At 52.7% G+C, this 217,780-nt stretch overlaps 8 protein-coding genes across 14 annotated transcripts; 5 read left to right on the top strand and 3 right to left on the bottom strand.

Annotated features, from left to right (window-relative positions):
- Window positions 1-5,069: 5,069 nt before the first annotated feature.
- TAF4 (TATA-box binding protein associated factor 4) lies at window positions 5,070-70,034 on the bottom strand. Its single transcript, XM_070381464.1, is given in 16 exon segments — window positions 5,070-6,552; window positions 19,420-19,539; window positions 19,975-20,031; window positions 20,838-20,963; window positions 21,789-21,919; window positions 22,218-22,387; window positions 23,426-23,540; window positions 23,889-24,036; window positions 26,448-26,690; window positions 27,227-27,316; window positions 29,033-29,155; window positions 29,907-30,026; window positions 31,958-32,077; window positions 32,965-33,131; window positions 68,693-69,131; window positions 69,134-70,034. Coding segments are annotated over 16 exon segments (3,177 nt in total). The 5' UTR covers window positions 69,974-70,034; the 3' UTR covers window positions 5,070-6,384.
- Window positions 70,035-70,516: 482 nt separating this feature from the next.
- Window positions 70,517-72,997, top strand: LOC138990486 (uncharacterized). The gene is made up of 4 exons (XM_070382021.1): window positions 70,517-70,615; window positions 70,675-71,027; window positions 71,717-71,789; window positions 71,898-72,997. The coding sequence occupies exons 1-4, from the start codon at window positions 70,517-70,519 to the stop codon at window positions 72,129-72,131; spliced, it is 759 nt and encodes a 252-aa protein (XP_070238122.1). The 3' UTR covers window positions 72,132-72,997.
- Window positions 72,998-95,529: 22,532 nt separating this feature from the next.
- On the top strand, window positions 95,530-106,152 carry LSM14B (LSM family member 14B). 3 transcript variants are annotated; one of them, XM_070381454.1, is made up of 10 exons: window positions 95,531-95,813; window positions 97,736-97,899; window positions 99,097-99,232; window positions 99,965-100,081; window positions 102,165-102,332; window positions 102,562-102,639; window positions 102,837-102,998; window positions 103,347-103,497; window positions 104,356-104,541; window positions 105,020-106,152. In XM_070381454.1, the coding sequence occupies exons 1-9, from the start codon at window positions 95,687-95,689 to the stop codon at window positions 104,525-104,527; spliced, it is 1,275 nt and encodes a 424-aa protein (XP_070237555.1). In that variant the 5' UTR covers window positions 95,531-95,686; the 3' UTR covers window positions 104,528-104,541; window positions 105,020-106,152. The 3 variants fall into 3 exon arrangements, with proteins under 3 accessions (XP_070237557.1, XP_070237556.1, XP_070237555.1); XM_070381456.1 differs by lacking the exon at window positions 99,965-100,081 and having other exon boundaries at window positions 95,530-95,813; XM_070381455.1 differs by lacking the exon at window positions 102,562-102,639 and having other exon boundaries at window positions 95,530-95,813.
- A 1,687-nt stretch (window positions 106,153-107,839) lies between these two features.
- PSMA7 (proteasome 20S subunit alpha 7) lies at window positions 107,840-113,449 on the bottom strand. Its single transcript, XM_070381463.1, has 7 exons — window positions 113,245-113,449; window positions 111,093-111,219; window positions 110,322-110,446; window positions 109,575-109,697; window positions 109,041-109,160; window positions 108,363-108,425; window positions 107,840-108,069 (listed from the first exon to the last, which is right to left on the bottom strand). The coding sequence occupies exons 1-7, from the start codon at window positions 113,338-113,340 to the stop codon at window positions 107,977-107,979; spliced, it is 747 nt and encodes a 248-aa protein (XP_070237564.1). The 5' UTR covers window positions 113,341-113,449; the 3' UTR covers window positions 107,840-107,976.
- A 113-nt stretch (window positions 113,450-113,562) lies between these two features.
- Window positions 113,563-141,262, top strand: SS18L1 (SS18L1 subunit of BAF chromatin remodeling complex). Its single transcript, XM_005894002.2, has 11 exons — window positions 113,563-113,907; window positions 128,317-128,393; window positions 128,904-128,988; window positions 129,578-129,722; window positions 130,154-130,351; window positions 131,117-131,278; window positions 131,434-131,538; window positions 132,328-132,420; window positions 136,499-136,618; window positions 138,068-138,195; window positions 139,269-141,262. The coding sequence occupies exons 1-11, from the start codon at window positions 113,839-113,841 to the stop codon at window positions 139,293-139,295; spliced, it is 1,209 nt and encodes a 402-aa protein (XP_005894064.2). The 5' UTR covers window positions 113,563-113,838; the 3' UTR covers window positions 139,296-141,262.
- Window positions 141,263-141,412: 150 nt separating this feature from the next.
- MTG2 (mitochondrial ribosome associated GTPase 2) lies at window positions 141,413-153,856 on the top strand. 5 transcript variants are annotated; one of them, XM_070381460.1, is made up of 7 exons: window positions 141,413-142,131; window positions 143,460-143,684; window positions 145,406-145,553; window positions 146,227-146,342; window positions 146,790-147,008; window positions 147,171-147,309; window positions 148,032-153,856. In XM_070381460.1, exons 2-7 carry the CDS (start codon window positions 143,481-143,483, stop codon window positions 148,424-148,426), a joined length of 1,221 nt encoding a protein of 406 aa, XP_070237561.1. In that variant the 5' UTR covers window positions 141,413-142,131; window positions 143,460-143,480; the 3' UTR covers window positions 148,427-153,856. The 5 variants fall into 5 exon arrangements, with proteins under 5 accessions (XP_070237561.1, XP_070237559.1, XP_070237558.1 ...); XM_070381458.1 differs by having other exon boundaries at window positions 141,413-142,701; window positions 143,476-143,684; XM_070381457.1 differs by having other exon boundaries at window positions 141,413-142,701.
- A 4,589-nt stretch (window positions 153,857-158,445) lies between these two features.
- Window positions 158,446-162,050, bottom strand: HRH3 (histamine receptor H3). The gene is made up of 3 exons (XM_014477656.2): window positions 161,795-162,050; window positions 160,623-160,789; window positions 158,446-159,635 (listed from the first exon to the last, which is right to left on the bottom strand). The coding sequence occupies exons 1-3, from the start codon at window positions 162,048-162,050 to the stop codon at window positions 158,706-158,708; spliced, it is 1,353 nt and encodes a 450-aa protein (XP_014333142.2). The 3' UTR covers window positions 158,446-158,705.
- A 16,091-nt stretch (window positions 162,051-178,141) lies between these two features.
- Window positions 178,142-214,558, top strand: OSBPL2 (oxysterol binding protein like 2). Its single transcript, XM_070381453.1, has 14 exons — window positions 178,142-178,275; window positions 196,930-197,100; window positions 200,359-200,503; window positions 202,164-202,239; window positions 202,388-202,522; window positions 203,105-203,202; window positions 205,573-205,755; window positions 207,314-207,421; window positions 208,185-208,274; window positions 209,638-209,761; window positions 211,019-211,147; window positions 212,343-212,466; window positions 213,011-213,101; window positions 213,347-214,558. The coding sequence occupies exons 2-14, from the start codon at window positions 197,064-197,066 to the stop codon at window positions 213,447-213,449; spliced, it is 1,443 nt and encodes a 480-aa protein (XP_070237554.1). The 5' UTR covers window positions 178,142-178,275; window positions 196,930-197,063; the 3' UTR covers window positions 213,450-214,558.
- Window positions 214,559-217,780: the final 3,222 nt, after the last annotated feature.

Genomic DNA, 217,780 nt, shown 5'->3' with positions numbered 1-217,780 from the left:
GGGTCCTTGGCCCAGCCAGACTTGGGGACTGTACCTGGCTTCCTCGCTGAGTTTCCCCTGGGAAGGGGAGAAGGGCAGGGACCATGAGGGTGGGAGTAAGGAACACTTAGGCTCCTTCCAGGGTGGGGTCTGTAACATTGGGGTGGGGTGGGGGTGAGGAGGTGGTCCTCGGTCCTTCCCTAACCTCCTAGGAGCCGGTTTTCAGGGCCTGGCTGCTTCTGCAGGCCTGGCTGAATTGACAAGTGAAATTCTTGCCACCACCTTGCCCTAGCACCTCCGAAAAAGGCTCACTACTGGGCCGTCAGGCATGGCTGGATCTAGGTGCTCCAAGACCACCACCCTTACCTCTGTACTGGCCTCGGTTTCAGCCATGCTCTCCAGAAGCAGCAGCCAGAGCTGACTTCCTACCAGCCCCCAAACACGTAGAGCTCCTTTCTGTAGAATGCCCACAGGCCTCCCCTGCACCCCTTCCCCTCTCCCACCTCCTCTGCTCCCCCTCCCTACATCCCACAGCTGCCCCCTGCTCACACCCTCTCTCTTTTCCTTAGCGTGCGCCATCCCTCCACCACTGCCTGAGACTGCTGCCACCAGCACCAGCAGTCCCTAGGGGTCATTTCCCATCTTTAAAAGGCCCGCCTTCAGCTCCTGCCCCTCTTCCCACACAGTCTGTTCCCAAGCTTATATACACAGCTCAACCCCCAACCCATTCTCTCTCCATCACCCCCTCCTCAGCAGCATCCCACCTGCAGGGCATCCCTGGGGGCAGGGCAGCTGCCCACCACTCTATGGCGATCCTTGCCCCTGGCCTGATGATTAACCGTGTGCTGGCCTGAACCTTCACGTGGCACTGGCGACTCTGCAGCCACATAAATTGTGCCATGCCCCTGCCCTGGGCGTCACTCCCAGACACCGTGGGCCTCCCTGGCCTTCCCTCTGCTGACATCTCCTCACCTCAGGCCCAGCACTAGCGTCTATTCACCTGAGCTAATGCCCCAGGTTACTGACCACATCAGTATAGTAAGTACCCTACTTACGAATGAGTCCCATTCCGAAAGCACATTCATAAACCCAATTTGTTCAAATTAGCCTAGGTACCCTTCTACAATGGGAGACCTCCAGATCTGCTCAGAAGACCAAACTGCTCAGAAATAATATAGTACTGCACTGTAATAGGTTTACAACACTTTTCACACAAAGAACACATAAAAAAACAAACACAAAAAATAAAACTTTTAATCTTACAGGACAGCACCTTGAAAGTACTACAGCTGGTATATAGAGGCTGGCATTGAGTGAGCAAGCAGGGAGAGTTACTAACTGGAGCAAGGAAAGGAGGTGGGAGATGGTGGAGCCAAAAGATCGTCAACAATAGGAGACGGAGGGCAAGTTGCAATTTCACTCACATCTGACATTGACGGAACGCACATTAGCATCTTTGAAAGTTCACAACTTGAAGGTTTGTATGTAGGGGACTTACTGTAGCTGGTTCCTTTTACTCCCGGGTATTACTGCATTGAGGGCTTCCCAGGGGATGCAGTGGTAAAGAATTCACCTGCCAATGCAGGAGACATGGGTTTAATCCCTGGGTTGGGAAGATCCCCTGGAGTAGGAAATGGCAACCAACTTCAGTATTTTTGCCTGGAGCAATCCATGGACCAAGGAGCCTGGCAGGCTACAGTCCATGGGTCACAAAGATTTGGACATGACTAAGCACACACGGAAGCATAGTTATTTCACTGAATAAATAACCTCTGGTTTGTATGCGTTCACCTTGATGGAGTATGTTTACATAGAGTGACACAGTTCCTCAGGTGTTCCTGCCATGTCACACAACGACAGCACGTGTGAAGTTTCACCTGCCCGGGGCACCCACAATGTGATACCACTGATCTTTATAGAGTTTGAGCCAATGTGGGCACCTGTGACAACCTGCTGTGGTTTTCACTTGCTCCTCTCAGATGACCAGTAATGGTGATCACCTTTCCATTCATGTATTGGCTCACTGGCATGTCTTCTATGAAGCACCTGTCCAAGGGTCTTGCACATTTCTTAATGAGTTGTCTTTTAACTGCTCAGTTGTGAAATTCTTCTATTAATGTATTCTAGACACGAGTCCTCTGTCAGGAGTACACACCACAAATGTCTTCTGGAAGTCCTTGGCTTGGCCTCTCTCTGTCACAAAAGCACCTTTTGATGAGCGGATCTGTAAGCCCCAATTGTCCAATCTTTTCTCTAGAGTTTGTGCTTTCTGTGCCCTTAGAAATCCCTGCCCACTCCCAGGTCACAATGATCTGTGACATCTTCCCCCAGAAGCTCTGCAGTGTTAGCCCCATTTTCAGGCCTATGGTCCATCTCTAAGCCACATGTGTGGTGTGAGGGTAGAGTCAAGGTGCACATCCCCCATCAGGGATCTGCTTCACACCAGCAAAAACCTAGTGACCATAACGTATGGATGCATTTCTGGACTCTATTTTGGTCATGGATCCTGTATCTGTCTTTACACCAATACTGCACTGTCCTGGTTATTTTATCTCTACAGCAAGTCATGAAATCCAGGGGTGGAAATTCTCCAATTTTGTTCCAAACTGTCTTGGCTCTTTTATCCTCTGCAGCTTCTGGAATCAGATTTCAGCTTCTATGAGAACTGCTGGGTTGTGACGGGGATGGCACTGAATCAGTCTGAACAGAACCACTGTCTTCACAATATTGGGTCCCCTCCAAGGGCTCAGTGTATTTCTCCCTTTAGGTCCTCTTTCACCTAATTTCAATGTTAAGATCTTAAACTGCATATATTCCGAGGTACCCCAATGTTTTCGGTGGTGGTGGTAATGCTTTCTTTTGCACTTTCTACCTTTCTGCTTCTGGTGCATGGGAATTACATTATTCTGGATACTGACCTTGTACTCCAATATCTTAGCAAATACACAGCTCAGTTTCAATGTGTTTGTAGATTCTTCTGGGATTTCTGTGCCTGTGATTGTGTTGCCTAAAGTCCTGCCTTCACCTTCTTCCTCTCCAAACCTCATGCCTTTCTCTCCTCTGCCTTTCTGCCCAGCTGCCACTGTAGTTCCCTGGGGGATGCACATGGTCAGAACAGACATCCTGGTCATGGTCCTGGCCTAGCCCAACAGCTGTCTATCCCAAGCCCACACAGGAATGTGAGTCGGACTTGAGACAACTGCTAACGATTTTGCTGAGACACTGAACAGTACCCAGTGCTCACAGGAGGCATAAACACAGACACATTTGCCTCTGAGCTGCCGGCCACACTTCTCTCGGGGGTCATTCCTAGGTAGGGAGCATCAGTCTGCACCTGGGCGAGGCCCTGGGCAGGACAACCAGACCCTGTCAGATGTACAGGCAAGCTGGAACCAAGGCTGCACATGCAGAAATGCGAGTACCGCCGCCCTTCACTGGCTGAACTAGTTCATCTCAGGGCCAAGAACTTATCATTGTTCAGCTGCTCATTCACATCAGACTCTTTGCAATTCACTGACTGACAGCGTGCCAGGCTTCCCTGTCCTTCACTATCTCCCAGAGTTTGCTCAACCTCATGTCCATTGAGTCGATGATGCCATCCAACCATCTCATCCTCTATTGCACCCTTCACCTCCTGCTCTCAATATTTCCCAGCCAAGAACTTAGTGAGAACAAAGTATTAGTCGTGGGGGAAGAGTCCAAGTATGACCTCAGTACTCAACCACCTCTGGCATTCTGGTACAGAGAGGGAAGACTGGAAATCACGCCCTGGTGTTTCCTGCTAAGTGTTAGTCACTCGGTCCTGTCCGACTTTTTGTGACCCCATGGACTTGTAGCTGGCCAGGCTCCTCTGTCCATGGAATTCTCCAGGCAAGAATACTGGAGTGGGTTGGATGTCCTTCTCCAGGGGATCTTCCCAACCCAGGGATCAAACCCAGATCTCCTGCATTTCAGGCTGATTCTTTACCGTCTGAGCCACCAGGAAAGGCTCTAAAAATTCACATCTACCCTCTTTCATTGCCAGCATCACAGGTGTTATGGGCTGAACTGCCTCCCCCGCCCAAAAAGGATCACGTTGGGGGTCCCAACGTCCCAGGAGCTCAGAACTTGACCTCAGAACGTGGCCGGATCCTCACAGAGGCCATTAAAGCTCAAACGAGATGACTAGGGCAGGCCCTCACCCCAACGACTGGCATCTTATGAAAGGGAGAGATTTCATCACGGAGACAGGTGTTCACACAGAGAAAACAGCCCGGCAGGCAAAGAGCGACGCTTCCACAAGCCAAGAAACAGCGGCATGCGCACAACCGCCAGGAGCCGGGGAGGCCCGGGCGCGCCCTCCATACCACTGCCTGCACCTGGGTCTCGACCTCAGCCTCCAGCACGGAGACGACCAACCGCAGCGCTGCGTCACTGGGGAGACCGACACAACATGGGTCAGACTGAGGCTGTAACTTGACAGGAACCCACGGATCTTGAGAGCCCCGCAAACCAGTCAAAATCAACACGAGACCTGGACGCCAACTGCCATCACACCGAGGAGGCCGGCGGCGGCTCTCGCGAGACCCGGACTATCTAGACCCGGACTACTGTGAACTTGGCGGCCAGGCGGAGGCCCCCTCAGGAACCACAGCTTGTTGAGGCCAAGCTGTCACTCACCGCCCGACAGGGCGGGGCCTCCAGCGACGCCCGCCCCCCCACCACAAAGGTCGGTCCGCGTCAGGGCTGGGGCCAGGACGCCCACGTGTCCCTACCCCCGCCTTACCTTCCCTCTCCCAGGGGCGCCCCAGGCCTCTGCACGGACAGCAGCCCAGCATCCACGCTGCACGAGTCCATCCGTTTCCGAGGAAGAGTGGCCCGGCAGGGAGCAAGGCCTGAGCTCGGCTCCTGGGCCCTCACACGCGACACCGGGTCTGACTCTGGAGGCAGGTCCTGTCCTCGGAGGTGAGGCTATTTCTACCGGACTCGCTGGGTTATAGACACTGACTCCTAACAAGTGGCTCATAATGACACACCTCAGCAGAGCCAGAGCTAAAATCTCTGGCAGCAGAATCTACAACTGGAAAACTGGGAAAAACAGGCAAAACAGATACAGATAAATTTGTTTTTAATAAAGGAGTTAATTTTCTTTCAATCCTATATAAAACAATAGCAATTAAAAACTTCATTTTTGAAAGTAAAATATTTACATATGAACAAGTAACTGTGCAAAATTTACATGAAAAAATGGAAAGACAGGGATTTCCTAAAAGACAAAATAAAAGGTGTAACAGTTTTCAGGTGTCCATAAAAAATACTGATCAGCATTCAGTTCACACGCGCGAATAAAGTCTAACATGAGAATTCACACAGAGAAAGCCAAAGTATTTACAGTCATAAAAGTACTATCAATAGACAATTTAATACAATAACCTCTGAAAATATAAAGAACCAATTAGTATATTTGTAATAAAAAAATAGGTACAAAGAAGGGGCTTTTGCTCTGGACGTCTGTAAAGTGGGCCCACAGCTTGCATACAGTCTCTTAGCAAAATAATTATAGTTACATAGCCATCTTCATGTTATGTGCCAAAAATTATGTACAATTACTGACAAAATACACCAACCATTTTTCAACACTTGATTCACACTGAGAAACAGTCTTTTGATGATTCTTCTCAACTTTGATTTTATTTCATCTAAGTTTTCACTTTTAGCTAAAAAACACAGTGCAAGTAAAATAGATTTATGCTGAAAAGGTTTTCATTTCTTTTAACTTTACAGCTTTACAAACAATAGCAAATAAAATGCATTTGTACAGATGCTGACCACACATTCAGAAGGAGCCGCGTCACCGGGGCCCCACGAAGCGGGACGAGCCCCGAGGCGCAGGCGGATGGTGGGCTGCCTGCTCCTCGAGGATCCTGAACGGAGGGGCGGGGGAGGGAGGGAGATAAATAGTCTAAAAAATCAGTTTGCTTTGCCAACTGACTAATACAAAAATAAAATAAGTGAAATGAGGTCACTGGCTGTAGACACACACCTACGCAGTAAGCTGGGTTGAACTAAACCAAATGCACAAACGATGGAGAAACCGCTATGAGGTGACAAGAGGGTAGCTAGTTATTTGCTAAACGATTCCATCAGTTTTTATATATGGCTTGTTTGGCAAGAAGGCCACTCAATCAAAGATGAGTTAGGATTTAATTGTCCTGTAAGAGTACCCGCAGGCCTCTGTGTTCTCTGTTACAGAAACATGTTTTCCTCCATACTGAAGAGTTGACTTAGAAACAGGAATATAAAACTGTTCCATTGTAAAGAGGTGGCTGTTTTTTAAACAATATCCCATTTGCTCGTTACAAAAAGGCGTAATCTGCAAATATATAAAAAGTCCCCAGGCGTCTCTGCTAAGAGGCCGCGTCCGTGCTACTTAAGGAATGCTTTGTACAGCAACAGTGAATGGCTTGTCTCACGTTCATTTTCTAAACAAAATATGAGGTCCCTGAGGTTGACCCGCGTGATCCTTTGCCGCGTGAACTGTCTGGGGGTTCCGACGCCGGAACTGCCTGGGACCGCCGAGCCTGGGCCCGAGCCCTGGTGACGAGAAAGGAGAAGACAGCCGAGTTAGTGGAGCGCAGAGGTGGGCAGGGCCCTCGGCGCTGGAAGGAAGGGGCAAAGCCACGTGCTACCCCAGGACCACAGGCCTGGGGGCAGCGCAAGGTTCCCTACAGGTGTCCCACGGAACCCGGCTATGGAGGAAGCCAGGCCTGGACAGGCTTAGGCCAACTGCTGGAGCCGCGGTGCTCAGCCAGTCCCTAACAGAAGGGGTGAGAGCAGGAGGCACGACCCCGCGCCCACCTCCAGGCCTGGTGCGCTCAGGCACACACTGGAAGATGCTAACCCTGCGACTCCCCACAGAGCTCAGACTCTGGCCCCGGGCACAGAAGGAAAGCGTGGTGGCTCCTGCCCCAAAGGGACGCAGAATGGCTCCAGGGCTTGTGGCTGGCATTGCTGGTGTCCAGGACTCAGGTGGGCTGGCACTGCACCTGCGGTGGCCATGTCACCTCCCACTTCGCCAACAAAGGCACGTTCCCAAAGCCGCAAGGTCCAGGCTCGTGGGCTGGGCGGGCTGGCAGTCGGCGAGCTGGGCTGCAGGACTCTTCGGTCACCGTGTCATCTGCGGCCTGGAGGGCGCTCCTCCCTCCCTTGGGCTGACAGCGGCCTGCACTGCTCAGCACCCAGTTTGGTCAGCCTGCGGGGGGATCCCGCCGAAGGTGTGAGCTCTGGTGCCTGCCTGCTTGCAGAGCTGGGGTTCTGGGTGCCTTCCCGCCACGTCGCCGCCCCCCCAGCTGCAGCATCCATGATTTCAGCACGTCTGTCACCGTCTCTATCCGACACTCGTGGACACAAACCACACAACTTCCAACTGGACGGGTCTTCGTTTTCCATTCAGAATGAACAGGAAGTGTCTGTATTCTGATGGTTAAAGTTGCTCATTTGTATTTCAAGTGCAAAACTTACAATGGAACTTTTACAGTGTTTTCTCAAAGTTTAAGAAAGTGGGAGCCATGAGTCCTGTGATGCTGGAGGAGGCCGCAGTGCAGCAAGCGGCCAGCAGGTGGCAGGCGAGGCATCCCATGCGTCTTCTGTTAATTTACGAGTTCCTTACACCCCCCCCTTCAGAACCTTAATCACCAGTCCCTCCTCCAGACAAGTCCTCTGGTGACTACTTGTCCGTGTTTGAAACAACTACTTTAGGTTTTCTTGCCAGTTTTCCCTGAGTCTCCGTAACAGCCCTGTAGGAGCATTTTGGGTACAAAACAAACAGCACTCCTGAAAAGGCGGTGATGAAAACACACAGCCGAGAGGAACCAGGAAAACGGGAGCTGGCCTGCGCCCGGGGCCCTGGGGGTCTGCACCCTCAACATGGGGAGCCTGCAGAGGCCAGTGTCTGCAGAGACAGCTGGGAGGGGCGGGCGGGGCCCCACCTGACCCCGAGGCTCGCGGAGAACAAAGCGCTACCTAAACCGTGGGCCAGGCGTCTTCTGTGACACTTGCTACAATTCTGGACCATGTCTGATGCTCTTACTTTCAAAATAGTTCACCAACCAAAACCAGCTAGAAGGGTGAGGAGGGCTCACTTCAGGCACAGAATGTAAAGGATGCTGAAACTCAGAAATCAAGGTAAATGATATTTTAATGAAATCTTTTAGAAGTCAAAAGTGGCTCCAAACAAGACAAGCAGGCATTAGCACAGCCCTCAGCGGGACTCCAGGGCTGTGGCCATGCTGGCCACACTCATCATGTCTCAGGCTCCAGTGGTCACGAGGTGGCCACATGTCACTCTTTCGTGGACTTTAACAAGAAGGCTGCGCTCAGAGGCCTCCTACCTGACACTAAATGTCGTCCGATGTCATAGGGTGAGTGCCAGCCTGTGACCGACTGGCTCTGGGGAGTCCTGGCCACAGAAGGTGGTCACAGGAACCCAGTGCCCAGCCTGCAGGAAGCAGCCCTGGGTAATCGGCAGTGACCTCAGATGACAGAAAACTGCATGGCAGATGCCAGCGTCCACGTTCACCAAGAGGCTCAAGCACAGAGGATGATGGGTTTGCTCTGTTTTGCATTTGCAGGCGTTGGGGTTAAAACACAGCAACCTTGGACCCCAGCTCCCCGCCTGAAAGCACTGTGTGAACTCAACCTGTCCCATTCCAAGACTGTCGTGAGATCAATGAAAGGGTATCCCCTACTGTCTCCTTTGAAGGCAACCTTAACACTGTCAAAAATGCCACAGGCAACTTGACAGGCAACAAGCACTCAATGTGGAAACCAAGTGGAAACAATCACCTTAGCCCCAACCTGCCTGGCTCACCGGTCACTTCACTCAGGCCCCCAGAGCCATGCACAACCGACCATGGCACCTGGCTGCAGCTGCAGCAACCTGCCATGGGCCCTCCCCAAGGTGGCAGAGAGCACCAGCCTCTCGGGGACTGTCTGGGGGAACTCACGTGGGGGGCCTTACTGCCACTCCCCCCAGAGCCCCTACAATAGTAACAAGAGGTCCACACCCGTGAGAGGGTGTCTGAGTGATACCCCGGTGTGCTAGGTGGTGAGTAACATAGGTCAAAGTACCAAGAGCATAGACACCCCTGGCTCGCTCTGGACCTCTTCACACCAGTGCAATTCCCAAGCTTGTCCACGCCTGAGCACAGGCAGCTGGAGGGCGCCAGGGACCCCTGGCACTTGGCTGAGGAGAGCCAAGGTCACCCTGGTATCTTCCATCATCTCCCCCAGGGCTGTCCAGAACAGGGAGGGAACATGGCATCCGCAATCCGCACAACATGAAGACGCAGCCCGGGCCCCACAAAGACCGAGGAGGGGGGCTGTGCCCCCATGACTCCAAGCAGCAGACACAGCAGCGAGAGAGTCCTCCTCCCACCAGAGCAGGCGGGGGGGGGCAGTGCCTAAGTGCACACCAAGAAGAGAGTGGGGGGGATACAGGGTCCTGCGGGCGCCACCAGAGGACCTCAGCCCTCCTCATCAGGACAGACACCAGCTAAGTCACTGGGTTCTGCCAACAGTCAGGAGAGGGCGCCATCAGACCACAAAGCTTGTCAACACCAATACCACAAAATTAACAAGAGGAAGATCAGCAAGTCCACCACGAACCACCACAAAAAGTCAGAAAATGAAATCCCACACATATCAGGGCCAAATGCAATCTAGAAAAATAAGCCACTACAAGACAACACTTTCAACAAAAAAATGTACTTACACATTTGAGCGTACGAAAATCACCTTGAATCAAAAACTCAAAATATAAGGGCAAGATAAATTAAAAGCCAGAAAGAAACAAGAGTTGACTGACTCAAGAAAGAAAGGAGAAAAAAAGACAAAATTATCTCATACACAAATATAAACTGGAAGGTGCTCAGGGGAGAAAAAACTCGAATAAAAATTCATAAGAATTCAGAAGAAGAGCAAAACAACCGAATAGAAAGGAGACAAAGAAAAAAAAAATTAAAGGGCCAAGAAAACACAGGGTAAAGGAAGACACCGAAGGAGCACATGCGCTGAGCCGTCAGAGCCCCCAGAGAGGGAGGCACACGTGAGGGCAGGAGTAATATACTAAACTATAATCTGAGAAAACTTTCAAGAAATAGAAACCAAAAAACCAAACCTACATGGACAAGGCAAGTGGGCACCTGGGAAAATTAACCCATAAAATCCACTTTGACGAAGCCTCATAAAACTGTCACTTTTCCAAGATAAATTAACCTGGAATCAGGCTTTCCCAAACCCATGCTGCTGCTGCTAAGTCGCTTCAGTCATGTCCAACTCTGTGCGACCCCACAGACTGCAGCCCACCAGGCTCCCCAGTCCCTGGGATTCTCCAGGCAAGAACACTGGAGTGGGTTGCCATTTCCTTCTCCAATGCATGAAAGTGAAAAGTGAAAGTGAAATCGCTCAGTCGTGTCCGACTCTTCGGGACCCCATGGACTGTAGCCTACCAGGCTCCTCGGTCCATGGGATTTTCCAGGCAAGACTACTGGAGTGGGGTGCCATTTCCTCCTCCTTCCCAAACCCATACAGTAAGCCAAAGTGAAAGCTGGTCGCACAGTATCCAACCCCATGGACTACAGCCTGTCCAGCTCTTCCATCCATGGAATTCTCCAGGCAAGAGTACTAGAGTGGGTTACCATTTCCTTCTCCAGGGGATTTTCCCGACCCATGAATTGATCCCAGGTCTCCTACATTGTGGGCAGATTCTTTACTAACTTAGCCACTGCTACTAAGTTGCTTCAGTCGTGTCCAACTCTGCATGACCCCATAGACAGCAGCCCACCAGGCTCCCCCGTCCCTGGGATTCTCCAGGCAAGAACACTGGAGTGGGTTGCCATTTCCTTCTCCAATGCATGAAAGTGAAAAGTGAAAGTGAAGTCACTCAGTCATGTCTGACTCTTCGCCACCCCATGGACTGCAGCCTACCAGGCTCCTCCGTCCGTGGGATTTTCCAGGCAAGAGTACTGGAGAGGGGTGCCATCGCCTTCTCCGAACTGAGCCACTAGGGAAGCCCATATACAGTAAGCAATGAAAAGCATTAAAAACATCACTGAAAGCAAGCATGAACCAACATTATTATATCCAGCCTGACTGCCCTCCACATCCAGGCCACAGAAAAACCGTTTCAACTCACAATATGGCGGGGGACTCTGCACCTGAGCATCGTGATAGCTCAGACACAGGTCAGGGTCATCCCAACGAGAGAGGGCAGAGAATGTGCAGAAGGGAGAAATAAGCATTTATAATATAAACGCACAGCTGGTGCGACAACAAAACCGAGGAAGTGGCCAGGAGATGACACCGTATGCCATGACGAAGTAGAAATGACGTGACAAAGCGTGAGACGGAAGGGGTCACAGGAGCCACTAGGGAGACTGTGTGGCCGCCTGGGGCCAAGGAGAATGCGGACGTGAGCTAAGAAGCCCAACAGGAAACACGTGAAAACCTGGGGTAAAGACACCCAAACACTCACATACAAAAGTGACCACTAGAGCAGAGTCACACACCTTCCTAACACAATCATCTTAATTAAGGAGCAAAGACTACACATCACACCAAAACACACAGCAACTGTAAAAAAAATAAAATAATCATAATCATAAGAATCTGAACCCACAGAGTCTGAACCCACATGTCAGCTGTTATCAACACAAATGATGGGCTTAACTCGCCTGTGATGGAAAACCACTCGCCAGCGGGACTCAGAAGACAGGCCCCTGCTGCACACTACACAGAGGGGCAGCTACAGGAGGGGCCATGGGCCCAGGAGGAACAGAGGCTCCAGACCAATGGAACAGGAGAGCAGGGGAAACAGGCCTGACTGAGGACAAGGGAGACACCAAGCCCACGGGGCACAGACTGATACTTTGTGATGCTAAAAATCGCAACTGCCTGTGAAGATACAACACTTACGGATATGTACATATCAAATACCACGGCAACCCCCAGAAAAGCAAAACCTGCAGGAGATGCGAGGAGATGAAGACAGAGACACTGACAAGGGTACTGTGGAGCTCCACATCCAGCAAAACACACCAGGTGGATGGAGACAAGCCGAGACAGTCGGTATCATCCATGAGGTTCTGTAAACCCTATGAGAGCCGATACCCTGTCCTGAGAATGAGCACCCACAGCGCATTCACAAACACTGAGTATCCCTGCTGCCCAGCAGGTCTGCAAAACTCAACAGCCTGGCAACACATGGTCCGACACGTGTCCCAGCACTGGTCCTCCACGGCTCCAGGGAGACACGGCCGACCCCATAGTTAGAGCAGGAAGACATGAGGTGAGCCTAGCAAGTCTGTGGTGCGGGAAGGTGAGGAACCTCCCAGAGGCAGTGGGTTAAGTGAGAGGAGAGAGAAGCCAAGCGCAAGGGGCTTGTGGTAACTGAGCAGGGCCAGGACAGGAGACCCCACTGCAACCCCCGCCGTGACAGAGGCAGGTAAGGAATGGAAGAGGCAGAGTTAGCAGATTCCCCCAACAAAGGCCCAAGGAGAGCCCGAGGCCCCGAGCAGGGAGCAGTGACACCAGCTGGGAGGAACAGTGGTCAGGGGAGCACAGCCCCAGAATTCCCCACAAGACTCTCATTAAGAGAGGAAATGGATTTTCCAGCAGGGACACCTGCAAGCCCACCTGAAGCACCACCCGCAGTGGGACTCCCGGGTGTCACCACCTCCTGAGATGACGCGTTGAGGACACAGCACAGCTGGGGCGACACTCCAGCCACGTTATACCACCCGGATTTCACCGAGAGGAAACTGACAACGCACCCAGAACGAGAGACCGTCTACCAAATAACCGATAAACACTCTTCAAAGTGTCAGGTCAGGAAAGACAAGGAAGCACGGAGGGCTACAGAGACCGAACGCCAGGACAGGGCCCTGCAGCATCAGTGGAGAGCAGGAACGATCAAATACAGGGGAAATGTGCAAAAGCCATGTGGGACTTAAAAAATCCAAACTATACAAAGAACTCTAAAACCTCAATAACAAGAAAACAAACAACCCCATTTTAAAAGTGGATCAAGGATCTTAAAAGGCACCTCACCAAGAAGATATGTAGATATCAAACAAGCACATGAAGAGATGCTCCACATCGTATGTCATTAGGGAAACACAAATTAAAGCAAAGAGACGCTACCACGTAACTATGAGAAAGGCCCAAACCCAGAAGACTGCCAAGGCGAGTGCTGGTGCGATGTGCGGCGGCAGGGACGCTCGTCCAGCGCTGGTGGGGACGTGGAGCGGTACAGTCACTTGGGAAGACAGGAGGGCGGCTTACAGCAAAAGTAAACACACTCTCACCACACAAAACTGTGTCCCTGGTATTCACCTGAATACGTTCAAAACTCACATCCACATGGAAACCTGTACACAGATGTTTACAGCAGCTGTATTCATAACTGCCAAAACTCAGAAGCAACCAAGATGTCCTTTGGTAGGTGATGTTTAAGTAAAATGTGGTGCACCTAGGCAATGAAATAGCACCAAAATGAAGTGTGTTATCAAGCCATGAAAAGACAGGAGGAACCTTAAATACATTCCGCTATGTGAAAGATGCCAGTAAGAAAAGGTAACATTCTGTCTGGTTTCAACTCTATGACACGGGCAAAGACAGAACTATGGAGTCAGTAAAAAGATCATGGGTTTCCAGGGAGTGGGGAGGGAGGGATGAACAGCCAGAGCGCAAAGGATTTTTAGGGCAGTGAAAATGCCCTGTGTGTGACGCTATGCAGGTGGATGCATTATTATATACATTTGTCCAAAAGCACAGAATGTACAACACAAGAGTGAGCCCTGATATGAACTGTGGGCTCTGAGCGGTGATGGATGCCAATGCAGGTTGGTCAGCTGCAACAAATGCACCATCTGGCGGGGGTGTGGATGATGGGGGAGGCTGTGCCTGCGGGTGGAGGGCAGAGGCTCAGGGGAAACTGTACTGTACGTGCAATTTGACTGTGAACCGAAAACTGCTCTAAAGTATGAAGTTTACTTATTTTAAATTAATTCTGAAAGACAAAATCCAGTAATGTCTTGAGTTCACAGTTATCACAGCACTACTTCACATCAGGAAGTTGAGTAAGGGCTACACAGAAACTCTACTCTTTATGTAACTTTTCTGCAAGTCTAAAATTGGCTCATAATAAAAGTTCTTAAGACATACCCTTAAGGATATAGTCCTAAACTAAAAAAAAAAAAAATAAGCCTTATCTCTGATGAAGAAAAGCACCTGAAAGACTTTTTTAAGTTCCAGATTTTGTGTTCGTTATCACACACAAAACTCACTTTTCCAAAAGTCCAAAATCAGGCACACCCACAATACATGAAACCACGCCCCCTGGGCTTTCAGTGACGTGTCTCCACTGTCTCCTTGAGGTGCTCTATCCCCCCCAACTCCACTCTCCTCCCCACACCCACACCCTCCCCGCTAGGCTCTACTTTGTAGATATTTCAATGCCTAAGACAGAACTTGATCAACATGCCCTTCCCCTAGGCCCTCACCTCCCAGCACAGGGACCCCAGCGGCCAGAGTGGTTGTGGGATTGGTTACACTGAGCAAAAACAAAAAAGAACCAAATATTCTGAGACGAATGGGAACTTGATGTCTCACTGCCTGTGAAGGGACTCCTAAGGAAGGAAGGGGAGGAGACTGGAAGAAGCCCTGAGGTCCTAGACTAGAATTTCAGGACCCACTGGAATGTGTAGGGTCATTCTAGATACAGAGAGGCGCACACACGCACACAACTGTGCACAAACACACGTTCCAGACTGAGTGCTGGGGCCTCCGGGGCCTGGGGCAGGGACCCCGTGGCGACCAGCACGCACAGTGCTCAGACACTGGTCTCCAAATATTACCCTCCACTGCAGGGAAGCTCCCAGGTGCCACGTGGGGGAGGGCAGGGGAGGCACCCGGACACCTCTCATGCTTACAGGTTGAGGGAAACGTTTCAAAAGGATATAGAACCAGCTCGAAGAAGCTTCCACTGATCAATCTAGAAACAACGAGAGCATTGATTACACCCCCTGAACACAGCAGGATCCATGTGTCCACACACGGTGATGAGTGGATGGATGGATGGAGGAGGGTGGGAGGGAGGCTCTTCTTCACAGCAGAAGGCAACCAGTAAATGTGGGGGCATGATGGACACAGCGCCACAGCCTGGCCCCTACCCTGGAGGTCCTGACGCAGTGGGAGCCATGCGTGGGTGCTGAGGCCAGGGGAGGGGTGACAGGGACAGAGCAGTGCATGACCCTGGACCCCTCCTCACACAACACTAATAAACACCAAGGGACTAGACAACTACACAGTGGGGAAGGCTGCTTTCTTAACCAAGCGCTCAGTCAGGTAATCAAGGCTAAGGTCACTAGCAGCAAGAAGTCCATACTGTCGGCCTAATGACATTGAGGATCGCCCAACAGAACAAGAAGCCTGTCCTCTCTAACACTGTCAGGAATGCAGGCATCAGGCACAGGCTCACAGCACGTGCCAGCTGGACACTGCACACGCCCTGGACAGGTGGTGAAGTGCAAGCAGGTCTGGGAGCCTGGGCCATCGGGGTGTGATGTCCTGATTGCGGGGGGGAGGCGGGTGCAGCGGTAACCTAAGAGCATGTCCAGCATCATCAGCATTTTAGGGGTGATGGATATCCGTCGGGAACAGATTTTGTACACATCATGTATAACACACAAGTGCATAGGCACACTGCGTGTGTAGAGAAGAGGTGCTGAAATAGAGGTGCTAAGTGTTCAGAACCGAGGATCTGGATATGGAGATTCTCACACTGCTCTTTCAACTTTTCTAAAGATTTGAAACTATTATAAATTAAAAGAAAACATGTTGAAAAACGTTAATCAATATTTTCTGGAAAGACGGTGCCAGCGGCATCAGAGGTTCTTAATCTTCCCAAAGGCCAAAGAAAACCCAGAGCAGCTAGGAAGCAAAACCAAACGCCAGCAGGCAACACATAGAACAAAACCAGTGGAGACGAGCTGCAAGCAGCCACAAGCCTGGAGACTACCTCAAAACTATGCGCGGAAAGCTGCCGGGCACCTTTGAGGTCTCAAACCCTCGGGGTCTTCACCAAGAAGAAGGGCAGGTTCACCTGAGAGCGGCCACTAGACCGGGCTGGTACTCTGACTGTGGCCTTGCCACCAGGAGCTCTGCCTGTGACCAGCCAGGGGCCCACACGAGAGGAGCGTACTCCTCTGAAGCTGAGCAGGACAGGACAGAGGAGACAAAAAGGTCCAGCTAAGAGTCGAGAGGGGCAGAGCCAAGAATCACAGACAGCACACGGGTCACCATGTGGAAACTATGGAAGAGGAGCTCAGTGAAGCCAGCACATCTTCAAACTGCCTCCTCCTGAAGGTTTAAGACCACACGGTTCACACAAAAGTGAACCACGAAAAGGCTGAACCCCAGACAAGCTGCCCTAAGGAAAAATGAGAATAAGGAGCAGAACACCACCCAGAGAGATAATGGAAAACACCAGAGACACAATCAAGAAGAGATCAAAACTATCATGTCTATTTCCAAACAGAGACACTGAGAAAATGATAAAATGCGTGAAGAACAACATAAATCAGGATTAGCAAAACTTGGAAAATGAGCTGACAAAGTCAAGGAAAAACTAGAAACAAAAGAGAATTTCAGTTGAGAAATGAAGACTACACTAAAAAAGAGCACAGGAGCAAATAAAACAAGTAAGGAAGAAAGAAGACAGTGAGGATGATAAAAAGCACCAAACTTTTTAAAAGAGAGATGAAAAGGATATAAGAGAACAGGCAAATACTGACGGTAGATACGAAAGATACAACATGTGAATAACAGGAATATCTGAAGACGAAAACAAAAACAGAAAAAACATTCAAGAAAATGTTCCTGAATACAAAAACATTCAAACTGCATGTTGAACGAACACAACCTCTCCCCAAGAACAACAACCTAAAAACAGCCGATTCCAGGTAAAATGCTTGGCTTTAAGGGAAAAGAATTCTGTGGGCAACTTCGGGCAGAAAGAACATATGAAACACAAGAGAAATAAAATCAGACAGTCATCAGACAGACAGCAAACCTTTTACACCAGGAGAAAATATCTAATGTAACTACTTACTCAAGGAAGAGTCTCAAGCAAAGAACATGTGAGCCAAGGATTTTATAGCTATCAAAACTGTCGTCAATGTGCACAAATCTGGGGAACTCAGCCCCCAGGAAACATCCCAAAAGAATCCAACAGAGAATAAGATTTGGAAAGTCAAATGACTAAACAGATATCCCCACAGACTAGTCAGTATTAACCATCAAGTTACTTATGGAACTAAGACTACCATGAAACAGCCACGTGACGTAACCAAAACACACGCGAGTGACCGTCCTTGCCCGAGTACAGCCCACCCTACGTCCTCATTCCCGATGTCCAGCCAAAAGCCCAAGGCCTTTCCTAGGAGTAAGGATCATACCCCATGCAAGACCCACCCTGACCTCACAGGGAAGGCAAATGTGCCGACTGAGCCCCGCTGGGTGGGATTCCCACAGACCCTACTGAACGCCAAAGCAAGACACAAACACACATGTTCAAGATGAGCAGCCGGTTGCTGAACTTAAACAAGCATTGACACTCTTCAGAGGATGATGATATATCGTTCACAACGTCCAGCATATAAGTGACAATGACTAGACATGCAGAGAGACAGGAAGCTGTTACCACACTTGCAGGGAAGAGCAGTCAACAGAGATTGAGTCAAGATGACCCAGATGTTGGATTTGACAAACCATCAGAGCAGCTTTTACAAAGAGGTTCCAAGAATGATGGGAAAATCTGGCTTCAATAAGGAGCAGACAGGGAAATCTCAGCAAAGAATTAGCAATGATTAAAAAAAAAAAAAAAAAAAAGACCTAGGCAGAAATCCCAGAGCTGCAAATATGTCAACAAAGGAAAACTTCACTGGACAAGCAAGATGATAGAGAATCTGAAGATAGATCAGTAGAGATTATCCAGTCTCGAACAAAGAAAGTGATTACAGAAAAACAGGTACAGACTCAAGAGACCCACAGGGCAATATCAAGAGAACTAACAGAGGTATACCTGGGAAACCCCACAGGAAAAGACTGAAACAGAGAAAGGTTTGAGGAAGTAAAGGCAAAAGTGCTGCAAATTTGAGGAGAAACCGTGACCTACCAACCGAAGAAGCTCAGAGAAGCCCCAGCAGAGGTCAAGAGAACCAAGTCTAAACAAACAAAGACGACAAACTCCTAAGAAGCAAGACAGTCATCTTGAAACTCATGACTAACAGGAAACAAGGATCAACATCACAGTGGAGCCCTGAATACTACGCAACAACTTCCTTCAGGGTGCAGACGGTCACACGTTCATGGCTGTGTTCAGCTCTAAGAAAGAACAGGAGCTCTGTAATTCTGCAGAGCACACTGGAACACCTCCCATCTTCTTTGCGAGCTGGAGCAAGACAACACGACTAAATGAGAATAGGAGCTCCCTCAGAAAAGAGAGAGAGACCAGCACTAAACTAGGCCTCAGGAGATAGGGAAATGTAAAGTAGCTAAAATTCTTAGAATCGCTTTCCCTGTTCGTCTGTCATTCTATTAAATTTAGTTATACGTATCTGGATTTGCTTGGCCTATTCAAGAAGGTGACAGAAATTAACTTTAGAAAAAACAGAGCTGAAAGAAAAAAACTGTGACTACTCAGGGAAAATTTCATTCAAAATTTTGAGGAGGAAATTCAACCACTTTCGAGTAAACAAAAGCTGAAAAGACCCCATCACCACGTAGACTGCACTACCAGCAACCCTAAATGCTGTCCTTCGAGCCCAAGAGCAATCCTGCCGATGGAGACCCGGAGCTCAGGGAGGGGCACAAAACATCAGAAATGGCAAATCAGCAAGGAAATATAAAAGACAATGTTCTCTTTCTCCCTGAGATTCACAACTGGCAGTTTAAAGAAAAAAAATCACGATACTTTAAAGGAGGATTTGTAATTATATATAAAGATACAAGAGCAAGCACAACAGGGAACTAACAAAATGTGGACAAGTAGAACCAGGCCACAGCTTTCCTTGTGCTGGGATCTGGGCTCACCTCATGTCCACACTCAATGAGGACAGTCACCTCAAGGAAGGTCACTCTGCTGACTGAATGCCCCGCATGGCCTCCAAAGTCAGCCTAAACCTCACTGTATAAGCTACAGAGATCAAACCTCCTCCTGCAAAGGGATGGCTCAAGTGACATCCACAAATAGGTTGATTTGATATAAAGCATCGAATGTAAAACGTATTCTGAGGGCGGTGAGACAACATGTAAATGGTGCGAAAGCCCGACTCCCTGGAGGGTGAGCGGGAGGCCGACGCCCGAGGCCCTCCAGCCCCTGTCCCTGCATCCGAGCGGTACCTCTGGTCCCGATCCCGGTCCCGGGGAGTCCACTTTCCTCTTTTTCCGGGGCCCGATGGCGGCTAGTGCTGTGAGGTTGGCATCTCGCTGCCTCATCTGTGCCAGTTCTTGTTGCTGCATCTTTGTTTTGAAAAGCAAACAGAGACTGTCATTTCATGCATCTTTTTTTTCTTACTACAAAAGTAATACACAGACACCAAAGGGTTTTCCAAATTTTTCTAAACTTTTAGTTTGACTTTTTTTTTAAACAGGAAGTATAGTTTACAATCATAAAAGTAGTAAAGCAATAATAAAAACATTTTTTTAAAGCTCAGAAAACATGAGCAAATTTTGAGAGTACGGAGATCAGATGCCCCAAATGAGAAATTACCATGAAATGTAAAAGCAGGACACAAACGGTTTGCACAGGCAAACACCTGGAGAGGTGTTGGCCGCTACGTGGAGGCCACTGCAGGCACACCATCACTTCCTCAGCCTCTCTCACCCATCAGCGCTCAGGCTGAACACACACACTTTCCAGTGTGCCGTGCAGGTTCTTGGACTAGAAAAGCTTACCTCCTTTGCCTTCTGTTTCAACCTTAACTGTTCTGGATCTTCTTGTCTGGATCGAGACTATTTTTTCAAACAGGTAAAAAAGAAAAATAAGTTATGACCTAAACATTTCTCATCCGACAAACACGTTACCTTATTTGTGACATAACAAAATCTAAGTCTTACAACAGAAAACATCAAATTTTTTAAATGCTTCTAGCCAAAAGATGAAAATTTATCATCACAAAAAACAAACATTTTTGAGAAAATCAATACCACTTGGACAGAAGAACCATGGTGTGGCCTGTGGCAGGTCTGCCAACTGCAGAATCTGATGTGATATGACACAAGGATGTGCGTGCAGGCAGCCCACAGGGCTCCGCTCAGCTAGGGACCTGCCCACAGTGAGTAACCGCTGCTGTTCGAATGCTCCCCGCCCCATGCACCGTGTCATGAGGTCACCCCCAAATACTGCTCGGGCTCCTGGACACCCCAAGTATGTGTATGAGTGCTCGGGCTCCTGGACACCCCAAACGTGTGTGTGAGCGCTGCAGCTCCTGGACACCCCGAATGTGTGTGTGAGCACTCTGGCTCCCAGACACCCCGAGCGTGTGTGTGAGCGCTTGGGCTACTGGACACCCCGAACGTGTGTGTGAGCACTCCGACTCCCAGACACCCAGAGTGTGTGTGTGAGCGCTCAGGCTACTGGACACCCCGAACGTGTGTGTGAGCACTCCGGCTCCCGGACACCCCGAGCATGTACGTGAGCGCTCCGGCTCCCGGACACCCTGAGTGTGTATGTGAGCACTCCGGCTCCCAGACACCCAGAGCCTGTGTGTGAGCACTCAGATGGAGATGGGAAAGCTGAGTGACCCACAAGCACTTGCCTTTGCTGCCCGCATTAAGATCTCTCTTTCCTGTTCGTCTTTTCTCTGTTTTTCAATTTGATCAAGCTGTTCAAAAAATTTGAGCTGAGCCCGGACATCACTTGCCTGTTCGTATCTGTCATCATCCTACAAAAAAGTGAAAACACTGTTTGTGATAAACTTGGGAGCCCAGCCAGACAGTCGGCGTACCGCTTCCGGCCTCCCTCAGCCCAATCCCCAGGCTAGTGCGCAGACTCCAACGTCCCCCCTCCACCTCCCAGCTCCACATCTGATAAGTGCTCTGGACGCTCACATGCCGTCGCAGGTGAGTCTCCTTGGGGCTCACGGGGAAGTTTCCATTTTATACACTTTAGCATCACTTGATTTTTTTTTTTTTTTGGTGCCAAAATCCAGGACTGAACATCATTTGATTTTTTTTTAAGTGACAGCTAAAAGTTTTATAGCAACATAAAAAAACTTTTTTTTTAAGCAAACGGCTACATGCTTTTATTCCAAATGCTGCTCTGAAGGCAGTGCCTGGTAGGGCTGGGCAAGCACCTGGCTGCTCCACGGTGCCCTGAAAGAGGCCCTCCACAGAACAAAACGGAGTGCTGCTCCAAGTCACAGGAGGGCAGGACCCCCTCGGGTCTGCAGGGACAGCTGGGGCCTCAGGTGCAAGGACTCCAGGGGAGTGGGGAGAATGGGTAGGAAGACTCCACCCACTGCAGAGCTGAAGAGGCCCCTGCCTGGACCAGCAGATCAGCTCTTAACCCAGAGGCCAGGTCCCCTCGGGATCCTGCTCCCCAGCCAGGCGGACGGCACCCAAGGGCGCCATGGGGCTGAAAGCAATAGCCTCTTCCCCAAATCCAGTTCTGGGAAAACTCCAAACAGGCTAGACACGTGGCTGCCTACCTCTGCACCTTCCCCCAGGGAGGGACGACAGGGAGTGTCCCCCAGGGAAATGGCAGTTACCTTGTAAGAGAAGTTCTTCTGCTGGGCCGTCTCCGATATCTTCTCCACCAAGTTCTGCAGCCTCTGCTGCGTGGCATGTGACACATAACTCACCACGTCTGGGTGCAACTCCGTGATGCCGTGTTTCTTCCCTGGGGACAGGCAGCACTTTACCATCACTGGAGCTCTGTTCTTCCCTTCACTGTCTTCCTCTTATTCACTGGTTATGGCTTTGTGCGACCCGAGGGCACCCCAGGCAGGCCCGCAGGGGAGGGGGTCTACACCTGCTTCCCTGAGACCACCACTGTCAACCCCATGGAAAGCACAGTCCTGGCAAAACAGGTGACCAGGAACAAGGTGTGTCCCCCAGCCCAGGACAGTTCCACACTGAGCATGCAGCTGTGGTCCACGCCAAGCCCACATGGAGGGCCCAACATCCCAGGGCTGTACCTATTTCTAATATCCTTCTCTGCAGAGGTGCTGGGAGTAGGAAGGTCTCGTCTTTGCAGGACCTTGTCAGGGTGCCCACCAACTCAGAGTTTGTGGCCAATATCCTCGCGCTTTCTTCTGACAGGTTCACTCCAGCCATGGACGCTACATCATTGATGTCATCATCATCCCTTCAGGAAACAAGAGGCGACTCTAACTCAATGAGGGGTAAAACTCTGCGAACTCTGACCCTCAAGCAGGGCTTTCTAACCACTGGAAAGGCACTAACTTATCCTGCATCCTCCTGACCCTCACCTGGAACCTGCAGCCTCGCAAAGCATCTGGTCACTGTGGAAGAATTGGTTCTAGACAACAAGACCTGGGCACTGGGCATGCTGCTGCCATTGTGTGTCACTGGTCCCAGGCCCCCAGGGTAGGCAGGCAGCCCCAGTCATGGCTTTCCCAGAGCTGTCACCTGAGTGTTCAGCCAGGACTCAACCCCACCAGGCCCATCTGGTTGACTTGCTCTGCATATCTGGCTCCCTCACCTGCAGAAGGAATCGTGGCCTCTGGGAGCCCTCGTTTCTTTCCTCTCTGACCCGCCGGTGGACGTGTCTCCCACCTCCACAACCTCCCTCACCCTCATGAGCATCCTTCCCACCCTGCCCGGCCCCCACCTCCTCGCCCTGCCTGGAGCCCAGCTCTGATGTGGGCCCCGAAGGCTCCCAGTGCTGCCAACACCAGGCCTGCTCCCTAAACCGTTTTGGGGCCGGAGCATCTGTGAAGGGAAGGACCAACGGGCCCCCAACATGTGCACACTTCACTACCTCTGGACTGAAACCAGAGGAGATACCGCAGCCATTCCTAGGGCAACACTCAGACCAGCTGCCCGTCAAGAGACCAGAGCACAGAACCTCTAAAGGCTCTGAAACTGATGGAAGGACATGGGACGCGTCCTCTATGAGGACCATGATGCACTCAGAAGGCTGAGCCATCATATCTCAGAAACAAACCTCCTGCCAGCTTGCACAGAGTCAGCTGGCTTGCCTTCCCACCCTGTGTCTGCAGCAAACCTCCCTGAGTTGCTTAGTGGGAAAACACACACATGGAGATCAGAGCTGAGCGTGGAGGGGATGCAGCGTCAAAAGGTGCCAAGGAGCGCTCGCTCCTAGGCACAGGCCGGCACCCACGTGGCCTTCCCTCTGGCGCCTCTTGTACACACTCCTTACCGAAACGAGCCTCCCCCAGGCTCCTTGAGTTTATTTTTCTGTGCAGCAGCAGCTTGTGCGGAGACAGTAGAAAGAGCTTTGGTTCCAGGTAACACAGCAGGTTTCACCACAGGGACTGCAGAGCAAGAGACAAGGGTGTACCCCCTGCACAGACTCGTGCCAGGGCTGGGTGGGCCGAGGGAGGCCGTTACCCACAACCCGCCACGAGGAAGATTCCTAAACAGTAAGAAACACCACGTTACTAACTCTAAACTAGAGTAAAAGTGCAGGCAGCCTCTCTCAAGTGCTTATTTTCCTGCATTTCATCAAACTTTCTGAGGTGTAAGAATGACTGCTGGTAAGGAATCCAGTCCTCTAAAAACCATGCTGCCAGGGTGGGGACTGAAGGGCACAGTGAAGCAGCCAAGCTTGAGCTATGAGTCCCACAGTGACGAGGACCACGTGGACAGGGTCAGGCACTCACCTGGCTGCAGCTGGTTCAGCTGGATCTGCTGGGGCGTGGTGAGCACGATGCGGTTGTGGGGCTGCCGGAGCGCAACCATGGGCGTCTGCGTCAGTGTCACCTGCGGCGGCCGGATCAGCGCCCCAGGCTTGGGCGGCGGCTGGATCACCTGGGGAGAGCCCGTGGGGCGCATGAGCACACACCCCCACCCCGAAAGGGGCTGCTGGCACCCGTCCCCAGGGCAGGGTCCAAGCCACCCCAAAGGACCGGGCAGGCTGGATGGTGCCCCAGGTCTAGTGCCTCCACACGACCTCGAGCTCCTGGAGCAGAGCCGCACATGGGGCCCTGAGGTCAGCACCCAGGGACAGGGTCCAGAGAGCTCCTGAACCAGCAGGAACAAGCGGCTTCTCCCCAGATGCCAGCATGGGTGCCAGGGCCACCTCACACCCACCACAGCCTCAGGCCAGATGCTCAAAACCCAGTTTCTGAGTTTTACAACAGTCACCTGGGGGCCTGCCCTGTGCTACAGGCACTCGAGGAGGGGGCTGGGGGGGTGCCCTAGACCACGTTCTCTCTGCAATAAATCCTGTGGAAATTCATGCCGTCCGGAAGAACAGATGCACGATGGCCCCCGGAGGTTCAGGCCATGTTCTGGCACAAGCTCAGGGAAAAGCCTCAGGGTTTCCTGTCCCCACAGGCTTCAGGGACAGCAGGCGATGATCGCAGGGCCTGACTCTGTGTCTCGTCCTTCTGCTGCAATGAAGCAGGACCAAGGCAGAGCCCTACCCTTGGGGAGGGGCGCAGGGAGCCCTGCCCTCACACTGGCACACTGGCTCAAGGCACACTGGCCCCAGCCGTGGCCAGCAGACACTTCTCCATCTCTGTGGAGCCCATCTTCGTCACCACCAATGAAGGCAGAAATAAACACAGATTTCAACTTGAGCAGGTGAGAGACCAGCACTCCCCTCATGACTCTGATGACCACCTGAGTATCACTTGGGCGTTATCATAAAATACATACTCTACAACCTACGAAAGTAACACAAAGACCTGCATTGTTTGATTAAATTTCTTAACTGTCTATAGGAACATTCAAAAAATCTAAGATCATGGCATATGGTCCCATCACTTCGTGGCCAATAGATGGGGGGAAAGTGCCACATTTTCTTTTCTTGGGCTCCAAAATCACCGCAGACAATGATGACAGCCATGAAATGAAAAGACGCTTGTTCCTCGGGAAAAAAATCTATGACAAACCTAGACAATGTATTAAAAAACAAAGACATCACACTTTGCCGACAAAGGTCCATATAGTCAAAGCTAGTTTTTCCAGGAGTCGTGTACGGATGTGAGAGTTGGACCATAAAGAAGGCTGAGCGCCGAAGAATTGATGCTTTTGAACTGTGGTATTGGAGAAGACTCTTGAGAGTTCCCTGGACTGCAAGGAGATCAAATCAGTCGATCCTAAAGGAAATCACTCCTGAATATTCATTGGAAGGACTGATGCTGAAGCTGAAGCTCCAATACTATGGCTACCTGATGTGAAGAGACGACTCAGTGGAAAAGACCCTGATGCTGGGAAAGGTTGAAGGCAGAAGAAGGGGACAACAGAGGACGAGATGGTTGAATGGCATCACTGACTCGATGGACATGAATTTGAGCAAGCTCTGGGAGATGCTGAAGGACAGAGAAGCCTGGCATGCAGCAGTGCATGGAGTGGCAAAGAGTTGGATACCACTGAGCAACTGATAAACAGCAGCAGGAACAAAGGACCTTCCCAGGTGACTCAGCGGTAAAGAATCTGTCTTCAGCCCAGGAGACACAGGTTCAATCCCTAGGTCAGGAAGATCCCCTAGAGAAGTAAATGGCAACCCACTCCAGTATTCTTGCCCAGAAATCCCCATCGACAGAGCAGCCTGGAGGGCTACAGTCCATGGGGTCACGAGTTGGACACGACTGAGCACACACACGCAACTTAGGAACAAAACCCCTTTGAAATTAGAGGGGAAAAAAAAAACAGCAACTGCCTTTCTATGCTTGGCGAACTCCACCTGCCTGCTGGAGCAGGTTCAAACCTCACTCTTTCCAGCAGAGATGCCTTCTCCACAGCTGCACAACCAGAACCTGGATCGGAACCACACCACACCACCCAGATCAGTGCCAATCCACCATCAGCAGCTGCACACCTGGGAAGCTCAAGGCCCCGAACCACGGCTGCAGAGCTGGGTCCTAAGCCATGAAAACTGACGTGCCCAACGCTCAGCACTTGCGTTGGTTCCATGTGTTTGGGCCGTGGCTCCTGATTGAAGACAACGCCCGGCTGAGATGCACCACACACACGCTGTGTCCACTTAACCCAGGGACACTCTGAACCGTCGTACAGGTAATGGACGTGCCTGAGGGTAGAAGCCGACAGGCTTACTTTGCTTTACTGAGAAATAAACTACGAACCTGCAGGGCCCTCATCTCAACCTGACAGTTCACTACTCAGGACTTAACACCCCAAACTCCCCCTGCCAGTTTCTCTGGGCCACAGGCAGGTGGGCAGGTGGGGAGCAGGGCAAGGCTCGGCCTTCATACCAGCGGTGTGGGCTGCCCCTGCTTGCCGACGCCCACCTGCGTGGGCTGCGTGAGGCTGATGACAGGGGGCTGGAGGGCGCTGGTCACGGTGGCCGCCGTCTTCCCGGCCGTGCGCTGGACCGAGCCACTGAGCACCACGGCGGTAAGTGCAGTGGTGGCCTGTGAGGCCGGTGGCTGCTGCTGGCTCTGCTGGATGAAGGCCGCGGAGTCGGGGGTCAGCTGTCTCAAAGCGGGCAAGCTCCTCTGGGCGGAAAGACAGACATGGGGTCGGCTGGCAGCACTACCCCTTCTTCTGACCCAAAAACACATGACCCTGAGAATACGCCCCAGCGTCGGTGTGGGGCTTCAAGGGACCCAAGTGTCAGCACCCCACACTGTCACTGCCGCTGGGCAGGGTCACCCTCAGTGAGAACTGGCTGGAAACATTTAAACACCAACCAGAAGTGGCATTTCTGACAGGCGGTTAAAGCGCATTAGGGCAGCAGAGGCGTCTGAGTGACACCTGCCTCCCAGCAGTACGGCCCCTTCAGCCTTGGGCACACGGGCCACCCTCTAAGGGGACAGGGCCCTTCTGGATCCTCAGGTGCAACACGACACTGTGGTCCCAGCAGTGGGGGTCTCGAAACTTACAGCAAAGCCTCCAAAGAGAACACTTAACAGTCTGTCTCAGGGGCTTGAAAGCTGCAAATGCACCGGTGACAACCGGCAAGTCCACCCTCCCCAGAGGAGCCCGCCCCGCCCCAGCCAACACTGGGCGCTCGCAGAGGGCTTCGGATTACCTTCAGGAAAGGCACAAGGTAAGGTTGAGGTGAAGAGTTAAGTTCTCGGTATAACCTACTAGTGAAATCTTCTGCTTCGATTTTTCCATCCTTAAAGACAAAATTCACATTAAAATTCCTCTGTGAATACAAGTCTGCACACATGTATCTTTATTCAGTATTTCTCCAGGTCTCGAGTTTTACAAACAGTTATTCCTCCCTCCAGGCTGTGGGCTCACTGTACCTCTCCTCAACTTTCTTACTACCACCGCACATCAGGCATTCTGCCAGGAGAAAGACAAGCCTAAAAGTACCCTTGAGACCAAGTCAGAAGGTAAGGCAGGCCAGGGACACCCTTCCCTGGAGAAACCACAGCTACACTGAGACCCCAGAGCAGCTGGGGTGCCACAGAGAGAAGCACATGCCCAGATGAGAGGGGCCACAGCAAGCGGGCATGAGCCCGGGAGGACCAGAGGTGGGCAGGGACGGGGCAGCACAGGTGCCCTGGAGGCGTGAGCACTGACCCAGCTGGCTCTGCCCACACCCAGGAGTCCTATGAGACAAGGTGCCTACCTGCACCCTCTCACGTGGGGTCACCTCCCACCGGCCTCCAAGCCCGGGGCTGCTGGCCCCAAGTCAAGGAGGGAGCAGTCAGGGCTGCAAAGAGGGCAGGACGGGGGTCCCAGAACCCTGAGAAGGGCACAGCACAGGGGGATAGCGCTGGGCTCTTCTGGGAAGTGAGAGAGATGGTGAGATGAGCCTGTGCTTCCAGTCCCAGGAGGGGCTGCAGACAAGGGGCCGTGGGAAGAAAGAACAGCGTGTATTTTACTACAAATGTTCATTAAAAGGTAAACTGTAACTGAAACAAAAAAACCTGGGAGTTCTTGTTCCTCTCAGGTGAGACTGTTTTTCAATCTCTTAGTTTCCTGAAAATATTTAAGGCGCGTCTGAAGTGATCATTTCTGCTGTGAGAGCGCAACTTCACTCCTTTCCAGCCCCAAACCCACGTGTCCAGCACAGGGGCAGCTCCCCTCCAGCTACAGCCCGTGGCATGGAAGAGAGGCTGCAAGCGGAGGGTCAGCGCTGACAAACCCAGCAGCAGCAGGAAAGAAATGGCCATCAGCCCGTGTGCTAAACCACCAGGCTTCCTGGACAAAGAAACTGAGAGCAAGGAAAGAGCGGGAAGCAGGGGACCCCAGGCTAACAGCGACACAGAGGCAACAGCCAGAAGTGAACCTGACGACCGACCAAGCCCTGCAGGTGACACTGGACTCAGCTTCCAGAAGCCTGGGGGCTGCGAGGATCCCCAGGTTCCCAGGTTATGTCCAGGAATCGGGGCTTGATACCTAGAGACTGGAGAGGGTCTGTGGCAGCAACACGGCACAGTAGACGGAAAGCCAGGTAGGTAAGAACTCAGGGCCTATGAAGCCTTCAGCTGGCCCGCAAGGGCTCGTCACTCTCCCTTCCACTTCCGTGTCACTCAAAATCCTCCGTGGAAGACGTGGAGGAATGAGAGGGAAAGCCCTTAAAACACCCACCATCTCTTTGGTGAATTCATATCAGTCCTGTGTGGCCAGCATGCCAAGCGACTGATGTGGAAAAGGAGATGCTGGGAGAGCTGTCCAGCTGCGAGGCTCCGAGAAGCCAGGGGTGAGAGCGTCAGGGCAAGGGGAGAGGGGCCCAGACTGCAGCCGCCGCCCCCACCCCGGTAGACTGCAGCCGCCACCCCCGGTAGCCAAGTACTGTGCTCTAAGGCAGGGGCCGGCGTGCGGGCTGGCATAGCCAAGTACTGCGCTCTAAGGCAGGGGCCGGCGTGTGGACTCTTACCAGCAGATTCTGTACCAGTTCTTTCACGTTAGCAGCCGTCTCTGTAGACTGTTTACCAGACGAAGCCAGTTTTATTAACGTAGATAAAAAATTTTTACATTTCTTCACGTTTTCCATAGTTTCCTGGATAGAAATTAAGAAGGTATAAGTGAAAAACTCTTACAAAGCAGACTGTTATCATAGCCTTTGGTCTAACTAAGATGCTGTGTATCATACAAGAAATGTGTATTTCTTCTCTAAAATGTCTTTCGGGAAAATGCAGTTACTCTCATCGCCTGATGATGGGAGTATAAGCCAAAACATGTGCTCCCAAGGCACAGATCAAATTCACAGCTCACTCAGCCGAGCAACTCTTTGAGAAATGTAACTGATAAATGCAAAAAGACAATCTACAAGACATTCACCGTGATGTTTCTTAAGGTAAAGAAAAACCGATACCTAAGTGCACAATAAAAGGAACAGAATCATGACACAGCTACTAAAAAAGATGCTGAAAAACACTCAGCAAAGAAGCATGAAAAAGTTTTAAATCACAAACAGAGCACAATCCCACTGGTTTAAACATTCATCCGCATGTAGGAAAATCGCTGGAAATAAACTTGAGGAGGACGCCGCCACTGCTGTGGCAGGCTACAACTGCTGTGCAGGCCCCGTCATCCCTGGATGCAGCTGGTCTGGGCTTCATCACACAGACATTCCCACAGCCCGAAAGCCTGATGCAGGATGCTGGGCCCTTCCTGCGGCCCTGCAGAGGCCACTGCCCTCAGACCCCGTCACGTACGGGGCCATGGAGACTCCAAGGGCTCCCCACGTGCACGCTGGGGCAGCATGACCTCAACACACAGCCCCGTGGCTCCCGAGAGGTGGCTCTCACCGTGGCAGCTGTCGAGGTGGTGGTGGCCCCTGGGACCGTCCGCTGAGGTGTCGCCGTCTGAACAGCTGTCGCTGTCCCAAGTGAGGTTGTCTGAGCAGTGCCACCCAAAACAAGTTGAGGCTACGAGAATCCAAAGCATGAGGTAAACAGATGGCCTTCGTGAGACTCCCTGCAACGGGGCAGGCCCCACAGGACCCGCGACCTTGAGGGACCGTTTCAGCCCCATGGCTGACCGTGACCCCGAGAGCTGCCATCCTGAGCACCAAGGAAGCAGGCCTTCACACCTGCAGCAAAAACTGACAGAAGCAAAGCCGCGGCCAGAAGGAACCTGGCCGTCAGGAGCCAATCCAGAGTGTCCCAGTGAGGCCAGGACAAGTAGCTTTTCACAACAACCCAGATCACATTTCAGAAGTTAAAAGGAAAAAATAGGAAAACAGAGAAACTGAAAAGCTCATCCCCTGGCTCGTGCAGGGAGGCTGGTGATAAGAGAGCCAGTATGTCCCAGGGCAGCACTGGGACTCACTGGGGTCCCGGGCTCCCCTCCGCTGCCAAAACACCCTTCTCTGCTCTCCCAAAGCGAGTCACATCCAGAAACGCTCTGGAAATGGTTTTTGACCAGGCAGGGGCCCCATGTAGTCGGTGCTGAGAGGGAGGGGTGACTTTGTTCAACAAATACATTTAAACAAACGAACAACTAGACACCAAACAACAACTGGGCTCGTCAAACTCTCGCGAGTTCTAATCCCATGTGAGCAATCGTGCAAATGTCCACTGCTTCTCTATCGTAAATTAGCACTCTTCCAATGTAAAAGTCTAGACTTCTCCAATTTCTCAAACTTTCTTATGACTTTGGAAGGCAGGGGGCAGTATAACCCTGAGCATGACTCGCATGCGGCTGCTCTCAGCAAAGCAGGTCCCGGTGCCTGCCTGCTCCAGGAGGTGCTCCGATAGCGCTGCTCATGGGGGGGCAAAGGGACAGGGGGGCCCTGGGCAGACAGCTATCTGCAACCTCAAGCTGTAAACACTGGTTTCCCAGGAGAAACGTCAGTCAGAAGAGATGGTGGGCTTTCTTTATCACTGATGTTTTCTTTCACTTGTAACATTAAGCACTTATTACTTTTGTAATAAGAAAGTAGCAAATAAAAAACTTCAGAAAGAAAAGGGAAGGAACCAACCAGTAGGCATAGCAGAGCTGCTTCTGGACAATCAGAAACAACCAGGGCACATCCAGTTCTTGGAGGTTTTCATTTCCATCAAAATGCTCCCCTCACACGTGCTCCCACTAGCCCCATAAAAACACCTTCCACCTGGATTAATACTGAGATGGCAGACAGAACCTGTTCTGATAAGCCTGGTGCAAAAGCTCACAATGAACTTCACTACCTTCTCAGAAAAGGCTCTTCTCTCTACAACTGAAGCTCAAGACACTCCAACCAAGCTGAACTTGGTCAGACGACTCCCAACCCCAGGAAGCGCCACTGCCGTGCAGCTCCTGTAGCGGGAAGAGACTACCGAGCTCGTCTACTTGGGACCAACTGCTCCTCCAGCTGCTCTGAAAGCAGTGTCACGGCTGCGAGCACCAAGAGACAGATGAGGACAAGGTCAGGGCAAGCAGGAAGACCAAGGCGAGTGAGGAGGCCAAGCTGGATCAGGGCCAGAAGCCCCCACGCCGCGCTGCCGGCACCCACCAGGGAGGGCACTGTGAGAACTACACACTAACACACACACAGCGAGGACACGCCCTCCTCGGTGCAGCACACAGGCACGCTGCAGCCTGTTCCTGCCTCAGGGACACCGCACCGTCAAGTGTCAGTAGGGGCATTTTTTTAATTGCGCTTCCAGCACAGTGGGAGGCTTCTGGAAGTGCGGCTGGTGCTAAACTCTCTAGTTTTAGAGAAGTCTGGCCTCCCCTGCGCTGGTGGGCAGAGAAAAGGCACTTTATTCCAAAGCATCTCCTGCCCCAAATCCCGAACCCTGGCATCCAGCACCCAAACTTGTGAGGCCCTACCCCTGACCCCAGCATCGTGGGCACCACCCAGCCCCCAGCTCACCTGAACCCCGGGCGAGCGCTGCAGTGCGGTACTAGGCTGTACCGTCGTCTGGGCCTGAGACACCTGCTTGATTATGGTCGTTGGGGTCACCTGCCGTGCAATAATGGGGGTCCCGGGTGCCTGAAAAACAAGGAGTTGTCGCCTAAAAGGAGGGAAGTGAGAGGCAGCACACCACACGGTCCTTCCTTCAGCACAGAGAGCACCCTGGGCCCCCAAGGTAGGCGCCAGAGTCCGCGAGGCCCCCTGATTGTCACCATATAACTGTAACACACTCCTTAGCAGAGCCTCCCACGTGGTCTTCGAGGGATGCGTGTATCTGGGAAATCAACACTTTGATTTCCTGTAATCACACAACAGTCAAAGTGAACATCTTACAAATATCTGACGGAACGGACCTCCACAGACCCTGCGAGCTGCTCAGGGCTGTTTCAGATGCTCAGGGAGGGGCCCCTCTGTCTACAGCGCAGGGACACCAACTCCAGGGGATGCAGCTGAAGTCACAGGACAACAGAGCCGTCAGGACCCCTCTAGTCTCCATGTTAGTCTCTGACCAGTCAACCAGCTCAGAAGGGGCAGAAAGGCACCAGGAGGCAGAACCTGGGGGAGGGGCGAGTCCGAGGCACTGAACCTGTCCTCCTGTCACAGCCTGGGGGAGGAGGAGGCACAGCCTCGCAGTGGGGCGGGGGGAAGTAGCCCCCAAGGCTCACACATTTGTGTGTGGTGGGGGGGCTGTTAACATAGTTCTGCAAAGCTCCTCTGCGCCCCCCTGGTCACAACAGCTAACGAGGCTCAGGGCTCACTGGGTCCCGCGCTCAAGTGTCCTAACTATCCGTCATGGCCCTACAGGGTGGCAGGATCTGCACTTTGCAGAGGAGGAAATGGAGGCACAGAAGGGGGGCTGCCACAGAGGGTGGGCAGCAAAGGGGTGCAGGTTGGAGACCCGAGTTCCTCCCAGGGCAGCCGAGCCATCCCACCCGACAACCCCCGCAGGCTGGGCGCGTGCTCACCTGCACGGTGGAGATCTGCACGGGAGGGGCACTTGTGGGGGTGGCCGGGCGCGGCGCCATGGTGGTCTGCGGCTGTGCCTGGGCGTGCGCCTGGGCCTGCATCTGAGCCAGGGCCTGCTGAGGGATCATGAGCAGCTGCCCATTCTCGCTCCGCACGAGGACCATACCTGGGAGGCGGGGGAGGGGGCTGGTGTCAGGAATGCGCCCCAGGGCCCGACTCCACGGGGAGCCAACAGCCCTGAGGAGGAAAGGGAGCCGCTATGAACCCTGTCCCTGAGCTCTGAGCACACCTGCCGGCAGAGACGGTGCACAGGACGACAGAGACATGAGAGGAGTTTTCACCGATTCAAGGAGGAGCCGTCAGCCAGGCAAGCAGAGCTCCTCACACCCCGTCCACCCCACAGCACCCCACGCCGGCCTGCAGGTCAGGAGGCCAGGGAGCCAGGGCCTGGCAAGAGCCCTCACGGCCAAGTGTGCTCCCCACAAGGCTGCCTGAGTGGCCAAGTGCACAAGGCTGCAGGTGTCTCAGGAGAGGTCGCAGCTGGAGCCTCAGACCCGAGCCCTGCCCAGGAGCAGGTCACCTCCCAAGCCCACCACTGGCTCTGGGGGAGGCAGCCTGGCCTCTTCTCCCATCAGGTCCCCATCCCTGGGTACTAGGCTGGACCTCGAGACAGCATTGCCCACCACTCACATGCCTGGGGACATGCCTGGAGTGCCCGAAGCCCAGACACTCCTTCCAGGAACAGGACCCCTTGTGTGTCCATGGTGACCTGGGACCCCCCTCCCCGACAGAGACACAAAGACACGGAGGACCACTCACCCTTCATGGGGCTCCAGCTACATCACTGGAAACCAAATCCTAGCAGGGAGTGTGACATTAATTCTAGCTTCAAAAACCAGGACCAATTACATCCTAGATTCCATTAGAAACAGTAACACAACTTTCACACAATTTCCCATGACGGATTAGTGATGGGGCTGAAAGGGAGTCCTATGAACACCTTGCCCCAAAGCCAGGCTCGCAGAGGGTGGGCACGAGGCACCCCATGGAAGAACTCAGCCGGGCAGAGCTGTGGCCCAAGGAGCCCACTGAGTAGGAAGCCCCACAGGGGCAGCTGAAAACCTCAAGGCCAAGAACCTCCTGCCAGCCATCACAACAACAGGTGTTCCTTGCTGAGCCAGACGGGAGCTCCATCCAACATACACGTCTTTGGAGCTGCTGGTCCCGGCTCCTTCAACACCCATCATCACATCAGGAAATACAGCCTTTCCCCAGGGTCACATCTGCAACTCCCGATCAAGAAGACCCACTTGTACGTGTGCCCATTATGGGAGCACCCTCCAAGACAACCCTTTCAAATGAGCCATGCTGCAGCAAAGGAAAAAAGCAAAACAAAAAGACAACCCATGGAATGGGAGAAAATGCTGCCTAACGATGCAACCTACAAGGGATTAATCTCTAAAGTATACAAACAGCTCATGCAGCTCAATATCAAAAAAACAAACAAAAAATTTTTAAATGGGCAGATCTAAACAGAGATCCTTAAACAACTAAAAACAAATTTATCACATGATCTAGGTATTGCTTGCTATCCCACTCCTGAGCACATATCCGAAGAAAACTGTATTTTGAAAAGATACACACACCCCAATGTTCACTGCAGCATTATTTACAACAGGCAAGACAAGGAAGCAACCTAAGTATCCACTGACAGATGAGTGGATAAAGACGACGTGATACATATGTACAATGGGATATTACTCAGCCATGAAAAAGAATAAAATAACGCCATATGCAGCAATATGGATGGACCTAGAGATGATCACACTAAGTGAAGTAGGTCAGAGAAAGACAAATATCATATGATATCACTTGTATATCTAAATCCAAATAAATCTAAATCAATATGTCAATATCTAAATCAATCTAAAGAATTGATACAAATGAACTTATTGACAAAATAGAAATAGACTCAGAGACTTAGAAAGTAAACTCACCATTACCAAGGGGGAAGGTGGGGCTTCAGTTCAGTTCAGTTGCTCAGTCATGTCCGACTCTTTGCGACCCCATGAATCGCAGCATGCCAGGCCTCCCTGTCCATCACCATCTCCCGGAGTTCACTCAGACTCACGTCCATCGAGTCGGTGATGCCATCCAACCATCTCATCCTCTGTCATCCCCTTCTCCTCCTGCCCCCAATCCCTCCCAGCATCAGAGTCTTTTCCAATGAGTCAACTCTTCGCATCAGGTGGCTGAAGTATTGGAGTTTCAGCTTCAACATCAGTCCTTCCAATGAACACCCAGGACTGATCTCCTTCAGAATGGACTGGTTGGATCTCCTTGCAGTCCAAGGGACTCTCAAGAGTCTTCTCCAACACCACAGTTCAAAAGCATCAATTCTTCAGCACTCAGCTTTCTTATAGTCCAACTCTCACATCCATACATGACCACTGGAAAAACCATAGCCTTGACTAGACGGACCTTTGTTGGCAAAGTAATGTCTCTGCTTTTCAATATGCTATCTAGGTTGGTCATAATTTTCCTTCCAAGGAGTAAGCGTCTTTTAATTTCATGGCTGCGGTCACCATCTGCAGTGATTTTGGAGCCCAAAAAAATAAAGTCTGGCACTGTTTCCACTGTTTCCCCATCTATTTCCCATGAAGTGATGGGACCAGATGCCATGATCTTCGTTTTCTCAATGTTGAGCTTTAAGCCAACTTTTTCACTCTCCTCTTTCACTTTCACCAAGAGGCTTTTTAGTTCCTCTTCACTTTCTGCCATAAGGGTGGTGTCATCTGCATACCTGAGGTTATTGATATTTCTCCCGGCAATCTTGATTCCAGTTTGTGCTTCTTCCAGCCCAGCATTTCCCATGATGTACTCTGCATAGAAGTTAAATAAGCAGGGCCACTTTTTTTTCGGGGGGGTGGGGCGGGGGGGAGGCGGGGTGCAGAAAGAATACTGGAGTGGGTTGCCATTCCCTTCTCCAGGAGATCTTCCCGACCCAGGGATTGATCCTAGGTCTCCCGCATTGTAGGCAGATGCTTTACCGTCTGAGCCACCAGGGAAGTCTCACTAATCATTCAGTTCAGTTGCTCAGTTGTGTCCAACTCTTTGCGACCCCATGAATCGCAGCACGCCAGGCCTCCCTGTCCATCACCAACTCCCGGAGTTCACTCAAACTCACGTCCATCGAGTCAGTGATGCCATCCAGCCATCTCATCCTCTGTCGTCCCCTTCTCCTCCTGCCCCCACTCCCTCCCAGCATCAGTCTTTTCCAATGAGTCAACTCTTCTCATGAGGTGGTCAAAGTACTGGAGTTTCAGCTTTAGCATTATTCCTTCCAAAGAAATCCCAGGGCTGATCTCCTTCAAAATGGACTGGTTTGATCTCCTTGCAGTCCAAGGGACTCTCAAGAGTCTTCTCCAACACCACAGTTCAAAAGCATCAATTCTTCGGCGCTCAGATTTCTTCACAGTCCAACTCTCACATCCATATGAGAAGGGTAATTTAGATTGGGTTTAACATATATACACAGCTACACATAAAATAGGTAACTGGGACTTCCCTGGTGGTCCAGTGGCTAAGATTCTCTGTTCCCAATGCAGGGGGCCCGGGTTCAATTTCTGGTCAGGGAACTAGACCCCACATGCCACAACTGAAGAGTCTGTATGCCAAAACTACAGAATTCTAATGTGTACATACATGTGCTCAGTTGTGTCTGACTCTCTACGACCCCAAGGACCGTCACGCCAGCCAGGCTTCTCTGTCCAGGGGATTCTCCAAGCAAGAATACTGGGTGGGTTGCCATTTCCTCCTCCAGGGGATCTTCCTGACCCAGGGAACGAACCTGTGTCTCCTGCATTGGCAGGCAGATTCTTCACCACTGAGCCACCGGGGAAGCCCAAAGAGCCCAAATGCCACAACTAAAAGTGCCTACAGGCTACAACTAAGACCTGGTACAGCCAGATAAATGAATCTTTTCAAACGGATCATCTGCCAAGGATCTACGGTACAGTGCAGGGAACCCTGCTCAATACTTTGTGATAACCTAGATGAATGAATATATGCATAACTGAACCACCCTGCTGTACACCCAAAATCAACACAATACTTTAAATTAGCTATACTCCAACGTAAAACTTGAAAACTTATAATAAATTTTAACATAAAACTAAAAGACAATAATGCATATTTAACTTATATGCAGACTACACATGCAAAATACCGGGCTGGATGAAGCACAAGCTGGAATCAAGATTGCTGGGAGAAATATCAATAAACTCAGATATGTAGATGACACCACCCTTATGGCAGAAAATGAAGAACTAAAGAGCCTCTTGATGAAAGTCAAAGAAGAAAGTGAAAAAGTTGGCTTAAAACTCAACATTCAGAAAACTAGGATCATGGTTTCTGGTCCCATCACTTCATGGCAAACAGACAGGGAAACAATGAAAACAGTGAGAGACTTTATCTTCTTAGGCTCCCAAATCACTGCAGATGGTGACTACAGCCATGAAATTAAAAGACACTTGCTCCTTGAAAGAAAAGCTATGACCAACCTAGACAACAGAGACATTACTTTGCCAACAAACGTATGTCTAGTCAAAGTTATGGTTTTCCCACTGGTCGTGTATGGATGTGAGAGTTGGACCATAAAGAAAGCTGAGAGCTGAAGAACTGATGCTTCTGAACTGTGGTGTTGGAGAAGACTCTTGAGAGTCCCTTGGACTGCAAGGAGATCAAACCAGTCAATCCTAAAGGAAATCAGTCCTGAATATTCATTGGAAGGACTGATGATGAAGCTGAAACTCTAATACTTTGGCCCCCTGATGCGAAGAACTGACTCACTGGAAAAGACCCTGATGCTGGCTAAGACTGAAGGCAGGAGGAGAAAGGGACAACAGAGGATGAGATGGTTGGATGGCATCACCGACTCGATGGACATGAGTGTGAGCAAGCTTCGGGAGTTGGTGATGGACAGGGAAGCCTGGCATGCTGCAGTCCATGGGATCACAAAGAGTCAGACACGACTGAGCAACTAAACTAAACTGAAAGACAATAAGCCATATTTTCAAAACAAAACAAAACACAGCTGCTGCAAATAACTCACTGTTTTGAAATCTCTAAAACCTGGGAGCTTGTGAAAGCACTGAGGGGAGAAAGGCCTGGCAGGCTGGCAGCCAGAACTGATGTCCACGCCCTGAGAAGTGTGCACCATGCCCAGGACAGGCTCAGGCCACGGGGCAGCTCAAGGGGGTTACACGGTCATCAACCCTGGCCCATGCTTGTGCTGAGGGCCCCAAAAGAGGGGACCTGGTGACACTCCCAGCCACTCACTCACCAGTTCGCTCAGGCACCATGCAGAGACCCTACTCCTTCATCATAGGAACTCAAGGGAGCAGGGCAGCCCAGCAGGCCCCGCAGTTTCCACAGCTGGACACCCCAATTTCAAACTGATGCCTACACTTTATCGAATACTTGCTTATTTGCTTAAAAAATGATGTTCGCAGAAATTCAAAGGGATATTTAAATAACATTCAAGAAAGGCAATGTGATTAATACGCCAATCAAGTGACTGGTCTTTTGGACACAAAAGTCTAAAAAAAACAGACTGGGCCATGCAATGTGCCGATAGTGAGAGTGAAAGCTGAGGACAGAAGCAAAACTCCTGCCAAGAAGTGACACGGGACTCTCGCAGTGACGAGACCTCTCGGCAGCATCAGCAACGTCTCCAGTAGGAACAGACCCAGGAAAGAGAGAACCAGGACAGCTGTTCCGGGCACGAGGGACACGGGCGACACCAGCCAGCAGCTCTATGGGTGGCAGCTCCAGAAGGCGTGGCAGCTTCCCTGGGTACCACACATACAGCCACTGATTCCGAAAGAAGTGGAGTCAGGCATGCCTGTGACACCTGGGAGAATCTGCCACACAGTCATGACATCATCACACTCTCTGGACCTCATAAACTCTGGTCATAATGCTCATTTCTAACAGATGACTCTGCAGTACCACTCAAAGGCAAAGAAACACAACTGTCTCAAAATGTAACTTAAACTTTAGATAAAAGATCACAGAAAAGCAACCGTCTGTGTTCACAACAGCAGCACCAGGCCTGGGACTCCCAGCACCCCGGCCCCAGGGGGGACCAGGAGGCCATCTGAGCCATCATCCCTCTGCCGGCGCGAGACCAGCTCTGGGAGCGGCCAGGGAAGGGCCCCTGCAGGCGCCATCCTCCCGCCTTACAGACACATGGCCCCCAGGTCCCCCGCACACACAGTCTGGCTGCACCATGGACCCCACCAGGCCCCTCCCTGCACCCCTCACCCCCCACTCAGAGTGCTCTGGAACCAAAACCAGCCAGTGTGCACAAGCAACAAGCATGACACGGCGAGTTCACACAGCAGAAAGCCACTCAAACTTCCATGTTAAATAATGTTAACATCTTTCTTAGTGCAGAGACAAGCATTCACGAGAGCAGACTTGAAAAACGCGGAGACCAACCCGGAAGACAGAACTCTCGGGAGCCCGCCCCCTCTGGCTACAAGACTCTGAGTTTCTTTCCACCCTCTGTTCTATGAGCACGTGTACAACATATGTGTTTTGATAACCGTAAAGAAAATTGGGGTAATTCTGTTGATATCCAGCTTGGTGTTTTCTTTTCAAAACCATAACTTTCAGTGGCTCCATATTTCATCCAAAACGTATTTATAATTTCTTTATTGACGAAGGCGGGCAATTTTCTACTTTTTTGTCATTGTGAGAGCTCAGGATTTTACAGAAAGACACACAGCATAAACCCACAGCACCCATGTTAAGGCCACGCTGCATGTACTCATACCTAAGACAGACACAACACTGCCTGTTTGGGAGGCTGGGCGCCCATGGGCACAGAATGCAGTGAGCTCTGTGGGGTGGGGTGGGGGGGCCACGTCCCTCTCACAGCCCGAGCACAACAACAGTCCTTAGGACTAAATGAGCCCCACCCCTGCAAGAACCAGAGTTCAAGATCAACTCCAGCATTTGTACCCAAGGTTACAGTTTCCCTGATCCCTTTCATAGCAACATTTTTCACTGTATTTTTAACCAAAATGTAGGTCAGCCAGAGCTACACGACAAATTAAATCGCCGTTTTGCACTCCACCTGGGATCCTCCACCTGGAAGTCACCACTTCTGGGGAGACAGTCTCAGCATGGCCTTCAGTGCTCAGCCCCGCCCTTGCCCCCAGGACACAGGCATGTCCTTCAACCTCGGCTGGGGGCTCCCAGGCCTGGCGAACAGCCCAGCTACACTGGCACAAGCAGGGAACAGCAGTTGGGTTGGAGGGGCCAGACCCTTCCCTGCCCTCCCACCCACCCCCAACAAGCATTGCCAGCACCATCACTAGCCAGATGGCTTGGAGAGTCTGCAGAGATGGTGCGATGAATGGCAGACCCTCCATAATCAAGATACAAAACAAAACTGCCCCTGAACCCTGCATGAACTCTGAAGAAGGCAGAATCGGACCAGGAGCAGAGGAATGCAGAGAGGTGTGACACAGCTGGAGAACGAGTCATGCAGGGAACCTGGGAGGGGCTTCAGGACTGGACCATCCAGACCCCAGCCCGCAGTAGCAGCAGAGGAGCCTGGCCTCATGAAGCATCTCTGAAACCCACGCCCAAGAGAATAGCCACTGGCCAGGGTGTGGCGGGGACCTCCTGCCACACCACCCGCAGTCCTGCCGGGGGCCCCTCCAGCATGTCCCTGTGGGACGGGGTCCCCCAACTACTCTACCAGAAGCAAACTCAGCCAGACACCAGCACAGATACCTGTGATGCTGACTTAATTACAGCCTAAACATTCTTTCACTCTTAGGGCTGCTTGCTTTTTAAATCACCTAAAAGAAAGTGCCTAAACCCACAGAGCTGTGACTCCAGGAAGGCTGGTGGTGGGGTCAGACGTGTGGGAGGCGGGGCTCCTGTGTCCTGGCCTCACCTCAGCCTCACAGGACCTGAGCACTGAGGGCGGAGCAAGACTGCTGCAAACGTAAAGAAGCGTATGCCTGCCTGCACTGTCAGTGCTTTCAAAGCTAAAGGTGAGGAAACACACCTGAAACCTTCGATCAAAACAATAACAGGGCTTCTCTGGTGGCTCAGTGCTAAAGAATCCACCTGCCAATGCAGGAGACAGAAGGTCGATCCCTGAGCTGGAAGATCCCACGTGCCTGGGAGCAACTAAGCCCATGCACCACAACTACTGAGCGTGTGCTACAGAGCCGGGGAGCCGCACCTACGGAGGCCCCTGTGCCTGAGAGCCCGAGCTCCGCAACAAGAGAAGCCACCGCCACGAGAAGACTGCGCCCCGCAACGGGAGAGCAGCCCCTGCTCGCTGCACCTAGAGAAAAGCCCACGCAGCAATGAAGATTCAGCACCGCCACAGATAAATACGTAAATAAAATAATTTAAAAAACAACAACAAGAAAAGCCCTGGGCAGGCAGACCCCACCCACTTCTTCCAGCTCCAAGTCAGGTTTCCCCCACACAAACATGGCTCAGGGTCATGGCAGAGCACTGCTGCAGATTCAGGACTCCACACCTGATTTTCACTTCACATCACACAGTGACTTTCCAAGTTTTGATGAAACCAAGCATCGGCTCTAAGTAAAGTAAGGCATCACTGGGCCTCAGACACTGTGCCTCAGAACCTCACTCCCAGGGTGGACATACATGTACTTACGGCTGATTCATGCTGTACAACAGAAAGCAAACGACACTGTAAAGCAACTACCCTGCAATTAAAAATAAGGAAAGAAGCTCACTGCTGTGCACACACACAGCAGCAGAGCTGTCCCCACAGGACAGGCTAGAGAATGAGAACCAGGACGAGGTGGGCGGTGGGGGGTCAGGGCTGGAGGGGGTCTTTCCCACACCAAGCACGTCCACACAGGCTGAAATCCAGAAATGGACCTGCTTAGAGTACAATTTCTGAAAACAAAATTTTACCCAAACTTGACTAAATAGTCAGTAACCACAACTGTCTTACCTACTTTAAAAATTGACCATAAAAATGTCCATCAAGCAACTCCCAAAAGCGACACAAAGGGCCAAAGAGCAGATGCTCAACCTCACTGATCAGCCAGGAGACACAGGTTTCAGGCGAGGACCCTCCCCCAGACGCAGCTCAGTGTCCTTTCTACCTCCAGCCCTGGCACGGGTGGGGGCGTGGGGCAAGCACGGGTGGTGCGTGCCGCTGGGCCCGGCCACTGCAGCGCAGGGTCCCTGTGCGGCGGCACTCGCCTTCAGGGCTCGGGCAGCCACAGCCCTGCCGCAAGTGTCCACACGCAGTCCACCTGTGCGCTGGGACAGGATGTGAGAAGACAATGGCACCACAACACACGTGACCAGCTCACGGAAAAGTCACGTGTGCGCACTTGGTTATGTACCTGAGAGATAAGAACCCGGTCTAGACACACCTCAGGGTATTATTGTCCTCCAGGGAAAGACCCAGGTTCACCGCTGTTTAAACTAGCACTGGGACCGCCCTGTCACTTCAGTGATACCCCAGAAAGGAAGACAACACCAAGAAGTGCCGGGGTGCCGGAGCCCCCAGCCCCGAGGTCCTCTCAATCCTTGGGGCGGCCTCCACTTCCCTCCTCCCCAAGGCCGTCCTCCCTGAAGTCCACCACCGAGGGCGCCACCCGCGTGCCTCGGCAGCCAGCGCTGCGCCCCCCCCCCCACCGCCGTCTCGGAAGTTGCACTCTCCTCCTGTGTCCTGGGCCGGCTCTGTGGCTCCGAGTGCCTGTCACCTCGCTCCTTTCTGGGTGACAGAGGGAACACAATGCCACAGAAGGACATGGCGTGTGCCCCTAAGGGCACAGCATGACGGAGGGAAGGTCTCCCTCCAACTTGACATAGGCCTCACCCGACACGGTGGCACACGTCCACGCATCTGCCCAACAAGGCCTTGGCCCAGTGCCCTCACCTCCGCATGTCCACGCACAGCAAACAGGAAACGACCGTATGACCAGCGGGCCTCCCCACGCACCTGTGGAGGACGTCTCTGTGTAGTGCGCCGCTGGCCCGGATCCCCCTCTGCCTCTCTGCTGTCCTCACCTTAGTCAGCCCAGAGCAGTTCTCAGCCCCTCAGGTTTCAAGAGCCCTGCAACCCACAGGTCTCAGAGGCTTCCCCAAGCTCCTCTGGAGGCCCTGAACCACCCTCCCCACCCTGGAGCTGGTGCCCAAAGCCTGCGCCCATCGGCTGCCAGGGCGGCCATGCTAGGAGGTCAGTCAGCGTCCCGAGGGCCTGCAGCCTCCCTGAACTTCTGGAAGAAAGCCAGAATATGACTGTGACCCACATCCCAAGTTCTGAACACTCCACGCTAGCGGACAACTTGCATCCACGCGTGATTCAGCGCAGTCCCTCTTGCCCGCAGATCTCGGCTCCCTTCACTTTGGGAGCAGCCAGTCTGTGTCCCTACCCCCACACACAGCACCGAGAGACCCCAGGTGGGCACTTCTCCACTCAACCCAGTCCACCCTATCTTTCTTTTATCTTCCCTTTCCTCAAACTTTCCCTTAACTTTATCTTCTGCTGTTTTTATTATTCACTTTCTGTTCCTTCTGGGGGTAAGAACGTGTGTAAATAAGTAAAAGATCCAGCAGATGCTCCTCCCAGAACAGGGGAGGGGGTGCAGCCAGGAGGCGGGGACCTGAAGCACCCCCTTCTCTCTACAATGCTGTGCATGTCAAGAGCCGCGCCAGAGACAGGGCAGGAGGGGAATACACAGGACGCTCTGGAGGAACCTTCGGGCCCTTCTCAAGGTCAATAAGCAAAGAGATGAGAACCCCTCTTCCAGACAGTGTGCTCAGCAGGCTCTGACTCTGAGGACGAGTCAGTACCAGCTTCTCCAGCCTGAACGCCACAGATGTGTCCATCTCCACCCTCTCACGTGTTCAAGGGCTCAGTAAGTCGGCCTTCAGCCAAAGAGGCCACAGCAGAGTGGCTGCTCTGATCTGAGAGCCGAAGGCGGGAAGCGTGGCCCACTGCCCCGACCCCACCCCACCTTGGGCTCCGCATCCAGGCGGAGGGCGGCGCAGGGCCTGGGTCTGCGGCAGCCGACTGAAGCCCAGGGTGGGTCTGCGTGCTGTGAGACATCTGGACAGTGAGAACCAGGCACGGTTTCCAGGGAACCAAGGTCAGGTGGAAAACAGAGTGCACGGTCCAGGATTCATGGCCACTTTAGCCACCTGCCCTCACTCATCAGAAGGCCCAAGAGGAAGAAGCAAAACCAGAGACTGAACCACCTTCACTCACTCACTGCCGCCAACACTCACTGAGCACCTAGTCATGCTGGCCTGAGCAGGCCCTGGAGAAAACCAGAAACGCACACTGGCCAGGGGCTTCCTACACTGGGGGTGAGGCAGGCACTAGCCATAACCCACCACCTCCATTCAATGCAACCATCTATCAGTTAAGGTGACTGATTCGTCGATGCCAGGGCCATGCTACAGGGGGAAGATGTCCAGTGCTCGGCGCAACCAGGGCACACTCCTGGTCTAAACTGAAGGGCCCCAAAACAACCCGGGAGGGAGGAGAGGGGGTCACTGTCAGGAGGGGAGTAAGGAAAGGCACCCCACATTACAGCACGGCAGACAAAGACCACCCAGAGCCACACCAAGGAGACAGCCAAGGGGACTGAGGGCTGAAGTCCAAGACCTGCGGCCACCTGTCAGGAGGGCCCTGGGCCCAGGCGGGGATCATGGGTCTGCAGAAGCCAGAGGACCAGGAAGGTGAGGAGCTGACAAGCACACAGCTGTGTTTTAAATAACTGGAGGAACCCCACAGTAGCAGAAGAAGCATCTGATAAACTCAAATCCACTGGACTAGAAAATAAATATCCTCCGCCAGGAAAAGCAAACAAACGGTCTTAGAAGACAAGGAACCTCACTAACTCTCTGAAATGAGCCTCCAAACTCCCACCCCCAGTGGTAAATCCTCAGGAGCATTTCCTTTGGTATCAGGAACAATTCAAGGGTGGCAGCAGTCCCATCTACCCAACACCATACCAGAAATCCCAGCACACCCCACAGACCAGAGAACAGGTCGAGAAGCAGGAACGTGAGGACTGGAATGAAATAAACCAGTCATAACTGCATACAACAGTATTCTCTACATATAACACCCTTACCCCAAAACCTGAATATGCATTTTTTGAAATATTTACTCATTTTATTTTATTTGGTTGAGCTGAGTCTTAGTTGCAGCAAGTGGGATTTAGTTCCCTGACCAGGGATTGAACCCAGGCCCCCTGCATTGGGAGCGGGAGTCTTAGCCACCGGACCACCAGGGAAGTCACTGCACATACATTTTTAAAAGAAATGGCTCAATAACATTGCTACATTTAAAATCAATATCCAAAACTCAGCTACAATTCAACATTTCATCAATTAAGAATTAGAAAAATGCAATTTTAAACAACTACTATTTACCATAACAGAATAAACTTTAGAGTGTCCTAGAATGAATCCAACCAAACATGCACAAGACCTATACCAGAAAAAAATTATAAAACTTGATTGAAAGACATAGAACTAAGTAGAGTGATATGCCACATTCATGAATACATATGTACTATTTGTGGATGGCAATCCTCCCCAAATTGACCCACATATTAATACAATTCTGATCAAAATAACCTGGGCCTCGAAGAGTTGATTCAAAAATGTACAAGCAAGATCAAAATACCAAGACAAGCACCAACAATTCTCAGGAAGAACCTAGTGAGGCACTGGCTCCACTGGACACCAAGAATCGGCATGAAGCCACATTATTCATGGCCATGACGGCACGGATGGAAAAACAAATGAAGAAAAAACCCTGGCAGCCCAGAAACAGACCCTGCATAAGATAAAAGCAGAAACACTACAGAAGGGACATGCAGACCGCCAACAGGGACGGTCACGGCAAATAAACAGCACCAGGACAACTGTTTATCCAAATGGAAGAAGAGTGAACACAGAACTCTCACGGGCATATGCATGTCGGATTCCAGGAGGTTTAAAGACAAAAAGGTGGAAGTAAACACCAAAGTTTTAGAAGAAAATACAGGAAACCACACCTATGACCTCAGGCTTAGAAAGAACTTCTTAAACATGACTGGAAAAGGTATTTGACATAAAGAAAAAAAAACAGATTTCACTACGTTAAATCAAGAACTCCAGTTCATCAGAAGATACCATAAAGAAAGTGAAAAGACCAGCCATAAACCGAAAGGACAACTGGTCACTTACATGACCTATAAAGGAATCGTAAGCACGATACAGACACAAGCCCTACAAATTAACAGAAAAATTCAAAAGAAAACTGGGCAAAAAGACACAGACAGACATTTCACAGAAGGATACCACGCACAGCAGTGTACAACGTAACGTCAACTTCCTCAATACGCAAGGAAAAGGCAATGAAAGCTACAACAATCATGTGGCAGCACTTCACACGCTCTAGGTCTGAAGAACTGCAAAGTCTGACAACACCAAGTGCTGTCAGGGATGCAGACCCGCAGGAGCTCTGCACAGAGGCAGGCAGACTGGAGTCGCCAGCATCACTCAGGTACCAGCGCCAGAGAGCGATGCTGCAGGAAGACAACACCAGCAGCCCTCACAAACTCACACAAAAACCCCAGCAAATCAAATATAACAGGACACAAAATGATATTGCTTCACGGCCAAGTGGGGTTTATCCTAGGAATGCACCATGACTTAACATTCAAAACTAAATCCACGTAATACCTTATTAACAGACCAAAACACACACACACACACACAACATCTCAATACATGAACATGGAAGGCATTTGCCAATTAAACATCCATTCAAAAATTCTCACCAATCAAGGAAGAGAAGGGAGTTCCCTCAACACAGTAAAGGACACCTATGAAAATCCTACAGCTAATATCATACATTTAAAGAGAAGAAATCTAATACGACCCCCCCAAATCAGAAACAAGGCAAAAATGTCCCTTCCCATTACTTCTATTCAACATTATACCAGAGGTCCCAGTTGGTGCAATATAGCAAGAAGAAAAATAAAGGTATGCAGATCAAAAAGGAAGAAGGAAACCTCTCTCTGTTACAGACAAAACAGTTGTCTCTGTAGAAAACTCTAAAGAATCCATAAAATTGCTAAAAGAACTAATATATGAGTTAGGCACAGTCACAGGATACAGATCAATAAATGAGCAATTTTATTTCTGAATACTAGCATAAGCAACTGGAAATTGCAATTTTTAAGTACCATTTATGTAGCTTAAAAATATGAATGCTTAAAGATATGCTTATTTAACAAAGTACGTTTAAGACATAAACACTGAAAACCATAATTCTGAGAGAAACGTTTAAAGACCTAAATAAATGGAGAGGTATTCTATGTTCATAGATCAGAAACCAATGTCTTTCAGATGTCAATTATCATAAATCTCGTTCACAGATTCAATATAATCCCAGGCAAGATACCAGAAGACTTATCTGTGGAAATGGATAAGCTGATTTTAAAACTTATGTGGAACTCCAATAAATTCAAGTAGCACCAAGGACACAGAGGAGCCTGGCATGCTGCAGTCCACGGGGTCACAAAGAGGCCGACACAACTTAGCGACTGAACAACAAGTAGCTCCAAACATTTCTGAAAAAGAAGAGCACTCAGAGTATTGATGCTACCTGAGTTAAGGGCTTACTATGAAGGAACTGAGCTAATCAAGAACTGTGGACAGGGATAAACAAATGGGACCAGAATACAATCCATAAACAAAGACATCAAATAGGTACCACTGAATATTCTATGGGGAGAAAATTAATCTCAACCCCCTATCTTACCAATATCCCAAAGTAACTTGAATTGGATTGAGTAAAAGCTAAAAACATAAAAATCCTATAAGAATACATGGGGGAGAATCCTTGTGCCCTGGGTCAGGCAAAAACTTCTTTGATAAGATGTGAATTCCCACATGATTTCCCATGTGAGCTATTTCAAGTCCTAAAAGATGATGCTGTTAAAGTGCTGCACTCAATATGCCAGCAAATTTGGAAAACTCAGCAGTGGCCACAGGACTGGAAAAGGTCAGCTTTCATTCCAATCCCAAAGTAAGGCAATGCCAAAGAATGTTCAAACTACCGCACAATTGCACTCATCTCACCCGGTAGCAAAATAATGCTCAGAATTCTCCAATCAAGGCTTCAGCAGTATGTGAACCAAGAACTTCCAGATGTTCATGCTGGATTTAGAAAAGGCAGAGGAACCAGAAATCAAATTGCCAACATCTGTTGGATCATAGAAAAAGTGAGAGAGTTCCAGAAAAACATCTACTTCTGCTTTATTGACTATGCCAAAGCCTTTAAGTATGTGGATCGCAACAAACTGGAAAATTCTTAAAGAGATGAGAATACCAGACCACCTTACCTGCCTCTTGAGAAATCTATATACAGGTCAAGAAGCAACAGTTAAAACCGGACATGGAACAACAGACTGGTACCAAATTGGGAAAGGAGTACGTCAAGGGTGTATATTGTCACCGTGCTTACTTAACTTACATGCAGACTACATCATGAGAAACGCTGAGCTGGATGAAGCACAAGCTGGAATCAAGACTGCTGGGAGAAATATCAATAACCTCAGATACACAGATAACATCACCCTTATGGCAGAAAGCAAAGAAGAACTAAAGAGCCTCTTGATGAAAGTGAAAGAGGAGAGTGAAAAAGTTGACTTAAAACTCAACATTCAGAAAACTAAGATCATGGCATCCAGTCCCATCACTTCAAGGCAGACAGATGGGGAAACAATGAAAACAGTGAGAGACTTTATTTTTGGGGGCTCCCAAATCACTGCAGATGGTGACTACAGCCATGAAATTAAAAGACGCTTGCTCCTTGGAAGAAAAGCTATGACCAACCTAGACAGTATATTAAAAAGCAGAGACGTTACTTTGCCAATAAAGGTCCATCTAGTCAAAGCTATGGTTTTTTCAGCAGTCATGTATGGATGTGAGAGTTGAACCATAAAGAAAGCTGAGCGCAGAATTGATGCTTTTGAACTGCGGTGTTGGAGAAGACTCTTGAGAGTCCCTTGGACTGCAAGGAGATGAAACCAGTCAATCCTAAAGGAAATCAGTCCTGAATATTCATTGCAAGGACTGATGATGAAGTTGGAACCCCAATACTTTGGCCAGCTGATGCAAAGTACTGACTCACTGGAAAAGACCCTAATGCTGGGAATGATTGAAAGAAGGAGGAGAAGGGGACAAGAGAGGATGAGATGGTTGGATGGCATCACCGACTCGATGGACATGAGACTGAACAAGCTTTGGGAGTTGGTGACAGGGAAGTCTGGTGTGCTGCAGTCCATGCGATCACAAAGAGTTGGACACAACTGAGCAACTGAACTGAACTGAATGTGAACACTGAAAGAAACTGATAAGCTGGACTTCATTAAAACTGAAAACTTGCTCTTTGCAATATACAGTTAAATGAAAAAGCAAACACAGATTAAAAAAAAACTTATAAAACAATTCTATCTGATAAAAGACTGATTGTATCTATGTTTCTAAAACTCTTACCAAACCAATAATAACAAAACAAACCCAATAAAAAAATACAGGTGAAACAATTGAATACACACTTCAGGAAAGATAGGAAAATGAAAGATAAGCACACGAAAAGATGCTCAAAGACATTAGTCATTAGGGAAATGCAAATTAAAACCATAATGAGATAGCATCACACACCCAAGAAACCAGCTAAAATTTAAAATACTACAATAACAGCAATGATTTGAAACAACCATCACACATTGCTGGTGGTAATGTAAAATAGGACAGCCACTCTGGAAAAGAGTTTGGCAGATTCAAAAGTTAACATTCACTTACAATATCCAACAATCCCACTCCTATGCATCTGCCCAGCAGAAATTAAAACTCACGTCCATACAGAGATTGACAAGAAAGTTTATAGAAGCCATATTATTTTTTTCTTATGTGTGTCCAATTGACAATACTGTGCTAGTTTCAGTTATTCAGCTTCACAGAAGCACTATCTTTAATAGTCAAAAGCGGGAAACCCAAATACCCACCAAATGGTGACTCGACAAATAAAACTCCACATCCATCCACAGCATGGAATACTGCTTTACAACAAAAAGGCATATATCAATGTACGCAACAGCTTGGAAATTTTCACAAGTATTCTGCTAAGTAGAAGCCAGACAGAAAAGACTATCACTGTGTAAGTTCATTTATATAAAATTCTAGAAAAGGCAAAATCATAGAGACAGGGCAGATGACCAGCTAACCACTGAGGCAAGAGGCAAAAGGAAAAACTTTTTCAGCCTTTGGAACAACTCTCTATCTTGACTGTGATGATGGTTACATAATTTATGTTTGCTAAAACTCACAAAACTATACCTTGAGAAGGATAAATTTTACTGTATGAAAATTATGCCTCAATAAAAGAGACTTTAAAAAATAAACACAATGAGATACCACCACACATCCACTAGCAGCCTTCCCATGCCAAGCCCTGGCTGGCACATGGAGCAACAGGAACTCTCGGAAATTCACACAACCACTCAGGAAAGCAGTGAGGTGGCCTCTGATGAGACAGAACGTACGCTTCCATACGACTCAGCAATTCCACTCCTAACATTCATGCAGGAGGAGAGCACGTCCCCGAACATGTCCACATGAAGCCAGGGCACTGATGTTACAGAAGTGTCGATCATCACAGTCAAAAGCAGGAAGTGACCCACCACGAACGGATGAACGTATGGCGTGTGTCCAAACGTGCAATGCTGCTCAGCACGATCAGTGCATCACTGGCACACACAGCCACATGGGTGAACTCAAACCACACGTGGAGGGAAGAGTGACCGACACCAGAAAGCACATGATGCATGATTTCATACACAGGAAATTTTAGAAGGCAAAACCAGACGGCAGTGACAGAAAAGCGAAAAGGACATTTGCGTGGGCCCAGGGTGACCTAGGGTAAACGAGAGTCCTGCGTCTTGTGATAGGGGACAGACAGGGCATCCACTTCTCAAAATTCAATCTGTGTACTCAAAACAGATCCGCTCTGTTGCATGCAAATACCCGCAGAAAGATTTTAACGTGTGCTGATGAGTGTTTTAAGACGAGCCCTGTCAACTCTAAAGCATCACAGACCAGACTTCCAAGTCACCCTGGAAGCTGAGGCCCCACTCCCAGCGCACAGCAGACTGGACCAAAACCACTGGGCTTCTGCCCTCCACAGGTAGGACAGCCCTCCACCTCCAGCCCAACACCTGCCGGCCGACCCATGCGGATGGATGCCTTTGATCATTCAGGTTAAAGTAAAACGTCATTTTCAACTATCCCCCTCCAAACCTACTTTTAAGTTTCAGTGTTTGAACATGCAGAAAGGTATCACTACAAAAAGTGATTTCTCCTCAGAGTATCCTAGATATAAAATGTAGTTTTTCAATCAAAACGTCACTAGATGATGATCTCCAGGTTACGCTGCTAAAAAAAGAAAATCAAGATTCAAGTCGATGTATATGCCACCTGTAGAAAACAGAGGAGAAAGAATATATCTCTGTGTGCACACATTTATTTTTACAAAAGAAATACTTGAAAAGATGGCCCACAGACTAATATAATTTATCCCTCTGGGGGAAGGGAAGAAAGCGGACTCGAGTTGAAAGTCCTAAAAAGCTCAGCATTCATACAGTGGAAATGTCTGAAAATGTTTCACACATTCAAAATATAAAATTACAACAAACAAAAAAATAGGAACTAAGGTTTAAAACAAAGTAAAACAAAAATAGAAAAAAAGTAAACTATGTATCAAATTGGTAGCATAGAACAAAAGAAAAGATTATTTTAATGGAGTCTTGAACATATAAAGAACTGCAAAGAAGGGCTTTCCTGGTAGCATAGTGGATAAGAATCCGCTCTGCAGTCCATGCGCCACAACCACTGAGGCCATGCTCCACAAGAGAAGCCACCGCAACTAGAGAGTAGCCTGTGTGCATCAATGAAGACCTAGCGCAGACACAAATAAATAAAATCCTAACACTATAAATACATACACAGTTTCAAAGACTTGGCGGGTAACCTGTGTTAGAAACACCAAGAGGAGCCCCTCCCCTCAGAGACTAGGCACAGGCCCTGGCTTTTCCAGAGCCGTTTTCCTCTAAAGACCATTCCCCATCTCGCTGGGAACAGTTCATCTCCAGGCCTGGGACCCTGAGAGCACAGGACACAGTGAGCGCTCACAGCCCAGCAGGACAGAATGAAGAGCCATCCCCACCCACCTGGCCCCCGGTGCAGAAACAGGGGACAATGAAGGAAGAGGCACCTCCAAAAACGCTGTGTGAGCCACTTGCCTTACAACATACAGACCAATGCCAGACACAGCCAAGACCACGAGGAAACACACACGAGAAGACGCAGGTAAGCATCTGGGTCGCTCCCACAGCGAGAACCCGCCCACACAGGCATGTGAGGAACCCATCCTCCAGCAATCACCCCACGCACGCTGCTGCCCACCACAGCACGTCTTCCCTCTCTGCAGGGTCCCATCATGCACAACAGGCCTGGCCCAGAGCTGGCAACAGACTAGTACTGAAGAATGAATGACGGGTCACTTAGGTGCACACCCATTAAGATCATGTTAACCAGAGCATAGTTAAGGACCTGGGAAATCCTGGACATCAAGAAACAATGGGTCAGAGATTATTATAATGACCTCTTGGTGACAGAAATAACAGTACACATTAATAATAATCATTCCTTTCCCCCACTTTTTTCCTGTTCATCAAATTTTCTACAATGTAAATAAACTGAGAGACCAGATCTTACCTGGTTGGTTTGTAAGCTCAGATGAGGAAACGTGTACCTTACCAAGGCGACTTCTGAACAACCCCCACACATCCGCCCGCTGGAGGCGCACTCAGTCCTTTTCACTCTACCTGCCTCAGTGGGAGTGGACGGGGTGGGAGGACCCCACAGGGGCCTTCATCAGAATTCCTCTGATGACTTTTCATGTGTTTGCCAGACATTTTCAAGACTTGTCTTATGTCTATTCCAAACTCCTGCCGTTCTGAACAGAGCTGTCTCCTTACTGCTGTGCTCAGCCCTGAGGTGCCACCTTCTCAGAGTGAAGCAAGCAGGCACTGAGAGCAGGACTTCTCCTAAACATAATGAGCATTCACACTCATTCCCAGCAAGGGTGACAGTCTAGAGATCTCTAGACGTTCACCTGACATTCCTATCCCTAAAACAAGAACCCTAGACGTGAACAGGAAACTGTAAACTCAGGCACAAGTAGAGAAGACCCTAACCAAAGGAAACAGGACACTGTCTTCGGTGGATCCTTGGTGAAGCTGCCCTCAGGGAGACCTCCAGAGGTACAGCCTGGTTGTAAAGAACCAGACTCACAAGTGGAGGTGATGACATCTCACAAGACACTGAGAAAACACGCCCTTCTCTCTGCTGTAAAGGCAGTGCTCACACCGTGCAACCGCAAAGTGCTTAACCTGCACAAGCCGGGCTCTGCCATAAGAAAAGTGACCCCTGGTCTCCACACTAAGAGTGTGGGGAATACAAACATCTGCCATCAAATTCTAGTCCTGTAGAAAATGACACGTCACGGGGACCAGAGATCTATCATCTCAATACAGTGCCCAGACTCCCTTACCAGGACACTCAGACGTGGCTGCCTGATGGACAAGCAGCACCCACACCACTGTTTCCTGGGATCCCCCAGACTCACTCTTCCACCTACTTCACAGCCCTTCACCAAGGTTGGCCCCCACCCCCACCCCCCAGCCACCCAGCAGGCACCTCCCTCCTCACTACCCATGGGGTGCGGGAACCAGCCCACCCCCAACCCAGAGCAGGACACCCCGGTTGGGGAGGGTTGCTTTCTAACACAAACACCCAAATTCACCCTTGAAAGTCCCAAAAGCCCATGGGGGCTCAGGTAGGGCCAGGTCCCTTGGGCTGCAACACTGGCCCTTGTCACCAGAACCCCAGACCAAGGAAGGGACTTGCATTCCAGAAATGCCCTTCTGAGGACCCTGGATTCGCTCAGGGACAGAGACCCAGACAGGATGGGGGTCTCCCTCAGCCTTCCCCTGCCAAGTATGTGCCCCCAGCGTCCCATGGAGGCTCTCCAAATACTCCCATTCATAGTAAAAAGTCTCAAAACAGGAAAAAAGATCAATTACCTCAACTTGATAATCTACAAAAAGTCGACAGCTAACATCATACTGAATGGTGAGAAACTCAAAGCTTTTCCACTAAGATCTGGTGCGGGCAAAAATGCCCGCCTCTCACCACCGCTTAAAACTGGAAGTCCTGGCCAAGGCAATAAAAGGAAATAAAGAGTATACAGATTGGAAAAGAAAAAATAAAACTGCCTTCGTTCACAGATCATATGATCATCTATGCAGAAAATCCAAAAGAACTGACCAAAAAACAAACAACTCCTTGGAACTAATAAACGGTTATAGCAAGGTTGCAGGATACGAAATTAATACATAAAATCCAATTGCCTTCCTATAAACCAACAATGAATAAATGGAATTTGAAATTAAAAACACAATACCATTTATGTTAGCATCAAAAAAATGAAATACTTTGTTATAAATCTAACATAATGCCTACAATGATGAATTAAAACAAAGGAGAACTCAATCAATGAAGAAATAGATACTCCACATTTATGGAGAGAAAGGCGCGATACTGTCTAGATGTTAGTTCTTCCCAACTTGATCTGTAGACTCAACACATTCCCAATCAAAATCTCAGTGTGTTATTTCATGAGTATCAACAAGCAGATTCTGAAGTTCACATGGAGAGGAGGCCAAAGACCCAGAATGGGCCACAGAACACTGAAGGAGACCAAAGCTGGAGGGGTGATTACCCAGCTTCAGGACTTACTAAAATGCTACAGTAGTGAAGACAGAGCGGTTCGGGGAAAGAACAGACAAACAGATCAATGGAACAGAACGGAGAGCCCAGAAACAGACCCCCATAAACACACTCAACTGATCTTGGACAAAGGAGCAAAGCAGCACAACAGAGCAAAGACAGTCCCTTCAACAAACGGTGCTGGAACCACTGGACACAAAGACGAATCTAGACGCAGACCTTACACCCATCACGGGAATGAACTCAAATGCATCACAGACCTAAAATGTAAAGTGCAACTAGGAAACTCCTAGAAGATAACACAGAAAAAAACCTAGGTGATGTGGGCACAGTGATGCCTTTTCAGATACAACACCAAAGGCACAGTCCATAAAAGGGAAAAGTGACAGGCTGAACTTCATCCAAACTGAAAGCATCTGTTCTACAAAAGACAATATCAAGAGAACGAGTAGACAAGTCATAGACTGGGAGAAGAAAATACTTGCAAAAGACACATCGATAAATTGTAATCCAAAATATGCAAAGAACTCTTAAAACTCATCAAGAAAACAAACAACCTAATTGGAAATGGGCCAAAGACCTAAATAGGTATCTCAGCAAAGAAGTACAGAAGGCAAACTAGCACACGGAGAGACGCTCCGCATAGTATGTCATCAGGGAAACCCCAATCAAAGCAACAAGATGCTACCACACTCCACACAGAAAGGCCGAAACCCAGAACACTGACACCACCGAGTGCTGGGGAGGGCGTGGGGCAACAGGAGCTCGATCCCCACGGGCGGGCGTGTGACACGGGCAGTCACTTGGGAAGACAGTTTGGCAGTTTCTTACCATGCGATGCAGCAGCTCTTGCTCCTATTTACCCAAAGGAGCTGAAAACTTATATCCACTCAAAAACCCGCACGTGGATGTTATAGCAGCCGTATGCATAACTGTCAAAACCTGGAAGAAACCAAGACGTCCTTCACTAGGTGATGGATAAACAAACAGCAATGCGCCTGGACAGTGGGACGGTACAGAGTGATAAAAAGAAAAGAGCTATCAAGCCATGAAAAGACGCGGTGAAATCCTAAGTGTATATTACCAAGAGAAAGAAGCCAATCAGAGAAAACAACAATAGTGTATGATTCCAACTATATGCCATTCTGGAAAAGACAAACCTATGGAGAGAGTGAAAAGATGAGTGGCTGCCAGGGCTGGAAGAAGAGGGACAATGAGGTGGAGCACCAAGCACCGTGAGGGCAGTCAAACACTCTGTGTGACACTGTAATGATGGAAACACACCATCACACGTCTGTCCAAACCCACAGAACGCACAACACAGCCGTGAGCCCGGACATAAACTGTGGCCCCGGAGTGGTGATGACCTGTCAGTGCAGGTTTACCAGTTGTAACAAATGCCTCATCTGGTGGGGGCTGTGGATGATGAGGGAGGCTGTGTGTGCTGGGGGCAGGGGTGTAGAGAAAATCACTAGATTTTCCTCTTAAATTGATGTGAAACTAAAAACGCTTTTTAAAAATTTATTATTTTTTAATCTACTTTTGCTAGCATGGAATTCCAGTTGAGCTATTTCAAATCCTGAAAGACGATTCTGTGAAAGTGCTGCACTCAATATGCCAGCAAATTTGGAAAACTCAGCAGTGGCCACAGGACTGCAAAAGGTCAGTTTTCATTCCAATCCCAAAGAAAGGCAATGCCAAAGAATGCTCAACTACCACACAATTGCACTCATCTCACACGCTAGTAAAGTAATGCTCAAAATTCTCCAAGCCAGGCTTCAGCAATACGTGAACCATGAACTTCCTGATGTGCAAGCTGGTTTTAGAAAAGGCAGAGGACCCAGAGATCAATTTGCCAACATCCGCTGGATCATGGAAAAAGCAAGAGAGTTCCAGAAAAACATCTATTTCTGCTTTATTGACTATGCCAAAGCCTTTGACTGTGTGTGTGTGGATCACAATAAACTGTGGAAAATTCTGAAAGAGATGGGAATACCAGACCACCTGACCTGCCTCTTAAGAAACCTATATGCAAGTCAGGAAGCAACAGTTAGAACTGGACATGGAACAACAGACTGGTTCCAAATAGGAAAAGGAGTAAGTCAAGGCTGTATATTGTCACCCTGCTTATTTAACTTCTATGCAGAGTACATCATGAGAAACGCTGGGCTGGAAGAAGCACAAGCTGGAATCAAAATTGCCAGGAGAAACATCAATAACCTCAGAGATGCAGATGACACCACCCTTATGGCAGAAAGTGAAGAGGAACTAAAGAGCCTCTTGATGAAAGTGAAAGAGGAGAGTGAAAAAGTTGGCTTAAAGCTCGACATTCAGAAAACGAAGATCATGGCATCTGGTCCCATCACTTCATGGGAAATAGATGGAGAAACAGTGGAAACAGTCTTTATTTTTGGGGGCTCCAAAATCACTGCAGATGGTGATTGCAGCCATGAAAGTAAAAGACGCTTACTCCTTGGGAGGAAAATTATGACCAACCTAGATAGCATATTAAAAAAGCAGAAATATTACTTTGCCAACAAAGGTCCGTCTAGTCAAGGCTATGGTTTTTTCCAGTGGTCATGTATGGATTGTGCATCCCACACGCCCGCCCGTGGGGATCGAGCTCCTGTTGCCCCACACCCTCCCCAGCACTTGGTGGTGTCAGTGTTCTGGGTTTCGGCCTTTCTTTGTGGAGTGTGGTAGCATCTCGTTGCTTTGATTGGGGTTTCCCTGATGACATACTATGCGGAGCGTCTCTCCGTGTGCTAGTTTGCCTTCTGTACTTCTTTGCTGAGAGTTGGACTGTGAAGAAAGCCGAGCACCGAAGAATTGATGCTTTTGAACTGTGGTGTTGGAGAAGACTCTTGAGAGTCCCTTGGACTGCAAGGAGATCCAACCAGTCCATTCTGAAGGAGATCAGTCCTGGGTGTTCACTGGAAGGACTGATGCTAAAGCTGAAACTCCAATACTTCGGCCACCTCATGCGAAGAGTTGACTCATTGGAAAAGACTCTGATGCTGGGAGGGATTGGGGGCAGGAGGAGAAGGGGACAACAGAGGATGAGATGGCTGGATGGCATCACCGACTTGATGGACATGAGTTTGAGTAAACTCTGGCAGTTGGTGATAGACAGGGAGGCCTGGTATGCTGCAATTCATGGGGTTGCAAAGAGTCAGACCCGTCTGAGCGACTGAACTGAACTGAACTGGACAGTCCAGGGTAGAGCCCCAAACCCCACCTGAGAAACAGCCTCTGAGTGACTGGCTGATAGTGGAACAATCTCCTCCCACACCAAGACCCTCTAAACCAAGAGTAAAGGAACCTAAGAGGTACTAAGCTCACAAGAGGAGGAAAGAGTAGATGGACAGGAGGTTGCAGGAATCCCCTAGCAGTCCACTGGCTGGAACGCACGCTGCCCTCTCTCCTCCACAGCATCCTTTGAGGACTCCACCTGTTTCACCCTCCAGGGGTCACAACACCCAGAACCCGTCTCTGGCAGCTTCTCTTCTCCCGGCTATCCTACCTCCCCCAAACCAGGTGAGCACACCGTCCCTGTGGTGTGAAGAGCAATCCCCCTTTTAAGAACACCTTTCTAGGTCCCAGCCCTGAAGCCACTTCCTGACTCACACTCATATGGTAGACGACCCAAACTCAAACTTCTGGAACCAAGCACGTGCCTTTCCTAAGGGAGTCACTGGCCTGCTCGCAGGATGTCCCACACGCTGCTGGGAAGTGGCAATGCTTCCTGGATGACAATTCCTCTCACAACAGGCCTGTGTCCCCTGCTCCCCTACTGGAGACCGGGGCAAGGGTCCCCATGCAACAAAACACCACCCACCCTACAGGAGGAGCACCCCTGCACCATAACACCCAAGGTCCCAGAAAATGGCCCACGGCACGGCTCTCCCTACAAAGTGACAACAAAATCCAACACATGGTTCGGCTACATATAGCAAGGTGCCCCGAGCGGGTAGGAGGGGAAAACGAGGGTGTGGTGACCACAAGTGGGGACACGGGCTGCTGCGGCTGGGGAGGTAGGGTCCCGACAGGTACACGGGAGGCAGGCAGGGACCCAGGTGTCCTGCCAGGGTTGTCACAGGTGATTATTTAACTGGTAAACGACCGGAGACTGTGACTAATTCAACTCTACACACCTCATATCCAAACACACATCCTGCCCTCCACTGGTTTCTGTCTCAACCAATGCTTCCTGAAGTTTCGGCCAGTCTGCTAAACAATGGACTGTCCACAAACACCCCAGGTCTCCGGGACTCCCCACATGAGTGCCATGCCAACGCGGAAGTCGAGGCAGAGCAAGGCCCAGGCGCCCTGCTTCACTGATGAGCCCCACAGGTAATTCCCAGGAAGTCCCACCTACACAGACTCAGAACACCTGCCCTGCTGGCTGCGGCTCCTCGAGACAAGCCTCAGGGAGAGACCCATGGTCCTGAGGAAGGGCCTGCTCTGCTGGGGGCCGGGGTTCAGAAGCCACACCTTCAGAGGGTTAAAGCCCATCCTCTGGACAACTGCCCTCAAGTAAAGGAACACACGACACACGACAGGGGGGAACACACTGATCCCAGCAGTGTCCCTGCACAGCCATGGAAGTGGGCTCACCCTGGGCCCGCCTCTCCCTGCACACGGGGTACTCGTGCTGGCCAACCGTGCTGACCCAGGGAATGGAGTCCAGATGCTCAGCTCTGCTTGTGCCCACGCGTCTCCGCACGGCCTGTCTCACCTTGCTGAGGCTAGGCCGGGACAGGACACTTCTCTCTAGGGTGGCAGGTCCCCAGCAGGCCAGCAGTCCCCAAGGTCACCAAGCCAACACTACCCCCAAGCGCAGCCTCAGAGACATTCACAGAGGCGTGTGGTTTCCCAACTGCTCAGCGTGGAAGGAAAGCCGTCGGCCCACGAGGGCCCAGGCCAGGCTGCCAAGGCACACAGAGGTTGGCAGCCTTGCCTGGACCCACACGATCCCTAACCAGCTCTTTGCCCATCATTCCCGTGGCCCAGCTGGAGGCTGTCTTCATCACCCGAGGACTTTCAAGGTGGACATTCTGAACTGAGTTTAACTGCAAAACACGTCACTAAGCGGCATGAAACCTGACTTGTTATCTAATCAGTCCAAAGCAGCAGAGGGAACTGCGGTGCATCCAGAACTGAACAGAACAGGCAGAAAGCCTATTTTGAGAAATTACACCAAGGGAGGGAGTGACTAATGACACGGCAACTCAGAAATGACGTTCCACTCGCCCCACCCCCACTGACCTGCAGAGGTTCAGCCATTCCCCGCCCATCCCTGAGGGCAGGACAGTCCTGCTTCAGCACCAGGTCGGACTTGAACTTGGTGCTCGGTTCATGCTTGCTGATCGATGAGCGGCCAAGCTCTGGAACCACCAACCTGGCCTGCGGGGCCACGAACAGGGCCACTGACTGTCCACCGAGACAGCTCTATGCCTTCAGGGCCCAGCCGGAGGAGCCGCGGCCTCTGCCCCTCGAGGCCAGGGTGCCTCCTGACCGCTCACCCTCCCAGTCAGCAGGGTGGCCTCAACCAGAGCACTTGCAGGGGCCGTGAGGGGCCTTTCAAAGCCAGGACCATGGAGCACAGTTCCTGGCACCAGGAGAAGCCGGGCACTCCACGCCCTGCCACACCTGCTCTCCAGACAGGAGGCGAGCATGCTCCCTGGGACAGCCTCTCCACATGCGGACTTTCCCTGCACAAAGCCTGGTCCCAAACACCAGCCGCTCCAGTGGGCACAGCCCAGAGGGCGTACTGTAAGGAGGGCAGCACCCTGGATGCCCAGCCCCTTGGTAAGTGGCCATTAGGTCCTTGAAAAGCGACTCACCTCCAGTCTCAGCATCTTCAAAGGAGGTCATCTGCAGGGGACCATCAGCTCCAGAAACGGACAGGCCCCTGAAGACCTACAGATGCCTACCCATTGGCATGTGGCAGGAGTCAAGGACTGCACACACCTGGGCTCACTGACTCGAGCCCCACGAGGAGAGCACTGACATTCATTCTAAAGGGTCTTCATAATAAGGCAGAGAGGCCAGTGGACAGCACTTCCCCAGTGACAAGGTCCAACATCACAAAATACTCTCCCCAGAAGGGCTGGCAGCATTCAGACACCCCCCTTCCTCCTCACCCTCTGCCTAGCAGGGTCTGCCCCTCTCCACCTTCTCCCAAAAGGTAGCCCTCTCTCTCTGGATCTGCACTGAGGCTCCCGTGGGGGTGACCCCATGACGAAAAATTCCATCAAACACCACGACTCCCAAATTCTGACCTCTTCCGACCTCTCCCTCAATCTTCTGCTTATATTCAACTCCCTCCGTTTCCTCCACAAACAGGCATCTCAAATTTAACATGTCCAAACAAGCACACTTGTGCCCACCGCCACTGGCCCCCAGGGAATGTTCCACCTTCTTTCATGCCACCACAGTCCCCAACCTCACTCCCCCCAGGATGCCCTGTCCTTACCCCTGACCTCCAAACTATCAGTAGGTCCACCATGCTCCGTGTCGACACTGGCGTCCCAGGCCCGACTACCTGCGTAGGCCTGGACGCTGCCCTGGCCACCACCAACCCCTGCTGGCCAAGCTGCCTCTACCTACCTCACCCCTGTATCCCACACACAGAAAGTGCTCCCATACACAGCTCAGATCCGACCACCACCCTGCTGAGAACCCTGGAATCAACTCAACCCCTAGCACTTCTGAATGCACAGCTCTGTGACCAGCCGGCCCCCAGCCAGTTCCCATGGCTCCCCCAACTTGGGCTCTCCTCCCTGACCTGCTCTTAAGTCCCTGCACTGGCCCCTTCCTCTCCTGAAGCCAGGTACCCGGCAGCATGCAGCTCCCTTCTCACCACCCAGGCCTCAACTGCCTGCTCGGAAGGCCTTCTGGTCCCTTGTCCACTCCATCAACCTGGGGTGAGAAACCCGCAAAACCAAGCCCCCAACAGCAGGGGCTCTGTGGGTCTGGGGCCCCAGCCTCCAGCCGGCATCCACAGCAGCCTGGCTCACTGGCTCAGTCCATGCCTGGAAAGCAGGACACGGTCTCCACCAACACCTCCATCAACCAAGGGCTTAATTACCCTCACATGGTTTAACAATCCAGACATGAAACCAGATACAACTTGCTAAAGAAAATCTTTAGAACACTGCTGGTTTCTAAAAAGTCACATTTTGGCCATGTTTCTAAACACCACGGTTTTAAAAGCATAAACAGTTGAGTCCTTCAAAGGACACCAGTATCAAAGACTTGAAAATGTTCAGCACAGCAGGCGCACACAGAGTGGACACGGGACGGCCATGATAGACCAGTGGACATGAGCACCGCAGGTGTCACGGCGCTGAGATGAAGTGCTGGCCCGAGGCAGAGGGGCACCAGGTGGACAAAGGGAACGTCAAAGACCACCGAGGGGTGGGAGCCAACCCAAAACAGGCAGGAGAAGGTGGCCCTTATGGGGTGACCCCGGTTCCGCAAAAGTTAGAAGCACTTCTGCACCCAACACGGGCTGAGATGACATCGCCAAAATGAGACCTGGCTGACAAGTGAGGTTACAAGTGACGTCTTTTTCCCTCCTTACACTTTCCCTTTCTTTCCAAACTTCCTATAATGAATAAAACTAATTTTATGATCTGAAAAAACAGGTGGGTAAAGAAATCATTTTCAAGTGACCAACAATTTGTATAACATATTTATTTTTAAAAAATCAAGAACATATTCCTTTTTAACTCTTCGAATCGTCACCTTGATACGTACGACGCTACTATTTTACAGCATTTTTACAAGATCAAACAGGCTCGACACAGGCCTGTCTCTTTCGTGCCAAGCTCACTAACGCCTGGCGTCCATCTGAATAAACTTCATGTCTATGAGCCCACTGTGAGAGCTGTATAAACTCCTTTAAACACCTTTCCTGAGTGGCTGTCCATGTACTTCAGCACAAAGAGCAGAAAAGCTGCCTTCTCCCCCCGACCCCGAGACTCAGGTGTAAGCACAGTATACACTTCCTCCCCAAAGCCCACGGCCTCCTTGCTGACCCCACCGGCCTCTTTCTGCCTGACCAGCAAGCCGGCCATGCCCAGCACTGGGGAGGGGGCTGAGGTCTCTGAGTCCTGCCCTGTCCATTCAGTGTCCACTCAGGCCACTAACCCCCAAAACAAGTCACTCACGAGGTAGAACCTTCTTACCACTTGCCCCCAAGTTCTGAAATCCAACATCCAATTTGAAGAACTGTTTTAGGATTTCCCCATCTCTGGAGCGGGACGATACTCAGATGATACCAAGCCCTCCAGGACACAGGTTCCCCAGCATCAGCACCAACCCCCTGCACCCTCCTCTTCACCTGGTCACGTACCTCCCAAGTTTGGGGCTCAACATCAGCAGGCATGTCCCATCCTCCCAGGCCACATGGAAAACAAAGAAAGGTCCCATCCAGGCTCTAACTTCGGGAGGGAAGGACAAATGTCCGACCCAGCTTCACAGGCCCACAAGGCTGCAGAGGGGCTCTGCACTCACAGGCCTGCGTCACGTCCATCAGGAAGCCCACGCTGGGAGGGTGGGGGGCTCCCCCTTCTACCCACGCACGGCCTCCACCCACCCCCAAGCAGCAGCGCAGCCAGGCGGGCAGCCAGACAAGAAACAGGTGTGGCATCCATGTGCTTCTCAACCTGGGAGCAAGGGAGGAAATCTAAATTGTGGACAATTTTGTCTTCTGAAGGTTTTAATTTCTTGGCATAGCTATTTGAGGATATGTAAAATTCAAAACTGTTAATTTAAAGCTTGCATGGCCCTATCCTAGAAATACAAAGTTCCCAATTTTCAAACATAATTTTATAGCACTTAATCTATTTCACTCGGCGTTAAAGAGCAATTATTCTAAGATGGTCTGAAGTGCAGTGTTTGTAATTTACAGACCAGGAGCCATGACCCCTCAGGCCCGAAACGAAACAGCGCAACGCAGTCACCTGCCAGGCACACAGCACGCAGGACGGAGGGTCCTGTTGCAGACAGCTCCCCTCTCCCTTGTTTTTCTTTCTCAGTTTGTCCTGTTACTATCAAAAGCCTGATTAAATAATAGGCTGCCAACCTCCAGCCAAAGACAAATCTCAGAGGTGAGAGCCCCAAGCAGCAACTGAGTCAGTCAAGACAACCTGGAAAATCTGAGTCTCCTGCTCGTTATCAACTTGAAGACCAGGAAAAGTGCTTCTGAGAACGATGCAAATTACCCCAAAGCTCAGGCAAGTTTCTCCAGAGTCCTTTCAAATCTCTGCTTCAAGATTTTCAAAAACAGTTTTAATTATGTTTTGATCAACTCACACGCAACTAGTGATTTATAAAAAAGCTTTCCTCAGACCTATCACTTAAGATGAGGAAAGCTTACATTTACACACTGCAATGGGCTCAAGAAGCACGTCAGAACCACCGTCATCTCATTACGATTTCAAAGAAACAAACAGGTGCACCCGCCCCTACTGCTCTCTCCCACTGCCACCTCCTGAGCTAGGGCAGGGCAGAACCGGCCAGTCCTGTTCTGATCCCACCCCATCGCTGGGGGCCCAGCGCCCACCGGTCAGCAACTGTGAAGGTATCTGAGGAGCCCAGGCTCCACCCCCACAGGCCAGGGAGACAGGATGGCCACCCACCAGCCAGAAGACCATCTTCCTCAATGCTTCCTTCCAGAGCCCTAACAGATAAGGGCTCACCCCTCCTGCAGCAGGACTGACTGTTGTCAAACTTCTCAGACTCTGGTGACTCCATGACTAGGGCAGGGTTCACTGCCCTGGAGCACAGTGAGCAGTGGGAAGAGACATCCCCAGAAGGCCTGGGGGTACCTTTCCTGGTTGCTGCTAAAATGTGAGGATCATCAGTCCAAAGACACCCACATGGGCATGGGACACCATCCCAGACCACATCACCAAGACAGCTATGTCCACACTAAAGAGATAGGGACAGCCAGGACAGAAGGTGGGGCAGAGAGCGAGGAGCAGGGACCACCTGTTGTCCACTGAGGGCCTCCCCAAAGCTGGCAGTGGGGAAGTGACTCAGAGACATCACCTCTTCTGTCGCTGAGCAGAGCATCAGAACCAGGCTCCCCGGGCGCTGAGAACCTATCCCATCTGGGCGCAGTTTTGATGGGAATAAAGCCATCCTGTAGACTCGGCTACATCCATAGGAAGTACTGATTGAAGCTGATGACAAAGGCCAGGGAGCTGAGACAGCATGTGAATAAACACCTCTTGACAGACGTGCACGGTTCATCCCAATGCAGTTTCACAGCCTTCACAACAGGGTCAAGCCCACTTTCTACCTGGGGAAACGGAGGCCCCCAGAACCATGTATTCTGTCCCAGGTGAAGAGTGCCCTGAAGTGACAACATATAAACACCTAAGGCTATCCCTTGTGCCAAACACTTCTGCAGAAGTCGGCCACCAGAACATCCTGAGCCTCAAGCCCTACCATCCTGCTCAGGGTCCGCCATCCCGGAACTCAACCCAGTCTACACAGCAGTTGGCCCCCAGACTCTTCCTCTTTCCCCACCATCCAACAGTTCCATTCACCAAGGATGGGAACCCTACCCTAGATCTCGTCTTTCCAAGCGCAGCCACCTCAAGACTGCTTATCTTAAGTCAGCCCCATGCAATCGTCCCGAAGCCAGGGTATGGAGGAAAGGCGTTCTCTCCTGGAATGAGAACTGTACTTCAGCCAAACCTGAGCATCACAGGAGGACAAATTCTCCGTGAAAGCAGAACAGACAGAGACACACACTACTGAAAATGCAAACTTGCCAACGAAAGATAACCTTTAGAAACGAGCATCTCTAACATAACACCTATCTGAAAAGATCTCTTAAAACCATTTGCGCACATGATAATTTTGGTGTCATATCACTTTTCTCTCCTTTCAACCATAATCATAATATTACTTTTATGTTATGACTACTCTAAGCCGTACAGAACTAACTAGTGCTCTTCACTGTTCTTGGGACCACCGCCTTTGCTGCAACAATCTCTCTGAAGACTTACATGTTCTCAATATTCCCCACAGCAAATTAAAACTGAGACTCTGGTACCTTCAAACAAGTAAATTAATCACAATAACATCAACGTCTCTTTACAAAACCATCCTGACAAAGACATCATAACTGAATCTGCTGAAACCAAATTCAACAGGAGCTCACAGTGGGCTGGGAGGATGAGACACGCAAGGCCTGCCGGCCCTCAGGGACTCAGTGAAGCCTCTGTCCCTGTTTCCACCACCACCACCCCCGACGGCGGGGCAGGCCTCTCTCGCCCATACTCCAATTGCCAACAGTTTGTTACTTCACTTGACACCTATGTGTAGCTTTGAAAACCCTGCCCACCCCTAACCCCTGAGTACTAACCAGAGTGTATTATCAGCCAAGCGATAGCTATTTTCACAAGTTAATTCCACCTCTGCTTTATACATTTTTATGATGACAGCTTTCAATAAACAGGAGACCTCAAGTAGAACTTAGTATCTTCCGATCGCTCAATTACATGAGGTAACTAGAATATTCATAATCTTTCACTTTGATTTATAGAATTAATTTGTACTATTTAAAAGAAAGTACTTTGTTGTGGGAAACTGATAATAGTTTTAACTATGCTTTTTCTGCTCCTGCTTTTATTAATCAGAGCTCCAAATTAGTGGATCGACTGTGGGGGTAGGGGAAGCATGAAGAAATGGATGTGAGTTTTTTATTTTCTAGAAAGCATTTGGCCCCTTTAAAGCACAGCTCTCCACATTTGTCACCCAAATGTCAACATGAGCTGTTCTCTGCTCACACACACACACACGCACACACGGGACTACCGCAAAGACTCATGAGAACTCATGCAAAGAGTCAGCGCTTTTACAGTTTTCTTCAAGGAGTCGCCTACTTGTCACATGCAGACATCCTTAACACCGCCGGTAGAACAGGAGATGAAAGTGCGTCCAGGGTCAATCATGACAGAGCTGACAGAGGCGCCCTTTCAGAACCACAGCTTCCTCCCCCAGAAGGCGGCAGGCAGTGCAGGCTGCACCTATGCAGAGGCGAGGGGATCCAGTCAGCCCCAAACCGCCACACCTACAGGCATCACACGAGTGCCCCGGGGGGCCTCCTCCCCGGGCACAGCGCCAGCCTCACCAGCTCCACTGACTCACAAACTTCACTGACAGTTTTCAGAACAAAAGCGTCATGCAGGGAACTGTCCTGGCCAAGAGTGGGGCAGGCGCTGAGGACCACTGAGAAGATACTTTAATGAGTAACTGAAAAGTATTTTGACGTTTTACATAACCTGCTACCACTATGACTTCTCTTTTTTAAGCGTCACTAAAGATCAAACATATTTTCCACTAAAAGGTCAAAATACACATAATGAGCAAAACAGAACCTTTAATGAAACCCTCCTACAAACTCAAAAACAAAGCGTGTTGTAAGAGGCACCCTGCACCTCTCAGGTACCTATTTTACATCACCTCCTTCTGGGAGCAGGGCAGCCCTCACGACCACCCCCAAACACAGCACTCTTGGCTGGAACCTTGCCTCCTCCCTGAAGTGGTGTGAAATCAGATCCCTGCCAGGTGCCGCCACCGCTCCAAACCTCACGGCACTGTGACAAGCAAGACCTTCCTTCTAAGACGCTGAAATCCTCTCAAGGTGACCAACGGCTGCTTCAGAAAGCACGAGGGGACGCACACACAGGCGGTGCTGTTTCCACTACTCCTGCCGCCAGCACATGTTACTACACGGCAGGGGAGGAGCGCTCTGCGTCCACGCAGGCGAGGCCAGGGATGGAAGCAGAGACTGGGAGCCTCCAGTGCTGGGGTTCTCTGCCCAGGAAGCCCGAAAGAAAGCAATGGGACACACTTAATGCCATGGGGACCTAGAAAGCCTTAAAAAGCTGCCCAGAGGACAGAAGATGGGTTCCGAGACGCTGCCTGTCCTCCTACGCCATCTGTACCTCCAAAGGACTCACTGACCAGGGAGCCCCAGCCCACCGCTGACTGCATCGGTAACAATCAAAGTAGCCGGGCGTCCCCCAAGTGAGGACTCCGTGCAGAACCACACGGCCACTACGGGAAGTGCTGAAAAACGACTGCAGGAGCCGCGTGAGGCAAGGGCTGTGACCAGGAAGGGTGTGTGCCCCGGGATCCCTACAAGCTCACCTGGGAACTCTGCCATCCTGGTGTCAGCAGGGGAGCAAATGCTTTCCACGCAGGCTTGCCCAGCCTCACGGAGGGGGCGTCACTCCCCTGACCTCACCGGGAAAGGGGGTCCCTAGACCACCAGAAGGGGACACCAATCACAGACCAGCCCAGTAACAGAGCAGAAGAGTTCAGTGAGGACACAAACCATATGCCTGATTCCAGAAACCAGGGAGAGAAGAGCCAAGCATGGGGAAATCACCGGCCCAGAGTGAATAACCCAGCAAGTTGTCCCCAGAGCGCCAGCTGCTACTGCTGTCCACTGTGGGGGCACCGGGCAGGGACACACAAGGCCAGGAGGAGAGGAGAGGGCCCACTCGGCAGAAGTCCCGACAGAGAAAGTTCCCCAACGTAAAGCGGAGAGTAGAAGCCAAGCCCGGCACAGCTAAGAGGCCCCCGCAGCCACATCACGCAACACTCGAGCACATACAGGCCCGGGACCGGCCCGGACCGGGGCAGAAACGCACCGGCAGAGCTCATGACCTCCGCGTCCTGCCAGCCCGACAACTTCCTGGACTCCCGGCTGGGGAACACACACAGTCGCTCGGCGGCGCGGCCACTCACCTGGGGGCAGCTGGAAGTTCTGGATGTTGGTGGGGTTCTGCGGCGGCTGCGGCAGGCGTGGGGCGAGGACCGTGGGCGTCAGCGTGGCCCGGATCCCCCCGGTGGTGGCCGAGGGCGTCCTGGGCAGGCTCTGGGTCACCGCGCTGGCCGAGCCCTTGGGCAGCCCGGTGGGGGTGCCCGGGGTCGGCGGCGGGAGGCCGGCGGCGGCGGCGGCGGGCAGCGCCCCTTGCATAGTTGGCCCGAGGATCATGCCGGACCCCGCGCCGGCCGGGCAGCTGGTCGCCAGGGTCTGCGGCGGCGGGGGCGCCGGCTGCAGCGCGGTCTTGGGCGAGTCGGCCTTGGCCACCTGCGCGGGCGCGGCGGCGGGCCCGGGCTGACTGTTGGCGGCGGGCGCCGGAGCGGGCGCCGGCGCGGGGCCAGGGCGGGCGCGGGGGCGGGCGTGGGGGCGGGCGCGGGCGCGGCGCGCCCCCGTTCTGCGCGGCTGCCGGGGTCCGGCCGGGGCCCGGGCGGCCGGGCCAGGCTGGCGGCCGCGGGCGGCGGCGGCGGCGGGGCGGCGGCGGCGGGCGCGGCGGGCGCAGGGGCGCGGCGGGCGCAGGGGCCGCAGGGGGCGAGGGCGCGGGGCGCGGGCGCGGCGGGGGCGCCGAGGAAGGGCGGCGTCTGGATGACAGTGGCGGCGGCAGGCTTGGGCGGCGGCGGCGCGGGCGCGGGCCCGTTGTGGAGCAGGCTGACAGCAGGTGCGGCGGCGGCGCGGAGCGAGTTCCCCAGCGCGGCGCTCCCATTCAAAGTTTGCGCGGCGCCGGGGCCGCCGGGCGGGCCGTTGCGGGCGGCGGGCTTGGCGGCGGGCTCGGGCGCGGCCGCTGCCCCCGGCGGGCAGGCCCCGGCCGCGGAGCCCGCTCCGGCTCCGGCCCCGGCGCCCGCGCCGGCCTCGAGCGCGTTCAGCTTCGCGGCGGGCCCTGCGGAGACAAGCGGGGCGGCGCGGTGAGGACGCGGGCCCGGCCGGCGGCCGCCCGCGCTCAGGCCGCGCCGCGCTCTACCTGCGGGGGGCGGCTCCGGCGCCGCTGCGGGCGCGCCCTCGGCCGGCACGGCTCCGGCTCCGACATGGTTCCCGAGCGCGCCGGCGGCCGCGGCCCGCGCCTCGGGCGCGCGGGGCGCGAGGTGGTGGTGGTGGGCCGCGCTGGCCGCCAGCTGCGACTCGAGCGAGCCCACCAGGTCGCTCACCACTTTCTCGTCCACCTCGCTGTTGAAGAAGACCTCGTCCAGCAGATCCGAGCCCGCCGCCATCTTTCCTCCTCGGCCCGCCGCCGCCGCCGCTCGGCCGGCGCTGGGCGGGGAGGAGGCTCCGCGCGCGCGGGCGGGCGGGCGGGCGGGCGGGCGGCCGCGGGGGCGGGCGGGGGCGGCGCGCGCCGGGCGGGGCGGGGGCGGCGGCCGGGCGGGGGCGCGGGCGGCCGGGCGGGGGGAGGGCGGTGGCAACGCGGTGCGCAGGCGCGGCGGCGTGCCCGCCCCCGCCCGCCGCTCGGCGCCTCACCATTGGCCGCGGCACCCCCCCTCCCGGCTGCCCGGCGTCCCGCGATTGGCCGCGCCGTGCGCTTAAAAGGCGCGGCCAATGGCTGCGAGCGGCAGAAGCCGGGGCGCGGGCGGGCGGCCGGGGGTCGCGGGCTAGTGGGCTAAGGGCCCGGGCGTCCTTGGGCTGGCGGGGTTGTTGGGGTCCAGGTTGCCAGACGGGCCAGAGGCCGACGACCCGGAGGACAAGACGGGCGGGGACCGCGGCCGGGGCCTGGTGGGGGCGGCAGCAATGACTGGCTCTTTGTCTCCGCTTGCTCCAAAATGGCTGCGGCCGGAGCTGACGGGATCGCCGGGCGGGCGGGCGGGCGGGCGGACGGGCGAGGGAGCGGGGACGCCTATATCGGCGCTAAAGCCGCCGCAGCCCGCGGGAACCCGGCACCCCGTGAGGGAATTGCTTGGGGGCCGGATCAGCGAGGTAGCCTGGGCGTCGTCGCCATTGCTCCCGGGCGGGCGCAGGCCCCGAAGCTCGGGGCACCGGGCGGGGCGAGCGCTGGCCTGCCCCCCGGACCGGCGCCTCGGTCCGCCCGAGACCGGGCGTCTCGCGCCGTGAGGTCCGCAGCTTGGGCGACGGGGGCGGGGCAGGGGTCGGCGCCCGAGGCCACGCCAGAGTGACTCATCTCCTCCGGCGGCGCGGCCCCTGGCCTCGAGTGTCTGTAAATCACTGGGTGAGACGGTGGTGCCGGCTGGGACCAGCAGCTTGCGTAGGGAAAGGGAGCGTCCAGCTTGGAGGTCTTCCTGGGGTCCTTATCTCCCGTTCTGTCCTTTTGACGAAGTAAGTTATTTAAAATAACCTTACGAGCACCTTCTCTGTAGGAAGAATTCACGTGAAATTCTCTCCTGCGTTTTTTGTTTTTTGTTTTTTTTTCACCGAAAGATGGTATTCTAGGACATGTCTAGTGGTTTCTTCTCTTTTGGGTGGGGGTTGGGGGGGGAGGGGTAGACCCAGAGAAGCGCCTCCGGCCGAATAGGCCGCGCCGCAGTCACACGGCCCGCAGCACAATGCGGGAAGCTGTTGACACACAAATGATCTTTTCTACCCGCCTAACAAAAGAGCCGTTGGCCCCCGCGAGCCCAGCTCCCGGGGCGGGTTCAGACAATGAGCGCGGGGTTGGAGCCTGCGAAGGGGCCTTCCCGGGCGACCGTGTCGGGGAAGCCCTGTAAAGAGAGAATCGGAATTTTGCACCTAAAGCTGACTACCCAAAACACAGGAAAGAGAAGTGCTGGAACAAACCTGGGCTGGGGGGTACCTTGAACTCGGGGTGCCTGGGTCCCATCCCCACCGCGCTTTGAGCCCAGCGGGGGCCGACGATGTGGTTTGCGAGCAAGAGCAGAAATGTGGGGATTTGTGTAAAATCTCATCTTTAATGTTGACAACTCATCAGAAAATGTTAAGTGAGCCAAACAAAAGCAGGCCCCGGGTGCCGTAGTGGGAAAAAGAGGTACACCGTGGTCTGCACTCAGAACACCCAGATCGGAGTCGGGACAGAAGAGTAACAGCCGTGCTACGAGGCAAATCACTGACCGACGCGAGACGGTGAGGCCCGGGGGAGGTGGGGTCCCTCTCGCCCGCCCCTGTAGTTACTGTGATCTAAAGTGAAGGGAGCAGGTGGTACCGTCTCGGCCCCCTCCTGCTTTCCCACAGAGGCCCGCCCGCCAGGACCCCTCCAACCCTGGGGCCCCTCCCCCGCCCAGGCCTCCTCGCCGCAGCGGTGCTGACATCACCCCCAGCGTCCTCCGGGGCGCCCTCCGGTCCGGCAGGAAGTGGGAGGTGAAGCGTCGGTGCACCGTCTTCCCTGCCCACCCCGCTCCGCCGCGACTCCACTTCCAGACCGGGTCTCTGCGCCCCAAGGGAAGGTGGGGGCTACCGACGGCCTAGGCAGCTCTTACGCCTCTGACGCCCTGCAGAGACCTGCCCCCCTGGAGAGTGGGGGAGGGGCGGTAGCCACGTGGCTCCTCCCCTCCTCCCTATGGAGGGCGGGGAGATGCTGCCAGACTGTTAACCTTGGCCACCCTGGGGACTGGAGCATTTTCTTTGAATATCTCTGCGTGGTTTTGTTACCACAAGAAGCTTCCGTATGACTTATGTAGTTTGAAACAAAAATTCCACCTAGCATGAAAAGAAAAACGGGCCTGAAAACGAGTGTCAATATACAAACCAGGTTTAAACATGGAAAAATGTTTGCTGTTAAGTGAGAATGCCAGAACCCCAAAACAGTATATCATTGCCACCCACAGCGGTGCAAACGTCCAAGGCCATGAGCAAAAAGGACACCTCCCAGGCTGGCAGCTGTGTGGGACTATCGGGTTTTTTAAGGAGTATATTGTCTTTTCAATAAAATAGAAAAAATATCAGACACGCTCTCTTAAATATAAAAATAAACAACCACAAGTCTAATTTCAGTGTTGCCCTGGATTTGTGAAAGATGTGCAGCATTTGTTATATTACCTATGCTTTTATTGTCCACCTGAAATACCACACCATAAAACAAAGAAAAGACATACAGCCAGGTGGCAGCTGGTGACCAGGCCCTGGTCCCAACCAGCAACACAGCCTCAGTGGGCTGTGCTCTGGTCAAGAATGGATCCACATCCAGGGGCAAGCTCAGGAACACATCAGATCAGATCAGTCGCTCAGTCGTGTCCGACTCTTTGCGACCCCATGAATCGTAGCACGCCAGGCCTCCCTGTCCATCACGAACTCCCGGAGTTCAGACTCACATCCATCGAGTCAGTGATGCCATCCAACCATCTCATCCTCTGTCATCCCCTTCTCCTCCTGCCCCCAATCCCTCCCAGCATCAGAGTCTTTTCCAATGAGTCAACTCTTCGCATCAGGTGGCCAAAGTACTGGAGTTTCAGCTTTAGTATCATTCCTTCCAAAGAAATCCCAGGGCTGATCTTCAGAATGGACTGGTTGGATCTCCTTGCAGTCCAAGGGACTCTCAAGAGTCTTCTCCAACACCACAGTTCAAAAGCATCAATTCTTCGGCGCTCAGCCTTCTTCACATAACTGATTGTAAATGCAGCTCCATGAATCTCTTAGGGCCGCTGTAACATTATCACAAACTTGAGGGCCTAAAACAATAGAAATTTGTTCTCACAATTGTAGAGACCAGAAGTCCAAAATCAATGTGTCAGCAGGGCCACACTCTCTGGAGAATGGAGGAAGAAATCTCCTGCCTCTTCCAGCTTCTGGTGGTCGCAGGCATCGTTAGCTTGAAACAGTATCATCAAATACCCTGATAACAGAACTAAGAAGGAAGGGCACAAGACCTACAGACCAAAAAATTGTAAAACATGATTGAGAGAAATTACAGAAAAAATAAATACATGGAGGGATATACGAAGTTCAAAAATTGAAAGACTCAATATTGTAAAAATGTCATTTCTCCCCAGGATAATCTAGATTCCATACAAATGGATTTTAAGATCCCAGGCAAAATCATTTCACAGAAATGGACAAGCTAGGCTTCCATTTCCAGTATGTAAACTACTGAACTGACCTCCCATAGCACTATGAACTCTGGACAAAATACAAAATAACACTTAACCTGGAATCCCTGTCATGAGCACAGGCAGATGCTAGAGAGGAGTTAACACTCAGGAGAAGAGAATGGCAGGGTGAGCTGCCTGTTTTCACAGCTTCTAGTCTAACTGCAGATTGTTGTTCAGTCACTAGGTCATGTCCAACTCTTTGTGACCCCATGGACTGCAGCACGCTAGGCTTCCCTGTCCTCTTCTATCTCCCAGAATGTGCTCAAATTCATGTCCATTGAGTCAGTGATGTTATCTAACCATCCCATCCTCTGCCGCCCCCTTCACCTTTTGTCTTCAGTCTTTCCCAGCATCAAGGTCTTTTCTGAAAAGTCAGCTAGCTCTTCCCATCAGGTGGCCAAAATATTGGAGCTTCAGCTTCAACAGATAAACACCAAGGAAACACCTCCAGGCCTGCTGGCCAGAGAGCCAGGAGATAGAGTTGGGGTAGTGACACCCTGTGGCAAGTATTTGAGGGCATCCCAGAAAGGAAGGAGTGAGAGAAGGGGAGATCCCAATTCTACTTATAATCTGGGCCTAAATCTCCAGGTGACATTAGAACACAGGTATAGGACAGACTGTAAGCATCTTGGCTAAGAATGAAAGAACTGAGATGAGATCTGAGCTGCTGTCCAAGGGAAAGTGTTTGCTGTCAGTCCCACCAAGTCATCTGCTGTGTGCTAACACAAACACAGAAATAATAAAATCAACACTCTGAGTTAGTGTAGGAGAATCCAGTGTCAACACAAAATAACACAATATCTAGGACACAATCTGAAATTACAAAATAAAGAGGAGAATGTAAGCCATCCTGAAAAAAAAAAAAAAAAAAAATAGGCAATTGATCCATGATATGACCCAGATAACAGAATTAGCAAAATAAAATTTTAAAGTATTATAATCACTCACGTAAAGAAAAATATACTTTAACAAGTGAAAAGATTTTTTTTTTTTAACTCAGCGACACACTTGGGACATCCCTGGTGGTCCAGTGGTTAAGACTCTTGAGTTTCCACTGCAGGAGACACAGACTCGATCCCTGGTCAGGAACTAGAATCCCACATGCCACATGGTGAAGCCAAAACTAAATAAAATAAAAATCACAAAAGAGGACTGGAAAATATATTTTATAAAGGAAATTCTATAACTGAAAGTTAAAATTTTCTAAACATAAAGTTGGGCTTCCCTGGTGGCTCAGACGATAAAGAATCTGCCTGCAATGGGACACCCAGTTTCCATCCTTGGGTTGGGAAGATCCCCTGGAGGAGGGCACGGCAACCCACTCCATTCTTGCCTGGAGAATCCCATGGACAGAGGAGCCTGGCAGGCTACAGTCCATGGGGTCACAGAGAGTCAAACACAACTGAAGTGACTTAGCACACACATACACAAACGTACGGTTAACTGAATAAGCGAAACAGAAAAGTGGAATGATGGAGGGAAATAAATCAGTAAACTTGAAGGTATATCAATAGAATTTATTCAATCTGAAAAAGAAGGAGTGGGGAATAAATTAAAAGAGCATAAGGGATCTCTATAATACTGAACAGTATCGAAATATCAACATCTGTGCAACAAAAATCACAAAAACAGAGGAAAGGATAAGGCAAGAAAGAGTATTTGAAGAAATAATTTCCAGAATTTTCTACATTTGGTGAAAGGCATAAATTTATATACTTGAAGAATTCCAGAATTCCCCAACTAAGATAGAATCAAAGAAAATCATGCACAAGCACAGCAGAAACAGCTGGCAGCCAGGTGTAAAGAGAAAAATCTAAGGAGCAGCTTCAGGAGAGGGCTTCCCAGCAGATGAGTGTTCGATCCCCGAGTCAGGAAGACCCCCTGGAGACAGAAATGGCAACCCGTTCCAGTATTGCATTCTTGCCTGGCAAATCTCCGGATAGAGGAGTCTGGCAGACTACAGTCCATGGGGTCACAAAAGAGTCAGACACAACTGAGCAACTAAAGAACAACAACAGCTGCAGGAAGACAACACATCTCATGCAGGGAACAGTGCGGTGACACTGTTGACTTCTCCCCAAAGCTATGGAGACCAGAAGGAAATAGACCAACGCCTTCAAGTATGGAAAGAAAGCCCATGAACCCTTTTGTAGAACGTCAAATTTTCAAACTGTCCAGAATGAGGGTAAATAAAGATATTTTCCTATATAAGAAAGTTAAGAGAACTCATCACCAGTGGACCTGAACTATAAGAAATGCTGAAAGAAATTCTTCAAACTGAAGGAAAGTGATACCAGATAGACAGTGGTCATCAGGAAAGAATGACAAGCATCAGAAACAGTAAATACCAGAATAAATATGAAAGAATATTTTTCCTCTTCATTTCTCTAAAATACATGTCTATTTAAAGCAGAAGTATAACACGGAATTGTGGGAGGTTTTCCTGCATTTAAATATACTATAGCAAAGCTATAGCAAAAAATGGACCTAGGCTAGTGAAAGGGTTCTACGTTTTATGTGATGTGGTGCAATGTCAACTCAAAGAAGACTGAAAAGTTAATGATATGTATTGACATACCAAAGCAACCACTAAAAAGTTTAACTCAGTCACAGTTAAAAATCTGATCAATAAATAAGAATGTTGAAAATATTCAGATAATCTAAAAGAAAACAAAACAGCACATTTTAGAAAGAACATAAACAGACAATAGACCTAAATCTCACCAACTTCATCATCATATTAAATGGTAAGCATTAAGCACTTCAATTAAAAAGATAGAAAAGGGAGACTCAGCCATATGCTATTTTTGAGAAACACTTCAGAAAAATGTATCATGCTAACAGGTTAACAAGGCTAGAGAGGCTGTATTAACATCAGATAAAATGGACCTCAACACAGTGCTTGTCGGAGATAAAAAGAATCACTACCCTAATGAAAAATGGTTAACTCATTAAGAAGACAAAAATCATAATTTATGTGCCTCATAGCTTCAAAACATATGAAGCAAAAATTAACAGAATTAAACAAAAAATTCAACAGATAATTGAACAATTGTTGGAGTTTTGCTTTTTTGGTTGCACTGAGTCTTCAGGGGCTTTTTGCTGTGCACCAGCTTCTCACTGCAGTGGCTTCTCTTGGGGAGCACAGGCTCTAGGTGCACGGGCTTCAGTAGTTGTGGCTCCCCAGTTCTAGATCACAGTCTCTATAGTTGTGGTGCATGGGCTTAGTTGCTCTCTGGCATGTGGAATCTTCCCCGACCAGGGATCGAACCCATGTCTCCTGCATTGGCAGGCAGATTCTTTTTCACTCTCCCTCCAGGGAAGTCCCCATTGTTGGAGATTATAACAGCCATTGAATCAATGGGCAAAAATCTCAGGATGGACACTAGTGATCTGAACAACACTGAATTGTCTTGTGAAGTAAAAGTGAAAGTAGCTCAGTTATGTCTGATTCTTTGCAACCCCATGGACTATATAGTCCATGGAATTCTCCAGACCAGAATACTAGAGTGGGTATCCTTTCCTTTCTCCAGGGGATCTTCCCAACCCAGGAATAGAACTGTCTTGATGTGCTATTTATCCAACACTACATCCAACACATTCCTTTCTATTGCACATAGTATACTCAGTAAGGTAAAGCAAATGCTGGACCACAAAACAAATCCAAACAAATTTTAAAAGGTTGATATCATGCAAGAATATGTTATCTGTTTATATTGGAATTAAAATCAATAACAGGGACTTCTCTGGCCCAGTGGTGGCCCTGTGGTTAAGACTCTGCTCTTCCAATGCAGGCAGTTGTGGTTTCAATCCCTGGTCGGGATACTAAGATCCCACACGCCTCATGACATGGCCAAAAAATAAAAACAAATAAGCTAACAATAAGAATAATAAAATCAATAACAAAATGATGAAAACTCCAAATATTTGGAAATATCTAACTAACCCATGGGTCAAAAAAATTGACAAGGGAAATCTGAAAATACAGCATATCAAAATGTGTGGGCTGCAAGATAAGCATTGCATAGTGGGAATTTAGTTTGTAATGCTTATTTTAGAAATGCAAATGCCAAATTTTGTATAATTTTATTTATTTATTTGTTTTTGGCTGTGCTGGTCTTCGTTACTGCTTGGACTTTTCTCTAGTTGTGGCGAGCCAGGGCTACTCCCTCGTTGTGGTGTGTGGGCTTCTCATTGCCGTGGCTTCTCTTGTTGCAGAGCATGGGCTCTAGAGCACAGGCTTAGTTGCCCCGAAGCATCTGAAATATTCCTGAATCAGCCTGAACCCATTTGTCCTACATTGGCAGGCGGATTCTTTACCACTGTGCCACCCGGGAAGCCCTAAAATTTATATGGAAATGTAAAAAGTCAAATACAGCCAAGGTAGTCTTGAAGAACAACCCTGGAAGGCCTTCACTACCAGATATCATAACTGTGATAGAAATTAAGACAGCGAGGGGTTGGTGCAAGAATAAATGAATAGGCCAGATGAATACAGAGGCCTCAGAACAGTTCACATGTGTTTAGTCAACCTGCTTATGACATATCAGACAATGCCTTGAAGCAGAGAAAGGATGGTCTTTTCCACCACTGGCCCTGGGACAATGGCTCCCTGTAAGGGTGAAAAACAAACCTCACACCATACAAAAAAAAAAATCAATTCCAGGTAAATTGAAGAGCTTAATGGGAAAGGTAAAATAATAAAACTTATAGAAGGAAACGGGCTTATAACCTCAGAACATGTAAAGTTTTTGTCCATTTCTTGGTTGTGGTATGCAGTTTATGGGACCTTAGTTCCCCAAACAGGGATTGAACTTGGGCCACAGCCAGAAAAGCACCAAGTCCTAAACACTGGACTACCAGGGCATTCATTTTTTCATTTTTTTGAAGGTCTTTTTAAAAAATAAGTATGAAAGGTGCTGAACATTATAAAGGAAAGAAGTTGATAAATTGGACTACATTAAGAACTTCTCATCAAAAGACATCATGAAGGGGCTTTCCTAGCGGTCCAGTGATTAAAGAGTCCGCCTTGCAGGGAACACTGGTTCGATCCCTGGTCCCACGAAGATCCCACATGCCTCCGAGCACGTAAGCCTGTGCACCACAACTACTGAGTCAGCGTTCTGAGCCCGTGTTCTGCAACAAGAGAAGCCACCACAGTGAGAAGCCCACACACCGCAGCAAAGAGTAACCCCCATTCGGCGCAACTAGCTAGACAAAGCCCGCTCCCAGCAACAAAGACCCAGAGCAACCCAAAATCACTAACTAAATAAATTATAAAAAAAGACACCATTAAAGAATGGAAAGGCAGCCCACAGAGTGGGAGAAGTTACATGCAATATAGAGAAATGGACATAGGACTTCTCATGTATAAAAAGACTGGTTGGAATATAAAAAGTGGCCAGCCTCACCGGTCACCAGGAAAATGCAAACCAAACCCACTATAGACCTGCCGGAAAGACCATACTCAAAAGGACTGACACCATCAGTTGGCGAGGAGGAGGAGTATCTGCAAGGGACAGTAGGAATTGGTTCAACCACCTTATAAATTGTTTGGCAATTTCTGCTTAAGCCATACAGGCATTCAGCCTGGGGCCCAGCAAGTCTCCACCTGCACCCAATAGATGGAAGTCCTGTGTGCCCCGTGGAAGAACCAGAACAGTCTGAGCAGCACTGTTCGGACTCACCCCAAACTGGAATCAACCCAAATTTCCATCACCAGTGAAATGGATAAACAAATGGCGGTCCACTCATTCAATGGCATTACATGGCATGTTTGGTTTGAGAGAATGTGTTGACGTGTGGAGTTTTTTTGTAAATGTCACACTTGAGTGAAAGTCAATGAGGAAATGTGTGAGGCTTTGCATACTCAGCTTTCCAAGCTGGAAAGACTTAAACATACCCCTCATTCTCTGAGAGACAGGAACCAGAGCCCAGCAACGGCAAGCGACTTGCCTAAGGCCACCAGGAAATGGAGACATAGAAGGAAACACAAAGTTCCTAAATCCCAGGCCAGGACTGTCCCCAACACAGCAATTTGCTCTCATCAAATCCCTTTCTTTCTGCCCATTTCTGGTGGACACTTGCATTGTTTCCACCTCCTGGCTACTGTGAATAACACTGCTATGAAGACAGGTGTGCAAATATCTCTTCAAGCCCCTGCTTTCAGTTCTTTTGGATAAACTACCTGGAAGTGACCTCATCAACATTCTCTAGTTATTTTATACTTGTAGGTTTTACTACCCCAACTAACCTGAAGGTCCTAGAAGCCAAGGATCAATCATTCAGTTAGGTGTTGGTGAGTATTGTCTCCGCGGTAAAGAACACGCCTGCCAATGCAGGAGACATGGGTTCGATCCCTGGGTCGGGAAGATCCACTGGAGAAGGGAATGGCTACTCACTCTAGTATTCTTGCCTGGAAAATGTCATGGACAGAGGAGCCTGGCGGGCTAGAGTCCATGGAGTCACAAAGAGTTGGACATGACCGAGTGAACACACACAAGCATGAGTGTTTAATAACCATCTTCCTAAAGGGGAACCCCTAATTTGTGGCGATTGTCCAGCAACTGTAGTGTACAGACCTGGTGCTGGAACTTGGGCCCTGCTTGACAGTGTCCAGAGCAGAGGGACCCTGAGTTGCCACCCCTGCCCTACATGGCCAGGCAGCATTCCCCTCATTCCTGAAGAATTGAAGCCAAAGACACCCCAGACTCAGGGGCAGGAGCCCAGCAAGGTGGAGGGGATGGATTGAGTGAAATTCCTTCCACCGAAGAAGGTTCCCAGGCTTGAAGGTGCTAATGTTGCCCTACTCCTTAGGTTGGATGGTGGGGACATGGGCGCTCACTTTCTTCTTGTGAGTTAAAAGATGCATTGTGATATGTGCTAAGTCACTTCAGTCGTGTCTAACTCTGCGACCCTATGAACCATAGCCCTCCAGGATCCTCTGTCCATGGGGATTCTCCAGCCAATAATAATGGAGTGAGTTTCCATGCCCTCCTCCAGGGGATCTTCCCAACCCAAGGATCAACCCCACATCTCTTAAGTCTCTTACATTGGCAGGCGGGTTCTTTACCACTAGGGCCACCTGGGAAGCCCTGCATTGTGATATATACACTCTTTTATAGGCATGAAACACTTAGCATTTAAAAAGTAAAACAAACGCCCACACAGGCTCACATGGTGCACGCACCTGCACAGGTGTGCATTCAGGTGAATCCAGCCTCTCTCTGGGAGGTGTGTCCACAGGCTTTGGGTGGGATGCAGCCACCTACATTCTGAAAAAATCATTCGAATGATGGTCTTTCCCACTGAGGTTAAGACCTGGTGCTCTCATACAAAAGATGCCTGGGATGCCCGTCATTTCCCTCAGATTCCCTAAAACGGGGAATAAGCGAAATGAGTCACTGGCTCCTTTCTGGGGAAAACAAAAGGGAGTCGCACGTGCAGAATGAGGTTAGTGGTCAAGAACAAGCCAGCGAATCACATCTTTGGGAGAGGCTCACACATTAAAGCCTTTCCCAAATTCATGCCAATATGCATTTATTTGGGCTTCCCTGGTGGCTCAGATGGTAAAGAATCCACCTGCAATGCAGGAGACCTGAGTTCAATCCCTGGGTCAGGAAGATCTGGAGAAGGAAATGGCAACCCACTCCAGTATTCATGCCTGGGAAATCCAAGGGTCAGAGGAGCCTGGCAGGCTACAGTCCATGGGGTCACAAAGAATCGGACACAACTTAGCCATTAAACGATGACAATGCATTTATTTGCCACTCATATTTTTTATCAAAATGGACTGTGTCATTCAGAAACCACTTGCAAAATGAATGTCCTGCCCCAAGAACCCACATGCTATTTTTTTTAAAGCTTATAAAGCAAAAAGGTAGCCCAACTCTTGAGTGCAAAAGGTTGAATCTTTTCATTAGGAGCCTGACGCCCCATGGGCTCTCCCTGATGAACCTGAGGGCGTGAGAAAGAATCAAAGCAGGAACTTAAACCTAAAAGACATGACCTGGAGACCAGGAGAGAAGGCCTGCCCCCAGCTCTGGAACAGCTCACCAGGTCCAAGTGGGCTTGATCCATCTGCCAGAAACCACAGAGTTTCACCAGTTTCACCAGTTTCCAGCTACCGTGCTCCCGCTGCCCTGGAGCCCCAGGGCTGTCTGCTAAAAGACTGGAAAGGTGGTGGGGAGCTCAAGGTTGCTTCCCCTCTCCTCTGTGCTTTTTCTGGAGTTTCCACATTTTCTCGAATGGATGTATTGTTCTTCTATCATTAAAAAGAGAGAAGTAAAAAATAAAAAAGCAAAAGAGAAGCATTGTTTGAATTTTCATCATTTAACTTGTGCTTGAAGAAAAAGACACACACTTTAAAAAAAAATGCACAACTCAGTGACTTCTCGCACTGACACGCCCACATCACCAACAGCAGATCAAGGAGTAAAACTGTGCCCACCACCCTGGAGACCCCCCCTCCCAGGGTCCCCTCCCCTAAGTGACCACCACCTGAGTTCTCATAGCATGCACTCCTGCAGCCAGGTTGGGGACCTGAGGCCAGTGGAATTACACAGACTTCTCTCTTTTCCCAATGTTTTATTTTGTGTGTGAAGGTTAATTTTTTTTTTATTGTGGTAAAATTCATATAACATAAAACTCACTATTTCAACCTGTTACAGTGTAAAATTTAGTGGCATTTAGTGAATTCACAGTGTTGTACAACCATCACCCTTACCCAGTTCCAGAATGTTTTCTTCACCCCAAAGGAAAACTGTAAGCAGTCAGTCCCATCTCCTATTTCCTCAGCCTCTGGCAACCACTAATCCAGATTCTCTCCCTATGAATTTACCTAGTCTAGACATCTCACATAAATGGGATCATACAAAACATGTCTTCCTTCGTGTCTGTCTTCCTTCACTTAGCATCTTTTATTGTATTTATTAATTTTTAGGCTGTGCCATGCAGCATGCAAGATCCTAGTTCCCCAACCAGCTATCGTACCTGTGCCCCCTGCAGTGGAAACACAGAGCCTTAACCACTGGACCACCGGGGAAGTCCCTCCCAAATTGATTTTTATTTGCATTGCCCTGATACCATTGGTATTTCTGATGCAATACAATCCTTATCAAACTCCCAGGTGACTTCTTTTCAGAAATCGACAAAGGAATCCTTAAATTCATATGGAAATTCAAGAGACCCAGAATAGCCAAAACAATCTTGAAAAAGAAGAACAAGGTTGGAGGACTCACACTTCCCAATTTCAAATTTATTACAAAACCACAGTAATCAAGACAGAGCAGAACTGGGGTATGGAGAGACAGAGATCAATGGAGCAGAAAAGAGAGCCCAGAAATAAGCCCTCATATGAATGATCGGATGATTTTTGAGAAGGGTGCTGTGACAATTCAATGAGGAAAGGACAGTCTTTTAAACAAATGTGCTGGGAAAACTGCATACCACATGCAATGCAAAGGAATAAAACTAGACCCCTCTCTCACCCTAGACACAAAAATTAACTCAAAATTGACCAAAGACCTAAAAAAAAAAAGTGAAAGCGTTAGTTGCTCGGTCATGTCCGACTCTTTGTGACCCCATGGATTGTAACCCACCACCACGCTCCTCTGTCCGTTGGATTCTCCAGGCAAGAATACTGGAGTGGGTAGCCATTCCCTTCTCCAGGGGATCTTCCTGAGCCAGGGATCAAACCCAAGTCTCCTGCATTGCAAGCAGATTCTTTACTATCTAAGCCACCTAAATGTAAGGGCAAAAACTGTAAAACTCTTAGTTAGAGCTAAGTACACATATAGACCTCGGATTGGGTGATTTTTTTTTTTTATATGACAGCAAAAGCACAAACAACAACAGCAAAAAAAGATAAATTTGATACCATCAAAATTTAAAACTTTTGCACCTCAAAAGACAAGAAAATGGAAAAAAATTACAGAAAAAGTTTAAATCACACTTAGAGGAGAATTGTATCTAGAATATATAAAGAACTATCACAACTCAATAATAAAAAGACAAAGAACCCAATTTTAAAACAAGCAAAGGATGTGAATAGACATTTCTCCAAAGGAGATATACAAAAGACCAATAAGAACATGAAAAGATGCTAAACATCTGGGTGGGGCTGCATTTCACAGAAAAGGGCCAGGACCATGCCAGTCTCCCAAAGAGAGTATGTTACTCTTGACAAGCCAGCCCAAAGTGACAAAGCTGAGGGTTTTCCCAGGAAAGGATGGATTCTTGACACCCTCTCTGTGCAGGTGCAGAGATGCGCTGCTCACAGCCCTCTGGGAAAGGACCACAGCCCAGCTGCAAGGAGCAGGGTGAACCTAGAACCTCCAGCCATTAGCTGCAAACCCAAATCACTCTCTTCTCGGGTGATCCCAGCCCCTGCCAGCTGTTTCTGCTCAGCGTGGGACTCCTACAATGGCCAGTGCTCCCAAGCCACCCCCTGAGCTGGCTCAACCCTAATGCCTCCCTTTTCCCCTCTGCAGGTATTTCTTTCCAAGAAACCTTTGCACTCCCAACTCCACTTCAGTGTCTGCTTCCTGGAGAAGTTGAGACTGGGCGTGGAGCTGTCCAGGAAAGAAGGCAGCAGGGTGGACTTGCGGATGGGACCACTCACTGTCAGCGCAATGAGAAGAACCCTATCCCTGGCCTGGGGCCCAGCTGTGGACACTTTCCCCAGGGATGGCTTGAGGGAAGGGGCTGGGAAAGAGGCTGGTGGAGAGGGCTGCACTGCCTCATCTGGTGGAGGGAGGAGATAATGGAACCTTCCTCACCTAAGTTGCTGACTTAGAGACATTGACATTAAGGTGATAATGACAGGCTGGGGGCAGTTAAATAATTGAGAACAGAGTGTGAGGAGCAGCAATCTCATTAGCAACTTCAAAGCAATCCCCATCTCAGGTCCAAGAGCAGAAAACACTCAAGTTCAAACAAATGTGGTGGCCAGAGAGGCTGTACTTCAGATGGTTGAGTGCTCACCTGAGGCAGGACTGTTCTGCCTACATCAGGACCCTGGTTGGGACCCTGGGGACCCCTAGGGTGTGGGGACCTGAATGTGTGCATGCAGAATTTGACTCCTCAGAGGCCTTCCGCCACCTGAGCCTGCAAATGTGGCTCCCTCCCCAGAAGTGACGTGGAACTCTCCCCTACAAGACATCGGATGCCCGTGCCACACGCTTTCCGGGCCTCCAGGCCTGTAACCAGAAGTAAGTCACAAATGTAGCTGGGACAATTCTGGAGGAAAGGGACTGCAAGGTTTGGCTGACATATATTGTGAAGTCTGCGGGGTGGGGAGTGGATTCTGAGGGTGTCCCTGACACCATGGTGCTCCCCACATGACCATTACTGTGAATGGACAGAGCAGTGCCCTCAACCTCAGAAGGAACAGAAACTGGGGCTCTGACCCTCTGGAATGAGGGTGAGGGTCACTCCCCGAGGAAGATCCCTAAGATCTGCAGAGGTGACAACAAGGAGGGTGTGGGCTAGAGAGTGGAGAGTGGAGACCAGAGGGGCTGAGCACCAGCTGAGGCCCCGAGACCAGTGGGGGCACATCCACCTCCCTCTCTCACCCAAGAATCCCCAGGAAGAGAGGCTGGAGAACCCCTGGTGGAGCCCTCATGTGCCAGGGAGCAAACCTGTTTGCCCAAGCGTGTGGGCTGTGGTCACACAGATCTCCCTTCCCAAAAAGACACACTGCCCCATATAGGAGCGGGGCCGGCGGGCTGCCCGCAGCCATTAGAGGCTTAGGGTCTGCCTCAGATTTCACGGAGGTGGTGCCTTTCTCAGAGTGGCTGCAGTCAGCCCCCGAGTGAGGCTGTGTTCCGAGGGCTTGGTCACTTCTGCCCACATGGGACTCCTCACCTGGACTCCAGAGTTCTGTTCAGCAGGGAGACTTGGTCAGGTCCCAGCCTATGCCAACTTCCTCCACTTCTCCCCTCAGAGGCATTACCCACCCCAATACCCTTTGAACCCTCATGAATCTCAGCATCTGCTTCCAGGAGACCCTCTCACCTGGCCATTATGTGATGACAAGCAGGATGACCGGGGAGGGTTGGTTTATTCACTCAGCAAATGTTTGGGGTTTGCACCTGGCTCAGCAAGAATCTGTCTGCAATGCAGGAGACTCAGGTTCGATCCCTGGGTCAGGAAGATCCCCTGGAGAAGGAAATGGCAACCCACTCCAGTATTCTTGCCTGGACAATCCCATGGACAGAGGAGCCTGGTGGGTTACAATCCATGGGGTCACAAAGAGTTGGACAGGACTGAGCAACTAACACAGAGCTAGAACGGTAGGTACATTCTCTAACTGCTCTCATCCTCACTCTCCTGTCTATAAAATGAGATAATTGTAGAGCACTCCACCCCCCAGAGCACTGCTTCAAACATCAAACGTGTACATGGAAACTGCTTGGTACACTGGCCAGCACACACTCAGCAACTGTGAACTTCAGCTGCTGTCCTTTTTTCTGAGCACTCCTTCAAAGTGTTTGCTCCATGGACCTTATATTTCTCTGCAGAAATCAGAATGCACAGTCTACATCCTGCAAGCATACCTTGTTTAATTCTGCTTCACTTTATTGCACTTCTCAGATACTGCATTTTTCACCAACTGAAGTTTTGTGGAAACCCTGCATCTAGCAAGTCTATCAGCACCATTTTTCCAACAGCATTATTTTAAAATTAAGGTATATGCATTGTCCTTTAGACACCACCAGCTTCCCTGATGGCTCAGACGGTAAAGTGTCTGCCTGCAATGTGGGAGACCTGGGTTCGATCCCTGGGTTGGGAAGATCTCCTTGAGAAGGAAATGGCACCCCACTCCAGTACTCTTGCCTGGAAAATCCCATGGATGGAGGAGCCTGGTAGGCTACAGTCCATGGGGTCGCAAAGAGTCGGACACGACTGAGCGACTTCACTTTCACTTTAGACATTATGCTATTACACACGTCATAGACTATAGTGTAAACATAACTTTTAAAATATTTATTTGGCTACACCAGGTCTTAGTTGTGGCATGTGGGATCTAGTTCCCTGACTAGGGATCAAATCTATGCCCCCTGCACTCGGAGCACGGAGTCTTAGCTGCTAGACTACCAGTTGTTATTCAGTCACTGAGTCATGTCCAACTCTTTGTGACCCCATGGACTGCAGCATGGCAGGCTTCCCTGTCCTTTGTTATCTCCCAGTGTTATGAGTTGCCTCTTTGCATCAGGTGGCCAAAGTATTGGAGCTTCACCATCAGTCCTGAAAAGTCCCTAAACATAAGTTTTAGGAAACTAAAAAAAATTCACAACTCCCTGTATTCTGATGTCCGCTTTACTGCAGTGGCATGGCAGGGAACCCACAATACCTCTGAGATCTGCTTGTATCCAAGGTCGGGATGATGACCCACAGGCCTGAAGACGTGGAGCTGTAAGGCTAGGGACTCTGGGCCGAAGGCCTATGACTCGTGTGCTACCTGACTGACCGGGATGAAAGGCAGGCTGCATACACAGCCACCCCAGGGCAGCTCTCCCAGGAGCAGGCTGTCAGTCCCCTCCCAAGGCCCGTCCTAAAAGAAACCTCTATCTGTCCTGCCCATCTGAGCACGAATCTGCCCCTTCGGCGACTGCTGACAGAGGGGTGGACACCCAGTGCTGGGGCGCTCATCTGAGCAGGGAACTGCCTTTCATCCCCAAATGGAAGGAACAGCCCTGCTGAGACATGGACACCCTGTCCCCAGATAGCATCAGACAAGGACCGGCTGCCCTCACACGTTGCTGTGGGAACAGAAAGACATGCAGCCACTTTGGAAAACCGTCTGGTGGTTTCTCACAATGTTAAACATAGACTCACCATATGAGCAGGCAATTCTACCGAGGTATATACCGCGGGAAATGAAAACATATGTCCACACAAAGCCCTGTACACAGTGTTTATAGCAGCGTTATTCACAGTAGCTCAAAGGTGGACACAACCCAAATATCCATCAACTGGATGAACACGTAAGCACTGTCCTACAACAGAATGTTATTCAGTTACAGAAATAAATAAGTACTCATACACACTGCAACCTGGATGAGCCTTGAAAACACTTATAAACGTTTGCATAGTGAAAGCAACCAGTCACAGAAAGCTACACAGTGTAGCTTCCATGGGTGGGAAATGTCCAGAACAGGCAAATCCACAGTGGTTCCCTGCACCTTGGGGGGGACAGTGCAGTGGGAAGTGGACCCTAATGGCTACAGAGTTTGGGGCGGCTGTGTTGACCTTTCTTTTTTCCCTTTGGCTGCACGTCACAGCATGCAGGGTTCCCCGACCAGAGATCGAACCCCTCCCCCTGCAGTGGAAGCTCAGCATCCTAACCACTGGACCACCAGGGAAACCCCGGTTTGGAGGTTTGGAATGTTCTGAAATTATATAGTGGTGATGGCTGCACCACTCTGTGACTATACTAAACATCTCTGAACCGAACACCTTAAATGGGTGAATATTATGGTGTGTAAATAACACCTCGATAATGTTTCTAAACAAAGAAATGAATAAACAGATGTGAGTTTGGTACAGCCCAGTGTAGAGAGAGACGAGACTCTGGACCGCTGGCCCTGAGACTCCAGGGAGCATGGTGAACACTATTTGTGAAAACACTTCCCTGAACCCAGGGAGACTCCCAAGGCAAACACAGTTCCCATGCTTGCTGCTTGGGAAAGACAAATATACACTCGTGGACGTCTGCGGTAGCTTGTGTGAGCAACTCCAGCCATGGGGGTGTGTTTTTGGCACCGCCCACCCCCGCACACACCATCCAGCTGCTGGGACCTCCTGGAAAACCCAGAAGCAGCTCTGGGTAGAGGCGTCTTCCTGGAGGAGAGCCTCCTCCTCAGCCCGGCCCATGGGCTGCCCCTCCCACCACACGCCTGCCTGCCTGGCTCGTGTGCATCACAGTGAGTGTCTGCCTCAGGGCCCAGGCTCTCCACAAACATGACTTCTTGCTGCCGAGCCTTTGTGTTCAGGGAGCTTCCAGCAGCCACAGAAGGGAAGGTTTGTAGTGTTAACAAACTGGACCTTCGTGAGCCAAAGTACCCATGGGCCCGGCAGGATGCTCCCCATCCACACTCCAGCCCCTCGCTGGGTAAGGGTGTCAGCACACAGCCGAGAAGCCCTCGGCTTGGCTCCCGAGCCCTGCAGTGACCACAGGCTTCAGGGGCCGGACCGTCTCTGCACATGTGCTCAGTTGCGCTGTCTAGTGACTCTTGGCAACCCCATGGACTCTAGCCTGCCAGGCACCTCTGTCCCTGGGATTCTCCAGGCAAAAATACTGGAGTAGATTGCCATTCCCTTCTCCAGGGGATCTTCCAGTCCAGGGATCAAACCCCACCCCCATCCTCTGCATTGGCAGGTGGATTCTTTACCACTGAGCCACCTGGGAAGCCCTCTACTGCTTATTTACACGACTTCATTCCTGGAGCTGCAGTTGTGTCACGCCCGCACTCATGTATCATCAGCAGGTGCAAAGAAAAGCAGGCGTCCAGCCTTGGAGTTGACAGGCGTTCACATTCTAGGACGCTCCCAGGAGGTCTCTGGGTTACTGTGGCAACGTCCTGGGCCGGCATCCTGCACTCTCTGCATGGGGTCAAGAGAGGGAAGATGAAGGAATGCCCTCCCCCCCCCCCCAAGCTTCAGCTCAGGACAGCCTGCCCTGGGCACAGGCACAGCGAGGTTTCCTTGAGTGAGGAGAGGGCATCTGGTCTCTCCCCGGGGGGCTGAACAGGGAACGCCAGGAGGCAGAGTGTACATTCAGAAGCTGGAGGCTCAGATCAGAACCCCAGCCCGGCCACTTACTAGCCTGTGACCCTGGCTGAACATCTAGCCCAGGCTGGGTTCATCATCATTAGGCACCCCCTAGGCTGGGGGACCCCATCCTGACCTCCAACAGCCTGTGTGCATCGTGCAGGCCTGTGACTCCATACAGAGGATCAGAGCGTGGGTCCTTTGAGTCTCTTTCTCTCACGGCCCCGTCTATGCGACCATGGTCTGCTTACGTGTGGTGCCCAGACTGACCCAATCTCCTGCCAGCAGTCACCAGCTCTGCTGTGAGATTGCTCCAGAGCATCTGCTGCTAGACAGACACATGCATCACCATTGGGCCCTTAGAGACCTACTGATAAATAAAAACACCCCTTGCCATGTGCTCAGGGGAACACAGAGGACCCTCCCTACAGCCCCCTGCCCCACTGCCCACATCCCTTTTCTGAGCTCCCCTTGGGAACCACCAGGAGGCCAGGGCTGGGTGGCTGGCATGGAGCACTGGCAGGCTCCCTACAAGCTGAGCCGGACAAACAACAATGGTGCATGTGCCTTGTGCCAAACCTGCGCTGGACCCAGAGCCTGGCATGGGGGCTCTTAGGGGGTGGGGACAGGTCACCTGAACCGTAGGCTTGCCCACCACTGTGGCCGGTGGCTCACTACCCCAGAAGAATGTGGGCAGGAGATGCCCAGGGCACAAGGAAGGAGGTGAGGTGGGAGGCACCAGGAATGGTGCCTCAGGGCTCTGCTTCTGGGCAAGTTCCCTCTCCTCTCTGAAACCTGTCTTCCTCTCAACCTGCTCTCAGGAGTCAAACGCTCACCACTGACTTCTCCGGCCTGGACACCTCTTCTTCCTTGAGGTTGTGAGGGAGCCCAGGTGTACGGAAGGGGTGGGGGTGCCTTGTGGGATGGGTAGGGTGGGCCCAGCTGCTGATGCAGGGGGCCCGGGGACCTCAACCTCCTTCCACCCTCCTTGTGTGCATGGTGGGCCCTGGTCCCTAACAACCCTTTCTATCACCCTTCTCAGGGAGGCTCTGAGCATGCAAGCAGATGGGGGTGACCCCGGATGAGGTGTTACGAGGATCCCTCCTGCTTGCTGGCCTGGTGCTCACACTTTCCATCCTCAGACCATGAGCCACAACCCAGTCCCCACTTTTCACTAGAATGCTGGAGTCGGAGAGGTTAGGAGAACACAGCCAGGTCTGCCTGACCGGCCCTGGGTGGTGAGGGTGGCTAAGGGCTCCTGGGATGTGCCCCCTTAGTCGTTCCTGGGCTCTTTTTTTTTTTTTTTCCAAGTTTGCTGTCTTTTTTTAGATTTATTTTTGGTTGCACTGAGTTTTCATTGCTTTGTGCGCTTTTTTTAGTTGCAGTGCATGAGGGCTTCTCTTGTGACCGAGAAGAGGCTCCCGGCACGCAGGCTTCAGCAGCTGTGCCGCACGAGCTTAGTTGCTCTGAGGCATGTTGAATCCTCTCAAACCAGGAATCGAATCCGTGTCCCCTGCACTGGCAGGTGGACTCCCAACCACTGGGCCACCAGGGAAGCCAGTTGATACTCAGGGACCAAGTGTCTGGGTCTGCCAGGGTCTCAACTCTGCTCACTGTCCCACCCAGCTGGACCTAGAAAGGCAGGCCAAGGCTGCTTAGCTAGGTCTGCTTCTTAACACATTATTTGGCTGCACTGGGTCTTAGCTGCAGCATGAGGGATCTTCAACCTTCACTGGGTTATGTGAACTCTAAGTTGCAACTTGTGGAATATAATTCCTTGACCAGGAATTGAACCTCTGCTTCCTGCATTGGGAGCACAGTGTCTTAGCCACTGGACCACAAGGGAAGTCCCCAAATACACTTCTGTTTACTCCCCACAGCATGCCGCATCACCAGGAGACTCAGCTGGGTAGGTGGTAGGCTGCGAGAGGAAGAGAGGAGATGGGGAAGGGGTGGGGGGAGGGAAGGAGAGGGAGATGGAAGAGGAAGGAAGGGATGAAGGAGAAGGGAAAGGAGGGCAGGGGACATCCAAAGATGAACGAACCTCAACCCACCAGAGCTCTGGGAGCCTCCAGGGAAAATAGTCCCACAGGCCCCAGGGCAGGGAATGCACTTCCACTGGATTCACAGAGATGAGAACTTGAGGAGGACGCCTGGCTGTGCAGGATCAACCCTGCTCCTCTTGTCTTTACTCCCAGACCACAGAGGCCCTGAGCACACCTGTCCGAGGCTTCCCAACCCCTGGAAGACTGCCTGGAAGACTCCCAGTAAGACTGGAAAACTCCCAAAGCCAGCCCCCTGCCCCTGACCCAGTCCACCTAACTCCTCAGCCCCCTCCTGGCTCCTCACTCTCTCTGAGCAATGTCTCCCTCTCAGAGGGTGGACATCTACCCTTCCCATGCGTGCATATCAGGTCCTGGAGGAGAGGAGGGGACAGGCAAGGTCCTGCCTTGCTGGCACATTCCCAGCTTCAGACCATAGACTCGATTCCTGCTTTATCTGTGACCACCTATCTATTACTAAGAACTCATCTGTTCTGTTTTGCTGCTACTAAGCCATGTGCATGCGTGCTAAGTCACTTCAGTCCTATCTGACTCTGTGACTCCATGGACTGCTGCTCTCCAGGCTCCTTTGTCCATGGGATTCTCCAGGCAAGAATAATGGAGTGGGTTGTCATGACCTCCTCAGGGGAATCATCCCAACCAAGGATTGAACTTGTGTCTCCTGTGGCTTCTATATTGCAGGTAGCTTCTTTACCGCTGAGCCACCAGGGAAGCCCCTACTAAGCCATAATACCTGTGAGGTCAGTGGCCAGGCCAGGCATTCTTTTTCAGTTGCCTATCAGTCACAAAGTGGCTTTCTATGGCAACTTGCCCCTCACCTGCTGCAGGACACAGGCTACACAGGGTTCTGTGTAGCTTCACATTCGTCCTTAGTAAGGGACATGTGTGTGAGCATGCTGAGTTTCTTCAGTCGTGTCTGATTCTTTGCAACCCTATGGACTGTAGCCCACCAGGTTCCTCTGTCCATGGGATTCTCTAGGCAAGAATACTGGAGTGGGTTGCCACACCATTTTCCAGGGGATCTTCCTGACCCAGGGATAAAACCTGCATCTCTTGGGCATTGGCAGGCAGGTTCTTTACCACTAGCGCCACCTGGGAAGCCCTTAATAAGGGACGCTCTCCTCCAAACACCAGGGCTTAGTGTGTGGCTCGTGGGTGCAGTGGAAACCTAGCCAGCCGCTTCTGCAGAGCCCCAGCACCTATCAAAAGCCCATCACAAACATTATTTTCTGGGGTCCTCACATGCTCCCAGTGAGAGGAGCAGGACAGCTGTCATTTCCATCTGGCAAAAGGAGAAACTGAGGTAGGGAGTCCAATCCACCCAGAGTCTTCTGGGTTCTAAGCTCCTCTCTCTACATCCCAGGCTTCCCAGGTAGCCCAAGTGGTAAAGAACCCATCTGCCAATGCAGGAGACATGAGATGTGGATTCGATCCCTGGGTTGGGAAGATCCCCTGGAAGAGGAAACAGCAACCCACTCCAGTATTCCTGCCAGGAGAATCCCATGGACAGAGGAGCCTGGCAGGATACAGTCCACAGGGTCGCAAAGAGTCAGGCACGACTGAAGTGACTTAGCACGCACTACATCCCCAGGCTTGGGAGCCTAAGGCTTGGTGATGACTGAGCAGGTGGGCACTGTGGACCACTATTTAGGGTGGTGGGGCTGGAGGGGTGTGTCATCACTTGAGAAACAGACCACACTAATAGACTTCTGAGATACATGTAGGCCCCACACAACTGCTCCCCCTCTCAGTCCTTTTGCAAGTGCCCTCCACTGTGGGCAGGATGCCAAGGAATGAATGGCACAGCCAGCCTTCCTGGACCTGTGCGCCACGTGTATTTTTAGGCTCTGCCCTGCCATTTGCAGTGACTGACGTCCTCTGGGAACCAGCCGGCTGCACACTGGGAGCCCAGTTGTCTCTCTGAGGTCTCGGGCACTGCCCCTGCCCTGACCCTGGAGCTCATGACCTAGCCCCCTTTCCACGGCTGAGTCGGCTCCTGATGGTGAACGCAGCCCCCACCCCTCCGCACCACCACCCCCCCTCCAGCGGCCCTGCACACACACAGCTGTGGCGAGATGTGTGAGCCACAGAACCTGTGACCTGGGGCAAGTCATGTTCTGGACCTTGGATAGTGGCCGGGGGGGCATCAGCTGCACAGGGGACCCTAGGCCGTATGGTCACTGAGGTGCTCAGGAGACCTGGGGGCACTGTGGCACACAGGCACACCCTGGGGAAGACTGTGCTGTGCTGAGGGAGCGCCCTGTGTCATGCCTATGGGCAGATGCCTCGAGGCCTGGAGACCTTACTGGAGCTGGACTAGCCCAGGGGTCACTTCACCAGTGCACTTCCAGGAGCAGAGAAGCACAGCTAAATCTCAGCAGTTAAACTTTGAAGACTTCTTTATCTTGTCTTCTGTTTCCTCTCTGCTCCCTTTTCTCCAACCTAATACTGTTCTGTTGCGGGGTGCCTGTGGGACCAGGGGGTTCACAAGGGCAGGAGTCTGTGGCATCTGCAACCTGCGGGCCGCGTAGCCCTCCCATGCCGAGGCTCGGTTTCTTCTGTAATATGGGGAGTCAGAGCCGATGTGCACGGTGTGGTAAGGGGTTCACTGCGGTGGCTCTCACGTTTTCATTGGGCACTTACCGCAAGCAACGCACTTTACATCTTGGTCAAGTACCCACTTAGATACGTGTACCTGAAATAAACGGTTCCCAGGGCCAGAGCACTCTCCCTGAGATGCTCTCCGCCTCATTCTGTTTCGTTTTTATAAAATGCTGGTCACCACTCATTAAGCTTTTACAAGACCCAATACTGGCCTCTGATTTGATGTAGAGACAGACCAAAAAAAAAAAAGCAAGTGCAGACGTAACCACCCATGGAGTACAGGGCTATGCAGGGAAGAGGGGTCTAACGAACAGGAGGGGCGACCCGTTCCCCAGTTCACTGAGACGCCTCCAGCCGGAGCTGGACAAGGCGGCAAGCAGGCCAGGTCAGGCGGGGCTCGGAGGCCCTGGTGGCGCGGCTGGGATTTATTTTAAGGGACACGGAACGCCACCGCAGGAGAGGGGGAGGGGCGGGATTAAAGGAGAAGATGCGCTCAGCATGTTATATTTAGCGGCCAACGCGCCGGAAGCGCTCGTTACCCGCAGTTACTACGGCGCCCCACGCGCGAGGGGCAGCCCCCACCCTAACCTCCTAGGCAGTGACCTTGATCCCCTGTCTTCTTCCGCCTAGGGAAGAGACCCTCCCCCCCGACCCTCCGCCTCCACCCCGCTGGCAATGATTATGGCCCGGCCTCCTACCTTCTACCCTCAAGGAAGAGACCTCCCCGGCCTCCCACCTTCACTCCGCGGTCAGTGACCCCGACTTCCGTGGTCAGTGACCTCGGCCCCCCGTCACTCCCCGAGGAAAGGAGCCCCCAATCTTCGCCCCTGGGGAACGGGAGAGTTGGGGCGCACGCTGGCCTTCCCGCCCAGGGCCGGGGAAAGATGTCCGGCAAGCTGCTTTAAAAGGGAAACAGAGCCGTGAACACTGTCCACTGGCTCCCTGCCCCTGGGTGGCGAGAAGATTAGCACGCGCGGCAGGCAGAACTTGGCGCCCCGCCCCTTCGCCACACGTGTGCCCCGCCCCTCCCGCGCACGCGCGCTCCGCCCGGGCCGATTCCCACCCCTCCCCCAGTCCTGCCCGTCGTGTCTCGTGCTACCACCCTGCGCGGGGCCCGCCGGGAGCCAGCCGAGAAGTGGGGCGGAAAGCAGGGGAAAGCCCGCCCGGGCTGGCGGCGCTGGCTGCGCAGGCGCAGATCGCGGGCCCGCCCCCAGGCCGGCGGCACGGCCATATTTAAAGGGAGGCCGGCGAGGCGAGCCAATGGGGGACGAGCGTGTGGGGGCGGGGCGTGGCGGCGCAGGCCCCGGATGTGGCTGCTGTGGCCCCTCCTCCCCCGCGCTCCCCTCAGAGCCCCCGGCCGCGCGCCGCCGCCGCTCGCTCGCAGGTCCCCGCGGAGGCCCTCGCGCGGCGGTGAGGCGGCGCCGAGGCCGAGGAGAGGGCGAGGAGGCGACCGCGCGGAGGCGAGCGGGCCAGGCCCGGCCGGGCGGCCGCCGCCATGAGCGGCTCCTCGGGCACCCCGTACCTGGGCAGCAAGATCAGCCTCATCTCCAAGGCGCAGATCCGCTACGAGGGCATCCTCTACACCATCGACACGGACAACTCCACCGTGGCGCTCGCCAAAGGTAGCGCCCCGCGGCCGTCCCAACCGTCCGGCCCCCACCCCCTCCAACAGCCGGGCCCGCGCCCCCGCCCTACCCCCACCTCCGCCAGCGCGCCCCCTCCCCAGTCCCGCCTCACCCCCCCTTGGCGCCCCTCCCCCGCCCCCTGGCGCGCCCCCGCATCCGGTCCGCGCCCCCCGGGGCGCCCCCGGCCTCCGCCCCTCTCCCGTCGCAGCCCTCCGGGGCTGGACCCGCACAATGGGCTCCCCGGATCCCGGAGGCGGCGTATTTGTGAGCCGCAGCCCCGCGCTGCCCGGAGTTGGGGTGGGGAGGTGGGGGCGGGTCCAGCACCCGCGGCGCCGCCCCCCGTTCTCCTTGGTGGCGTAGCCCACCTCTGCAGGTGGGGGCTCGGCGTTGTTGGGGTTGCCTGCCCTAGGGCCGAGGGGGCCGCGGGCGCCGAGAAAACCTAGTCCCTGGGGGGAGGGGAGGGGAAGGGAGGGATGGGGGGGCGGGCAGACCCGAGTCTCCCCGGGCCTCTCCGGGACGCTGTGAGGGCGGGGGGTAAGAAAACGACTCCTGCAAGCCCTTCTGGAACCTATTAAGCAGCTGGGGCCTTGAGCCTGAACAAATACCACGTCTTAATGGATTCTCCTGCCAGGATAAGAGCGTCGGTTGGCGGCTAGGTGCTCCGTTTGAAAGCGCCTTCCTACTCTAATTCAGACGTTCGGTCTGTGGGTTTATCCTTTGGTGACAGACCCCTCCCTGCGGGCGCTGGTATCCCCACTGAAGTCCTGGGAGACTAGGGAAAAGATGGCTGCATTGTGCCTCTGCTGGAGCCCAGAGTCTTTCTGAGTGTGTTGAGGCAGGAGGTGGCCTCAAAGTTCCTTTGTCTTCATCCTCCGGGAAGGTAACTAGTGTGGTTCCCCTGCCTCCTAGAAGTGCTGCGTGCAGCCAGGTCTGCAGAAGCCCCGTGTGGTTGGTGGGTCTTATTAGGCCAAGGACATTGTGCTGGGCTTCAAGGGTCAAGGTGCAGCGCCCACGCTCTTGTGTTAGAGCCCCAGGCCTTTAGGTCGCAGTCAGTTCCCAGCTCTGGGAATAGCTCCTCTAAAGACTGGTAGTTAAGTTTTTGGATGGACGCGTTGCTCCAGGAGGTGTTGATACAAGTATTATTAGTATTGTGTTAGTATAAGTACTAATTTGTAATAGTACTAACTAGTATTAGTATTATAAGATTATATTGTCATTTGTACTTTTGACTGAATTTGGCCTGAGACCCTGGTTGGAAAACCTGAAGCCCAGAGTAGTCCCTGGTCCTCAGTGTGCTCAAATTAGTTAGAGGCAGCCTCAAGCCCATCTGTGCCTCAGAGATCCCAGGAGGAGCTTGGGCTCCTTGAACCCTGCCATCAGGGGTTAACCCCCTACGAAGTTCCTCTAGGAGACAGTGACACTGCTGGTGGGTGTCCATGTTCAGGGCCCCCCTCTCCCATTGTTTCTCTACCAGCTCCTCCCAGGCTGGTTGTGGACAGAAGGGTGGGGATAGCACTCAACCCACGGCTTTTCTCCGTTGAAAACAGAGTCCCCTGGGCTGATGTGTTGTGAAGTTTCAATCAAAAAGCAGCTGTGGGGCTGTTTAATCTGCTAAGTCAGATGTGAATGGGGGTTCTGCAAACCAGACGACTCATTTTGTGAGAGCGCTGGCTTGTATTTGAAAGTGAGAACACTGAGCTTCATGAATCTTTCCTTGTCCTTTGTGACCTAGAACTTTTTGGAGCTTCGACAGCTGGGGTCTTGTCAGTTGATAATGGGGTCTTCTCCATTGATAATTGGGGGGTGGGTATTAGTTGAAACGTGGAAACTGGGTGCTGTGGATGGCTCCTAGGAGGGGACTGATTGAATGCACTTGGTTGAGGACAACAAATTAACCCTTCTTTTTCTCAACCCCTAAGTGAGGTCCTTCGGTACTGAAGACCGTCCCACAGATAGGCCTGCTCCCCCTAGAGAGGAGATTTATGAGTACATCATCTTCCGGGGAAGTGATATCAAAGATATTACTGTGTGTGAACCTCCGAAAGCTCAGCACACGCTCCCTCAGGATCCTGCTATCGTTCAAGTAAGTGCCTCTCTGTATTTCTGTTGTGGGCATTGTTTCTAAGAGCTGCTGGTTTCCAAGTGGAACTTGGTGTCGTCTGGCCAGAGTGCTCAACTCAAAGAATGATCTTTTCATGAAAAGTAGTTGAATTTTCGTCTAGGCGGTTGGTGTTCTGTGGGAGGTCTTAACCTCCTCTAGCACGCAGTGGGGTGTACTGAAGAGGGAGGCGGGTGTACTGAAGAGGGAGGTGGGTGTACTGAAGAGGGAGGTGGGTGTGCTGGGAGGGGTGGGGGTGAGATGCTTCTAGGGGAGATTACCGATATGCACCTGGGGGGCTTGTCCTTAGTGTCGGGTTGGGTAAGCCTGTAGCCCCAGTGGTGTGCTATGAGCAGCAGAGACGTTTGGAGGGACTTGGGTCAGCGGAACTCGCTGTTTCCACACTGTCCAGGCGTTGTATTTAGAGTTGCGGAACATTGACGTTGCAGGTCTCACACCACATGCCTGCCTGCTGCACTAGGGCATTTGCCCTGGATTACTAGGGAGCCCAGGGGTCCCTAGTAATCCCTTTCTTAACTTGTAAGAAGTTTACAAGTCCCTTTCTTGACTTGTAAACTTCGACAGTCACTGACTCTTCTTGGGTTCACACTGCAGGAGGCTCTGGGGCTCAGCGTGCCCCCTGGGAGGTAGGAGCTTGCACTCTGGGCTGTGGAGCCCGTAAAGAAGCTCCAGGCCAGACTTTGGAAAGGTTTGGAATGAGCATCCCTAGGAAGCTGCGAAGAAGGAAGTACCTGAACAAGTCCTGAGCGACAGCGGGGCCCAGGCACCAGTCTGCCTGAAGGTGGGGAGCCAGAGAGGAAACGTGTGAAGACAGTTCCCTAGTAGCACAGCTGGGCCCCTGAATGTTGGGGGAAGGGCCTAGTCGATGCCCCTGGTCCTCTGAGTTTCTAGTCATAGGCAGCAGGGGCCATTAGAGGGGTTCATAGCGTTAGGAGAAGATCGTGTTAGAATTTTGTAGACTGGTGGAGCTGGGGATAAAGTATGGAAAGGGCAGTTCTGAGCTCCCTGAGGCTATCTTGGAGGCTCATGCTCCTCGGTGCCGCCTCAGCCTCTGCGAACACAGGCTGACAGCCTGGCTGCCTTTGCTGGTCTGCACGGTGCTCTCCAGGCAGGGTGATGGGAGGCCTTGCGCTGCTCTCACCTGTGTGTCTCGTTGCTCAGTCTTCCCTGGGCTCGGGCTCGGCCTCCTCCTTCCAGCCACACGTGCCTTACAGCCCCTTCCGAGGGATGCCGCCCTACAGCCAGCTGGCCGCCAGCTCCCTGCTTAGCCAGCAGTATGCCGCTTCCTTGGGTTTAGGTGAGTAACCTTTGCCACCTGTGAACTGCCTGTGCTGTGACATCCAGGAGATGGGCACAGACCCTGGTGGTGGGGACACTGTATTCTTGTCACATGCAGATTTGTAGTGCACACTGCGTAATGTACCTTTCTCAGTGCCCCTTCAGCTAGTGAGAAATTAGTAATTCCTCAAATGAGTGAGAGAGGCAGCAGTATGAGTTTTGAAACAGATGAATTGAATCAGAATTCCTTTAAAATAGCCTGTGTCTGGGTGGAAGTTGTGGTACGTCTGCTTCAAGGAAGAAATAACTGATATGTGTAATTACAGATGAGTTCTAACCACTTACACATTTGTCAGCCTATAAATATAAAAGTTAAGTGCAACACCCACCTATTCTATCCTTTTATCATTCTCCTGTCAGTGCTTTGCTCAAAAAGTGAAATTTCCCCCACGGCTGAGTAAGTTCTCTACACGCGTAGACTGAGGGTTACCTGGCCATAGGTTTGCAGTGTATTCAGACCACAGAGTTGCAGGCATTGCCTACTTCGCTCATGAATCATGCTTGTAAGAGTCCTGCCGTCTTGACCACTGCTCCTGCAGTGCAGGAGCCCTTCTCACCTGGCTCCCTCTTCCTAGGTGAGGCTTGTGTGAACAAAGTGCCCCGTGAAAGAGCCTGCTGGGTGCGAGCGGAGTCTCTCCTTACTCACCTGTGTGCTTTCTTGTTTGCTCTTGTCTCCTTTATCTTCTTTTAGAGAAGTTGGTAAGCCCTCCAGCCTCAGCCGCGGCTTCCAGCCCTAGTTCTTCTCCATCTCCACAACCTGTTTCAGAGCTTGACATGTCCTCAGAGCCACACCAGCTCACTTCCAAGGGTAACAGCAGTTTTGGAGAACTGCATGCCGTGTTGCGAGCTAAGAGCGAGGGGTAAACCAGTAGTAGCCCAGAATGACGGTAGCTGTAGCAAATAACTTGCTGAGCCCATGGATCAGCTCAAGTGCTTCTGTGTGGTTCTGCATGCGATCCTGGAGTAATGGCTCCCACAGTTTTAAATGACTGATTAGAAAGAACCGGCAGTGCACTTTGTTCACTCGTCCTGAGTCCAGGGCCTGTTTTCACCTATTCCGTATTACCTCTGCTCAGAAGGCCCTTTTCTGGGGTTTCTATTGGGGAAGTCTGCAGGGCGATCGCCTGCTGCTCTGGGATCCGTGTGGCACTTTCCTCACCACCCAGGGCATGAGGAATCGGGGGCCTCAGATATCTCTGGGGAAAGAAGCACCATTAAAATTGGGTGGCCAACCTGAGCTGTAGACCAGGTGAACAGTGGGCCTGATCCCTGGCTTATTAACACTGGTTTGTGCAACCTGTCTGCCGGGTGCCTGCATGTGTGGGAGTTTCTTGACCTTTCTGGGCCTTCTCCTTTCACCAGCAGTCTGACACGAGAGCGCTGTGTGCCACCCTCACCATTGCAGAGACTCAGTCCAAGATGGTACCTGGGGCTTCCGTTACAGTCCACAACTACCGTCAGTCTGTTAACCTGCTTGTGTTGCGTTCCTGCGTGGATGCCAGAGGATCTGAGCTATGGCTGCAGTGATGGTTTTTCTCCATTTAAAAACTGCCTGAGATAGTTGGTGGTTGTCGCACAGAGTCAGACACGACTGAAGTGACTTAGCAGCAGTAGCAGCAGGGCTCTTAGAACTGCTCTAAGGGCAAGATAGTTTGAGTGGTCGGTTTTTGTGAAAGGTAAACAAGCCCAAGGTTCTTGCCCAGTCTGGTTACAGTGTGAGTAGGACACAGCTGTGTCTTGTTGTGGGAAGGCCATGCTCAGTGACGCAATTGTCAGAAAAAGTGGTCTAGGTTAATTAATGCCATCACAGAGAACACTTAGAAGTACCAGCGTGGGGACTTCCTGGTAGTCCAATAGTTAAGAATTCGCGCTTCCCCTGAAGGAGGCACAGGTTTGATCCCTGCTTTGTGGTGTGGCCAAAATAAAAAGTACCTGTGTGTAGGGCCTGGCTTCTGAGTACTTCTGATGTTTACAAGGAATTTCTCACAGTCGTTTCTGTTGTGTTTGCAACAGAAGGTAGACTGTCCTGTGTTCACGTGTGCTGGGCTGCTCCTCCGAACATAGTTACTCTATAGTTAGGATTCATTCTGTCTCAGAAGTCTGTGCAACTCCACCTAGTCTTCAGCTGTCTGCTGCAACAGTGCCCATAGGAACGTGGGAGGGGAGATGGCCTGACCTCCCCCTCTGGCCTCCTCCTGTGGCTAAGCCCCTCCCGTGAGCTGGGAATTCTGCCAAGACTGGCTTCCGAGGCTTCTCTTCTGCCCTCAGGCCTGGGGATGCCTCGGGGTGGGGAAAGATTCCTGCAGTGCCTGCTCCAAGGGCAGCCTGGGAACCCTGGGCTCTTACAATGAGCCTTCACTGGGGGAGCACAGGCTGTCACTTCTCTGTAGTCAGCTCTCATCGCTTCATCCTTTTTTATTTTATTGCGCCTTAAGCAAAAATGACCGTGTTCTAGCATTTTTAACTTCAAAGGCTGACCATTGCATTTTGTGGAAGATGCCAGACTGAGATGGTTCTTGTCCAGGAGGGCCCAGAGTGAAACACATTCTCAGACCATGAATTCACCAGCATCTCAGGACTGTCGAGCCCCCACGGGGTTAGCGCTTATGTGGTTTGGGGGAAGCGTTTTCTAAGGCACTTGAGAGGTGTTCATGGTGCTAGGGGTTTCCCTCCTCGGGGTGCCCTAACTAGGGGAGCCTGCTGGCTTTGTTACTGCCTAGACTCAGTGCAGGGGATGGTACAAGTCAGGGCTGTGCTGCGTTTGGTAGAATTTCTCAAGGCAGTTGCCTTCCTCTCCTGCCTCATTCGCCAGCTGGGAGACAAGTATCGGGGTGTGGGGTGTGAGGCTTGCTCCTTTTCCCCATTTTTAAATCCTCTTCTTCTCAACTCAGGAGCCAGCTTTCCATCTGTCTCAGTCAGCAAGAGCCCCATGGTGGAGCAGGCCGTCCAGACTGGATCTCTTGATAACTTAAACTCCAAGAAGCTGTTACCTGGCAAGGGCACTGTGGGCATGCAGCTCAATGGGCGCCCGGCCCCACCCGGCACCAAGGCCACCACCGGTACTTAACTGCTCTCTCCCCTGGTCTTTATTCATGTTCTCATAGCCACAGTGCTTCCTGGGGGGGTCTTTATTTTTTTAACTAGATCCCCCGGCCCCTCACCTCACAAGCCCTATAGATTTTGCAGGGCAGCCTCTTGCCACATGTACCCTGGGGGTGCCGCCTACATCCCTTGCTGGGCTTTGCTTCTGCGGGTGCTGGCCTTAAACTCTTTCCTTTTGCGCCTTAGATATAGCTCAGCCAGCAGCTGTGCAAACTCAAGGGCAGGTGAACGACGAGAACAGAAGACCTCAGAGGAGGCGCTCAGGTAACAGCTATTGCCATTTAGAGTTCTGGGGAGCCGTGCTCTGCTCACTGCTCCTGCCTGCTTCTCGTGGGTGACAGTTTCAGGGGGCCGGGTTCAGCGGTGGCTTCCATGTATTCTGTCCCTCTTGGTCTGCTGTTTGACACTGAGCAATGTTGGGTTAGTGGCTTACCAGCCAAGGCCACCCTTTCTTCTCACAGGGAACAGACGAACAAGGAACCGCTCCAGAGGGCAAAGCCGTCCAACTAACATCAAGGAAAACACAATCAAGTTTGAAGGTGACTTTGATTTTGAGAGTGCAAATGCCCAGTTCAACAGAGAAGAGCTGGACAAGGAATTTAAGAAGAAACTGAATTTTAAAGGTCTGAAAATTTGCCCTCCCCCCAGGAGTGTCCATAGAGTGGGTCAAGGAAAGACAGCTGGGGGTGGGGGGCAGCTGGGAATGGTGGTCACTGGGAAAGCTTGCCTGTCATATAAGGAATTCCTGGCAAGGAGAGGAGTCTGGAGCGGGGACAAGAGCAGATTGCAGGGCCTGGGGCAGTGTGGGGTGAAAGAGACCAGCCCTGAGGAGAAGAGCTTTAACTCAGTGCAGAACACTCCCGGGCGTTTCCCCAAGCCTCAGTCAGCTGGAGTGGCCTAGTGGGCACCTGTCCTGGCAGAAGGGGCTTGGTTTGCTCCCTGGCATCTCAGTGCTCTGCTTCTCTGTGCAGATGACAAAGCTGAGAAAGGGGAAGAGAAGGACCTGGCCGTGGTGACCCAGAGTGACGAGGCCCCTGCTGATGAGGACCACTTGGGGCCCAACTGCTACTATGACAAATCCAAGTCCTTCTTTGACAACATCTCCTCTGAACTCAAAACCAGGTTGGGGATCTGAGGGACCAGGCAAGGCCTCGGGGAGCTGGTGTGGAGGTGGTGTACCTGTGCCCTTGAGACTGGGGCATGCTCCCATGGAGACCAAACCCAGATCTCAGGTTCAGGGCAGATCTCTGGGGCCCCCATTCACAGTTTTACCATCATGCATACAGTAGCCCCAGTGGCACCATCAGTAGGTGGGGTCACTGGTGCTAGAGTGATCTGACCCAGGTCCAGGCCCCTCTTTGCTCAGCTGCCCTTTCGAACCATCAGGGTGGGGGTGGAAAGTGCTCCCCGCTGGTACTGCTGATGTTCAGTTCTGTACCACCTCGCCTGGGCCTGCTTCCTGGTCTGACCTTGCTGGCTTGAGGCCCTTGCCACCTAGGCAGCTGGCATGGGTGTCCACGGTTTTCTTAAACCTGATGGCTTGAGGCCGGGGACTTGTATGTGCTTTGTTTTTAGTATCCAACTGCTGATGCCTAGGTGCTGCCCAGGAACATGCTGGACAGTAAATGGAGTCTGTAGGATGAGCATGGTGTGGACACTCAGGTCCCTTCGTTACTCAAGTGGAGTAGTGGGCGCTGGGGGTACAGCAGAAAGGAAAGGAAGAGGCTCTTGTTTCCCTTCACCCTGAGCACACAGCAGTCTTGTGCTGGCTTTAAGAGGTTGCAGGTGTGAGAGACCCGTCCAGTAGGAAATAGGCCTGGGAATCCTTGCAGTGCAGAGGCTCCGGCTCCAAGGTCCTGACTGGATTGCCGCCGCCCCCCATGGCTCCAGTGATGAGTCACCATCTGTCCTCCTTCCTCCCCAGACTGTGTGAGGAGCTGCCTGCTGCAGTCAGTTTCACGTTCTTTGTTTGTGGTTCAGTTCCAGGCGGACGACGTGGGCTGAGGAGAGGAAGCTCAACACGGAGACCTTCGGAGTGTCAGGGAGGTTCCTCCGAGGCCGTAGTTTCCGGGGTGGATTTCGAGGGGGCAGGGGCAACGGTGCAACCCGCCGTAACCCGACTTCCCACAGAGCTGGGACCGGCAGGGTGTAACGAGGCAGCCAAAGGTAAGTGAGGGGGCTCCGTGATCCTTTAGCATCATGGCCAGACTGGGCCCCGTAATCTTAATGAATCACTTGGGGGGCTCTCAAGGACGGTGAGACTCAGGCCCCAGGTTGTCAAGTGAGGGTCCAGGCACAGAAGGGTGGGGTGTTTCCTCCTCTAGTGTGGTCAATCAGGAGAGATGATTACAAGCTGGGACTAGCCCCAGCCTGGTCCTGCAGTGCCCCCAAGTCTGCATCTTTAACTAGGTCAAGGGATCACATGTGCCCCTTGGGGTCTGGATGGCATGTGAGCTGCAGGTGGGACCTGGAGCTGCCTCCCAACCCCCAATGTGGACAAAAACAATGATCTCAAGTTGTGTTGGCTGACTTGGGGTTGGGGGAAGGTTGAGTAGCCCTTTCTTCATTGGAGGCCAGGGTGTGCTGGGCTTGAGCTGGGGAGGTGCCTGGTAAGATACTAACCAGGTGTCATGTCTTCTCGAAGGCTCTTGCTGAAGCGGCACGGGTGCCAGGCCGTGTCTACGAGGATGATGGAGAACGCTGCACTTACTGGGGGAGATGTGGTCACTTCGTTTACTGAGTTTGGAAAGTTCCACGCTACTTCTTAAGTTTTGGACTGAACTTGGATGTGGTCTGGGTTAGAACCTCTTGTTTGGGGAAGTGTACATGGGAAACCGCTTTGAGGTTTCCTAGCCTATTTTTCCTTTTTAGTTGTGCACAGCCTGATTCTAAGGTTTTGGTGTTCTGCAGAAAGGTTCTGGAGCGAAAGCGTGATCCTCATTTTGTGACCTTTCTTGGACAGCTTTGACTTTAAGGTGGAACCAAATTTCATTTGGCAAATGCAGCAGCCAAATGCATCTCTGTAACTGAACTGGCCACAGGTGCTGTTGGCCTGGCACCCTCACTGCCACAGGTGGGGCCCAGGAGCCGGGCACGGCCAGCACAGGGGCATGTGGGGGCGGGTGGGCCTAGGGCAGGGAAAGTGCGGTGTCCCACGGATCATGTTGTATAAGCAAAGCAGATGACCCTGACATCCCAAGGGGCAATGTCAAGGTAGGGGCTGGTGGGGTTGGGGTGGGGGGCTCCTGGTGGTGAGCTGTCACTTGGAACGTGGCTTCTGTAGGAATCGGGGTGGGGGTGAACACCCAGGACAAGCCCCTCGGTGGCGTGCCTGTCCTCGCCAGTCCGTGACCCAGGCCAGTCAGTGTTGGACTCAGGCCGAACGCTGTTCGGTGTCTCATCCACTTGGAAATGAGCCAGTCTTTGTTTTTTTGCGAGGTCGATTGACCGAGAGCATATTTCTTCTCAGTTGTAAATAGTTCCATGTTTTTGTTTTACTGGTAGGTGGAGGGGAGGGTGGGAATATAAATTCGTTGCATGAGACCTGTAGTAGAAGCATGTTCCCTCTGACAGGGCATTGTGGTGAACATAAGCACCTTGGTAACTAAATCCCTTTAAGTAGGTATAAAGGTTTTAGTTCTGTATTACGTTACTGTAAAAGCTTAGGTTTATTTTTGTAGGACTTCATGGCTAAGAATTAGAGAATAGCAATGGGGTTGCTCTGTTGGAGTAATGTAAACTTGTAATTATAAATAAACACGCAAACCTTTAAAACTCTTCTTGCTCTAGAAATAGTCCTGTTGACTCTGTTGCCTAAATTACATCAGGGTTAACATGCCTGTCCCACATGCATGCTGTGCATGTGCGTTCAGGCCTTGAGCTGGTCAGATCTCTGGGGACACCTGGTGCTGTGAGCAAGACCTGGTCAGTCTGGGTGTGGGCCGTCAGCCAGGCCCTTCTGGGGTGAGTGATCCTGCTCTCTGGACACTTGGGACACTGGTTTAAAGAACCAGCTTCAGAAAGCTTGCTACCTTAGTGCAGCTTCCACACCCCCAGAACTTCATGTTGATGCTTTATAACGTGTTACAGGGTGGACCCTTGGACCACAGAGAAAAGCAGAGACCTGGCCACTTCCAGATGGGAGCGCCTCTCGTCACTGTTAATGGGCATCCAGGTGGTTTCTCACAGGCAGCGTCAGGGCAGGGCCAGGCAGCAGGTGGACCCAGCCTTGTGTTCTGGCCAAAGTCCTCTTTTGGGCAGTCCACCACTCCTAGCAGGTCCTGAGCCCTGGTGGTAGTTGCAGAATTTGAACAAATTCTTGGCAACTTTCCATTCGGGCGACTGACATCTTTGACCAGTGAAAAATAAATACCTTCCACAGTTGACCTGCTGGATACAACCAGCCTAAACACTAATTCTAAACTAGGTAGGTGACTCCACACACAAGCTCAACAGGTATTTCTCTGCTAGAGATTCTAAATATAGTTAAGTCAGTTTACCACCTATGATTAACCTTGCTATCAAAAATTTAAACTGACAATCATTGTGACACTTCAGGCTGAGTTTACAATGTGTCTAGGCCTTTTCACTGTTTTGGCTGTGCTGTGTGGCTTATGGGGTCTTAGTTTCCTGACCAGGGAGTGAACGAATGGGGGAGGGGGGCTCTCAGCAGTGAAAGTGCGAAGTCCTGCCCCTGGATCACCAGCGAATTCCCTGTATTCTTTAGAAGTCTGATGGATGGACATAAACCACTGAACTGAGAGCTCAGTTCAAGAAAAGCCATAGACGAGACAAGTACTACGAGTGCAGTCAGAAGAGACCACCAGCCCAGAGACTCAAGAAAGCCCTCTGGGTTCTCCTGTGGTACAGGAAGCCAAAAGGCAATGCCATCGCTAAAGCTGGTGGCAGAGCCCACGAGAGGCAGAGAGCTATGCAGGCCAAGTGGGTGGTAGGGGTTTTTCTTCTGAGGCAAAGTTTAGGACCATCACTTATTCTGTAAGTGGGCTGGAAGCTAAAAGAAGGATAATCTTTCTGGTTAAAAAGGGAGAGGGGGTAGGGACCAGAAGTCTTAAGGGATCAAAACAGGAGGAATGCTGACCTCATTTACTAGAACCAGAAATTCAAGACCAGTTCCAGAGCTGCGCTGCAAAGTGAGCTCCAGGTTTAAACTGAGCGGTCTGTCCTTGTGATGTCATACATTCATCAAGGACTCCAACAAAGTGTGAGAAGAAACGGTCATCCTGTTTCTAAAACCCTTAAACTGGAGAAACCCCAAGTTTCTGCCTCCATGGCACCCCTTGTCTACTGCCCTGTACAGCCTTTCCACAAATCCCAAGGGAGGGATCCCACTCAACCATCACCTTGTCTTAGAGCCTGTGAAGAGGAGCAGAAACGAATGCTCCAGAGACCCAAAGTGAGCAAGTTCCCTAAAGAATACACCTAAAAGATGCATTCATCTCTGAAAGAAAGGTTAAAAAATAGGCAAATTTATTGTAGGACACTTGGACAGTATGGATAAGTGGAATGGAAACGCATATGTATCCTTTTGGAAATCAGCCATGATTTGAATTTAAAAATCGTTACAAGCAAAATTTCATTTCATCATGATGCTTTCTTTTGTTTCTTCTTTTCATTTTCTTCTTTTTCTTTTTCAATCTCAGCAACGTATTTCTCAATCTCTTCAGGATTTAAAATCTACCAAAGGAACAGTGTATGGTTAGCCACACAAGGTGCCCCCAAACCTAAGTCCCAGATGCCCCCTCTGGCTGCTTCTACAGGAGAGCGAAGCCACATGTGGCTGACCCAGGGGACAAGCTGGAACCGATGTGTAGATAGTCAATGTGGGAATGCTTGCTTTTCCACTCACGTGGGGACCCTTGTAAAGAACATTTCTTGGCGCTAGAACAGTTCTGAACGTGCACTGCCCCCGGCCCTGACCACTGGGAACGCACCCAAAGAGAAGGACAGCAAACCAACTTGGTGATTACCTTGAGGGGTTGATCTCGCCTCATGACAGCAAGCTCTATGTTTTTGCCACCTGACTGAACCACCTTCAAGGGGAGAAAAGAGCATCAGACACCTCACCCACCTTGACCAGACTTGGTGCCCTGTGAACCTGAACCCAGAACTGCTACACAAGGGGAGGGGTGGACACGGGGTGCCCCGGCTGCACACTGATGTGGTCCTGTGGGGTATCTGCACTCCTCGATCCTGGGACAGCTGGACTCAGGGCCCTGCCAACTGCTCGCAGCCTGCCCCATCACCGAGGCCTGACGCCTGGGCCCCAGCCTAGCCTTAAGCTGTAATCCCCCTCTGCCTCTTTGGCTTCACCCCCAGCACCTCCAAGGTCTTGACAGAGTCTAAGACCTCACAGCTCCCATCCATTATTCCCAGTTCTTCTAATTCTGACTCTAGCAATAGCTTAAGCCTCAAAAAGTCTGAACTCTAGGCCAACTTAGCCACTTTGGTACCCTGACTGCCCCAGATGTAGAAGGAGCTGACAAAGCACCAAAGTGGTGCCTGGTGGTACCATGAGTGCCTGCGCCTCTCCTTGTTGCCTATACATTAGGCTGTTCCTTTCCATGCTGTCCATTCCCCAGGCCAAGTACCACCACCACCATAGTATGGGTGTCTTCATCTTGCCCAGGTTTCAAACACAAACTTACTTCCAGAAGGGCCTTGATAACCAGCTTAATAGTCAGATCATCTGTTTCAATGGCTTCGTCAGTATAATTCTTCTCCAGGAATTCACGCACTGATTTGGCACCCCGGCCTATAGCATTGGCCTGAAACAGGGATGTGCGTTACATGGCACAGAATGCAACGATTCAGAGCCAGCCAGTGCCACCCTGCTCCTGCATGCTGTGGAGAGGCAGCTGGGCTGGGGGAGGCATTGCCCCATGGCTTCTTTTTGCAAAGGGCTATTTGGAGTTGGTGCTCATGCCCACTAAGAATGGGATTCTAAAGAAAGACACACGGGCATCTTGTATACGCCACGTGTCCTTAGAGCTCACTGTCCTTTGCTCCCAAACATCAACACTGAACAACTTCCTGGCTTCCACATTACAAGTGTCATGAGCACACGACGTGTGTATGCACACATCCCTCTACAGGATGAAGCCAGCTCAAAGTCCCAATAGCCTCCAAAACTGCTTCCAAAGGCAAAACAGCCCCAAGCCCCTTTTTTGCCAGGGACTCACCTTCCAGGCATGGTATGTGCCCGAGGGGTCAGTCTGATAGAGTCGGGGGGTGCCATCAAAGTCAAAACCCACAATGAGGGCAGAGATGCCAAATGGCCGGCGCCCGTTGCTCTGCGTGTAGCGCTAGCGGAGAAAGAGACACAGTGACACTGCAGCCTCCACATGGAGGCTGCCCAAAACCCACTGCCAATAAAACACACCATGTTCCAAACACAGATTACAACAAAAGGATGAAAATAAATTAAGCCCATGTTCAGGTTACTTGTAATTCAAGTGAAAAATGAAACGAGCCCATGGTTTTTCAGCATTCCTCCTTCCTGTGCTACATTTTCTTTCTTAGATCAGAACTGCATCACGGAACGTGGCTGGGGTTCCTTGGAGTTACTTTGACAGCAGACACAATCTGGCTACAGACCAGGTTCACAAGTGATTAAGATTTCACCAAGAGCAGGAGTGGCTTTTAGCCCCCTCACAACTGTCTGGTGACTGGTCATTCAGAACAAGAACAAAAACTACATCGTGTCCCTCCAGAAATGTGAATGTGGACTACTCCAGACCACTAAATAAGAACACGACAATGCCACTGAAAAGGATACACAATAGTAAAAGTGCAGATGAAGAAGTCAAGGTTAGGACTGTGCCTGTGGAACAAGTGCAGTTTCCCGATTTGCCCCCAGAGATGTCCTGTGGCAGGACGCCCCAGGACACAGCTCATCACCAGAGCCGAGCCACAGCAGGAACACCCACCTGCTTCAGACTGGCGATATAACGGGTGATGTACTCCACGGTGACCGGGTCCTCTACGGTCAGTCGGTGGCTCTGGCATTCCACCCGGGCCCTGTTGATGACTATTCTTGCATCAGCAGTGAGGCCTGCAAGGATCACAAAGACAATGCCCCCTAAGCCATGCCTCACCCCGGCAACTGTCAAGGATGGCGCAGACCACATGCATGGACAGCAGATAACCTTGGGCAGGTTCTAAAACCAGTCCTGAGAGGCAGCACCAAGGTTACTCTGAGAGCCCCACAGTGGAACCAGCAGCCTCTGTGAAATCCTCTGAGAAAGCTGAATGGTTAAGGAGCTATGGGTGCTAGGCTACACACTAAGTCTTTGACAAGTCAATCTCCAGGGGAACCGGGATCTTCCTGCTGAAGGAGGAAATGAGTGAAACCACAGAAGTCCAAAACACTGCACATCCCGAGAGCAGGGCACTGTCCAGCTCTCCCCCCTTCATAGGTACACGGTTAACTGTGGACAGCTGACCTTTCTCCTGACAGCAGCAATGAGGAGACAGCACAGCTCTTCTTTTAGGAACTGTTTATTCATTTAGACCCTCTGCTTCAGCCTCCTGGGGAGGATCGTACCCCTGAAACTGAGGCCAGCCCTTTTCTTAAAAGCCAAATCTTTAAATGATTTCGGTTTAACCAATCACATGCCCCCCAGAGCCCTTTCACTAGGTTAGCCTCCAGACAGCCATTCTTCCAAGACATACGGACACGGTGCTGGCCCCAGACTCACCGGCGAATGCCATGCAGACATTATCATCCAGCGCACAGATCTTCCGCACTGTCCTTTCATCCTGCAGTTTGGCCACTGACTTCTTCTCCACACCAAGAACAACAATGTCTTTTCCTCGAACACCGACCTTCAATAAATATCAATGGGGCACTTAAGAAACTGACCAGAGGTTTTGCCACCAGAGACACAGCACTAAAAGCAGATGTGTGAACACCCTTGGGGGGGGGTGGGGGGGGTGGGGGGGGCATGCACACCCTGCAAACTGTGGGTCTCAATCCACTTTTGGGAGAGCTAGCCCAGGCATCACCATCTAGGCACCTAGCCTTGTGCATTAAATTACTGACATGTAGTTTCAGTTACAAAACAACTAAGGAATAACTGCTATATAATCCATGTGTTTGTGAACATGTGTCATTTCAACCCAGTGAATCAGAGTCTCTGTAAAGCTTGAGCATGAGTCCCTAACAGTGAAGTCAGGTGTTCCAAAAGCAGTGTTGCTGTGATTATGAAACTGTACCCAAGTCCTTCCCTCTTTCTCCTGTGCACTTTTTTTTTTTTCCTTCTTTGATTATACCATCAGGCTCAAGGGATCCTAGTTCCCAGACTAAGGACTGAACCTGGGCCACAGCAGTGAAAGCACAGAGTCCTAACTACTGGACCGCCAAAGAACTCCCCCTTATGCACTTTTGAAACCAATGTGCACAGCAGTGGAGAAATGCCTGGTGTGGTATCAGGTGAACAACATATCAACTATTACTGGGATGCCCATGGCTCTGCTTATGGCTGACACTATAGCAGAAAAAAAGATGTTTTAAATACATGGGGGTAAAAAACCACACTGGCTGCCAGTTAACCCACTCAAAGCACAGCAGACACAAACGAGACAATCACTTGTAAAAGCAAACTTCTCTCAGTTTGGACAGGATATCTCAGCCTTGGCCCTACAGGCACCTGGGCCAGCTAATTCTTCAATGTGGGAGCCAGGTCTGAGCCCTGTTGGATGTTTAGAAATCTCCATGTCCCGTGCAAAGAAGCACCGGGTGGCAGCCTTTCAGATTTCAAGGAGCTTTCTCATAAACTGTCTGCAAAGGCCAGGCCCAGAGGCAGCAGAGTCAGGGCAAGCAGAGGCAGACACCTGCTGGCCCACGGTGGAGGGGTTATCAGGTGACATTCCCCCCCTCCGTAGTCTTCAAGCTGAGCTGAGGTAGGTCAGAAAGTGGATTTGGGGGCCTTAATTTCGAGATTCATGAAATAAAAAATACTTCAAAATTCACAGAACCGTGTTTTTTCTCTGCCTACTCAGGCCTCCGAAACACTAAATGATTAAGGAAAAAAAAAAAAACCCACAAAAACCCATCATCCAATTTGACCGATAAACTCACAGGTATCTTAAAGACAACAAGTATTCACACCTGAAACAGCGGCCTAAATGACAGACCGCTCAGGTGCGACGAGACCCGAGTCGGGGGCAGGGTCCAAAGGGCGAGGACTCAGCAGTAGGACCCAGGAGGGAGCCTGCCCGCCGCGCCGGCGGCCCGGGAACTGCAGGGCCGATGCGACACCGGCCGCCCTTTGTTCTCGACATCGCCCTGGGCCTGGAGGGCAACTACTTTCTGGGGGCGGGGGACGACAGGGAGGGGGGAGTCGGCTACCTGGGAGCTGTCCAGACTCCGTCCGCCCCAGCCACCTACTCCCTCAAGGAGCGCCCGGAAACTAGCTAGGGCCGAGCTCTGCCTCTTAAGTTCTGCGCCCTCGCACCGCCCCAGGCCCCCCAGGCCTGCGCGGGGGCCCCGCCAAGATGGCGTCGGCGGCAGGCGCGCGCTCGGCTCCGGACACGGCGCGGGGAAGCGAAGCCCGCAGCCAGCAGAGCCCCTGTCGAGGCACCAGAAGCCCCGCTCGCCCGTACGCGGAAGCCGGCTCCCGGAGAGTCGCCCGGCCGGCCCTCGCGACCGCCGCCCTCGGCGCTCCTTTCTTGCAGCGGCGCCCCAATCCCAGCTTCCGTGTGCGCCCCAGGCCACCATGCCTCCTTGGGCCCCGAACCACCGCGCGCCAGTGAGCGTGGCCCCCGGGGAAGCGGGTCGGCGAGACGCACCCGGGCCCCACCCAGCCGCCGGGGCCTCTGCCGTCCCCCGCGCCCCGCCTCCTCGCTCACCGCGGTCGAGCCCTTCTTCACGGCCTCCTGCGCGTACTCCACTTGGAAAAGGTGGCCGTCGGGCGAGAAAACGGTGATGGCGCGGTCGTAGCTCATGCCTATGGGACGACGCGGCCGGGCCCGGGAAAAGCGCACACTCACGGCCGCGCAGCCGGCGATTCACGACGTTGCTGCGCCGGCGCCACGCGCGCCCGCCCGCCCCCGGCGCCCCCGATTACGCTACCGGCGTAAGGCGGCGTCCCGGGGCGTCAGGCGGCGCCGGGCTGACGTGCGCGCGCAACGGGGCGGGGCCCGGCCGAACCACCAGCAGCCGGGCGCGGGGGGTGGCGCGGCGGCGGCGGGCCGGGCGCGGGGCGCGGAGCGGTCTCCCGGGGGCGCCTTGCGGGGCTCCGCCTTGAGCTGAGGCGGCGCACGAGATAGGGGCGCGACGGGCTTCAGGGCAAAGCGGCAGCGGCGTGGCGGACGAGCCCACAAGGCGGCTCCCCCCCCGCGCCCCCCGCCCCCCAGCGACTGCGGAGAATGAGCGCCTCCGGCTGCCGATCGCAGCCGGAGAATAAACCCCAATGATCTAGGGCTGATCCCGCGCCCGCTACCATGTCGGTGGCTTTCGCGTCCGCCCGGCCGAGAGGCAAAGGCGAGGTCACGCAGCAAACCATCCAGAAGGTGGGCTGGGGGCCCCGGACTGCGGCACGGGAGCTGCGGGGTGCGGGCGGGCGCCGGGCCGGATCGAGGGTAGCCGGCGGGCGCGGGGCGCGAACAAAGCCGGGGCGCAGGCGACCGCAGCGACCCCGCCGGGGCCCCGCGCGCGCTTGGCCGCCGACGTGCGCCAGTTTGGGCGGGGGCGAGCGTGGGCCATGAGCAGGGCGCGGGGCGGCCCGCGGGGTGGTGTCGGCGGATCCAAGCCGGGAACGACCCTGGGCCACGCCGGGCACGGTGGGGACCCGCAGCTTTCTAGACCAGGGGCCGCGGGCAGGGGCGCAGGGTGGCAGAACAGACTGCCTAAGGGGTGGTGTCCGAAAGATGCTGCTCGCGGGATGGTATCCTCGGATCCAACCCGGGATCGACTGCGGGCTGCGCGGGCACAGTGGTGACTCACCATCTTTGGGGCCACAGTCCGTGGGTAGGGGTGCAGGGCGGTGGGACCAGGCGCCCACCGAGTGGTGTCCGCCGGCCATCCCGCGCGCACAGGGGATCCGCTTCGCTGGCGAAAGCGGTGGCGCTGCGTGATGGGCGGCCCTGGCCCCTACGCGCACCTTGACTGGTCGAGGGGCGCACGGGGCGACAGGAATAGGTCCCAGCGCCTGGCCCCTACCGCCCCCTTAAGTGCTGGCACTCCGAGGCACAAAGGGGCGCATCCAGAGGGTGGGACGCAGTTCCAGTAGCCCCGCAGCCCTTCAGGGAGCGCGCTACACCCTGGGGCCGACCTGCCGGCCAAACCTTGCTGCCCTTATTCGCGTGTCAAATTGTCTTTCAGCGTGACACCTAGCCAGCCTCTCACCTAACAGAAACTTTACACATTCGCTTTACAGCCTTGCCCACGTTCTTTAAGTTCGGCCTTGTGGTTTTCTAGAGATACCTTCCCGTTGGTTTGGGGGCACCTTTAACAAAGCCTTAAGTTGTGAAAATGAAGATTTCAGTTTTCCTATTGTTTTTCCTTAGAAGAAAAGCTCAGAAGAAAGAGAGTGTTAGTCATTCCGGCTTGAATTTTTTTGATGTTTTTGACAGCTATGTTACTTTCTTTTCTAACCTGCGGTCCTCTGCAGTATGCCTTGGTTTCTGTGAGCCTGTTTTTCCCCTGAGGGGATTCACTTTGATGGCCGCGGCCCTTCTTCCTTGATGACCTGCGGGGACCTGGTGGACTTGTTCTCAGCCTCTTGACTGTTTGAGACGACTTTTGCCGTGACTGGTTTTGACAAACGAGGAGCCTCATAAATGCTAAATGGGGAAGAGAAGACTTAAGAAGCAGGAGAAATACAGGTTTAAAAGTAGAGCATTCTTATTTGTTTGGTTAACCCTTATGGGGTGTTTACTGGCCTTATTCTAAGGGCTTTGCAGGTCTCAACTCGTTTAATGTCTTGAGTTACTATCGTCCCCATTTTACAGATCAGGAGACAGGTATAGGGAAGCTGAGTGCCTACTGGTACACGGTAGAGCCAGGAGTCACACCTGGACAGCGGCTCCAGGGTCTGCCCTGACAGTGACACTCCATGTCGGACTCTTGGTTGGGCAGAGAGTCAAGCATGTGACCCAAACGCACATGTTGGCAGCCCAAGGGGCTCTGAGGACCCAGGTTTTTGGAGCTAAGTGTGACGAGTATAGTCACTGTTCCTAAAGCTGCCTTGGCGTCAGCATTCATCCAGTTGTTTGCATTTTGCAAGTCTCTAGGCAGAAGTGTGTGTTTGAGCACTGCTCCCAAACATCAGATCAGAGAGACTGCATCGCAGGGCAGAAGGTCTGCATGCTGACCGTTGGAGATGGGTCTTCGGCTTAGGCTGTCATCTGGCTTGACCTTTTAGGGCTAGCAGTCTGTGTAGTCACCTTGGTGTTTTGTCAATGCATATACGCAGGGCTCTCTTACTGGTATTCTGAGAGGGCATCAGAGATACATGTTCTGCACTCATATGAACTGTGTCCACAGTATGTGCTCATGCTCAGAGCGTTGAGAAAAAGCCAGGGGTTCCTTGGAAGCCTACTTGGTAGTGAGACAGCAGGGAGTACACTCTTGTCCTTTGAGTATGTTTGGACGGGAGCTTGCCAGGCAAACTCCTACTCAACCTTCAAGGCCCCACTTGGCAGTTATGTGGTGAGTCCAGCATTTTGACATGTCACTTGGGCTCCCAAGTTTTGTGTTGCTGACCTGTTGTTGTGTCCCCAGGCTGGCACAGTGTCCAGCACAGTCAGTGCCTAGCATGTGCTGGAGCATCTGTGACCCTGGTCCCATCAGTCGAGCGTTTGGGACGGGCAGTTGTAGTCACTTCCTACAGCCGTCATAACAGATTACCACAAACAGGGTCATTTAAAACAGCTGCAATTGATTTTCTTACAGTTCCAAGGGTTGGAAATCCAAAGTCTTGGTGTTTACAGTGTTGCTTCTTTTCTGGGGTTCTGAGGTAGGATCTGTTCCAGGCTTTTCTTTGAGTTTCTGGCGATTGCTGGTGGTCCTTGGAGCTCCTTGGCCTGTAGACGCATAATCCTGACCTCTGCCTCCATCTTCACCTGGCCCCCTTCCTATGTGTCTATGTCCGATCTCCCTCTTCTCATGAGGACACCAGGTGTGGGATTTAAGGTCCGCCCTAATCCTTCTCTGTTGGCTCAGATGGTAAAGAATCCGCCAGCAATGCAGGAGACCTGAGTTCAATCCTGGGTCAGGAAGATCCCCTGGAGAAGGGGATGGCAACCCACTCTAGTATTTTTGCCTGGAGAATCCCATGGACAGAGGAGCCTGATGGACTACAGTCCATGGAGTCACAGAGTCAGACGCAACTGAGCAACTAACACATTAATCCATGTGACCTCAAATATAAGTTGATTACTTTCCCAAGAACCCTATTTCCAAATAAGGCCATGGTCCCAGATACTGGGAGTTAGGACTTGACCAGGTAATTTTGAGGGATGCATTTCAACTCCTAAAGGAGGACACATGGGGCAGGGGCGTATCAGATAGGGAGGACCAAAGAGTAGGGATAGTAAGGGTCTTAAAGGTTGAGAGTCACCAGTGGTCCCGCCTGTGGTCTGCAGGGAGCAGAGCAGGTGTTGTTCAGTGGCTCAGTCATGTCCGACTTTTTGTGACCCTGTGGACTGCAGCATGCCAGACTTCCCTGTCCTTCACCGTCTCCCGGAGTTTGCTCAAGCTCATGTCTGTTGAGTCAATGATGCCATCCAACCATCTTATTCTCTGTTGCTGCCTTCTCTTCCTGCCTTCAGTCTTCCCCAGCCTCGAGGTCTTTTCCAATGAGATGGCTCTTCGCATCAGGCACCAAAACTGGTGGGGCTAGAAGGGCCAGCCTGGTTAGGGGTGCCTCAGTCATGCACTCAGTAGTCTTGCTTGCAGTGACCAAGCATAGTGTGAGGGGAGGTGCAACCCAGGTGAGAACCATGGGGGACATGATTTGGCCAGAGGGTCTGAGCTGGAGGTGGGCAGTGTCCCCAAGAAAAGCCAGTGACTCTGTACCTGGCCAGCTGACCTCTAGGCCAGGACCCATCCTGAACTGCTCTTTCCGGCTGGGGACCAAGACCATGCTCTGGGTGTCACTGGTGGGGGTTGGGGTGCCGCTGTCTCCACAGCCTGTGTGGCTGTACCGTGGCCGACCTGTAGGTGCCTCCTTGCTGCTTGGCACATACTAGTTGCTTAAGAAATGTGAGTTTTATCATCACTGTTTATATTGGTTTCCTTAGCTTGTTTCCTCAGCTGAAGAGCAGGGGTAGCATCTTGTCCCTCTGCACCCGAGCACCTTGTGCGGGGGAGACAGGCTCTGTAGAGCTTATGGAGGGGTGGGCAGTTGGCGTGTTTGCTGATGCGGGTCAGGCATGGGAGAGAGATCAGCAGGGTGGCTGCCCAGCCCCAAGGACCTCAGTGCCCAGGGGCAGGGTGGGGGCACAGGGGTAAGGGGTGACCCATTGTCGGGGGAGTGCCCTGTGCTCTCTCAGACCTGAAACTTGCCTTAAAAATGTAGGCTAATTCATGGGGGAGGTAGATTGGCCATTTTAAAATTCACAACTGAGAGGGTCTTGGGGACTCGGAGCCTCCTGTGAACTTTGCTGTTGATCATCTCAGGTAGTAATTATTGAAAGCACTTTCACCCCAGTGAGCAGAGGCCTGAGAAGGGTCTCCCGGGGTGGGAGTGGTGGTGTCCCCTCACTGTGGTCTCTGGGACCAGCCCTGGGTGGGGAGGCAGGGTGCTGCCCCTGAGCACACCTGAACCTGTGCTATGGAGGCTCTGAGTGCAGCCCCTAGTAGGTGTTCTCAGGGAGGGAACAGCTACCACTTGGCCTCTGCCCTTCTGCCCAGGCATTGCCCCAACCCAGGTGTTGTCCTGGGAGCCCCCTGGTGGAGGATGGAAGCCTCTGGATAAAGTACAGGCCGCACCCCCTGCCCCTCCACAATCCCGCCTCCTCAGGGCTGTGTCTCTCTTGCAGAGCCTGGAGGGGGAGGGAGAGGGAGGCAGCCAGGGGCCCTCTGACACTCACTCGCAGGTGTCCCCACTGTGCCCTGCCCGTGGCCCCAGCCCTCTGCCCCAGCCTGCTCCCCAGGCCCTTGGGCCCTGTGCTGGGAGTTGGATGACAGCGTCTATGCGGTCCCCAGGCTTTGAGTAGAAGCCGCCCTCCCCTGCAGTGAGGGGACCTAGCACTGGTGTCCCCAAGTGGCAGGACCTGGGCAACATCGGGCCAGTCTGGACCGCCTGATCTGGGGCACCATGACTGTGTGCCCTGCTGCGTGAACATGACAGGAGTCAGAAGGCTCCAGGGCGAAGGTGCTGGATGTTTGTGCAGCTGAGGCTCCTGAAACGTGACCCCAACCCCTTGGCCAGCACGGCTCCTGAGCAGATGGGCGACTGCGCCGGGACTGCAGGGCTGGTGGATGGCAGTGGGCGGTGGGGTCAGCAGTGAGGGTGGAGCTATGGCAGCTCACAGCCCAGCGCCGCCACCCCCAGGCCTCGGGTTCCTTGTTTTAAGGAAGATGACATGGTTGGATCCTTTCAACTGCATTTGTGGTAACACGTGATTATCTGGTACAGGAAGGCAAGTCACCTTGTAAGTAAGTGATGGTCTCAGCCTTTTGATGGTATTCTTGACATTGAGCAAAAGCGATGAGTAGATTCTGAAGGGCAGGTGATCCCAAACTGTAGGAGTCCAGGGTCCTGTGAAGAGGGAAGGGAGCCAGGCTCACAGGGGCGGAGTGACAGTGACTGAATAATGTGGGGACCCCACATCCTTAAGGAGGATGGACATATGTTTGCAGCTGCGTGCACGTTAACATGGATCACAACAAACTGTGGAAAATTCTTAAAGAGATGGGAATACCAGATCACCTTACCTGCCTCCTGAGAAATCTGTATGCAGGACAAGAACCAACAGTTAGAACCAGACATGGAACAACAGACTGGTTCCAAATTTGGAAAGGAATACGTCAAGGCTGTATATTGTCACCTTGCTTATTTAACTTATATGCAGAGTACATCATGAGAAATGCTGAGCTGGATGAAGCACAAGCTGGAATCAAGACTTCTGGGAGAAATATCAATAACCTCAGAAATGCAGATGATACCAACCTTATAACAGAAAGTGAAGAGGAACTAAAGAGCCTCTTGATGAGGTGAAAGAGGAGAGTGAAAAAGCTGGCTTAAAACTCAGCACTCAAAAAACTGAGATCATGGCATTCATCCCATTACTTCATGGCAAATAGATGGGGAAACAATGGAAACAGTGACAGACTTTACTTACTTGGGCTCCACAATCACTGAGGACAGTGAAGTCACTGCAGCCATGAAATAAAAAGATGCTTGCTCCTTGGAAGAAAAGCTATGACAAACCTGGACAGTATATTAAAAAGCAGAGATAACACTTTGCTAATAAAGGTCAGTATAGTGAAAGCTACGGTTTTTCCAGTAGTCATGTACAGATGTGAGAGTTGGACCATAAAGAAGGCTGAGCACCGAAGAATTGATGCTTTTGAATTGTAGTCTGGAGAAGACTCTTTGGAGTCTCTTGGCCATCAAGGAAATCAATGCAGTCAATCCTAAAGGATATCAACCCTGAATGTTCATTGGAAGGACTGATGCTGAAGATGAAGCTCCAGTTCTTTAGCCACCTGATGTGAAGAGCCTACTCACTGGAAGAGACCCTAATGCTGGGAAAGATAGAAGGCAGGAGAAGAAGGGGATGACAGAGGACGAGATGGTTGGATGTCATCATCGACTCAGTGGACATGAGTTTGAGCAAACTCCAGGAGATGGTGAAGGACAAGAAAGCCTGGCATGCTACAGTCCATGGGGTTGCAAAGAATTTGACACAACTGAGCAACTGAACAACCACAACCATGTTAACGTGCCTTACCACGTCCTTAGGGTCTGAACACACGTGTCAGACACAGAGGGAGGACCACAGGGCGGGGCCAGCCCTCCCAAGGACACCATAGGAGTAAGGTTTGGGGTTTTTTGAAACCCACATATCCGATTCACCGATTCACCCATCAGGCAGATGTTTGTTGGAAGGGGTCCTGTCAGCATCCATCAGCAGGGTCTGTGGCCTGGGGGCTCCTAGTTATCCTCTGGGGTGGCTGGTGGCAGCTGCCTCTGTGCTGGCAGGAAGGAGCCCTGATGGATTAGCAAAATGTTTGCCCTGAGAACCATGGTGGGAGGAGGGTCAGCTACCTGGGGACACTTACCCAGCTCTCCAGTCGTGCCTCCCACAGCTCAGATGGCTCCCAGGAGTTATCTCACGTGGAGTTGGCCCCACATGTGGAGGCGTGCGCTGCGGTCTCTTGCAGCCACAGAAGCCCCTGAGTACCATGTGTTTGTTTTGTGGAATTCTCTGGTGCTTAGGAAACCACGAGCGGGGAATTTTGTGGCTGAGACAGGGACGGTGGGAGACCAGCGGGACGGAAATGTTCCCTGTGTGTGCACAGCGGGCACGGGGAGATGCTTCCAGAACCAGCTGAGGTTGGCTGGAGTGTCAGCCAAGGGTGGGGGTTTGGAGGCCCACCCTCCCCCTGGGCCTGCCTGGACTTCAGCACATCCGTGAATTTCTTCCCATTTCGAGGGCACAGCCTTTGTTAATTACAAGAACAGGCACAAGGACATTGTGAAGGGTCTTTCTGCCCATTGTGGGGTGACCTGATCCCCCCTCGGCAGCAAGTTTCAGGGCTTCCAGGTCCCTCTGTGCCCCTATTCCAGGGTTCCCTGATGGCTCCAGTCCCTGTACCCTACTCTTTTGTGGGCTCAAGGACCCCTAGTTCCTCCCCTTCCCAAATTTCTGATATCCTCAATCCCTCACCCACCCAGTCAGGACCCCACGTGTGGCATCAGTGGCGCCCTGAGCCCGACCCTGCCTCATCACCTGTGTCCTCACCTCCAGGCAGCCCCATGGGCAGCAGAGTGCCAGGTCAGTCATCACCTCCCTCGAAGCCAGGTCTAGTCCCTGGTAAAGCCTGTGGTGGATTGTCACAGAAACAACAGCTGAGTGGGGCCACCCCAGCTCTGAGCCTGTGTTCCCACCCCTACGGCAACCCCGGGCTTTCCTTCGTGGTGCTCTGACCGCTGAAACAGCGGCCAGCACAACAGAGGCTTGATGAGACCTGTGCTCTCTGGCTACCCACTGGGGCCTGAGACCACCAGGGTGACCACGTGCCAAGGAGGCCCCACTGATGCCAGAGCTGAGGCCAGGAGAGACCTGCGGCAGACCGCCCCGACAGCCCAGAATCATGAGATCTAAGAAGCCGCTGTTTTCACCATGGGGCATGGGGACATTTGTGACACGCGGCAGGTAACAGCTGTGCCCTGTGTCCCATGACCTTGGTCTCGTTGGCCTCTGCAGTCCATCCAGGCTGAGGTTCAGCAGGTCACCCTCTGCTGGGCATAGGCTTCCCCCTCCCCCAGCCGTTCCATGGTTCTCCGTCTCCACCACATCCTCTTCAGCACGTTCCTAAAACTTCTGTCTCTGCTTTCGGATGTGCCACACCTTTGCCTGGGCCGTCCATGCCACTCAGACTGCCCTACCTCCATCTCCACCTGTGTGTTCCTGGTCATCTTTCCAACCATGGCTCAGACATTGCTGAGTGCTCCTGGATCCCTGCTGTCAAGATCACAGATGACACAGCCGCCTTGTGGCACCAAGCAGATGTGTGCCCATGGCCAACTCGCCCTGACTCCGGCCGCCTACTGCCCACTCCCATCGCAAGCAAGGGTGGGGTCTGGCCACCTCCTTGTCACGCTTACCTGGGTCTAGGATAGGCCTTCAGAGATGGGATCCCACCATGACTTGGCAGTCGTGGCCCTCAGTGCTGAGCGCCAGCTTCTCCAAAGGGTGTTGCCACCTTCTCTACTGTCTACCCCAGGATTCTCGCCTCCAGAGGCCCTGGGCCATGCCTGGCACTTGAGTTTCAGCTCTTATATTTCATGAGTCTCCAACTCCTTTCTCTGTGACATCACCTGCCCTATCCCCCTGAACCTATGGAAAACCAGGCTTCCCAAGAGGGCAGAGAGCAAGGGGCATGCCCTCTGGTGCAGGAAGACACAGAATCTCCTGTGAGAAAGCTCAGAAGACAGCAATAAATATGTGAAATAGATTGTTAATCCCCGTCAGTGTAAGTGTTGTCTTTATTTTTCAACTTTGTATTAAGGATACACACTTTTTAGACACACACTAGGTAAAGAAAGGGGCTTCCCTGGTGGCACCGTGGTAAAGAATGCCCCTGCCAGCACAGGAGATGCCTGAGACAAGCGTTTGATCCCTGGGTCAGGAAGATCCCCCGAAAGAGGAGATGGCAACCCATTCCAGTATTCTTTCCTGGAGAATTCCATGGACTGAGAAGCCTGGGGGGCAACAGTCCATAGGGTCGCAAAGAGTCAGACACAACTGAAGCAACTTAGCATGGGCACGCTGGTAGGAAAAAGAACAAGTGAAGCCCTGGGCCCACCCAGCCCCAGCAGTCCCAGACTCTTCAAAATTACCTTTCACACAACATCGTAAATCATTTATACTCCAATATAAAATAAAAAATTTTTTAAAAGAAAAAGTTAAATAAAAATTTAAAAGATCCAAAAAAAGAAGCTTAAAGATAATAGAATCATCTTTTAAATGGTAACAGTAACAGATGCCTCTCTTAGAAATTTTAATAAACACATATAGGGAATAAGGAGGAACTGATTCACAGATAACCACCATGTAGTTGGCAGGATATGAACCTGCTCAGGGAGACCCCAATGGATTTCCAGTCCATCAGAAAATATCAGGGCTTCCCTGACAGCTCAGTTGGTAAAGAACCACCTGCAATGCAGGAGACCGCGGTTCGATTCCTGGGTTGGGAAGATCCGCTGGAGAAGGGATAGGCTACCCACTCCAGTATTCTTGGGCTTCCTTGGTAGCTCAGCTAGTAAAGAATCTGCCTGCAATTTGGGAGACCTGGGTTAGATCCCTGGATTGGAAAGATCCCCTGGAGAAGGGAAAGGCTACCCACTCCAGTATTCTGGCCTGGAGAATTACATGGACTGTATAGTCCATGGGGTCACAAAGAGTCGGACACGACTGAGGTGACTTTCACTTTCATAGGAAATAAAATCTGTAATCTCCAATCTGGAGTGAGCCAGGGTTGCCCTCTGGTCATTTACTTCTTGTTTTAAGGTTAGATTTTACACTCATCAAAACCACACCTGCACATAAAGAATCAAATCATGCTGTGGGGCTTGTATTAGAAATTTGGGGTCATTCTTCCACCCCCATGCTGGTTTCCACCTCCCAGCAGCACCACTTGCCCTCACCATTGCTAAACCAAGTGGCTGCTTCTTGAATGATCTTAGCTTTAAGCATTGTCTGTTGACTCAGTCCACTCACAGCCTGGAGGCTGAAAGTCTGAGACCAAGGTGGTGGCAGATTTGATTCCCAGCGAGGACCCGCCCCCTGGGTCGTGGACGGCCGGCTGGCCACCTTCTTGCTGTCTTCATCCCAGAGGAAGCTCTGGTGTTGTCTTTTTCTTCTCACTAGGGCAGTGATCTCATTATGGGGGCTCTGCCCCCATGACTTTATCCAAACCTGAACACCTCCCAAAGGCACTGCCTCCAGACGCCATCACATTGGGAGTTAGGGCTTCAACACAGGAGTTTTAGGGGGACAGCAGATACTCAGTCCCTAACATTTGCTTTCACATGAAGATGATGGCAAAGGGGGTCATGGCTCATTTTCATGCTCCCTCTTCCACCACACACAAGTGCCCCTATTACCCCAGGATGGTCCCCTGGTGGTTGATCCACCTCTGGTTGTGATAGTGTAAATATTGTTCCATGCACGATCTTGTGTGTGATCATTTTTCCTGTCCAGTCTTTTTTTTTCCCTTGGAGTTGGCAATCTCACTTTCTTTTAAATCATTTCTCACTGCTTTATCCTAGACTTTTTCCCAGTCGTGGAAACCTCAGCTCAGGTAATCTGTCAGGTTCATGGTCTCAGGGCTACTCTTCTTGGGCCTCTCTGGGTCTCCCTCCACCATGGTCCCCATTCTTTAGGCCTCTGTGTTGGTCTGAGATCTTCCCCTTTTGACATTTGCTCCCTTGTTTTATGGGACCACATCATTTTACAGATCCTGAAAAAAGGTCTGTGGGACAGGAACCTTTAAAAGAATTCCCATATTCTCTTCCCCCTGATTGCCCAAGTTAACATGTTGCCTCATTCGCTCTCTCCTCCTCTCTCTGCCCCCCTGCCCTGTGTATAAATATTATTTTTGCCAGAATCATTTGAGATTTGCAAACTGACTTTTACTCCCAAATGTCCAAGCATCACTTTCCTAAAGACAAAGATATAACCACAGAACAGAGATGGGAATGTGGGAGCTGACATGGACACAGGACTGTTATCTGGTCTGTAGACCTAATTCTAATTCCCCATTTATGCCAAAAATGTGCTTCATAGGAAAAGAAAATCCCAAGTCATGTATATTCAGTTTGCCAGTAAGGAATTCTTCCATCTTCGTCTTTAAAACTGACATTTTGAAGATTATGGGTCAGTTGCACTCAATAGGGCTTCTGTGGTGGCTCAGATGGTGAAGAATCCACCTGCAATGCAGGAGACCCAGATTAGATTCCTGGGTTGGGAAGATCCCCTGGAGAAGAGAATGTCAACTCACATTAGTATTCTTGCCTGGAGAATCCTGTGGACAGAGGAGCCTGGCGGGCTACAGTCCACGGGGTCGCAGAGAGTCGGATACAGGTAACACAGACACATTGTGCTCAATTAGGGTGGAAGATGCGTTTTCCTTTTTGTGTTAAGAAAGTGTATTAAGTCTCCCTTGGGATTGGGTTGTTGCTCCCCAGGATATTTTGGGATTGCCTCATTTCTTCTCAGAAGTGCCCCTTCAGGATCTTGTTATCTCTCCTGAGAAGACACCCCTCAGTCACTCCTCTGGCAGGCACTGTCAGGATTAGGTCATCACCTCTATAAGTCTCCCAGGCAATTGGTCATCTCTCTTCAGAAAGTCTCCCTAAGGATCAGGTAATCCGTCTCACAAAGTATACCTCAGGATCAGGTCATTCTAACTCTGATAGAGTCTCTTAGGACTCATAAACTCCCTCAGATAATATGCCTCAGGATGTCTTCAATCCTCAGGAAGTCTCCCTTCAGGTGGGCTAATCCCTCCTGATAGTGCTTCCCTCAGGATTGAGTCATCCCTCTTTTGAAAGATTCCCCATTGGCTCATTTCTCGTCCAAAAGTCTCCCTCAGGGCCAAATAATTCTCCTCAGAAGGTCTCCCTCTGGATCCAGTCATCCCTCCTCACAAAGTCTCCCACAGGATCGGATCATTCCTCTTGCAAGTCTCCCTAAGGATCAGATCATCTTTCCTCCAAAGGCTTACCCAGGATCAGTCGTTGCTCCACAGGAAGTGTTTCAAAGATCAGGTCTTTCCTCCTCAGAAGATCTCTGTCAGAACTGAGTCATCCCACCTCAGGAAGTCTCTCCCTGGGTCTGATTATCCTCATCAGAAGGTCTCCTTCTGGATCAGATCATTCCTGCTCTGAAAGTCTCTGTGAGATCTGGTCATCCCTCCTGAGACCGTATCCCTCAGGATCCCAAAACTCATCCTCAGATAGTCTCTCTCAGGGTTAGGTCATCCCTGCTCAGAGTCTCCCTGAGGATCAGGTCATTCCTCCCCCAAAATATCCCTCAGAGCAGGTCATTCCTCCCCCAAAATCTCCCTCAGAGCAGGTCATTCTCTTCAGAACGTCTCCCTGGGAGTTGGGTAATCCCTCCTCAGAAATCCTTTTCATAGATCAGGCTGTCCCTCTTTAGGGAATCTCTGATTTGGGGTGTTCCACTTAAGAAAGTCTCCCTAACGATTGGGCCATCTCCCCTCCGGAGTGTCAACCACCTCGGGATCAGGTCATCCCTCCTCAGAACGTCTCAGTCAGAACTGGGTCATCTACCTCGGGAAGTCTCTCCCAGGGTCTGATTATTCTCTTCAGAAAGTCTCCTTCAGCGATTTCCCAGGTGGGCCACTGGCTAAGAATCTACCTGCCAATGCAGGAGACATGGGTTTGATCCCTGGTCCAGGAAGATGGAGCTGCTAAGCCTGTGAGACGCAACAACAGAAGTTGGCCTCCGTTACGCCCATTTCTTTGCAACCCCATGGACTGCAATGCACCGGGTTCCTGTCCTTCACTATCGCAGAGTTTGCTCAAACTCATGTCCATTGAGTGGGTGATGCTATCTAACCATCTCATCCTCTGCCTCCCTCTTCTTTTGACTTAAATCTTTCCCAGTATCTGGGTCTTTTCTAATGTGTCAGCTCTTTGCATCAAGTGACCAAGGCATAGGAGCTTCAGCTTCAGCATCAGTCTTTCCAATGAATATTCAGGGTTGATTTCCTTTCAGATTGACTGGTTTGATCTCCCTGCTGTCACAGGGACTCTCATGAGTCTTTTCTAGCACCACAGTTAGAAAGCATCAGTTCTTTGGCGCTCAGCCTTCTTTATGGTCCAACTCTCACATCCATACACGACTACTGGAAAAACCATAGCTTTGACTATACGGACCTTTGTCAGCAAAGTGATGTCTCTGCTTTTTAATACACTGTCTAGGTTTGTCATAGTTTTCCTTCCAAGGAGCAAGTGTCTTTTCATTTCATGGCTGCAGTCACCATGCACAGTGATTTTAGAGCCCAAGAAAATAAAATCTGTTGTTGCTGCTACTTTTTCCCCTTCTGCTTTCCATGAAGTGAGATAGTACCTTGTTTTTAAAAAATCCTAACAGTGTAACATTTTCTCATAGTTATGAGAACTACAAAAATGTTCATAATAGCTGGTTAACATCTCATCCTATGGTTTTCCTGTCATTGCTTAAGTTATCCCAACATTGAGCACTTAGCGTCCCCCCTTTTCTGAGCAGGTAAGAAGGATGCTGAAATGGATTTATGCTTCATGTGAAGCGTGTGACCGTGGGAGAGGATTCTGCCCGGCAACAGGAGCCTAGGAGGTAGAGCCTGTGGTGCCTTTTAGGGGCAGCTCTGAGAGGGAGAGGACATGGCCTTCTGTGGTTGTTTTCCTTTCTTAATTAATCTGGGAAGGACTTCCTGGGCAAATGGCAGGGATGCCCAGTCCCCCTGGATCTAACAGCCTGCCTGCGCTGGGCTCCGCAGGCAGCCGCGCCCCACAGCGCCCCCTTGTGGCTCCCCATCTCGGGTCCGCTCCTCCGCCGGTGTGGCAATGGCAGAATTTGGCGCATCATCTCTAGGTTGGCAAAAACAGCCCAGCAAAGAGGAGGAGGTTGTAACAAAAAGCCAAGCAAGAGAAACCAAGCCCAAAGGCTCAGGGGCTGAGTGGGGAGGGCGAGGCCCTCAGTGCTTGGGTCCCCCATCTCCGCCCCACGTCCTGATGGGAAGTGTCTGCTCAGGGCCTCCTGGTCGGTCTCTGGGAGCCCCTCCCATACTCCCACGTGGTGACCTTTTTTGCAGCCTCTGTGGCCTCCTGGTCTCCAGGGCTACCCCAGGTGCTGTCCCCAAGTGGCCATTTTGGAGAATGCTCCCCCAGGCATCCCCACCACGCGGCCATTACTTGTGGGTCTCACGTTCTCCAGACTCCAGTCCACCCTCAAGGACCCTGGAAAACAGGTCCTGCAGGCTGTGGGTTTTCCTCTGCAGAGAGAGAACCTGGGACCTGTCTGGGTGGGGCTGGGTGTGATGGACCCTGGCCCTGCAGGGCTGCGGGCTTGGCCCAGGGATGTGGAAAGTGCTGGGCGCTGGCTCGGGCTGTGAAGGGGCAGCTCTGCTGATGGCACCACTGGGCCTCATGAGCTGTGGGATGGTGCCCTGGAGCCCCGCCAAAGACCACTCGAAAACACACCGTGTTCCCGTGCTCACGTCTGCTTCTCCTTCAGATGCTGGACGAGAACCACCACCTAATCCAGTGCATCCTGGACTATCAGAGCAAGGGCAAGACGGCTGAGTGCACCCAGTGAGTGGCCGCATCGCCTGCACCCCTCCCAGCTGCCTCGGGCTCAGTGGCCTGAGAGAGTGGGGCCTCGGGGTTAGCTAAGCTGCTGAGTCAGCTCCCCCTGGGTGGCTCCCCACGGAGAGGTGGGCGGGTTTGGAGGAAAATGCGAGTGTAGGGGAGAGTGGACCGCTGTGGGGCCCAGGGCTGGGTGCAGAGTGAGCTCACGAGCTGCTCTCTTGGATGCTGTTGCCTCTTCGAGGGCTGGGGTATCAAGTGAGCCCAGTGCCAGGGTCCACCAATGAGGCTCGCCCCCTGGCAGACCCTCCTATGTCTCCCTGGCCCCCACATCCCTCTGACCCACCTCCACCTCCATCCTCTGAACAGACTCAGTGGTACCAGGTCGGGTATCCCTCCCCACCCCCGGCCCTTTCTGGATTGCAGAGTGCTGTGCCACCTTCCCGTTCCCCCTGCCCCAGGGCTTGGCTGCAGGGCTGGGCAGGCTCCTCCCCTCACCTATGCCCCCGCCTGCAGGTACCAGCAGATCCTACACCGGAACCTGGTCTACCTGGCCACGATCGCAGACTCCAACCAGAACATGCAGTCTTTGCTGCCCGCCGTGAGTGCCCACCAAGGCTTGGCGGGGGGGCGGGTTGGTATAGACACCATTGGTCCAAAGCTGTGGGGCTGCTGTCTGGTTCAGATCTGGGAGATGAGGGTGCCTGGGTAGGTAGGGGGTCACTTGGAAGCTCCATCTTCAGTGATCAGAGGTGGGCCTAGGGGTGGAGGAGGAGCAGGGCGCCTGGCAGCCTGATACTGTAGCACAGGACAGGCTGTGCAAGGGCTCAAGGCTACCAGGGACAGAGACCCCGGCCAGCTGAGACCAAGGAGGGTGGTGGGGAAGGGTGTGGAGAAGGTGAGGTGGATGCAGCTGGGGCTGGTGAAGCAACTCCCTGAGTCCCAGGAATGGGGGGCCCAGCTTTGAACCTCAAAGTGTGTGTTGAAAAGCTTGGGAAATACTTGGAGTAGCATTTCTGTCTTGGCCTGAGCTGTCCAGCTGTATGAGAGTGGTGGTCTGTCTTAGAGGCTTTGCCAGGCAGCCAGCAAATGTGGCTGCAGGTCTTGGGGTGGCTGAGTCCCTGGATGAGATGGTCTAGAGGCTGTTCTTCGCGTTAACTCTCCTCCCGGTGACCTTCCTATTGCCACAGCCGCCAACGCAGAGCATGACGCTGGGCCCAGGAGGGCTGTCCCAGAGCGGCTCGGCCCAGGGCCTGCACTCGCAGGGTAGCCTCAGTGATGCCATCGGGGCCGGCCTGCCACCCTCCTCCCTCATGCAGGCCCAGATCGGCAATGGTGAGCAGCCCCGGCACGCTGGGCTCGGGTTGGTTCCGGGAAACAAGCGGGTCACCGACTGGGCTCCCGAGTGGCTGGTGCTGCAGTGGAGACCCCCTCTTCCCAGAGGCCCTGCTGCGGGCACACGTGCACAGATGACACGGGGGGGTGGGTAAGGCCCTTGTTGCAGCCCCAGATTGGCTGCGACCCTGAAGATCGACATGCGTCACCTGGTCACATGAGTGCACAGGTGTCCTGTCCTTGGGTTGAGAGTCGGTAGCAGCCATTGGGAAGGTTGATTAATGTGATGGGAAGCAGGCCGTTTCCTTCTCTGGTTGCGTCCTTGACCGTGGTCAGCCTCCCCCCTGCACAGGCACCTGAAGGAAGCTCGGGGTGGGGGGGTCTTTCAGAGCCGGTCTTCCGTGGGTTTCACGCCCCTTCACCCCCGACAGGTCCGAACCACGTGTCCCTGCAGCAGACGGCGCAGAGCACGCTGCCCACCACCTCCATGAGTATGTCAGGCAGTGGCCACGGCTCGGGGCCCGGCTACAGCCACTCAGGCCCTGCCTCGCAGAGTGTACCCCTGCAGAGCCAGGGCGCCATCAGCAACTACGTGTCCCGGGCCAACATCAACATGCAGTCCAACCCAGGTACTGCCCTGTTCGGCCCATGGCCCCCTCCTCTGGCAGCTCCCCGAGGGGCGGGGCTGGTGGGTACAGGCCTGGTGGGTCGGGGCCTTGGCTGTTCCCACGGCAGCTTCAGGGGAGGCTCTGAAGGGTGGTGGCATGCCCCACCCTACCCTGCACTGGGAGGACAGGGAAGGGCTCCCACAGGCAGGAGGCAAGCAGGGCATGCTGAGGAGTGGCGGGAGCCCCGCTGGGCAGCTTGGGGCCTTGAGCACTCAGGAAGCGTAGGGTCCAAACTGGGGTGCCCCATGAGTTTCAAAGCTTAGACAGAAACAGAGAGTGTGAAATTACTCCTTGCTTCTCGTTATGTTAATTACATACTGAGAACAACCTATTTGGGATATATTGAGTCAAATAAAATGTTGCTGAAATAGATTTCACCTGTTTCTTTTCAGTCTGTGATGTGGCTCGCATATCTTGTGCTGGACAGTGCTGCCTGGAGGGTCCCGAGCAGGGGGGCAGGAAAGGACAGGCAGGCGGGGCCCCCCAGGGCCCTTTGAGGCTACCGTCTGGGGAGGGCAGGGCAACAGGCTTCTCTGGGACCAGCAGGTGGGAGCCGCGTTTCACATTTTATAAGTTGCCCAAAGGCACTTTGGCAGGAAGGGTGACGTGGCCCCATCAGGGGGGCCTTGTGGAAGCCGCAGCCTGGGGTGAGGGTGCAGACTGGTCTGGGGGTGGGGGGGCACCACCGGGAACTGCTTGGCTTACGGGGTCTGTCGTGTTCCCCAGTGTCCATGATGCACCAGCAGGCAGCCTCGTCTCACTACAGTGCGGCGCAGGGCGGAAGCCAGCACTACCAGGGCCAGTCCATGGCCATGATGGGCCAGAGTGGGCAGGGGGGCGGCGTGATGGGGCAGCGGCCCATGGCGCCCTACCGGCCCTCCCAGCAAGGTGAGGCCGCCCTCGGTACCGGGAACCGGTGGGGGAGGGCCGCTGTGGGAAGCCCGGCTCCTGGGGGCTGGACATGCAGGGCCCCGTGTCCCCTGGGTGGGCCCGTCTGGGAGGTTCTGGGGCTCGGGGAGGTGACGTCAGCACTGTCCCCCCAGGCTCGTCCCAGCAGTACTTGGGTCAGGAGGAGTACTACGGCGGCGAGCAGTACGGCCACGGCCAGGCCGCCTCAGAGCCCATGAGCCAGCAGTACTACCCCGATGGTGAGGCCCACTTCCTCGGCATCTGTCCCCATCCCCAGTTGTTCCCAGTTCAGTCCCCGTGCCCCTGCCAGCAAAGCACCCAGAGTCCCCTTTGAGGGTGGGGGCTGGTCTCTGCTGAGAGAAGCTTCCTGCACTGGGCTCCCTGGGGCTGGGGGCACAGTCCTCTGAATGGATGGACATCAATGTCTGAAGGATGGCCACGAGCTCATGGTGAAGTGCCTTCAGGAAGGTGACGAACCTGAGCCAACTGTATGTCCCGTAACACCCACCTCCCAGCTGCTCAGTTACACCTTCTGCAGGTTATTTTCCTTTTCCATGTCACCGTTCCAGCATCTTTAAAATCAGGATTTGTGGAGATGGCTTAAAGTGACTGCAGAGGACAGGTGGGATTTGGGGAGGACCCCATGCAGGGATGTGTGACCAGGTCAGGCAGTGGGCGGTGGGGAGGTGGCCAAGACCAGAGGGGTCACGCACTCCAGTGGGAGCCGGCGGCGGGATGGTGACCACATAGTGACATTAAGAGCTAATGGACACATGTGTGTCAGACATGGGGCACCAAGTATGCCCTGTAAACCTTGGCTTGTTGGCCCCAGGAGCAGGTAGCCGTCTGCACTTTAAAGGAACCTCGGCTGCCAGACAGCAGGAAGAGCCCCCACAGGCTCCGTCTAGGACACAGGACCCACATCCAGTGGCAGGCCATCCTGACCTGATGGCTGAGTCCATGTGGTCTTTCCTGGGACTGGGAAGCCAGGACCTCTGCTGACTGCTAGGCGCCCCGTTTCCTTGCAGGACACGGCGACTATGCCTACCAGCCGGCATCCTACACAGACCAGAGCTACGACCGGTCGTTTGAGGACTCCACGCAGCACTACTACGAGGGCGGTAAGGCAGCTGGCTGTGAGCTCCAGGCCTAATGTGCACAGGGCCTGCAGAAATGGGGCAGGTGCTGATAGAGCTGCCAGGGTGATGTCACCCAACTGATTGGGTGCCAGCTGGCCCTGGAAAGGACTTCTGCTGCCCCAAGGAAACCCTGAGAGGAGAAGGGCCACTAATAAGCTCATGGGTGATGGGATCAGGGCCCCCAGTCTGCTGGTCAGGAGTGGGGACAACGTCAGGGCTGCCAGTGGCCCAGGAAAGAAAAGACGATGCGAATGGAACAAGTGACTAGAAAGTGTGACTTTTGGGGTGACCTTTTTTAATTGTAAAAACACGTAATGTTGCCATTTTAGCTGTTTTTAAGCACACACTCCAGGGGCACCAAGCACGTGCGCGTTGTGTGATCACAGCATCATCTCCAGAGCCTTCGTCTTCCTGAGCTGCCCATCTGTCCCCAGGAAACACTCCCTCCGTTTCCCCTCCCTCTCCGGGGAAGCTGGCTCAGCCTCCTCCTCAGGAAGAGCCCCACGCTGCTCACCAGGGCGGGCCTGTCGAAGTCTCAAGTACAGTTTGTACCCTCGCTTTGGGTTACAAGCATCCCCCTCCATGATTGATGAGGACTTTGCTAAGACGTCCAGTGACTTCTTTTAGGGCAGGTGTGGCAGACGGCACGGTTTCCTCCTGGATCTGGAAACGTTTTGTTCCACCTGGTTAGTGACCCCCGCACAGGACCACACACGGTACTGGCCACGCCTCAATGGGCGGCCTGCCTGGTCTTTTTTAGCTGGGAGGTGGGGGTGTTTCTTTCAGAGGAGTGGTCTGTGCCCTGAGAAAGGCAGGGGTGTTGGGTGGGGGTGATAAGAGGTGGCTTGAAGCTGACATGAAGGACTTTCCCATAATTAGCTTTGTCCCCCAAGGGAATGAGGAACCTCAAGAGACACAGGTGGCTGGTCCTGGTATTGTTCACAGGAGGCAGGCGCCCTGAAGGTTCCCTGGAGTGAAAGGTGCCAAGAAGTGGCCCGGGGCACAGCAAACCCAGATGGGTGGGACAGGGTTGCTGTCGGGGCCACTGCAGAGCCCTCCATGGAAACCTTGACGTCCCACTGGCATTTCCTCTCCAAGAGGTTTACAGGAGCAGAGGCTGGACACAGCCAGTGTCCACTGTGGCATGTCCAGGGCACTGCTGTGGCAGGTCCCCTGGGTCACACCAGGTGTGCAGCACCAGGGTGTCTGGATGCTGCCTTCTGTGTAAAACAGCGAGTGCTAAGAGCACACCCACCCACCATAAACAGACGAGAAATACTGGGGACAGCGATGGAAGTGACTCGGGGGTGATAAGGCCAGGCTGGGCGGGTGGTGCAGGCGGGCCCTGGGCCTCTCCAAGGTGGACTGGGTTTGTTTTTAGATTTCAAATTGCATCAATGTATCTGTCCATTTAGAAGTCAAACTTCGAAATAGTAAACATTATTGGCTCTCGTTGAAAATCAAAGCACTAATCCTGTGGCTGTGCAGATCTGTCCCCAACCCCCAGTCCCCGGGTCAGTCCTCAGTTTCTCCCAATGGTAGTGGTGACTATGGGTGGGCATTCGGGACAGCAGGGTGGCTCTGCCCCAAATGGCTGCCACTCAGGCCCCAAGGCTCATCTGTGCTTGACGACAAGGTTTTATAGACAAGTCACCATCATGGGTTTGTTTCTTTGGTTTGTGGCCACATGCCTGCCACATTTATTAACACCAGCCTCTTCTTTCACCAATGAGTGTTTCCTTTTTTCATGGCCACGTCATAGACTGTCGCAATATTCTTAAAGATAGAAACAAATGAAAAAGAGCAGAAAAACAAGGGAAGTTGTCGTCTCTGCCCCAGTGGAGGGAATGCCCTGGGTTGTTCCAGGAAGGGCAGAATCTGGGCTGCCTGGCTCTGCTGCTCCCACAAGACCCTCTTGAGAACCCCTCAGGCATGTTCAAAGAGTCCTGCCTCTTGTTTCAGAGTTGTCCAAACCAGCCCATCTTCCGCTGAAGTTTGGCCCTGGGTCAAGGGAAGGTTTTTCTGGGTACGTGAGAGCTGCGCTGCATTCTCACTCACTGCACACCTGCTGTGTCCAGGCCTCAGCGGCTGCTGCTGTGAATTAGCCCCTTTACCTGTTACCACAGAAGGAGAACAGGGACCTCCTGTTCCTGGAGAAACCTGCCGAGTCTCTGATGCACTTCTCAGGAGACACAAGGACAGTGAACCCACATCTCCACCAGTTGCTGACACCTCCTTGGCCATTGGCTGTCCCATTGGCCATTATTGCTGGGACTGGCCATGGTTGTGAGGAGGGAGCAGAGGTCAAGATGTTTCCTTAGACGGTGATCAATCAGAAAGACGGAGGAAAGACTTCCTGGTGGTCCAGTGGCTAAGACTCCACACTCCCAGTGCAGGAGACAGGGTTCGATCCCTGGTCAAGGGAATAGATCCCACCTGCCACAACTAAAGATCCCACATGCCACAGCACAGCTAAGAGCTGGCTCAGCCAAATAATAAATAATTTTTTAAAAAGACCTGGCAGGCTCCTCAGAGTCCACCTTAGAGAAGAGTTTGCCCATATTACAGAGCGTGTTCCTTTTCTTTGTGTGCAGCTGGAAATGGACTTCCTAGTGGGGTTTTAAGCCTTTCCACATGAATTTGCTCTCAAAGCTGTTATTTTTAAATGTACATTATCAGGATCCCAGTTTTTAAATACTTACAATTTATAATTCCTAGAAGAGGACAGTTATTTACAACTGGAAAAATAATGTAGAAAAATGGGTCATTTGGATTCCATTGTTCATAACCTGGCCTCTTGTCATGGTGCCTCTGTCTCTTACTTCCAGAATATGTTCTGATTAAAGAACAACAAAACAACGAACAGCTCTCCTTTCTGGGCAGGCTGTTCACTGGCTCTCGGATGCCACAGAGGAGTAAACTCCTGGGCCCCAGGCCTCTAGCTGCTCCTGCTAGAGGGTGGGGTCTTATGCAAAGTAGGACCCGACTTACTGTAAGTTAAAGGGCACGCACTGTGGTGTGAAGAGCAAAGCCCTATTTGAAAGAAAACAATGAAACCAGGCCTAAATTGGTCCTTGTATAAAGGCACTACGAAAACTGAATGGAATTTAATCTCTACACCAATCTAAAACTCTTGTGATCTGCGTCAGGAAGACTTTGTAGAAATATTTTTAATTTTTATTGATTTTTAAAATTTTATTTAAATATAGTTGATTGACTGTTGTGTTTCAGGTGTACAGCAAAGTGATTCAGTTATACATATATACATATATTGACATATGTACTTTTTTTAGGTTCTTTTCCATTGTAGGTGTAGGATTTTTAAATGGTTGTTAACACTCGCTCTTAACCCTTGATAACTATTTGTTAATATGCTTACCACTCTCAACTTTTACTATGAGCCTTCTTCCCAAAATGAGGCTTTTAGCATGGGTGCTGGCTGGCTAGTTAAGATTTTTGAAAATGAGAATTAAGGCATTTTCTTTGGAAAAAAAAGAAAAAATGAACCTAAAACATCTCTGGGACTATACCCACATATAGATGAAGAACACAGAGGCAAATTTCTGCATCTTTTCATCCATGAAGTACAGGTGTGAACTGGTATGCACATTTGCCTGTGAAACAAAGGTGCACTGAAACATGTGGGGTCCCTTTGAACTATGGGAGTCACACAGCCTTTCCCTGCGTGTGTGTCCAGATCTCCTTCTTATAAGGACACTGGATTAGGGCCCAGTCTAATCCAGTATGGCTTCCCCTTAACAATTACATCTGCAAAGACCCTCTTTCCAAATAAGGCCACAGGTCCCCGGGGTCAGTACCTCAAAGCCCTGGTATCAGGCTTTGTTTTAACTGCAATAGTCTTTTCATTTTGGCTGTATATTTGTATCTCTATCAGATAGTAAGAGAGAAGTATAATAAAACAATTTGTATTGTTGTGGAAAAGAAAAGGTACTGGAGCAATAGAGTCAAATCTATGGAACCCAAAGCAGCCCATACCTTGGGGGACAATGGAGCTGCCATTGTTCTCTGGAAACAAGCTCACGTCTACTTCCCTCTGCAGGAAACTCACAGTACAGCCAGCAGCAGACAGGATACCAGCAGGGCACGGCACAGCAGCAGACGTACTCCCAACAGCAGTACCCCAACCAGCAGAGCTATCCCGGACAACAGCAAGGCTACGGTAAGGCGGGGGCGGCGGGGGGCGGGGGATGTTGTTGCAGGAACGTGGTCATTCAGTGGGTACCTGCACACTTATTTTGAAACAGCTGTAGGTTTCCAGAAAAGCTGTGGGGAAAGCTGATGGTTCCCGTGGCTAACCTCTTCTATTCCCAGCGCCCCGTGGGCACAGCTAAGAAACCAGCACTGGTGCGTGGCCGTGAACTGAACCCAGTTTCTTCAGATCTCATGGACCTACCTGCGTGTCCTCTCCTGTCCTGGACTGTCTGGGGTCCCACAACTCCTTGGGTTGCAAGTTGCTCGCACTTTCTTTGTCTTTCCTGACCTTGGCACTTTGAAGAGGGCTAGGCAGGCACTTTGTAGACCCTCCATCAGGGTGGGTTTGTCTGGATTCTGAAAAAAAGACCATGGTGGGGAAGTGCCTTCGTATCCCCTCCCATGGGTGTGACTTGCCTCTACTGAGGCTGACAGTGGTCTTGTGGTCCATGGCGCCTGTCAGGCCTTCCCACTGCCCCATGCCCTCCATCCCCTACTCCAGACTGTGTTGTCACTGGGTCTATCCCCACCTGAGGGGGCATCATCCACATAGATTGTCCAGGAAGTCTTCTCCAGGGAAGATAGGTGTCTTCTCCCCTGTTCACTTAGTTATTGATCATATATTTCTATTGGTAGGTACTCACAGGTACTGATGTTACAGATCGGGTTATGATCCAAACTTCTTTATTTTATGGTTCAAGCTGTCTCAGCCCTGCCTCTCGGGAGCTTGGGTTGGTGCCTGTGCCCCTTGGATGTGCCCCCTGCTTTTGGCTTTGGGCATGTGCTGCTTTCTGGGAGCACAGCAGCCCTTGAAGCAGCTGGTTTTGGAAAAACCCCTCAGCCTTTGTCAATTCCGCCTATCCTGTCCACTTAGGCTTTGAGGCACCATCACTGTCTTGCGTGGTTTTCGCCATTTGCTGTGCATTTAACTCATGTTTACAGTGATAACTGTGACTGTGTAAACTGGTCCCAAGAAGCAGGTCTAGCGCTCTGACAGCAGCCCCCAGTCCCCGTCTGGATGTTGGGGGGGTGGTGCGCATAGCTGGAGCCATGGGGGCATAGCAGGGTTGGCCGCCAGCTGTGGTGCTTTCACTGCTCAGGTTTAATGTGGCGGAAAAACGGGTGCCGATGTCTCAGGGGCTTCCCCAGTAGCTCAGCTATAAAGAATCCACCTGTAATGTAGGAGCCGCAGTAGATGCAGGTTGGATCCCTGGGTTGGGGAGATTCCTTGGAAGAGGACATGGCAACCCACTCCAATATTCTTGCCTGGAGAATTCCATAAACAGAGGCGCCTGGCGGGCTACATTCCATGGGGTTCAGACACGACTGAATTAGCAGGAACGCACGTCTCAGGGGCTTGGGAGGACCTGTGGGAGAGGGTGTTGGGGGGTGATCTCACGATCCTGCTGTGTTCTAGGACCCGCCCAGGGTGCCCCCTCACAGTACTCCAGCTACCAGCAGGGACAAGGCCAGCAGTACGGAAGCTACCGAGCATCTCAGACGGGCCCGTCCACCCAGCAGCAGCGGCCTTATGGCTACGAGCAGGCAAGCCTTCTGCCCGTTTCCAGACCCACGCTTCACCTTGTACATCACATGTGACAAAGGTTTCCCCTATGGCCGTGAGGAATAATAAAATGGGACAGGCTGGCTCCCTAGGTTCCTCCAGAACATGAATTCTCTGAGCCTGTAAGGTTTTTAAAAATTTCCACTTCAGTCAGACACAGCTGGCTCTTTGTGTCCTAAACTCGCCTAGAGTCTCGTCTTTCACACCTTGGATGTCTCCCTCATGCCTGTTTCCCTCATGTCTGTTGCGTGCCTGCAGGTTACGGCACCTAGGCAGATTGTAGAGCTTGCATCTTGCCTGGCACAGTTGGATCTGTCTGGGGCAGGAGCAGGGTGGTAGGCGGGAGGAGATGGGTCCTGGGCACTCTGGAGTCTCCTTGGAGGACAGTCCCGGGCGAGAGGTGACTATCTATCAGTGACTATATGGTAGGTCCGAGGCACTAATGACAATTTACATGGCTAATAAAACCTTAAGGCACTGTGTGGATTAGGGGTGTTTTTCTCTTGGTACCTGAATAGGTAAGGTCCTGTATCTCATTTTTTAAATACTTCTCATCTTGCTCCCTAAAGAGAGATAAAGAATGAGCCAGTTGTACGTAGAGAATGAGTTTTCAACAGGAGGTACACAAGCCCAGGGCAGAGTTATTAGGGGAGCAAAGCTTTTTGGCTTTTGGAATGTTCCAGTGAGCATGTGGGAAGCGGTGCCAAGGGGAGTGTGCCTGGGGAGCCCGTCCCAAACCTGCTTACGGCAGGGTCGGGGGGGATGTGACGGGGTACCTAGCCCAGGCCCAGTGCGGTCAGCTGCTGTGTGACCACGTGAGCCAACCTCTTCCACCCACTGACCTAAGTCAGTCATCTCAGCCTGGATGGTGGCTTCCAGAACATCAGCTACCCACCTGCCTCAGGACACAGGTTGAGGCATTTGGTCGCTGGCCAACCATGCTCATCCACCTCTCATCCTGGGCGTGGGCTGGGGTGGGATCTGTCTCATCCTCAGGTGTGGACCCTCCTACTCAGGCCTGTTGGGGTATAATCTGTGTCTTGCTCTCTTGCAGGGCCAGTACGGAAATTACCAGCAGTGAAGGACCCGCGTCTATGAGGAATCCTGAGGCGGCATGTCCGCCCAGGATGGACAGGCCAGTGACAGCTCTGAGGGGCTGTGACCTGTAGGCTGCCCCTCGCCTCACGCAGCGTCTGCTTGTGAAGCACGCACATTTCATGCGGGGTAGGACAGCAAGCGTGCACGCTGGTGCCAGATGGCGCTTTGATGGTGTGACATATTTGGTGCTGTGTATAGTATTGTATGTCCATACAACGGAGAGGTTGTCCCTTTTTGTCCTCCCCTCCATGTTTCTAGCTAGCTTTAGGGGTCCCTTCATCATTGGAGTCTTCTCTGCCCAGTGATGGGACAAACCTACCAGAGGCCGCAGTCTGCGTGCTCTTATGCACAGACCTGAGGTCTGACTCTCCTCTCATGTTTGTACTGGGGGTGTAAACTTGTCTCTCACTGGCTGCACTGCCCCTGGATGGCAGCCGCTTTCTTCCTGGGCCTCAAGGCCGGGGAGTTGGGGAGGCATTTTCTGTAGTTTGCATCAGTCTCTGTTGTTACCCAATGGAAAGGATAAATAAGCTTCACTTGGAGAGGCTGTGAACCTTTATTTCCAGACCTTGCTCCTTACCTGTATCTCTGGTTCTGTTTATCCAAAAAGTTACACGTTTTTGTATTACAAAGTAAAGAGGGATCAATGACTTTGTTCCAAATAAGTAGGAATCCAACAAGGCAACTGTGATCAGCCTCACCCAGGGAGAGTGGTATTACTGAAGGAAGGAGAGGGTAGTCCTCTGGAATTACTTTGGGTTTGACCCTTGTTTATCGGATGGTCGTTTCTGGAATTTTAATATGTAATATGCTCAATTCTAAATTCATAATTTAAAATAGTGACATGGAATTCTCCAAAGAGTTGGCAAGTTATTTTATACTACTTCTTCCAGGACCTGCTTATTCAGATCTCCAAGCGAGCATTCCTTTTCATTTAGGAATATCTGAAATTCACATCTTATTTTTAAAGAGAACACCACGGATTTTACTGTGTTCTTCCTAAAAAGAAGGAAGGCTCTTACGTAGAGAAATTTGAGTCATTTTTACATTCGTAGGACATTAAATGCCATTTAAATTCTGCACAAACGTTAAAGATAGCTCATGTGGAAAAGTCAGGTCAAAGGAAAAATTCTACATTTCACTAGTAAGTCATACAGACATTTTATCAACCTTTACTTGGATAATAATACCCATATTTATTATGGCCCCTTTAAAAACATCTTTGGGTAAATGCTGACATATTTCCAAGAACCAAGAAAATACAAAAAAAAATCTAATTCTTGATATCTCAAGTCTACTGACGGTGATGTTTTAGTGAAGTCTTATGTTTTAAAATTTTAAAGTAGTACTTTATCCATAATTGGATGCTTTGCAGTCTATAAGATATTTTTAATGTGTTTCTATTAGAATGAATTCCGTCCCCACTGGGAACACGGCGGCAGTTACTGTTGCTGTTTTACAGATGAAGCACCAGGGCTCTTTGAAGGGACTGCTGGGGTCCAGGACAAGTCCTGTTCTAGGACCTTCTGCCCTCTTCTGTGGAGGCAGAATCACACGGACAGTGGGATAGAAATGTTTATTTTGTAGACTTTCGGGTTTTAGAAACCCTTAATACTAGTAAGGGCTTAAAAAATACATCTCTATATTAAATTACTTAAGTGAGAGCCCTTAATTGCTAAATGACACAGACATTAGCAATTTCAATTTAGGGAGTCATTTCCCTTCATTTTGTTCTGTTCTTTCCTGACAATTTTCATAGAAGTAATTTGCAAACTCAATCGGGGATTAAAATTTCCCGTTGAAAATGTTAAAACATTTCAGAGAACTGTGAAAATAGTTTATTTTTATTCTTTGCCAATATGGGAATATGCCTTTTGTGTATGTGTGTGTGTTTTTTTAAGTGCTGTATTAATACTTTTTGAAGGAAAAGGACACTTGAAAAAAACGTATCCCAAAACTTCAATCTGAAATGTCTTACATTAAGAATTTCTTGAATGTTGTGTATATATTTTAAAAAGCACTTTGTGAAATAGTTTGTACATTTATTTCCTAATTTATACATGATTGTTGGTGTTAATATATTTAATGATTAATAACAAAATGTTTATTTAACGTGCCGTCCATTTTTATGTAACGTGGGGAGTGATGCCAGCGGCTCGTCACTCTCTTGTGTCTCTTCTGTCTGCGGAAGCTCAGGCCGAAGCGAGTCGTCCGCGCGGCGTGGTCGGTGCCGCCTGGTCTCCCGGCTGAGGTGCGGGCGGCCGGGCGCTGACGCCGCGTCCGGACTCGGCACCTCCGGCCCGGCCCGGCCGACCGAGCATCTCTCCAGCGCCCAGCCGGAGCCTCGCCTCGGGGGTCGCTGAGCGCCGGCGGCAGCTCAACCTCAGAGCCAGAGGTGGGCGTCTGACCGTCCAGCCGTGACCGGGCAGGTCGCCCCGTCTCGTTCACGAGCACAGGCCGTCCTCGGACAACCGTCCTCGTCCGCCGTTTCTCTCTTCAGTCGGACTTTGGCGTCTTGTTTTATGCCTTTGGTGTGATTAATAAACTGGCTCTTCGAGAACCGACCTGAAGACTGAGTTTCCGTGAGGTGATGGGGAGCCGGAAGCCGCGGTGGGAGAGGGTTGCCCGACTCGCGGTGTCGGAGTCCCTGGGTTCAAAGGAAACACCCGCGCACTTGTTGGAAGCCCTCCTCGGCTCTCCCCGGACGCCCGTTGCCCCTCCCCCTCCCGCACATGCGCGCTGAGGAACCCTGCGCAGGCGGGGCCGGTCCCGGAAGTGATCCCTGGGGGCGGCACCGGAAGTGACGTGCCCCCAGGGTGGTGAGTGTGGGTAGCGTCCGGGCACCCGTGGGAGAGGGTAAGGGGACAGGCGTGGGACCAAGCTCGCCCTCGAGTCCCTGGCCCGAGCTTCCTGCTCCCCTTTAGCCCGCGTGGGCGCGCTCCGGCAGGCCGGAGACGCCCTCTGGCCGAGGTCCTCGCGGGTGTTCTGTACTTGCGGTGGCGCGGTCGCACAGAACAGTGTGAGCGTAAACACGCGTGTGAACAGTTCTGCAGAAGCAGCGTCCTGCTCTGAGGGCAGCTCGGGGCAGGCTGGACCTCTTACACTCGTCCTGGTCGGGCACCCCGGTCCGTCCTGCTCGCAGGCCTGTCCGGAGGGGCTTCCTTCTGTAGAGGACCCTTCTCGAGTGGAAAGGAGAACACGATTTTAAATGATAGTTCTCAGGCAGATAGATTTTAGCAGCGGAAACGTGTCCAGAGTTAAGGAACACGACATTGATTCTTTAAAAATGACCTCTGCCTTGGTGCCCTGGACGGTGGTCGTGTGTGTGTCCCGCATTTGAAGAACACTGCTGTGAATCACTGGTGCAGTGAGGATACTACGTGAAGTAGGCAAGTGACAGCCTCTCTTGACTCTCAGCCTCCACTGCTTTAAAATGGGCGTGCAAAATGTAGGGGTCCGAAATCCTGGCACTGTCTCTTGAGACAATTTAAGGAGGGTGTAAAGGCCCCCATTTGAAGGGGAGCATTCAGGGAAACAGCAGAGTTGGTGTTTTTATCTGGAGCTGGTGACAATGGCGTTGCTTCTGCTCCTGGACACCCGCAGGGTAAGGAGAAGGACCAGGACAGGGGAGCGTAGACATGGCCTCCTTGGCTGGTGGTGCAGCCTTCAGTTGATATCCAGCTCTTCTGCTACTCCATCCAGTCTCTGCCCAACAGCAAGGCAACTGAGGGTGGTCCTGCAGGGTATTCTCTTGAAACAGAGCAGGGTGGGAAAGGAGTCTCGAAAAGCAAATGGGAAAAATCCAGTATGAAGTGTTACCCCTCATAGGGTTGTAAGAAACAGATGGGTTTGTTTTGGGGGGTTTTTTTGGCCTCAAGACTTACGGGCTCTCAGTTCCCTGGCCACAGAGTGAACCTAGGCTTCTGGCAGTGAGAGCCCAGAATTCTAACCACCAGGGAACTCCTTCCAAGTGGCATATGGGCTAAGAGGGCCTGACTCATGTGGAAAGTGGTGAGTGAGATGAGAACTCCTTTCATGGGCTCATTTATTTCAGAAACCTACATCAGGATTTTTCTGGCCCAGGCACCTACACTTCTTTAGTTTTGATTTCATGTTCAGGTTTAAACCAGATGTCTTATTTTACCAGTTTGCCTTTTGTTAAGGAGTCATGATACCTTCAAGGCTTTTCTCAGCGAGACCCCAAGCGATGTTGGAAGGTGTGGGGTTCTGGATGCTAGCAGCCCGCGTGGTCCCTGGGCCCAGCTGCCTTCTTCTGCTGCGCGCTTCTCCCAGGCTGCTCTCAGTCAGCTGTGCGGACTGCACCAAGCACCAGGAACCCCCCAGGAAGCAGCCACTCTCAGAGAAAAAACTGGTGAGACTTCTAGAAACCCTGAAGGGATTTGCCTCCAGTTTCCTCATTGGAAGTCACAGGGTGTTGTTTTGAACTCCCATTACCTTGTCTTCATTTATCCTTGAAAATGAGGACATGAGATGAAGGCCTGTGGATACCAAATACCGTGCTGGCCAAAACTGTGGTGGCCCCAAGGTGGTGCCCAGTGTGCTAGAAGTGATGACCCTTCTGGGTATTCTCTCCCTTCACCAGGAGGGTGCCCAGGCTCCTGTATCACAGCTTATGTGTCTGAGATAAGTATTATATATATTCTTAAATGCATGGAGAAGGGAACGGCTACCCACTCCAGTATTCTTGCTGGAGAATTCCATGGACAGGAGAGCCTGGCGGGCTGCAATCCATCGGGTCACAAAGAGTCAGATACAACTGCGTGACTAACACTTTCACTTTTCACTTTCATATTCTTAAATATGTGTGAATAGTTCTTAATTTATGACATTGGAGAGGGGTGCATAGACGTTTAGTTTTATAGTTCTCAAAGTCTTACACTTCTTTTGTTCTTCTATTTACCAAAACCTATTTAAAATATGAATGATCTTTAATTAAACTGAAGAATGTACGTGTTTAAGACCACTTTGCGTTCTCCTAAGTAGCGGGTTCCACATGAGGCTTATTAGGGCAGAGAGTACTTCCTGTGGAAAAACTTTGGCAGTCAGCAGGTGTACTCAGATGTGTCAGCTTTCCAGGGGTTGTGTCTCCTGCCTAGAATGTAAACACTGACTCTGAGTTTTAATCTTCTGTACAGTGCTCATCAGTTGTGCTCTTTTCCCATCAGGTTGCTTCCCATCATGTTCAAAATTATGCACCGTGTTTTTGACTAGTAATTCATGGTTTTTCCATGTGGTGGTGCCAGAGCACCTTAAAATATGTGTGTGTTTTCCTTTTTTAAAAAAAGATCTGCTTATGGAAATGCAGGTGCCTTGGTCCCCACGGAGGGGCTGTGTGGGTGGCCACATCTGCCTGTGCGCTCCTGTGGGAAGCAGGCAGGCTTCTTGGGACAGGGCAACTGAGCTGGGGTGGTAGCCCCAACTTGCACCCTGGCACCTCGGGCAGCTGGACATCTTGTGTTAGTGAACATTTATTAAACATTAGCCCGGTCGGTTAGTTAGTTCTAATTCTTTAGGTCAGTTGTAGCTCCCTTAGGGACCTGGAGAAGAACTTACTCACAGATTAGAGCTCTGTTTACATCACCACATTTAAAAATGTGGACCTACTCAGTTGGCCAGAGAAGACTTCTGCTTTTAGCGGGAAGCCTGGCAATGGCCCAGGGTCTGTCGCTCTCAGTGTCTCGTGCTGAGGAACAGAAACTTCGTTAGTAAAGGTCTGTTATTTCAGTAGTGTGTTTCTGTTTGAAAAAAATCTAGGAAGACGCTGTATTTAAGGAGTGTCTCCTATGCTGTGCTGTATTTAGGTTGTTAGTGTTATGTTTGTCTCTGGGGTGTGTATTCCACGCTGACCACTCTTTACATCTGCGTTGTAGATTTACATTTGCCTACAAATAGCAGTGACTTCTGGGAACTCTTTCTTATATTTGCATCTTAGGGGAGATTAGCAATGTTAGTATCATTAGCATCTAATTTTAAAGCTCTTCCTAGGTAGAAAAGGTACCTTTCAAATGGCTACTTGGTCCTTGGAAGGACTGCGGAGTTAATACCAATCAGGGCACCCTGTGCTCTCTGCAGAAACAGCATTTTGTGGATCATCGCCGAGTGCTCGTCCGAGGGGGACACGGAGGCAATGGGGTGAGCTGCTTTCACAGTGAACCCCGGAAGGAGTTTGGAGGCCCTGATGGTGGTGATGGAGGCAACGGGGGCCATGTCGTCCTGAGAGGCAGGTGCCGTCGGGCAGCTGGGGAAGTTCAGTGGGTCTGCCATCTCTGGATGGGGAGTTTGCACCTTCTTGCCCTAACAGGAATTTCAATTCAAAACCCATGTGTGGACATCATTTTATTAAATTACGTGGATGTTCACATTTAGAAATTTCACCCCAAACCAACTTTCAAACCAACTTTGATGGTTTGTTGTTTTTTTCACATTTCAGGAACATAAAGACTATCAGGGAATCTAATTCTGGTACCATATGTCCAAGGGTTAAATCTGTTACTGTTACTGTCCCAGTCAAGTGCTGAAAGGGTGTTGATCGCCCCTACACACGTGGAGCACAAAGGCCTAGCAAACTAGTCCGCTTGGAGTTGTAGCCATTCACAGCGTGGTAATAAAGTGCAGCTGTTTTCAAACTCACAGTGATATTGTGGGTAGTTGTGAAGTTTTTGGAAACTGTAGTATCTTTTATTTTTATTTTTAATTTATTTATTTATTTTTGTAGTATCTTTTAAATGAAAATAAGAATTTAGCTTTTTCAAAAAGTCTCATTGCTGGTTTGGTAACTTTTGCCATGACTTCATCCCATGTGCATTCTTAATCTGAACAAGAGAAACTTGACGAAATGAGACGGGTCTGCCTTTAATGCAGAGGGTGATAACGCTTCCCGCTTTGACTTCCAGTTGACCAGCAGGTCAAGTCTCTGTCCTCTGTCCTGTCGCGGTACCAGGGGTTTGACGGCGAGGACGGCGGCAGGAAAAACTGCTTTGGGCGGAATGGCGCTGTCCTCTACATTCGGGTAGGCCAGGCGCGGAGTCCCCTGTCCACCCTGTGGCCCGTCAGGTTCCCAGGTCCTGCGAGTGGTCCAGAGGGGCCCGTCTTCCACGGAGCAACCCCAGACGGGGACTCTTTGTCAATTTCATACCATATGCACCTGTGACCTGTTTACGGTCACAAGACGATTCTGTCTTCCAGCGAGGGGACCCACAGGTCCGCAGTCCCTATCTGCAGCCCCGCAAGCCTCCCCTGCCCTACCCCCCTGGGGCATCTCCATGTGAGCAGTGGGTTCATACCCTCAGCATCGCTCTCATTCGCAGATGCTCTGCTCACCCTGATGCTATAGAAGCGCTACTGGGAGAAGCCATTGTGCAGCCTGCCCCACAGAACCCTGAGGGCCCTCCTCTCTCTGGGAGCTTGGAAGTACCCCCTTCTCTAGAGCCCCTAAAAACGCTTTGTTGTGTTTCAGGTCCCCGTGGGCACTTTGGTGAAGGAGGGAAATGAAGTCCTGGCTGACCTCTCGCGCCCAGGAGACGAGTTCATTGCAGCAGTGGGCGGGACAGGGGGGAAGGGTAACCGCTTCTTCCTGGCTAACGACAACCGCGCACCCACAACTTGCACCCCCGGACAGCCGGGCCAGGAGCGCGTCCTCTTTCTGGAGCTCAAGACAGTGGCGCACGCTGGACTGGTGGGTGTTGTGCATCGCAGCAGCCGAGCAGCCCGCTTTCTCCTATCAGATCCTCTTGGCTTCATCAGGAGCCCTGCTCTTGCTTGTCCCCCGTTCCCAACCTGAGACTCGCTGACCCAACCAGTTACAGACTCTGTGGTGATAGTCTTCACTGTCTTCCAGGTTGGATTCCCCAACGCAGGGAAGTCCTCGCTTCTCCGGGCCATTTCAAATGCAAGGCCTGCTGTGGCCGCCTACCCATTCACGACCCTGAACCCCCACGTGGGGATTGTTCACTACGAGGACCACCAGCAGATAGCAGGTAGGATCTCTCAGAGGATTAGGTGATGGTGGCATTTAGAGCCATGCTTATGTAACTTACATGCAGCCTTGTTTTTCTTCATTTAAAAATTGTAGTTCTTTATCAAAATCGGTTTAGATTTGCTTCCCACCCCCTCCCCCAGGCATCTGTTAGAGGCAGTTTAGGAATTTGAGTTTAAATTTCAAACCTGAGGAAATTACTCCTTTTCACCACCTCTATTCTTCTCTTCCATCTACGGGGAATTCGGCAGCATCAGTCATGTGGACAACATGTGATTTTAAAAGCTTTCCCTGTACCATTTTGAGAGAAGAAAACTTTTTCTAGAAGATAATGTACCCATTAAAAATAGTAAGCTTGCTGGCAACATGGTTTGTATAGCACTTTATATTTTCAGAGGACTCTTTCATAATTTCTATCGGTAATCAAATTATTAATAGATTACAGGAAGCCGTTTTCCCCTTTTTTGAATCACTTTTGAAGCCAGAGAGATTAGAATGTGTTAAGTAGTTCTTATTAGACTGATCTGTCATCGTGCCAGTCACCCAAATATTTCAAAGCATTAGCAAGACTGGAAGCTGCAGTGCCTCAGATGGAATCGGCCTGGTGAATCAGCAAGGCGGAAAATTGAACGACTTCACTCATGAGATATTCTTTGGAAGGAAAGTCTCAGTGCTCAGAGGCCCCCGGCTCCCCTCCTGACTGTCTGCTTGTCTCCTCCACAGTGGCTGACATCCCCGGCATCATCCGGGGTGCCCACCAAAACCGGGGCCTGGGCCTGGCCTTCCTCAGGCACATCGAGCGCTGCCCCTTCCTCCTGTTCCTGGTGGACCTCTCGGTGCCAGAGCCCTGGACACAGCTGGACGACCTGAAGTATGAGCTGGAGCAATACGACGAAGGCCTGTCCAAGAGACCCTACACCGTCGTGGCAAACAAGATCGACCTCCCGCAGGCCAGGGCCCGGCTGCCCCAGCTGCAGGCCCGCCTGGGCCAGGAGGCCATCGCCCTGTCGGCGGCCACCGGGGAAAACCTGGAGGAGCTGCTGCTGCGTCTGAAGGAACTGCACGACCACCATGTAGCCACCGAGCTGGAGCACGGCCGCCAGCCGCTGCGGTGGTAGCAGAGGAGGCGGCACCTGGCAGGCCAGCTGCGACTGGAGATGAGGAAGGAGCCCCAGGGAATTGGGAGGCCTTGGTGCAGGTGCCTTCCTGCCAACCCGGGACTCCCAGCCAACACAGCCCCTGCCCTGGGACAGGACCCCTTGGGCAGCGGACGCTCCTGCCCCCACCAGTCTGTCTCCAGTGCTTACACGCCTGCCTGCGTGTGAGTGACGTGCTGCAGTGGGCTCATCTGTGTTAATTGGCCCCTAATTATTAATAGCAGGGACTACACGCTGGCTAACGTCACCAGTGGGCACGTGGACAGGAGCCAGCATCAGCAGCGCTGACTCGCAGGTGGTGGCAGCTGAGGCAGAGGTGGGCCTCTGATGCCACAGCTGTTGACACCTTTCATAGGGATGCTCCATCTGCTGCATGAGGCAAGGGGCGAGGAAGCTTTAAAGCAGGTGCCCAGCTGTGAAGAAACAGGGAATCAGTGAGGGTGACGTCCTCCCTGTCATCCCAGACAGTGGTATGTGCTCTGTGGAAGCTGAGCTTCACGACTGAATGCTCCCAATATCCGACCTGGGCCTCACGGTGGGTTATTAACTGCAGGCTGCGGGCAGGGTGTCGGCAGCCTGAGCCCCAGGGTGGTCAGGGACAGGTCTGTGTTTCTAGGTGTCACTGGGAGTTGTACCCACACCTCAGGGTCCCCCAACTACAGATACCCTAATGAAGACAAGCCCAGTATCGAGCAAAGTGGTCTTAAACTTCTGTTTCCCCCAGCTAAAGGGGGGAAACAGTCTGATGCCCCTGACGTGTCCCTGAGGGGTGAGGGAGGGCAGGGGAACAGGCTCTCTGGGAGTTGGCCTCAGGGTCTCAAGGCATCTGAGCCTCTGGATCACTCAGACCTGCGTCGTTTCTGCATGATGGGGGCTGGGCAGACCTCAAACAATAAGCCAGCGCCTCAGCTTTCAGGAGCAATTCTGTTTTGATCTAACATCAAATCTGCAACAAGAGCAAGAGTTCTTTACCCGAAGCTTTATTTTAACGTCTTGTAATTTCAGAGGTCCTTGTGTTCTGGAAATCAGAGATGGGTTTTGCATCTATTTGTTCTCTCAGGCCACCACAAAGAGTAAAGCCAGGTCTGAGTAGCATTTAATTATCAACGGCCTTTCATCTTGCTCACAGGGCCCCCGCCACACTCACTCTTCAGAGGCGGAGACACTCAAGATGCCTGTGTAGCTGACCCGCCAGGGGCCCCACTGCAGGGGCAGGGGCTTGTCCAGTTCTTGCTGTGTCCCCCAGAACCTCAGGACCTGACCCTCGGGCACCAGTACATTTGTGGAATGAGCAAGTGTGTGGTGGCAGGTATTTAGTGCTTTTAGGTTGCTTTTAAAGATATTTAAAAGACCAGGTGGAGGCCAAGCCAGAGCCCCTGTCCCAGATCCCCTAGACCTGCCTCTTCTGGCCGTTTTGCTGAGTGACCTGCTCCGAAGTCTGAGCAGCTCTTACTACCTTGATTAGCCTGGAGCATCACCTGTTGATCTCTGGCCCCGAACAGGGACTTGCTTTCTCACGCTTTCTCCCTGTACCCTCCCTGGGTCTGTGTTGGGCCACTGGGGCGTGGGCTGTGGGGTCCTGGGTTTTCTCACGGCTTTCTCCCTCTTCCGGGTGGTGTCTGTCCAGTGTCATCCCTGCACACTGGTTCCATCTCCCCAGAGCTCGGCCACCAGCCTCCCCTGAGGTCTCTCCACTTCCTCGGCCTTCTGTTCCCCCGTGGATGACAGTGGGCTCAGCACCTCCTGAGCCAGGGTGGCCGCCGCCTCCCTGCTCTCTTCTCCCTCCTGCTTTACTCTCAATTCATCTGCAAAGACCCTGTTTCCAAATCAGGTCATATTGTGAGTTTCCAACTGATGTGTATTTGGGGTCCTCTTCAGCCCCGTGAGCACCCTGTTTCATACCGAGCTGATGCCCCCTCATCTCCTCATGCAGCAGCCTAAGCGGCCCCATCCTTGTACGCACAGATCCTTGCCCCACCCCTGCTTGGTGACCCTCTCCCTCGCCTGGCCTGAGTCCCCCCGGGCCCCCCTGCTCCATCACTCCAGCTGTTTCCTTGCCACACCGGGGACCCTCCAGTAAGGATCCTCTGGGAAACCAGGCTTCTGTGCTGTCAGTGCCCTTCTCAGACACCCTATGGGTGCCCCCCAGCTGGTGGCCCCGCAACCATCTGATCAAAGCCAGTCTCACCTACATGGGCCCTGCCGGCCTGTCTCAGGTATGGGGTCCCTGGTATGTTCATCAGCCGCCATGTGGCTCTTTGAGACACAGCTCATTGGTTTGGGTTTCATCTCAGGGCCAGGACACCAGAGGAAGGAGGACAGACTTGCTGGGCCCATAGTAGTTCGGGTAAAACACGTGTGTGGGGATACACACCAGTGTGTTTACAGATTGGCAGGGGGACATTCAAAGGTCACGGAGAGGCAGGCACCACCCCTGAGGGTTTTGTCCTGACGGGTCAGTGGTGGTCAGGCTTGGGGGTGGAGAGGTGGCTGAGGCTCTGAAAGCACGTGAGATGCCTGGTCATGTTATCACGTGACGAAGTCACACAGAACTTGAGGTTTGATGGGTGGACTCAGAGTCTGGGAAGGCGAGAAAGTTCTGGAGGTGGATGTTGGGAATAGTTGCACAACTGTGAATGTGCCTAAGGCCACTGAGCTGTGCACTTAAAATGGTTAAAAGGGTAAGTTTTACATATATTTGACCACAGTAAAAACACACAACTATGCACACGCACTTGTGTGCACACGTGCAGTTACGTGTGCACACGTGCTGGTGAGCACGCGCTGGGCACTGTTGACGCCATCCGTCTCATCGCAGGGTGGCTCTAATGCTCAGGCGCACCAAGGCCAGGGTGTCTCCTCTCGTGAAAGGGCAACAGGGCAGACGGAGCAGAGGGGACACACAGGCCTTGGGTGGAGCCAGAGCCGCCCACAGGCATGTGAGCACCCAAAGAGGGGCACCTGGAGGGGTCTCTCTGTCTTGGAAACCTTTAATTCTCTGGAGAAAAAACAAATTTTCCGTGTCAGAAGTAGCCAGGCACCAGTGGGTCGGTATTTTTCCAGAGCCAGGAGATGTCTCCACTTTCTGCTATGGTCTTGGAGCGGAGGTGGGGGTGAGGGGCAGGCTTTCTGCCTCACTGTGGTCTGGGTGGGCTGCCTAGCCCATCGAGCCCACTACACTTGGCACTGGGATATCGCAGGCACTGGGATATGCCTGTCACCCACGCCTATTGCCTGGTTTTATCATCTATATGCCTGGGACGCATCTGTAAGGTCCAACGGAGTAGGGATACCTGTGGTCTGGCCTGGGGTCTTAAACTTGCTCACTTCAGCCCCACCCTGGGTACACAGACCCTTCCCCATGTGGGATCATCTGGGACCCATGGCCAAGGACCGAGCAAGCCTTGGAGTCTAGAGGGCCATGCCCCCAAGACGCTAGCATACTGTCCCTGGCCAAGCCTAGGGGTCCGGGCCACAGGCAGCCACCAGCTGCCCACCCGCAGGCCCTTCCCATAGCTTCCAAAGAGCTGGATGGATCCTCAGAGCTCAGCCCCTCCCTGTCATTGTCCGTGAACACAGGGAGGGTCACCACCTCTCTGAGATTTGAATTTCAGACTCACAACAAAGAATGCGGTACTTAGCCACCAGATTATTTGTTGTGACTCTGAAATCCAGGTTGCACTGAGCTGTTTTATCTGATGGCGGAAGTGAAGGTGAAGCAGGGGGAGGTGGCGCAAACACATCCCTATTGACGCTGGCCCTGGAGGGAGGGCTTTGGACTGGGCCACCTGGGGGAGAGGCTCCACCCATCAGGGTCCTGCCTTCTTCCCATCCCTGGAGGGGCAGAGAGCCCACCCCGATGGCCTATGCCAGGGCAGCACCAAGTGCTCACTTTCAGCCAGCTGCCCTCTGGTGTCCTTGGGTGGCCCAGCAGTAGTGATGGTGGCACCGCCCCACGTGGCTGCCTTCTCCTGATCAGGTCGGGCCAGCCGGCTCGTCAGGACCACGGAGGGCTGTCTGCAGTCCATAGCTGATTAGCGGGCCTCCGGGGAGCACCCAGCGCTGGTCCCAGGAATCCTCCGTGTGGGCCACAGGGCTGCTGACCCAGCATGGAGGTTCCATCCAGGAGCTCGGACCGAGGGATACTTCTTTCAGTGATCTGGCATCCTCAGTGACATGGGCTTCTGACTCAGGGCCCCATGGGAGCTCAGGACAGCGTGTAGACACCGTCCATCCTCGGTCCTCCCCCACCCGGAGTGTCTCGCAATTTGAAACACTTGGGTTAGAATTTGACTCCTTTCAATTCAAAGATGGTCCTCTGTTAAAGTGCACATCTCCCCTCTCTAGAGTAGTTAGCCCATCACACTTTAGTATGAATTAATAGGTTTGAGGAGCTGGAATGAGGGGCAGACAATTCCCAGGCAGAGCAGAGCCTCAGCTGACACAGAAAGCCCTGGGCCCTGAAGGGCATCAGGGAGGGGCCAGCAAGGAATGGTCCATCCACCTGCCCACCCCCGTGGCTACTCGGGAATCTGGGGTTCTGCCAAACTGGGGCCCAGGGCGGAGGGCAGGCCAGTCCCTATCCCATACCTCTGCTCAGAACCAGGGCTTGCTGAGCCCTTTGAGGACTGTCCAGCATTTAAAGCAGAGCGTTTACAGATCACCCAGTTTGACGTGTTTGAATTTGGAAGCCGGTGACTCTGGAATGTCACAGATGCATTTTTAGCCCAGCACTACCACCCCCTCCTCCCCTTGCTCCAAACCCTCCCTTCCCCTCCCTTCTCTCCTGTCTTTCTTCTTTCTCCTTTGAAGGATATTTTTGTGCCCCTCTGAGATTTGTGTCTGACAAGCTCCACAGCAAGGCACTCCTCTGGACACAGAGCCTGCCACCCTGGGGACAGGACGCCGGGTACTGTGCGGGTGCCCTGTTCAGTGGAGAAGGAATTTGAGCCAAGGCAGAGTGCCTGGTGACCTGTGGACGGGAAGTATGTCACAGGCCAAAAGCCTGGCATCCTGCCCTTCCTTCCTTAGAGCCGGTATGTTAACATACCAACAGTCATTATTTCCTACCACCAGTCATGACATTTTTGAATCACATTGTTAATCAACGGTTGTGTTGTGTGCTCAGTCACGTCCGACTCTGTGACCCTAGGGACTGCAGCCCACCAGGCTCCTCTGACCATGGAATTCTCCAGGTAGAAATACTGGAGTGAGTTGCCATTTCCTCCTTCAGGGGATCTTCCTGACCCAGGGATGGAACTCTTGTCTCTTGGGTGTCCTGCATCGGCAGGCGACTTCTTTACCAACTATGCCACCTGGGAAGCCCACCATCATCACAAACAACTAATTATTATTTACTAAATGATTAACTCACTTCCTCATTTTTTATTAAAGACAGAGCCGTCTCATGAGCAGGAATGTTTCTTTCCCCTCCCCCACCCCAAGACAGAGGGATGCCAAGCTGGGCCATCACATTACAAAATGTTATTTTGTGCTGGCTTTAGGAAAAGAGGGGCATTTGGTGACTCATGAAACCAAAAGGTTCTAGCTTCAGGCCAGGCTGGATCCAGGTGCTCAGAGAGCAGCAGGTAGAACCCATCTGCCAGCTCTCAGTGTGGCTTTCTTCTGCCTTGGCTGCAGCAGGCGTGCTCCCTCCATGGAGAGGCCTCTAAAGAACAGTGTTGGAGGCCACCAGGCCAGCAACCCCAGCTGCAGGGGAGCATTGGCCTCCCAGGGCCCCCAAAGTCCCAGGACGGCTGCTGTCTGGCCACACTGGGGATGTGCACTACCCCAACTTTCCCCAGGTGGTTCTTACCAGCCATACCTGGGACCTATAGCTGTCCTGGAGCCCAGGGATGGTGTCAGCCCCTGGACCCACTGGAGTGAAGGGGGGATGGTCCCCAAAGGAAAAGCAGGAGCTACTGCCACCAGAAGAAGGCACTGGGCTTGGGCAATGAGAGGCCTTGGGCTTGCTCAGGAGTGTGTGTGTTTCCAGGTGACCAGAGTAGGGCTTGGGAGAGGAAGAGAAGGTGGGAGAGGGCGGGGTGTCCCCTTAGCCTTCTGGAGGGGCAGCCTCCTGCCCTGGCCTCAGTTTCCCCTGAAGCACATTTTCCACATGACCTGGGTGGTTGGGTCCAGGTTCCTCCACCTTCCTTCCTACCTCTCCCTTCTCTCTCCCACTTTCTTGGCTCCAAAAGGGCAACTTCTCCCAGCTCCTGTGCACCACACACACAACATACAGCAGGCGCCACTGTATGCTTTGGGTTAAGATCAGCACAGTTGAGTTCATCCCCAAGGCTCACGGGAGCCCTTCCCAGATGCATCACCAGGCAGGTTTCTCCACTGTACTCGTCATCCAGGGATGCAGGTGAGTCCCAGGAGGACACAGTGGGGCGGGGACCCGCTCACACACCACACCCCCCATGGTGCCCAGAGGGACCCAGGGGGTGGGAGGATAGAATGCTGGCCCCTACTGGCTGCTGAGTGTGGGATATGAGCCAGTTGCCCAGCATCCAGGGCCCCAGCTCTCAGGGTCTACTGAGTGTAGAGCTGAGCCCACCCCTCTCTGTGGGGAGTCCCTGAGGATACAGGCTCCAATAAATATTGGTGGAAAGGTTCCTGCACCCCCTGAGCCCAGCCACGAGTGTCGGGATGGGAGGTGGAGGCTGGGGCTAGACAGGGTGGGTCTCCCCATGGCTCAGACCTCCAGAAGCCCTGCCAGCTGATCCCAGTCTTCCCTCATCATGACCCTGATGCCCTAAAGGACTGCTGAGTAACTTGGCCTTTTGTAGAAGGATGGGAGCTGCCTGCTGGGCTCCTGGGAACTCTACCCCAGGGTGAGAAGGACCCACACCCAGCAGCTGTGCAGAGCCAGTTCCCAGGGGGCTCTCCCAGAGCCAGCACCGCGGTGGGAGGGGTGGCCAGACATACAAAGCCAGTGCCAGCCCGGAGAGGGGGGAGTCCTGGAGACCTGTTGGCCCTGAGCCCTGCTTCCCTGAGGGCCAAAGGCTGGCCCTGAGGGGAGCCAGGTCACCCATGAGTGCCCAGGGCAGAACCCTGCCTCAGACCTTTGCCCAGTTCTTCAGCTGCCTCTGCCAGTCTCTGCACTTGTCCTCACAAATCCCCCAGGTACCCACTATTAGGGCTGGGCTGACACAGGCGGGCCACCCAGACTGCACTCCATCCTAGGGCCTCAGGCTCACTCTCTGGAGGCATCGTTGTGCTCAGAAGCAAGGCCACCCTCCTCATCTCGGCCTCCAGGCCCCAGGGCATCAATGCCGCCCATCTGGGCCCCTTTCACTTAACATGCCCTTCTTTCAGCCCATGGGCTCAAACCCACCACTAGAATCAGTGGAAGTCTGTGGAATAAAGGAATGAAACAACAGCTCTGCAGACAGGCTCCCTGTCCACATGGCTGACGAGCCAGGTGCCCCCTCCTCTTGTCCCCCCAGCCCCATCTTCCACCCCCGTGGGAACGGCCCTGCTTATGGGCCAATTGTTTGTCTACCCGCCTCCCACCAGCCCGTGGCCGGCTCAGAGCCTGGCACACAGTAGGTGCTCAGTAAACAGCAGCTGCCAATGTGGGTGGCGCCCGCGGGGGTGGCAGCTCCTGCCTCTGGGCTCAGCTTTGTCTCTGCTCCCAGCAGTGGATCCGAGGAGAAAGGCCCCCTTGGCGGGTTTGTTTGTGGCAGGACACGACCCAATAGACTCTGTGTCTTTCTTCTCTCCTCCTCCACCCCTGCAAGGGAGCTCAGGGAGCGGCAGTTGCCAGAGATTGAAGGCAAAATTGCTTGAAAGCCTGCACTTTTATCCTCCAATTTGTAGCCATTTAGCAGGGCCGGGCTGAGGGGCAGCGCGGGCTCTGGCTGTGCGGGCAGCGCAGAGGCGCCCACTGCTGCAGAGAATGGGCTCTTTGTCCTTCTCCAGACAGCTCTGGGCTGCGAGATGACGCCCACAGACCGGGGGCCAGGCGGGTCTGCAGGGCCGCAGGGAAGGTCAGTGGCCAGCCTCACCCCAGGGCCCAGGGCTGTGAGGGCTTCCCCAGGCTCTGGCCACAGGCAGCGGGTGGCCTCTGCCGACCCTGCCTCACTTCCCCGCTCCCAGTGCTCAGCTCCCGACAGTGCCCAGGCCCAGAGCGGACCTGAGGCTTGGCCCTCCCTTGGGCCACTAAGAAGACTGTTGCCCTGCCCAGACCAGAGGGGTCTCTCTGGTGGACAGAGATCATGGAGGGGAAGGAGTACCAGCTTGATGAGAAAATGTCTAGAAGAGGAAGACTGTGGATTTTAAACATTGTGAATAGCTGTGTGCTCCTGCTGTAGTCGGAGCACTGTCTGGACCTCACTGCTGGATTCGGGAGCCACGGCACCCAGCCATAACGCTGGCACTGAGGCCACCGAGTGTCTCTCAGCCAGAGGAAGAGAGAACGTGGTCAGGACTATGGACGCTGTGCCAGCACAGCAGGGGGTGTCCGTGAGGTCAGGGCAGGGAGGGCCCTCGTGGCTGGAAAGGAGGGAAAGCTTCCTGGAGGCAGTGGCATCTAACCCACCCATGTTTATGTCACCCCTAGGTTGAGCTGGTCTTGCCCTCTTTCCAAGTGGGCTCTGGGCAGCTGGGCCAATGTCTGACCCTCTGTGGAGCCCAATGGGCTCAGGCTCACCCAGCACCGTCTCCTTCTCCCTGTCCCCGTCCATCACACTCAGTCCCGCCTCCAGGCCGTGGCCGGGAAGCCAGTCTACCAGAGATGCCTCCCTGCCTTGGGCCGTCGTCCTCTTGAGCTCGGCTCCAGCCCCCACACCCCTGAAAGCTCCCCATGGCTGAGAACAGTGCAAACCCCTGTCCTGGGACAAGCAGGCTGCAGCAGGTGGGGGCTGTGCCATCTGTTTTCAAGCCTGAAGTGAGAGAGAGTGGCGGGCGGGGCACTGCTGGGGCACCGTGTCCCATACTGGGGTTAAACCCTCGTATGACTGCTGACTTCTCTCCCCATCACAGTGCCCCCTCCCCCACTTGAAGAGACACTGAGGCCAGGGGGAGGGGCAGGCCTGCCTCTCATGCCTGCCTGGGTGCTCCTGTGTCCCCGTGGGTTCCAAGTAATGCTCGGCCACCCCCATGAAGTCCTCAGGAATCAGCACCAATAAAAAAATACACTTTACTGTGTGGACTTCAGGGTCTGCAGGGGCAGCACGGCAGGTGTGCGGGGAGCAGAGCATGCAGAGCGCCAGCCAGTGCATGGGATGCGGCAAAGCGGCCCCTCTGCTGGGCTTGGCACCTGGCCCCTGGGCTCCTCCGACTGCCCTGAGAGGACTCTCGGGGCTCGGCTGTTTCCCTCTCCCCAACCAGGAAACTCTGGTTGAGCAGATGGAGTGGGAGGGACAGCCTTCTGGACAATTGGGTGTCTGGGGTTCCGGCCACCCTTAGAGCCTCCAGTCGGGGCCCAGTACCCGAGCTGGGGGTGGGGTGGGCAGAGAAGCTGGCTCGGCTCAGCCAGAAGCGGCACACACAAGGAAGGAGGGCGTGGGAGCCCACACCTGCCAATCCAGCCCCGAGCTCCTCAGCAGTTTTGTCTCTTTTGATTAAACATCTAAGGAACATCGAGTTCATGGACGTGTTTTCTTCTTCTCCGTCTTCCTGAAACACCCAGAATGGAGATGCAGAGACCTGCCGCGAGCAAGGTTCCTGGGGAGCACCTGGCACTTTGGGAGCAGATAAAGTTGGAGGGAGGAGGGATGAAGGACCAGGTCCGGCCACAAGCAGGGGACGGACAGCAGCAAAGCCAGCAGCCAGGGCTTGTCTGGGACAGGGCAGGTGTGCAGGCGTGTGCAGGTGTGTGCACGTGCAGGGGCCGTGCGCTGGCCCCAGAGGCCTGGAGCGCACGCCAAGCACTTGCTTTGGGAAGGACACTGAGCAGTAATTGTGAAAAGCAAGGACACGACCGGCCATCACACTGTCCGTGGGGGTGGACAGAGTGGCTGGGAGCCCTGGATTGTCCCTCCTGGGCTACAGCAGGACTTGGGTGGCATCGTTCTGGCTCACACAGCAGGGGCCCTTCCAGCCGCCTACCAGGCTGCCTCCACTGCCAGTGGATGGTCTGAGAGGCTGCCATGGCATTTAGGGTGGGCCAGAGACAAGGCAGAGCACACGCCTGCAGGGCGGCCAGGTGGACGTGAAGGCCCAGCTGCCCAGGAACCCAGGGCCTCGAGGGGGTGGCAGTGGCCTCAAGCATCCTGTGCCGTGGAAGGCCAGCTCACTTCCAGCAGTGCTCCAGGGAGCTGTGGGGCTGGATCTTGAGCTTCTGGGGGCAGAGCAGCTTGGTGAAGGCCCGGCGGAAGCTATAGTGGCACAGCGGGTAGAGGACGGGGTTGACGGCCGAGTTGGCCCACAGCAGCCAGAAAGACGTCTCGTACCAGTAGTCGGGGATGCAGTGGCCATGGCAGGCGGCCCGAATGATCATCAGGAGTGTGTAGGGGGCCCAGCAGAGCCCAAAGATGCTCACGATGACGGCCAGTGACTTGGCTACCTTCTTGTCCCGTGAAAGCCGAAAGCGCTGAGTGATGCTCTGGGACACCATCTTCATGCGCTTCTCGAGGGACGCTGAGGACGCGGATGGCTTGGAGCCGCGCTTGAGTGAGCGAGGCCTCTCGGTGCCCCTTGAGGAGCTGCCGGAGCTGGAGGTGGGCGAGGCCGCGGCACCCCCACCGCTACCACCCCCGAGGGCCACCTCCCCTGGCTCAGGGCCTGGGGTCACCTCGCTGACCCCCACCCCGTACCTGTGCAGCGGCACGGCCTCCCCGCACCCTTTCTGCCAGCATCCCCAGCAGCTGGGTGCGGCAGGCGGTGGAGAGGGCTGGGCCTCCGGTGGAAGCTCGGTGGTGGCTGCCTCGCGCACTCCATCCAGCCGGACACGGGTGCGCCTCTGGATGTTCAGGTAGATGCTGAGGTTGAAGAAGGTGACACTGAGGAAAGGGGTGAAGAACTCGAGGGTGGAGGCCGTGATGAGGAAGTACCAGTTGTAGAAGAACTCGGCGTAGCAGTGGCCCTCGGGGATGGAGCTGCCGCCAGACAGGTACTCCCAACTGAGGATGGCGGGTCCATAGAGCAGGAAGGCCAGCACCCACACCAGCACCATCTTCTGCACCGCCCGCCGCGTGTCACCCTGCTGGGCCCGGTAAGAGACCTGCAGCAGGACACGCTGGGTCAGGAGGCAAGGGGACTGAGCCCAGGGCACAGTGCCGCCCAGAGCTCTGGGCAGCCTCCAGGCTTCTGTGCAGGGCTCTCCTCAGCAAAGATGCCTTCCCTTATCCTCCATGAACCCCCGGTAGGCTGAGGCCTGTGACTCTCCCATGGGCTCAGAACCGCCCCTCAGAATCCTAATATTGTGCCAGGCTGCCTGTCAGCTGTGTGCTCCCCAGGAGTCACGTCACTGTCCAGTCCTTTGAGGACCTGCCGTGTGCCCTGCTCTGTGCTCGGCATCTTTGATATCATCTCATTTAATCTTCATGGCTGCTCCACCCTGGCCCCCACATTCTTGATGGCTCAGGTCAGGCAGGAAAGACCACAGGGGGAGGGGCTCCACAGGCAGAGCTGACTCCAAACCCACGCTCTCTGCACCCTGACCCGCTGCCTCCCTAGACTAGGACAGACACAGCCCCAGCAGAGGGAGCCTGGCAGAGCCGTCAGAGGAGATGGCACCAGACTGACCTCTGCTGCAGTGCTGCAGCCAGCCCTGTGCCTGCGTGACTCCGACATGGGAAGTGTGGGCAGTCCAGGGTCCCTAAGTGTGGCCTCTCACACCCAGGGCAGCTCGTGGAGCCTGTCTTTCTGAGGCACACACACACCCGTGGGGAGGTTCTACCAAGGGCCCTTGGCCCCACATAGTCCCTTAGTTCCAGGGACTTTGGACCTGCTCCAGGGTGGAGGCTGGAGTGACCCCATCCTTCAGGTCCACACGGCCCCTTCTGCCCAAACCAGGACCAGTCCTACTGGCAGCAGACGGCTACTGAGCAGGCAGGTGGCTACAGAGTGCCTGAGGTGAGCAGACCCCAAGCCCACCCAGCACCGCCCATTCAGAAGTGGCCGTACCCCCTGCCTGGTGCGTCTCCTGGCCGCCTCTGGACACCCTGCCCCCTGAGAGCGAACATGGGCACCCATATCCCAGACTCACGGCTCGGGTGACCGACAGGAAGCGGTCATAGCTGATGAGCACGATATTGAAGACAGAGGAGGTGCAGAGCAGGTAGTCCACCACCAACCACAGCTTGCAGAGGCCCCGGCCGAAGGGCCAGCGACCGGTCAGCACATAGGGCACATACAGTGGGATGCAGAACGCCCCTGTGGGAGAGGAGGGCCATGGCTGGGCAGGGGCCTGGGGTCAGACCCCCCACAGCAGGACATGGGGTCACATAATGGGCCCCTTTCTGGGACCAGCAATCCACCCTCCGCCTCCTTCCTAGGCATGCTCTGAGCCCTGCACCTGGCCTCCAACCCTTGCCCCACTTCCAGCCCCACTGTGTTCCTGGACTTGGGAGCAGGAAAAAGCTCCAGCGGTAGGGCCCACTGGGCACAAGGAGACCCAAAGCGTCATTCCTGGCCTTTTGCTAGTCCTCCCAGTGCCTGAAGGAAGGAAAGAGAATTTCCTTCCTCTCTGCCCCGCTGCACCCCAGCTCCTATCTTGGCCTTTGGGCAGCTCCTCCTCATCAGCTCAGAAGCCGGGAAAACATTTCTCCGGACTCAAAGGGCACTTGACTGCTGCCATGCGGGCGGCTCCCACCGCCAAGCACCGCTCTGAGCAGCTGGCAGACGCTCCTCTCAGCCCCAACAGGTGTCTGGCGCTCCGGCCCCCTCCTTGCGCCCCGCCCCCCCTCCAGCCGGCAGCAGCGCACGGACACGTGAGAGCGCGCTCTTCAGAGCATCTCCCCAACCCCCCCTTCCCCGCGGCCTCCTCCCCCAACACGGCTCTAAAAATCTCCCTTCCACGTCCCCTCCCCCCAGCCTCCCCCCAGCGCCCTCCCCGCGTCCTGAGTCCGCTGCAGCCTTTGTTTGGCTACGGCGCAAGAGCCCGCGCTGCACCGTGGCCTCAGCGCCTTGCGCCTTGCTGAGCGCCCGCTCTTTCGGACCCCTTCCCCGGGGACGTCCTTCCCCAGCCCGAGTCCCGGGCCCGGGAGGCAAGGAACTTCCCCTGTGCCCACCTCCCCAAAGTCCTGGACACACCCTACCCAGGCCTGGCTTCCTAGCGGGGTGTGTCCCCGAGGAAAAGCACCCTAGGTCCACGTTCCAATCCCCGCTGACCCGACCCGGCTGGGCGCCCCTGACTCTGGAGGGGGCTGGGGGCTTTACCCACGAGGAAGTCGGAGATGGCGAGGTTGAGCAGAAAGAAGTTGTTTTGCGTGCGGAGGCTCGAATCCGCCACGAAGGCGAGCATGACCAGCGCGTTGCCCAGCACCGTGGCCACGATGAGCAGCGCCATGAGCGCCGCCAACACCGCGGTCCAGGCGGCGGAGAAGCCGCGCGCCCCGCCCGCCGCCGCCGCCGCCGCCTCGCCCGCCAGCGCCCCCGACGCGTTCAGCGGCCCGTCGGGCGGTGAGCGCTCCATGGCCCGGCCGGCTCACGGGACGCGGGGGCGCGGGGCAGGGTGCGGACCGCCGGCCGGGCGGCCAGGAGTGGCCCCGGTCCGGGAGCCTGGTCTTTGCGGGCTCTCGGCCCGGCTGGGTTCCCCGTTGGGTGCCCGGCGCATGGTCCGCGGGCGCCGAGACGGGGGTCGGGGCGGGCCGCGCCCAGGGAGCCCGGCCCGGAATCTGAGCCGAACCGGCCCAGCGGCACGACCGTTGCAGCCCGAGCGGACCCGGGGCGGAGCTGGAGCCGGAGCCGCTGCTTGAGCGTCCGTGCGCCCGGAGTGCCGCGCGCAGCAGAGTGAGCCCCGCGCCCAGCCCGCGGCCCCCGGCGCCCCGCGCAGCACCCCCGCCATTGGCTGCCGCCCTCGCCCCGCCCCCGCCCCGCCCGGCGCCGGCAGCACCACGGACAGCGCCGCGTGCCCGCCGGGCCGCCGGAGCCCCAGCTCGAGTGCGCACGCCGGCTGGCGAAGAGCCTGGCACGGCGGGCGCCCGAGCTAGGGGCTCGCCTGCGATCAACCGCCCGCGCACACAGGAGCCAATCTCTGGGCCGCTTGACCTGCCCCGTGTCCTTTGTCCCAGTGACCCCTGGCTGGCTCTCATCGGGATCTGGGGCGCCTGAGGGGGTCCGGAGTGGGAGTGAGGGGAAACTCCTGCATCCGCGCTCAGGGGAACTTGCCCCCACGGGACCCCCTCCTCGTTTCACCCTTCGAGCAAGCAAGACTCCGAGAAAGGAATCTCCCGAGGAGAAAGGATGGGAGGGGTCTCCTATAGCCGGTGCCCTGGTCAGGGGTTTGCTCCACCCCCCATATGCGTGGGACTTTGGGTCTCACTTTCCCTTGGGCAGGACCCAGGGCAGGGTCCAGGGTGACCTGCAAGGCGCAGACAGATGTGGAGTTACATAAGGGAAGATGGGGAACCAGCGAACCCAGCCGGGAAGGCAGCGTGCCCACCCTGAGCTCAGGGGGCCGTAGGCTGGGGGAAAGCGACCGTCGGCCTGGCACCCAGCCTCGGGGTCCCCCGGTGGACAGCGCGGTGGGGAGGTCGCTGATGCGGGGACAGACGAGGTCACTGCGCTCCAGGCGCAGCTAAGGCGGCGCGCTGCGTTAGCGCCTGCGGGAGGGACTGGGGGGAGAGCGGCAGGAGGGAGCGCCCCCTCCCCCAGGCACAAGCGCTCAGATAGACAGGGTCAAGGACGAGACACACACAGCGAGACAGACAGACACGCCCGTAGGCAGACACACAGACACCCACAGACCAGGGAAACAGCCACCCAGCGTCAGGCTGGGGACCCACGAACGGCAGTTAGACACACACACATCAGACAGCAGACAGCGAGGGAACACAGCCCGAGGGAGAGGGAAGCAGCGACTCCGCTCAGTCGCCAGCGGCGCACATCCGCGGAAGCCTCAGAACAGAAAGGCGCGTCTGCGCATGGGGGTAGGGACGGGAGGCTGGGGGAGGGGCTGCAGAGGGACCCCAGATGCTGGCACTCACAGGCACCCCCACACTTACATCAGCTTCCTGGTCAAGCTGGGACATATCCCTCCTCTAGCCCTGAGGTGCTTTAGAAAGTTTGGGGAGGGAGGGGTGCTGGGCTCCCTGTCCCCCTCCCCAGGGCTGACTGCAGGGAGGAGACCCCAGCCCCTCACCCCAGCCCCAGAGGATGCGTGATGATTCTATGGCATCTTGCAGCTTATGCTGGGGGAGAGCTGTTGAGACTCCAGCTCACCACCCCGCACCCAAGCCCTCTCTCAGTACCTCCCCACTACCAGCAGTCTTTCCCCTCTTACAGGCTCCCTCAGCTCCCCTTGACTGCACCCCGACTTTCATGGTGGACCAGCCTGCACCAGGAACAAGCACCAGCTGGTGGGTAGACAAGCCAAGGCAGAGAGCTCATAGAGTGGGCAGCCAGGCACTCCCACCGTTTAAGCCTTCCCGCGTCACTGGTGCTGGGTGAGGACCTCACGTCCCTGTGCTCAGCCACGGGCATCCCAGGGCCGGCTCTGGCTAGTCGTGCTTTGTGGGCACACCTCCACCCCCTCCCCAGGTCTCCGGAGATGGAGTTGGATGGGGGTTTGGAGAGGGGCTCTGGCCCTCTCCTCACTGGCTGGGAGCCTGTTCCCCAGCCTCAGCTGCTGTCCTGGGTGGAGGGCTGAGTCGAGGGGTGTCTGAGCAGAGGGCAACCCCTTTACAGTCTCAGTCAAGTTCCATATGGTGTCAGTGTTCTCCAGCTTTCCCTGGTGGTCTCATACCACAGCAGCTGGAGCAGGGATGTGATGGGGGGAGGGTGGACTCAGCTCAGACCCTGGCACTGGAGACCCAGCTGTGTGCCTTGGGGGAGTTACTCAGAGTGTGGAGACCTGGAAAGGAGGCCATCAGAAGCAGGAAGGCCACAGCTGGCCCAGAGGTTTGAGGTTGGCCGTGGCTGTGTGCGGTGAGCGCCCCCTATCGGCACATACACGCATGACCTCATGAGCCCCCATATTCGCCCTACAAGGCGATAGGACCAGCAGCCTGCGCAGAGCCCAGGAAGCCACCAGCCCAAGTCACACAAGAACAGAGACCCTTCTCTTAATGGCCACACTCCTGGCCCAGCCCTGAGATCAAGGCCTCTGAGGTCACCAAAGGTACCAACTCTTGGGGCCTTGACTTTGGGTGGACGGGGACCTAGAGTCCTCTGTGCTGGGTCCAACTTGGCCAAGGCAGTTTGGGATAAATGAGGAAGGTCCCCACGTGGCTGTTCACAGAGCCTCCTGCCTTGAGGTCTCTGTCCCAAGGACGGGTATTCAAACCCCAGAATGGCAAGGAACCGCCCCAAGACACCGGGAAAGGCTGGCTGAGGGTAGGAGACATAGGCCCCTCTTCTCAGCTCACCAGGATATCCTCGGAGATTATGGCCTGCAGCTTGAGTTTCTCCATTTATCAAAACAGCCAGCATTTGGGATTCAAAATGTCCAGTCCAACAAGGAAGCAATGTCCCGACCACATAAGCCCTAGATTAGAGAAATCAGACCCCCTGCAAGCCCTCACAGAGGAGAAGCCTATCCACTGACTGGCTGATTCATTCATTCATCCACCCAACAAGGTTTTAATGAAAGTGAAAGTGTTAGTCACTCAGTCGTGTCTGACTCTTTGTGATCCCATGGACTGTAGCCCACCAGGTTCCTTGTCCATGGAATTCTCCAAGCAAGAATACGGGAGTAGGTTGCCATTTCCTTCTCCATGAAAGTTGCTCAGTCGTATCTGACTCTTTGTGGCCCCATGGATTATACAGTCCATGGAATTCTCCAGGCAAGAATACTGGAGTAGGTAGCTGTTCCCTTCTCCAGGGGGTCGTCCCAACCCAGGAATTGAACCCGGGTCTCCTGTGTTGCAGGCGGATTCTTTACCAGCTGAGCTACCGGGGAAGCCCAGGTTTTACTGAGCTCCTACTAAATATCAGGGAACTTCCCTGATGGCTCAGTGGTAAAGGATCCACCTGCTGATGCAGCAGATGTGGGTTTGATCCCTCAGTTGGAAGATACCCCTGGAGAAGGAAATGGCAACCCACTCCAGTATTCTTGCCTGAAAAATCCCATAGACAAAGGAACCTGGCAGGCTACAGTCCATAGGGTTGCAAAGAGTCAGACACGACTGAGCGACTAAACAACAACATAGTATCAGAGTATCAAGCATTCTAATGGAGGGAGGGAAGCGTAACACAGCAGTTAAGCGATGAGTGTGTCAGATAGCTGGGCGTTCCAGAGAGAGAAAAGACCCCAGGCAGGGGATGGAGGGTGCCAGGACAGTGGGCTGGGGGGGGGCACTGCTGCCTCCCTGGCATTTTGAGCCCCTTGGACCCAGGGAGCAACGGTCAGGAGGAGGACTTTCGGTTCTGTTAGGGCTAATTGGCCCCAGTCGGCAGGGGGAGGTGGTGCTGCTGGTACACAGAGTGGCTGGGAGATATGCGGGATCAGGGCCCTCCTGGCACTGTGGTAACTCTCACAGGAAGACCTCTGAGAACTGCAGAGGTTACAGCGAGGAGGTTGTGGACTGGAGAGTGGAGGCTGGAGGGGCTGAGCACCAGCTGAGGCCCGGAGACCAGCCGCGGCACAGGGCTGTCCGCCTCCCCACCACCGCACAGATGTGAGCTGCTCAGAGGCCCCTCCACAGGGATGTTGCTGAGAGGAGGGCAGGTGACGCCCCCACCGAGACCAGCCTCTTCTCGGGCATCTCCCCAACGGCCGTGGTGCAGACTTCTGTGTGTGCGGTCTCTGCTCTGGGGCTCACTGTGCTAGCCGCCCCACGCTGTCCCCAGGCAGCGGCTCTGCTTCCAACTGCCCCACTGGAAGACCTTCCTCCATGGGACCGCCTGCCCTTGGCTAGAGCCCACAGAGCCCTGCCCTGCTGCGTGGTGACACAGACCGCTAATGAGAAATAATGAGGACAGTGGAGCTGCCAGCGACCCGCTGCGGGCAACTGTCCTATTCTCCAGCCAGGGCGCATTTGCCAGGGTGCTTGTCAGCACTCTGGGGCCGAGTGCTGTGACTCCTCTTCACTTTCACTCATTCTGCAGAAGCTCATCTGAATATGGGAATGCAGATTTTTCTGTTTTTGCTCCATGTCTTCCTTTTTTTTCTCTCTCTCTCTCCTGGTGACATTCTGAGCCAGCTCTGGCTGCGTCCTGATGAGCTCAGGGCCCGGGTGTGATCAGGATGGCTCCTGAGGCCACCGCTTTGAAAGAAAAGCTGAATTTTCTGTCTTCGGGGACAAGACTGAACTGGGCCCAGGGCCCTGATGGCAGGAAGGAGGAGAGGACAGGAGAACGAGGATATAGTTGTGGTTTGGCTGCAAATGACACAAATCAACTCAAAAAAGCCTAAGGAAAAGGCATATTTATTGTTGGCCAAGGCTGAAAAGTCCAGGGACTGGGCTTCAGACAGAGCTGCATCCAGGAGCTCAAATACTGACTTCTGTTTTTCCCCTGTGTTCACCTCATTCCCAGGAGTGAGTGTTCCCCTGAGATCTCTTCCCTGCAACTCCAGGCTGCTCTCCTGTGCTCTCGTCTACTCCCCTGAAGGAAGATGGGGTGACAACAGAGCCCCATAATTAGCCCCATTGGCTTGGCATGGATAGTATTGGTGGCCAGCTGCGGCAGCATGGTTTGCGTTTACAGCGACATAGTCAATGACACTGGAACCCCACCCCTGGCGGTCGTCCCCTGTGGGTCCCATGTGCCTCCACCACTTCCCCAGACAGCACCTTTGTTGGCAGTGCCCAGGGAGCCCATGCCTGGTCCTGGGTGAACAGCGGACCTGGACACTGAGAGCCCAGTGGGAGACCCCTGAGATGAAGTTCATGAATGGGGGTTAGTTGAGGTAGCTGGGCCAGGGAATGCAGCGATGGCTCTCCCTGGGCATCTGTGTCTTCTTGTGCCTGGTTGCTGTGAGTGCAGAATCCTGGGCAAGAGTGAGGTGAGAGGGTGAGGGGAGTGAGGCAAGGGACTGAGGGAGGAGGGGAAGCTCTCTGCACAGGACTGCAGGGCCTGGGCAGGAAGGGGCTGGGGTCCTCCCCAGCGGTGGTTGCAGGAAGGAGGCTGACAGCCCTCCCGACCCTGTCTGTGCCCAGCCCTCCTGTAGCCAGTCCTGCCAGCTCAGAGGCAAGGTCTGCCATCAATGGCCCCAGAAAACAGAGCTCTGGGGCCTTGGTGTCCATGTGGTGGGAGGGGAGATAGCTCAGGCTGGAGGGAGCACAGAAAGCCCGGGGAGCTGATCGGAGCGGGGACCGGATCCTGAGTCTAAATTTTCTCACCCACTGCCCTTTCCTCCTACAGACAGCACCCGCCCGCAGAGATGTTAGCACAAGAGCAGGGACCTCAGGAAGGCTCCCTGGAGAAGGTGTAATCTATGGGCATGTGAAAAGCTGCCAGGGGAGGTGCTGGGGGAGGCAGAGAGGTAGTGACGCTCTTTTCCGAGGACAAGGTGCTGTGCCTCTGGAAGTCCCTCTGGGACCCGGTCTGTGGCTCTGGATGTGCCCTCTCCCCAGGGTTGGCCGTCCAGTCTTTGCTGAGGGAGTGGATGAAACCAGCTGCATCTCTGCAGATTCTCTCAATGCACTAAAAATGCATAAATCAAGGAGAAAACAGGAAAGAAGAGCAAAGGGAGACCTTTCTCTGGGGTGCCTTCTCCAGAGCCCCGGGTGAGGCTGGATGTGGGCTGGTGTGTGGCTTCAGGAGGCCCCCAGATCCAGCTGTGGGGGCTGGTCCCAGCCTGGGATCTTCCCCTGGAGCCCCAGGAGTGTTTGATGGGGCTGCCCGTGGCCCTGATCAGCAGCATCATGTGTCATTGGGACTGGGGGCCTGAGCCAAGCATAGGCCGTGCATCCCACCAAGACTCTCCAGGGCCTGCAGACCAGATCCTGATCAGACTTGGACAGTAAGTGTCAAACCCCCTGGGATCACTGAGCCAAGCCAGGGTGGACAGGCTGCTCTGATGAGGGGCTGTGGCAGTGGGTGAGTATAGGCCCACGTGTGTAAGCAGTAGGGGATGCCCAGCTCTGCCCAGCCTGACCCCCAGATCCTCTCCCACACTGCAGCTGCACCCCAACCCCAAAGCTTCCTGCTGTGGTCTCAGCCCCGCAGTCTTGAGTGTGAGGCAAGGGCTGGGGGTGGGCGCTGAGCCACAGCTTTGTCTGGACGTCTGGCTGGCTGCCATCTGCCTGCCCCCGGAGGCCCTGCCCCGGCAGAGGATGTCCCTGTGCTGCACCCTGTGCCCAGCAGCACCACTGTCACAGCAGGCCAGAGCCCAAAGGCATCATCCTGACTGACCTTACTCTGACTTGCTTGCCCTGCTGGGTTCCTGCCCCAGTCTGGGCCTCTCCTGGGGTGACCAGATGGGGTGGCCCTGGTGACAATGCTGATGAGATGACCTGGGCCAGGTGACCCCAGTCCATTCTGCAGCCCCATGCCTGGGGTTGAGGCTGGGCACGCTGGGCTGGGGCAGCACACCCGTTCATGGGCCAGCGAAGCACTCCCCATGGATGGTCACAGTGAGGGTAGGGTAGTTGGTCTGGGGCAGGGGGCTGGGTGGCCGCTGGGCTGGGCATTTTGGGATCACGGGGATCTGACTCCCATGCAGGCACCACCTGCCTGGCTACTGCCCTACTCTGCTCTGGGGTTGAGGCTGAGAGGCCGACGGCCCCCTCCCCAGAACCCGTCAGGAGCCCTCAGGCCCTGCCCTGGAACCACAGGCCACCTCCTTCTCTTCCTAGCATAGGCACCCCTGCCCGCCACACCGCCTTCCCCTCCCAGAAGCCCCCAGGGTTACTCTAGGTCTCCCCATCTGGCCTGACTGCTGTGTACTGGGGTGCAGAGAGCATGTGTGTATGTGTGTGCATGCGTGTGTGGGTATGTCATGCAAGAGTGGTGTGAGCCCCAGGCACACGCACAGTGCCCTGACCCTACGGGGGATGGGGGGGGCAGGAAGCCCTGGGTCTCTCTTCCTCACAAGGCAGCCTTCAGGGGATTCAGAAGACGAGGCCTACTTTGGGAGCTGCTTCCTGCAGGAGACAAGCCCAGTCCCGGAGCCGCACCTCTGTTTACTCCCTGAATCCCCGGTGCTCCGGCAGCCCTTTGGGGAACCTGTGCCTGTCAGGAAAATAACTGACCGAGCGGCTCAGTGCTGGAGGGTACAGTTAATGAAGATGTCCCCTGAGTCCTCGAGGAGGTGTATACACATGTGTCTGTATGTGTGTGTAAGTACATTTGTGTACACCTGTGTGTGTCTGTGACTATATATGTGTATGTGTCTCTGTACACATGTGTCTGGGTGCTTTTCAGTGTGATGTGTGCATGGGGGCCTGGCTGTGTGTCTATGAGTCAGTGTATGTGTCTGAGCACACACGTGCATAGGTGTGTGTCTGTGGGTGTGTTTCTGACTCCAGCGGGGGTGGGGCTCCTCCATCCCACCCTGTAGGGACAGGCCAGAGAAGTGTCCCCTTCCCTCCACAGTGATTCTGACGTGGGACCAGGTCCTGGACCAGGGTAGGGGTCATGGGGTCAAGAGATTGCTCCAGAATCAGCCCCCTCCCCTAGCCTGGGCACAAGTCTCAGTTGCTCATTGGCTACACACACACGCACACAGACACACAAACACACACTTCTGCACACACTCACCCACAGCTAGAGATTGCAACATAGAAACAAGTGGACAGCCTCTACCAGGGCCGGAGTTGGGGGTGGGGAGTGAGCTCAGCAGACACAGGGGCCGGGGGATCACAGGCTGGGGTTCCGGGATCAGCACCTTGCAGGTCTTGCCCTGGGAGCTGGGGGCCTTTGCTCAGAAGCCATTGGCTTTTCTTAGGCTCGGCTGGCCAGTGGCTGCGCTGGGAGGCTGGCCTGACTTGGGCCACGAATGGAAAGTGGCCATGTTGGGCTGTGACTCAGAACCACAAAGTCCTAGCCCCCGACCAGAGCCTTGCTCTCTGTAGGGGCACAGTGGGACCACCTGCGCCCTCCCCACAGCCCTGGGTGCTGGTTACCCCAGTGGGACCCCTGCCTACTGTCCCAGTCCCTGCCCACCTTCCCACCTCTGCCCACTCCCTCACACTCCTCCCGACTCCCTCACACCCCTGCCCCCTCTCGCACGCCCCTGGCAGACCTCAGTTTGGGTCCACCTTTTCCTGGCATTGCATAATCCTCTCACATTTTCTAAATTTGACCAGCTGATTCATGCAGAGCTGGAAATGTTCATGTAACAAGTAGCTAAGTTCACTGGAAGGCTCTTCACTGGGAAGCCCAGATGGACAGACCCAGATGGACAGAGGTCTCCCTGACATGCATGGAGAAGTGGGCGGGGAAATCTTGGCTCAATAGGGCATGCATCTGATGGTTCTTTGGTGGTGGGCCTCCTTCAGGCCTGGCTGGATCCAGGAGCACAGCGACTTGTGAGCCTGTGTCTCCCAGCCCAGCTCTCCCCTTGGTGTGGCCCCTCCAGGCTGACATCCCATCACTCACAGCCCTGGCAGCAGATGCGGGGGGCCCTTGCCCAAGACCATGGCCTGACTACTTATCTCAAAATGAGGTAGTGAGGTCCCCAATTCCAGTCTCCTGCCACTGATAGGGCCAGAGGTGGGATCAGCCTGTGGGAGGTTCTGGGGCCTTTGCTAGAATACAGGGTTGGGAGCACTGGATGCTCATCACAGGGGTCCACGCCCGTGCCCTCAGGTCCTACAAGGGCCTCACCACTGGGGAAACAGGCTGCTTGGAGAGGTCTTGTGTGAGCAAGTGGCTGAGCCTGGACTTGGGGGCTGCAGGTTCCTCCCAAACCCCAGCCCACTGCTGTTGCCCAGCCCACTCCCACAACTGCCTGCTGGCCTCCAGAGCACCTGCTATGTGAGCTCAGCTAGGAGCCCAGGAGGCAGCGAGGGTTCCCGAGGCCCATGAATGGCGGAAGGTGCCAGGCTAACTCGGTCTTCAGGGGTGTCTCAGGGGGGCCCCAGTCCTGAAAGCTGAAGCTCCAGGCTGTGGGCCTCTTGGCTAGACCTCCTTCCAGTGGCTGGGGCAAGGCTGCACAATTGCCCAGCATGAGGCCTATTATCAGCCCCTTTGTCTCTTTCCCAGAACAAAGCTGGCCTGCTTGCCCAGCCAGCCCCCTTGCCTGGAGGGCACGGAGCCACCAGGCTGGCTGCCTGTAAGTCCTGTGGCCCTGGAAGTGGAAAGCTAGCACCCCATGGGCACCAATTCCTGCCCCGAATCCTCCCCAGGATGGCTACGGAAGGTGTGGGTCCCAGTGCAAGACTAAAATGCGGGTCCCTCCTTAGAAGCTAGCAGGGAACAGCACGGAGCCCCCACCACAGTGGCCACCTCTCCCCCACCTCCAGCTGCGACCCTCAGGGGCAGGCCCCCCCCCTCGCTGTGACTGCCTGGCACAGACTGCTAGCGGCCCCTTCCTCTCCCCTTCCCTGCCTTCCTCTCCAGGGACAGAATGGGGGGGCAGCACCCCTAAACTTCCAAAAGTCCCCAAATGCCCTTATGCAAGGCCTCCATCCCCACCCACCGCCAGCTGCCAGGAAGGGAGGTGGGGCGGCTGCCACCTGCCCCCTCCCCACTGGCCTTGGCTGCTCCCAGGCAGAAGAATGATTCACCCCCATTCCTGCTCCTGGGCAGGTTTACACTTTGCCCCCTCCCACCTCCACGCCTGGAGCTCCCCTGGCTGGGCCACTCCGACAAGTTAAATATAACCCAACCCAAGCTGTCTTCCTCCCTCTTCCACCTGCCCCACTGGTCCCCTGCACACAGATGCGCCTTCACCTCTCCCACTCCACGTGAGCCCCTGGGAAGGGTGGGGAGAGTAGGACCCGAGCAACCCTGCCTGCCTGCAGGTCCCTCACAGTCCCTGGGCCCATGGCTGCTCACGATGGCATCCAGCACCCAGCACAGGGCCAGCAGTGCAGGCAGTGCTCAGCAGTCAGGGCACAGCCAGGAAGAGAGAAACCAGGGCTCAGTCCAGGGACAATGCTAAGGCTCCTGCCTGGCACCAGGCTGGGCATGCAGCAGGTACAAAGGCTGCGAGCTAAGAGTGCCTCTCTGCAGCTGGCACTGCCCCTTCTTTCCGGGCAGCTATTGTGAGCCCACACCATGCCAGGTATCTGCCTGCATTTCTGAGCCTGCAGAGGATGTTGGGGGAGACCTGCAGGCCACAGCAGGGCTGGCCACACATGATCCTCTGGGTGTTCTCAGGGGTCTCTGTCAGGAAAGGCCAGTAGACAGGTCCTCTGACAAGTGACCACACATAATGTTCTTCCCCAGCCCCTTTGTTTTATTCAGACTGGAAATGCACTTAGCTAGAATGTTACTGCTCCACCAAGTGGCATGGGATAAATTTCTGGCTAGTGAGATGTGAACAGAAGTACCTGGTGTTATCTTCAGGAACAGGTTCTCAAAGGGAGCTGATGCACCTGGTGGGGCCCTAGTTCTTTCCTTCACTTCTTCCTTCTGGTCAAATATGCATGTGATGGCTGGAGCACCAGCAGCCATCTTGTGTTGTGAGGTGACACTGAGGCTGGAAGCCCGTATTAGAAGAGTGATACAATAAGGGCTTTCCCAGGTGGCACTAGTGGTAAAGAACACAACTGCCAATGCAGGAGATGTAAGAGATGCAGGTTTGATCCCTGGGTGGGGAAAATCCCCTGGAGGAGGGCATGGCAACCCACTCCAGTGTTCTTGCCTGAGAAATCCCATTGACAGTGGAGCCTGGTGGGCCACAGTCCATGGGGTTGCAGAAGAGTCAAACATGACTGCAGCATCTTAGCATAGCACACAGCACACAATAAGGTAGGAACTGAGTACCTGCCAAACCTAGACAGCCCAGGCTTGCTTGTGTCATGTGAAAAAGAAGTACATTTCTGTTTTGTTAACACCTCTGTTATTCTGGGTTTTCTTATATATGCAGCTCTAACTAATCTTAAAAAGCAGATGCCAAGTAGGCCCAAATGTCCCCCCAACAAGGTAGAAGGCCACTTCAGAGTCATACAAGGCATTCCATAGGGGAAAAAAAGGTCAGTTCAAGTAAATCCTGGGTCTGTCGCAGGCCCTCCTGAGTCCTGGGGGATCCACACCCAACAGAGTGGGAAGGGCCCTGAGAAGAGGGACACTTGTTGGCTTTGTTTAAATAACATTCCCAAACCTGCTTGATAGAGGAACACGTTCCTCTCGAATCACCTAATAGCAGCCAGAATTGGGATTCCATGGCACCTCATTTGGGAAACCCTTCAGAAGGTGAATAGGGCATTTAACTGAGACAGCACACTCAAAGGTACTTGGTCCACAGCTGGGAACACAGTATGTGCTCAGTAAGTGCTAGGGTCCTACTGAAGCTGGAAGTGGGGGCCATGTCAACTCTCAGCACAGAAGTCACCCCAATCCCACCTGGCCCCACATTCCTGCCTGTTCCAGGCCAGCACCCCTGCTCTGCTCTTTCTCCTGTTTCTGTGGGGCAAGGTGGCCCCCTGCAGAGGCCCAGGGGCTGGGGGCAGAGCACTGTGGAATTGGGTGGGATTCACCTGGGGAAGAGTTGGTTTGCAAAGCTGCAGCAGCGAGGAAGGCACAGGGTAAAAAGTTTATAAGAGGAATACATTTTTTTTTGTTTTGGCAGAATTTAATGGGTGCAGATTGCTCAGGTCCCAAAGCCATGGGGAAAAAAAAGAAAAAGCCCTTTGCCGCTGCTATTGATAACTTGTCTCTCTCCACGTGGTGGGTTCAAAACTAAAAATACTCTTCTCCGACGGTGGGGAAGCCGAGCGCTGTCACGTTGCAGAGGAGAGTTGAAAGCTGTGTGGGGAAGGTTCCGCGTGGGCCACGTGAGGGCTGGGGCCCCGCTGCAGTGGCCAGTCACCCTCTGCTCACCCAGGATGCATCCAGACAGAAGATTTCCTAGCATTCCACAGAAGGGGAGAGGGAAACTTCCACTCCGTGGAGCAGGAGGGTGGGCAGGGAGAGGAGTGACCTCAAGGGGGCCTCCCCAGGGGCAAAGGCCAGGTCGGCAACCCCAGGGATGCCTAGCTCTGTTGCTGCTCTGGCCACAGATAGAGATAAAAGATTTACCCAGGCTCAGAAATCTGCTGGAAAGGAAAGTATGAAGCTGGGGACAGAGCAGTGGGCTGCAGGCAGGGCTGGCTCCGCTGGCCCGCTCGGCAGTGTGACCACTGACCCAGATCTCCTGGACCTTCAGATCTGCATCTGAAATAGGTGCCCAGGTATTCCTGGAGCCTGGGGGGCATGGCTCGTGGCCTCTGAGCCTCAGTTTCACCTCTGAAGGGGGAACGATGATCTCTGTTTTGCCTCCTGAAGTGATGGAAGGAAGGAGGATGATGCACGTGAATGTGCCTCCTGAGGGCAAAGTGAGGGCATGTGCTCCCCCACACTGGGGCCTCTGGAGCCCCGGATGCAGGGCTTCGCGCCCACGAGTTCAGTTGGCGACTGAGGGGAGAGGAGTTGTGGGCCACAATATCACCTGATCCTGATTCAAAAGGAGCTGGGACAGGGAGGCTCCAGTCATGCTTACTTGGGGTCAGGGGAAGGTCACAGGCAGACATAACTGCAGGGCTGGTCTGATTTTGGTCTAATCTGAGAGCAAGTGCAGTGGGACCAGACACCCAGCACTTCTCAAACTCTGAGAGCACACACAGGAGGGACCCCGGGGTCCTGAAGAGACTCTGGGGCCAAGCTAGGCCTGAGTGCTCAGGATGAAGGGGACACTGCGATGACCCCTGCAACCACGGGACAGGAGTCAGCTGATGTCCTGGCCGCGAGCCGTGCCCCCCAGGCTCCAGGAATGCCTAGGCACCTATTTCAGATGCAGAGCCTAGTCCAGGAGGTCTGGGCAGGGCTCTGTCTTCCTGGCAAGCTCTGGGGCTGGGCCAGGCAGGAACACCCCGGGTCGGGCCACTTCCTCATTGCAGGTCTGGGTGAGTCACTTCCCTGCTTGAGGCTCAGTTTGCTCATCTGTGAAGTGGGAATGATGACCCACAGTACCTATTGGATTGGCTGTTGCAAACATGAAACTAGTGTCAGCTTTCATCATCATTGTCTGGCCCCACACCCTCTTTGTCTGCTTTCCTGCTCCTAGTTTTCAGCCCATTCCTGGAGAATTTTGCTTCTGCACTTGGCCTCCTGACCTAGTGAAGGTCATGAAAAATGTTCCTGACGGGTCCCAAGGCACTCTCCTTGCAGCTTCTAGCTGGGGGAGGAATCCTCTCCAACCCAAAGGCACAGGAAAGAGGAAGCAACAGCTGGCACTCAGAACCCAGTTTGCTGCATTTGTTTGAAGGGGATGAACTGACACCCCAGCCACGGGACCCACCTGGGATTGGAGCCCACTCCTACCCCTAAGGCCAGGGCGGAGATGGCCATGCTTAGTGTGGTCCATGGGCAGACGGGAGGCTCATTCAACCCCAGCCTGTCTCCTGGCCTGAGCACTCCCTTGTCACTCACCCCTGGAGTTCATGGCTGAGGAGTGGGCTGGTTGGTCGAACCCCTCAGGAGCATGTCCTTCGCCTGGGGGTCAGAGTCTTAGAGGCTTGTCAGAGTAACAGACCCTGCGCTGGACTCAGGCCAGGCCCACGAAGGAAACTGCGGAGCATCTCCGTGGCAACCGGCCTTGTCCTTGTCCTGGCTTGGGAGCCTGCACACTGCACCCTTCCCTCTTCTGCTGGAGTCGGTTTCTTCAGAGGTAACCATGGCAATGCCTTTGTTTCCGAGGCTGAGCCCCGCCTTCCTCCCAGCTTTTCTCTTCAGCAGAGGCTGGGAGAGCTCCTTTTCAGTCCCCGCACGTCTCCAGCACCCACTGACAGTGGGCCCACCGGTGAGCCAGGGCCAGACCCTGGCATGGGGACGACTGGCTTTCTGGGCCCAGAAATGCAGTTCAGGCCCTGGTTGTGCTGCACTTGCTTGTGCCCCACTATTTACAGGCGGCACCTTCATATGCACGGGGCTGCAGAGGCAGCCAAGGCCTGCCCTCATGGTACCCCAGCTGGAAGTGGGGAAGTGTTTTGAGGAGGCAGTGCAAAGGCCCAGGGGGGCTGGTGCTGTGGAGACGGTGAGGAGCAGGAGCCCAGCACATGCTCTGTGATTGGGGAGGTCTGTTAGCACTCTTGTGGCTCTAGGGTCCCACCTCAAACTGGCTTAAGCAGAAAGGAAAACGTGGTGACTCACATGCCTGAATTCTTGCCTAGAGATTCCCATGGACAGAAGAGCCTGGTGGGCTACAGTCCATAGCGTGGCAAAGAGTCAGACACAACTGAAGCAACTTAGCACGCACATGCCTGAAAAGTCTAGACAGAGCTTGCCAAGGTGGCAGCTGGTTCCAGGCGAGTCAGGGGTGTTTGCTCTTGCTTTCATCTGGGTTAGTCTCGTCCCCAGGTGGCCCCTCCCCACACGGTGACAAGATGCCCATCAGTAGCCCCAGACTTACATTTTTCTCTCACGTAGCCTAGTTCCGAAGAGTTGACTCATTGGAAAAGACTCTGATGCTGGGAGGGATTGGGGGCAGGAGGAGAAGGGGACGACAGAGGATGAGATGGCTGGATGGCATCACTGACTCGATGGATGTGAGTCTGAGTGAACTCCGGGGGTTGGTGATGGATAGGGAGGCCTGGCATGCTGCGATTCATGGGGTTGCAAAGAGTCGGACACAATTGAGCGACTGAACTGAACTGAACTGAACTAGCCTAGTTTTGTGGAAGTCTGTGGGTAGTCATTTGATCTCAGCCTTCCCTCTGGCCTGAGCTATCTGACCCTCAGTGAAAGTCCCAGTACTGACCCTCACTGGCCAGGACAGGGTAACCTGCTCACGCCTGAACCACTTGCTGTAACTCTCAGCAGTCAGCCTGATTCATGTTACTCCACTCACCCCAAATCAGATCTAAGACTTGGATGGGATTCCATAGGAGAAACCTGGTTTGCAAAAGAAATCTTGGTACTCATAGGCTCAGAGACGTTAGTTTACTTGCCCAGAGCCACACAGCTGGTAAGGACGCAAGCTCGGATCTGACTCCAGAGCTTCTGGGCTTAACCATGGAGCCACTACAGTCAGTAAGAGCCCCCAAAGCTTTTAAACAAAGGAGGGAACGGTCAGGAAGGTAAACTGGCGCCAGGTTTTGGTGAGTGGAGAAAGGTATGGCACGGAGGGTGGACGATGAGAAGCCCTGCATGCTGCTGAGGAAGGCAGTTTTTTGAAGGGTGACTCCCGGTTCCGCCCGCCCCCGGGGGTTGGGAGCGGCAGGCGCAGAGGCCCCAGCGCGCGGAGCATCAGCGACCAGGCCACCTGACTCGCTGTTTGTAAACTCTTCCCACCCAGCCACGCCCCTTCCTTCCTCTCGCCCACCCTTTTCGCGTCTATATCTGCATAATCCCGCCTTTCCCTTCTTTGATTGGTCTTCCGCATCGTCACTCCTCCGCAAGGGCCGGACTCCAGAGGGGCGGAAGGCGGGGCCTCTCTGGCGAGGTAATTAGCATAGTCCCGCCTCCCAGAGCCGCCCTCGGGTCGAGCGTTGATTGGGCCGGCGGGGGCCTACGCGACGGCGCCGGGCTCAGCGAGTGGCGAACGAGGACTGTCAGTCGGCGGGGCGGCCGGCCGCACTTCCGCCTCGGTGTCAGTGGGTCGCGGGCCTGCGGGGCGGGGGCGGGGCGGGCAGCGGGACTCCGCGGGCGCCGGAGGGACGGCAGTCCAGGTGAGTGACCCGGTCGGGACCCCGACCTTATGTCTCCCGGGAACCGCGCCCGGCGTTGGGCGGGCGGGCCTGGGCCTCGGGCGGCAGGGAGGCCGGGCCCGGCTAGAGGGGAGCCAGAGCCTCTCGCCCCCCGCCCCTTGGCCAGGCCTCGACCCCAGCCCCGGCCCGCCCGGCCTCCCACCGCCAGCCAGCCCGCCGTCCGCGTCCTGGGTCCGAGGAAACTTGGAACGAAAGTTGGCTGCCGGCGGCTGGGACGGTCCGCGGGCGGGGGCGGCGGGCCTGGGTCTCGGGCGGCTACCCAGACCCCGCGTCTCCGGGCAACTGCGGCCCCGGCGCTGGACAGCCGGCCGCCGCACCCGGAAGTGGACTGGAGAGCGGGCCCGGGAGCCCTCCAGCCCCTCTTAGTGGCAGGGATGCGTCGGGGGCGCGTTGGGCAGGGGTGGCGGGACCCCCGACTTTCCCTTGTGTCTAAGGTCGCCGGCGTCCGCGGTCAACCAGTCTGGAAGGGCACGGGGTGAAGAGCCAGTGTCCCCGCTCGTGGTGCAGCCCTCCCTCTCCTGCCCATCCTCTCCTGCCCTCCCCTCCCCTGCCCCGCGACCACCTGTGGGTTTGTCTGGGCCCTGCGAGGTTTTGTGCCCATGTCCACCCCCTCCCCTGCTCTTCCTTTTGTTTTTAATTTGTCAACTTAGCAGACTGTACTTACTGCAGAGAGCTCTCCACCTAACACATATGTTAGATAAGTTAGATATGTAATCTGATTTTAAAAGCTTCCTTCTCTCTGCAGTTACATTTCAGTAATCAGCAGAATAAATCTTGAGACTTAATAAGCCCAGAGCAAGACTACTGGGTAATCAGCAATCAATCTTCCCAGATTTTTCTGGGAGAAGCAGCCAGGTGGTGGTAGGATGTTCCTGGCACTCTTGAGTGTGAGGATCACCTCCCAGGAAGCTGGGTTCCTCCTTGGGGTCAGTCTAGGACAAGTTTTGGGCCTCCCAGCAGCAGCAGCCTGTGCCTTAGTCCCTTTGCTGGGGCGGCCTGTGCACATTTGGAGATGTGCTCACTCAGTGCAGTTCAGCAGACGTCTCTGGGGTGCCCGCTGCATGCCTGGCTGTGAGCTGCAGGCCCTGTCCATCCAGTGGGGCTGGGGAGCGGCGGTGTCCTGGGACCCCGTCACTGTGGCTCCTTGTCCTGGTGGCAGAGCGAAGGCTCTTCCTGACTGTGCCCTGAGCAGTGTTTGCCCATCACTCCTGGCCTCAGTTCCTTCCTCTGTGACACATAACCATGTTCCTGGCAGGGCTGATAAGACAGCAGATGAAACGCTTGTCTGCAGCAGTTCTGACATGTGGCAGGTGCACGGTTGTTAACTCTCTGCCCCCTGGTTGGGGCAGGAACCTTATGGACTGCACTTGCTCCTTGTCCTGCGCAGCGCCTGGCAGGGTGCTGTCGTTCAGTCTGTGGACAACCGAAGTCTCCTTAGAGCTTCCTTTTTCTGTTTGCTTCACCTGTCCTTCTGTTAATAAGCTCTTACCTAAGATGACAGTAATACCTGACAAGTATTGTCCAGGACTGCTGTAAGCACGTTATATTCACTTGATTCATGTGGTTTTCACAGTAGCCTCCAAGACTCTTCCTTAGTTCCATTATCCTGTGTCTAGTCATGAGAAAGCTGAGGAACAGAGAGGTTAAGTGTGTACTGGTCGGCTCAGTTGAGTCTGACTCTTTGAAACCCCATGGACTGCAGCCCGCCAGGCTTCTCTGTCCGTGGGGATTCTCCAGGCAGGAATACTGGAGTGAGTTGCCATGCCCTCCTCCAGGGAATCTTCCCAACCCAAAGGTCGAACCCACGTCTCTCGTGTTGCAGGTGGATTCTTAACTGTCTGAGCCACCAGGGAAGCAGAGAGGTTACGTAAGTTACTCTGAATCACATAGGAGTAAGTTATAGAGCAGGGATTTGAACCGAGGCAGTCTGGCTCCAGGGTCCACATCCTTAAATACCTCTCTGTACTGCCTTTTAAAAACCAACATTTTCCTTTTCAAGGACCCTTCAGCGGTTTTCTTTGGAACGTTTAATTGCCTCATTACTGTGTGTCAGAACTTTGTTTCTTGCAGCACACATAACTGATAGATTTTCATTTGGAGTGAGCGTGAATGTTTATGAAACCGTTTAATTTCTTCTGAAATAAAGTAGTAATTCTCCATCTGGCTATCCAGGATTTTGCTGAAGTACCTTGCCTGATGCCCAGTTCTGCAGTCAGTGGGGAAGCCGCTAATGTTCGCTGTGTGAGAGGGCAAGTTGAGGGGGCAGGGGTGACATGGATGGATAAGCTATTGGGCCCAAGCCTGTGGTTTTGAATTCATTTCTGTGCGAGCTTGATGCGCTGAACTTAAGGCTGTAAACCATGCACTGAGGGCTTTCCTTTTTCCTCCTAGGTGTATTCAGAGGGGTCAGGCTCTGGCTTGCCATTTTCAAAAGCAGTGTCATTTCAGTGTTTAAAAAGTGCCACTTGACCTTTGTACCACTGCATCTTATCTAGGCCCTCCAGGAAATGCTGGCGAACGAGTCTTGGATAATACTTAAAACCAGCCTGACTTTAAAGATCTTGATACAAATCTGGGTAAAATCTTCAGCTAATTATGAAATGTGGGAAACATTTTATATATTCTTATACTGTCTTCTGGAGAAGGCAATGGCACCCCACTCCAGTACTCTTGCCTGGAAAATCCCATAGGCGGAGGAGCCTGGTGGGCTGCAGTCTATGGGGTCGCACAGAGTTGGACACGACTGAAGCGACTTAGCAGCAGCAACATACTGTCTTCAAATGATTTCTTTAGTATTCCTGTGAAAAGCCAACACCCATCTTTTCCTAGGAGTTTGGCTGTGTGGGTATAAGGCATGCAAGGCTTGCGTCTTTGAGCAAGGGCTGTGATGCTGGTCCTCAGGTGGCTAAAGTGTTCTATCTGAGAGGTTAGGAATCTTCCTGGACATGGTCTGAGGCTCTCGGGTTCTGGCCCCCTGGCTTTCTTTGACGGGAGGAAAGTTACTCATCTGCTTTTGCCTCAAGGGTGCTGGCCTGTGAAGTGGGCTATTGCGTAGGTTATATGTGAAAGTGTAACTGGGCGGACCTGGCACTGTAGTAGATTCTCAGTAGACTTTCAGTCGCAGACCTGAGAGCACTGAAATTGACCTCTCCCGACACTGACACAGACAGACAAATGCAACTTATCAGTGAAAGGAAACCAGGGAAATCATTGGTAGGTAGGTGTGCAGTTCTACTGAAATGAGCTACAGTAACACTCTTAAGATATGACTATTCAGGTGGAGTTGTCTGGAAAACCCCTGGACCCAAGCAGTATCTCTCGTGGGGCTCAGGCCCACAGACAGAAACTTAGTGCACTTTAAGATTGAATTGATATGGATACTGGGAGGAAGTTAGCATTTGAACATAATTGATTATTTACAAATACTTAAATCCTAAGAATCGTTAATATTTCAGGTCTTAGTTTGGGACTTTCAATGCAGTTTCTGTGCACAGTGATTAATTTGTGTCTCTGCTGCAGTGTGTACTTGTCAAAGCATTTTTGCTGATAAATCCCAGGCATTGGCGTTGCAGCCATATTGCCCTCTGGCTGGAAGCGTGTGTGGAATACTGGCCCAGCCCGGCAGCTCCCCTTAACAAACACGTAATGAAATGGTCACTGTAACCCATCCAGGAGCTTTGTGGCTCTTATTTCCTGTTTTTTCCAAATTCAGAAAAGTACTTGGGGTCATTGGGCAGCGTTTGAAAGCATCACCATCTTTCAACTGGCTTTCCCAGTGATGTAAACACTGGTATCTGTGCAATGAGCTGGACAGTGGAGGTCAGCCTTCAGAAAGGACTGTGTTTAGAGACGTGGAGGTATGGAGACCTCTCTGCCTGATGTTTGTGTGTCTCTTTCTTTGCTTTCTCATTTCATCAGTGGAGTTCTTGCAGGATTTCTTTTGAGATGCAAACTCTGAGTCAATGCTGGCCCGGTTGGCCCCTCACCAGCCCAGCCTGTAGCCTGGGGGCCTGTGGGGAAGGAGGTCTGCTCACCCCTGGGCGCTGGGGTCATGGCAGGAGGAATGATCTGTGTGGCTCTGGGTGAGGCAGACCTGTCTGACCTTGAGCTCATACCTTTGTTAGAGCGGTGGGCCCACCGGCCTTGACAGGTGCCCCGGAAGCACTGCTCCACACGGGTACGCAGGTTCTTGGGGGAGAGCCTGGCATGAGAAATGGTCTTGTGCAAAGTCTTCCTGAACCCAGGTTCTAGAAGAGACGACGGCAGCTGTGGGGGGCAGGGGTGGGTGTGTGTTTTACTGAACAAATGAAACGCTGGTCGTGAGAAAAGATCAGCTGTGACCTGGCACCTGTGCCACCGTGCTTGGCTGAAAGGTGAGTTCCACTGTCGCCTCCAACCAGGGAAGTGTGTGCTCTGACGGCCAAAGCAGGAAGCTTTGTGGGTGAAAAGGAGCACCTTAGAGAGAGCTCCAGCAGTGACAGGTGTGAAATGGGGCCGTGACTGGGGAGGGCCAGCGCATCTTGTCCCCAACTTGGTACCAGTTGGGCACCAGTGCCTGTGTTCTGAGGAAGCATTAACCATGGGGCATGTTCCAGCACGTGAGGGAGAGGGCTGGAGGGCCCGGGGCTGCCATGAAGTCCGTCTTGGAGGTGGGGTGCTGTGGGTTCAATGGCAGGGCTTCTTACCAGAAGATCTTGTGCAACTCTGTAAAAAGTGGAGGTTCCAGGCCCAGACCTCACCTCCTGGGAGCGGGCTTCTAGGCGGGAGGCCTGGGTCGTGTGTGTGCCCCACTTCTGTGACTCCAGCAGGGCTGGTGTGCTTGCCAGGGGTTAGGGTCTACTACAGGGTCCTAACCCATTTTGGGTCAGGATCAGGGACCACCTCCACCCCCTACCCCTGCTGCCCCTTGCTTTGAGAACTGAATGAAGAGTCTGAATCAGGTTCCTGGGGAAAAGAATGAACTCAGACAGAACTTTGCAATTTTTCCCTTTTCATTTCTCTCTTTTTTTCCTAGGGGTGGGGTGGTTAGAAATTTGTGGAGTTCCCTGACCTTGGTTAGTGCTCAGGAAGTGCCTGGGGCAGGTGTGACTTGGATGGTGAATTTCTTAGCAGGTGAAACCGGTCAGGGGAGCGAGCAAGTGTGTCCTACTTGGGCAGGAGCTGATGGGGAAGGACCTGGAGTGGGAGAGGGAGCAGGCGAAAGGGTGAGGCTGTCAGGCTGGTCCCTGCCCCATGATGGATGTGGCATCTGGAGCATTACCCCCCAATGTGTCCAGGCTCTGGTCCTGCTCGTGAGAGATGGACCTGCTGCAGGAGGGGCACTTCCATGATTTCTCCCAGCCCTCAGTGTGCTGCCTCCACGGTGGCTGCGGCTCTTGTGGTTTTGTGTGAACACAGTCCTGGAGGCTGTGAACGGGCTCCCTGTCCAGAGCTCTCTCACCCACACCCCGGCTGCGTTCACACCACTCTGCTTTACGCTTTACTTGTGTTGATTCAAACAAACGCATTTGCACAGAAGAGCATCCATTCATCCCGTGCAGTCCTTGTCTGCGGTGCTGTGCACTGGGTCATCCAAGTGTGTCCTAAAGTGAGCACCAAGACGCAGTGTCTTGGTGCTCGCCACTGCACAGGGGGAAGTTGGACCCCAGGGGTGGGGGTGGGGGGCGCATGGGACTAGACTGAGTCTGTCGTGGACAAGTACATGGACAGGGGTCTCAGCTGCTGCTGAGGCCCAGCAGGAAGTGTGGCTCCTGGGACTGGGCTTGTTTGCCCTGTGGGGTGGAGAATGGTAAACAGTGGGTGATTAATGCAGCTGTTTACACAGCAGAGAGGTTTGCTTACCTTCCTGAGTCTGGAAACTTTCAGTTTCTTGCCTGAACCCCTAACAACCTTGGCTAGTCATGTGCTGACTGTAAACTGCTTGCTAACTGTAAACTCCTCTGGGGCTAGGCTGCCCTGGCCCCCCAGCCTAACTCCCACCCCTCAGTGAAGACATTTTGAGGTCCCTGCAGCATCTTCATCTTGTGATGAAGATCACGCCACCCTGCAGAAGGCTGGGGCTGTGGAAAGTCCACAGACAGAAAATACACACATACTCATTTTGCCCTAAAAGAGCACCCTGATGGCGCCTCAGGCACAACTAGACTCAACCGGATTCCATTGAGTGTAAGGAACCAGTGTCCAAAAGGCCACTCTCGGTTTCTCCCTGTGGTCCCCGAGGTGCATGTGGACAGGTGCTCTGCAGATGACGGCCAGCCTTTTGAGAGGCCTTGCTGGGAGCAGAGTGGGGTGTTTACCTTATTCCACCACCAAGCGTTTCCAGCCTCAGGAGCGTGATGACCTGATCATTCTTCAGCAGGTAGCAAAGTGCGCATTTCAGTGAGTTCAAGATGTGAAAACCAGGACAGCTTTGGAAATAAGAATAAAGGGCAGGCTTGGTCTGATGCTCTTCTCTGCGCTCCATCTGTGGCTGGTTGGGAAGGCTGCATGGACCAGGCCAGCTCTGCTGCCACCACCTGACTTGTGTACAAAGGCCAAGTGGGGCCACTGGAGCTTCCTAGGTCCCCATGTTGTCCCAATCCAGTGAGGCCCTGCAGTGCTCTGTCTGGGATGGACACCACCCGCCACGTTGGCCACTGGAGTGGAAGGGATTCAGCTGGGTAGCGTCACAGAGAAATAAGCATTGGCTTCCTCTCTGCATGAGCTCAGAGTCACCTGTGGCCCTGTGGCCACTGCTCTGGACAGAGCAGGTCTCTAACCTGTACTTCTAGCGCGGCACTGGAGTTGGTGCAAACTGAGTACTTGTGTCCATTAAGTCTTGTTCTTTTCCGAAAGAAAGAAACTGGGCACAGTGGTGTGGTGGCAGGAGGAGGATACGTAGGAGTCGTTAGGCATCCAGGTGACGGGTGGGCTTCCTTGACAAAGTGGACATCTCAAAACTGAAATAGTCAGTGACCACAAAGGTCACTGTTCACCCACAGTGACACTGCCACATGGAGGGGATGCGACCTCGGGAGGCCCTGGGACTGGTGGTGTCCCTGGGCCTTGTAACTTCCTCAGGGGACGGCTGGATAGGGAGAGCCTGTGGGCACGCTTGCCCTGCCCCAGGATGAGTTGGCATCACCCAGCATTCTCGGTTCCCCTTTTCCAGATTTAATTTTCCCATCCCCATGCTTCAGCTCTTCAATTCCTCCAGATACTGAGGGAGTCCATTATGGGCTAAACTCTGGTTTTCACACTCAGAAGAGATGCTGCTTCCACATTCTTGGTGGTCATCCCAGCCTGTGTGCTCTGGTAACGTGGAAGTGTCTCTGTAGCATCTCTCTCGGGTCTGACAGGACAGCCTCAGGGGTGTGGCCAGGTTGGTCCCAGCCAGATTGCCCACAGGAAGGGGAGGCCCTGGCGCAGTGCTGGGACCTCTGGTCTGTTCCATCACTGGCCCGAGACTGACTGCTGCCCTCTGCACTGTGCATGGGCTTGTCTGTCTCCAGGAAGAGTTTGACCTTGACCTTGATAGTTGTGGGACAGTGAGAGACTTATGGACAGCCTGGGCTCTTGCCGGCTGCTTCTCCCTTGCTTCTGTCTCTGACTCATTCTTGACGGAAATCCTATTTTTTTGCATCTGATGGGTTGAGCACATGTCCTATCAGGGAAGTGTGCCCCCCGGCTGAGGCCCTGGCCGGGTCTCACCCGCAATTCCTTTGGGGTCACCTGCTCCATGACCACCCTCTGGGTGTGAGCTCTGGGGAGCAGGAGGTGGGAGTGGGTGGTGGGACCAGGCCTCGTGGAGTCCACTCTGTGGGCCTTCTGGCCAGTTCTTCTGTACCCTTCTTCAATTCCCAAATCCGCTCCCCCGCCCCAGCCCGGTGCTCTAGTTCCCTGGTCTCCCTTGGCCCCTTGCCTCTCCAGGTGGGAATGGAGATGGAAGGTTTTGGCTGCATTCGTTTGAGCCATTACGAGGAGCAGCACACCCTGAGGCTGGAGTGTGGATGGGGCTTGGGACCCTTCTTAGAGAGAGTCTCTCATGAGAAGCTATCAGGGTTCGAGGGGAATTCTCCCTTTCCAGGGCAGTGCTTCAGAGCCTGGCACCCAGCGCGTGGAGCTCCCTGCACAATTGTTCATTTCTTGTTTGTCTTACTTGCTAATGTATTTTTTTTCCAATTTAGAAAGTTGCAGTAAAATACACATAGCATAAAAATTACCATCCTGACCATTTTTAAGTGTGCAGTTCAGTGGTCGTATATACAGCCATCACCACCATCCACCCCAAATCTCTTTTCATCCTGTGCAATTGTAAAGACCCATGAAGCACCAGTTCCCCATTTCCCCTCCGCCAGCCCCTGACAACCACCTTCTTTCTGTCTCTATGAATTTGACTCCTCTACGGTCCTCGTGTAAGTAGAATCACACAGTAATCGTCTTTTCGTGTCTGGTGTATTTCATTGGTCATAATGTCCTCAAAGTTCATCAGTGCTGTGGCATGTGGCAGGGTTTCCTTCCTTTTTAAGGCTGAATAACATTCTGTCATGTGTCTGGACCCCATTTTGCTTTTCCCTTTGTCTGTGGATGGACACTTGGGTTGCTTCCATATTTTAGCTGCTGTGAACATGGGTGTGCAAAAAATTGAAAGAATTGCTTTCAGTGCTTTTGGGTACATACCCAGAAGTGGAATTGCTGGATCACGTGGTAAATCTATTTTTAATTTTTTGAGGAACTGCCCTACTATTTGCCACAGCAGCTGTACCATTTTACATTCTTACCAACCATGCGCAAGGGTTCCTGTTTCTCCACACCCTCACCAAGACTTGTCAGTTTCTGTTGTTTCTGACAGTAGCCATCCTCAAGGGTGTGAGGTTGTGTCTCATTATAGCTTTGATTGCATTTCCCTGATGATCAGTGAGCTGAGCATCTTTTCATATGCTTATTGGCCATTTGTATGGCCACCGGATGTGAAGAGCTGACTCATTTGAAAAGACCCTGATGCTGGGAAAGATTGAGGGCAGGAGGAGAAGGGGACAACAGAGGATGAGATGGCTGGATGGTATCACCGACTCACTGGACATGGGTTTGGTGGACTCCAGGAGTTGGTGATGGACAGAGAGGCCTGGTGTACTGCGGTTCATGGGGTTGCAAAGAGTCGGACACGACTGAGCAACTGAACTGAACAGAACTGAACCGATGTGTTCTCTGGTGAGATGTCTGTTCAACTCTTTTGCCCATTTTTGAATCAGGTTGTTTATTTTTTGTTATTAAGTTTTAGGAGTTCTCTATATAGTCATGATATTAATCTGTTATCAGATGTATGATTTGCAAATATTTCCTCCCATTCTGGTGTTGCCTCTATACTCTGATAGTATCTAACGCACAAATTTAAAAATTTTTTCATGAAGTCGGTTTGTCTAATTTCTCGCTGTCTCTGCCTTTGGTGCAGTTGCAGGACACCTGCGTTCGATCCCTGGGTTGGGAAGATCCCCTGGAGAAGGGAAAGACTACCCACTGCAGTATATTCTGGCCTGGAGAATTCCATGAACTGTATTGTCCATGGTATCGCAAAGAGTCGGACATGACTGAGCCACTTTCACTTTCATCTTGGTGTCTTATCCAGTAAATCATTGCCAAATCCAAATTTATGAAGGTTTTGCCCTATATCTTGCTCTTAAGAGTTTTTTAGTTTTAGATCTTACATTTAGGTCCTTGATCCATTTCGAGTTAATTTTTGTATATGGTATAAGATAGGGTCCAACTTTATTTCCTTGCCTGTGGATATGCAGTTTCCCAGCGCCGTTTGTTGAAAAGATAGCCCTTTCCTTCTTGAACGGTCTTGCTTGGCACACCTGCTGTCTGAAGTCAGTTGGCTGTGTTTGTGAGGGTCTGTCCCTGGACTCTCTCCTTTCCACTGGTCTCTGGGCTAGCGCCGCACTGTTTCGATTACTGTGGCTTTGTAGTGAGTTGTGAAATCAGGAAGTGTGGTCTTCGGGCTTTGTTTTCCTTTCTTCAGTTTGTTTTGGCTATTAAAGGTCACTTGACATTCCATATGAGTTTTAGAATGGATTCTTCCGTCTCTGCAGAAAACATCCTTGTTGCTTGATAGGGATTGTATGGAATATATAGATTGATGTGAATTTTATCAACATCTTAATATTCAGTCATCCAGTCCATGAACATGGGATGTGTTTCCATTTGCTTATGTTTTTCATTTCTTTTGGCAGTGTTTTATAGTTTTCATTGTATGGTCTTTAACCTCCTTGGTTAATTCCTGAGAACTTTATCCTTTTAGATGACATTGTAAAAGGGATTGTTTTGGGGATTCCCTTTTCAGACTGTTCACTGTAAGTGTGTAGAAATAACAACTGATTGTTCCACGTCGATTTGTATCCTGCTACCTTGCTGAATTAATTTATCCTAATAGTTTTTTTGGGTGTGTTTGTGAAATCTTTAGTGTTTTCTCTGTATAAGATCACATCATCTGCAAACATAATTTCACTTCTTTTCCAATTTGGATGACTTTTATTTCTTTTTCTTGCCTAATTATTCGGCCTAGATCTTTCAGTACTGTGGTGACTAGAACTGGTGAAAGTGGGCATCAGTGGTCTCCTGATCTTAGAGGAAAAGCGTTCACCACGAGTGTGATATTCACTGTTGTTTTTTCATTTCTGGCCCTTATTATGTTCTCCTTCCATTGCAGTTTGTTAAGTATTTCTATCATGAAAAGGTGTTGAATTTTACCAAATGATTTTTCTGCATCAGTTGGGATGATCATGTGTTTTTTTTCCCCTCTTCATTCTATTAATGTGATATATTACATCAATTGAGTTTCATGTACTGAATCATCCTTTTGTTCCAGGAGTAAATCCCATTTGGTCATGACATGTAATCCTCTTTAATATGTTGCTAAGAGTATTATGTTGAGGACTTTTGCATCTGTGTTTGTAAGGGATATTGGTTTGTAGTGTTTTTTTTTTGTAGGGTCTTTGCCTGATCACATAGATGGGGTTAGGAAGTGTCTATTCTTCTTAATTTTTGGGAAAGTTTGAGAAGAATTCATATTAGTTCTTTTTTAAATGTTTTGTAGAATTCACCAGTGAAGTTGTCAGATCCAGGGTTTTTCTTTGTTGGGAGATTTTTGATTACTGATCTGCCTGCTCAGATTTTCTGTTTGATTTAGGCTTAGTACTTTTTGTGTTTCTAGGAATTTGTCATTTTATCTAGGTTATCCAGTTTTGCAGGGTTCATAGCCCTTTCTTGTAATCCTTTTGTTTCTGTAGAATGAGTAATGTCCGCATTGCAATTTATGATTTTCATTTTTTAAGTATTCTTTTTTATTGGTCCATCTAACTGAAGATTAATTGATTCTATTGATCTTTTCAAAGAACTGACTTCTGGTTTCACTGATTTCCTATTTTCCTATTCTTATTATTTCCTTCCTTCTGCTAGCTTTGGCATTTGTTTGTTGTTCTTCTCCTTCCTTAAGTTGTGAGGTTAGATTGTTGATTTGATATCTTATTTTTTTAGTGTAAGTGTTGGCAGCTATAAAATTTCCACTTAGCTCTACTGTCACTGCACTCCGTAAACTGTGGTATGTTGTGTTTTCATTTTCCTTTGTTTATAAGGATTTCCTGCTTTTCCCCTATAGCTTTTTTCTCTGATCTGTTGGTTGTTTAAGATAGTTTTTCGTTTTGTTTTGGCAGTGCCGGGCAGCTTGTGGGATCTTAGTTCCCTGCCTAGAGATTGAACTCAGGCAGATTGAACTCAGGCCACTGAGAGTGAAAGCTGAATCCTAACCACTGGACCACCAGGGAATTCCTAAGAGAATGTTACTTAATTTCCAAACTTTGTGAATTTTCTAGTTTTCCTTCTGTTAGTGATTTCTAACTCATTCTTTTATAGTCAGAGAAGATGCTTTGTATGATACAGATCATTTAAAATCTGCTGAGACGTAGCCTGCAGCCTGACATATGGTCTGTCCTGGAGAGCGTCCCACATGCGCTTGAGAAGGTGTGTCCTGTTGTTGGGTAGAGTGTTCTGGATACATCTGTTAGATCTAATTGGTTGATGGTGTTGTTCAAGTCGTCTGTTTCTTATCTTCCATCTGGTTGATGCTTGCTAATGTATTTTAAAATTACTAAATAAAATTTATATTATTTTGGACAATTTAAATTCAGAATTGACATTTAACTGCAAAAGTAGCTTTAGAATTTTCAAATTATTGGTGAGCTTTTCTTTCTTCGTGAAGATTGCATCTAGGTTGCCTTGCTCATGTTTGAGCAGAGAAGTAACACACAGTTTGACTCTTTAGTGAGTAGACCTTGGAGATTAACCACCAGGTCCCTAAGCCAGCCACTTATTCCTCGGTGACTAGGTCTGTTTTTCTAAGAAAATGTAAAGATGGGTTTGTAAGACTTGAGCGTGGGTATTCGTATATGCGTATATGTCCGCATTTGGAGCTGGGTCCTGGGAGCACGGGGCAGCACTCTGGGGGTGGGCACCTTGAAGAGAGGTGAGGGGCTCTGTGGAGGGGCAGGCACCTTGTGGGGACCTGCAAGCCGTGGGGCGCCCTGGCTATCCCTTGATGGGACCTGGAGGGAATGCTCACTGTGGGGCTTGAGGAGAGGCTGCAGAGGGAGCCCCTGGAGGCCCACAGAGATGTCCAGCACAAGCTTACTTTTCTGCGTTTTTCTCTGGACTTAGAAAAGGAAGCAGCTGATTTGGAAAAAGAGTCCTTTCCTGAAACCCTGTCTTCTCTGAGGCCTAGCAGACACACCGGAGAGGAGGCTTTCTGCTCGCTGCCCACCTTAGGGTCCCTCCATGAGTGTGGGCTGGGTCGGGGGCCAGGACCACCTTGGGGTCAGAGGCCACTTAGCAGGGGACTGAGTATGGAGGGTCCCACAGCCATAAGGCTTCTGAGAAGAGGTCAGGTGGGCAGCCAAACGGAGGTGGGACCAAGGATGCCCTGCCCCCATGCCCCTGGGGCCCCACTCCCCCTGCCCCTGGTCCCCCCCAAACTCAGGAGAGGCCTTCCTCAGGAGCTGTCCCTCCCAGGCGTACCCTCTGTCCTGAAGGAGGTAGATCACTGCTGTCTTATGTTGACCCCATGGTGGTGGCTGGTTTCTCCTGGCACAGTGAAGACCGTACAAGGTGTGTGGCTTTTAGAACGACTCCCCCGGCATGGCCTGGATGCTGGGCGGGATTAACTGTGCACCTGCGGGTGTGTGCAGGTCTGAGGCGGCTGCGAGGCTTCTGGCCTTGACTCGTGGCGCCTCCTGTATGGGGCTTGGGTACCTGGTGGTGGTTGGACCACAGATCTGCATGGCAGGGTCACAGGGCTGCAGCCATGTCACGGTCCCAGCTATTGGCTCAGCTCCTGTCTTCAGTGTTTGTCCAGCCTGACATCTCACTTTAAGCCTGACCTTCATTTTAAAGACTTTCCATGAGTTTTGATTGATTTACTTTTAACATTGGGACTTTTGTTATGGGCAAGGAAGCATATAAAAAGAAAATACCATGGCTTTGAACATGCCTTCTATTATGGGAGATATTAAAGGTACAGAGAAACAGGCAGCACAGTGCCATGGTCCCCTGTGAGCCTGTCTCATACCCAGCAGTTCACCAGCTCCTGGCCCATCTCATCCCCTTAACCACCCTGCCCTCTCCCCGAGTCATTTTGAAGAAACTCCCAGACGTGCTGTTGTTCTATCCAATTTGTTTCAGTGCATAACTCTAAAAAATAAGAGCAGTTTAAAAGATACAGTTATGACATGTGTGCCTTTAAGTATCTTTTGGGGGTGTGAAGAAGCCGAAGTTGAACGGTTCTATGAAGACCTACAAGACCTTTTAGAACTGACACCCAAAACAGATATCCTTTTCATTATAGGGGACTGGAATGCAAAAGTAAGAAGTCAAGAAACACCTGGAGTAACAGGCAAATTTGGCCTTGAGTACAGAATGAAGCAGGGCAAAGGCTAATAGAGTTTTGCCAAGAGAACACACTGGTCATAGCAAACACCCTCTTCCAACAACACAAGAGAAAACTCTACACATGGACATCACCAGATGGCCAACACTGAAATCAGATTGATTATATTCTTTGCAACCAAAGATGGAGAAGTTCTATATAGTCAGCAAAAACAAGACTGGGAGCTGACTGTGGCTCAGATCATGAACTCCTTATTGCCAAATTCAGACTTAAATTGAAGAAAGTGGGGAAAACCACTAGACCATTCAGGTATGACCTAAACCAAATCCCTTATGATTACAGTGGAAGTGAGAAATAGATTTAAGGGACTAGATCTGATAGACAGAGTGCCTGATGAACTATGGACAGAGATTCGTGACATTGTACAGGAGACAGGGATCAAGACCATCCCAAGAAAAAGAAATGCAAAAAATCAAAATGGCTGTCTGAGGACGCCTTACAAATAGCTGTGAAAAGAAGAGAAGCATAAAGCAAAGGAGAAAAGGGAAGATATACCCATTTGAATGCAGAGTTCCAAAGAATAGCAAGGAGAGATAAGAAAGCCTTCCTCGGCAATCAGTGCAAAGAAATAGAGGAAAATAATAGAATGGGAAAGACTAGAGATCTCTTCAAGAAAATTAGAGATACTAAGGGAACATTTCATGCAAAGATGGGCTCAATAAAGGACAGAAATGGTATGGACCTAACAGAAGCAGAAGATATTAAGAAGAGGTGGCAAGAATACACAGAAGAACTGTACAAAAAAGAGCTTCACGACCCAGATAATCACGATGGTGTGATCACTCACCTAGAGCCAGACATCCTGGAATGTGAAGTCAAGTGGGCCTTATGAAGCATCACTACAAAGCTAGTGGAGGTGATGGAATTCCAGTTGAACTATTTCAAACCCTAAAAGATGATGCTTTGAAAGTGCTGCACTCAATATGCCAGCAAATTTGGAAAACTCAGCAGTGGCCACAGGACTGCAAAAGGTCAATTTTCATTCCAATCCCAAAGAAAGGCAATGCCAAAGAATGCTCAAACTACTGCACAATTGCACTCATCTCACATGCTAGCAAAATAATGCTCAAAATTCTCCAAGCCAGGCTTCAGCAATACGTGAACCATGAACTTCCAGATGTTCAGACTGGTTTCAGGAAAGGCAGAGGAACCAGAGATCAAATTGCCAACATCTGCTGGATCATGGAAAAAGCAAGAGAGTTCCAGAAAAACATCTATTTCTGCTATATTGACTATGCCAAAGCCTTTGACTGTGTGGATCACAATCAACTGTGGAAAATTCTGAAAGAGATGGGAATACCAGACCACCTGACCTGCCTCTTGAGAAATCTGTATGCAGGTCAGGAAGCAATAGTTAGAACTGGACATGGAACAACAGACTGGTTCCAAATAGGAAAAGGAGTACGTCAAGGCTGTATATTGTCACCGTGCTTATTTAACGTCTATGCAGAGTACATCATGAGAAACGCTGGGCTGGATGAAGCACAAGCTGGAATCAAGATTGCTGGGAGAGATATCAATAACCTCAGATATGCAAATGACACTACCCTTATGGCAGAAAGTGAAGAAGAACTAAAGAGCCTCTTGATGAAAGTGAAAGAGGAGAGTGAAAAAGTTGGCTTAAAGCTCAACATTCAGAAAACGAAGATCATGGCATCCGGTCCCATCACTTCATGGCAAATAGATGGGGAAATAGTGGAAACAGTGGCTGACTATTTTTGGGGCTCCAGAATCACTGCACATGGTGACTGCAGCCATGAAATTAAAGACTCTTAGCACTCCTTGGAAGGAAAGTTATGACCAACCTAGACAGAATATTCAAAAGCAATTACTTTGCCAACAAAGGTCCGTCTGCTAACTGCTAAGTCGCTTCAGTCGTGTCCGACTCTCTGTGACCCCACAGACGGCAGCCCACCAGGCTCCCCCGTCCTTGGGATTCTCCAGGCAAGAACACTGGAGTGGGTTGCCATTTCCTTCTCCGATGCATGAAAGTGAAGAGTGAAAGTGAAGTCGCTCAGTCGTGTCCGACTCCTAGCGACCCCATGGACTGCAGCCCACCAGGCTCCCCCGTCCATGGGATTTTCCAGGCAGGAGCACTGGAGTGGGTGCCATCGCCTTCTCCGATGCATGAAAGTGAAGAGTGAAAGTGAAGTCGCTCAGTCGTGTCCGACTCTTCTCCATGGACTGGGCCCACCAGGCTCCCCGTCCATGGGATTTTCAGGCAGGCACTGGAGTTGTTCTTCCACTAGTCAAGGCTATTGTTCTTCCAGTGGATGTGTGAGAGCTGGACTGTGAAGAAAGCAGAGCGTCGAAGAATCGATGCTTTTGGACTGTGGTGTTGGAGAAGACTCTTGAGAGTCTCTTGGACTGCAAGGAGATCCAACCAGTCCATCCTAAAGGAGATCAGTCCTGGGTGTTCATTGGAAGGACTGATGTTGAAGCTGAAACTCCAATACTTTGGCCACCTCATGTGAAGAGCTAACTCATTTGAAAAGACCCTGATTCCGGGAAAGATTGAGGGCAGGCGGACAAGGGGACGACAGAGGATGAGATGGTTGGATGGCATCACTGACTCAGTGGACATGGGTTTGGGTAGACTCCGGGAGTTGGTGATGGACAGCGAGGCCTGGTGTGCTGCAGTCCATGGGGTCGCAAAGTGTCGGACATGACTGAGCGACTAAACTGAACTGAACTGAACTAGGGGGTGTAATTAACATACAGTAAATTGCAGGTATTTATTTATTTTTATTTTTGGCCACACTGCACAGCTTGCAGAGTCTTAGTTCCTCCAGCAGGGATCAAAGCCACACCCTCAGCCGTGCAAGTGTGGAGTTGTAACCACTGGACCACTAGGAGTTCCCTAAATTGCACATATTGAAAGCGTACAATGACTTCTGACATCTGTCTGTACCCATGAAACTCATCTCACTCGAGATAGGGAAGGGTCCCTTTACCTGCCACTTTATGTGTGTGTGATTTATTGGTTGGAGGAGCTGGGTTTCATCCTGTATACTTGCCCAGGGTCTGGATTTTGCCCACAGTGTCCCTTTGGTGGAGTTTGGCATGTTCCTGTCTTCTCTGTGTTCCTTAGGTTGGTAGTTAAGGTTGCAGGAGGGTCCATTCTCTTAGCAGGACCCCCAAGGAGGAGGCAGGTAGCGCATGTGGTTCTGTGATGGCACGACCATGGGTGGCCAGCACTCAGACATGGGAATTCGTCAGGGTTGCACACAGAATGGACATAGCCCGGTCCTTCATGGATCAGCAGGAACGCCTCTAAAAAGTGGGACAGAGAACCTGCACAGGAAGGCAACTCAAAGGCTTGATGCTTTCCTGCATGTCCTAGTTTTTAGAAGAATGTATTGGCGTCATCCATCCAGTGGTGACCAGTCGATTTCTTTTTCAGCATCTCAGAGAACCCGGGGACTTAAATGTGTGAGGTGAGAGGTGACTACTCTGGCTGTTCTCAGGGCTCACAGGAACCTGCTGATGCAGTGGAGCCTCTGCAGGTTCTTCTGAGCCTTTTGACCTGACTCAAGTAGTCTTGCCAGCTTCCTGCTGCCTCTAGAGGAACCCCAGTTCTGGGCTCAGCCATTTCTCCTCCAGGGAACCCTGGTTCCACTTCGTGGCTTCTGGAGCCCGAGTGTGATTGGGCCTGTCACATCAGAGAAGAGTCAGAAGTGAGCAATAACTTTTCTAATTTGCCAAAAGGAAAACAGAACCAGCATGGGTGACTGAGTGAGGCTTTGAATGGGTGTTTCCTGAAGCTGCCCGGGTGTGGTTCTGCCTGTAGGTTAGGAAGGTGGGGAAGGAAAGGAAACTGATGAGAGAGCTTCTTGTGGGGAGGAAGGAGGGAAAACCCAATTGCAGTTGGTTGTATGACATAGACGCTCACCTGTGCTCAGGACGGAGCCCGAGATGAATGCTTTGGAGGTGACACCAGGTGCCATGTGGCCGCTCCAAGGACTGGGGGACCACCTGTTCCTTTGGAACTGCTCTCAGAACTGGAAGGGAGCGCTCAGCCTCACACAGTGAATGAACCGTGGGTCTCTGCTGATTTTCCTAGAACGTCAAATCTGTGGGGACAGTCTCTTGCCATTGATGAAACACTGTGCTTCATAAGGGAGAAGTTAATATGCATGAGTTCTAAAATATTGAGCTAATATAATTTTGAGAAAATTTAAGTTGATTACAGTTTATGCTGAGGACAGCGAACTTAAACAGCAGTCTTAATCCTCCAGAATTGAAAATTGGTTTCAGGTTGATGTGGAATAAATGTTTTAACAGAACTTTGCATTATTTATAACCACTTGTTCCAGCTTCTGGTGAAGATATGCAGTAGCAAAGGTGTGTTGGGGCCTTGATGTGTGGACGCCTCACTTTCACTAATTGGCCTTTTGAACTGTCCACGTGACCCCAGATTAGTCATTTCAGTGGACAGTGGCTTTTAAAGTAACTTCAGATAGTGGTGCCCACTGAAGGACAGAGGTGTGACTGTTTCCTCTTGTGTTAGGTCATTCCTTTTACTTCTTTGCTCAGATGTAATCAAGATGAACTCAAGGATAGTGAATAGGTATTTTGAAATGTTTCTAAACTATACAACTTCTGAAAGCTAAATACACTAAAAAAAATTTTTTCCCCTGTAGGTCTCCAGTGCCTATTGGATTTTTACCTTAAAAAGTTCTCAGTGTGAGATTTCTTACACTGTCAATGTAGATTCAGTACAATGATTGAGTAGAGGACCCTCCAGATCAGGCGGCGGGCGCCCAGCTGCTGAAGGATGAACGGAGAGGAGGAGTTCTTCGATGCCGTCACAGGTGAGCGGAGGGGGTGCCAGCGCAGAGGCCAGGTCATGAGCGTGAAGCCCTCAGACCCCGGCCTCAGACTTAGCCTGGGGACATGAGGATGGCCTGGGAGAGCCACGCAGAGAGAAGGGTGACGTGTTCCCAGGAAAAGCACTTGTCCTGGCCCAGATTTGGAGGAAAACATCCACTTCAGACCACAGGAGATAACATGAAAGGGCAACTGTGTGTTTCAGTCTTTGAAAGGGTTGCCCTCGGGTGTAAATATTTTTATTTGGCTCCTGAATGAGATGGTCAGCATCCTTATATTGTTTATAATGAGCAAAACCTTACTGTCCTGTCTTATGCACGACTTAAAGTCTACCAAGGAATAGTAGATTATCTGCTTCCACAGCAACTCTTGCTGTGTTAAAAGTTCAGTTCTAAAAAAAAAAAAGTTCAGTTCTGTTTCGCTTTTCAAACACCATTGTGAACGCTGGTACCCAGGCTAGTGGGGTGGAGCATGTGGTGGGGGGGGTGTTCTGTGTGTGTGTGAGTGATGGGGGTGGCAGGGGGTGGGGGGCAGGAGAGGCCAGGCTTGGTCAGGCCACATTTGCTTAGAGCGGCCCCTCTTCCTCCTGTCACCTCCTGAGGGGGGCCCCAAACTCAAGTTCAAGGTGTCCCCCTGCCCTCCACCGACTTGTCAGCACTGGGAGCATCACTTTGCTTTTCTTGCTGAGGGTTCTTACTGGTGGAGACGGACTTCAGGGGACTCTTCCAGTCCAGAGCCTGCTCTTGGGTGTGGGGACGTAGAAATGGCGGCTCTGAAACGTTACTGCCGCCAGCTTCTTCAGTGGTAATCTCCCCAGTGCTGTCAGGGGGCCCTACCGTGGTCGGTGCTGAGAGAGTGTGGTGCCCAGCACAACAGGAGGCTCTTGCCTGGTGGTGGTCACTGTCCCCAGACACCTGTGCTATCCCTGTCGGGACACCTGGAGCCCTGGTGGAGCCCTGCCCCATGCTGCCTGCGTTCATTGGCCATACTTCTCCCGAGGGAAGGGCTGGAGCAGTTGAGGGCCAGCAGCCTCAGGTGATTGACTTATTCTCGTCCGAAGCCCCAGGAGGAACTGGCATTGTGCTCCCCTCGCTATTCTCAAAGGCTGAACCACTGAGTCATCTCCTGAGATTTCATAGCTATTATGTTCCCTGTAGACATGTTTTCCTGGGAAGCGTGCTGTCTGATCAACCACCCGCTCATCAGTGATTGTTAGCAGCTGAATTCCACCTAGCGGCTGGTTGTCGGGGAATCACGCCCTCGGTCTGCCTGGCCCTGGCATAGGGACCACGTCTGAAACCTAAAGAGCCCGACCTCAGTGAGGCCCTCTCACCCAGGAGCCTCCTGGAGGTGCCCTCCTACTGGGACCAGTGTAACTGGCTCTCGTGAAGGGCTTTCCCTGGAGAGGCCCTGAGCTGTGGGGGTGCCACGTGTGTATGACTCCATCACCGCCTCTCTGCACGGTGGGACCAGCCACAAGTCCCTGAGATGGAGGAAGAGGAAGCAGGTGTCTCGGTGAAACACCTTTGGTTTCACCGAACCAAACTGTCCTTTGGTTCCTGAACAAGCAACAGGAAGGTGAAAAATCTGAAGTCTCCTAATGCAATGAAATGCCCGGTGGGTACTTCCCTGTCTTAGAGTCGGTCTTACTTTGTGACTCTATTAAAACATATTTAAACCCAGCAGTTACTGAATGGATGACTTCAGTGGGCAGGTATTCCCTCTAAGAATCAGTACCTTTCAATTTGAAAGGTTTTTAAATAAAGCACTTGAGAATATGTACAGATGAAGGGCTGTAAAAAATCAGACTGACCTGTCGAAGACGGGTATCTCTAAGTGATCAGATTATAAATGCTTTCAGCTTGCTCCTTGGCTGATCTGTATTTTCTCTTTGTGTAATAACAAGAAACGTTGTGTATTAAGTATTAAGATGATTAAGGTGTTATGGAGCATTGGCTTCACCAGAGACGAGACTTCAGGCGCTTGTGAGGGAGAAGCTGCTTTGTTTTCTGGGGCCCACCCCAGGGCTGTGATCTAAACGAACTTTCTACTTAACGGTGGCCTAGATTCTCGGCCCTGAGGGATGCAGGGATACCTGTGCGCTCAGCAACCCTAAGCTGGGACCGTTTCAGGCTATGTTAGACCCACGTTTATGCTGGGGATCAACAGGTGTCACTTTGGGGATGGTTAGCAAAAACTAGAGGTGACAGGCTATTTCAGAAGGTATTGATTATTTTTAATTATATCCTTTCAAATTTATTGTGTCATCGGTTTCAGTGCTGCTACATTTTGTGGATCTGTCAATAGAGAAGAATGAGAAAGAAGGAATTTTTGCATTTTCTCAAGGAAGCTTATCAGTGGCAAGGTGGTTTATGTTTTGTGTGTAGCAGCAGCCACCCAGGTCTTTCACGCTGGGCCCCACTTTCCACTCAGAAATGAGGGGCTGTTACGGGAGCCCACCCTATGTTCCTCGTGGGCTCATTGCTGGGGGTCAGCAGTCAGGAGCCTCTGCTCCAGCTGGAATGATTCACCTGGCAGCCACAGCTCCCTCCAGGCTTGCCCTGGAGCAAAAGGAAACACACTTCCCTTGTCCCTGGTCACTGGTCACTTCGGAAAAGCCTTCCCAGTGGAGAAGACCCAGAGGTCTGCCCAGGGTTGTGACCTTCTTCCTCAGGGACTGGATGAGCCAGGAGACAGCTGCCTGTGTTTCGAATTAGTCCTCATGGGTCATTTTCCCTGTTTTCTGTGTACCGTGTAGTCTCTGGGTTCACATCCATCATCCACAGTTTGGGTTATTGTTGGTAGGTTGGCTAGGTTCTGCCAATGCGGTGGCGCGGTGCTTGGTCTTAGAAATACTGCAGCAGATATGTTTCAGAACATGATGCAGAGTTTGACCTCAAACATGGACAGAGGAGGAGGATGTTGTGGCTTGAGTTAGGTGTGACCACCCCGGAGGACATGAGTCATTGATGACCACAGGGGAAAACTGTCCTTGTCCCCTGGGGCCACCCCACATGGAAAGGACCATGGAGCGTGCAATGTGGGTGGCAGGGTGGGGTCCTCCTTGGGGAGCCCCCGGGAGCAGTCCTCTTTTTCCACCTCCGTCTGCAGCTCTTGGCGAGCGGAGTTAATAACTCTGACTGTGTCCATTAGAAACACTTTAGAGCTTCAGGTTTTCTGCTTTCAGTGAGAATCCTCAGAGGTGAAGTCCTGCCACCTCACCCTCTGCTTGTCTCATGCAGGCTTTGACTCTGATAACTCTTCCGGGGAATTTTCAGAGGCGAATCAGAGACTCACTGGCGTGATTCATGTGGACACCAGCAAAAGTAATGGGATTGGAAAAGTTGGGGACGGGCCTCCTCAGGAGAATGGGATTCAGAAGCACAGGTAGGTTGTCCTGTGGGTCCATCTTAGTGTCTCCCAGCACACCTGTACTCATTCGCCCCAGATACGCTGCGGGTGCAGGTTGTGAGCTGAGAACGTCCTGTCCAGTGTCACTGGGCAGATCGAGGGCCTGTTCAGCTAGCCTCTGGGTGGCCCCTACAGATCAGTGACGGTGCTTCCTCAACTTGACTCCAGTCCTTAAGCTGACGGGGCGGCTGTGCCTGCTCCGGGTTGCGGGACTGAGCTCCAGGGGGCCCTGGTATTTGCTCACAGCCTGCCCTCACTGTTACCAGACCATCCTGCTGGCTTCATGCAGATCTACCTGCGTTCTCTTTCCACACACTGACCTCTGATCCCGAGAGTTTCTGAGGGTTGTTTGGTGTAGCAAGACCACATTCCGTTCTCTCTCCACCACCACTGGGTTCTCATGTGAGCAGACTTCAGTGACACTGACCCAAGTTCACCAACAGAAGGGAGGACTCAGGTGGGACAGACAGGAAGCAGGTGGAGCCCCTGGGATGATGGCAGTGGCCTCTGTCCACCCAGGGAGCCCACCTTCACCCCAGCCTCTGCCCTGCACTGGACCCAGCGGGACCCTGAGCTGCCAGAGCACCTCCTGCCTGCTCTCATGGCCTGGGCTCAGCCATCAGCCCCCTCATCCCCTATACCCCGGAATCTGGCTCAAGCTGGCCCTAGTGCCGCACCCCCGCTCCTTCCTCCCACATCCGTCCCCCAGCCTGACTTGCTGGCCTCTGGAGATGTGTCTTGGATGCCTTCAGCTTTGCCAGCTCCTGTGTTCCGGCCTGTCCCTCCTACACTGGGCCTCCTGTGGGCACCTCCTATGCCTGCTTCTTGCCCAGATTTCACCGTTTCTGGACAGGTCCGATCCTGTACCTCCCCCTTCTTAAGCTCCCAGGTGGTGGACATGGCCCTGAGTGAGGGTGCAGCAGCTCTTCTCTCTCCAGTGTGTTAGTTTGGACCATGAACCGTAAGGGTCTCCTCTAAGGATGACCCCAGCACCTGTGCCTCTCTCTGGGGGCAGCCCCGCCCACGGTCAGAGGTCCCAGCCTCGTGGGGTCCTTGGTGCCCCGGCTTTTCCCTCATTAGGGTTCTGTCTGCTCTGTGCCCTGAGCCTGGGCCTTCTTCTCCTCCATCTCATCAGCTCCTGCCTGTATGCAGGGCCATCCTTGGGCTTTGCCCTCCCCCTCGTGGCCCCTCACAGCTGGGGCCTGTCATGTCATGGCCACACAGGACCTCAGGAAAGACAAGCACAGGCTTCAGAGGGGTTTAAGAGCCGGTTTCTGAGATGTTTTCTGAGTGGGACTCCTTCTTGTCTGACCTCTGTCCATGGTCCTGCAGCTGCTCCTGGCTGCTGGCGCCCGGCTGCCCTGGGGTGGGGGTGCGGCGACCTGACTCCCCAGCTCCATGGGGGAAGGTCGTCCATGTGGCCGTGATCATTTCCCAGGAGGCCCTCTAATATTTGGTACAGAAAGCTTTCTCTGGGACTTCTGCAGCAGTCTGGTCCTTTTTTCCTCCACTGGCGAGCCAACATAGAGAAACACTAATGCTTAGAAAAGGTGAAAGACAAGGGCCACTGAGCAGAGCCATCCATTGTGACTCACATTGTTGAAACACACGTGTTGCTCTGGTTGCTCCTCTGCAGGACATCTCTGCCTGCCCCAATGTTTACCAGAAGCGACTTCAGCGTGTGGAGCATATTGAAGAAGTGCATCGGCTTGGTGAGTTCAGAGAGCCAGACTTCCCACGGGGCCTCCACCATCTTGTCCGGCACAGGTGGCTGTGACTCTAAGAAGCGGTGCTCGGAGGAGGGGCGGGTGTGGGGAGAGCCTGCTGCTAATGGAGAGGGTCCTCTCCGGTCCCTCCTAGGAGCTGTCCAAGATCACGATGCCCATAGCCTTCAATGAGCCCCTGAGTTTCCTGCAGCGGATCACAGAGTACATGGAACATGTGTACCTAATTCACAGAGCCTCCCGCCAGCCCCAGTCCCTAGAAAGGATGCAGGTGGGTGGCAAGCTCACTTCGGGGGGCACCTGGCACTGTGCTTGGTTGCACGCAGACCATAGCAGTTAAAAACGTGACTTAATGTGACTGGCCACGTGGGGGCAGGGACCTTGGCCCTCAGCAGTGGGATGTCTGGGAGCGGGGCCGGAGCAGCTCACACTGACTTTGGGGAGCTGTCCTGCCCAACGGCCTAGGCATTTGCCACAGGCACATTCTCCACGGGTGTGGTCTTGGCCTCCTGTCGGTTGGGCCTGTGGGGCTGCAGGGGGATGTGGGGCTGGCAGTTGGCCCCTCTTGGGTCCTTTCAGCACCACCGTCCCATGCGAGTGTGTGCACACGTGTGATAGACGGCCTGCAGGGCAGGCCCCAACTGGGGTGGGAGATGGCAGAGTTCCTGCTTTCTGTGGCTTTGAGGAAGTGGTGGGTGATAAACAGCATTTCCCCGGAAGTTCTGTGGTTTCACACGCGTTACCAGCGGGAGACTGAGAAGTCACCCCAAGCGCGTGTCTGGGCGCCACCCCAGCCCTTGGCTCGCACGTCCTCATGGTCACCACCCCCTCACTGGCCTGTGGTTGCTTCCAGTCTGTGGCGGCCTTCGCGGTTTCAGCTGTGGCTTCCCAGTGGGAGAGGACCGGCAAGCCCTTCAACCCGCTCCTGGGGGAGACGTATGAGCTCATCAGGTAAGCAGATGGGGCCCTCGTGGTGTCTTGGGCACAGGACTCTGGTGACGGATGAGGAGGGTCCTTGTGCAGCATGGATGTCTCCAGGCGGCTGAATTGAGGGGCTTCCTGTGGGTGGAAAAATGGTTCACTTTAGAGAGGTGTTGTGTTAATGGCATAAGAGAACCCTGGTGAGAAACCGAATTGAAAACCGAAGACTGCGTTAGGTTCAGGAATGGAGAGGGGATGGCCAGAATGTGTGGTTTAGGCTCAGGACCTAACCTAAACGTGTAGGTTAGGTTCAGGAGCAGAGAGGGGATGGCGGGGTATAGTGCTGCTGGGTGCTTGTGTGTGTGGGCATGTCTGCATGGCCTACTGTAATTTGCAGCATCTTTATAAAACAGTGGTGTACTGTGTGACTAATCTTGGATTCAAAGAACCACAAACTTCTGGCTGTAGTTCTTGGGTCCTTCTGTGCATATGTGTTGTTAATGGTTGAGTCTTTGCTGTGGTGAGTAGATGATGCTGGGCTGTGGGGATGCTAGGCGGCTGAGAATAGGCCCTTCAGATGTGTCAGAGTTTACACTGTTTGCGGAGGTGTGCGTGTCAGCCCTGCTTTCAGCCCGTCCGGGGAGGAGTTGTCATCTTGGTGATGCAGGCAGCCTGCACGTGCATCTCTTCCCAGGTGGGGAGGCAGCATTCATGCCAGTTTCAGATTCCACCTTCTCTGGCTCGTCCTGGATGGCTCAGCAGCGGCCCCTCTGTGCACAGGGTCTGTGTGGGGTCCTCCTGGGTTTTAGTGTGCTTTAGAGGCTGGCTGGCACTGGGTGCTGGAGGACCCCTTCTCCACATGTCATTTTCTTCGAGAAAGCCAGATAAGTTAGGAGAAAGCATGCTGTGTGCTGCCAGGATCCTTGTAAATGACAGGAGTGCAGCAGGTGGTCTGGGGCTGTGGCAGGTCACAGCAAGAGGGACCGTAGGCACAGCTTTCTCCTTTGAGAAACAGGGAAGCTGAAGCCCAGGCAGGGGAAGGCTGGCCTGAGGGTCAGTCTCAGGGGGACACTTGTATCTGGAATTCGTGGAGATGTTTCTTAGATATTCCTCTTGAGCAAGAGCTTCCTCCCTCTGGTCAGCATACTCTAGTCCACTATTCGAGATTCTGCCCTTATGTAGCTGTTAGATAGTTTTCAGCATTTGTGCATATTAAGAGCATCATTGAAATATCAGAAAAGAGAAATCAAAGCACAGTACATTAAGAGTCCAGACAACAGAAAGCAAGCAGGGGGTTAAAAGCATGCAAGCCCTCCAAGGCGCTGAATGTAGCAACAGCCCAGCGTCGGTCTCTTTCAGAGCATACTTCAGCTGAACCAGCCTCATGGACTGGTAGGGAACACTGACACACTCTCTACACTTGTGTCAGGCCGCAACTTCCCAATCACACTTCCGGTGTCTGCAGTGTGCCACGCGTGTTAGACAGCCATCTTCCTGTTTGGGCAATGTAACTAAACTGGCCACTCACCAGTATCGTTTTGTCCCTAGAGCTTGCTCATGGATAACTAAAAATAACACTTTCTGTTCTTAGACAAGTATTCATTTTGTAAATTACATACCTTGGTAGGCAACCTTTTAAAATCTAATTTTTCAACTTTCCTTCCTCTGTAATGATTGGAAATTCTGATTCCAGTTAAGTTAGTAATTATGTGGTTGAGCTTTTATAATTTTTAATGACTATAGCTGTAGGTGTATTCAGAGTTCTGGAACAATTAAAAACTGACATTTTTATTGAAAAAGAGAGTGTACTAAAAATCCTACTTCTTGGCCAGGAATATCTTGGGACATAAGACATTTCATCACAAACATCCTGGGAGCCTTGAAAGGAGGCTGGACAGTCCTCCTCTGGGTTTACTGGGCAGTGGGCATCCCTGGAGAAGTCAGGTGACAGTTTGCTGTCGGGCCTCTGAGTCGCTGGCCCTAAGAGCACCGGGGTGGGCAGGGGGTCAGGGCAGGGGGCCTCTCCGCAGGGCTGCTTGTTTTGTGTGTTGGTGATGGCCCCGGGACACAGTGTGTGTGCGCGCGCGTGTGTGTGTGCGTGTGCATGTGTGTGCGTGTGCGTGTTTGTGTGGTCAGTATTAGGCCACGTGTGACATTGGAGAGCCGTGCTGGTTGTTTCTGCCATATGAGACAGCATGTGTGGTCCCCTTATCCCAGCACCCCTCCCAAACGTGGGGGTCAGGGGCTCTGTGGGTCCTCCATCCCACATGCAGGTGCTGAGCTGTGGGCTTCCCTGGGGAGGCGGGTGCTGGGCCGACTTTATGGGCTTTGCTGTCACTCACAAGGTCCTTTGGTTGTCTCTCCTGCCCCTTCCTTTCTTTTCCTCATTTTTGCTTCCAGGGAAGACTTAGGGTTCAGATTCATATCCGAGCAGGTGAGCCACCACCCCCCAATCAGTGCGTTCTACTCGGAGGGCCTCCACCAGGACTTCCTGTTTCATGGCTCCATCTATCCGAAGCTCAAGTTCTGGGGGAAGAGCGTGGAAGCAGAGCCCCGCGGCACCATCACACTGGAGCTGCTCAAGTGAGTGGGGAGCTGTGCGGTGCAGGGGCCGTGGTGGGCAGCCAGGCGGGCAGCCTTGCAGCGCAGGACCCTCCTCCAGGGAGCCTGGAGGCCTCGTTGGGGTGGTGGTTCCTGGGGCAGGGGGTGTGCTCCTTACAGGATTGGGTTGGGTCCTGTTTTTTCTCCCTGGTCTCTGCAGTTCAGTCCCTGGTTGTGGTCGTCGTCCCCTGCTGTGTGACAGCCCAGCTCAGAGCCTGAAACAATCCTGTCCTCGCCTGGTGTTGGGGGTGATGTGGGGGCTCTGTTGGGGTTCTGTGCTGGTGCAGCTGGGGTACAGGCTGGATGAACCCCTGAAGACAACCAGGCAGAGCCTCTGCTTCCACACTCTCTTCCCTGGCCGCTGGCAGAGGCCAGGGTTGCTTGCCACCCCCCTGCTCTGCACAGCTGTGCAGCCGGACACGGGCACCCCCCAGAGCCAGGGACCAAGGATGGGTGCCCAAGGATAGACGTGTCCTTCATCACCTGACCTCAGAAGTGACCACAGCCTATGTGCACATGCTGTGGTCACACAGACCAGCTGTGGTCTAGGGTCTGAACTCCAGGAGGGGAGGAGAATGGAGGGGCCGTCTTCAAGGATGCATGCATACCTTTAAATCGATTTAAATCCAGACATGCCCAATCTGACGTTGATCAAAGATCCTCCAGGCAGAAACCGAGTCTCTAGCAGCCGCCTGGCACTGCAAACCCGTTGTGGACGGTCCAGACCAAGGGGCACAGCCGCCTCCCTGAAGCACGAGCCTCGCTGCCTGCAGCTCCGTGGGAGCTTTGTATGGCATTTGTGTTTCCTGTGAGCCCCACCTGGCCAGAGGCGCGTGGGCTCCCCAGTCTCCACCCCAGACCCTTGCATCTTGGGTCAGACCGGGGCAGCCCCTCCTGGTCACCTGCTCTTGGCTTTTAAGGGTGGGGAGAGTTGCAACCTGCAGAGTTGCAAGCCCTGTCAATGAACACTTTTGGTTCCCAGGACATTCAAGAAGTTTCCAGTGTTCCTCGTGAAATGCTTGTGCCCTGGGCCTTTTTTTGCCCTCAACTGTGGCTCTGACACAGCCTCCCTTGAGACATGGGTCTGGCCCTCTGCTCCCCGCCCGTTTGTGAGGTTTCTTTTCTCCTTGAGGAAGCCCACCTGGGGAACAGGTGACTGATGGGAAAGGCATTTGCACCCCAGGACCCACCCCGCCTCATGTTGGCCCCAGAGGCCCAGGGCCCAGGCTCGCTAGGGACCTCGTGGTTCCCACAGGGCAGGGCGGGGATGGTAAGAGGGCTGTTCTGTTGACAACTTCACAGGAAACCTCTTGCCTTTGTTGCAGCCTTTTATTGCTGATTAACTTGTCTCCACGTTTAAATAGAAAGCTTTGTTGATACTACAAAGGACATTTCAAACGAATGCTAAAGACGTAGCCACTGCTCGGGAGTTCAAAGCTGTGCTATGCCCTTCTGCGGCTTTCAGTCCATTATGGTGTGATTCTGTCTGGGACTTAGCTTCTAGGGTCACGCGGTGTCTCTGTTCTCTGGCGTATTCCAGACATAAGGAAGCATACACCTGGACCAACCCTACGTGCTGTGTCCACAACGTGATTATCGGCAAGCTCTGGATAGAGCAGTATGGGACAGTGGAGATTTTAAACCACAGGTAACGGGCCCAATGCTGAGATGCTGCGAGTCAGGTGGCGATGGGGCGCCCAGAGCACTGGCCGCTGGCGTTCAGCTGTGTATTCATGCCACCCTCAGCCCCCCAAGGCCCTCCCTGGTCCCCAGCGAGCTCAGCTTCCAGATGGGCCATACTGGCCGCGAGACAACACACGTGCTGCAGTTGGATCTGATTCTGGCCGGCACTGGTCAAAGTCATCGTTAGTGCTCCGTGTTGTTGTTTCTGTGTTTTTAGTCACAGTGGTTGATGTAGTTGGAAGTTTTAAACTACACTCAAGAATGGTGTGATCTTCTGGTGAAAACAGTGACCACTGTCCAGTCTGCCAGGCCTTATTCCTCGAAGTTCATGGCTGGTTTGCTTTGTTTCTTAACAGCTTTGTTAAGATATAATTTACATGTCATAAAATCCACCCATTTAAAGTAGACATGTAAATGACTTTTAGTAAATCTACCGAATTGTGTAACCATCAGCACCAGGCAGTACTTGAAGCTTTCTGTCCCCTGGAAAGGTCCCTGGGGCCGTCCATGCGGTCCTGATGCTGCCCTGCCCTGGGGAGCCCCTTGTACGAGCTCTTGCTTGCTCCCCTCTCTCCCCTGCTATCTCCCCATCTTCCCCTCACTCTCGGTCTTTCCCTCTGTATCTCCCCCTCCATCTCTCTCTCCTTCTCTCTTTCCCTACCCCCTCGATTCGCCTTTTCTTGACATTTCCCATCCACAACAGAAGCCTGTGTTTGTCTTCCCTGCAGGACTGGAGATAAGTGTGTGCTTCACTTTAAACCGTGTGGACTGTTTGGGAAAGAACTTCACAAAGTGGAGGGGTACATTCAAGACAAAAGGTAGATCCCCGCGCAGATCGGGTCACAGGTGCCTAGTTGGTGCTTGCGTCTTCTGCAGAAGTCGTGGTTTTAGAATCTGACCTCATGTTTCACTCTCTCTCCTGGGCTCAGTATGGTTATCAGGCAAAACCCAAACACGCGTTTATGGGCATCCTTTTCCACATGATTTTTTTCGCTCCTGTTGGGAAATCTGGGACTTGTTCAAGTTTCTGTGAGCAGAGAAATGATCAGTAGTATTTTAACAAGTTTGGGGGATTCTTCCCCACTTTGGGTTAGTTACATTATGTGTTGGGTCTCAGTTTCTCTCTTTTTTTTTCCATCAAGTAACTTGGACCACATAACAGCCATAAGATTCCTTTTAGCTCCTAAAATATGTACATTTTCAGGTAAAAATAGTTCCTAGTGTAAAGCAGCAGGTACTTTTGCTCTGTCCCACTCTGTTGGGTGTCAGATGTTCACCTGTTCAAATCCCTTAGACTTAAGACTCTGACCACTTCGCCCCTTGAAATCTTTTGGGACTTGGTGTATGGCTTCACAGGACAGCAGTCCTGTTAGGGGGACTGGCATTGGCCAGCCCTGCAGAGTCAGCCCAGAGGGAGACCGTGGTCAGCTGGCCCACAGACGTGGGCTGCAGCAGTGGACACCCCCCTGCACCAGCCCAGCTCCGAGTTTCTGGTTTTCCATCCCAAATTGGACAGAGAAGACTTGGCCATGTGTCCCCGCTTGCCACCCTCCAGGCCCAGCCTCTGAAGCACAGGTGCCCTCCCAGCATGGCCCTCGGCTGCCAGCACAGCCTTCCAGGAGCACATGGTCAACTCCCTGCTCACCCAGGAAGATGCAGGAAAGGAGAACAAGGCACAGCATGCATTGTTCCTTGGGAATCAGGCAGAGCGCCCTTTCTGGAGGCTGTGGGCGGACAGTGATGGGGGTCTGACTCCAGGTTATAGAGCTGAAGAGGCAGTGGCAGCTGGATGTGGGGAGGGTTGTTTATAGGATATAGAGAAGGGGCTGCAGGACACATGGTACTTAAAAGATGTAGTATATTTAAAAAACGACAATCGGGCTCACAGGGTGTTATGTTACACACTTGTTCTCACCCCATGTGCCTCCCGCAGCCCTTCAGGTTCTTGTGCCCTTGTTTTCTCCTTCCTGCTTTGGCAAAGGAGTGTGAAGAGTTAGTCTGAAAGCTGTGAGTGGCGATACTGAAATGGAGCTTTCCGTCTGCATGTTTGCACCAGCAGTACCCTAGGGTTTACAAGACTGACGATGAAGATTGATTCTGGGTCAGGTTAGGGGGCTGCATTTCTGGATGAACGGTTGATGATCACTGTTACTTGCTTTTAAAAATTCCCTTTCCCTCCAGCAAAAAGAAGCTCTTCGTGATCTATGGCAAGTGGACGGAGTGCTTGTGGGGCATAGACCCTGTCACATACGAGTCCTTCAGGAAGCAGGAAAGAAGAGGGGACTCCCTGCGGAAGATGAAACCGGTATGGGGCTGCCGTGGGGGAGTCCGCAGCGAGGGTGCGGGGCCTGGCCAGGCAGTGCCTTTGTGGTCCAGCTGGAGGGGGTGGGTTACAGAATCTGTCTCTCCGAGCGAAGGTGCCTGTCCACCTGATTCTGGATGGCCAGGTGCTGGGGTGCCTCTACCCACCCCTCTACCTGGCAGAATCAGAGGGTGCCTCCATTTCCTTCTGGATATTTCTTGATACCTCTCCTGTCCCCGCACCTTGTTAGCTGAGACCCAGTAGATAAGCAAGTGGATGTCCTTTCTGCATTTCTAGTTCTGAGTTCCAGGTGATAAAACCCAATACTGATTGTCTTAAGACTAGTTCTTCTTGAGCCTAAGACTAGAGGCAATAGTTCAAGAGAGGTGTCGTGTTTTTCTAGATGATAAATTAGAATGTACCAAACCTGAGGTGTTCAGTATCTGTTTAACAGAATATTCAACTTCTGCTGAGATTGTTATTGTTTCTTGTTTTGTTTTGGGCCAAGCCACTAGGCATGTGGCGTCTGGGAACTCAGTTCCCTGACCAGGGGTCACACCTGTGCCCCCTATAGGGGAGGCTCAGAGTCTTAGCCACTGGACTGCCTGGGACGTCCCTGTTGGTTTTTATGTTGTAATATTTCACAGGTGCTATTAGACATCTTTTCTAAAAATACTCCTTTAAACTAAAAAAAAAAAAAGTAAAGTTCCATTTGAAGACCATAGAGCAGATGTTAAATCTGTTTGCTGACATGTTTAGTGCGTTTGCTTGGCTGTGTTGCCCCTCGGGGTGACGTCCCAAGGAGGGAGCATTTCGTGGGGGTGCAGACCGCTGCCCTGTGTCTTCACTTAGCTTCTGGCACCACACCGCGTAACCCGCAGGTGGGGAAGACTGCCAGGCTGTGCTCGTTGTAATTAAGTATCTCCCTCACAGCTAACTAAAAGCCACTCTTCTTCTCCAGGTCCCACTGCTTTTGAAAAGGAAGTAGCAGTTGTACTTTTCTATTGAGATGTGACCCCAAGTGAGAGCTTAGTCTAGAGACGCTGAGACACCCTGAAGTCACCACGCGTGCAGAAGGGCAGCGTTGGGGGAGAGGACCACTTGGGGGCACCCTTGGCTACCTGAGGAGGTGTCGCCCCATCCAATCACGCTCAGGAGGCCACATGGGCCCCCCTACCAGGAGCGTGGTGCCTGCTGCCCTCTCGGGGGCTTGGGAGGGTCTGCCAGGGCTCCGGGGGCAGTGGGTGCTGTGTCTTTCAGGACGACGGCCCTGAGAAGGCTGATTGCGATGTAGCGGACAGTGTGCCCGAGTCTCAGGAGACGGTGCAGGTCATTCCAGGCAGCAAGCTACTCTGGAGAGTCAATACCCGGCCCCCCAACTCCGCTCAGGTCTGTGCCCCCGGCCCTAGCCAGGCCCCCAGTCATCCTGTCACCCTCGGGGCTCCCTGCCCTCCGAGCCCTATGACCCCCACCCTCCAGCACTCAGCTTAGGCATCCACACACACCTCAGGACCTGGTTACACTGCGAACCCTCAGTGTCTACACCAGCTGTGTCTGACCGAAAGGGTTTCCAAACCAGTTTCGAGAGAGAATTTTTTGACTTGTCAATTTCAGTCCTTAAATGCGTTTTGATATTTGTTTTGGAAAATTGCACTTATAATTTTGTTACCTATGGTAAAAGTATTATATTACATACAGTAATGTTTATATAAAATAATTATATGATAAATACATAGTAAATTTCATTTTACTATATTATAATTTTATATTATTTATATATAAAATATATATACAGTGTATCATAGATTTTTAAAAAATTTTTGTTACATCCTTTAAGCAAAGCCACAGCCTGTGCAAAATAAAGGAAACAAACATTCAGTGATAAATAGATTATCTCAGCACAGCCACGACTGCAGTTTCAGTGGAATACAAATTATAAGATAATGGAGAAAAATCTGTTTAAAAAACATACACACACACACAGAGTAAAAACTAGAAATCATATCCATTTCTTTGGTTCAGTGAACATTTACTGGGTTGGAGTAGGTGGGTCCAGGTCCCTGGGAGTAGAGCCCAAGGACAGATAGGCAAGGACCCCAACCCCACACAGCAGAGTGACCTGTCCAATGGGTTGGAGGCGGGCCTCCTGGGGACACGGGTACATGGAGCAAGGACTAGAGAGCCAGGGCCATTGGCCGTAGGGCCGCATTTGGGCCAGGGAGCAGCCAGGATCCAATCTCCTCTCTTACTGTGCATGACATAGGAAACCGTGGGGTCATTTGAGGGACCAGGGGCCCCTCCAGCCACTTGTGGAGATAGGCTTCGGGGCCAGAGCAGAAGTGGCCAGAGGGAGGCAAGTCCCCAGGTCTGGGTATCAGGAGGCGGCAGACCCCACCACAAAGGGGTTGAGATAAGAGATTCTTCTCAGACCCCTGGGGCATGAGGAGACAGACGTGCAGGTCGGATGTCACAGTGAGAATCTGGGTGCCTCCTGTGGGGGTGGAGAGGATGAGCCCCCTAGGAGACCCAGGCAAGTGTGGAAAAGAGTATCATTTATAGTAACGACTCTGTGCCTGCCCCGCAGATGTACAACTTCACTAGCTTCACGGTGAGTCTCAATGAACTAGAGACGGGCATGGAGAAGATCCTGGCCCCCACCGACTGCCGGCTACGCCCCGACATCCGCGGCATGGAGAATGGCAACATGGGTGCGTGTTCGCATTGGGGGCTGACTGGGCGCCCAGCCCTGGCCACGCGGGTGGTGCAGGGAAGGAACGTATCCCTGTTAACTGAACACACGTCACATCTTCTCGACGTGCTTCTCAAACCATCTGTGGGCAAGAGTTGTAAAGCTTCTAGTTTGCTGCAGGCCACTTCTTTTATAAATAAAATAAGATTAAGTTACTAGAAAAATGAAATGAAAGAGAATATATACAAAATGTTATACAAGTCCCCGATTTTCTTACTAGGTTCAACAGACACTAAGGTTACATTTCAGAAGCTGTTGTTTGAAAGTCTCTGGTGTGGAGGGTCCCCCCTGTGCCTTTCCTACCCCACGGCCCCTCTGTGGGCCGCTGGCTGCCCTGGGGTCTGGGCCTGGTCATGGGCTTGGGTCTGGTTTCCCACACACTTACTGCCTATGGTTCCCACCTGGGGTTGGGTGGGGGGTGTGTGGGGTGTCCCTCATCCACTTTCTCAGCCTCACCTCTGCCTGTCACCCTGGTCCCTGACCTGCCCCGTGCTTGCACCTAGATCTGGCAAGCCAGGAGAAGGAGCGGCTGGAGGAGAAGCAGAGGGAGGCCCGGAGGGAGCGGGCCCGGGAGGAGGCTGAGTGGCAGACGCGGTGAGGCACCCGGCGGCCATGGGGATGGGGCGGGGGAGGCACAGACCCACCCACCTGGGGGCAGTGAGGAGGGGCTGCAGGCCCTCCTGGGGCTGAGCAGAAGCTACCCCGTGTCCCACGAGTCAGCGGCTTGCAGCCTGGGCTGCACGTGAGATGACATGCAAGGTGACAGTGCTGACTGGAGGGGCCACGATCCAAGTGGAGAACAGTCCACTGGCCTCCTGACCGCCTGCTCTGTGTCGCAGGTGGTTTCACCGAGGCAGTAACCCGTACACTGGGACCCCCGACTGGCTGTATGCAGGGGGCTACTTCGAGCGGGATTTCTCAGGCTGCCCCGACATCTACTGAGAGGCCGGACTGGCCCGCAGACCTGGAGACCCAGAGGCTGGACTCCGTCAAGCGGCTGCTCTGAGCTTCTGCCACGGCAGAAACCAGCTTTTCTCATGACTGTTCATGGAGATCGCACCGTCCCTGGTTGAGGATTTAATTCTAATTAACTTTTGATTGCCAAACATTTTACTACTGTTGCAGCCTCTTCATAAAACTTCCCTTGGGATCATCATGTTTCCATTAAGGTTTGAGAAGGAACAGTCTTTACAGTTCCCTTTATGTGACAGGACAAGCTGGGCTGGCGTAGAGTACAGCACCCTCTTCATTACAAAAAGTTATAAATAAAGGAAGTAATGGGAAGGGTCCATATTCCTCTTCGTAATGCAGTGGCGCAAAGGGTTTCTGAAAGTATTTTAAAACTGAACCAGTAACAGGAAAAGATGGATCTTGAGAAAAGTCCCACCAGGAGCCTTATACAGGCCAGGAATTGCTTTCTAGATCACGGTAACACAGAAGTGGAGGTTTTCAAAGCAGCCGATTGAATGAAATGAAAAGTTGTCAGAGTTTGTATTTTTTATCAATCTTCAATAATGTAAAGATTACTTTGAAAATATTTAAGTTCAAACTACTTGAATAATACTTTGCTGAAGAGCAAGATAGGCATTAATCACCACTTTACACTGTCCAAAATGAAGCATTACCATGACAACGAGGGTGGCCAGAAACTCTGACCAGTCGTTCCCAGATGGCGCCCAGCCCTCTGGTCCCTGGGGCTCCCCCTCGCTGCAGGCCACGCCCTCACACAGAGTGAGTCCTGCACGCACGACAGTCGACCTGTCCCTGTCATGCATGTGTGACCCGCCTCGGGGGTGTCCTCACCACTGTGCGTGTCCGCCTCCGCACACATCTACACCCTGTGACTGTTCACTTTCTGTAGAGGTGCCAGCACCACTGGCCGTGGCAGAGCTCTTTGATTCGAAGACAATCTGCCGTGTGCACACATGCACAAGCGCATGCATGCACACACACGCAGCTGTACACAGTGTGGGTTCTCAGCAGGAGGGTGTCGGCATTGTGTGTCCTGGCTTCAAAACCACATTTGTAATTAAAACACTTTTAAAAGTGAACCCTTGTTCTGAAGGCTTGATTCTGTAGCTTTGGAAACTGGAGGCATGATGCCACGGTCGAGTTCCAGGGCATCTGCCTGGCGGGACCCAAGCCGGGTCCCCGGAACCTGCAGAGGCCCCCAGACCACACAGAGGCCCCAGGCGTGTGTGGTCTCAGGTTCTGCAGAGAGGAGGTGCTGACACACCTGGTCATTAGCATCGGGAGTCCTGTGCCCCTGGTGGCGGCCGGCAACGGAAACAAACTGCTTCTCCGGGGAATGTAAGGCTGGGGGACCCGGGGCACGTTTAGAGCAGTGGTGTTGAGGGCAATTTGACAGCTTTCACGGATTGTCCTGTTTCTCACCACTCCAGTAATTTTCTGCAAGGTCTGCATCTCTGAGAACTTCCCTGCAGGCTCAGACGGTAAAGGATCTGCCTGCAGTGTAGGAGACCCAGGTTCAGTCCCTGGGTCAGGAGGATCCTCTGGAGAAGGGAGTGGCAACCCACTTCGGTATTCTTGCCTGGAGAATCCCATGAACAGAGGAGCCTGGCAGGCTATACAGTCTGTGGGGCCGCACAGAGTCGGACATGACCGTGCGACCGACACTTTGATCTGCATCCCTGAGTCTTCCCCGAGGTCAGATCCCATAGCGTAGTCCCCACCACCGCTTCCTTCAAGCCTGACTCAAGTGGAAGGAGAAAGGGCAGGATGGCCTGGGACCAGAAAGCGTGGGCGGCATGAGTTTTCAACACGCACCAGAGCTGCCCATCAGCTTGGCCACCGTGATGCACTGGGACGTCAGGGGTCTTTCTTTAATAAAAGTGTTTCCGTGGGATTTGCTTTTTAGAGACGACCTCCCATGACTGGTGTGTGGGAGGCATGGCCTTGTAGAGGGCCCCCAGTGTGTGATCGTGGCTTGGATGGAGGGCCTGGGTGGTTTTCAGAGCAGCCTTATCATTTGGAATGTCCTTGTGGGATGAAAAGTAGGACCCATTTCACCCAAAGACCTTCAGGCTTTGATTCCACTCCCTCTGAAGGTTCAGTTCTGTGTCTGTTGATTCAGTGAACTTTCTGAGAGCCACTGGGGAGCCGGCCATGCAGGTGACATGGTGGCCGATGGACCTGCGGCACACACACTGGAGCTGGCTGGACTTCTCAGGCCATCTAGGGCTGGGGCCAATGCAGTGTCTGGGTCCCTGAGCCGCACAGGCTGGTCCCTTCCGGGTTGGGTGCTGCTCTCCCTGGTGGGGTCAAGGGTCAGGGCCGCCCCAGCACTGGCAGGCTCCTCACTGGGTGTGGCCCCCAGTCACAGGAAGGCATCAGAGGAGCGGGCCCAGCCCTCATAGGCTGTGCCGTGTGTGGCCACTGCAGGCTTCCGTGAAGGCCAGGCCCCTCCACCCCACAGTGCGGTGGCTCCACGAGGGGAAAACGAAGGTGCCGGGCCGACCTCTGCTCCTTCATAGGCTCACAGGTCTGTGCAGGGCATTGGCCACACATGACCAGGTGTCATCACAGCCTCCCCAGGCAAACGGAGCTGGCAATGGCACCAGCAGGGTCCCGAGCATCAGCTCTGACTGTGTTCTCAGCAGTATCTCCCTTTCAGACCTTGTCCCCAGAGGTGATGCTGGGGCTCCTGAAAGGATCCTCCTGCTCGACACTCGGGGAGAAGCACCTAGCCCAACGCTGACGGCCTCTAGGTGTGCGGACACTCCTTGCTGATGCTGCCAGCCACCTGTTGCAGTGATTGTGGAGGTGTCCAGCCAGAGGCGTCGCCATCCTTGTCAGGCCCTGAGGCCAGGAAATCAGAATGAGAGAAAGGCCCAGAATCTTTCAGCCAGCCAGCCCCTCAGGTTGCTGCGGCAGGTGGCTTTCTTTCAGGACACCTGCTCCTGGGAGAACAAGTTCGCCTCAAGCATCCACCAGGAAGACATCATTTACAATCCTAATGTTAAGTCACTTCAGTCCTGTCTGACACTTTGCGACCCTATGGACACAGGAGTCTGCGAGGCTCCTCTGTCCATGCGGTTCTTCAGACGAGAATTCTGGAGTGGGTTGCCATTTACAATGCTAACAAGCTTTCAAAAATCAGAAGTGAGGATAGCTCTCGCATCCTGTCGACCCTTGTGCCAGGAGGGAAGGCGTGGCTCAGTGAAGCCTTGTGCCCTGAGGAGAGCTGTCAGTCTTACAGGAGAGTCCAGTCAACAGAAAGTTCCTGCTGGACCTGGTTTCATCTTCTGAAGGACCTTCCTGTGTCCAAAGTGGGCATGAAGATCAGGTCCCTTGACAGAAGGGCCTGTAACCCGCTGCAGGACATTAGGCGGCCTTTCCTTCGATCTTCGTCATCTTTGGGCTTCACTATCCTGTGTTCTCAGCATAAGGGTTTCACAAAGTGAAGACACCATTTCAAAATCTCCTGGTACAAGTTTCCTGGACAGTCAGCCTTTGACTGGAGGCCCTGTTCCTCTCCCTGTCTGAACTGGCTGTCCTGGACCAGAGGCTTGGCAAAGGGCTCCCTGGTCTCTGCAGAGGGCGACAACACATAGATAGGGTCCTCCCTCCATCGCTGCAGGAACAGTTCATCCCATCCGTGCAGCAGGAAAAGGTCAGGCAAGAAACACGTAATGAAGTGGCTTTATTGTCATAATTTTATAATATGTAGTAACTGTCAGCGTTCGTCCATGTAAACGGAACCAGTCATTCGCAGATTTGGGGGAGGACTGGACAGGTCAGTGGAGATAGATGTTAAACCCTGGTTTTGAGTAGAGTTCGTCGCAAAGGGCGGCAGCTGACATTTGTTTTGGACTGAACACTTCTTCACTGTCTGCTGCTCTGGCCTCTCTGGAAAGGACTGCAAATTGGCTGTGGATGTGTCCTGGAGACTAGGCGACAGATGTTTGGACTGTAGTCCTGTAGGACTGGCCCAGCAAACAGATTGTCTCAGAAAACTGCTTGTTACAGTGAAGAGGGGGCTAAGGGGCACGCAAGAGGGAGGAAGGGGTGTGGGTTCTCCGGGGGCTGGAGCCCATTGCCAGAAGCAATGAAATACCCAGAACACAGTGTCAGCCAGCTTGACTTGGCGGTCCCTGTGCCCGACCGCTGCTCGAGGTGCCCAGTGGCTGTGTGCTTTCCAGAAGGGTGAGCTATCCAGTAGCGACAAGAGTTCTGGGCAGAGGGACAGACTGTTCATGCAACTTTAATGCCCTGGGAATGCCCAGGTACATAGATGTGGGGCCGCCACCATG

This window comes from Bos mutus, chromosome 13 (genome assembly GCF_027580195.1).
Source record: "Bos mutus isolate GX-2022 chromosome 13, NWIPB_WYAK_1.1, whole genome shotgun sequence".
NCBI lineage: Eukaryota > Metazoa > Chordata > Mammalia > Artiodactyla > Bovidae > Bos > Bos mutus.
Note: the sequence above shows the minus strand (reverse complement) of the source record. Positions and strands in the feature narration are given on the sequence as shown.

What these genes read in the sequence shown, in the direction of transcription:
- LOC138990486 (XM_070382021.1), top strand. Translation starts at nt 70,517, where the DNA reads ATGGCTGCGGCCGGAGCTGACGGGATCGCCGGGCGGGCGGGCGGGCGG. An exon ending in TCGGCGCTAAAGCCGCCGCA is followed by an intron (nt 70,616 to 70,674) that starts GCCCGCGGGAAC and finishes TCAGCGAGGTAG; the next exon opens with CCTGGGCGTCGTCGCCATTG. An exon ending in CGTTCTGTCCTTTTGACGAA is followed by an intron (nt 71,028 to 71,716) that starts GTAAGTTATTTA and finishes GTCTGCACTCAG; the next exon opens with AACACCCAGATCGGAGTCGG.
- LSM14B (XM_070381454.1), top strand. Translation starts at nt 95,687, where the DNA reads ATGAGCGGCTCCTCGGGCACCCCGTACCTGGGCAGCAAGATCAGCCTC. An exon ending in AGGATCCTGCTATCGTTCAA is followed by an intron (nt 97,900 to 99,096) that starts GTAAGTGCCTCT and finishes CTCGTTGCTCAG; the next exon opens with TCTTCCCTGGGCTCGGGCTC. An exon ending in TGCCGCTTCCTTGGGTTTAG is followed by an intron (nt 99,233 to 99,964) that starts GTGAGTAACCTT and finishes ATCTTCTTTTAG; the next exon opens with AGAAGTTGGTAAGCCCTCCA.
- PSMA7 (XM_070381463.1), bottom strand. Translation starts at nt 113,340, where the DNA reads ATGAGCTACGACCGCGCCATCACCGTTTTCTCGCCCGACGGCCACCTT. An exon ending in TGTCTGCATGGCATTCGCCG is followed by an intron (nt 110,447 to 111,092) that starts GTGAGTCTGGGG and finishes TGATCCTTGCAG; the next exon opens with GCCTCACTGCTGATGCAAGA. An exon ending in TTATCAAGGCCCTTCTGGAA is followed by an intron (nt 108,426 to 109,040) that starts GTAAGTTTGTGT and finishes CTCCCCTTGAAG; the next exon opens with GTGGTTCAGTCAGGTGGCAA.
- SS18L1 (XM_005894002.2), top strand. Translation starts at nt 113,839, where the DNA reads ATGTCGGTGGCTTTCGCGTCCGCCCGGCCGAGAGGCAAAGGCGAGGTC. An exon ending in CGCAGCAAACCATCCAGAAG is followed by an intron (nt 113,908 to 128,316) that starts GTGGGCTGGGGG and finishes CTTCTCCTTCAG; the next exon opens with ATGCTGGACGAGAACCACCA. An exon ending in TGCAGTCTTTGCTGCCCGCC is followed by an intron (nt 128,989 to 129,577) that starts GTGAGTGCCCAC and finishes CTATTGCCACAG; the next exon opens with CCGCCAACGCAGAGCATGAC.
- MTG2 (XM_070381460.1), top strand. Translation starts at nt 143,481, where the DNA reads ATGATACCTTCAAGGCTTTTCTCAGCGAGACCCCAAGCGATGTTGGAA. An exon ending in GCGCTGTCCTCTACATTCGG is followed by an intron (nt 146,343 to 146,789) that starts GTAGGCCAGGCG and finishes GTTGTGTTTCAG; the next exon opens with GTCCCCGTGGGCACTTTGGT. An exon ending in CAGTGGCGCACGCTGGACTG is followed by an intron (nt 147,009 to 147,170) that starts GTGGGTGTTGTG and finishes ACTGTCTTCCAG; the next exon opens with GTTGGATTCCCCAACGCAGG.
- HRH3 (XM_014477656.2), bottom strand. Translation starts at nt 162,050, where the DNA reads ATGGAGCGCTCACCGCCCGACGGGCCGCTGAACGCGTCGGGGGCGCTG. An exon ending in CATCTCCGACTTCCTCGTGG is followed by an intron (nt 160,790 to 161,794) that starts GTAAAGCCCCCA and finishes CCTCTCCCACAG; the next exon opens with GGGCGTTCTGCATCCCACTG. An exon ending in TCCTGTCGGTCACCCGAGCC is followed by an intron (nt 159,636 to 160,622) that starts GTGAGTCTGGGA and finishes GTCCTGCTGCAG; the next exon opens with GTCTCTTACCGGGCCCAGCA.
- OSBPL2 (XM_070381453.1), top strand. Translation starts at nt 197,064, where the DNA reads ATGAACGGAGAGGAGGAGTTCTTCGATGCCGTCACAG. An exon ending in GGGTACATTCAAGACAAAAG is followed by an intron (nt 208,275 to 209,637) that starts GTAGATCCCCGC and finishes CTTTCCCTCCAG; the next exon opens with CAAAAAGAAGCTCTTCGTGA. An exon ending in GGCCCCCCAACTCCGCTCAG is followed by an intron (nt 211,148 to 212,342) that starts GTCTGTGCCCCC and finishes CCTGCCCCGCAG; the next exon opens with ATGTACAACTTCACTAGCTT.